The following is a 263,752-nucleotide window of genomic DNA, read 5'->3' as shown; positions in this document are numbered from 1 at the left end:
ATGCAGACACTGGGCAGGGCAGCTGTGCCGAGGGCAGGGGTCCACACTGCAGCCACATGGCTGTCACACACCCAGGGCACAGGCGTCGCGGGGGCTGGGGCTGCCAGTGCCTGGAGTGCGAGGAGGGGCCACCCAAGTGAGGGTCCGGCCAGCACCCTCCGAGCCAGTCCAGGAACTCCAGGCTGCAGGGGGACCCCCGTGGCCCAGGCCTGTCCTCCAGGCCCCGCACTGGTCCTGCCCCATGGCTGGGCCAGAGCAGCTCCCCCTCCCTTCGCGGAGTCCTGTCCTCCCCGAGCCCCCCCCCATCTGGGGTCCCTGTGATGGGGCTCTGCCGAGGTCATGAACCTGAGGCTCCAGGAGGCCCCATCCTTCAGAGTCCAGGGAAGGTAGCAAGGCTGCCCGTGGGGTCACAGAGTCAGACACAACAGAGTCAGACAGCAAGGCCCCAGGGCCGTTGCGTCCTGCAGGCTGGCGGAGACAGACACCTCCTCCAGAGGGCAGCCACCTCTGCCGTCCACAGGACTGGGGGGCAGGCACAGCCTGATCTTCTGGGCCCCGTGGACAGACACCGCACCACACACTCTCTGACATGCCTTGGGAACCAGTTCTCCATGGTCTGGACGTCAGGCCCTGACTTCGGTTTAGGTGGCTGTCACCCTGCCCTTTGGGGGACGTGCCTGTCGCTGACCAGTACCAACCTCCTTATCAAGTTGGGCCACACTGTGATCTGTCTGAACGAGTTTTCTTCCTACTCTCAGTGCCAGTAGGCTGAGGGTTTTCCACATTTCAGGTCTGGTTCTTCTTTGCTGACAGCTCTGTCTTCACATCTTCTTCGCTCTAAGCGTCCGAGAGAAGCAAGGCATGAGCACTTTGCTTGGAAACACCCAGCCAGACACCCGGGCCACTGTCCACAAGCTCTTCCTTCCTGCAGCCTAGGACACACTGCAGCCGAGCTCTTGACAGAAGTCTCTGTTTCCATCTGAGATCTCATCAGACTGGCCTTTACAGCTGTCCAAGTTAGTAAACGGAAGCCTTGCTAAACTGGAGCCAGGATGGGAATTCCCTAGTGGTCCAATGGTTAGGACTCCGCTGTCACTGCCCAGGTTCTGGGGCCGATCCCTGGGTGGGAAACTAAAATCCCACACGGTGCACAGCATGGCCAAAACACTGTTAATTAAATGTCCAGTGGGCAGGCCCCCAGGGGCCCTCAGCCAGCCCCACTGGATGTCGCCACAAGGGGGGACCACCTGGCCTCCAGCCAGAAGCCGGTCACCACCCGCAGCAGGAAGAGTTTCTCCCTGCCCGGCAACAGCCCAGCCAATGAGAAGCCTCCACGCTTCAGGCCCGGTGCCTCCAGGGGACTGTTTACAGCAGCCCCTCCGACCTCTGTCTCCTGTGAACGAGCTGCTTCTCCTCTTGCCTTCACCACAGTTTCTGACCTGAAACACAATGCTGTGCTGTTCCTGAATAAACCCATTTTGTTGGTAAAAAGTTGGCTGTTTTCTTGTTTCAGGTCATTACATCCACGTTTCTCCCCATGTTCTGCTCAGGCCGCTCGGGTATTCTCCAAGAAGGCTGAGGCTTCCTGCACAGCTCTCCTCTCTTCCTGGGTCCCCAGCATCGCCCCAACCGTCCATTCACAGCACTGGACGCTTTCTAGCATCCATCTTCAAACTCTTCCAACCTCTTAAGTTCCGAAGCCACCTCCACATGTTTAGATACTGGGTACATCTCAGTAACAACTTTCTGACGGTCCGTTCAGACTGCTTTAACAAGAATACCACAGACTGGCTGGATTTTAAGCAGCAGGAATTTACTTGTCAGCATCCTGGAGGCCCAGGACCACGGTGCTGGTGACCGGCTGACAAAGGACTTTTCTCCTGGGTGGCTGCCCACTGGACCTCACGTGCAGAAGGGCTGGGCTGGCTCTCTGGGGTCACCCAGGCAGGTACTCGTCCCAGTCACAAGGTGACTTTAGGACCTAGTCCCCTCCAAAGCCGCACCTTCTCCCATGATGTTGAGGTTAGGACTTCAACATATGAATTTCAGGCAAGACAGACATTCAGACCACAGCTCCAAGGTCAGACCAAGCTCAGCCTGGAGGCTAAGGCCAGAGGCATCTGTATTGCTAGAATGATGCCAAGAGGACCTGGGAGCACCGAAGAAGCCCACTCCCTCCCTCCTACACTGCAGGCTCCTCCCTTCTCACAGCTGGGTGCGGGAGGGGTGGGCAGCCCCAGAGCAGAGCAGACAAGGTGGGGCATGAGAGACAGGCAGATAGCAGGCACAGCCCTCTGGTCACCTTCCTCTCTGCACCCGACCCGAGCCGCCGGCAGGCTGGGGAACTGGAGGGCATTCCCAGCCCCCTCGTTCCTCTGCCCTGCTTCCTGCAGCCTGAGGGTGGATCACCCTTCCCAAGGGCTGCCCGGCGGCATGCCCATGCAGTGTCCGCCCGCCTCGGGGTTGATGCCACAGCACAGACGTGGCAGCCTGCCCGCTCCATCCTGTTTCACCCCGCCCGCGTGGACCAGCCCCCCAGCAGAGCTGCCCAGGGGCCGTCTCCTAAGCCTGTCCTCACACCTACGTTCCGTGGCAGAATCCTCTTAGAAAATCTTCCCTCCATCCAGTTAGGCTCAGGTTCAGTTCCTCTGAAACAGTTCACGCCAGAGCCAGTGGAAACGCTCATGTCTTTCCTCTGATGTCCAGTGTTAGAGCAAGCGTGCAGGGACGCCGGGGCCGGCCCGGGACCAGCCTCCTCACGCCACGCCTCCCTCCACCCCTCCTGCTTCTGCTACAAACCCAGCACTCCTGGTATGTTTGCTGCAATCTCGTCAAGTCCAGTCTTTCTGTGGCAGACGGAGGGGCCCATGTGACCCTACAGTTCGGCGGACGGAGACCCTGATGGCCTCTGTGCCCACTTCCTGCCCCAGCACCTCCCTTCTCTCCAGCAGGGGTGGGAGTGAGAGGCCTGGGCAGGATCGACTCCCTTTACAAAGTTTTCTCAGGCATTTCCACTGAACTATTTGCCATCACACGGCCCTTCACTCCCTAGCGCTTCAGCATGGGATACGTGTATTCTTTAAGAAAAAAAAAAAAAACTGCATCCACACTGATATTTCCCATTCTGATTCTTAGATCATACAATTTCTTACTTACATTCTTCTATCTCACCTCTTTTAAGAAAAAATCTTCTTTATCATTATTTGCTTTCTCCTACAGGATACTTAGGACTTCCTGATGGCTCAGTGGTCAAGAATCCACCAGCCAATGCAGGAGACACAGGAGATCCAGGTTAAATGCCGAGTTGGAAAGATCCCCCACAGAAAGAGAAGGCAACCAGCTCCAGTATTTTTGCTTGAAAAATTCTATGGACAGAAGAGCCTGGCAGGCTATACTCCATAATGTTGCAAAGAGTCAGACACGACTGAGCGACTAGTGCTAAGGACTAGAGCCTGGGGCTGCGGTGCGTGGGTCACAGAGTCGAACACGACTGAGCGAGTAAACCACCGCGGGACACGTATGATTAATTCAGAATAGTAATATTGTCAATAAGACTACTAATTGAAGTCAATTTTTTGCTATTGTTTTTACAGCTTTCATTCTGAGTATATAATGTTAAAAAATATTATAGTTGGAATAACTAATTTCTCTGGCTGCTTATGTCACCAATCAGCATACAAACTCATTTATTTCTAGAACTGTTTCTCTGAAGTTAGCTTTGCTTATGCAAAACACGGATGTGACCCTGTTGTCAATCGCGTGAAACAGGGACTTCCCGGGTGGCCAAGGGGCTGGGACTCTGCGCTCCCGGCGCGGAGGGCCTGGGTTCCGTCCCTGGTCAGGGAACTAGACCTCACATGCTGCAAGTGAGAATCCGAATGTTGCGACTAAAGATCCCACACGCCACAAGGAGGATCAAAGCGCAACCACCGCGAGGGCCCAGCACAGCCAGATAGAGAAGTAGGAACAGAAACCCTGTAAATCCAGGTTCGTCTCGCTTCACGTGGGCTCAGAGCCCCCAGGCCGGCCTGCCACGCTCTATCAGCAGACGCCCTGACGCTGGGCCTCTGGGCTGTTTCAATCTTTTGCTAATCAGGTATTGTCACAATGTATGTGTCATTTTGGGCCTCTGCCAGTGTGTCTTCAGGACAGATGTCTCCGAGTAGGATTAGCAGTGCGAGGGCGAGCGCACGCAGGGCTGGTCCAGGTGTTGCCCTTCCCGACGGGCACTGCGCGGTTTCGCCTCCCCCGGCAAGTGCGAGGTGCCCTGCCCCCAGCAAGTCTGTGATCAGATCTGGACTCGGCCAACCTGGTAGGTGAGGACTGGGGTCCTGGGGTCCTGGGGCAGTTTGGGTCTGCATTTCAGCTGTCTTTCCTTCTTGACTTTTGAATTATAAATAATCTTCCTGATTTTCAACTACAGCTTTTCATGGAGGTGAAATGCATGGCTACAACATGAAGTTCACTGTTCCACAGCGTCCACACAAGTATGCAGCTGAGCAGCACTTTGTACACTCGCGTGCCTGCAGCTGCCACCTCTGTCTGCTTCCAGGACAGCCTGTCACCCCGGGAAGAAGCCCCATGGCCCCCAGTCACTCCCCCTCTCCACACACCACCCTCTGCTTCCTGCCTCAGGCTGCAGCAGCTTTTGAAAATGTTAAATGTCATAAACACTTTTCCCATCAAGTGTATCGTCTTTTCTTGCTCCTGGATTTTGTTTTGTTGTTTCTTAAGCTCTCGTGTACTGTCTCACGGCGGCCCTTCGTCTCCTCGTTGCAGAGTCTGTCTCCTCTACGGTGAGCGGGGGCTGCTCTTCCCTGCAGGGGCCGGGCTTCTCATTACAGCAGCTTCTTGTTGCGGAGCCTGTGCTCAGCAGCTGCCCCACCGCGGCATGTGGGATCCTCCCAGACGGGATCAGACCCGTCCCCTGTGCCGGCAGGCGGATTTTCGCCCACTGTTACCACCAGGGACAGCCGCTTGTTCTCGGATTTTAAATCACATTTAGGAAGGTTTTGCCCACTCCCCAGTTACACAGAAATTCACACATTGCTCCCAGCACTTGCTTCATTTTTCACACTTGGCTCTTGGACCCGTTTGTGACTTGTCTCGCCTGGTGTGTTGCCCGGGTTCGATCTGGTCTTTTTCCGTGTGCTGACTGCTCGTCACGTCGCTTGCTGACGACCTCATTTCCTTCACCTCATCGTGGACGTGGTTATCCAGGCTCCAGGGTCTGTCTCTGCGGGCCCCGTGTCCCTGTGCTCACGTGTCTGCATGTGGCCGGGGCCTGGGGGTTCAGGGGCAGACCCAGAGGCAGGGAGGTCCAGACCTTCCTCCTTTCTCTTCTTGGAAAGGTTTTCTCAGCTGTTTGTCCTTCCCCTCCTCGTGTGAACTTTATAATTAGCTTTAGATCCAGACAGGGAAACATACTCTAGTACTTTCTTAAGAGGAAGATGCTTTGCTCAATCACGTCCCACTCTTTCGTGACCACACGAACTTTAGCCCACCGGGCTCCCCTGTCCGTGGATTCTCCAGGCAAGAATACTGGAGTGGGGTGCCATTTCCTTCTCCAGGGGATCTTCCCGACCCAGGGATCCAGCCCGCGGCTCCCGCTTTGCAGGCAGAGTCCTTACCTTCTGAGCGAACAAGTAGTTTCATAATGATTATGTTAAATTTATAAAGCTACTTACTTGTAGAGAAATGGCTTTATGAGACTGTTTTCTTCTAGAACGAGGGGTTTCCTCTGTCTGACCAAGTCTAAGGTGTCCTTGAGGAAGCTTCAAAGTTTGCCTCACATGGGTTCACATTTCTTCTCCATCTTTCCCTCGCAAAGTCACCTTCTGTGCTGCCAGAAAGGGCGCGTCCCCTCGTATCTTCTGCCCAGCACACCCCCCACAGCCAGTCTCCCCGCGGGGCCTGAAACCTGCTTTTCTGATCCCAGTGACGGGAAGCAGGGCACCGGGGGACCCTTCCTCTCTCCCGCGCCACCACCCAGACTTCCCACCTCGGGCGCCCAAGGGATGCTCTCTCCCCGCGGATGGAGCAGGCAGAGCTGGGAGGTGGTGCTGGCCCCCTGCCCGCTCCCCAGGAAAGGAGCTGAGGAGAGTGGTCCTGGGGGCCTTGGGGCCGGGAGGTGGGCCCCGAGGGGGGCACAGCACTGCCCGTGTGCACAGGAGCTGGCCTCTGGCTCTTCCCGCGGGAGGCGGGCCAGGCGGCCAGTGTGGCCGTCTGCGGCCCCCTGCCTGGTACGGAAAGGGAGCCAGGGCAGAGAGGCCACTTCCAGCCGTGTGCCTGCGGCCGGGCCGCCCCCATCAGGGCCAGGGGCACTGTGGTGGGAGGTCGTGGGGAGGCGCAGGCGGGGGGAGGCTGGCCACCGTGAATCAGGGCAGGGCTGTGTGCACGCGAGGGCCAGTGTGTGCACGCGAGGGCCAGTGTGTGCACGTGCGTGTGCGCGTGGGCCTGGCAAGGTACAGGGCAGTGAGGCGGCCTCCCTGAGGGGCCCCGGGGCGGCCATGCTGATCCATCACGGTGGGGCTGCCACCGTCGGTTGCGGGAGGCGGGTGCAGGCAGGCAGACGGGCACCCTCCACGGCCACTGCACTTTATTGGGGTCAGACACACAGCATCGTCCTCATCCACGGGCTCTCGCGCCCACGGCTCCCTGCCACACGGGGACCCCAACACCCGCGTGGGACACACATTCCCCCAGAAGCCGGTCAGGAGCCGCCACGGCGGCCCCACACTCGGTATGCAGGCTCAGCCAGCCCCACCGCGCCCCCAGCTTCAGCCAAGCCCGAGGCGCCTTCAGGCGGAACATGCACGGCCCCTCCCTCGAGGACCGAGGCCAGCTCCAGTCCTGACGTGGTCCCGACACGGATGGGGCTCCCACTTCCTGCTTCAGGGCCAGGACGCAGCGCAGCCTTCTGGCCCAGGAAGAAGGGGGCGGGCAGGGCTTCCAGGGCAGTGAGGCGGAAGGGTCGGCACTGAAGCCCAGCTCCAGGCCCGGGGAGACCCTCACGCCTCCGTCCAGAGGGCCTGGGCTTTGGAGGAGGGGCTCAGGGCAGGGCCTCCAGCGTCCACTCGGGTGCGGCTCCGAGGGTCTTCCCGGCTGGGGTGGGGCGGAGGGCCCCCTGGGCTCCTGCCTGAGCCGGCATCTCATCTCTCCGGCAACAGCATGAAGAAGGCTGCCTTCAGGAAGCGGCCAAAGCTGCAGAGCGCGGCCACCAGCCAGTGAGAGCGCAGGCCCGGGTCGGTGCTGACCACGCACTTGAGCACGTCCGTCTGGGAGGGGAGAGGGCACCATCAGGGCACAGGGGGCGCAGTCCCGCCCCACCCGAGGCGGCCGTGCTGCTTGACGGGGTGCCTGCAGTCCAGCTGGACAAAGGCCTGAAGTCGGCCATGAAGAGGCAGGAATCTCCTGAGCAGGGCACTCCCCATGTCCCCTTGCAGACGCCGTGGGGGATGACCCCTTAGAACAGGAGCCCAGCGGGCAGCCACTCCTCACTTCCCTGTTTCTCCCTAGTCCTGCTAAGGAGCCCCGGAGGCTGACCTCTGGCCACACTGGCAGTCAGCGTCCTGGCTGCCCCCGTGCCCAGCCCCTCTGGGCCTGAGGACAGGACAGGCAGGGGACAGAGCTGCCCATGTCCCGTCTGCCATGAGTCACCCTGGCAGTCAGACCCTGCCTGCCCCCGCCGCCCCGCCTCCACCGTGGCTCCAACCCCAGCCCAGGGCTGACTGCTGTCCCCACAGCCGGTGGGCTGCACACACCTCTGCCACCACCCACTCTACAAAGAAGGCACCGCTCCCAGCAGCCCCCGGGCCGGGCCAGCACTGGGCAGGTGATGGGGGACCCAGAGACAGAGGTGGGACGTGGCTCTGACCACACAGTGGGCAGGGCAGCAGGCTTAGCTCTGGGGGGCGGGCACGCCCCAGGTCAGCCTTGGGGCAGGGATGCGGCCCCAGCCACGACCGCCTCCCCTCCAGCCCCGTCACCCCTGCTACCCCGCGGGCGCCCTCACCCATCCGCCACGCCTCCGCAGCCAGGTTGCCAGCGTCTTCCGCACAAACTCCCCGAGACAGTCGACGAGGGCATGCACCAGGGCGGGCTGGGCCTGCCGCACACAGTCCACGGCCAGCCCCGCGGCCACCGAGTACAGGGACACAACTTTGCCCCACGTGATGCCTGCAGGAAGAGAGAGGGATGCTGGGCACCAAGGGCCACCAAGACCCCGCTTAAGGCCAGCCCGCAGCGTCACCTGACAGGGCTGAGCCTCCTGGAGCCACGCGCCCACCACCCCGAAGGTGACCGGGGTCAGCACCCAGGGCTAGCCTTGACCACCAGCTCCCAGTCAGACAGGGAGCTAGGTCACCTGGTCGCCGTGCAAGTCCCAGCCACCATCTGCTCAAGTCAGCTCCGCCAGCCCCGTGGGCCATTCTTAGATGTCCTAAGCTTCTGTTCCACACCTGCACACCAGGGCCAGAGCCTGGCGACAACCCAGCCCACCTCTGCTGGAGTAAGCGATGGAGTAGAAAAGCGGTTTGGCAAAGAGGGACCTGAGCGGGTCGAGGGGGCTCCGGGACCTGGCGCTGGAGGCACTGAACAGCAAGCAGCTTCAGGCTGCACCTGCCCCAGCCTGGCTGTCCCTGGAACAGAGCGGGGCGCTCGCCATGGAAAGAAGCTGAGGCCCAGCAGGAAAGGCCATCCCCAGGCACCAAGCTGCTGAGGGCAGAACTAAGACGGAGCCTCCCTGGGGGAAGGACAGACGTGTGACAACCTAGGGACGAACGCCTGTCAGTCATAAAAAGCTCCTTAACACATAAAGAGATTCTGTACATCAAGGGAAAAAAAAGGGTCCCCTTGAGATGGGAATGGCTACCCACTCCAGTATTCTTATCTGGGAAATCCAAACAGAGGAGGCTGGCGGTCTACAGACCATGGGGTCCCACAGAGTCAGACACGACGGGGCAGCTAACACTTTCACTTTCAACACTTTCTAAAGAAATAGGAACACAAATGATGAATAGTGGATTCACAAAATAAAAAATACTAATAATACAACAGACGTAGTCAATAAAGCAGAAGTAGATGTTTTTCTGAAACTCTCTTGCTTTTTCGATGATCCAGCAGATGTTGGCAATTTGATCTCTGGTTCCTCTACCTTTTCTAAATCCAGCTTGAACATCTGGAAGTTCACGGTTCACATACTGTTGAAGCCTGGCTTGGAGAATTTTGAGCATTACTTTGCTAGTGTGTGAGATGAGTGTAATTGTTCGGTAGTTTGAACATCCTTTGGCATTGCCTTTCTTTGGGATTGGAATGAAAACTGACCTTTTCCAGTCCTGTGGCCACTGAGAAATCTATATGCAGGTCAAGAAGCAACAGTTAGAACTGCACATGGAACAACAGACTGGTTCCAAATTGGGAAAGGAGTACGTCAAGGCTGCATATTGTCACCTTGCTTATTTAACTTACATGCAGAGTACATCATGTGAAATGCAGGACTGGATGAAGAACAAGATTGCTGGGAGAAATACCAATAACCTCAGCTATACAGATGACACCACCCTTATGGCAGAAAGCAAAGAACTAAAGAGGCTCTTGATGAAAGTGAAAGAGGAGAGTGAAAAAGTTGGGTTAAAATTCAGCTTTCAGAAAACTAAGATCATGGCATCTGGTCCCATCACTTCATGACAAATAGATGGGGAAACAGTGAGAGACTTTATTTTCTTGGGCTCCAAAATCACAGAAGATGGTGACTGCAGCCATGAAATTAAGACACTTGCTCCTTGGAAGAAAAGCTATGACCAGCCTAGACAGCATATTAAAAAGCAGAGACATTACTTTGCCAACTAAGGTCCATCTAGTCAAAGCTATTGTTTTTCCAGCAGTCATGTATGGATGTGAAAGGTGAACTATAAAGAAAGCTGACTGCCAAAGAATTGATGCTTTTCAACTGTGGTGTTGGAGAAGACTCTTGAGAGTCCCTTGAACTGCAAGGAGATCAAACCAGTCAATCCTAAAGGAAATCAGTCCTGAATATTCATTGGAGGGACTGATACTGAAGCTGAAGCTCCAATACTTTGGCAACTTAATGGAAAGAGCTGACTCATTGGAAAAGACCCTGATCCTGGGAAAGATTGAAGGTGGGAGGAGAAGGGGACGATAGAGGATGAGATGGTTGGATGGCATCACCGGCTTAATGGACATGAGTTTGAGCAAGCTCCGGGAGTTGGTGATGGACTGGAAGGCCTGGCGTGCTGCAGTCCACGGAGTTGCAGAGAGTTGGACACAACTGAGCAACTGAACTGAACTGAATACACTAGACATGTGAAAAATGCTTACCCTCACTGATAAGTCAAAGAAGCGTCAATTAAAACAAGATGTAAAGGATAGTCTATCAGGTTGAAAATTCAAAGTGGCAGTATGCGGATCCAGGTAACCGTGCAGACTGGTCCCTGTGACGGGAAAGACAGCTGAGGGCACCTGGCATTACTGGTGAGAGGACACCCCCTGGGGGCCGGGCCCTGGTCTGGCAGGAACAGCACAGGTGGGGAAAGCAGGCCCTGGGCCCCCATTCCCGGGGACGGTCAGTCACAGGAGCGCAAGTCAACGCAAATGAACGCTTGTTCACAGTCACCAAGAGGTGGAAATGGCAAGACAGGGAGATTCGGGAGTGGAAGAGCACGAGGTGGGCCACCTGCACAACAGAAGGTCATCTGGCCTCCAGAGGCAGGAGCTCTGACGGGGCCAGGACCAGGCCTGCTGAAACAACACGTCCCTGAAGGATGCAGACTCGAGTGTGAGTCCATTCCTGACGCGGCGGGGCCGGCAGGGCCGTGGAGACGGGAGGCAGGGCGGTGGGCCCCGGGGCTGGCAGTGACTGCTCAGCGGGCCTGGGCGGCAGGGACTGCGCAGCCCTGCGGGTGGACCGACGCCGCCGAATTGCACCCTAGACGCTTAACCGGGGCTTCCCTCAGGCTTCAGTGACCCAGACGCCGAGCTCCCAGTGCAGGCCCAGGTGTCGGGGAGCCCGACCACACGCACCCCGTGGTGACGTCAAACAATGAATCAAACGGTTAATCAGATACCACGTGAATTTCACCTCAATTCAACGCAAATGTAAAAATCCCATGAACCAGGCCCACCTGGTGTTTTGACTCCCACCCCCTTCAAAGCAGGTCCACGTCTGAAGCCCCCGAGCCGGCCCCTGGCCCCCGGGACCCCCTCCTGCCACCGGCCTTGGGCCCACTCCGCCAGCCTCAGTGCCGCCCACGGGACTGCCCACCCTCAGGGCTCTGCTCACGGGCCCCCTCCAAGGGGCACCCAGGCCACGGGGGCGCCATGTCCTGGGGATGGTGCCATCACGCCATGCTCCCCGTTCACCAGCTGCTCATGGTGCGCCAGCCCTGGTGGGCCCCCTGCACTCGGCGCCCCAGGTAGACATGTGGGCTCCACATGACTGCCACGTTGGACCTGGAGAGAAAAGCTCTGGTCTGGGAGCTGCCAGCAGGCTGGTCTCCCGCGTGGGTCTTGGGTATGCCCTATTTTCTCTGAGCCCTTAGCGTTATTTTTTATGGAGATACGGTCTCACTACCGGGCTTCCCTGGTGGCTCGGGTGGTAAAGAACCAGCCAGCCACATGGGAGAGCTGGGTTGCATCCCTGGGTCGGGAAGATCCCCTGGAGGAGGGCATGGCAACTGCCTCCAGCATTCTTGCCTAAAGAACACCATGGACAGAGGAGCCTGGCGGGCTGCAGTCCACCGGGTCGCAAAGAGCTGGACACGACCGAGCAACTAAGCACACAGCAGTCTCACTGCCATCAGTTCATCCTTCTGAAGTGTGAGATCCAAAAATTTTAAAAAGAAGACCCAGATGGGACTTCCCTGGTGGTCCAATGGTCAAGACTGCACTTTCAGCTCAAAAATAAAAAAAGTGAGATCCAGTGTTCTTAGCGTGTTGACAATGTTCCACAACCACCTCCACTGCTAAATTCCAGGCATTTTTACTCCAAGTCCCTGTCCCCATGAGAACCGTGTCCCCATCACCCCAGCTCCTGGCAATCTCTCCTCTCCTCGTCTCTGTGGATGACCTGGACATTTCACGTTAATCAAATCACACAGTAGGTCCCATTTTGTTTCCGACTCGTCAGGGAGCAAAACGTTTTCCAGGTTCCTCGTATCATCCTGCGCATCACCACCGCGTGCCTTGTCACGGCGGAGCAAGGCTCCATCGCGTGGGCCGACCACCAGTCAGGAGACGAACCTGGGTGGGGTCCCTCCGCTGCTGGCGGAGGGTCTGAAGGTCCATGGATAAGCCCTCGTGTGGACATGTGGCTTCCCTTCTCGGGGGCGAACCCCAGGGCATGGAGCTGCGGGCTCAGGTGGGGACGCCATCAGAGTCACCCCACTGAAGACAATGACAGGAGGTCCACCGTGGCGGCTCACCTCGAGGCCTGCCTCCACCCCCAGGGGTTGCAAGCTGGAGTCTCGTGGCTGGACGTGCATTTCCCTGGTGACTGACGAAGGTCAGCGACTTCTCACAGACATCTCGGAAGAGACGACTATTTAGATTCCTTTGCTCATGTTTAAATGAGGCTGCCTTTTTAGCACAGATTTCTGAGAGTACTTTATCTCATGTTTTTTGATCTTTCCATGGTAAAATATTTTCTTCTTGTAATGAGAAGTAAAAAAATGAAAATACTTGCCAACTTTATGTTTTCCCACAAAAGGGAACCGAGAAGCCCCTTCACCCAAGACGCAGCGGGAGTGTCACCCCGCCGCTGCGTGTGGGGGGCTCGGCAGCATCAGGGTGCCGGCACGTGGCGGGCACCCAAGCCTACCCTGCAGTCCTGGAGCCGCCCACCCCACCGGCCACAGCCACAGAGGAGGGGGCTGCCCAGGAGGGTGAAGGGGACGCGGGTCCAGCCCCGGGGACAGCGGGCCAGGCCCCGCTGCGGGGACAGGCCGTAGGAGTTCTGCGGTCCAGAGAGGTCGAGAAAGCGCCTGCAACGCACACAGCGATGAGGGGGCAGGCGGGCGAGGGGGCTGCCGCGAGGAGGGGGCGGAGCCGGCTGGGGGCGGAGCCCGGCCCGGGGTGGGTGGGCCGGCAGCTGGGGAGCTTGGCCCAGGGCGGTGGGGTACAGCCCCAGCGGTTTCAGACTGAGCTCCACGCGCTCCATCCCCAGGACACACCTCCCTCCCGGCCTCCGGGGCCCTCCTGGAGCCCCACAGCCCTTCTGGGCTCGTCTCTGGTCGCCAGCCCTAAGCGGGCTGGGCAGGCAAGGCTGGACGCTCCGGCCGGCCCCCCACCCTCCCGCCACTGCCCTGGGCCCCATACCCCGCCCTCCCGGCCGCATTCCCAGAAATGACCCTTCCTTTTAAAGCCAGCCCTCGGCTCATAAACCAGCTGCCCGCCCGACAGCTCGGAGACACACACAGGCGGCTACCCACACACCAACGTCAGGCTGGGACGGGCCCGGGGGGTGGTGGGGGAGCCCAGCGTGGCGGACAGCTCCGGGTGCCCACCGTGCCCCTTCCTGCCTGGCCCCTCTAACTGCCTTCTCCACCAGGCCAGCCTGGATGCCCCCGAGCCCCACCCGGGGGAGGGCTGTCAGGCCCTCCAGGGCACCCTGATCTCTCCCCACCCCTCGGGGTCCTGCCCCTGGTGACCGCTGCACGGAGAGCCGCACTGACCCTGTGGAGGCTGGCCCGCAGCTGGCGGTCCCGTGTCCCGCACCTTCAACGCTGGCCTGCCCGCCAGGGGTCGGGAGGCCTCCTCAGAGGGGGACACAGGGAGGCAACAGCCCGAGGGTGGGGTCAGCAGACGGGGCCTCTGACAGGCCTGCAGCCCCTCCATCTGGCCCTCTGTCTTCAGTGGGTGAGTGGAGGGTCCCCCTCGGGGCAGGGATGGTGGTCCGGGCTCCTCTGCCCCGAAGCCCTCCAGTGCTCAGCACGCCTCGGCTGAGAAAAGGCGGGGCGAGCACCAGGTCACAGCGCCAGTCAGCCACGGGCTCGAGGCCTCTGCGCTGCCTGGGGCCCTCCTCTGCAGCAGGCTGTGCCCCCAGAGCCCCAGGGGGAAGGGGGCCCTCCCCACTCCCAATGCTGCCTGGCCACTCACACCTGTCCTCCAGCTGGGATGCAGCCCCGAGCACTCAGCTGTGGGCCCGCATGGACCCCTCCCCGAGGCCGGGACCACCATCCATGCCTCAGGGTCCCCGGCCAATGCAGCTCCGGGCGCTGGGGGGCACGCCGGTTCGGCCAAGGAGAAGGTGCTGTCCCGGGAGGGGCTCTGCTCCTGGACGCCCAGCAACGCCTGGCGCCTGCCCCGTACCAGAACCCAGGACCGAGACGGGTGCACCGAGCTGGGCACCCGCTCACAGGTGGGCCACAGGGAGCCCACGGGCTCCCCAGGAGGGGACGTGGGAATGGGAGGGGCCTGGGGACGAGTCCGGGGGTCTCCTGTGAGCTTAGAGGCAGGTGTGTGGACAGGAGCAGCAGGAGGTGCCCTCAGGTGAGGAAGTGAGAGAAGGAGGTGACAGGGATAGACGTTGCCCGCCGCCGGGGCCCAGAGAGAGAGGCTCTGGGAAACCCACGGGGCTATGGGCCAGCCAGATGACCCAGGTGAGGCACCCCCCACTGCAGAGCACCACTCCCGTGGGGGGCCGGCTGGCAACGTGCCTCTGCCCAGCAGACTCCGGTGTAGCAACCCCACAACTTTTCAGGTTCCAGGAGCCTGGCAGCGCCCACTCCAGCTGCCAGGGAGTGGGCACCGCACTGCAAGAAGCCCAGGCGAGCAGCAGCACCAGCTGGTGGCCTGACACACACCGCCAGCCAGGACTTCCGGCCAGGGCAGCCCCAGAACCCCACGAGGGGCCCATCGCCCTCGGACCCAGCCCACCCGTGCTGCAGCCCCAGACAAGCCCACCTGTGCTGCAGCCCCGGCCCCGACAACTCCCAGGCCCCAGGCCCCGCTGGCACTGTGGGTCCCCGGCCTAGACACGAAGCCTCACCTGCAGAAAAGATCTGGGTCGCCACAGCCAGGAAGGCGTCGGTCACCACGGTCTCCGACTGCAGGGAGAGGTTCAGCTGGCGGGCCACGTTGCGGTAGACACTGGGCCGGATCAGCTCCAGCTCGTCCGCTGCGCGGGACCAGGGGTGGGTCAGAGGGGTCCCACGGGCCGGGGGGCCAGCCCACAGCCACAGAGGGGGCCCTGACCCCAGCCTGATCCCTGACCTCCGACCTGTCCCATGCCCACCCACTTGACACCACCCCCAGGGTCCCCAGGGACAAGGCCAGGGAGGTGCGGTAGTCACCCCAGACCGGCCTGTGGGCTGCCCCTCTGACAAGTCAGCCACGCCCCCTCCTCCCCAGGGCAGAGCCGGCTGGGCCGGTGCAGCGGGAATCCCGGGCGTGCCTGCTCGGTGACTCACAGCACACAGCAAGCTGCCCGGGCAGGCGGCCAGCCCCAACGTGGGCAGGGTGGGGGCCAGCGACCCCACACAGGTGGGGAGCCCACGGCTGCCTCGGGGAGGGGCAGCCTTGCCAGGCCCAGCGTCATTCAGGAAACCAGAGACCAAGCCACTGCCCGGAGGCGGCAGGCCTGGGCTCCTGGTGCCCAGCGGGGATGCCCATCAGTGGAGGAACGCCCTCACAGGGCCCCGTCTACACCATGTCCGCAGGGACGCGCCGGAACCCCTCACGGCCCACGCACTGGGTGTCCCCCAGCCCGGCCGCTTCTCCAGCCAAAGCAAACAGGGAAATGCTTCCCACTGGAGGTCCCGGTGATAAGGGCGCCACGTCGGCCCTGGGGCCAGCTGCACTCCGTCCAATTCAGGAAAATCTGAAGCCAGAGCGGGACTGAGGCTGGTGGAGCCATGGGGGCGGTGGCATGGAAACTCCCAGGGCGGGCCTGGCCAGCCATTCCCACGCACAGACCCGGGGGGCGACTGGGGACTGGCCCCAAGAGACCAGCCGCGGGGGCGCACCCCCCGCCCCTTCCTGTTTGCTGCTTCCTCGTCTGTGCCGGGGAGGGGCTGGGGGTGCTGGGGGTGGGGGACGGCTCCAGGCCGTGACAAGAGGCGGGGGGCTCACGTAGAGCAGCTCACAAGGGCCGCACATTGGGGGTCCAAGCTACCTCCCTCCGGGGTCCCCTCAGCCACCTGGCAGACGCTGAGCCCAGGGACTGGCCGTGAAAGCAGCTTGGGGAGGGCCCTGAGGCCTGGCCCTGCGGAGGGCCAGCGTGGGGCACTTGGCTGGACTCTGCTCCCCCAGTCCAGGCCGGAAGCATCCCAGGCTCCCTGGATCCGAGGTCACAGTTTGGGAGGGACAGTGATTAGCGGAGCCCACAGCGGGGCTTTCCAGACAAGTTCAAACAACAGGGACCCTGGCCTGAGGCCCTGTTCCAGGCAAGGCTGGGGAGCTGGGGGCCAGCAGGGCCGCAGGGCAGGCCAGGACAAAGGAAGGACTTCCTTCTGGCCACTCCAGGAGCCTCTCAGCAGCCCGAGATACCGAATTCTCCAGGGCCCTCTGGAACGTTCAGCCCAGGCTTGTCCCTACAGCCCAGCTGGAAGAAATGGTTTGGGCCCTGGCCTCAGGGGAGCACAGGCACTCTGGACCTTTGGCTGAAACCTCAAACCCCACATGCTCCCCTCCCCCAAGACCCAGGTGGGACACCACCCTCCTGCAGCTCTCAGCTGCACACCACGCCAACACTCCTGGGCAGACCAGGTCTACACAGCCTTGCCCCCAGGGTCCACAGAACACAAGGGCCAGCCTGAGAAGAGGCGGGCATCCCCTTCCACGGGGTGCTCCCTCCAACCCAGGGTTCTGGGCCAGTCTCTCAACCCACTCTATCTGGAGAGCCACCCAGTCGGGGCGTGTGCCCCCACGCCCCCCTGAGTGCACACTCCCCGCGTGGAAGGTCACGCCGGGCCGTGTAGAACTGGGCAACCTTCGTCCCCGTGGCGAGATGGGTTGAATGAGTCAGCTGAGAGGGTGCCTCCCTCTCCGCGGTCCTTGGAGAAGATGGAGACAGTTAAGCCCGAGGACCCCGGAATCAACCCCCCACCAACGTCTACACAGCAAGCTGTGCAGGCGGGGTTCGCCGCTACCCAGCCTCACAGTTTCTGGTCTCCCGGGCACTAATTTCCGCAGGAGCCCGGGGAGGCCTCCAAACCCAGAGAAAAGAGCAGCCCACGCAGGACTGCAGCCAGTAACTGTGAGGACCTATTTTCCAAAACAAACATCAGGACACGTGGTCCGACAAAGGATTTTTGTGCCCAGCTGAGTACAAGGGTCACTCTGGAAATTTAGCCACGAAAACATCATTCCTCCTGGAGTTTTCTATTCTTTATGGCCAGGATGTGTGCAATCTGGGCTCAGCAGGCAGACAGTAGGTCTGGCGGGTGCACAGGCCAGCTGACGGGGGAGCTAGGAGAGGTGGGTGCTGGAGGGAACCCCGCCCGCCTTGCGCGATAGATCCCTCAGGGCACCAGGACCAGTCCCCTCCCTGCCCCGGAGGGAAGACAGAAGCCCGGCTACCCGGTGGGCTGCCAGTGCAAGGCAGCTGTACCCGAGCCGCTGCGTGTCCGCCCGACCGGCTGGAAGGGGCAGCCTGGGGACCCCGCCGGCCGGCCGGGGCCCACACTCACCCAGGCGCAGCAGCACGGCGCACACCTCCGCCAGGCGGCCGCCGGGGACCGGCGCGGCGCGCTCGGGCGCGCTCCAGGAGAGGCCAGCGCGCAGCAGTCGCGCGTGCACGAACTCGCGGCCGAGAGCCTTGGCCTGGGCCACCAGCTCCTTGTCGGTGGGCGAGCGGTCAAAGGCGTCCATGATCTCGGCGGCGAAGACCGAGGAGCGCCGCAGCACCTCCATGGCGGGGACGAGGGCGGGGGGCGCCGCACCTGCGGGCAGACGGCGCTCAGACGGGCCCGCCCTGTCGCCCCGGCCGGGCTGCGAAGGGGAAGGCCGGCCGCGCGGAGGGCGGGCAGCGGGGCGCGGGGAGGGGGCGCGGCGCGCGCCGGGGCGCACCGGGAGGCCGGGCGGGGCTGGGCTCCGGGGCAGGGCTCCGGCCGGCCGGCTGCGGGTGACCGCACCGGTTGGTGCTCCAGATCTTTAAAACGCGGAGTCACATTCTTTCAGATGCCAAGCTCAACCACAAGGAGCCTCGCGGCCGCCGAGGGTAGGAGGGACCGCGGCGAAATGGCGATTTGCTCCGGGGCCGCCGCACCCGCGCGCGAAGACTAGTGCGCGGGCGACGGAGGCGTGGGCATGGCCCGACCTGCGCCCGGCCGGCGGCCGCCGGGACCCCGGCCCGGCCCCGCGTCCTGGGCCGCCCGCCTCCGCGCCTCGCGATCCTCGGTGCCTGTCCCCGGCCTCGCCGTCCCCATGGCTCCGCCCGCCCGCTCACCTCTCCCGCCGCATGTCTCGGGCGCGGGGGCCGGGGACGACTGCTGGCTTCAGGACCTGCGGGCCGCCGCCCCCGCCGCTCGAGATCCTTCCATTCAAACCGGCGAGGCCGCACGCCCCGCCCCGGTGCCCGCCCAGTCTACGCCGAGCCGGCTGGGGCGCCGAGTGCGCGGGGCCTCGGGCCCTCCCGGGGCTCTGGCGGCGTCGTCGGGGGCGAGGGGAGCTCGGGCAGCACTGCGCGACTCTCCGCCGGCTGGAGGCGAGGCTTGGGGCTTTGCCTTCTAAGGGAAAGGCAACCCCGGGGCGGAGCCGCGGCCGGAGCTTCCCCGCCGCCTCCCCGCTTAAGGAGGACCGGGTTAGTTCCCAGGGCGCGCTCTGGGAGGGCCTGGGGGCGGGAGTTGTCCCCGCCTGGCCCGGTGAGCAGGACCTAGCGCGGGCCCTAGCCGCGTGGGCTCACACCCGGCTTCATCAGCTTATTGATTTCTAGAGGTTCTTTGTATGTTCTGGGTGCTGTGTCCCTGGCCTTACACATGGCTGGACATTGTATCGATAGATGCATATTTGTGTGTGCTTTGTGCTGAAGTTATCGCCATTATCTTCTGCTATCTTTGGCATTGCTGTGTTGAACAGTTTTCTCCATGACATTCAATTTATCACTTTTCTCACCTTCAGTGATTTTCCATTAGGACATTCTCACCTGTTGTAGAAGCTCAATTGTTTTAGCATTCACATTTATTTCTGTGATGGATTGCAGGTTAATTCCTGTGAATCTTGTGGTAGGGGTCAGAGCTCGTCTTTCCATATGGGTGTCCAGTGGACCGTCGTTGTTTATTGCAAAGACCATGCTCTTCCCACTGATCTGGAGAACAGTCCACATTATAAACCAAGCAACTGTTTATGTGAGGCTCTGTTCTGGGTGCTCTTCTGTCCCACTGTTCCATTTCTCTCTCTCTTGGTATGTGGGTTCTTATTTCCCAGGTCAGGGATAGGGATCGAACCCACACTGTGGAAGAGTGGTTTTAGCCAGTGGACAGCCAGGGACAGCCCTGCTTCTCTGTCCGTAAGTCTGCATCCCACAGTCAAACAACAACAGGGAGAACCCGCCTGCCTGAATTCACGTGTGTGCAACACGGCACCCGCATCTGTGAACGTGTGTTCTTTCCCTGTGTGCATAGGATGTGAAACGAAATAGATCATGTCCTGGGCCAGGACGTGTCAACAAATTTCAGAGGATTGAAATTATACAAGTGTGTCCTGTCTGAAATAAATGAAAACTCAAAAACAGGAAAACTACCAGAAAGCCTCCAAGGACTTGGAATTGAATATCACACTTCTAAATCATCAATGAGCCAAATAGTAAATCACAGGAAAAGTTGTAGAATAATTTAAAATGAACAGTAGTGAAAACATTGCACATTAAATGCTGTGGAAGGCAGATAAAGCAGTCCTTTGAGGAAAATGTATAGCTTTAGAAAAAAGTTTGAAAGTTAATGCTCTAAGCTGCAACTCAAGAAGCTAGAAAAAGAACAACAAATTAAACTCAAAAGCGAGAGGAAATAAAAATAAAAGCAGAAATTGGTGGGAGAAAAGCAAAAGTCAGGGAAAATCAATCAAGCCAAAAGTTGGTACTTTGAAGAGAATGCAATGGATAAACCCCTGGTAATAATGGATTAAAAAAGGAAACACAAATGCCAATGTCAGGAATGAAAAAGAGAACATAACCACAGATATAGCAAACATTAAAAAGGTAAGAGGCTTCCCTGAGGATCCGCTGGTTGAAACTCTGTGCTCCCAATGCGGGGTGCCGCAGCTCGATCGCTGGTCAAGAAACTAGATCACATGTGCTGCAACCAAGACCCGGCACAGCCAAATCATTTTTCAAAGGGAATGAGAGGGTAGTGTGAGCAACTTTATGAAAGTAATTTGAAATGTAAATGAAATAATTTACCAAAACTGACACTAGAAGCCATAGAAAATTCTGGATAGTCCTATAACAATTAAATAAATTTAATTCACAATTTAAAACTCCCCACAAAGTAACTTCTAGGTTCAGATGGTTTCATTGAGGAATTTCTCTACAGTTGAAGAAATATCACTGACCTTGTGCAAACCTATATAAATAATAGAAAACGAGAGAACCTTTCCCATCTCATTTTGTGAGGCCATTGATACTGACACCCGCTAGGAAGGCACTGAACTTCTGTCTGCCTTGGCCTCCCCATCTGTAGAGTAGAGAAAATAATAATACCTACACTGTGTGGACGGAGTCATTAATCCACGTATGAAAGAACTTGTCATATAGTGACGGCTCAGGAAATCAGCCCTGAATGCATGGGAAGGACTGTGCTGAAGCTGAAGCTCCACTCCTTTGGCTGCCGAGCTGACTCATTTGAAAAGACCCCGATGCTGGGAACGACTGAAGGCAGGAGGAGAAGGGGACGACAGAGGATGAGATGGCTGGATGGCATCACTGACTCAATGGACATGAGTTTGAGTAAGCTCCGGGAGATAGTGGAAGACAGGGAAGCCTGGTGTACTGAAGTCCATGGGGTCAAAGAGTCGGACATGACTGAGTGACTGAGTACATAGTGAGATTTGGGATTACCTGTATTTTATAGATGAAAATACGGAAGCTCAGAGCAGGAAGGGGACTTGCCAAGGCACCAGTGCAGGACTGAGCATAGCCGGACCATTATCCCCCGGCTGATGGACTGGACCTTTGACCGGGAGGAGCCAGTGCCTCCCCCAGCATGTGGCCTCGGGCAGCTTCCTGCTCTACTCAAAGTAGTTTCCTCCTGCCAGAAATGGGATTCTGAGGAGGGCCGCAGGCCCTGACCTGGGAGCCGTGGGCACGCCTGTGCAGCACGGCCCCTTCAGGACGGGGCCACGTGCCCGGGGATGGAGGAGCCCAACCCTGAGCGTCTTCACGCATCCTCGAACCCTGAGACTTAAACAATCACAGAAGTGGGAGGCGTCAACCCCCTTGAGACTTAAAGGATCACAGAAGTGGGAGGCGTCAGCCCCCCGGACTCTGACAGGGTCACCCCCACCCCACTGCCCAGATCCAGCCCTCACCCCCGGAGGCCACTGAGAGCCTTGCAGGGGACACGCAGGGTTGTGGGGTCAGAGTGGGCTGACTCTTCAGGGGTCTCCTCTCGTGCCTCTGCGGCCCCCACCCACCCCAGGCACGAAAAGGTGGGAGCCGCACCCTGGCTCCTGTGCAGCTCCTGGTGTGCTGGGGGTCCCGCTGCTGATGCTGGGGGGCCGGAACCCCCACTGTCCCCTCCACAGAGCTGTGTGGGCACGGAGCGGGCCCTGCTGCTGAGGACGCTGCCTGGGGGGCGTCAGTCCCGCTCTCTGAGGGGCTGGAGGGGCTGACATTGATGGGGCTGCCCCTTGGGGCTGGGGCACGGGCAGCCCCTCCAGGCTTTGGGCTCGGGGGCGGGGGTGCCTGGGGGCATCAGCACCACTGGCTGAGAACCATCCAGGGCCAGCCCCACCCCGTCTGTTTTCCACCTGAAGCTCACTCTTCACGGGGAATCAGAGCCCAGGCCAGAGGGTTTTGTATAAGCTTGGAGGAGAGCGAGATAAACAGTGTGGGAGCCTGCAGCATACAGGGCAGAATGGCCAAGGGAGGGGTCCACGTGCCCGGCTTTCCAGTGCCCCCCGCCGTGTGCAGGGGGCGCTGGCAGGGTGGGCTCCAGGGCGGTGTGGCCTCCTGCCCCGGGCCCCCTGAACCAGCCACGCCGTGCCTGCCCCCTTCGGCAGCACCCTGGGGTAGTTGTAAGGTGAAGCCGTTTGTCTACTGTGTGACGGGCGCCCTGTTCTGTGATGCGCTTGCAGGCCCCCAGCAGCCTGTGGGGCCCAGTACCTTCCCCTCAGTCGCCCTTCTGAGCCTCAGGACTGCTCCCAGTAGGGGTTTTTCTCGATTTCTCCAGCCCGACCGCTTTCTCTTATTGGCTGGGCCCTGTCCTTTATTTTCTGGGTGTTAATCTCTTGCCTGCAAATGTCCCCCACCCCCAGCCCGCCTCCAGGGCTCGTAAGCCAGCCATCCAGGCTTTGTTCCTGGCCTTCTGCTGTGCTTTTTTAAAATCCATTTTTGTGACTGTTAAAAAGACGCTTGTTTCTTTTTCTTCCCCAAATCAGGCTGGCAGTTGGTCTTGCGTTTCCTGCTGGAGACGCCTGTGCTTTTCCAGGACTTAACCCCCAAGCTGAAGCGGTCTGTGTCCCAGACCTACCCGGCTTCAGGCCGTCACCCTTCCTATTACTTTATCGTGTGAATTGATATCTGGCACAGGAATTTCAGCTCCAGTCATTTATGTGTGCATTTTTTGTGTCCATAATCGAAAGAATCCAGTGGTTGGGGGTGATTTTCCACAACCAGCAGGTGTCTGGAGACCACCTCCCAGGCGAGCACTTTGCAAACCAGGGCTCATCCAGGCACCTCCTGAGTGCCTCTGCTTCCACTGTCATTCCTCAGCAGGCGCCTTCGGGGTGGGGTGCAGGGTGGCGAAGGAACTAGCTCCCCCAGCCACACTCCTACTTCCTGGCCCCTAGCTTTCTTTTTTAAGAATCTTTTATTGAGGGAGTTCCCTGGTGGTCCAGTGGCTACGACTCCATGCTCCCAGTGCAGGAGCCCTGGGTTGAATCCCTGGGAACTAGATCCCACGGGCCACAACTAAGACCCAGTGCAGCCAAATAGATAAAGAAATAGTTTTTAAGAATGCATTGGCATAGAGTTGACGTGCAGTGTTCTCGTCTACACTCCCTTCCATCGCGGTTCAGCACAGCACGCCGCATCGCTCCCTGTGCTTTACCGTGGGACGTGCTTCTCCATTCGCCACGGAATAGTTTGCACCTGCGCGTCCCACACTCCCACTCCACCCTCCCCACCCCTGCCAACAGCAGTTTTTCTCTGTGCCTGTGAGTGTTTCTGCTTCATAGGGGAGACCTTTTGTGTCATATTTTAGAGTCCTCATATAAGTGGTAGCATAAGGTACTTCTTTCTTTGACTTACTTCACTTAGCATGAGGCTACAAATGGCATTGCTTTTACGCTTTTTGAATGGATTAGTAATATTCCATTTTATATGTATACATACATACATACATACATACATACAAACCGCATCTTGTTTATCCATTCATCTGCCGATGGATGTTTAAGTTGCACCTTTGTCTTGGCTGTTATACATACTGCTGCTGTGAACACTGGGATGCATGTTTCCTTTTGAATTATAGTTTTGTCCAGATACATCCAGGCTTTCCTGCTGGTTCAGTGTAAAGAATATGCCTCCAGTGCAGGAGACCCGGGTTTGATCCCTGGGTCAGGAAGATCTTCTGAAGAAGAGAATGGCAACCCACTCCAGTATTCTTGCCTGGAGGATTCCATGAACAGAGGAGCCTGGCGGGCTGCCCTCCCTGGGGTCACAAAGAGCTGGACACAATACAGCGACTAACAAGCAACCAAACACGCCCAGAGTGGAGCTGCCAGATCACGTGGAAACTCGAGTTTGAGTTTTTTTGAGGAACTGTGCTCCATAGTGGATGTACCAGTTTATATTCCCACCAACAGTGGTTCCCTGTTCTCCACACCCTCTCCGGCTGTTACTGTTTCTAGACTTTTTAATGATGGCCATTCTGACCAGTGTGAGGGGGTAGCTCATTGCAGTTTTGATTTGCATTTCTTTCATCATTACCAATGTTGAGCATCTTTTCATTGGCATCCTGTTGGCCACCTGCATCCCTTCTTTGGAGAAATTCTGGTCAGGTCTTCTGCCCATTTTTCAATTGGGTTGTTTGTTTTTCTGTCACGGAGTCACATGTGCTATTTGTATATTTTGGAAATTAAGCCTTTGCTGGTCACATCCTTTGCAGTCGTTTTCTCCCAGCCTGTAGGCTGTCCCTTTCTTTTGTTTATGGCTCCTGTTCTTGTGCAGAAAAGGCAGAGGAACCAGAGACCAAACTGCCAACATCCGCTGGATCATGGAGAAAGCAAGAGAGTTCCAGAAAAACATTTACTTCTGCTTTATTGACTATGCCAAAGCCTTTGACTGTGTGGATCACAATAAACTGTGGAAAATTCTGAAAGCGATGGGAATACCAGAACACCTGATTTGCCTCTTGAGAAATTTGTATGCAGGTCAGGAAGCAACAGTTAGAACTGGACATGGAACAACAGACTGGTTCCAAATAGGAAAAGGAGTTCGTCAAGGCTGTATATTGTCACCCTGTTTATTTAACTTATATGCAGAGTACATCATGAGAAACGCTGGACTGGAAGAAACACAAGCTGGAATCAAGATTGCCGGGAGAAATATCAATAACCTCAGATATGCAGATGACACCACCCTTATGGCAGAAAGTGAAGAGGAACTCAAAAGCCTCTTGATGAAAGTGCAAGTGGAGAGTGAAGAAGTTGGCTTAAAGCTCAACATTCAGAAAACGAAGATCATGGCATCCGGTCCCATCACTTCATGGGAAATAGATGGGAAAACAGTGGAAACAGTGTCAGACTTTATTTTTCTGGGCTCCCAAATCACTACAGATGGTGACTGTAGCCATGAAATTAAAAGACCCTTACTGCTTGAAAGGAAAGTTATGACCAACCTAGATAGCATATTCAAAAGCAGAGACATTACTTTGCCAACAAAGGTTCGTCTAGTCAAGGCTATGGTTTTTCCTGTGGTCATGTATGGATGTGAGAGTTGGACTGTGAAGAAGGCTGAGCGCCGAAGAATTGATGCTTTTGAACTGTGGTGTTGGAGAAGACTTTTGAAACTCCCTTGGACTGCAAGGAGATCCAACCAGTCCATTCTGAAGGAGATCAGCCCTGGGATTTCTTTGGAAAGAATGATGCTAAAGCTGAAACTGCAGTACTTTGGCCACCTCATGCGAAGAGTTGACTCATTGGAAAAGATTCTGATGCTGGGAGGGATTGGGGGCAGGAGGAGAAGGGGACGACAGAGGATGAGATGGCTGGATGGCATCACTGACTCGCTGGACGTGAGTCTGAGTGAACTCCAGGAGTTGGTGATGGACAGGGAGGCCTGGCGTGCTGCGATTCATGGGGTCGCAAAGAGTCGGACACGACTGAGCGACTGATCCTTCTTGTGCAGAAGCTTGTGAGGTTGAGTACTTTCTCTTGTTTGTTTCCTGCTTGTTTACTTTTGCTTTTATCTCTGCTGTCTTGGGCGGCTCAACTCAGACGGATTTCAGCATTTGGTAGATTTATGTCAGAGCATGTTTTGCCTGTGATCTCCTCTAGAGTTTTATGGTGGCTTGTCTTATATTTAAGGGACTTCCCTGGTGGCTCAGAGGGTAAAGCGTCTGTCTACAATGTGGGAGACCTGGGTTCGATCCCTGGGTCGGGAAGTTCCCTGGAGAAGGAAAGGGCAACCCACTCCAGTACTACTACTACTAAGTCGCTTCAGCCGTGTCCGACTCTGTGCAACCCATAGATGGCAGCCCTCCAGGCTCCCCCGTCCCTGGGATTCTCCAGGCAAGAACACTGGAGTGGGTTGCCATTTCCTTCTCCAATGCATGAAAGTGAAAAGTGAAAGTGAAGTCGCTCAGTCGTGTCCGACTCTTCGCGACCCCATGGACTGCAGCCTACCAGGCTCCCGTGTCCATGGGATTTTCCAGGCAAGAGTACTGGACTGGGTTTCGCCATTGCCTTCTCCAACTCCAGTACTCTTGCCTAGAAAATCCCATGGACGGAGGAGCCTGGTGTCCATGGGGTCGCAAAGAGTCGGACACGGCTAAGGGACTTCAGTTTCTTTCTTTCTTTCCTCTAGAGTTTTATGGTGTCCTGTCTTATATTTAAGCCTTTAACCCATTTTGAGTTTATTTTTGTGTGTGGTGGGAGGCAATCACTCGTTCACATGCAGCTGTCCAGCTTTCCCAGCACCACTTGCTGAAGAGAAGGTCTTTTTCCTCTTGTATATTCTTGCCTGTTTGAGAAAGACTAGTTGTCTGTAGGTGTGTGGGTTTATTTCTGGTTGCCCTCTCTTTCTTTTTAAAATTTCCAGGTTCTTCTTTCTAGTAGGCTGCTGGAGGGTTCTGCTCTGTGTAATAGATTTGGAGCCGTGCTCACAGTTCTAATTTTCTAGGGGCCTTCCACGCACCCTACTGGTCCATGCACCCTGGGTGCATCCGAGCACCCAGGCTTCCCAGGACTCAGGTGCTCCTCCCACAGATGATGACACCCAGCGTTCATGGGCCCTCACCCCATGGCCCCCTCACTCCCCCAGGACTCCCTCAGGACCACAGTGTTGTAGGCTGCTGTTACCCCATCGTGCTTTCTCCCCAAAGATTTATTTATGTGTGAATTTCTTGCTGTGGTGGGTCTTCCCTGACGCACAGGCTTTCTCTCTCTGTGGGGAGGGGAGGGCTGCTCTTCCTTGTCCTGAGGAGGCTTCTCGTTGCAGGGGCTTCTCCAGTGGAGCACGGGGCTTCCGGGCCTAGAGCACAGGCCTGTGGGGTCCTCCTGGAGCAGGGATCAGACTGGTGAGCCCGAGTTGGAAGGCAAGTGCTTAACCACTGGACCACCAGGGAAGCCCCTTACCCTGTCCGATGAAAGACAGGGCAACATGGAGCAAGCGTGTGCAATGGTGCCCTTTAATTATCCAGACTGAAGGTGTCCCTGGACTGCAAGGGATCCAACCAGCCCATCCTGAAGGAGATCAGTCCTGAATACTCATTGGAAAGACTGATGCTGAAACTGAATCTCCAATACTTTGGCCACCTGATGCGAAGAACTGACTCATTGGAAAAGACCCTGATGCTGGGAAAGATTGAAGGCTGGAGGAGAAGGGGACGACAGAGGATGAGATGGTTGGATGGCATCACGGACTCAATGGACCTGAGTCTGAGTAAACTCCGGGAGTTGGTGATGGACAGGGAGGCCCGGCGTGCTGCAATTCATGGGGTCACAAAGAGCTGGACACAACTGAGCAACTGAGCTGAAGGTGACAGCCCCCACAGTGGGCGAGAATGGAGTCTCCCCACCCACCCCACGTCCCCTGTCCTCCCAGAGTGACCACGTCCCCGTTAGCCTTGGCTGCAGCCGTGTCTGTACTGTTCGCTGCTGAGCGGATTAGACGCGCTTCCCGCCCGGGGGTATAGTCGCTGCCTCCCCCCTGCATCCATGTGCCAGGCACATCACGGCCCTGCAGAAACGTATCAGCCGCTTTTCCAGATGGTCGGGCAGCGTCGCCTCCTGGAGGCCTCCCCCGCGCCTCCCTGCCGGTCCCCTGGCCTCTGACACCTCCTCCTACTCCTTGATTGCTGCCTCAGCAGAGGACCCTGGGCTCCGTTTGGGGGACTCCGGGGACTGTGGCTCCAGGGGCTTGCCGCAGCTAGTGTCCAGGTCTCCTGCTTGGTCCCCATTTCTCCAGCTCTTCTGTGTGATTTGGTCCCTCCCTTTGGGGGCAGGGGTGGCATTCTTGGCTGTCTTTCCACGAGAACAAGAGGGTGCAGCAGGTCCCCGTGGGGTCTGAGCAGAGCCTGGCGACTGGCAGCCTCTTCCTTGGGGTCCCTGAAAGGGAGTCCTCTTCCTGGGCAGCTCGAAAGCTTGTGGCTAGAGTGGACTCCGGAGCGCCCTCCGCTGGCTTCACACTCCAGGTGTGCCCGCCAGCCTGACTTTTGTGCCCTCCCCCTCATGCCCACCCCCACCCTGCCCTGCCCTTCACCCCTTCCTCAGCTTCACAGAGCCGACCCTGCTGGGTGAGAACAGCACACACCTGTCCTCCCCCAGGTCTGGAGACCGGATGTCCACACAGCAGGCGTGCCAGGGCCGTGCCCCTATGGGCGGTGGGGTGGGGGTGTGCTGTGCCTGCTGCCGCGCCCTGGCACCAAATCACTGCCCTGTCTGCCTGGCTCATCCCGTGGCCCCTTGGGGTCCTCCTCACGAGCACGCCGGTCACTGTATTTAGGACATCAGGGCGAGCCTATCCTAACTCGGTCACATCCGCAAAGTCTCCACTTCTGAATGAAGTCAGGCCCACTGGTGAGGGGGGGCTAGGGCTGCAGCTTCCTTGTTGGGGGTACAGCCTCCAATCCACAGCACCCATCTCCACTTTGTAAAGTATTTCGGCCCAGCCGCCTGGCACGTGGGATCTTAGTTCTCTGACCCCAGATCAAAGTCGTGCCGCTGTACTGGAAGGGCAGAGTCCTAACCCCTGGGCCACCAGGGAAGCCCCTCCTCCGTTTTAAGATTTGTCTTTATCTTTGGAGTTGTGACATTTTTCTATTGCGTGTCAGGTCAAGAGTTTCTAACCTGAAGGCCCACATTTCCTTCAGTTTGGGGGGAGCTTCCCCCAGTGCGTTGGGGTGCCTCCCCGCCCCGTCCTTGCCCCTGGCCTCCTCCTGGAAGGACAGGCGCCTCCCCTCCGCAGGCCCTGACTGGGCTTCTCTGGGCTCTGCCTCCTGCAGCCCGGCATGCTCACTGCAGAGCCACAGTCCCTTCCGCTGGGCTCTCCACCTCCCAGGGTCTCCCATGGCCGCTCCTCAGTCATGTTTTCCAGGCTTGGGGAGCTGGTGTTTCCTGCCATCCTGGCCTCACTCCAGGGCAGAATGACACCCCCGAAGGTGGACTTGTGCCAATTCCTGAGACGCAACACCTCCCCCCCGCACGGCCCCGAGCAGGTGGGATTGAATGAAGGTCTTGAGTGGGAGAGCATCCTGATGTTCAGGTGGGCCCAGGGCCGTCGCGAGGCTCCTGTGACAGGGAGGAGGGGTCAGCTCAGAGGGCGGGAGGATGGGTGACAGAGACCCCGTCACGGGGAGGGGGGGGGTGGCGGGGGAGGGCGCAAACCAGGGCATGCTGGCACTTCTAGAAGCTGGAAGAGGCAGTGAGCAGACTCTCCCCGAGTCTCCAGGAGGACTGACCCTGCTGACAGTTTTAAAGCCCCCAGGGCCCCCCCTCCGCCCCCCGCGGTGGACGGCTGTCTGATAAGCCTGGCTTGTCTTGGTCTTGAGCTGTTTGTGGTGATTTGCAGCCCCAGGACGTGCAGGAAACACATGCCTGTGGTTTCATCTTGGTGTTTAGATGCTGCCGCTCTGCCGGTTCCTCAGCCTGCTGGGGGAGGGGGCTTAGAGCCCTGCACTGCGGCCTCCGACCCCAGGAGCTTAGTCATAAAACTCACACTGGTTCATTTGATACATTCTGGAAAATATAGAAAAAATGTTAAAACTTTGCACTGAAGACTCATGCTCTGGCTCAAGGGCAGCCATGGGAGGGGGAGGGGAGAGGGCCTGGGGGGAGGGGAGAGGGGCCAGGGGGAGAGGAGAGGCCTGCAGGGAGGGGAGAGGGCATAAGGGGAGGGGAGAGGGCATAAGGGGAGGGGAGAGGGGCCAGGGGGAGGGGAGAGGCCTGGGGGGAGGGGACAGGGCCTGGGGGGAGGGGAGAGGGCCTAAGGGGAGGGGAGAGGGCCTGGAGGGAGGGGAGGGGAGGGGGGTGCAGGGGAAGGGAGAGGCCTGAGGGGAGGGGAGACGGGCCAGGGGGAGGGGAGAGGGCCTAAGGGGAGGTGAGAGGTCCTGGAGGGAGTGGAGGGGGGGCAGGGGAAGGGAGAGGCCTGAGGGGAAGGGAGAGGTCTGGGGGGAGGGGAGAGGGCCTAAGGGGAGGGGAGAGGGCTTGGAGGGAGGGGAGGGGAGGGGAGGGGCAGGGGGGGAGGGGTCTGTCTGTTTCGCCCGCAGGCACTCAGCCTGAGCCTCACTGTACCGTCCCACTTGGTGTCTGCACCATGTTCCGCTGGATGTGCCTTTTATTCCCTTAGTCACGTCACTGGGTTTTGAAGTTCGTATGTTTTCACAGTTGAGCTAAATTGTGCGTCTCTGGTCATTTTCTTGGCCTTGATGCCCAGCATCCCTGCACCAGCAGGAAGGGGCAATTTGAAAGCTCCGCCTCTGGGCCGTGCTGTGGGACCCCCTGGGAGGTCTGTACCAGGATCTGAACCCAAACAGGGCCAGCAGGTGGGGCTCTGTCCAGCGGGCACGGGACAGCGGGCCTCGGGCTGGAGCCCGACCATCTCTCTCCAGAGAGACAGCGCTGGCAGCGCTCAGGAGGCTCCGGCTCCACCAACTGAGTCTGAGCGTGTCCAGGTACCCTTCAGTGATTTGCCACCTGATGCGAAGAGCCGACTCACTGGAAAAGACCCTGACGTTGCGAAGGATTGAGGGCAGGAGGAGAAGGGGGCGGCAGAGGATGAGATGGTTGGATGGTGTCACCGCCTTAATAGACATGAATCTGAGCAAACTCGGGGAGATGATGAAGGACAGGGAAGCCTTGCGTGCTGCAGTCCATGGGGCCGCAGAGAGTCAGACACGACTTAGCGACTGAACAACAGCGTTCTTCAGCGTTGGAAGGTGACGCTGGCCGCCTGAGGCTGTAGAAGGCGGCCCAGGCCCCGGGGAAACCTGTGGAAATGGCCTTCGGCACTGCTTGCCCCTTGGCTGTCCTGGCCGCTAGTCCTGACAGGTCTGCAGGCCGCCTGCCCAGGGCAGGACTCCCTGGGGTGCAGACTCAGGAAACACCGCGCACACGCAACGCTCCAGATGCGGCACCCACGTGGGCAGAAAGGAGCGAGGCTCAGTCCTGGTCACCAGGAGGCCAGGTTGTCCCCCTGCACCCCACCCATCATCCAGCTTCTTCTGGGTGTTCATCCAGGGCCACCCTGGATCCTGCAGGCTGGGTGCTGAGCTCCCACACAGCCTGGCTGACCTTTGGCCAGAGTGGACACTCTTGGTTGAACGGCTCCTAGGAGAGGCCAGCTGAGGCAGGTGGGGGAGGGAAGACCTACCCTTGGGACCCCGCCTGGCCCCGGTCTCAGAACGAGGACTCCAGGCTGCTGTGAGGCTGGGCCCAGGCTGAGCTCCAGAGAGAGAAATGGGCTGGCAGCCCTCAGGGGTGTCCGAAGGGTCAGGTCCCAACTCTGCCCACCTGCCCAGGGACTGGCTAGGGTGAGGAAGGGCTCTGCGAGGTGGGCAGGGGGCATCTGGTGACCTCTGCACCTCCTCAGGAAGGGTCAGAGGTGGGAGGAGGTGGGGCACCTGCAGAGTGGGAGGGGGCCCAGGGGTGGGCGGGCAGGCCCCCGGGGCAGGGCTCTGCAGGGGGCAGGGACACAGGCTGCCTCCCTCCCTTTCAAAGTTTCCACACTTGGGAGGATCCAGTGAAGAGGGGGCCCTGAACCCCCCATCCCCGGCTCCAGGGGCAGCAGGGCACGCTGGGGCCCCCCCTCCTGCTTCCCAACCTCCTTGTGGAGCTGGAGACCAGGGCGCCCCCCTCCCCCTCCCCTGACCTTGACCCTGCAGCCAGCCTCACACCCGCTCCACCAAGGCCATAAACTGTGGATGATTTTCCTCTTGTCTGCGATAAACAAATTAACCACAGGTGTGGACCTGCCCACCGGGCACCAGCAGAGTGGACAGGTTGGGGGTAGCCCGCGTGAGAAGCCTACCCCCGTGGGCCCAGGGGCAGCCAGGGGCCCCCGGCCCGCAGCCCACATGGCGCAGAAAGCAGCAGGGTCCTCGGGCGGCCCGGCGACAGAGGCAGGCATCGAGGGCCAGACAACCACTGGGCTCTCTTCCTCCTCTCGGGACAATCCCTTTTCCCGACAGAAGTTCTTTTTCTTCCGTTTTTTCCCCCTTACTGAGGTCTGGAGGCCCTCTTTATGCACAAATATGCTATTTTGAAGCACTCTGCATTGTTCTGAGATTTCAAAGTCACGGCCAGCAGCCAAAGACAACATACTTTTCTGACTGTAACAGTGAATCCTGGTCAGTAAGTACGCTTGGGAAACGAGGAAAGTGCAGAGAAAGAAAGATTTCGCTTTGTGCTGCTGTCAGAGACCAGGGCTGATTTCGGCCCGCCCTCACTTCCAAGCAGCAGACACGCTCGCCAATGGCTCTGAAACCGTGCTTTGCCCTCTGGGGGCCAGCTCCCCTGGTACCCCTTTAGTGCCTGGAGGCTGTGGGCTTCCCGTCCCATAAACAGAGGCTCCTGCCTCACCCATGAGGCGAGCCTACCTGGGAGACCCCTGCCTTTGCAGGCAGTGTCCCCCCAGCTCTGGGAGTTGAGGGGAGCCACACCACCCTTGGCAAGGCCAGGTCTGCCCGGGCTCGAGACTTGAACCCGCCGCAGGGACGGTGCACGTGGGCTCCAAAGAGAGCTTTCCGGCCCCGGGACCCTCCGGGGTGTGTGTGGCTGGGAGACCTCTTCTCTTGGCCAGGGGCCCACTCACCATCCCGGCTGGAGCGAGGGGAAGCTGAGGCTCAGCATGGGCGTGTGTGGGCAGCTGGCCGGCTGGGGTCCCAGAAGCCCTCTGCCCCAAGGTGCCCGCTGCCTGGCTCCACCCTGCGCCCACCCGGTGCCACCCCAGGGTGGACGGCCCTCTGGACCCTGTGGCGCTGGCCATCGGCGTCACTGCTCCCCACTCACGCTGTGCTCTGCTCCCGAAGCACCCCCTCCTGCATCCCTGCATCCAGGGGGTGGTGCTGGGGGGACCCCGCGCGTGGCCCAGCCCTCTGCACCCCCTCCCAGGCCAGAGGGGCGGGTTCAGCCCTGGGGGAGGAGGCCAGGCCGGCCCCGCCACTGCCCGCCCAGCACGGCCTCTGCACCCTCGCTGCCCCTTCTCCACAGGGCCCACCTCCAGGCTCAGCCCTAGGCCTGGCAGTTCCCCTCAGGGACCCGCTCCTGAGTCTGGGAGGCCCCACTGGGCAACTGTCCCCACTCAGGATGCATTGCTCCGACACCCCGAGCTGAGCCGGGCAGATCCCAGTGTGTCTGGAAGAGGCCACCCTGTGGACCAGAGGCAGGGCACCGACCCCACCCCGAGGCCCCAGACCCAGGGTCCCTGCAGAATTCTGACGCCAGCACCAGGCTCACCTGGCCGTTGGAGTCACGCAGGCCACGGCAGCCCAGACAGCCCAGGAAGGGGCGGCAGGAACGGGAAGTACGGGGCCTCCCGGGCACTGCCAGGCTGGGCCTCGCCAAGGACAACACGAAGTCTGGTGGCAGAGAAGCCCCCACCACGAGGGCCAGCACTGGCGTCTGCCCCGGGACCCCTCCCTGATGAGCGCAGACTTGTGCGGAGGCCCAGGTGCTGTCCCAGCCTTCCGTGGAGTTCAGGAAGATTCAGCAGCATTTTCCCATGCACACGTTCAGAACCTGCTAACTTCCAGATGCACAAGCTAGATTTAGAAAAGGCAGAGGAGCCAGAGATTAAATTGCCAACATTCATTGAGTAAAAGCAAGAGAATTCCAGTAAATGCCTACTTCTGCTTTATTGACTACGTTACAGCCTTTGACAGTGTGGATCACAACAAATTGGAAAATTCTTCAAGAGACGGGAATACTAGACCACCTGACCTGTCTCCTGAGAACTCTGTATGCAGGTCAAGAAGCAACAGTTAGAACTGGACATGGAACAACAGACTGGTTCCAAATAGGAAAAGGAGTACGTCAAGGCTGTATATTGTCACCCTGCTTATTTAACTTCTATGCAGAGTACATCATGAGAAACGCTGGGCTGGAAGAAGCACAAGCTGGAATCAAGATTGCTGGGAGAAATATCGACAAAGTTAGATATGCAGATGATACCACCTTAATGACAGAAAGTGAAGAGGAACTAAAGAGCCTCTTGATGAGGGTGAAAGAGGAGAGTGAAAAAGCTGACTTAAAAGCGAACATTGAAAAAACTAAGATCTTGGCATCCAGTCCCATCACTTCATGGCAAATAGATGTGGACAAAATGAAAACAGTGACAGACTTTATTCTCTTGGGCTCCAAAATCACTGTGGTTAGTGGCTGCAGCCATGAAATGAAAAGGCGCTTGCTTCTGGGAAGGGAGACTATGAGCAACCTAGACAGCGTATTAAAAAGCAGAGACATCACTTTGCCGATAAAGATTCCCATATAGTCAAGGCTATGGTTTTTCCAGTAGTCATGTACAGGTACGAGAATTGGACCTTAAAGGAGGCTGAGTGCCGAAGAATTGATGCTTTCAAACTGTGGTGTTGGAGGAGACTCTTGAGAGTCCTTTGGACTGCAAGAAGGTCAAACCAGGGAATCCTAAAGGAAATCAACCCTGAATATTCACTGGAAGGACTGATGCTGAAGCTGAAACTCCAATACTTTGGCCACCTGATGTAAAGAGCTGACTCATTGGAAAAGACCCTGATCCTGGGAAAGATTGAAGGTGGGAGGAGAAGGTGACGATAGAGGATGAGATGGTTGGATGGCATCCCGACTCAATTGACATGAATTTGAGTAAACTCGGGGAGTTGGTGATGGACAGGGAGGCCTGGCGTGCTGCAGTCCATGGGGCTGCAAAGAGTCGGACACGAATGAGCTACTGAACAACAACAGCAATCATTCTGACTCAGGGTCCTCCTGGTGGCACAAGCATCAGCCAGGCGGGAGTCCAGGGGAGGGTCCTGGGAGCTTGCTGGTCCCCTCCCTCTCTGGCCCCTCCCAGATTCTCCTGGTGAGTCCTCACGGGTCGTCCTATTGAGAGATGACTCAGGCCAGCAGGGCCGGCTGAAGCAGGTGGTTTCGGGTTTCGGCCAGTGGATCCTACCAGTTCTGCGCCTTCGGGCTGGCAGTCTAGACGGTGGGGAGGAGACCCCACAGCACCTTCCCTGAGTGACCTCGCCGCGGGCTCAGGCCGTCCCCAAGGGAGGCGCCCCTGCCCCTCCCCTGCCCTCCACCCCTGCCTGCCCACCATTCCTCTATAATCCTGTGGATGAAATTGTGCCCCCCAAGTTCATATGTTGAACCCCAACGTGGCGCTGTTTGGAGCTGGGCCCATGGAGGTAATGAGGGTTGGTGAGGTCCCCGAGATGGGATTGGCACCCTTGTAAGCAGAGACCCCAGAGGGCCCCAGCTCCATCTGTGTGCCTGTCCGTCACGTGAGAACACAGCAGAAACGGAGCCGCCTTCACACCGAGAAGAGGGCTCTCCCGGGAAACGTCCTCCTAGCCTGGGCCTTGACCTGGCCGCCTAGCTGCCAGATGTGGGAAATACCCGTCCACCCTCTGAGCCGCCCGGGCTGTGGGTCTGTCTTGTGAGCCTGGACTCTCTGTTTCTGCGTCACCGTCACCCAAGCGTTCCGTGTGCCCCAAACCAGAGGCTGAAGCCCTATCCCCAGGAGGGCCTGCTGGGCTCCAAGCTTCAGGTCTGCCCCCTCCAAAATGTCGCCCCCGGGGGCCAGTGTGACAGCCCCGTGCTGACGCGCTCAGGACACAGACGACAACAGGAAAGTGGAGATGCGTTCCTGATGTACTCATTCTGAGTGTTTGTTTAGTTTTTCGTAATGACCACATGTAACGCTCGGCTCTCAAAACTCCTGAAAATTGAAGGACAAGCTCTTGGGAGCTCCTCGGTATTTCCCAGCTTCCCCTGGAGGCTGGCTCCCCAGCCTTGGGACGCACCTCCTCCACCCTCCCCTACTGTCCCCCTGAGCTCTCGCCCTGGGGGTCTTCTAGCACCTTCTCCACCTCCCTCCGTGTGGCTGCAGAGAAGCGAGGCACAGGGTCGGCACTGCAGGGATGGCGTGGGCCCTGGACCACACCCGGGGCCAGCCCCTCTCCCGTTCTGGGCATGCACTGTTTATGGCTATGTGTGAGTCTGCTCCTTGAACAGAAGTGGAGGCTGAAGGACCAGGTAGGACCGGGCGGCTCCCGAGGTCTGGCCTTCCCCAGACTGGGGTCCTGATCTCTGAGCTCGCGAGCAGCACGCTGTCCTGCCCTGAGGTCTGGCCCTGGACAAAGGTCCATCTGGAGGCTCGTTGCCTCAGAGCCAAGTGAGCAGACCCAGGAGGCTGCCGGTCTGCCCAGAGCTGTGGCTCTCTGGACCTGAGGTCTGGGCGCAGGTGGGAGGGTCATCAAGGGTCCAGGGCCCTGCACCCCGGCTTTGGGACAGCCTTGCTTCCTGTGTCTCCACATCATCTTCTCCTCTAGTCTCTCAGGGTCCCACACAAGGAGGCCCTGGGGGTACAGCCTCCCCAGCCACACTTCTGCACCCCTCAGGGTACTGCCACGCGGCTGTGGTGGGGCTGGTGTGGGCGGTGTGGCAGGGCTGGGCGTCTGGGGGGCTCCTCAGCACCCCGGGCTCCAGGACTTCCCAGAGGGACATGCTGGGTCCCCTCCACTTTGTGGGGGAGTGTGCCATCTGATAAGGGTGACTCGCACCTGCTCACAGAAACCAGGGGCCTGGAGTCCTCCGTGAGGACCCAGGAGGGGACAGCGGCAGGCAATGTCGGGGGGCGATCAGCAAAGTGCAGCCTGGGGGCCTCCATAGTACAAGGGCCCCTGAAATGGTGAAGGGAAAGGGAGACCAGAGGCAGGACGTAAGGTGGGGGCCTCCCTGGAGCTTGATCTGAACAAACTGCGTGTGGTCAATACATGAAACCACATCATATGGTCACACACATGTCTGTGACATTTCAACACGGACTCTATATTTGATATTAAGGAGTCAATGTAAAACATTTATCGGTAAAAACACACTAGCACGGTCTTTCTAATGTACAGTTCTCCGTTCTCTGAGCTTCTCTTACAGACATGAGTGTGGGTCTGGGTCCCCTCCAGCACAGGCAGGACGCTGAGCAGCCCCCATGGCCCGGACCCGCCTCTTGACGCTGCGCCAGCCAAACGAGCCCTGCGCCTAACACTAACCCTAACCCTATCCTAACCCTAACCCTAACCCTATCCTAACCCTGCGCCGGGCCTGCGGCCTTTTGCTGCCGGTCCCCTTCTCCCCCAGGATGCCCATGGCTCCCCACGGCGCTGAAGTACCAGGACTTCTTTCTGCTTCTGCTTCCACAGCGGGGATGGACCCCAGTCAACGCACTCACGCCATTGATCCATCTGGGTTGTTTCCAGTTTGGGCTGATTATGAACAGACATGCTGTAGACATTTACGTACAAGTTTTTGTGTGGAAATAAGCTTTCATTTCTCCAAGATAAATACCCAGGAGTGGCAATCTGGATCATGTGTAGAATCTCTGCTTGACTTTTTAAGAATTGCCACATGCTCTTTGGGGTGGCCGCACCATTTTGCATTCTCAGCATCGACGGCCTGAGTGACCAACCACCCTGCCTCCCCAGGACCTAGGGGTTTCCCGGGACAGGGGACTTTCAGTACTGGAACTGGGAAACCAAGATGGCTGGCCATCCTATCTTTGTGAGCACTTGGTGTTCTCAGTGATTTTTATTTTGTTGTTGCTGTTGCTGTTCAGTCAGTAAGTCGTGTCCGACTCTTTGCGACCCCGTGGACCGCAGCACGCCAGGCTTCCCTGTCCTTCACCATCTCTCAGAGTTTACTCAAACTCATGTCCATTGAGTCGCTGATGCCATCCAACCATCTCATCCTCTGTCACCCCCTTTTCCTTTTGTCTTCAGTTTTTCCCTTTCCCTTCACCAGGGCCTTTTCAAATGAGTCGGCTCTTTGAATCAGGTGGCCAAATTATTGGAGCTTCAGCTTCAGTTCTTTTGGGACTTCCCTGGTGGCTCAGATGGTAAAGCATCTGCCTACAATGCGGGAGACCTGAGTTCAACCCCTGGGTCAGGAATATCCCCTGGAGAAGGAAATGGCAACCCGCTCCAATACTCTTGCCTGGAAAATCCCATGGATGGAGGATCCTGGTAGGCCCCAGTTCATGGGGTCGCAAAGAGCCCAACAGGACTGAGCGACTTCACTTTCACTTTCAGCTTCAATACAGTCCTTCCAATGAATATTCAGGGTTGATTTCCTTTAGGATTGACTGGTTGGATCTCTTTGCAGTCCAAGGGACTCTCAAGAATCTTCTCCAGCACCACAGTTCAAAAGCATCAATTCAGTGCTCAGCCTTCTTCATGGTCCAGTTCTCACTTCCATACATGACCACTGGAAAAACCGTAGCTTTGACTACATGGACCTTTGTCAGCAGAGTGATGTCTCTGCTTTTTAATATGCTGTCTAGGTTTGTCATACTTTTCCTTCCAAGGAACAAGCGTCTTTTAGTTTCGTGGCTGCAGTCACCATCCAGAGTGATTTTGGAGCCCAGGAAAATAAAGTCTGTCAGTGTTTCCATTTTCCCCCTTCTATTTGCCATAAGGTGATGGGACAGGATGCCATGATCTTAGTTTTTTGAATGTTGAGCTTTAAGGCAGCTTTTTTGCTCTTCTCTTTCACCCTCATCAAGAGGCTCTTTAGTCCCTCTTCACTTTCTGCCATTAAAGTGGTGTCATCTGCATATCCAAGGTTGTTGATATTTCTCCCTGCAATCTTTTTTTTTTTCATCCCAGCAATCTTGAGTGAAGCTTGTGCTTCATCCAGCCTTGCATTTCGCATGATGCACTTTGCATATAAGTTGAATAAGCCGGGGGACAGCATACAGCCTTGCCTACTCCTTTCTCAGTTTTGAACCGTTCATTATTTCTTGTCACGTTGGTTGTTGACCTGCATACAGCTTTCTCAGGAGGCAGGTAAGATGGTTTGGTGTTCCCATCTCTTTCAGGATTTTCCACAGTATGTTGTGACCCACACAGTGAAAGACTTTAGTGTAGTCAATGAAACAGAAGAAGATGCTTTTGTGGAATTCCCTTGCTTTTTCTATGATTCAATGAATGTTGACAATTTGATCTCTGGTTCCTCTACCTTTTATGAATCCAGCTTGTACATCTGGCAGTTCTCAGTTCACGTACTGCTGAAGCCTAGTATTTGAAGGATTTTGAGTGTTACCTTACTAGCATGTGAAACAAGCAAAACTGTTCAAATGGTGGCTCGAACATTCTTTGGCATTTCCCTTCTTGGGGATTAGAATGAAAACTGATATTCTGCAGTCTTGTGGCCATTACTGAGTTTTCCAAATGTGCTGACCTATTGTGTGAAGCACTTTAATAGCATCATCTTTTAGGACTTTAAACAGCTCAGCTGGAATTCCATCACCTCCACTAGCTTTGCTCATAGTAACGCTTCTTAAGGCCCACTTGACTTCTTATTCTAGGACGTCTGGTTCTAGGTGAATGACCATACCATCATAGTTATTTGGGTCATTAAGACCTTTTTTTTTTTTTAACAGTTCTTCTGTGCATTCTTGCCACCTCTTCTTTCGCTTCTGCTTCTGTTGAGTCCTTACCATTTCTGTCCTTTAGCATGCTCATCCTTGCATGAAATGTTCCCTTGATAGCTCTAATTTTTTTTTGAAGAGATCTCTAGTCTTTTCCATTATATTGTTTTCTTTCTTTGCTTTGTTCATTTAAGATGGTCTTCTTATCTCTCCTTGCTGGTCTCTGGAATTCTCCATTCAGTTGGGTATATCTTCTCCTTTCTCCTTGCCTTTCACTTCTCTTCTTTCCTCAGCTATTTGTAAAGCTTCCTCAGACAACCACCTAACCTTCTTGCATTTCTCCTTCTTTGGAATGATTTTGGTCATTGCTTCATATACAATGTTATAATCCTCCACACATAGTTCTTCAGGCACTCTGTCTACTGGATCTAATCCCTTGAATCTATTTGTCACCTCCGCTGGATAATCCCTATAGCTCAGATGGTAAAGAATCCGCCTGCAATGCAGGAGACCCAGGTTCAGTCCCTGGGTCAGGAAGATCCTCTGGAGAAGGGAATGCAATCCACTCCAGTATTCTTGCCTGGAGAATCCCACGGACAGAGGAGCCTGGCGGGCCGCAGTCCACTGGGGTCGCAGAGTCGCACACGACTGGGCGACTGACTACCTCCACTGTGGTCGTAAGGCGTTTGATTTAGGTCGTACCTGAACGGCTAATAGTTTCCCCTACTTTTTTCAATTTAAGCCTAAATTTTTCAATAAGGAGTTCATGATCTGAGCCATAGTCAGTTCCAGGTCTGTTAAGAACAATATTGCATAGGAACCTGTAATGTTAGGTCCGTGCTTACGCGTATGCATGCGTGCTCAGTCCTGTGAGACTCTGCGACCCCGTGGGTTGTAGCCCAACAGGCTCCTCTGTCCATGGGATGCTCCAGATAAGGATACTGGAGTGGGTTGCCATTTCCTATTCCAGGGGATCTTCCTGACCCAAAGATCGAACCTGCGTCTCTTGCATCTCCTGAATTGGCAGGCAGGTTTTTTACCTCTAGTGCCACCTGGGAATCCCTGATTAGGTCCACGAATTAAGGTAAATTGGACATGGTCAAGTAGGAGATGGCAAGAGTGAACATCAACATCTTAGGAATCAGTGAACTAAAATGGGTGGGAATGGATGAATTTAGTTCAGATGACCATTAATTTACTACTGTGGGCAAGAATCCCTTAAAAGAAATGGAGTACCCGTCATAGTCAACTAAAGGGTCCGAAATGCAGTACTTGGATGCAACCTCTAAAATGACAGAATGAACTTGGCAAATGATTTGCAAGGCTAATCATTCAACATCACAATACTCCAAGTTTATGCCCCAACCATTAATGTTGAATAACCTGAAGTTGAACAGTTCTATGAAGACTTACAACACCTTCTAGAACTGGCAATAACAACAAAAAATATGTCCTTTTCATCATAATGGATTGGGATGCAAAAGTTGAAGGTCAAGACTTACCTGGAGTAACAGGCAAGTTTGGTGTTGGAGTACAAAATGAAGCAGGGCAAAGGCTGATAGAGTTTTGCGAAGACAACGCACTGGTCATAGCAAACACCCTCTTCCAACAACACAAGAGACGACTCTACACATGGACATCACCAGACGGTCAGTACTGAAATCAGATTGATTTTTATTTTACCCCTTCTAATATGTGAGTTGGAGAAAGCAATGGCACCCCACTCCAGTACTCTTGCCTGGAAAATCCCATGGATGGAGGAGCTATCTCATTATGGACTTAACTGGCATCTCCCTGAGAGCTGTGATTTGAGCATCTGTTTACGTGCTATTTGCCATCCATGTATCTCCCTGGTGAAGTGTCTGCTCAACTACTCTCAATTTTTTCTTACTGGGTTTAAAAAAGTGTTTACTGACTTGGCTGCCTTGGGTCTTAGCTGCGGCACGTGGAATGTCGCGGGGGCACGGCCTCTCGCTGGCTGTGGCGTGCAAGCTCAGGAGCTGAGCGGCACGGGCTTGGGTGCCCCGCAGCATGTGGGGTCTTAGTTCCCTGACCAGGGATCAAACCCTTTCCCCTGCACTGCACACTGGATTATTAACCACTGGACCGTGAGGGAAGTCCCACAGTTTTTTAACTGTTGATTTTTGAGAGCTCTTTATATATTTTCAGTACATATAGTCGGATATGATTTGCAAATTTTCTCCCACTCTATAGCTTGCCTTTACATTCTCTTAAAATGTTTTTCTGAAAGGAAAATTTAAGTTTTTGATGAAATCCAACTCATCATTGCTTTTTCAAAATTTGTGGTAAAATATAGATGACAAAAAATTTGTTTTAACCATTTTTAAGTGTACAATTCACTGACATGAAGTAAATTCACCGTGTTGTGTAAGCACGATCATTATCTATTTCCAGAATCGCGTCATCACTCCAAACAGAAACTCCGCACCCCCGGCAGTATGCCCCACTTCCGCAGCCCAGCCCCTGGAAACTCAATCCCACTTTCTGTATCTTGGTCTGTTCTCGATACCTCACCTAAGTGGATGGATTAGGAAATGGCAACACATTCCAGTATTCCTGCCGGAATAATCCCATGGATAGAGGAGGCTGGCGGGATACAACCCACGGGATTGCAAAAGAGTGGGAACAACTGGGGCACACGCCTGAATGGAGTCACACAGCACTTGTTCCTTTGTAACGGGCTTATTTCCTTTAGCATGACATTTTCAAGGTTCATCCATGTTGTAGCGTATGTTAGAACTTGATTTGTTTTTCATTTCATTTTTAGCTGTGGTAAAATATAGATCAAATACCTCCTGAGAAATCTGTACACAGGTAAGAAGCAAGTTAGAACTGGACATGGAACAACAGACGTTCCAAATTGGGAAAGGAGTACATCAATGCTGTATATCGTCAACCTGCATATTTAACTTATATGCCGAGTACATCATACGAAATGCCAGGCTGGATGAAGCACAGCTGGAATCAAGATGGCTGGGAGAAATATCAATAACCTCAGATATGCAGATGACACCACCCTTATGGCAGAAAGTGAAGAGGAACTCAAAAGCTTCTTGATGAGAGGAGGGTGAAAAAGTTGGCTTAAAACTCAGCATTCAGAAAACTAAGATCATGGCATCTGGTCCCATCACTTCATGGCAAATAGAAGGGGAAACAGTGGAAAAAGTGACAGACTTTATTTTTTGGGCTCCAAAATCACTGCAGATGGTGACTGCAGCCATGAAATTAAAAGACGCTTGCTCCGTGGAAGAAAAGTTATGAACAACCTAGACAGCATATTAAAAAGCAGAGACATTACTTTACCAACAAAGGTCTGTCTAGTCAAGGCTATGGTTTTTCCAGTAGTCATGTATGGATGTGAGAGTTGAAATACAAAGAAAGCTGGATTGATGCTTTTGAATTGTGTTGGAGAAGACTCTTGAGAGTCCCTTGCACTACAAGGAGATCCAAAGGAGTCTAACCAGGAGATCAGTCTTGGGTGTTCATTGGAAGGACTGATGTTGAAGCTAAAACTTCAATACTTGGCCATCTGATGTGAAGAACTAACTCATTGTAAAAGACCCCAATCCTTTGAAAGATTGAGGGCAGGAGGAGAAGGGGATGACAGAGGACGAGATGGTTAGATGGCATCACGAACTCAATGGACATGAGTTTGGATAAACTCCGGGAGTTGGCCATAGACAGGGAGGCCTGGTGTGCTGGAGTCCACGGGGTCGCAAAGAGTCGGACACAACTGAGCGACTGAACTGAACGGAACACATCACATAAAATTTACCATGCTAACTGTACATTTCAGCAGCGTGAAATACATTCTCATGGTTATGCAGCCGATCTCCAGAGGTCTTTTCATCTTCCCAGACTGAAGCTCCGTCGCCTTTAAACACCCTTTCCCCCTACACTCATGCTTCGCCTTTCGGTTGATGAATCTGGCCACCCTGGGGACCTCATACAAGTGGAATCAAACCGCGTTTGTCCCTCTGGGTCGGGCTTCTGTCACTCAGTGCCACGTCGTCAAGGTCCACCCAGGCCGACCTGTGTCAAAAGCGCCTTCCTTTTTCAGACTTGGTAACATTCGAAGACACTTCCAGGCCCGGACGCCGCGGGAGTGAGGCCTGCAGGACAGGGCGGGAGCCCGGGGCCAGGTCCGCCCAGGTGCGGACGGGCGGCGGGAGGGCGGAGCGGCCCCACCCGCGGCCGCCCCGCCCCGGCGCCGCCTGGCCCCGCCCCGCCCCGCGGCCTGCCGGGAGACGTAGGCCCGCGCCTCTCAGGAAGCCGGACTCGGAGTCCCAGCGCGCCCCGCGGCGCGCTTGCGGGCCTCCACCGCGCTCCAGCCCGTGGCCTGCCGGGATTTGCAGTCCGCCGCCCGTGGGCGCCCCGGCGCGGGGCGAGCGAGGGACTCGCTGTCCCAGAAAGCCCCGTGCTGGGCCGCGACGCCGCGTGCCCTCGCCGCCGCCGCCGCCGGGCTTTCTCCGGCCGCCGCCGCCACTGCCGCTGCTTCGCGAGCTGAGGGCCTGGGCGTCCGCGGGCGCGTGGAGGCTGCGGGTGGGAGCCCTCGCGGGCACCGCGGAGCGGGCCGGGGGAGGCCGGGATGGAGCCCCCCGGAGGTGGGCGCGCCGCCGGGCTGGCCCGCGCCTGGGCCGGTTGGGGAGGGGGCCGGGCGGCGCGGCCGTGGGGCGGGGCCGGGGGTGAGGCGGGGCGAGGCGCCCGGGGGGCGGGTAGGGGCGGCCCTGGCCGGGGTCCGGGGTCTGAGGAAGGGTGGGGGCCGGGGAGGTGTGCGCGGCGTCGGGGAGCCGGGTGTCGGGGGGCTCCCCGGGGAGGCCTGAGGCAGGGTCGGGCGCGGAGGGTGCGCGGCGGGAGCCCTTCGGGGGACCCTTCTGACTCCAGCTGGTCCCCAGATGGTTGGAGGAGGGGGCTGCCGCCGGGCCCCGGGGGGCGGGGAGCCCCGCGTACCCGGAACAGGGCCCCGAGCAGGTCTGCTGTCCCTCCAGTTGACTGAAGCGGCCTGAAGCGGGTTCCAGAGCCTCCAGGCAGGATCTCGGGGCCTCCCGGGGGCGCGGCGGATGGTCTGAGGGCTGCGCAGACATGGCTCACCTCAGGGGATTTGCCAACCAGGTAAGGGTGGGCGTCTGGGCGGTGCGCGGGTGTGCCCGCTGCCTGGGACGGAGCGCCGGCTGCAGAGTTCGAGAAAGGCCGTTTCACCAAGGACTGTCTTTTGAAAAGTGGTCCGGGGGTCTCAGAAGAGCAACCCCTCTTAGGGCGCGTGTGGGAGGAGGGGTGGAGGCCCGTGATCCGCAGCCCTGGGCAAAGCGGGAGCAGTCGCCAGGTGCTCAGACTCAGGTGGGTGCAGGGCTGACTGGGGTCCGCCCGCTGGCAGCGTCCTGTGGGGCAGGAGTCCCCCAGCCTGTCAAAGCGTAGCCTCAGTGCAGGGTCAGCCGGAGGTGTGCGAGACGGATGCTGGCACAGGGCTGGGCCGCGGGAACTGGGTCTGTGCACCTGGAGGGCCGCGGAAGGTCAGGGTCCACGAGCACCTCGCCTGGGGGAACAGGGGCCTCGTCGGCCCTGGCCGGGCCTGAGGGGGACGAGGGCGGCTGGGAGTGTCCATGTGCAGAGAAGGCAGAGGACACGCCTGTGCATTTCTCTTGCTGGGTGCAGAGGGCTGCCGCTGGGCTGCGGGGGCCCTGCCTGGGAGACGCCCACTGTTTTTGGCTGGTTGGTTGTCGAAATTACCAACCCCACAGCACTTTGAGGGGTCTGGCTCTATGCAGTAACTGCCTGAGTCCAGGGGACCCTCCGCAGCGTGCCCTGGGGCTGATGGCTGCAGTTAGGAGGGTCAGGCCAGCCGCCGTCAGGGCTTGTGGGCCACACTGCTCCCCCTTTTCTGTTACTGCAAGGCAGGTGTGAGTGGAAGCTGCTGGGAAGCAAACGCCCCAGCTAGTGCGGCGGTCCTTCGTCTTAGCTGTTGGGTTTTGCTCTTCTTAACTGGTCAGCTCGGGTGCGGTTTAGGCTGAGGGCTGTGAGGTGGTGGGAGTGCCTCTCGAAGAGAATTGAGCCCCAAGGCTCACTCCCGTCAGCCCAGTTTGGGAGGACTGGGAGCCTGGGAGGAACAGGAAGTGTGTGTCCTCGCGGGGGAGGAGGAGCTGGAGACCGGTCGGCTCTAGACGCCCATGCTGCAGGTGGGCCGCTGACCGGGCCGCCGGGCTCGCGCTCCCCTCGGACACCTGCGTCTTCCGAGTCCCTCGACTAAGATGCTGGGAGAGAAGTCTGGCTCGAAGTCAAGGGCTGTAGGAACGGCTCCCGTGTGCGGATGTGGAGCTGTGAGCGGCCCCTCACCTGGGTGCTGGTGGTGCTCGCAGCGGGGCCTGGGTGGCTGCGTCTCGCCCGCGGATGGAGTGGGGCTCAGAGGAGCTGAGGAAGGGACCCCAGAGGAAGGAAGCCCCTTTTGTCCTTTCAGGGGTGGAGACACTTGGTCTTTGTCGGTGACAGGAAGCCTGACAGGACGTTGTTTTCCTTGAGATGGTTGTCACCGTGGCCCTGTGAGGCAGTCCCTGTGTGCATGGGGCGGTGGCCTGCTCCCCGCGGGGGAGCCTTGGGCGTCGGGCCCCCGCCGGGCTGACTCCTGCCCAGGCCTGTGTGGCTGCGGAAGCACCCTGTGCCGGTGACTGCCACCTGTCGTGGGGTGCATGGGGGCCGCTGGCCAGCCCTCACTTGGGGTCTGATGCTAGCGGCAGGCATGTTGCTAAGTGGACGTGCAGGCGGCTGAGCGGTGACTGCAGACCGGGCTGCCCCAGGGCAGGTTCAGAGCACGGCGGTCTGGGCCGAGCGAGCAGCCCAAGTGGCTGTCCAGACCCGGGGTCTTGGAAGGGCCACCGCAACCTGGCCCTGGGCCCTGTCTCTCCGCTCCCCCGCGGGGCTGCAAGCAGGCTGTCCCGGGATGCACGGTGGGGGCTTCTGTCCATTCAGGTGCCCGGCTTGCAGCCATGGGGACCTGAAGAGACTGAGAGCTGGGCCAGGCTCCCCGCTCCCCTGCCGGGCCTGGCCTCTGGTTAGGGGTCTGCCCTGTGCCCCACTTCGAGGCTGTGGAGAGCTGGGCGCCCCTCCTGGGGCGTTTCTGGTCAGGACACTGAGGGACCGGACCCGACTCTGGCCCGGCCTGGGGGCAGGGGGTGTCACTGGCAGAGGCCCAAGGGTGGGAAGGGGAGGCCGAGGGAGCGCCGGGGGGACAACGGTGCCCCTTAGTACTGACAGGCCGGCCAGCCCCGCGTCTGCCCTGAGGCCACCTTGGAGGGAGAAGAGCCTGTCTTTGGAGCACGGGCTGGACCGGAGGTGTGCTTGCGGCTGAGACAGCGTGGGCTCGGGCAGGGCCAAGGGGGTGCAGGAGGATGGGGGCGACAGGAGGCGGCTTCCTGGGCTCCCTGGCCCGGGTCTCTCTGGAGGCTGCCGCCTGCGCCCTCTCCCGCTCGCCTGGTACTCTGAGGTTGGGTGAGCTCTTCCCTGCTGGTGACAGCCCCGGGGAAGGCAGCTGTTGGCTGTTTTGGGTTGACATGTCTTCTTGGTCTGGAGCCAGTGGGCCCCGAACTGTGCCCTGCCCTGGGGGAGCCCTGTGCCCCTGGACTCTGCTCAGAGCCTGTGAGCAGCCGCCCTGGTCTGGCCCCCTCAGCACCAGGGCGCTCACATGGATGGGTGGGTATGGTGCCACCTTGGTGTGCCCAGGCGCCCTCAGGGCGGTGCTGTGGTCTGGAGGGAGCTGTGTCTGGTGGACTTGTGGCCCAGTGCGCTTGGGAGACCCTCTCTGCCCCTGTGTGGACCAGATGCCAGCCTCCCCGCCAGCCTACCAGCGCCTCTGGGGTCCTGGGTCTCTAGCGCCTGCAGTGGGGGTGCAAGGTGACCTCGGCACCCAGGGGGCCACGCAGGTAGGGGTGAGGGGTGCCCCGCTGTCCTCCACGCAGCCCCACGCTGAGCTGTGTCAGGCCTGGACCCTGAGGGTCAAGGTCGAAAGCCAGATTGCTCCGTGGACGCCCCTGTGCTGCTGTGTCCTGGCACTGAACCTGTCTGAGGCTCTGCACCTTGTCGGGTGGGTCTGTGCTCCAGTCTGAGGCCCAGGTCGGGAGGGTGGTTTTTTGTCCATTTGAACGTCCAGGAGAGTGTGGGTTTCCAGCTCCGTGCTGGGGTGAGGGCATCACTGTCTTGAGGACTCTCTGAAAGGGGTGTGGCTTCCAGGTGTGCAGGGAGAACTCACTTAATACCTGTTATGTTTTTTTCCTTTGATGAATAGGCTTCACTTTTTAGAGCAGTTTTTGGTTTAGAAAGCTGAGTGAGAGAGCTCTTTGCACCCCTCAAGCCTTCCCTGGAGTTGTTATGACTGCTGGCCCAGCGTGGTCAGGCTGTTGCCCATGAAGCCAGCGGCCTGTGAGGCTGGCCCCGTGTGCTCACAGCGTCGCCCAGCACCGTTGTCCAACTGCCCCCAGATTGCCGTGCTCCAACTCCTTGTTCCTCCTGAGCCATGACTTGCCTCCCTGGGTCCTCCCCACGCCTGGGCTGTGGGCACGGAGGGGTGAGCTGCATGACCCATCTGCCTTTCCTGTGGCCCTGGTTTCTTGGCGAGAGCCTTGGTCTCTCAGTCCTCTCTGGGGACGTTTGCCCCTGTGTGGAGGTAACTTTAGGTTTTCTGAATAAAAAGGGATATAAGAAGCGTGGAAAGGATCGGGGGTCTCCCTGGCCATCCGTCCCTGACCAGGCTGCTCGCCCACGTCCCCCCAGCACTCACGAGTGGACCCCGAGGAGCTTTTCACCAAGCTGGACCGCATCGGCAAGGGCTCCTTCGGGGAGGTGTACAAGGGCATCGACAACCGCACCAAGGAGGTGGTGGCCATCAAGATCATCGACCTCGAGGAGGCGGAGGACGAGATCGAGGACATCCAGCAGGAGATCACCGTGCTCAGCCAGTGCGACAGCCCCTACATCACGCGCTACTTCGGCTCCTACCTGAAGGTGCCGCGGCCGGGCGGGGGCTCTGGCCCCCCGAGATGGGCGCCCCGCCCTCACAGAGGGGGCTGTTAAGCCCCCTGTGGCCAGAGTGGGGACGGGGCTGGCGGGCCCCGTCAGGAGACCTGGCTGAGTCTGCCCTCCGTGGGCCTGGTCTGCAGGGCGGGGGTCCCCACAGGAGGACCCATGGACTAGGCCCCCAGGGGACGACTGCGCCCAGGGCCAAGGGCCCGGCCTTGTCATGAGGGGAGCCCCGGGGTGGCAGGGCGTGAGCAGGCAGCGGCCAGCTCTGGAGTGGCCCGTCTGTGCCCCTACTGGGGCAGGGTGGGCCCCCTGGAGCCAGAGCCCTTCCCAGGGGCTTTGGACAGTGGGCTTGGCCTGTCTGCAGGGTCTGCACAGGGGTGTGGCGGGGGGGAGCCAGGCGGGCTGCCGCCGCTGCTCCCAGTGGGCATCCTGGCTGAGTCAGTGCAGCTGGGCGCGTGTTGGGGCCCTACGCTGCCTGCTGCCACGTGCTGACACGCTTCTCTGCCCCAGAGCACGAAGCTGTGGATCATCATGGAGTACCTGGGTGGCGGCTCTGCCTTGGACCTGGTGAGCTGGGGCCCCAGTGAGCTGGGGGACCCCGGGGGCTGGGGGGCCCAGGGGGCTGGGCAACCCGGTGGGCAGGGCCAGACTGAAGAAGTTGTCTGGGGGTTGTCCTTGAACCCTGGGTTCCTGTGGCCTCCCCTCCTTCCCTGTCTTGGTGATTGGTTGTTCCTCAGGACCCAGCTGGTGCTGAGGGGTCCGGGTCCTCTGCTGGCCTGTGGGGAGGAGGTTAGGCCCCCAGCAGGAGGCTCCGGAGTGTGGCCAGTCCCTGTTGTCAGCTGTTAGCTCCCCCACAGCCATCTGAAGCTTTAATTTCAAAAGTGGGTGAAGAGGGCTTCCCTAGTGGTCCAATGGCTAAGACTCCATGCTTCTAGTGGCCTGGGTTCAACCCCTGGCCCAGAACTAGATCCCACGTGTTGCAACTAAGAGTTCGCACGGTGTAACCGAGACCTGTGCAGTGAAAGCACAGTGGGTGAGGACACAGGAGGCTCCCACGTCCAGGGGGACCCCGGCGCCGAGGCGGGCGTGCTCAGGGTCAGTGCTGGGTCTGGGGTGGTGGGGAGGGGGCGGGTGGGCTTCGTGGGGAGGCCTGAGGCCCTGCTGGCCCCTCGTCTGTAGCTGAAGCCGGGCCCCCTGGAGGAGACCTACATTGCCACCATCCTGCGGGAGATCCTGAAGGGCCTGGATTACCTGCACTCGGAGCGCAAGATCCACCGGGACATCAAAGGTGCCTCAGGGCACGCAGTGGCATGGGCGTGGGGCCAGCGGTGCCCAGTGCTCACCACAGCCCCGGAGACCTGGCAGTCCCGCTGTTCCCAGTAACAGACGGGGCCGGCTCAGCGCTGTGTCCCTGTACACGGCAGAGCCGGCTCTGCACGTAGGGTGGGGGGCCCCTGCTTAGCCTGTGAACGTGAAGGGTGAGAGCAGCCGTGCCGGTGGACATGAGTGGCCAGGCCAGCCTGCAGGGGCGAGACTGGCAGAGCAAGGGAAGTCAGGGTCCCCCCGCCTGTTGAGCGACCTGGCGGGGAGGGCGGTTCCTGTGCACAGGGTCTTCAGTGGCGGTGGCTGTTGGGGGCACTGGGGCCGGCTGAGGGCGCGTGTGCGCGGGGCCCACAGGCACCCGCCGGCAGTGTGCGTGGCCTTGGGGCTGAGGGCGGACCTCCCTGGGAGACTGGCCAGAGGCTGGGGCACCTCCTCGGGCGGCGCGGAGGGTGACGCCCGCGGTCCTGTGTCGCAGCTGCCAACGTGCTGCTCTCGGAGCAGGGCGACGTGAAGCTGGCAGACTTCGGGGTGGCAGGGCAGCTCACGGACACGCAGATCAAGAGGAACACTTTCGTGGGCACCCCCTTCTGGATGGCGCCCGAGGTCATCAAGCAGTCGGCCTATGACTTCAAGGTGGGCCGGGCGGGGGGCGGCATGCGGGCGCGGGGGCCGCGGGGCTCGGGCGGCCTGCGCTGCAGCAGCCCCGTGGCTCTCTGTCTAGGCCGACATCTGGTCGCTGGGGATCACAGCCATCGAGCTGGCCAAGGGCGAGCCCCCCAACTCCGACCTGCACCCCATGCGTGTCCTGTTCCTGATCCCCAAGAACAGCCCGCCCACGCTCGAGGGCCACCACAGCAAGCCCTTCAAGGAGTTTGTGGAGGCCTGCCTCAACAAGGACCCCCGATTTGTAAGCACCTCCTGCCCCAGCTCATGAGTGGTGAGGAGGCCTGCGTGGCTGAGTGTAGTTGGGGCCCCTGGAACTGGACCCCAGAGGACAGCAGGGGTGTATGTGTGTGCGTGTGTGTGTGCACACGTGCGTGCATGGAGGGGCATGCTGTCTGTAGTGGGAGCTCAGAGGTGACAGGGCCCGAGGCCCCTCCGCTGTGCCAGGGTAGGCTCCTCTGTGACCCCAGCCCAGGCCAGGAGGGTCTGGAGGGAAGCCCTTCCCCTGGGGAGGACAGCATGCAGCCACCCAGCCTCCTGGGCGCTCCTGCTACCTGGGGTCCCCTGACCAGGCTCCCAGCGTGGGCAGCGATGCTGAGGCCCCGGGCTCAGCCCAGGCCTCCTTGCTCTGAGCACCAGGGGCTCCCCAGGCAGCGCTTGGCTGCCCGGCGCCTGGTGACCCGTGTGCGTCCCCGGCAGCGGCCCACCGCCAAGGAGCTCCTGAAGCACAAGTTCATCACGCGTTACACCAAGAAGACCTCCTTCCTCACTGAGCTCATCGACCGCTACAAGCGCTGGAGGTCGGAGGGCCACGGCGAGGAGTCCAGCTCCGAGGACTCTGACATGTAGGGCCTGCTCTTCCCACGGGGCTGAGGCGGGCTCTCCGGGGCAGGGGTCGGCCTTTGGGGCCGTGAACCAGTGCACCTCGGGGCCTTCCTAACCCCCAGGCCCCGTGTGACTTCCCACCGTCCCCTTCAGAGATGGAGACCCCGAGGATGGAGAGCAGGGGCCCATCTGGACGTTCCCCCCCACCATCCGGCCGAGCCCGCACGGCAAGCTGCACAAGGGGACGGCCCTGCACGGCCCCCAGAAGGTTGGCCTGGCCCCGGGCGCGCCGCAGGGAGCGGGCTGTGGGGGCACCTCCTGGGCATGCCCGCTCCCATAGGGTGGCTCTTCAGGAGACCAGAACTGGGCAGGCGGGGGCTCGCAGCTGCCCGCGCCCCGCCGCCTCTGCCCTGCTCACCTCTGCACGCTCTGCGTTTGTAGTCGGCGGAGCCCGTCAAGAGGCAGCCGAGGTCGCAGTGCCTGTCCACGCTGGTCCGGCCCGTCTTCGGAGAGGTGAGGGCCGAGCTGGCACAGCACAGGGTGTCTGGGTCCCTCGGGGCTCGTGAGGTTGGCCCCTTGGACCCAGCGTTTTGAGCGGAAGGACCAGAGACGGCTGGGATAAGCCAGCCTCAGGTGGCCCTCGAGATCGCGAGCCTGCCAGGGTCTTCTGGGGCCCCAGGGGGGCTTTGAACATGAGCTGCTGTCCTGGGACCTTTTACCTTGAACCACAGACACGGGGTGATCCTCAGTCTAGAGAGAGCCTGGGAGATTTCTGTCTGGGCATCAGGCCCTGGACAGGGAGCCCCTAAGGGCCACTCCCCAGTGGTCACGTGGCCCAGCGTCTGTCGCTTGCTCAGGGGCGGCCAGTAGCATCCCCAGGAGTGAGTCACCAGCAGTGGGCTGTGGCCGGGTTCACACCCAGGGTGACGCTGGAGCCCGGGAGCAGGGGTGGATGCTGAGAGGAGGCAGCAGAGCCGTGCCAAGGGAGGTGGGGGCGGGCAGACTCCCACCCTGGGCGCGCAGTGCCTGGGCGGGAAATGGGACGGGTTGGGGGGCGGAGCTGGTGGGGCTGGGCTGTCCATGGGCATGTGGGCTCCTGGGGCTGGCACCTTTAGGGTGTGAGGTGGGTGGGAGGCGTGGCCACACCCTGGCTGGCTGGGCCCCCTTCGGGTTCCAGCTCTGTGGGCTGGCCTGAGGTCAGGCTGCCGGGTGGGTGTCCGGGGAGGTGTGTGCCCCTCACCCCTTTGTTCTGTGTGCTGGGCGAGCAGGCTGACCCGTCTCTAGCCCCGCGGCCAGGCCGTCTCCTCCTGGGGCCTCCACAGCCGCGGGGTGCGAGTGGGCCTAGTCCCAGCGGCCAGGCTGGCAGGGCTGGCCAGGCCGCTCACGCACATCTGGGCTGTGGGCTTCCGGGACCGGGGTCGGGAGAAGGTTCGTGGTTGGAGGAGGGGGGCCCGGGGGGCAGGGCCGGCTGGGAGGCCCCCGCCAGTCCTGGGAACCCCTGCTCGGCGCTGGGGGGAGAGCCCTGGGGCAGCGCTTCCTCCTGCCGCGAGTCGCAGGTCGGGTGGGGCGGGGAGGCGCCCCCTTGGCCTCCAGTCAGGCGCCTGGGGGTGTCTGTGCAGCTCAAAGAGAAGCACAAGCAGAGCGGCGGGGGCGTGGGGGCGCTGGAGGAGCTGGAGAACGCCTTCAGCCTGGCTGAGGAGTCCTGCCCTGGCATCTCGGACAAGCTGATGGCCCACCTGGTGGAGCGGGTGCAGAGGTGAGGGCCTGGCGGTGGGCTGCTGTGGGTCCTCCTCGCCGGGCGGGGCTCGGCTCTGCACGTCCTGTGCCCCTGGCCCGGCCCGAGCCCAGGGCGGGGCAGTGACCCGGCCTCTGGTCTGCAGGTTTTCCCACAGCAGAAACCACCTGACCTCAACCCGCTGAAGGCCTGCCTGCACCCGGGAGGAGGGTCTCCGTCTGGAGCCGCATGGCTGGGACTGTGCTGACCAGGGCCCTGTGCCATCCTGGCCTCGCCCCGCGGGCCGTGCCTCCGCCCTGCAAACGGCTGTCCCCTCCCATGTCCCCTCCCGGCTGGGCCGAGGCCGCAGAGGTGGCAGAGATGGCAGGCTTGGTCTCCTTGAGGCCGGGCTGGCCCCTGGGGCTCCGCTCGCTGCCAGAGGAGGGGCAGGGACACGCGCAGGGCAGACCTGCCGCCTCCCGCCTGGCCCGCCCTTGGAGGCCGTAGATTTGCCCTGTGCTGTTGGAGCAGGTACTGTGTCTTCTCATAAGTACTCGTGTCAGCCAGATTGTTGTTTTTTTAAGAAAATGAAACTTCCTTGCTTCCCTAGGTATTCTGAGGTTAAGGTGTTAGTTTTCAAAGCATCTTGAGAGGCTCCTGCCACTTTCAATAAAGACCTGAACTGAGACGTGCTGGTGGTGGGCAGGGTGCTCAGGCTCCCTAGTCCTCCTCACCCAAGGTGAGCGTGCGTGGCGGGTGGCTGGAGAGCGGGCGGGGCAGGCGGCACGTGGGACCAGGGGAACCTTTTATTCTCAGCCACTCGGTGCATCGGCACCACACACTCCTTGGGATGAGAAATCAGTGGGGCTTGCTGTCCACTTTGCAGAAGTGTGGGCTGGGGGGCACCAGAGAGGCTTCTGTGCCTGGACCCCCCACATCACCTAGCCTGACGGGAGGTCCGGCCCGGGAGGAGGGCAGGTGGGTGAGGGCGGGGCAGCGCCAGCCTTGCCCGCGCAGAGCGGGCCTGCTTTCCCTGCATGCTCTCCCGGTGTCCCGGGGCAGCACTCTGCCGGGTGTCGCTGGAGGCCCGCCTGCCACCAGTCTCCTGGGGGACGAGCAGTCGTGGGGTGCGTGCTGGCCTTGCTTGCTCGGCTGTCTGCATCTGGGCAGGGTGGGCCTCAGGCCTCCTCTTCGGGGGTCCCGGCCCTCCCAGCTGAGGCGCTGGCTCTCTCTATCACCTCCATCCACCTGAGAGGAGGTGCAGAGGTCAGAGCCGCCCCACCAACTGCTCGCTTGGGAGGCAGGGTGTGCTCTGGCCCTCAGATTGGCAGGCTTGTGCCCCAACACCTTCCCAAGAACGACCCCAAGTCAAGAGGGAAGGGCCCCTTAAACCCCAGCAGCAGCGCTCGGCAGCCCCTCCAGACCCAGGGAACGCACGGCCGGCGCCTCTGCAGTTACCTCTGGAACATGTACTTGCTCTCGGCCCGGAAGAAGTAGACGTGGGACTTGAACTGGAGCTTGAAGACGTGCTCCTTATGGATGCCGTCCGTGTCCCTGGGCAGGCTCACACTGTAGCCCAGCAGCGGGAGGCTGGCCAGGGGGTGGTTGTCCTGGAAGGTGGCAGGGCGTGCTCAGTCAGCAGGCGCCCAGCCCCGCCCACCCAGAGGTGGGTTCCGTGAGGCCGAAGTGCCCACAGGCGGAGCCCCCGCCTACCTGATGAGTTTTGTAGAAGAACAAGCAGAAATTGGTGAAGACCACCCAGAGCTTCTGCCAGCCACTGCTGTTCTTGAACTTTCTCAGCAGATACCCAGAAAGCTGGTTCTGGAAAGAAATGTCTGTGGGCATGTGTCCCAGGACCACCGGCCCCAGAGGGCCGCCCTCCTGGTTCCGTCCCGCAGGGCTGCCCCCAGGCTTCCCTGTGCTCTGCGGGCTGTCAGGGCTTTAATGGTCCCAGCGCCTCCCATGGCCCTGCCACTGTCTTAAGTGTCCAGCGGGCGGGGAGAGGCTGGACGAGCGCGGCGCTCCGTGTCCCCAGTGTCCCGTGACAGACACGGGATCGGCCGAGGCTTCCAGAGGAGGGCTGCAGCTCCACGGGGCAGGCCCACAGTGGCGTCTGCCCGGCAGGCTGGGGCATGGAGCCTGCATGCCCTTCTGCGGCGCCCCTCGGGCTGCGTGCTGGTGCCCCATTCCTCTCTGGGCATCGCGAGCGCGGCCCCCAGGCCTGAGCCCATGGGTGGCACAGGCAGCTCCTCAGGCCAGGGCCCTGCATCTCTGACCCCAGGGCTGGCACAGATGGCAGAGGGGCACCCAGGTCCCCTCCTGTCCAGTGGGTCCCCGCGAGCTGGCCCGCTGCCTGCTCACTCCCCGGCCTGGCCCCCGTCTGTTCTGGGGGTGCACCCACGGGCCTGGCAAGCCAGGCTGCATGCTGAGGGGTGCAGCAGCCAGCTGGGTGCTGCTGCAGGGAGGGATTAGAGCAGGGGCGCCCGCGCTCGGCTGCACCTGGACAGCTGCGCTGTGGTCGGCCCTGGACACGCTGGTCTGGCGGCACCAGCACACGTGCAGGGTGGTGCTGGCGCGGTGCTGGCCCGTTCCCGCCACGGAGCTCCGGGCCCCGCCAGCCTCGTCCTCGGACTCCGGCTCCAGGGAGGCCTCGTTGGGGGACCCTGGGGAGAGGCCAGCCCTAGCTGAGGACGTGGGAACCCTGGCCATGCCCTGCCCTGCCAGGGCGCCCACGCCCGCTGCCCCCCAAACGTGCCCCATGGAAGGAGGGCGTGTGGGCATAGTGGGTGGGCTGGCCAGGCGACCCCCAACCCCACCCCCAGAAAGCCTCTTCGATGTCCAGGGGCTCGGCTAGCACTCACCGCGGGGCAGGGGGCACAGCACGCGGGCCGGGGGCACCAGGGCGCTGCCAGTCTTGGCCGCGTCGATGGCCGCGTTCAGGTCGTGCAGCCACTTGGCCTTCTCCAGCCGGGTGCTGTGGGCAGGTCTGAGGCTCAGCCGCTGGGCAGGGTCCCCTCCCACGGTGGGGCAGGGAGTCCGGGCGCCTGCCCCACCCAGGCATCCCGTGCTGTGGGCCCTGAGGGCTGGCAGGGCTGCTGATGGCCCAGCCTGACCCACCGTGCTGGCTGGGGCTGGCCCACATCGTGGTATGTTCCTGAATCATGGGATTTTAAGGCTCTGGTGTTGTGGTGTGGAAATGGGTGCCTGGAGCCTGGGTCACAGTTAAGCCGCCAAGGTGTCCTGGTGGGAGGCGAGTGCCCCGTCCTCTGACGCCAGCCAGGACCCCACAGGGTGTGGCAGGACCCAGGCCCTCCTCTGGGAGGTGTGGGGCTGGGCACAGCTCAGTGCCAATCCCCATGGAGGGCCCGCACAGGCCATCAGGAGCCTGGGTCTCCTTCCTGGGGATGTGACCTGGGGCAGGGAAATGTCCACTGGTCCTACGCTGTGGCCCAGGTGGCCTCTTGCTGCCCAGCTGGCAGCCTGCGGTGCTGGGCAGTCCTGGGGATGGTCTCAGCAGCCACACGCTCCCACTGAGGGTGAAGCTGCTCCCCTGAAGCAGTGTTCACTGGGCCGTGGGTCCCGGTGACCGTGACATGCGTGGCACGGGGACCCACAAGCAGGCGGGGAAGGACGGCCCTCACCTGGCCGCCACCACGATGGTCTTCTGAGCCGCGTAGATGGTGAAACAGTGCGGCACAGACCACTCAGTCTCCCGATCCTCCACCTGTGGGCGGAGAGGTGGGTCTGGACCAGGAGCGGGGCTGGCGGGACCCAAGCTTGCAGCTGGACACGGGTCTGCACCAGGCCCCCGCTGACTCTACCAGGGGCTACAGGGGGCACCGGGATGCCCACGGTGGGGCCCTGCCACCCAGGTGGACGACCTGAGGGCCACAGGCACCCGACTACTCACCGGTGGGTCCAGCACTATCAGCTGAAAATCAAGCACAGGAAGAGACGGTGAGCGTTTTGTTGAAAAGAGAGTCGGACAATTCATGATATAAAGTGGTACCAAAACCTAACCAAGACTCAAAGAAAAACCACACAGACTAACCATGATAAGGGATTAAATGACTCCAGAAAAAAGTATTCCCTAATTGGACCTAAAGGAGGAGACAAGACATCGTTCTATACCAAGCCAGGTGCTTCCAGAAATGCAGGACGGTTTGACGTATGAAGCTGACTGAGAATCCACTGTGTCACAGAGACGGGGAAGAGTGGCTGTCCCCAGGCTGATGAGACCTCGCGGAGACCAGCAGAGGGCGCTGTGCCAACAGGGAGTGACTGTCCACTGGCCAGGCCGCCAGCCTTCCCTCCAGTCAGGAGTGAGCGCGGTGTCTGTCCCCAGGACTAGCTGGTTACAGGTGACCGCCCCCCACCCCCACACACACGGGACGCCAACCAGGGTGCCCCACGCGGGATTTGCAGGTCAGAACCTAACACGAGCAGCGGCGGGCAGCAGGACAGCGTTTATCAGGATGGCATCTCCTCTCAGTTAAATACGGTTAATACAGTTCAACAGAAACCTCAGTTGTGTTCCTTGAAGGAATTCATCCAAATGATTCCAAAGTTGGCTTAGAAGAATTAGATGCTTGTAGCAAAGAGCTTTTCAAAAGGACAGATACGAGAAGGAACTTGCTGATGTGGTGACTAACCAGTAATGAGGAGAGTGTAGACTGATGCTGGGACAGACAGAAATGGAGCAGAACCTCCAGAAAGAATCCAAGTATAAAGACAGGAATGTTTATATGATCCAGGCAGCCTTGGGATCAGTGAAAAAAATGAAGGATTCAACAAATAATGGGAAAGCTGACTACAAAAAGAAAATGTTACTTCTCAATCTAAAACAACACATTTTAGGCAGATTAGTTAGAAAAATAAAACACTTCAGTGTACCAGGAAAGAAGCTGGCAACACAATCTTGGTGTGGGAAAGACTTTCTGGGCCCGTAGCAAGGACAGAAACCCCAGAGGAAAAGATGGACAGACTGCCTGACTGCAAACAGCGACCTTCATTCCTTCAACAAGTAGGGCCTCCGTGCCACGTGCGGTTCCAGGAACAAGACAAACACAATCTCTCTGGATGGAGTTTAAATTCTCTGAGGTAAAACCAAACTGAAGGCAGAGTGAAAGGAATGACCGACCTGGCAAGCACCCGAGGCCTGGAAGGGTTTAGAAACGCTTCACACTGCAAGGTGGGGCGATGCCCTGGGCTGGGGCAGAGGCACCTGGTGGGAAGGTTACCCGGCCAGCTGCTGCTGCAGCCGTGGAGCGTTAACGGTCAAGGGTGGCCCCAGCTCACAATTTATCTCAAGGATGTAACTAAGGATGTGTCAAAAGACAGAAACGGTGGTGCTCTTTCTCCTCCTGAAAATCTAGACACTGCAAGGTGTCCAGTGCAGGGAGCTTGTTAAATGAGCTGGGTCCTGGCTGCCTGGTCAGTGCGCAGGACTCGGGAGCCAGTGGTGAAAGCAGAGGCTGTTGAGATGAGCTGCCGAGCAGAGCCAGCGCCGGTCACAGCCTGCGGTGCACACTCCCAGGTGACGCCAGAGGCCCGCAGAACTCCCTGCCGGGCAGCACAGCAAGCGGTGATTTCCACTTAGCAGTTTCAACTTTTTTCTATAATGAAGACCTTTTATACTTTTATACTTCACTTTTATACTTCAGAAGAGGGGCTCTGCTTCTAGGGATGGCGGGTGAGGTCTTTGGAACTGACCCCTTCATGCTGAGAGCTGGAAAAGCTGAACAAATGTCAGAGGTTCTAGCACTGTCTGGAAGGAGGTGTGTGCCTGGCACGCAGAGGGCGGCAAGAAGGGCCAGATGCCATGAGGGAGAGCATGGTGGAGGACAGAGCACACACCTGGAGACCTGGACCGACAGGGGAGCCCACCCACCTCCCACAGCGGATGGGGCCTGGCGGAGCCACAGCGAAAGGGGCTCGCTGCCCGACAGCACGTCCTCACGGCAGAAGCCTGAACTCGGCTGCCCACGTTTGCTGGTCCCAGGATGGGTTCCAGGTTGGAGGGAGGTTCACACGGTAGGGAGTCAGTGTCTGCGGGGGTTTCTCACCACAAAAATCAGTGATCGCGGAGAGGACAGACTGCATCACGTCAGGACGAGGCACCTTGCTCGTCAGACAGCGTCCACGCCCCATGTTGCCCTGTGACGGCGGGCGTGCGGCGTGGACGCAGCACGCGGTGCGGCCCAGGCCCGCGACAGCACTGGGCGTGGAGCGTGTGCCTCGTCACCTGGCCGCATGCAGGACTCGTGGGCGGCCACTCGGAGCAGCCCCGAGCCCAGTGCTGGCCGCGGCCCCTCCACCCATCCAGGTGGTGGCGTCTGCGTCACCGCCTTAACGCTGTGTGTCTGTGAACAGCAGGTTACGGCGCCACAAGGAACCAAAATTGTCTGAGAGTAAATATTTACGGATAAAATCAAGGAAGTAAAGCATGCAGCATCTTAGGGATGAGGGGTTTAGCTTTCTCCCTTAGACACGGTGTCAGCCCCATCCCTCCAGCCGCGCTGTGGCCCCAACGCCCAGCCCAGGCTTTCCATGGGCTTTCCAGCCAAAGGACAGGGCTCCTTGGGATTGGCAGGTGGAGTGCTAGAGGACCCAGGCCTGGTCCTGCGAGTGCTGGTGGGCGTGATTGGGAGGGTGCGGCCATGGATGCCCCGAGGACAGCAGCCACAGCGGGGTGAGGGGACCAAGAGGATCGGCTGTGAGCCAGGCCCGCCCAGCGCCACGCACTCACCAGCATGCCGCGCAGCGGGAGGAGGCCCCGGATCCGGAAGTGGCTGCTCCCCGCCGCGTCTCTGCTCGTGTACAGCAGCATGTCTGAGAACTGAGGGGCCAGAGCTTTAAGTGAGCAAGTTCTAAAAACAAGCGTTCACAGTCAGACCAGCTTCACTCTGAGGGCTCGTGTGTGGTTATTCAGTTTGCTGGAGATTTTTGCTAAGAAGGGATTTTTTTTGTTCCACTCCATTGTCATTTTGACCAGAGGTGACCGGTAGCCACATGAACAGCAGGCCTCTTGGGCCAGCGCCTGCTGTGCCAACGGAGGAGTGGGTTGGTGGTCCTGAGAGGCCCTCCCACAGGAGAGGGCGAATCCACCAACCCGGCAAGAGGGAGGCGCTAGTCAGTGGGACCCGTTGGCAGGGACTCCCGGAGGCCTCAGGCCCTGCAGACTGGCCTGAGCAGGGCGTCCCTGCTGCGCGGCTGTGTGGGTTTCTCTACCTTCCTGCTTTTGCTCGGCCTGCACACAGCTGCCCAGTGCCCAGAACCAGGAGGGGGGCTGGCCCAGGGCGTCCCCGCATCCCTCATGGCCCCCGATGGCTCGGCCCCGCCTGGACGGTGCCTGCTGACCTACCAGGAAGAACATCCTCTGCTGCAGGCCCTTCCTGGAGAGCTTGTGGAGGCATCCCTCACGGATGAGCTCCTGGAAGACAGGGAGTCCTGAGTGCTGGCCCAGGGCACCTAGCAGATGGCTGCTCACCCTCAACGCTCCCCGAGCCCCTCGCAGCCCCGCCGGCCCTTCCATGGCGCTCTCCTGCCCGGGAGCCCGCCTGCCGCTGCAGCCTCCTCCCTCCTGTCTGCTCCCCTGGGTCGCCTGCATCCTGCCTGCTGCTGGCTAACCCAGTGTCCCGTGCCTGAGCCGCCACAGGCTGGCTGTGCTGAGGGCTGGCACTGCTGTGCTTCTGGAAGGTTCTGCCATGGAGATGACCTGAATTCAGCTTTGGGGAAAGCTGGGCGGGGCAGCTAGAGAATGGCAGGGAGGAGCACGGGCCACCTGGTTCCCACCAAAGATCACGGGACTCTTGAACGGTCGCCCTGGGGCCTGACCAGAGGATTCCTCCATGAAGGCACCATGGCTAGGGCAAGACCTTCCAGTGGTCCTGCAGCCCAGTCCCCCAGGACTCGGGCTCCTCACCGCCAGGCCAGGCCCCACACCTGCCTCGGGGGCACAGGCATCAGACATCCCTGACTGCCTGCACCATGGCTGGAGGGTTGGCCTGGGGACCCTGGACAGTTGCTGTGGACTGTTTCTGGGGGCAGTGTGGGCTGTGACCCGAGAACATCTCGAGGACTCCAGCCTCAGCAGCCCTCAGATGCACTGAGCAAGAGAGCAGGAAGGAGCCCTTGACTCAGAAACCCCGGCCCCAGCCAGGGGCCAGCCCCACAGAGGAGGAGGGGCCCCCAGCAGGCTCGCCCTCCTGCCCACAGAGCAGCCCCATCGCCCCCGAGGGCCCAGCAGCCTGTGTCCTGGCGCTGGCGGGCGGGCCTGTCGCACTCCTGCGCCCTGGCACTTCACGCACCCTGGGGCCTCCTCAGCCACATCCACCCCACAGCCTTGCTTCTCAGATAAGTGGCGTGCTGTCCACTGGGGAGGCCGGCACCCCAGCGTGAGGAGGGCAGGTCTCTGTCACAGCGGCAGTGACGGCAGCAAGGCTGGTCCCCAGGGAGCCCGCCTTCGCCCCTGCCCTGTGGGCTGTTCCTGTTCATGTGTCCGTCTAGTGACAGTTTCCTGGGGGCATGCGAAGAAGCCCCAGGAACAAGAGCCCCCAGCCCTGTGAGCAGCCCCGGGGAGCCGGGTGGTCTGTGTGTTGGGGGGGCGCGGAACAGCGTCCTGGCTGCAGTCACAGCCCGGCTCCAGGAGGGCAGGACCTTCCCTTTCAGCCTCGGTCCTTAGGTTCACGGTCCCACATTCTCAGGACCTTGTAATGAGGCTAACAGAAAATAGGACTTATACACCCATGCTCTCACGTGTGTGTGGAGGCAGAAAACTAACCCAAACCCTAACCCTTGAACACTACTGTGAAAGTGAAAATCGTGTCCGATTCTTTGCAACCCCATGGATTATACAGTCCATGGAATTCTCCAGGCCAGAATACTGAAGTGGTAACCGTCCCATTCTCCAGGGGATAGTCCAAACCCAGGAGTCAAACCCAGGTCTCCCACGTTGCAGGCGGATTCTTTACCAGCTGAGGCATGAGGGAAGCCCAAGAATACTGGAGTGGGCAGCCTATCCCTTCTCCAGCGGATCTTCCTGACCCAGGAATTGAACTGGGGTCTCCTGCATTGCAGGCAAATTCTTTCCAAAGCAAAAGCTATTAATGACAAAAAGTAAGCAGCCCAGTAGACATAGAGACCCATAGAATTAAACAGAAAGTTCAAAAATAAAGTCACTCCACGGCCCATTGATTTTTGACTAAGGTGTGAAGAGTGCTGGACACCTGCACTCCCGCCTGGAAAGGGTGAAGGGGGATCCCTATCTCACACCACGTACACAAGTGAGCTCAAAATGGGTCACGTCTACATGTAAGAGCTAAAACATAGGCAACTGTTAGGAAAAACACAGGTAAACCTTCATACCTTGGATTAGGCAATAGTTTCTTAGCTACGACACCTAAAGCACAAGCAACCAAAGAAAAAACAAGTTAGATATCAGCTAAATAAAAGCTTCCATGTTTAAGTGATGCCATCAAGAAAGTGAAAAGATAACCCACAAAATGGGAGAACATATTTGGCAAGTCATATTCTGGTAAAGATCTGTTATTCAGAGATGAGAGGGAACCTCACAACAGTAAAGAGACAAACAACCCAATTAAACGGTGGGCAAAGGACCTGGACAGGCACTTCTCCAAAGGAGGCACAGAAATGGCGAATGAACACGAGGAAAGATGCTTGTGTTAGCCATCAGGGGAATGCAGATCGAACCACGGTGAGATGCCACTGCGTACTGTCAGACCCGTATGGCTAACTCAGAAAGACAAGATATGGAGGAATCAGAACCTTCACATGCTCCTGGTGGGGGTGTAAAATGCTGCAGCCTCTGGGGACAACTTCGGCAATTTCTCAAAATGTTAAACACAGAGTGACCACGTGACTTGGCAGGTATACTCCTAGGTATATACATGAGTGCCCAGGAGAACTGAAAACACACGTTCACACAGGACTTACACACAGTGTTCACAGAACCACAATGGCCAAAAAGTGGAAACAACCGAGGTGTCCATTAGCAGATGACAGAGAAACAAGCCGCACCACCTCCAGAGACGAGCACTGCTGCTCAGCCACAAGAAGTAATGAAGCCACCACCCCCAACACGAAGGAGCCTGAAGACACTGTGCTGAGAGAGAAGTGAGACGAAAGGCCACACACTGTGAGGCTCCCGAGGGGGGAGATCCAGAGACAGGAAGCCGGCTAGTAGCCGCCGGACCAGGGATGGGGTTTCTTTCGGGGAATGAAAATGTCCTGGAATTCGTGGCGATGTGGCACAACCTCATGAATACACAAAAAACTAGGGAATCATACACTCTGAATCATGTCTCAGTCAAAAACAGTGAAGTAACCTTCTCAAATGAAGCCACTCACCCTGCCGGGAGCAACGAGACTCTCTATGCCCACCAAGTCCCGCTGCAGCTCCGTCAGCTTCTGCAGGTTCTCCAGCTGGACCAGGCTGTGCTGGAGCATGGAGGTCACTTCCGTGATGGCCTGGAGGGCATCTGCGTGGAGAGGTCCCTCAGTACGAGCAGGGGCAAGTGGGCTGGGGTGGCGGGGACAAAACCCTCCCCCGACCAGCTTGTGACATTTTAAAGGTGGTTTTAATTCCAGAACACTGCGCACAAACTCCTCACAGGACTGCCAGGGAGAGCAAGTGTGGGTCCTGAAACCTGGACTCGTGCAGCCCAATCTGCTCTGGGCCAACACCCAGGGTTGGTGAAGAGACAGGACAGTCTTTGGAAATAGCTCTTTAATGCTGTGGGCCCTCATCTGACACGGGCTCTTCTTTCACGGTTCCCTTAAGATGCTTAGAGCCATAGGAAAATTGGGTCCTCTCCTTTTTAGCAAAAACACAACACTTGCTCTCAGGAAGGAGAAGAAGGGCACTGTCGGCACCGTAGGGTCCGTTTTGTGCCTTGTACATCAGAAAGCATCTGTCCTGTCCTCAGGAGGTGGGAGACCCGAGGCAGGACGGGCTGCCGAGCTCTCGCCAGCATGTCTGGTGACAGTGGTGACCTGACCTGAGAGGCAGGGGTTTCCTGCCAAGTTTACCCTGTAACTGCGAGTCCTACTTGGAGGTCACAAGCACCAGGGTTTATTCTTTGGTCCTTTGAACAAGTGAGAAACGGCAGAGTCCACGGAGTCAGATGCTTCGGTCAGGAGCATGTTCCCCGAGTTTGTGGTTTAAAAGCAGCCGCCCTGCCCTCCCCTGCCCCGGCAGGCTCGAGAAGGGCCCCGCCGGAGGGGGCCGGGGCGTCAGGCGGCACTCACCACGGAGGTCGGCGTGGTCCTGGCCGTGCGGGTCGGGGTGCCCGGGCACCGGGGCGCACAGGCGGCGCAGCAGCAGGCGGTAGTGGCGCAGGCGCTGCAGCGGCTTCAGCAGGAAGGCGTTGAGCGGCAGGTAGCAGACCTTCTGCAGCTCGAAGTCGCGGCGCAGCGCCTCCAGCCTCCGCAGGCGCCGGCTGGCCGCCTCCAGCTCCGTCAGGACCTCGTGCAGCCGCTGGAAGTGGCCGGTGAGCGCCTGCGGGCGGGATGGGCTGAGCGGCAGCGCGCGCCCCGGCTCCACCCGGTCAGCCCCTCGGAGCCGCGTCCCCGGCGGGGTTGCCCCTGAACCGGGGTCTCAGCGGACCGCACAGGCGGCCGCCGGGCCAGGTAAGCGCCACCAAACGGTGCGCGCGCGTGTGGGTCTAAGCTCACGCCGCCTCCGGGACGCGCTCACAGCCCGCCCTGAGAACCGAAACCCGGGAGGCGCGTCCAGGGGAAACGCGCTCACCTTAAGCCTAAAAGGGGCGCCTGGGCCACTGCGGGGCGGGGCCTCGGGGGGGGGGGCGGAACCCGGCGAGCCCGGAGGATCCTCTGGGCGGGGCCTCGGGGGGGGGCGGGGCCTCGGGGGGGGCGGGGCCTCGGGGGGGGGCGGGGCCTCGGGGGGGGCGGGGCAGGAAGCCTGGAGGAGGGGCACTTAGCGTGTCCCGCTAGAACCAGACGCCCAACGCCGGGAGCGCGGGCGGCGCAGCCGGAGGTGAAGCTGGTGCCTCGGGCTCCCTGCACAGGGGCGCGAGCGCAGCGGGAGCAGCTGCACCGGCCCCACGGCTCTGAGGGGCGCGGCTGAGGAACCCTGGCCGGGCAGGAGGCAACCCTGTGGGGCGCTGTTGATCCTGAGGGGCCTGTGTCCTGAAGAGAATGCCTTTGGGGTGGAGGAGGCAGCTCCGAGAGGACCTGTCCTGAAGGGAGCTCTGTTCTGAGGGGGCACTGACCTGAGGAAAGCCCATTCTGGTGGAAATAGCGCTCGGAGAGGAACGCGGCTCAGAAGGGCTCCTGTCCTGACCTGAGGGGAAGTCTGTCCTGCCTTTTGTCGTTCTAAGGAGAACACTGTCCTGAGGAGGAAGCTGGTGTCCTCGCCACCAGCTGCTAGGCCCAGAGCTTCTCACAAGCCCGTGCTACCTTTAACTGAAGCATGTTCCTGAGCAGGATGTCCCCGATGCGCTGGTGACTGCCTGTGGCCTGGGTGCTAGAAGATTCCTCCCTGGAGCAGAGGGACAAATGAGGTCAAAACCTTGGACCGCTTGTGAGAAATGCTCCTCTTGCTGCTAGTGTGATGGTGAGTCCCAGGCTCAGAACAGCACCCAGAGGCTCTGAGGGGGAGGCCATACTTAACAGAGACTGTTGTCATATCTCAATCATGTTTGAAATGGTAGTGACCAGGCAAAAAAGGATCATCTCCTGAGACTAGAGATCTCTTCAAGAAAATGAGAAATACCAAGGGAACATTTCATGCAAAGATGGGCACAATACAGGACAGAAACGGTATGGACCTAACAGAAGCAGAAGCTATTAAGAAGAGGTGGCAAGAATACACAGAACTATGCAAAAAAGGTCTTCATGACCCAGATAACCACAATGGTGTGATCACTCACTTAGACCCAGACATCCTAGAGTGTGAAGTGAAGTGAGCCTTAGGAAGCATCACTACAAACAAAGCTAGTGTAGGTGATGGAATTCCAGCTGAGCTATTTCAAGTCCTAAAAAATGATGCTGTGAAAGCATTGCACTCAATATGCCAGCAAATTTGGAAAACTCAGCAGTGGCCACAGGACAGGAAAAGCTCAGTTTTCATTCCAATCCCTAAGAAGGGGAATGCCAAAGAATGTTCAAACTACCGCACAATTGTGCTCATTTTACATCCTAGCAAAGTAATGCTCAAAATCCTTCAAGCTAGGCTTCAATAGTACATGAACTGAGAACTTCCAGATATAAAACTGGATTTAGAAAAGGCAGAGGAACCAGAGATCAAATTGCCAACATCCATTGAATCATAGGGCTTCCCAAGTGGTGCAGTGGTAAAGAATCTGCCTTCCAATGCAGAAGACACAGAGCTGTGGGTTTGATCCGTGGGTCAGGAAGATCCCCTGGAGAAGGAAATGGTAACCCACTCCAGAATTCTTGTCTGGAAAATTCCATGGCCAGAGGAGCCTGGTGGCCTACAGTCCACAGGGTTGCAAAGAGTCAGACATGACTGAGTATGCACCAAAGCATATAGTATACTATAAAATGTATAGTTGGATCATAAAAAAGGCAAGACAATTCCAGAAAAACAACTGTTTCACTGACTGTGCTAAAGCCTTTGACTGTGTGGATCAAAACAACTGTGGAAAATTCTTAAAGAGATGGGAATACCAGAGACCTTACCTGCTTCCTGTATGCAGGTCAAGAAGCAACATTTAGAACTGGACTTAAAACTACAGACTGGTTCAGAATTGGGAAAGGAGTATGTCAAGGCTGTGTTGTATAATGTCATCCTGCTTATTTAACTTCTATGTAGAGTACATTATGTGAAATGCTGGGCTAGATGAAGCACAAGCTTCAATCAAGATTGCTAGGAGACATATCAATAACCTCAGATATGCAGGTGACACCACCCTAATAGCAGAAAGTGAAGAGGAACTAAAGAACCTCTTGATGAGGGTAAAAGAGGGGAGTGAAAAAGCTTGCTTAAAATTCAACATTAAAAAAACTAAGATCATGGCTTCTGGTCTCATCACTTCATGGCAAAGAGATGGAGGAAAAATGGAAACACTGACAGACTATTTTCTTGGGCTCCAAAATCACTGTGGATGGTGGACTGCCACCATGAAATTAAAAGACGCTTTCTCCTTGAAAAAAAGCTGTAATAAACCTAGACAGCATATTAAAAAGCTGAGACATCACGTTGTCAACAAGGTCTGTATCACTTGAGTCGCTTGGTCGTGTCTGATTCTGCAATGCCATGGACTGTAGCATGCCAGGCCTCCCTGTCCATTACCAACTCCCGGAGCTTGCTCAAACTCATTTCTGTCGAGTTGGTGATGCCATCCAGCAACTCATCCTCTGTCTTCCCCTTTTCCTCCCAGCTTCAATCATTCTCAGCATCAGGGTCTTTTCCAATGAGTCAGTTCTTTGCATCAGGTAGCCAAAGTATTGGAGCTTCAGCTTCAGCATCAGTCCCTCCAATGAATATTCAGGACTGATTTCCTTTAGGATGAACTGGTTGGATCTCCTTGCAGTCCAAGGGACTCTCAAGAGTCTTCTCCAACACCACAGTTTAAAAGCACCAGTTCTTTGGCACTCAACTTTCTTTATGGTCAAACTCTCACATCCATACATGACTACTGGAAAAATCATAGCATTGACTAGATAAAACTTTGCCAGCAAAGTAATGTCTCTGCTTTTTAATATGCTGTCTAGGTTGGTCATAGCTTTTTTTCCAAGGAGCAAGCATCTTTTAATTTCATGGCTTCAGTCACCATCTGTAGTGATTTTGGAACCTAAGAAAATAAAAGTTTCTATTGTTTCCCCATCTATTTGCCATGAAGTGATGAGACCAGATGCCATGATCTTCATTTTTTGAATGTTGAGTTTTAAGCCAGCTTTTTCACTCTCCTCTTTCACTTTCATCAAGAGGCTCTTTAGTTCCTTTTCATTTTCTGCCACTAGGGTGGTGTCACCTGCATATCTGAGGTTATTGATATTTCTCCCAGCAATCTTGATTGAAGCTTGTGCTTCATCCAGCCCAGCATTTCGCATGATGTACTCTGGATAAAAGTTAAATAAGCAGGGTGACAATATACAACACAGCCTTGATGTACTCCTTTCCCAATTTGGAACTAGTCCACTGATGCATGTCCGGGTTCTAACTGTTGCTTCTTGACCTGTATACAGATTTCTCAGGAGGCAGGTCAGGTGGTCTGGTATTCACATCTCTTTAAAAATTTTCCACAGTTTGTTGTGATCCACACAGCTAAAGACTTTAGCATAGTCAATGAAGCAGAAGTAGATGTTTTCCTGGAACTCTCTTGCTTTTCCTGTGATCCAATGAGTGTTGGCAATTTGATCTCTGGTTCCTCTGACTTTTCTAAATCCACCATGTACATGTGGAAGTTCTCCGTTCACATATTGCTGAAGCCTGGCTTGGAGAATTTTGAACATTACTTTGCTAGCATGTGAGATGAGTGCAATTGTGCGGTAGTTTGAACATTCTTTGGCATGCCTTTCTTTAGGATTGGAATGAAAACTGACCTTTTCCAGTCCTGTGGCCACTGCTGAGTTTTCCAAATTTGCTGGCATGTTGACTGCAACACTTTAACAGCATCATCTTTTAGGATTTGAAATAGCTCAGGTGGAATTCCAACACCTCCATTAGCTTTGTTTTTAGTGATGCTTCAAGGCCCCTTTGATTTTACACTATAGGATGTCTGGCTCTAGGTGAGTGATCACACCATCGTGGTTATCTGGGTCATGAAGATCTGTTTTGTATAGTTCTTCTGTGTATTCTTGCTACCTCTTCTTAATATCTTCTGCTTCTGTTAGGTCCATACCATTTCTGTCCTTTATTGTGCCCGTCTTTGCATGAAATGTTCCCTTGGTATCTCTAAGTTTTTGAGATCTCTAGTCTTTCCCATTCAACTGTTTTCCTTTATTTCTTTGCATTGATCACTGAGGAAGGCTTTCTCATCTCTCCTTGCTATTCTTTGGAACTCTGCATTCAGATGGATATATCTTTCCTTTTCTCCTTTGCCTTTTACATCTCTTCTTTTCTCAGCTATTTATAAGGCCTCCTCAGACAGCCATCTTGCCTTTTTGCATTTCTTTTTCTTGGGGATGGTCTTGATCACTGCCTCCTGTACAATGTCATGAACCTCTGTCCATAGTTCATCAGGCACTCTGTCTATCAGATCTAATCCCTTGAATCTATTTGTCACTTCCATTGTATAATCGTAAGGGATTTAATTTAGGTCATATCTGAATGGTCAAGTGGTTTTCCCTCCTTTCTTCAATTTAAGTCTGAATTTTGCAATAAGGAGTTCATGATCTGAGCCACAGTCAGCTCCTGGTCTTGTTTTTGCTGACCATGTAGAGCTTCTTCATCTTTGGCTGCAAAGAATATAATCAATATGATTTCTGTATTGGCCATCTGGTGATGTCCATGTGTAGCCTCATTTCTTGTTGGAAGAGAGTGTTTGCTATGATCAGTGCATTCTCTGTGCAAAACTCTGTTAGTCTTTGCCCTGCTGCGTTTTGTACTCCAAGGCCAAACTTGCCTGTTACTCCAGGTATCTCTTGACATCCTACTTTTGCATTCCAGTCCCTTATGATGAAAAGGATATCATTTTGGTCCGTATAGTCAAAGCTATGGTTTTTCTAGTAGTCATGTATGGATGTGAGAGTCTATATGGTCAAAGCTGTGGTTTTTCCAGTAGTCATGTATGGGTGTGAGAGTTGGACCATAAAGAAGGCTGAGCACTGAAGAATTGATGATTTCAAACTATGGTGCTGGAGAAGTCTCTTTAAGTCCTTTGGACAGCAAGAAGATCAAACCATTCAATTCTGAAGGAAATCAACCCTGAATATTCACTGGAAAGACTGATGCTGAAGCTGAAGCTCCAATACTTTGCCCTCCTGATGCGAATAGCTGACTCATTGGAAGAGATCCTGATGCTGGGAAAGATTAAGGTCATGAGGAGAAGGGGGTGACATATGATGAGATGGTTGATGACATCACTGACTTGGACTGTGAGTTTGAGCAAACTCTGGGTGATGGTGAAGGACAGTATGCTGAGGTCCATGGGTTGCAAAGAGCTGGACACGACCGAGTGACTGAATAACAAAATTCTCTCTTCTGGAACGGGATAAATGAAAGCAACTTATGTATCTACTAACATCTGTTTCAATGAAATAATGACTCCTGTGAAATACTTCCCGGAGCTGGAAAGCTCCTGAGAGCAGTGATGATGGGAGGTGCCAGGGGAGGGGGTGCGGGGGCTGTGCAGGGCATTACCAGAGCTCCAGCCTCTGCTCCACCTCACGAAGGAAGCCTCTGTGGAACTCGTAGATGGGGTCGATGTTGGAGAACAGCAAGGTCATCAGGTCTGCAGGCATGGCGTCCGCCTTGACCACCGCGCTCCGGAACCACTGCCGGAAGAGCTCAGGGTGACCCAGGAACCTCACACCTTAGGACGTGCGGCACTGACCGCAGAGCCCCCGCGAGGACGGCTCAGATCAGCGCTACAGCCAACCTCCCGGCTGATCACCCCCGTTTTCACAATATAAGAAAACGGTTCTGGATGAAAAGCTTCCAAGGAATATGTTGCCAGGTTTACAAAGATTGGACCCAGTACTGACCTGACTAGAGATGTTTTAAGGCAAATATATTTAACAGAGTATATATGGCTCAGCTGGTAAAGAATCCGCTTGCAATGCGGAGACAGGTTCGATCCCTCGGTTGGGAAGATCCCTTGGAGAAGGGAACAGGCCAGTATCCTGGCCTGGAGAATTCCATGGACTGAATAGTCCATGGGGTCGCAAAGAGTTGGACACGACTGACTGACTTTCACACTTTGCACACTTCACACTCATAGACATGCATACACAGATTTCATGATGGCCAAGAACAGTTTATCAGGAGGGATTCTGTCTCTGACCTAGATTTAAGAAGTAGTCAGAAAATCAAAGTAACAAAGGATTTAGGTTTCATACCACAGTAATAACTTCTAAATCCTTCAGGTATGTTCGTTCTGTAGCGAGAATCTCCTTTGCTATGAAATATGCCTTGTCCGTGGGCACGCACTGCAAGAAGCGCAGACAGTGTGAGTGAACGTCTGCCGGCCATGTCACCGACGGTCCTAACACGCCATCTCTTCTGCTGACATTAACACTGTTGTGTGATCTTCACATGTAATTCCTGAGTCACTTCTGAGTAAAAATATAAGCCCAGTTTTATCTCCCTCAGATGTTTTTCTCATATTATGTTATTCTTTTTGATAAAATAATTGCTGTTTAAACAGTGGCATACCCTGAAACTAATTATTCATTTTGTGATGAGATTATTGTTCCGATATCACTGCCAGGACTGCAGCTGGTTAACACACAAATATAGGCACACCTCAGAGAGTCTGTGGGTTGGGTTCCAGACCACCACAATGCAGCAAACGTTACAGTTAAGTGGATCAAATAAATGTGCGGGGACAAGTCCACGGCGATGAACCCTCCCGAGCGGGGAGGGCAGGGCTGCACCCCAGAGCGGCCCAGGCCTCGTGGCCACCTGGGCCGGGGGCTGTCTCGCCCCTGCAGGGCCCCACGCCGCCCCGAGCAAGCCAAGGTCTGCGTGACAGCCCCCTCCACGCTTCCCCCCTGGCGCTCGCCCGGCCCTACTCTGTCTCTGCACGCTCACCCTCTGCTCCTCCACCAGGTGGAGGACTTGGGGCTGTCCCTCCCGCGTCAAGCGTGGCAACAGGCACCTGGGACGTGCCAAGTGCAGAGGTTCCTGCCCTTGAGCGGACAGCCTCCCAGGAGGAAACAGGTAGGAAGCAACTCTAGCTACTGAGGAAGTGACCCGTCCAGGCAGCAAAGTGCACAGGACGGGGAGCAGGTGGGGTGGAGGGTGGGCAGTCCGGGCCAGCTCAGAGGTCAAGGGTGGGGGCGGGTACGAGGTGAGAGAAGTGGTCACCGGTAGGAAGGCAGGGTCTTTGGGGCCTATCTGAGCACATGATGGTGTGCTGGCCCCAAGGTGAGTCTGGGGGCTGGGGCTGCTCGGGAGGTGAGCCAGGGTGAGGGGGGGGGGCCCACGCATTCTGGAGGTCTGGGCCCAGGCAGGTGGAGGAGGTGAAAGAGTGCGGGAAGGGTGAGAGTCCAAGGCTGCAGGCAATCAGCTTGGGGATGAAGTGTGGTGGGGTCTGAGGCGTGCTGGGAAAGGGAGGCTGGGGGCCGGGGCTTCTCCCTGGGGCCTGAGACCAGCTCCTCTGCGGGCAGCGAGTCAGGACGAGAAAGCCTGCAGGGAACTGCCCCGTCCAGGAGGGAGCATTGCTGGGAGGTGGAGGTGCCCAGAAACAACCACAGTGTCACTGCCGAGGGCATAGCCGCACAGCAGGCGTCGGCAGTTAGTGACGGGCTGCCAGCGGCAGGTGTCGGCAGTGGCTCGTGGGCGCCAGTCTGGGGAGCCAGGGCCAGCCCCGGATTTCCAGATCAAAGAGCAGCTTCTAGGAAACTCAGCGGGGAGAAAGCAAAACATCGGCTCCTCTGCCAGCCATACCCCAAGGTCAGGGCCCAGGTCAGGGCAGAGGGACGGGCTGAGCATTGTTCCCGCAGAGCCCGAGGTGATCCCGCCAACAGGCAGAGGAGCACCCGTTAGAAAGGGTGCGCCAGCTCCGTTTCAGGCCGTCCCAGCACTGTGGCACCTCACCAGTTTCCGCAGTGAGTGGGAGACGCTGGTAGGGAAGGGGTTTCAGGCAGCAAGCTGGCACTGGGCTCCGGAGGAGGACTGGGCAGCTCCCCACCCCCACCCCAACCCGCGAGCTGGGCAGCCAGACGCTGATGCCAGAGCCCAAGGCCAGGCCGGTGGACGCCAAGGCTCCCAGATCCTGCGTTCCACCGCGGGGCTAGGACCACGGAGGCAGCCCCAGCCCTGCCGAGGGGTCATCAGGGAAACTGGGGCTCCCTGCCTAAAGCTGTGGGCCCCGAGGCCAGGGTGCCCCCGCTTCAGGCCACGGCCTCGCTTGCAAGAGGCATCTCTCCTCGGTCCCCGGCTCTGCCTGCCAACCTCATGCCTGCCCGACACTGAACCTGCAGGCGGGGGACTCACCTTCCACCAAAGGCCCAGCCCTGGGACGCCCCTCCAGGACCACCTCAGCCACCAGCCCCTGCTCCCCTGACCCCTGAGCCTCCTCCCAGCCCCTGCACTGTTAAACTGAAGCCAGTGGTTCGGGGAGCGGCAGGCTGAGGTCTCCGGGATCCAGCCCCACACTCAGAACCGACAGATGCCAGGAACCATGAGAGCAGCGGGGAGGCCCATCGTGGTGCCGAAGCCCCCGGAGGCGAGGGGAGGGTCTCAAGACTGGGGCACCCCCCGCCCCACTCCACTTCCCAGCAGCAAGGCCCCCGGGGGCGCCCACCTTGCGTCTCGGCTCCTCCCGGTCGTCCATCCCGGCTCCAGCAGCGTCACTGAGGACGGGGCCCAGGAGGGGGCTGGGGCCCTGCACGGCTGGGCCCTGGGGGCTCAGGCCCGGCAGGCTCCTCTGGGTGGAAGGAGAAGGCTGAGGACTCTCCACGGAAAGGCCTGGAAGTGAACGGGTGATGGGGGGCGATGAGGAAGAGTGGACCTGAGGGGCAGCACTGCTACCAGGCCCTTCCGGGCACCGCGGGGCAGGCACAGCTCAGTGTGAGCCCGCTGCCCCAGGGAGCCTCCAGGGTGGCCTGGCCTGGGGCTCGGGGTCCCGGGAGACCGGCCGCCACGGAGCAGGGAGGGGACTGCAGGTGGGCGAGGAGGAGGACAGGTGTGCTGAGGCCAATTCACTGACCCTACACCAGAAAGCTCGGTCACTTGGAGTTACCTGCACGGTTTCTACATCCCTGAATTGTTCATTAACAAGGCCTTCAATCTGGCGTTCTAGAATTATACTACAAAAGCAGTGTCTTTCCCTTCTTCAAGTACTGTTTACTCTTGATTACACTGAGGCCAAGTTTTCACCTCGTTCTATTTCATCCAACATTTTGTAATACAAAATTATCTTACCTATTTTAAAAAATCCTGAAAGGTCTATTTATAATGTTTTTCTATGAGAAACTAGTAACTATTAAATGCCAAATTTGACAATTACCTTAAAGCAGAATTTCAGAAAAGATATTTAACTGGAGATTAAAAGCAACTTAAGATATCCTAACAAGTGCAGTGTACAGGAGGTGGGTGTAGAAAGCTCCCACACTGCAGGCCCGCAGCCCGCAGCGCAGCCCTCCTCCCAGCGGCCCGGTTTCACATTGACAAGCTCAGAGCCCTGGGGAGCCGGAGCCGGGACTTCACCCTGGGCTTCCGGGCATGGGCTCCCCAAGCTGGATGGTAGAGCTGACCTCTGGGCTGCTCACACCACATCGATTCAGACACGGACAAATGTTCGCTGACATCGGAAAACCCACTGGACAATGTAGAACAGAAACAGCTAGAACCGGTTTATTAAAATCTGCTTTCATTACACGTTTAAAATCGGCTAAGCCACCTTAAAATAATGTGACTTCCCCACGTCCCCTCCCGCCACGCCAAGCCCACGATGTCACGTCTGCCCAAACACGGCTGCTTCGACCGGAGAAGAGGCTCGCTCCGCAGACGAGCTGTGAGGATCACACGCCAGAGTCCCTTCTGTCCCTCCTTAGCCTGGAGCCACATGATGAGACACCGTGACCCACTGAAAATTCAGAAAAGAGCATGCAAGCGGAGGCTCGAGAAGGAGGGGGCGCATGAACGCTGACGGCTGAGTCACGTCCTCATTCGGCAGAAACCAACAAGACGCCGTGAAGCAGCCGCTCCTCAATCAAAAGGAAAGAAAATGTGTGCAGTCTGCTCGCAAGGTGCGTGCTGCTTCTCCCCAGGCCTGCCGTTCCCGGACTGAGGGCGACGCTCATGCTCACTGGTCCTGAGAGCAGGTCCACGGGGCGACCCAGCACCCTCCCGCCCCACGCAGCCTCCTCCACGAGGTCACCCACAGCAAGCTCGTAGTGCAGTTTCCCAGAAGGTCTCGCACAAAGGCTTTAAACGGCAGCAGGTGACAGGCGAGGAGCTGGTGGTGGCACTGGCGCCTCCTACAGGCAGGCCGGGGCGCGACGGGCGGGCGCGCTAGCTCGCGGCGGGCCGCTCGTTTGGATGCCACTGTTTGGCTTCTGGGGGTGCTTAGAGCCACCATCTGGTATTGTCACTGTGGGCACAGCTGCCCTTCTATCTGTGGGCTCCACATCTGAGGGTTCAATCGGCGAGGACTGAATTTATTCAGGGGAAAACGTTCCAGAAAGCCCTGGAAAGCAGCACGTGAATGTACACTGTTACGCCTGCGCAGCTGGGGCTGTGCCCACGGAGAGAGGGCTCCGTGTCCGGGCGCGCGGGTGGGCCAGGTGCGGGCGCCACGCCGTTTCTCGGAAGGGCGCTTCCCGCGGGGGGCGTGCTCTCTCGGGCCCTGGAGCCAGCCGTGTGACTGCCGGGCAACGGCTGCGCTTGCCACTCTGCAAACCACGCCCGCGCGTCCTCTAGCGACCAGGCTAACGGGCACCGCAGCCTGGCGCTGGGCATGTATTCTCAATCTGTCGGCCACGGTGAGACGCTGCAGTCACACCCACATGTTTTATCAACTCAGGTGCCAGGAGATGAGGTGGATGCATCTGTGGGCAGCTGCCCTCAGGCACGTGGCAGGAAGCGTGTAACCACCCACACTGGAAGCTGTGCAGCGTGCAGGCCACCGTGCCTGCCGTGGAGTCCCCGTGCGGGGCCGTGGCTCTGCCAGCCAGTCCCAGGAGGGCCTGGCGTGTGTGAGTACTGCTCTGGACCCTGTGATGACATGACAGGCACTGACCGTACAAAGTCCTGTCCACGCAGACGACCTGCATTAGTACACAGGCTAACAGGCAGACGGGCGGCTCAAGCATTTTTAAGGTGCCAAATGTTGCGTTTTAGGTTCCACAGAGTATGTGTGGCCCTAACTGGCGTGGTAAAGAACCTCACACATCTGCTAACACCGACCCGTGTGCAAGGTCGTCTACTGGCCGGGGCAGCGCAGCTGAGTGGCAGGAGTCCTGCTCCAGGACCAACGCTCACACACGGGGTGCGCTCCTGTTCCCCCGTGGCCTCGGGGACCTCCAGATCCTCAGACGGGCCATGTCTGCAAATGGCATGTTGTGACAGGGTCCAAAAGCAAATGATTGGAGCGGGCAGACAGCTGCTGTCCACCCAGAGGTCATGGCAGGCTCTGCTCTCCAAGCTGCAGGGCCAAGGCCTGAGTGTCTTCAGAAAAACCACTGAAAATGTAAAACTTTCATGTGAAGCAGTCAGCAGGGAGCCACTCTGGAAGAGAGCTTTCTCTGTGGGCTCTGTTTCCGATCGCTCCTAAGAATCCTCTCGCAGTGTCGACGCCGTCGGGAGAGGCGCAGTCGTCTGCCCCTGCGACCTTGTCCTGACCGCCTGACAGGTGACAAAAGACACACCTCACATTTAGACGGGAAGCTCGGCTACTTTCACTTCATACCTTTAAATGCTGTCCTTCAAAACCCAGTAATAAAATTATCTTGACACCTTGTGCCTAATAGTGGAACAGGAGTCGGCTCCAGTTTGGAAAAGTCAAGGTTGAGTCTGAAGGTTAAGATGCTGCAGGGTCCAAGCCGCAGGAGCGCCTCGGTGGCTGGAAGGGCTACCACTCGTCCCGGAGAGCAGGGCAGTGCCGATCTCCCGACGGTCCAGGGAAACAGGGCCCTGGGAGCTGGCGGAAGCCTGGCCTGGCTCCACGTCTGGCCCAGGGTTTTCTGAGTCACTTTCATGCAAAATGCGGCTCATGAAGTAAAAGCTGCTCTGAGGGGTCCAAACGCCACTCCCCTTCCTCCTGCTCTGAGTCCATCCTTCTCCCGAGGCTGACACCGCAGTCCGCCCATGGCCCCGATACTCAGGGGTGACGTCTATGCGCACGGCGTGTCCGGGGGCGTCACCCGGAGTCTCCTTCTAAGTAAATACGGCTCTTTCCTTGTTGAGGGAAGCAAGCACCCCAACCTACAGCTCAGTCCCACTCTGGGCCGACTGTCTGGCCAACGCCTGCTAGGTGTGGGGTCTTCTCTGCGGGACACTCCTGCTGGCCCAGGGAGCAGGCTCTAATAAATGACACCTTCTGTCTAAAGCTTGAGACGCTGTGACTTAACGAGCCTCTGAACCACTGGAGCACCGGACGCAAGGTCCCGTACAGTAGGCGGTCTGCAGGGACGTCGTTGGGAGGGAGATGCGGCCCGAGTGGACGCTCCTGGAGAGTGACCGCTCACGCTGGGGACTGACCAGGCTAACCCCTGGGAGCGCCGGCACGGAGGCACCAGTCAGGGACGGGGCTGGAGTCACAGGAGGGACCCACGCCCCCGTGACCCACTGTCCTCTCCTCTGAGGGCCGTGATCGCCCGCCGCAGGCTCCCAGGGAGCGTGGGCCAACAGGGGCCGGTCCAGAGCTGCCAGGCGCCCCCCACCCCCACCACACTGGGTGCCAGGTGTCCCCAGACCCCGGAGAGGAGGCGCCCCTCCCCAAGGCCTGCGCTGCCGGGCACTCTTCTCAGCCAGCCCCCGGGAGCAGCTGCCCGGGACACCGGGGGCTGGAGAGGCGGGCGGCTCCTGGAGGCGCAGAGAGCGCTTGGCGGCCAAGGGGGGCCCAGAATCTGAGCAGCTGCCTCACTTCAGCCCAAGGATTGTATTGGGTGAGGGGGCGTCTAGCTGACTGCAGGGAGGCAATAACGGCCTCATTTTCAGAAGACACCAGCAGCACGTGTTCTATGCCTGAGGACCACGTGGCTCCTCCCCACCGTGGGGGCTCGTGCGGGCCCACAGGGGCAGACCTCAGGCTCCCTGCACCCCCCTTATGTGCTGACCACAGGGCCACGGCAGGCCCGAGCGGGGCTGCTCAGGAAGGCAAGAGGCTCCCCGCTGGCCTCCTGTGGGAATCGTCCCTCACGGCCACAGTGAGACGGTCCGAGGCCAGCGTGGGGCTGGCTGTCTGCAGTCACAGACGGACAGACGTCGGTGGGACCAGAGGCGGCATGGGCTGTCTCAGGGGTGGGCTCGGCACACGAGATGACCTTCAGTGCGTGTAAATCAAAACCACAGGCGAGCAGAGAACAGGAAGCTAAAAGGCACTAAACGCTGTAGCAAGCGCTCCCGTATTTTATTGAGGAAACAAAAGGCTTCTGGGTCAGTACAAAGCTGCAAGTGCATGAATGGCAATTTCAGTGGGAAACATACTTTCAAGAACCACAAGCCAGGAAACATCAACATGTCTTTAAAGAATAAGCAAGTTCAGATTCACAGGAAAACGCCAGCCCTTTCCTCCTCACTCCTGGGGACGTAGACGCGTTCGTGCAAAAGGCGGCACCAGGGGATGAGGCTGGCAGGCACGAGCTCTGGCCTGGGGTGAGGCTGGCACGGCCCTGCGCGCCCCCACAGCCTTAAGAACAGATGTGAGAATGCCCATGTCGGGCGCCGCCAGGGCCAGGCCGTGTCCCTCCCCGTTCTAAGGTGGGTTTGGTGACTCTGTGAACTGGGTGGGCCCTGCAGATGCAGACCTGGTGTCCACGTCACACACCGCGGGGTCACGGCCTGTGTGCACAGAGGATCAACTGCCGCCCGCCGGGCGCTCAGCCACCCGTGCGGTGTTGGGAGACGTGTCTGCGCTGGAAACTGCCGCGACTTGGCCAAGATGACCGCGGGGACAGCGAAGGGCTTTCACAGCAGGCTGTCCACACGGCTTTTACTGCCCACACCTCGATCATTACCAACCACAGCCTTAGAAACACGGGTTACCTGGGAGAAGGGCTGCGGGGATCCTCGTGACACGAGAAGGCACAGGGATGCACGGCGCCTGCGTCTGCGCGGCCGGCCTGGCCAGCGTGAGAACTGAGGGAAGGGAGCGTCCCCGGAAGCCGAGGCAGGGCCGCGCTCCCGGCAGGAGTGCGCAGGCAAAGCACCGACACGGCAGCAGAGGCTGCCGGACGGTGCCCACACCTGCAGAGACGCCTGGGCAGCTCCTCACGGCACTGCCAACAGGCCCCTGCCCACGGCGCGGACTCGACTTTCAGAAGAAAGCTGACCTGTAAACACGGCTGTCCCACCAGGTGCAGCCGGAAAGGAGCACAGATCTCAGCCACGTCCTCAGGGTCGGGGGCGCGGCCACCTCACCTGTCCACACACACGCCCGGCCGGGCCTCAGGGCCGCGTCGGGGGTGGGCTAGGTCAGAACCGGAGCAGCTGTGTTCAGCACGCGCCTGGCCCGAGGGAGGAGCTGGCGTTCATACAAAAGGCGGAGCCCCCACGGCTCAGCGAGGCCCCGGGCGCCGGGTCTCCACAGGGAGCAGGTGCCCGTCAGCCTTGGCTGCTGCACCTGGTTCTGCCTTCCCTGAACGGATTACAGAGCACCCCCAAGGCAGGCGGAGAGGACACGGCCCCGTCTCCATCGCAGGCTAACCCACGGCCTCCCCCAGGCAGAGCGGCCCCGGGGTCAGAGTCACGAAGGTGACTCCCCGGGCACCAGGCACCCTGGGCCCTAAGGCCGCGGCACCCCTGCCCCAGGACCTGGGTCTCAGGGGGCTCCCTCAGGGTCTCGCGCAGTCAGATCAGACAAAACCACGACCTAATTAGTCCTGGGCAGCATCTCAACTTGCAAAGCAGCGACAGGCGTAAGGCACGTGTCCACTAAAGGCCAATGCGAACCCGAACCAGCACCACTCGAAATGCACGGTTGGGCCGCATGAGAGCGAAGGCTGCGAAGACGGGCTGGTCCCCGGGGCTGGCTGCGGACACCCCACCTGGCTGCGCAGCCTTCAGCTCCGTAACAAGCGCACCTTTTAATTTCTTGGCGTTTAAAACAGAACAGAGAACCGGGGGATAAAAAATACGCAGCCGTGACCACAAAATCACTTCCTATGCCAAAGCCGACCACCTGAGCCCTCGCCCCCAGAGCAGGCAGGGGTCGCCCCAGAAGGGAGCCCGGGAGTGCTCAGGGCAGGTTCTCATCAATTCGCTCTCCGGCAATCAAATTCTTCACGTTATTCTGCAAATCGAAAATGACTCTGTCTGCCCTGGCCTGCGCAAAGGGGCTACTGAAGAACAGGCTCACGTCTAGGGGGACCGCGGCCTCGGAGCCCCACGAGTCTGTGTCCGAGCTGCTCGAGTCCTCAGCTGCTGTGGGCGGGTAGCTCAGCTGCTCTAACTGGTCCACGATGTCTGAGAACTGGAAGGCCGAGCTGGCCTCGGAGCGCACGGAGCAGGCGGGGAAGTTGGCCATGGAGCTGCCCCCGGACGGCGGGGCAGAGCCGGGCATGTGTGCGGACAGGCTGCTGGGCAGGGGCGCGTTGCTCAGTGAGCTGGCCTCGGACTGGTTGTTCCGGAGCGAGCTGGTGTCAGATGGGCTCAGTAGGCGCTGCATCAGGCTGGCCTGCGCCTTCACCTCCAGCAGCTCCGAGGTGTCCAAGGGGTGCGCGTCACCGAGGCTGCCCTCCTCAAACTCAAAGCCGCACCCCCCGTCCCTGGGGGCCACCTCCGGGGAAGACCCCTCGGGGCTGGACAGGCCAGAGCCTGGGCTGAGGCCGCCATAGGGGAAGGAGAAAGCCTCCGAGCCCCCGGCAAAGAAGGAGATGTCTGCAGGGTCGTCGTCTATGAATTCCTCGGACACCTGCAGCGGGGCGCTTGTCAATGTGAAAACCGGGCCCCCTCCATGGCCCGGTGGGCTGCACAGGTGCCCCACCCTGGAGGAGGAGCCCCCGGTCAGGGGTCCCTCCCTGCGGTCACCATGCCCTGCAGCCGGGCGCCCCCTGCCCGCGCCCCCTGAATCTGGGCCTGAGGTGGGGCAGCTCAGCCCCTCAGGACTCCGGGGGCCACAGCTCTTCGCGCCCCAACCGAAGCTGACACCTTGGTGAGGCTGGAGCGCAGGCAGCCAGGGGGGCTGGGCCGTGGCCATGGAGCTCCTCTCTGCAGCCAGCCGCCGGGCGCCGGGCGCGGGGGGCCCCGTCTCGGAGCTGCCGCCACCAATCTGGAAATTGCGTGGGCCTGGAGGAGCTGGAGGGGACGTGGGGGCCGAGCAGAAGGAGGCAGTTGTGGGCGATGGCGTCACAGGACTCCTCACACCCTCGGAGAATGAGATGCTCTGGGGCAGAATGAGAAGAAAGAAGGAGTGTGAGACGGCAGGTCACGCTGGAGAGTTGCGCAGCTGGCGGGCCCGGACGGCGCACACGCGCTCCTCTCACGGCCGCTGCAGTGGTGGCCGCCACACCGCCCTACGGATAACGGAGCCGCAGCTCTGCGGACGCAGGCGCCGGCTGAAGTTGGCTCTGGCCTGCCTGTTTGCGGTCCCTGTGCCTCCACTGTTCTCCACGAGCTCGGTACCACACGGCTTCTGTCACCCAAGTCCCGAGCCTCCGTGGCACCTGGGTCACCCTGAAGTCCCCTGGGGCGTCTCTGGACACTGGCGTCCCCTGGGCGTGGCTGCAGATGGGCTGAGCCACCCCTCAGCTAGCAAGGTGCCCCCGACCCGCCAGGGCTGCTGGGGGATGAGACGCGTGGGTGCATCCAAAGGTAAGTTCTTTTAATTTCAAAGATTTAACAAGGAATTCCTAAATAGAAAACATACCCAGAAGAGTTAAAGAATGCTTTTATTTAAAAACCCAATTAAAAGCATTTGGGACACAGAAGTGTTACTATATGAGGTACAACTGTAGCTCTGTAAACTCTATTAGCGTATAAATGATAAATTTGCAATAAAAATGAACACTGTGCAGCAATAAAAATTATAAATATCAAACTGTACAGCTGCACACAGAATTATGAAAAAATATCACATGAAAAGAGCAGCAGCCTACATAAAAATAGGCTCGCATGTGGCAGTCAACACGCAGATGTGAAGGCAGGGACAGACGCCCGCGAAGCTGACCGACACACGGAGCGGGCGGCTCCCGGCCCGCGTCTGGCAGCACGGCCACACGTCTCCTGTGCAGCGTGTGGGGCCTGTGTGTGCCTGGTGTAGCAGCCGTGGTCGCGCTGAGCACTTGGTGCACACACCTGCTCCTTGCCTTTTACCTTTAACGTAACAGCAAAATGCCCACTGCGTGGACACAGCCTCGCTGAGCACATCACCGCCCGCCCCCCGCTGGCACATCATCACTTCTCACTGCTATACAAGTTGTGTTTCTCAGCTGTTTTCCTGACAACAAAAAAGCACCGTGCCCACTGTGGAAAACCAAGTCAAATGAGAAGCACAAGAAGATGAACAGTGCCTGGGGCCCGGCTGCCGGGGGACAACGCTCGTGGCTGCGAGGTTCAGTCCCGTGAGCACCCAGTTGTCTTTTTAACAGGAAGAGGGTTCTCCACGGGCCACTGTGCAAACGGCCAGTGTCACTGCTAATGCTTCCTGAACGTGTCCTGCTCGGGCTCCACTCTTCTGAAACGAGACTCTTAGTGGCTCTTGAGTCACCCGACAGGCGGCCACACCCAGACCGGCCCGGACGGCGGTCGCCGGGGCCTCCAGGATCACAAGCAGCACCGTGACACGTGTGTGCCCACAGAGCTTCCTCTTCACTCAGGACTCCTTTCTGCAAACAGGGTCCCAGGACTGGAATTCCCACGTAAATGATGAGACTAACTTTAGGACTCCTGCTGCAACCACGCCAGGCTATTCCCTAAAGGGGACCGGAGACTACGTCGGGCGCGTTTACGCAGAAGCACTCACCTGCCGCGGCAAGTCCACCTTGAGGGCACGGAGAGACATGTGGGTCTTGCTGTGTCTCCTGCGAGCAGAGGACAGGCCGTGAGCCCACGTGCTGCTTGCCTGACCCCACTGCTTTTTATTTCATCTTCAGTGCATTTTGATAAGAATCCCATCATCAGAGGAGCTCCTGGAGCTCAGAGCATCAGGGTGCCGACCCCGTTTCGTAAGGAAGGACTCACATAAAACGTGGCCAAGGGTTTTTGTAACACGCCCAGAGGCATCTAACTAGAAATGGCAGGATGACAGAAAACAAGACTGCAAACAAAAATACACGCCAGAAGAGGTGGCATTAAGGAAGAGTTTCACTCACAGAAACAGTTTCAGATCCAAAGTTTAATACTGTGAAGCCCATGCTCTGTAAAAGCACCATGTCTACGTGGAGCGAGGCAAACTGGGAGCAAAAGTGTCCCTGCATCTGAACAACTTAGACAACAGTGAAACGCAGACCATCGCCATTAAATGAAACAGAAGAAACAGAACTCAAGTGTCAAGACAGACATTCACATAGCTGCAGTGCCTTTTATTCAGGCAAAGGCTAAGATACTTCAAATGCTGATTTAAATGCCCACACTCTGCATCATGAAGATGAGACAATTTACCTTTCATACGGAACCCTCTTCATCCCACCGTCTTTGACATAATCAGCAAGTTGTTTCTGAGTTCTTCCACTGAGAATAAAATTCAGATTTTACAGGAAAGAATAAACGGGTAATACACAGCACTAATTTTTCACAGAAGCAAAGGAAAAGGAAGACTTGCCCCGCCTCTGTCTTAAGTTTATACAAGCATTTAAAAAGTATGCTTTGCATTAATAAGCATAACCAATGTTCCACACAGTCGTTGGCAGGCCTCTTTCCCCAGGGCTCTGTTTGCCGAGCTTCCCCAGCGGTCCTGTGGCTGCAGCCGGGCCACCCTCACCCTGACTGGACGTTTGGGTTCTCGGCGCCACAAGGCCAAGAGCTGCCTGGTGCGGCCGCTCACCTGTATCTGAAGGACGAGCCTCTGCTGAAGAGCATAGCTTTAGCTTTCGGCTTCGGCTGATCTAAGAGTCTGAAGAAGGTGTGATGCTCCACACAGATCTTCCAGAAGTTCTTACATTCATCTCTGCTACCCAACACAAACTCCAAGGTGTCCTGGTAGGGCCCCTACGAGTGAAAAGGCAAGGGCTCAAGTGGCCGCAGCAGGAAGAAAATTTAGGAACGCCGCAGGCTACTCCAAAGTTAAAAACCAGGGAGCTTTTCTTTCTGAAAGTTGTATATAGACTTCTGGTTCCATTTATAGTTGAGAGGAGAAAAATACAGTGCTATATTTCTTTTGCAGAAATATCAGAGAAGTGCGGTCATCTAAATCACAAGGGCTAACATCTTGAAGTTTCTCTTTGAAACCTTTTCCCACGTTCGAGGGAACCAGGCGTCTTTGTGCTGCTGGCACGTTCCCCTGTCGTGGCCCACTCCCTTCCCTGTGGGCTTCTGAGGGCGTCTGGATGAGCAGGACACAGAGGTTTCCAGGCTCACAGACATCGCCATGCAGAAGCTCCTGCCACGCCTCTCATGGTTACTGCTTAGGATAGATTCCTAGGAATGTCACACTGAACTCAAAAACAATGCACGTTTTTGGACACTGTGATCTTTATTACCAAATTACCTTCCAAAAGAGTATAATATCAACACTTTATCTCCTATATTTAATCCTAAAAATCTTAAGTGCTTAGGAATCGATATAAAACATAACCTTGCCAGGTGTAGAAATAGACACAGTTCAGAATTTTGCACTAATTCTCTTATTTCCCTGTCTCTGTGGAATAACTGCCAAAAACTTTTTTTTTAACTTGTAGAGGAAAAAAACTAGCCTTTTACTTGCATTTTATACATGTTTTTGGCATTCTTTACACTTCTCTTTCATTCTTAGAAGAAATATTTGAATAACAAACAATTAAGCCATCTGTCCACACTTTCTGCACAAAATAAACAACTTGCAAGTCGGGTGACCCTGGCTGGACAAAGGCCCTGCTAACCCAGCGCCTCTGAGAAGCTTAGGGGCGGCCCCTCCTGGGACTGGCCCTGGCTCTCGGCTCGGCGTAAGGCTGAGCTGCAGCCCCCAGGCCCTCTCCCACAGCGGCTGGCTGATCATCTCCCAGCTTCCTGCCACAGTGGACGTGCAACACCGTGAACATCTTAGAATCACCTCAAGTATTGGATTTTTCCTCCCATCAGATTGTACAGACATTTACGTTTGTCCCTTTTTACTAATTTCAGTAAATTTATATTTAATTATTAACTTATGGACTCACAAAAGGAACATTTATTTTCTGAAAGTCAAGGCTTCCTCAGAAGCATAGAAGGCTCAATTTCTGAGTCAAAGACACAGAATACTGGCAACACCCTCCGTTCCTGCTGGACAGAAGCCCCAGCACTGATTGGTTGCGGGGCTCCGGACCACAGCTGAACACTCTGTGCTTCAGCTTTGTCACCCAAAAGAGTAGCTGCAGTGAAGCTACGGTTCTCAGCAGCCCGGGAGCCCGTCAGCCGTGGATGCTCTCAGGCCACTCGGCCACTCCGGCGGCCAGCACCCCCTGACGCGGGCCCCCTGGGCAGGTCCCCCCAGAGCCCATCCCCAGCCACCCATCCCGCTCTTACATTCTTGTGTGCGTTGTGCTGAAACGATATACCAGTAATTAACAACTGAGCAGAGGGCACACCCCTAACTTCAGGAGCTCTCCTGATGACACTCACATGGACCTCCGGGTGGAGTTTGATGAGGAACCTTTTCCTCTTGAAGCTGAGCTTTCGGAGCCTGGACCAGTTGAAAGTGTTGATTCTGGTGCTGCTCTAAAATCCAAGAGACAGACGCTGAGTAACGACACACGTGTAATCCAGACACGCACACACGCTTTCTCATGAAACAGAGGTTTGAGTTGCAGCCTTGCTAGAACGTGCAGCGTTATACTCAGAAGCAAATTATATTTAGAACTCATTATACAGTTGTTTCATTCAGAACGACTCAACTAAAATGTCAGTACTAAACATACTAATCTGTTGTAGGAAGGAGCACTTTGCTGCTCTGATACAGCTTTGATACAAGCTTTTTTTTTGTCAGTGTTAACAGTGAACGTTTGGCAGCCATCCCAGCAAGGACAGCGCTCGGGAGGGGCTTGGGGGTGGCTGGGCAGGGAGGGAGCAGAGCTGTTTCTCAGCGAAGGAAAGAGAGGAGGATGGAGTGATCCCAGGGGTGCTGGACAGACCCTGAGTCGGGGTTGAACTCTGGACTTCCCAGACAGAGCGAGCGCTGGGGCCCGGACCCGGCTTCTAAACACTCTTCACCTTGGAGACTGGGACTGGCTGCTCTACCAGGGTGGGGCAGGCAGGGAACAAAGGGACCGGACCATGTTATTGTGTGAGAAAGTAAGTTAAGTGCTCAGAAAGGACACGGAGGTGCCGAGAGGCACAGAGTCACCTGAGGGGCGATTTAAAGATCAAAAGAAACAATGGCAGCAGACCAAACCTCACATCACAGCCCGAATTACAGCTCAGTGACAGTAAGACCAGGAGACAAGCCAGGTGTCCACACTGACGGAATAAAACAGGTGAGAAAGCCCGTCCAGCAGCCTGAATAATGTAATTTAAAGAGCGGCCTTTTGGCCACCCTGAGGGAAATTCAGCTTTAAGTATCTCTCCACAAATACGAATTACAAAGGACAAAAAGTCTCCTCGCAGGCTCCCCTGGTGGTGCGGTGGATAAGAACCCACCCGCCAACGCAGGGGCCATGGGCTCCATCCCTGGTCTGGGAGGATTGCATATGCCCCGAGTAACTAAGCGTGCACCACCACTCCCGAGCCTGGGCACAGCAGTGAAGAGGAGCCCTGCTCACCACAGCCAGAGAAGCGCAGCGGCAGAGACGCAGCGCGGCCAGCAAGCAAGGACACAGCTTGTGGAAAGTCAGCTCGCAGCGAAGAGGCCTGTCAGTGCCTTCCGAGCAGGTGCCGGATGCCGCCCCCGGCAGGGACAGACGGCCCCGCAGGGCTGCGCTGGGCACAGCCTCGTGCCCGTGACTTGCTGCCCAGGCAGCTTAGTCTCAGCAGCAGCCGGGCCGGGCAGGCCCATGTCACAAATGACTGGCCCAGAGCTTCTGGGGCACCACGGCCGTGAGGACAAGGAGAGAAGTGACACACTTCCTGCTGAGGATCCTGGGCAGACCCTGGCCGGGCGGAGCAGCTCAGCTTGGGTGGGAGCATCTGAAATCATGAGGTGGGCGCACCTGGGGAACCCAGGTGGGGGTCCCCGGTGAAGGGGCTCGCGGTACGCTCTTGTACTTCTCTGAACTTGAAAACTTTTCAGAATAAAAACTCTGAATGTACGGAAACACTCTCTGGCATTTTCTTTTCTGTCCTTGGTCTTCATGACCATTTACTCTTTTCCACAAACTCAGGATGGGGGAACAGCAAGATGAAGAATGCTTTCCATTCAAGATACTAAAGAGAAGCCCAGCACTTTAGCCGTAAGGAAGAAGGAGGCTTGGAAACATGCACAACACGGACATGCTCTGAAACGAGGGGAAAAGAGGTGCCAAGGCCGGTCCCAGGGAGAGGCAGGGGAGGGGTGTTCGCGGACAGAGGCGTAGGGTCAGCAAAGCTGGGCAGGGCGGGCCCAGGGCCCGGGAGGGTGGCGTTGATGTTTTCTGGAATCGGGGCGCCAGCTGCACGATTCTGCGAGTACATTAATACTGAAAACGCTGACTTACACTTCTGAAGGGTGGACTTCACGTTCTGTGAATTCCATCTCAATTCTTTGCATTCCTGAGTTAAGAGATGTCCCTGAGATCCCGACTCAAATGTCAGCCCCACCTCCCCGCGGCCGACACGCAGTCACCCCACCTGCGGCTCAGAATGGAGGCTTCTCAACTCCATCCTCAAAACCAGAAACCTTAAAACATCAACAGAAGAAAAGGCCGCACCTCGGCTCCTGGCCCTGGACGCAGGGGCTCAAGGGAGTCGGGAAGAGGGCCTGTCCGACAACGCCTCCGCGTCCACAAAGCTGGCTCAGGCTGCTGTCTGCCTGGACTGCACCCCACGGGCCCCCCAAATCTGACCTGTGCTGTTGATCATGTGAATGCTGCTTGCAAACTGGGCAGGGGTGGATCGCAACTGTATTTTCCTCCTTTATCTGTAATTCTCCCAGAGTTACTAACTGCCTCTTTCCATAATTTTCTATGCACCCATCACTGGTTCAGCTCAAAACTTCCCTGCAGACCCTTAAAACTCTCCAGTGTGATGTCACCATGACGTCACTGACCGGCTTTCTTTTTCGGTTGTGCCACAGGGCTTGCAGGATCTCAGTTCCCTGACCAGGGAATGAACCTGGGACCCAGGGGTCGAACAGGAGACGTGGGTTCGATCCCTGGAAGGGAAGATCCCCTGGAGGAGCAAATGGCAACCCACTCCAGTATTTTTGCCTGGAAAATCCCATGGACAGAGGAGCCTGGCGGGCTATAGTCCATGCGGACACAAAGAGTTGGACACAACTGAGCGTGCTCACACACACACACACACACACACACCACAGCAGCAAAGGCCTGAGTCCTAACCACTGGAGCCCCAGGGGACTCTCCGGTCAGGTCTATTGCTTTCCTGGCAGTCTTCCCTGGAGCCCCTATGTCCTTCTGCTGACACAGGTTCTTCACATCCAAGCATGGCCACCCCCCAACGCTTCCCAACACATTGCCCTGTGTTCTTGGCTCCCACCTTGGTCCTCTCCCACACCTTCGGCCTTCAGAAGGCTGCGCGGGGACTGAGTTTTCTGAAAAGCAGCATGTCTGGAAATGCTTTTACTTTCTTCTTGTGTAGGAATCTGGCTGCACAGGCACGGAACTCTGGGCTGGAAATGACTTCTTTTCACATTTAGAACCTCCATCCACCAGTGTCCAGCGCATTTCATGCCTCCGCGCCTCTCCCCAGGAAGCCCTCTGATCTTTTGTGTTCTGACATCTCAGAAGGACAAGTCCTGCCGGATCTCCATTCACTAGGAATAAAGCCTGTGGGCACCTTCCATCTGGAAACCGGTGCCTGGAGGATTGGACTTTCTCCTCCTGTAACGTCTGTAGCAATTCCTGCGCTGCTGTTTGGGTCCAGCCTCTAGAACCCTGGGATGCTGGGCCGCCCGGGCGCTGCTGGAGTTCCCTCTGCTTCTCTCCCATCTCTCACCCTTTGTCTCTCTCTGCTTTGCGGAGCTCTCAGCCACGTCTCCCAGGCCTGCTGCCTCCAGCCTGCGCCTCTCTGGGCCCTGTGTCCCTGTGCCTGCCCGGCTCTTGCTTCAAGGTGTGGGCTTTTCTCCTACTTCTGAGGCTTCTCTGAGAAGGTCTTACATACACACTGGAGGTTGGTGGCAACCCTGCTCCGAGCAGGTCTATGGGCACCGTTTTCCCAACAGCATTCACTCACTTCTCTGTACCACATTTTGGGAATTCTCACAATATTTCAAAGCTCTTCATTATTATATTTGCTACGGTATTTGTCTTCAGTGATCTTTGACATTACTAGTGCAAAGGGATTATGACTCTCCGAAGGCCCAGATAATGGTTAACACTTTTAGCAATAATGTACTTTTAAATTAAAAAAAGAAAGAACATGCGATACAGTAATATACTAACAAGGCACCAACATGAGTCCAGATTTAGCATTTCCCTCTCCCCTCTTCGTCTCCCTGGTGGCTCAGATGGTAAAGCCTCTGCCTACAGTGCGGGAGACCCAGGTTCAATCCCTGGGTCGGGAAGGTCCCCTGGAGAAGGAAATGGCAACCCACTCCAGTATTCTTGCCTGGAGAATCCCATGGATGGAGGAACCTGGTGGGTTATGGTCCATGGGGTCACAAAGAGTCAGACATGACTGAGCGACTTCACTTTCACTTTCTTTCTCCCCTCTTCTGAAAGCCTGCCGCCTCTAGTCACCATCTGAGGGGTGGCCAACGCCAGCTTTTCCGCAGGGAATACATTGTGTGTGTGTGATTTCCCCTCTTTTCCCCACAGGACGCAGCAAGTCGCACACACAGCTCTGAGCACTCTCTCCGTGTAGCAGCACATCTCAAAGGCTGTCTCGTCCATCAGGACAGCGTCTGCATCGTCTGCACAGGTGGCCAGTCGCCCCGTGACGTGAGTGCAGCACCGTTTGCATAACCAGCCTTCTAACAGTTAATTACCAATATTTTACTATGACAAACCAGGCCAGAATCAAAACTCACAAGAGAGAGTTTACGCTCATGCTGAAGCTGTGCCCTGTTCCTTGGGGACGAGGGATGGGGTAAAGAGGCTCTCCTGCTTTTGCACCTCCTCCAGCCCCGAGTTTCTGCTTCTCTGAGTCTCTTCTTCCCACAAGTTTGGCACCTGCCCTGCAAATACCATCTTCCTCGGAAAGAAGGCTTTCCTCAAGTTCCTGGTTCTCCCTGTCACCATCTAAGTTTAGCAGGAGGCCCCAGGTGTGCCTGAGCCAGGGTACCATCTGGTAAACCCTGGCCAGGCACCGAAGGGATGCTAGTCTACGGGGCACTGGACAAGGTCCAGCGTCTCTCCAAGGATGCTTATTAGTTGAAAGAGAAAGGCCAATAATGATACAGGGGAAGAGCCAGAAAGCACAGGGTCAGCTTTCGCATCGCCAGGGAGGCCAGGTGGTGCCCCAGGTCATCCCCGAGGGGCCACGTGTCCTCTGCATGCGGCCCAGCTGGGCACCGTCTGACTCTAGCCACAGGAGAACGGCCCCCAGACTGGTCCAGTGTTCCTGATCGCAGGCGGCTGCAGCATGACAGCTGAATGTTACGGCTGCTTCTAGACTGGATCCTGTCCTGCAGGAAAACAAGAGCTGCATGGACACGACTGTCCAGGTGACAATGGGGACAGGCCCATAGAGTCAAGAATCAGGGGCCTCAGTGACAGCTGCGCAGCAGTCCCAACAGGGTGTGGCCTCTTCCCGGGGAGCACACAGATGCTCTCAGGGGAAAGGGCCCTGCGAGGGCAGCGCACCTTCAAGGCTTCAGAAAAACGTGCGTGTGTGTCTGTGTATACATATGTGGCCTGTGTGTGTACGTGTATGTCTCTGTGTATACATGTGTCTGTGTATATGTGTACACACATCTCTCTGTGTATGTGTGTGTCTCTGTGTATACATGTGTCTCTCTGTGTACATGTATGCACACGTCTCTCTCTCTGTGTATATGTGTGTGTCTCTGTGTATACGTGTCTCTGTGTGTGTCTCTGTGTATACATGTGTCTCTCTGTGTATAGGTGTGCACATGTCTCTCTCTGTGTATATGTGTCTCTGTGTATACATGTGTCTCTCTGTGTATGTGTGCACACGTCTCTCTGTGTGTATGTATATGTCTCTGTGTATACATGTGTCTCTCTGTGTGTATGTGTGCACACGTCTCTCTGTGTGTGTCTCTCTGTATGTGTCTCTGTGTATACATGTGTCTCTCTGTGTACATGTATGCACACGTCTCTCTCTGTGTATATGTGTGTATCTCTGTGTATACGTGTCTCTGTGTATATATATGTGCACACATCTCTCTGTGTGTGTCTCTCTGTATATGTGTGTCTCTGTGTATACATGTGTCTCTCTGTGTATAGGTGTGCACATGTCTCTCTCTGTGTATATGTGTCTCTGTGTATACATGTGTCTCTCTGTGTATGTGTGCACACGTCTCTCTGTGTGTATGTATATGTCTCTGTGTATACATGTGTCTCTCTGTGTGTATGTGTGCACATGTCTCTCTGTGTGTGTCTCTCTGTATGTGTCTCTGTGTATACATGTGTCTCTCTGTGTACATGTATGCACACGTCTCTCTCTGTGTATATGTGTGTGTCTCTGTGTATACGTGTCTCTGTGTATATATATGTGCACACATCTCTCTGTGTGTGTCTCTCTGTATGTGTGTGTCTCTGTGTATACATGTGTCTCTCTGTGTATAGGTGTGCACATGTCTCTCTCTGTGTATATGTGTCTCTGTGTATACATGTGTCTCTCTGTGTATGTGTGCACACGTCTCTCTGTGTGTATGTATATGTCTCTGTGTATACATGTGTCTCTCTGTGTGTATGTGTGCACACGTCTCTCTGTGTGTGTCTCTCTGTATGTGTCTCTGTGTATACACGTGTCTCTCTGTGTACATGTATGCACACGTCTCTCTGTGTGTGTATATGTGTGTGTCTCTGGTATACATGTGTTTCTGTGTGTATATGTGTGCACATGTCTCTCTGAGTGTGTCTCTGTGTGTGTGTGTCTCTGTGTATACATGTGTCTCTCTGTGTATATGTGTGCACACATCCTCTGTGTGTATATGTGTGTGTCTGTGTGTGTCTCTCTGTGTATATGTGTGCACACATCTTTCTGTGTGTGTATATGTGTGTATCTCTCTGTGTGTGTCTGTGTATACATGTGTTTCTCTGTGTATATGTGTGTACACGTCTCTGTGTGTGTATGCGTGTGCCTGTGTTTATATATGTGTCTGTGTGTGTACAGCTTTCCAGGTAGTGTTAGTGGTAAAGAACCTGCCTGCCAATGCAGAAGACCTAAGAGATGTGGGCTTTAGTCCTGGGTTGGGAAGACCCCCTGGAGGAGGGCAGGGCAACCCACTCCAGCATTCTTACCTGGAGAATCCAATGGACAGAGGAGCCTGGCGGGCTACCGTCCATGGGGTTGTGAGGAGTCAGACATGACGGCAGCGACTTAGCACACGTGCACATACGTATATGTGCATGTGTGTGTGCATCTGTGTGTGTGGCGTGTGTGTGTGTATACATCTCTCTTGTGTGTGTCTCTGTGTATATATGTGGTCTGTACAGTGTCATTGTGTATGTGTCTCTCTGTGTATGTGTGTGTGTCTGTGGGTGTTTCTGTGTGTACATGTGTCTCTGTGTGTATGTGGTCTGTTTCTGTATATAGGTATCTCTGTACATATGTGTGTCTCTGTGTATGTGTGGTCTGCGTGTATGCCTGTGTGTATATGTGTATCAGTACGTACGTGTGTATATGTGGTTTGTATGTCCGTGTGTTTATGTGTCTGTTTGTGTATCTGTAGATATGTCTGTGCATCTATGTATCTCTGTGTTTGTGTGACGGGCAGGCATGGTGGAGAGGTCTGACAGAATGTGGTCCACTGGAGAAGGGAATGGCAAACCACTTCAGTATTCTTGCCTTGAGAACCCCACGAACAGTATGAAAAGGCAAAATGATAGGATACTGAAAGAGGAACTCCCCAGGTCAGTAAGTGCCCAATATGCTACTGGACATCAGTGGAGAAATAACTCCAGAATGTGATGGCTGGATGGCATCACTGACTCGATGGACATGTGTCTGGGTGAACTCAGGGAGTTGGTGATGGACAGGGAGGCCTGGCGTGCTGCGATTCATGGGGTCGCAAAGTCGGACACAACTGAGCGACTGAACTGAACTGATGTGTGTATATATGTGTATGTGTATATGTGGTCTATGTGTATATGTGTCTCTGTGTGTGTGTATATGTGGTCTATGTGTATATGTGTCTCTCTCTGTGTATATGTGTGTGTGTATATGTGGTCTTTGTGTATATGTGTCTGTGTGTGTCTGTGTGTGTGTGTATATGTGGTCTATGTGTATATGTGTCTCTGTGTATGTGTATATGTGGTCTATGTGTATATGTGTCTCTCTGTGTGTATATGTGTGTGTGTGTATGTGGTCTATGTGTATATGTGTCTCTTTGTGTGTCTCTGTGTGTGTGTATGTGGTCTATGTGTATATGTGTCTCTCTCTGTGTGTATATGTATGTGTGTATACGTGGTCTATGTGTATATGTGTCTCTCTGTGTGTGTATACGTGGTCTATGTGTATATGTGTCTCTGTGTGTGTGTATATGTGTGTGTATATGTGTCTCTGTGTGGATGTGGTCTGTGTGTATATTTATGTGTCAGTGTGTGTACATGTGTTCTGTATGTCTGTGTCTGTGTGCTGCTATTTAATGCACATGTGATCTGTGTGTGTGTATGTGTGGAGGGGCAGGGAGTGAGAACACAGGCCGGGGGGAACCCGTGTGACGAGCACGTGGGACTCTGTGTGCTCTTCTGATTCTCAGTGCTTTCAGATCGCCTGCGATGAGTCTTTGAAGAGGCTGGCCGGCAGCTCCCAGGGCTGGAGTGGGGACCCCGGGGTCAGAGGCCCACTCGCAGGCACTGCCCTCCACCTCCAAGGGGAGGCCCTCTCCCGCCGGGGCAGCTGCTCTAACTGTCCTGCCGTTGGCCTGCCGGTCTCGGCCCCGCCCCAGCGCCCATCCCACTCGCCTTCCGAGCTCCCAATTCCGCTGACAGCCCTTGCTCTCTGTGGTCTCTTTTCCATTCTTGGTTCTTACCGATGTCAAGTTTAAAAAATTCCTTTACTGTTATTCCAGTGGGGATTCTGAGGGAGTGGAAATGGATTCAATCTGCCGCCTTTAACCCAAAGTCTCTAATCCTTTGCTTTTGCAATTTCTTCTGGTCATAGATGACTTGTCCTTTTCCGGAAGAGTAACAGCCTCAATTTAGGGCTGCGCTTGCTCCTGTGTGCCGCGCAGGAGCCGCCGGCAGAGGGCGCGCGAGCGGGGCCTGGGCGCGGCGGGGCCTGGGCGCTCCGGAGGAGGCCACACACCACGCTGTAAGTGCAAGCCTGGCCTTCTTTCTGACAGGAAACTGAAATGTGATGCCTGATTTTAAAAGAGAAAGGAAGAGAAGGCGAAACTAAGTGTTCTTGGTCGGGGAGGCCGGACTCAGACCGGCCGTCTGGGGGGCTGCGTGAAGCCCGCTACGGAGAGAGGGGAGGGAGGAGCTGCAGGGCGCGTTCCCCGAGGTGCTGAGGTCCCTGCCCGGGCGGCCCGCGCCAGCGAGGGCTCTAGAGCCCGGGCGGGCGTCCGCAGCTGCTTCCGGGCGCTTCACACCAGCCGGCCCAGCACGCAGACACGTCACCAGAAACACAGCTCGGGGCCCTTCATGCGTCTCCTCCCCTGCTCACATCCAGCGGGTGCAGACGCCCCCAGGACCACGGGCAACACCCCAGAGGCTCTCCAGGTGGCTCGGGCTCCTGCAGTCAGTGGGACTGTGGCTCGTGGCGGAGACCCCACGGGCAGCAGCCCCCAACCCCTGGGGGAGATGCCGCCCTGCAGGGTGCTCTGAGCCCCTGGGTGAGGTTCCGGGGGACGACCTTCCAAACAGCATTAGAAGGAAGAGTGGGCTCCGGGACAGAGTCCAGGACTACGAAACGGCCTCTCTAAGGGGGACAGGCTGGATCGCACAGTCCAAACGCTCTGCCTCCCGGTCTGAGGCGACTCAGCGACAGACTTCCCAGCGCACGTGAGGAGGGCACCCTGCACACCTACCTGGAACACCAGGACCCCCGTGTGCGAAACGGCCAGCTTGATCTTGGCCCCCTCCCGGTCAGAAGCTGAGTGAAACCTGATGCCGTACATGTCCAGCTTCCGGGCAATTTCCAGCACCTGGAAGTCTGACTCAGCGGGTGTCTGGCCCCTGCAATGAAAGACACCAAGTTCACAGCGCTCCTGAGAGCAGAAACTCGGACAGGGAGACCAGGAAAACAGAAGGGACACGTAAGCAGCACAGGGGCTCCGATCTTCAGTGGGCTGGCCACTCCCCACAGATATTTACCCACAACAAAGAGCACTGCACACAGGCCACAGAAACTGTCCCCTTCCTTCCGGTCTGTACTCCCCAGAGGGGCGGATATTTTCTTTGCACTCCTGAGATGCTCAACCTTATGATTTTATCTTAATACAGACAAAGTGACGTGCCAACATTACAGGCAGAGACGAATACTAAAGACGGGACACACCACGTATTTAATGGTATTTAATGGTATCTCTGACTTGAGATGGATGGCATAACTGACTCGATGGACGTGAGTTTGAGTGAACTCTAGGAGTTGGTGATGGACAGGGAAGCCTGGTGTGCTGCAATTCATGGGGTCGCAAAGAGTCGGACACGACTGAGTGACTGAACTGAACAGAACTGAATGGTATCTAATGGACTTTGCTGGTGGCTCAGACGGTTAACCGTCTGTCTACAATGTGGGAGACCCGGGTTCGATCCCTAGGTCGGGAAGATCCCCTGGAGAAGGAAATGGCAATCCACTCCAGTACTATTGCCTGGAAAATCCCATGGACAGAGGAGCCTGGTAGGCTACAGTCCATGGGGTCGGAAAGAGTCAGACATGACTGAGCGACTTCACTTTCATTAAACCCACTTCAAAACTTTAAAAGGTACAATGCTAACCATTAGAATATACCTTTATAAAAATTAAATTATGCAAATGAACAAAAATAGAATCACCAAAACAACTGGCGTTATCCTCGCCTGGCACATGGTCCGCAGACAGTGAGTGGCTCCAGGGCGGGGCGCTCAGGACAGCCCAAAGCCTCTGCGAGCAACTTCCATAAACAGCTCTTTTTCTTCTTGCTTCTGAAAGCCTCAGTTTTTAGATCTTTTAGGAATAACACAACTGCTTGGCTTACACCATTCTTGGAATTTCCATTTTTTGACGAAAATGTCCATCCTTTGAAGCTGATAGACACTTATCAACTGACACTCTAATAAGCCATCAGCAAGGCAATGACCCTGCTGCATGCACATGTCTCCTTCACAGGCTCATCTCCTGACGGACACTGTGTTCTGGCCATCGTAAGGAACGCAGCTGTGAGCACGGGGGTGCGTGCATCTTTTCCAGTCAGGGTTCCTGTTTTCTTTCCATAAACACCCAGGAGTGGAATTTTTTATTTAATTTTAGATTTTTTAAATTGGAGTTGATTTACAATGTGGTGTTAGTTTTTGGTGTAGAGCACAGTGAATCTGATACATAGACATAAGTCTACCCTTTTCTAGATTCTTCTCCCATGTAGGCCATCACAGAACTTGGTCTATTTTTGGTTTTTGAAGAACCTCCACTTTGTTTTCCACAGCGCTGCACCGATGTACGTTCCCACAACAATGCACAAGGGCCCCCTCCTCTCCGCATCCTCACCAACACTTATTTCCTGTCTTCTTAAAAAAGGACACATAGCTGAGGTACAATATTATATAAGCTATAGGTGTGAAACAGGATTCATAAGTTTCAAAGGTTACATACTCTATTTATAGTTGTTATAAATACCAGCTATATATTTAGAAATCAGTGAACTAAAATGAACCAGAATGGGTGAATTTAATTCAGATGACCATTATATCTACTACAGCGGGCAAGAACCCTTCAGAAGAAATGGAGTAGCCCTCATAGTCAACAAGAGTCCGAAATGCAGTACTGGGGTAAAATCTCAAAAATGACAGAACGATCTCTGTTTGTTTCCAAGGTTAACATTCAATATCACAGTAATCCACGTCTATGCCCCAACCACTAATGCCAAAGAAGCTGAAATTGAACAGTCCTATAAAGACCTACAAGACCTTCTAGAACTAACACCAAAAAATCATGTCCTTTTCATCACAGGGGACTGGAATGCAAAAGTGGGAAGTCAAGAGATACCTGGAGTAAAAGGCAAATTTGGCCTTGGAGTACAGAATGAAGCAGGGCAAAGGCTAACGGTTTTGCCAAGAGAACGCATTGGTCATAGCAAATACCCTCTTCCAACAACAGAAGAGAAGACTCTACACATGGACATCACCAGATGGGCAACACTGAAATCAGATTGATTATATTCTTTGCAGCCAAAGATGGAGAAGCTCTATACAGTCAGCAAAAACAAGACCAGGAGCTGACTGTGACTCAGATCATGAACTCCTTATTGCCAAATTCAGACTTAAATTGAAGAAAGCAGGGAAAACCACTAGACCATTCAGGTATGACCTAGATCAAATCCCTTACGATTATACAGTGAAAGTGACAAATAGATTCAAGGGATTAGATCTGATAGACAGAGTGCCTGATGAACTATGGACAGAGGTTCATGACATTGTACAGGAGACAGGGATCAAGACCATCCCCAAGAAAAAGAAATGCAGAAAAGCAAAATGGCTGTCTGAGGAGGCCTTACAAATAGCTTTGAAAAGAAGAGAAGTGAAAAGCAAAGGAGAAAAGGAAAGATATACCCATTTGAATGCAGAGTTCCAAAGAATAGCAAGGAGAGGTAAGAAAGCCTTCCTCAGTGATCAGTGCAAAGAAATAGAGGGAAATAATAGAATGGGAAAGACTAGAGATTCTTCCGGAGAAGGCAATGGCAACCCACTCCAGTGCTCTTGTCTGGAGAATCCCAGGGACAGAGGAGCCTGTGGGGCTGCCGTCTGTGGGGTTGCACAGAGTCAGACACGACTGACGCGACTTAGCAGCAGCATAGCAGCAGAGATTCTTCAAGAAAGTTAGAGATACCAAGGGAACATTTCATGCAAAGATGGGCTCAATAAAGGACAGAAATGGTATGCACCTAACAGAAGCACAAGATAGTAAGAAGAGGTGACAAGAATACAAAGAACTATATAAAAAAGATCTTCATGACCCAGATAGCCACGATGGCATGATCACTCACCTAGAGCTAGACATCCTACAGTGCAAAATCAAGTGGGCCTTAGGAAGCATCACCATGAACAAAGCTAGTGGAGGTGATGGAATTCCAGCTGAGGTTTTTCAAATCCTAAAAGATGATGCTGTGAAAGTACTGAACTCAATATGCTAGCAAATTTGGAAAACTCAGCAGTGGCCACAGGACTGAAAAAGGTCCGTTTTCATTCCAATCCCAAAGAAGGGCAATGCCAAAGAATGTTCAAACTACTGCACAATTGCACTCATTTCACATGCTAGTAAAGTAACGCTCCGAGTTCTCCATGCCAGGCTGCAAACGTGAACCAAGGACTTCCAGATGAGTCAAGATGGATTTAGAAAAGGCAGAGGAACCAGAGATCAAATTGCCAACATCTGCTGGATCATAGAAAAGGCAAGAGAGTTCCAGAAAAACATCTGCTGCATTGACTAAACTAAAGCTTTTGACTGTGTGGATCAGAGCAAACTATGGAAAATTCTTCAAGAGATGGAAATATCAGACCACCTTACCTGCCTCCTGAGAAATCTGTATGCAGGTCAAGAAGCAACAGTTAGAACCAGACACGGAACAATGGACTGGTTCAAAATTGGGAAAGGAGTATATCAAGGCTGTATACTGTCACCCTGCTTATTTAACTTATATGCAGAGTTCAGTTCAGTTCACTTGCTCAGTCATGTCTGACTCTGCAACATCATGGACTACAGCACGCCAGGCCTCCCTGTCCATCACCAACTCCCAGAGCTTGCTCAAACTCATGTCCATTGAGTCAGTGATGCCATCCAAGCATCTCATCCTCTGTCTTCTCCTTCTCCTCCTGCCTTCAATCTTTGTCATCATCAAGGTCTTTTCTAATGAGGTGACTCTTCACATCAGGTGGCCAAAGTATTGGAGCTTCAGCTTCAGCATCAGTCCTTCCAATGAACATTCAGGACTGATTTCCTTAGGATGGACTGGTTGGATCTCCTTGCAGAGTACATCATGCGAAATGTCAGGCTGGGTGAAGCACAAGCTGGAATCAAGACTGCTCGGAGAAATATCAATAACCTCAGATACACAGATGACACCACCCTAATGGGAGAAAGTGAAGAACAACTAAAGAGCCTCTTGATGAAAGTGACAGAGGACAGTGAAGAAGCAGGCTTAAAAATCAACATTCAAAAAACTAAGATCATGGCATGTCATCCCATCACTTCATGACAAATAGATGGGAAAACAATGGAAACTGTGACAGACTTTATTTTCCTGGGCTCCAGTATCACTGCAGATGGTGACTGCAGCCGTGAAATTAAAGGATGCTTGCTCCTTGGAAGAAAAGCTATGACCAACCTAGGGAGCACATTATTAATGTGTTTTTAAAGCAGAGACATTACTTTGCTGACAAAGGTCCATCTAGTCAAACTATGGCTTTTCCAGTAGTCATATATGGATGTGAGAGTTGGACTATAAAGAAAACTGAGCACTGCAGAATTGATGCTTTTGAACTGTGGTGTTGGAGAAGACTCTTGAGAGTCTCTTGAATTGCAAGGAGATCCAACCAGTCCATCCTGAAGGAGATCAGTCCTGGGTGTTCATTGGGAGGACTGATGCTGAATCTGAAGCTCCAATACTAATACTTTGGCCACCTGATGTGAAGAGTCAACTCATTAGAAAAAGACCCTGACGCTGGGAAAGACTGAAGGCAGGAGGAGAAGGAGAAGATGAGATGGTTGCCTGGCATCACTGACTTGATGGACATGAGTTTGAACAAGCTCCAGAAGGTGGTGAAGGACAGGGAAGCCTGCCATCCACGGGGTCGCCACGAGTCAGACGCGACCGAGCAGCTCCAGCACGGGCTGCATCCCTGTGTGACGGCACAGCCGGCAGCTGGCCTGGTCTACACACAGCAGCTGCTGCTCTTACTCCGCTGCCCCGTCCCCCGCTTCCCCCGCCCTCTCCCCGCTGCTATCCCCTGTATCACGCGTCTATATCACGTGTCTGTTTCTATCTTGTTCTATCCACTAGTTTGCTGCATTTCTAAGATTCTATATGTAAGTGAAATCATGTAGTATTTGTTCTTCTCTGTCTGAGTTATTTCACTCGGCACAATACCCTCCAGGCCCATCCATATTGTTGCAAGTAACAGGGTTTCTTTCTTCCTGTGGCTGAGCAGTATTCCATTGTGTGTGTGTATATACATGTACACACGCACACGCACACATGCACACACACGCACGCACGCCCGCATCTTCTTTGTCCACTGCTCTGTTGATTTGTTTCTCGTCCTCTGTCGCAGCCTCTGGCAGGTGTGAGGCGGTGTCTCACCGTGGTTTTGATGTGACTGGCGGCGCTCAGCATCTTTTCACATGTCTGTGTTTCTTTAGAAAGATGTCTCTTCAGGTCCTCTGCTCAGGTTTCAATCAGGTTGGTTGTTTTTTCATGCTGACTTGTATGACTTCTGTGTGTATTTTGGATGCTGACTCTTTACCAGACATATTTTCTCCTATTCAGTAGGTAGCCTTTGTTTTGTTGATAAGTCTCCTTTGCCGTGCAAAAGCCTTTTGGTTTTATTAGGTCCCATTTGTTAATTTCTGCTTGATCCCCTTGCCTGAGGAGACACATCCAGAATGACAGAGTTGACCCTTGAACAAATCGGAGGTTAGGGGCCCCAACCCTCTGCACACACCCGCCATCAGCCCTCGGTATCCAAGGTTCTACATCTGAGAATTCAACCCGCCTCGGACCACCCCATGTAGCATCTGCTACTGAAGACAGCCCGTGTGTGAGTGGACTTGCCCAGGTCGAGCCTGTGTTGTTAAGGGGTCTACTGTACTGCTGAAGTCCATGTCCAAGAACACACCGTCTGTTTTCTTCCAGGAGTTTCATGGTTTCAGGTTCTACCAGGCTTTTTCTGGCTCCATAGCTTAAACCAGGACTAGAGCCTTGGGTGCTGGCCGCCTGTACGGCCCCAGGCTGCTGGCTCGGGCGCATCCTTGCGGTTCATTCTTGTCACTCATACTCGTGGTTCATCTTTGCGGTTCATTCTTGTGGCTCAACTTTGCGGTTCATCCTTGCAGTTCATTCTTGCGGTTCATCCTTGCAGCTCATCTTTGTAGTTCATTCTTGTCATTCATACGCGTGGTTCATCTTTGCGGTTCACCCTTGCGGTTCATCCTTGTGGTCCTCGCAGAGTGGGCTCCGCCCGCCACTCCAGCCCACAGGTCACAACTGACAGCTGGAAGCCAGTGCTGCCCGACCAGACACGCAGAAGGCCCCTGTGGCTGCGAGCAGAACACGTGGACAAGCACAGTCCTTCAGGAAGGGGAGGGCACCTTCAGTGGTCTGACCTGGGTCTGTGTCACTCAAACCCGCCCCCACCCCAAGCCCACAGCAGGGCCTGCAGCGGAGCCTCACCCACAGGGCATCGGTGCGTCTGCAGGCTCCCTCGCCGGGGCCAGGCCTCCAGGACCCTCCCCGCCAGTGGCTCCCCAGCCTGGCCCGGCCTCTCCATCTCTTAGTCCCTCTTCGGTCACCCTCACCTCACCCCAGGGCCGCGTCTCAGGGAGCCAGACGACAGGGCCGTGGCACAGGTGACCCCACCCTGGACCCCCGACCCGGCGTGGCCACCACAGGACCTGGTCTGCCCCAGGGAGGGGCAGGGGTGAGCGTCTCGCCCGAGCCTGACGATGCCCAACTCACGCGAGCTCGCGGTGAAACGCCAGGATCCTGTGCAGGGCACGCTCCTGCCGTGGCACATACTCGTGGGTGTCCAAGTGTTCCCTGTCCAGCGCCTCATCGTAGTCCCCGACTTCCGCTGAGGTGAGAGAGGAACAGTAGGCAATCTTAGTGCTTATGTAAAAATACAAGCATGTAAATGCATGAACTAAAAGCAAAAAAATTCTAATTCTGTAGTACGAGAATATACCCCTCAAATAAAATTCTGTACTAGATTTTCCCAAATATCTTATGCTATTAGAGGCAAACACACAAGTGAAGGGAATTCCTCCTGAGTCCTGAACAGGAAAGATGCTGGTGAGCAACTCGGGCGGCAAATCCCGAGCTGTGGTTGGCTACATTTTCATCCACGCTTTCTCTGTCAGCTATCTCAGGACCACTGCACCCAGGATAAGGTCCTGTGTTTTGTTTCAGGCTAATGCATTTTAAATTGTTTTTTTCCTTCAGTACTTCTCAAATTCTCAAAAAACAATGACAGTCTCTAGTTTCATGTATTTTAAGGCTATACTCATTTAAAAAACAGCAGTTAAAGCCCAGCACTTTTAAGCAATACACTCTGGAGACATTTCACCCACACAGAAGGCCCGCAGGCACAGGGTCACACCTTGGCACAAGTGTGTACACAACAGGACCTGCTCCCCGACCCCACACCCACCGCCCAGATCAGGACCACCTGCTGCTGCGTCCTAGCTGCTGCATGGGTGTCTTGGCAGCTGCCTGACATGTCTCTGCAGCCAAGGACCAGGGAGAACCCTACAGCACATCTAGCCGTGTGCGTTTTCACCGGCCTCCAGTCTCTGCAGCACAGGCCCGAGGTGGACACGTCACTGAGGGACACATGAGCTGCACGCACAGCCCTCAAGCAAGAGGCACCGCCAAATGGCGGTGTGCACTGACGAGCCAGCTTCCATCTGACATGACCCGGACAGACAAAAACTGAAAGACTCCTGAGAGCCCCTTGGACTGCAAGGAGATCCAACCAGTCAATCCTAAAGGTAATCAGTCCTTAATACTCATTGGAAGGACTGATGCTGAAGCTGTTCTCCAATACTTTAGCCATCCGGTGAGAAGAGCAAACTCATTGGAAAAGACCCCGATGCTGAGAAAGACTGAAGGCAGGAGAAGAAGGGGATGACAGGGGATCAGACGGCTGGATGGCATCACCGACTTAATGGACATCAGTTTGAGCAAACTCTGGGAGATAGTGAAGGATAGGGAAGCCTGGTGTGCTGCAGTCCATGGGGTCACAAAGAGGCAGACACAACTTAACAACTGAACAATAAAGATGCTTCAACACTTGTGTTGCCAACTGTGGACAAGACCCACCTGGCAGGACGGCAAACCTCTGGGAACACTTGCTGTTTGGAGATGGTGTGTCAGGGAGGGACCAAGGAAAGCACATACCCTATGGTCCTAACATGCTGGAGCCTCTCTCTGCCCTGCTTCCTGCATCCACACTCCAGAGCGTCCACTCTACACAGAAGACACGGTCCAGCTCCCACACTCCAGAGCATCCGTTCTACACAGAAGACATGGTCCAGCTCCCACACTCCAGAGCATCCGTTCTACACAGAAGACGTGGTCCAGCACCCACACTCCAGAGCGTCCACTCTACACAGAAGACGTGGTCCAGCGCCCACACTCCAGAGTGTCCACTCTACACAGAAGACACGGTCCAGCTCCCACACTCCAGAGCATCCGTTCTACACAGAAGACGTGGTCCAGCACCCACACTCCAGAGCGTCCATTCTACACAGAAGACGTGGTCCAGCGCCCACACTCCAGAGTGTCCACTCTACACAGAAGACACGGTCCAGCTCCCACACTCCAGAGCATCCGTTCTACACAGAAGACGTGGTCCAGCTCCCACACTCCAGAGCATCCGTTCTACACAGAAGACGTGGTCCAGCACCCACACTCCAGAGCGTCCACTCTACACAGAAGACGTGGTCCAGCGCCCTCACTCCAGAGCGTCCACTCTACACAGAAGACGTGGTCCAGCGCCCTCACTCCAGAGCGTCCACTCTACACAGAAGACGTGGTCCAGAGCCCACACTCCAGAGCATCCGTTCTACACAGAAGACGTGGTCCAGCACCCACACTCCAGAGCATCTGTTCTACACAGAAGACGTGGTCCAGCGCCCACACTCCAGAGCGTCCACTCTACACAGAAGACGTGGTCCAGCGCCCTCACTCCAGAGCGTCCACTCTACACAGAAGACGTGGTCCAGCGCCCTCACTCCAGAGCGTCCACTCTACACAGAAGACGTGGTCCAGCGCCCACACTCCAGAGCGTCCACTCTACACAGAAGACGTGGTCCAGAGCCCACACTCCAGAGCATCCGTTCTACACAGAGGACATGGTCCAGCCCAGGAGCCTTCTGGGTCTCCTCCTTCCTGTCCTGCGCCGGGGCAGCACACACCTGCTTCCCACAGCCTCCCCTTGCGCTCCTCCCAGCTCAAGTCTGAAGTCACATAATGCTTCATGCTCTGAAGCATCACCCGCTGAGATACTGGAGGGTCTCCTCTGTCCTTCAGGGACTGATGCCTACCTTGCATGGGGGCTGTGATGTCACACCAGAGTTGGGGTACAGCCTGGAGCCCAAACTGGAGGTCTGAGGCCAAGGGAGACCGTTGGGGTCTCGCATGGCCCGTCTCCCTCCCAGGCAGGAAGCTAATTTTAGCCCCTCAGAAAAACCTGGGCACAGTGGTTCCCGTGAGTGTGGGTCGCGTGGGGACACTCACCCTGCAGGAGGTGGGATGCCAGGAGGGCAGCTGTGGTGTCCGTGCAGGTCAGACGTTCCTCCAGAAGGTCTCTCTTAAGCTGCAGGGCAAACAGGTATCTAGGAGGAGACAGAAGCACACAAATCAGGCCCAAGGCTCCTGGGACACACGCTCCCCATATTGCAGGAAGACACACAGCCCTGCCGCACTGAGCAGACGGTGCCAGGCGGCCTGGCCCCACAGAGCTCGGCATCCACATGGCGGCCGGCACACCACACGCTGGGCACCAGACCGCCCGGAGCCGCGCTTTCCAGGGGGCAGCTCACAAACTCGCACTCCTCGTGTCACACAGACAGAACCGCACGCACGGTTTTGTGGGAAGTAGCAGAAAGAGCCAACAAGGACAGAGCGTCAAGTGTGGCTGTGAGTCTCAAAGAGACGGATAATAAATACCTGGTCTTGGCTAGAAGCTGAGACACAGGCATGCTGAATTAAGGGGTGAGAGTGTAGCAGGGGGTGGGTTGACACGACTTACACATTTGCTCACTCCAGCAGTGAGCAGCCCCGCGCACACGGGTGCTCCAGGCGCTGGAGACACCAGGGGAGCAGCACTGCCGCCCCGTCCTTCTTGGGGCTCCCACACCAATGTCAGCACCAGCGCCTACTGGGCTCTCACCGGAAATGTGTGTCCCCCTCCTCAAGCAATCCCACCCCGTGAACTTCTCTATAGAAATGTTTCCAGAGCTCACGAAGATGTGCGCAGAAGGACACTTAGCTGCAGCTCTGCAGCAGAGAACAGCTAGACACAACCCAGACTTGCCCCGACATGAGGCTGGTTCACCAAAGCCAGAGGCAGCAACGCACACTGACATGAAGGACGCCCAGGGCAGGCAGCGGGCCCGCAGGGAAGAGAAGGAGACCCACCCGCGGCTCTGCGTGTGCAGTCTGACTCTGCTTTCTAAGACACTCATTTAAGGCCCCAGTCTGCTGGCGCGGGGACTCCACCTGGAGGACACGCGCCCGTGGCAGTCCTTCAGGGACTAGGGTGGCACGCAGTGAAGAGGCGTGCCGACTTTTTACTCCAGGTAACTTTATTTTAAAGCTTTTTTTCTTTTACCACAGATACGTCGTTTTTAAATAAATTAAACAAAGACCTTCTGCATAAACTCGGCTTGGCCCCCGGACAGAATTAGGCTGACACTCCCTGTTGCTCAGTTGTCAAGGCATATATATTTAAAAGTGGTTCCTGAAAAGGGACTTCATGGTAAATGTCAGGCATTTAATGCACCGTTAAGATAAGCTCACTCATATTTTCTGCTGTCCCTGGGGTCGGCCTCCCTCCTGTGCAGACCTGAGGCTGGAGCCACGTAGTCTGAGCTTCCCTGCAGCCCAGGCTGTGGCTCTGTGACAGTGGAACAGTCGGCAGAGACCCAGGCAGCGGGTCCAAGACCCAGAGGATCCGGGTACAAATCCACATTGGATCAGGGAGCTACTCTGTTACTACTGCATCGTCACTGTGGTCTTCTCTTCACTTGTATCCAACTCTGGGTTTTCACTTGATTTTTAGATTTTTTGCTTTATTCCTCATGATAAAGTCAGTACATAAAAGACAAGGGAAAAAACCACTTCCATAATCTTAATACCCAGGTGAAACAACTGCAAACACTTTCAATCATTTCTGCAAAGAAGCAATTGTGAATTTAAAAAAGCAGCAAAAAGAGATCCCCTGAAGAGTTTCTGCTCCGTATACTCCTAAAGACTTTCACACTTGGTCCTTCTCCCAGTTAAAGTCATTTTGTTGATAAAATAGTAAAGGAATGGGCAAAACTCTTACAAACTTCGTGCAAGCATGCTAAGTCGCTTCAGTCATGTCTGACTCTGTGAGACCCTATGGACTGCAGCCCACCAAGCTCCTCTGTCCATGGGATTCTCCAGGCAAGAATACTGGAGTGCGTTGCCATGCCCTTGTCCAAACTTTGTGCACACACACAAATCTAGGCTCATCTGGAGAATATCTGTTCAGCAGTACCCTAACACCCCACTTTTAATTCTCAAATTTGTACCACAAACTTTCTTCTAAATCCTATTTGCATTTGGGTCTGTGAGGAGTTAACTCCAACCATGCTTCTTTTAGCTGTGACACCCTGGTCCCAGCTTGGACACGGACACGGGGCTGGCTCTCTGTGTGAAGGACCCTGACCAGGCGCCCAGGGGACGCGCAGGTGCTGCAGAGGGTGAGCGGGACCCGCTCGCGGCGGCTCCTGTCAGGCAGGCTCTTTACCGTGTATATTCTTCTTGCAACTGACCCGGATCCGGTGGGAAGAACTTCACTGCCAGGCGAAGCACTGCGTTCTTTGGTCCTATAGAAAGAAAGATTTACAGTCCACAAACAAGTCACTCTCTGGATTTGCTATCTCTCTGCATGTTCTGGCAGAACTGAACTGGTGCTTTCAAATGGACTGCTGGAGCAAGTGTTTTCAAGTAAGAGGATATTAAGACGCTTCCGGTGCATGGAGTTGTTAGTCCTAAGTACCGGTCACACATAGCAAAGAAAAAAATGAAAACTTTTGTATTAAGCAGAGGTTACTGAAAGTTTGAAACCCTAAAAAAAAGACTGCACATTGAAATCTTAAAATATATTCTTTTTATTTTAGGAGTAAAACAGCGATAAAACTTACAGTGTTTATACTAATAGTAGTAGCAGTGATTTGAGAAGCCTGCGCCCCCAGGCAGCCCAGTGGCTGCGATTCTGCGCTGTCACTGCCAGGCCGTGAGTTCAACCCCTCGTCAGGGAAAAGAGATCCCATGAGCAGAGTGGCAAAGCCAAAAAGCAAAAATAAATAAAAAATTAAAAGGCCATTATTCTTTAAATCCTTCTATACTTTAGCGAAAAAAAGTGTTATCATTCAATATATGAAATGAGGACAACCTGATTACTATAAAGGAAAAGCATAAGATATTAGCTCATCTGAGTATTTAAGCTTTACTGAAGTTTTATAATAACCCAGTCATGTAACTTTCACCAACAGAAAAGAGGAACTGCTTTGCTAAAATGCTATGGCAATTGAAATGGTCTTGGCTTCTAAGTGAACAGAAGTTCCTTCCGTAATCCTCTCCCCCTCAATTTAGTTCTAAAAATGTTACAGGTGAGTTCAAATGACTGGAGATGTCACCCTGAATGTCCTTTCATAATTAGAAGCTGCACACTTACTTTGCATACTGGCCAAAACTGGAAGCAATATTGACCAGCATATCCTATTTCTCCCACAGGTGAGGCAGGTAACCAAGAACTATCTGAGCTAACTGGTGGCCCGCCCTCCACGCCTCACGCTTGACGCTAACCGGCAGAGCGGCCTCCAGGCGCAGCTGCTGCGGGAGGCGCTTCACTGCCCCCCCGCCCCGAGGTGACGACGAGGATCGTCTGCACCTTGAATCCGAACAGTCAAGGAAAAGCATCTGAGGTGAACAGAACTTTAAAGAGTTAAAAAAATGACTTACTTCGTACTTGTCTAATGATGGGTTTCATAGGTTCAAGCCAGATCTAAAGAGAATTTAAGAAAAGATATCAAATCATTAACTTACTTCTCTAGTTAATCAGTATATTACAAAACACAAAAATATTTATATTTAAGACAAACATTTAAATGAGGAACATCCCCCCCATGTCGAATCTTGATACAACAGATGCCAAGTCCCACAGGGAGGGCTGCGTGTCCCACCGGCCATGGGGCGCACTGCCACGGGGCCGAGGGGACCCAGAGCTCTGCGTGTGCGTGTGCACGGAGCGGTGTGTGCGTGAGTGTGTATGGCATGTGGTGTGTGTATGTGCATGATGTGAGTGTGATGTGTGTGTGTGGTGTGAGTGTGGTATGTGTGCATGGCGTGTGGTGTGTGTGGGTGTGATGTGTGTGGTGTGAGTGTGGTATGTGTGCATGGCGTGTGGTGTGTGTGTGTCTGTGTGGTGTGTGTGTGTGATGTGTGGTGTGAGTGTGGTGTGTGTGCAATGTGGTATGTGTGTGTGATATCTGTGTGGTGTGTGTGTTTGGCGTGTGGTGTGTGTGTGTCTATGTGTGGTGTGTGGTGTGAGTATGGTGTGTGTGGTGTGTGTGTGGTGTGTGTATGTGTGGTGTGAGTGTGGAGTGTGTGTGATGTCTGTGTGGTGTGTGTGGTGTGTGTGTGTGATGTGTGGTGTGAGTGTGGTATGTGTGCATGGCATGTGCTGTGTGTGGGTGTGATGTGTGTATGTGTGAGTATGGTGTGAGTGTGGTGTGTGTGTGAGTGTGGTGTGTGTGTGTGTGTGGTGTGTGTGTGTGTGATGTGTGGTGTGAGTGTGGTATGTGTGCATGGCGTGTGGTGTGTGTGGGTGTGATGTGTGTGGTGTGTGGTGTCTGTGTGATGTCTGTGTGGTGTCCGTGTGTGTGTGGTGTGAGTGTGGTATGTGTGTATGTGTGTGGTGTCTGTGTGATGTCTATGTGGTGTGTGTCTGATGTGTGGTGTGAGTGTGGTATGTGTGCATGGCATGTGGCGTGTGTGGTGTGATGTGTGTGGTGTGAGTGTGTGTGTGGTGTGTGGTGTGAGTGTGGTATGTGTGTATGTGTGTGGTGTGTGTGTGATGTCTATGTGGTGTGTGTGTGATGTGTGGTGTGAGTGTGGTATGTGTGCATGGCGTGTGGCGTGTGTGGTGTGAGTGTGTGTGTGATGTGTGGTGTGAGTGTGGTATGTGTGTATATGTGTGGTGTGTGTGTGATGTCTGTGTGGTGTGTGTGTGTGTGTGATGTGAGTGTGTGCATGATGTGTGGTGTGAGTGTGGTATGTGTGTATGTGTGTGGTGTGTGTGATGTCTATGTGGTGTGTGTGTGTGGTGTGAGTGTGTGTGTGATGTGTGGTCTGAGTGTGGTATGTGTGCATGGCGTGTGGCGTGTGTGGTGTGGTGTGAGTGTGTGTGTGGTGTGTGGTGTGAGTGTGGTATGTGTGTATGTGTGTGGTGTGTGTGTGATGTCTGTGTGGTGTGTGTGTGTGTGATGTGAGTGTGTGCGTGATGTGTGGTGTGAGTGTGGTATGTGTGTATGTGTGTGGTGTGTGTGATGTCTATGTGGTGTGTGTGTGTGGTGTGAGTGTGTGCGTGATGTGTGGTGTGAGTGTGGTATGTGTGCATGGCGTGTGGCGTGTGTGGTGTGATGTGGTGTGTGTGTATGTAGGGGGTATCTGCTAAGTCCAAACACATGTCAGGCACCCGCTGCCTCTGTAAACAGCAAGCTGGCGAGAGGACTACTGTGCGGTGGGGTGGCCATGGCTCCATGATGCCGATGTGCTTCTGAGCTAACAGGTCATTTGGTTTCCTATAAACACTAAAGCTCCACACTTTGACGGTTCATCTATTAAGTAAAATGAGCATAACCAGTTGAGTAAAGCAGTTTGCTCAAATCCACCCTCGAAATGACTAATTGGAAAAGACCCTGATGCTGGGAAAGACTAAAGGCAGGAGGGGAGGGGACGACAGAGGATGAGATGGTTGGATGGCATCGCCGACTGAATGGACATGAGTTTGAGCAAGCGCTGGGAGATGGTGAGGGACAGGGAGGCCTGGCGTGCTGCAGTCCATGGGGTCGCAAAGAGTCAGACACGACTGAGCGACTGAACAGCTCTTGAAACGAGTATCACAGAAGATGCGTGCCACTTGCTTTGGTAACTTGTGCAGAAGGGGTTCCCTTGTGGGTGTACAGAGGACATTTTAACGGCGCAGTCTGAGGGTCACAGCGTGCCCTGCCCGCACCGTGCCAGCAGGTCCCGGGGCACTAGCCCAGGAGCACCACCGTCTGCATCCCGCAGCTCATCCAGAGCCTCTTTTCAAAAACACACCGTGACACATACCCAACAGGACTGTGCGTTCTGGAACTCCAGGCCGAAGTAGTCACATTCTATCAGATTCAAGCGCTTCCACACCTGCGTCAGCAACACCTGGCCATCGCACTTAGGCTGTGATGAGATAGAGAAAACAGGAGGAGGATTAACCACAGGACCCTCAACAACACAGGTTTACCCCACAGGCAAAACTTTGTTACACTCAATTCTTGCTTCCCTCTCCCTTCTGTTGAGGTTCACAAACTGCTGCAGGGCTAACAAACGACACGGGCTCTGCCTTCCCAGAAACTGACGCCTGGTGCAGCTGAAAGGCCTCCGTTTGGATTCTGAGTGTGCTTAGTTACAGTCTTTCATAACTTTAAGGTTAGAGGAACCATTTTTAGCCTCAGTAAACACTTCATCAAAGGATCCTGACATTTACTAAAAATGAGTCTGGAGTCCACGTCTGTAGGGGACCCCAGCGGCAACGCAGTGTCTGGCCGCCCCTCACATGGCCAGAGAGCAGCCCCCACTCTGCTCACAAAGATGAGCTCCAGTGGACCAAAGGCTGGAGGAACACAGAGGAGGCTGTGTCTGTGGCCTCCAGGCGAGGAGAGTCCCATAAGCAGAGCACAGAGGAGAGACAGATTCGATGAAACAAAAATAAAACATTTTCTGAAAAGACAGACGCTGAGCAAAGTTACAATCCTGAACCACGCCGAAAAACTCGTGTCTCACGCTGCTCTGATGACCTGTGTGAAAAAACACACATGGCTTCAGGCACACAAAGGAACTCAAGCCCTCTGGTGATAAAGAAACGAAAACAGCAAGGGATCCCTTTGCAACCATCAAACAGGTTATGATGATGCTGGCAGCAAGTGGCGTGGCTGCGGGGAGACCACAGCACTGCCTGGATGACATGAAAACACCTCATACACACCTTTGCCCCAGCAACTCCACACTTAGCTTCCTTCGGCAGGTCACCCAGAACAGCTGCAGAGCTAACAGGCAAGGACGGACGGGCAAAGAACTGAAGGAGAGCACTGATGGACGCATCCATAATAAGTTACACATCCCTCGAAAGAACACGGAACTCTGTATGCACCATCATGGAACAGAGTCAAGACAACAGTTCAGTCAAGAAAGGGAGTTTCCATCTCTATACACTGTGACTCCCTGTCATAAAACACGCTACTAACGCACGACAGAGACAACAAATGCTACCAACACACCAAAGAGACAGCGCACCCTATGAACACACCAGAGAGACAGCGCACCCCACCAACGCACCACAGAGAGAGCTCACGCCACCAACGTACCACAGAGAGAGCGCACCCTATGAACGCACCACAGAGAGAGCTCACCCTATGAACACACCACAGAGAGAGCGCACCCTATGAACGCACCACAGAGAGAGCTCACCCTATGAATGCACCACAGACAGAGCGCACCCTATGAACGCACCACAGAGAGAGCGCACCCTATGAACACACCACAGAGAGAGCGCACCCTATGAACGCACCACAGAGAGAGCGCACCCTATGAACGCACCACAGAGAGAGCTCACCCTATGAATGCACCACAGACAGAGCGCACCTTATGAACGCACCACAGAGAGAGCGCACCCTATGAACGCACCACAGAGAGAGCTCACCCTATGAATGCACCACAGACAGAGCGCACCTTATGAACGCACCACAGAGAGAGCTCACCGCACGAACACACCACAGGGAGAGCGCACCCTACGAACGCACCACAGACAGAGCTCACCGCACGAACACACCACAGGGAGAGCGCACCCTACGAACGCACCACAGACAGAGCTCACCGCACGAACACACCACAGGGAGAGCGCACCCTATGAACGCACCACAGAGAGAGTGAGCCCCACGAACGCACCACAGAGAGAGCGCACCCCACCAACGCACCACAGAGAGAGCTCACCCTATGAACACACCACAGAGAGAGCGCACCCCACGAACACACCACAGGGAGAGCGCACCCCACGAACACACCACAGAGAGATCGCACCCACCAATGCGCATCAGGATAAGTCGTGAAGGCTGTGTGCTGCGTCTTCACGGCGCTGAGCAGAAGTGGGGGATCGGGTACGCCTGCCAGGCTCACCTCAATTATTAACTAGTCCTCGATGTTCAGGTCTAATTTCCCATCAGCAGGCATGTCATTTGTGTAGTTAAGATCTAACACATATAAGTGGGCTGAGAGGGACACATCCACGTTTAACAACCAGATTTTTTCCCTGTGTCCTCGGGTGGTGCTGAGGTTATAAAATGAGAACTGCTATTTGAAGGAATAAAAACCTGCCCTTCATCCTAGCAGGGATGCTCACGGAGAACCACGGAACGAGTACTTTGTCAGGACAGAAAGGTGAAGTCAACATGATCTTCCTGAAGATACAGTTCACAGAGAACACAGACGCAGGCCTTCCGGGCCAAGGTCCTGCGACGTCAGCCCTACGAGCTTCACGGCTCAACATCGACTAGAAAGGCTGCACAAGAAATGGGACTCGCGTAGCAGATGAGGCAATCACCGTACAGATATCAGCAGCCTTTTCAGGACAGAGGCGAAGAGACAACCGCGTTTGGAAGAGCGATGAAAAAGCCGAAACATCTTGGAATAAACTTCCAATAAAAGAAAGCCTTATGGAGAAAAGCTTAAAAACATTTTTAGGGGACGGAATCGGGGCAGAGGTGGACAGCGTCCACCTTCCTGGAGAGATGCCTGCAGGGACGTCGGTTCTCCTTCTGCAGCCCCAGACTCCTGGCAGCCCTAAGAAAAGGACCAAGAGGGTTCTTCAAGGAAAGGATTGGCTCATTCCACAGCTGATATATTACTTTTTTTTTACAATGCAAGAATGGTCAAGAAAGTTCTGAAAAAGACAAGAGAGGAAGAGGCTTAGCAGATAGTCAAATCGTTGAGAAACCATAGTAATGAAAACATCTGGTGCACGTCCACACAGATGAAGCTGGGGAACAGAGCAACAGGTGAAGAAATAAACCCAAATATGTGAAACAGGCGAATGTCTGGTAACAGTGACATTTCAGGTCAACGAGTGGGAGGAAACAAACGATCCAATAAATGTTATTGGGTATCCATCTGAAGCAAGCTAGGTGTATCCTTATGTCACATACTAATTCCAAGATGAATAAGATATCTAAACACATAAGCACCTACCCACGGAAGGCCTGCGGGGAGATGGATCTGTTTGGCACTCCGCGTGGGAGAAGACCACCGCAGCAGGCCACAGCCGTCACAGGGGGGCCGAGAGGCTGCACACTAACATAGAAACACCTGCACACAAGGAAATGCTGTGAAGTCAGAAGACTTCTTCAAAGACAGACAAGAAACTTTCAGAGCTCACATGACAAAGGGCTGCTGCTGCTGCTGCTGCTAAGTCACTTCAGTCGTGTCCGACTCTGTGTGACCCCATAGACGGCAGCCCACCAGGCTCCCCCGTCCCTGGGACTCTCCAGGCAAGAACACTGGAGTGGGTTGCCGTTTCCTTCTCCAGTGCATGAAAGTGAAAAGTGAAAGTGAAGTTGCTCAGTCGTGTCTGACTCTTCGCGACCCCATGGACTGCAGCCTAGCAGGCTCTTCCATCCATGGGATTTTCCAGGCTAGAGTACTGGAGTAGGTTGCCATTGCCTTCTCCGTGGAGGGGACTAAGATCCCGCAAGGCACATGGAGCGGCTGCAAAATAAGTATTTCACAGGTGCTGAACTATGCATGTAGAACATTGTTCGTCACCACAGTGCTTCTCATAGCAGACGATTAATGCACCCCAAAACTGCAGCACGGGCCAGGCTGCTAAACCGCTCTCTGCACGGAAGTGAGAGGACCAAGGTAAACTGTGAGGAGACACAGCCAGCTGTAGAACGGCGCATGCGCGCCACTGCGAGGAGACATAGCCACAGATACAATGTGTAAACATGTGCGGACTGCAGGGGAACGCGACTGTCCTCCGGAGGGGCACAGGGAGCTGAGAATGACCAGTGTTCTGCAGAACTGCACCACGTGACACAAAAGACACTTAAACCACAGAAGAACGGCTGGATAAACGGACCAGCTGAAAACCAGACTTCCGTACATCAGAGGACACTGGCAAAGCATGAAAACAGCAAGTAATAAACTAGAAGATGTTTGCAACACAGAAGTCCAACAAAGGTCCACAAATCATAAGGGAAAGGCAGACAGTCCACCTAAAGAGAAGTGGGCAAGACATTTGAATAGGCACTTTCAAAGAACATATTTAATGGCCAACGCACAGTAAGAAGGGGGCTTCCCAGGTGGCTCAGTGGTAAAGAACCTGCCTGCCAATGCAGGAGATGCGGGTGCGATCCCTGGGTCAGGAAGACCTCCTGGAGGAGGGCATGGCAACCCACTCCAGTATTCTTGCCTGGAGAATCCCATGGACAGAGGAGCTTGGTGGGCTACAGTCCATGGGGTTGCAAGGCGTCGGACACGACTGAGCACTAAACAACGCCAACGAAGAGAAGAGCTGCACTGCGTGACCCCAGGGTAGCCCACGCTACACCAGAGCCCCCAGGACCCTGAAAGCAAGAGGCCCGGTGGCGCCGGGACCGGCGAGGATGCACGGACGCACGGGTGAGGATGCGAGGCTGTGGGTCTCTTGGGGAAAGTGACTGCCAGGCTCCACTGAAGCCCCACACACGCCTGTGACTGCACGGTCAGCCCTGGGCACACACGCCACAGAACCGTCTGTCAGTGCAAACAGAAGACGTGAGCACAGATGTCCACAGCAGCTTTATTTGCAGCAAAAATGGAGACATCAGACAGGGTGGATAAATATGTGGTTTTGTTGACACAATGAAATATGACCCAGTGATGAAACGACAGGAAACCGCTGCTTCGTGCCGCTGACTACTGAACACGCCAGTGCCCACGCTGTACGATCACACTTGCCGCAAACTGAGGATCTGCAAAACCGCTTTATGGTCTGAAGACCAAAGCAGTGGCTCTGCAGTGGCTGTAAGGGCACAACGGGGCCTCTGGCGGGCTCCCCGGGGAGGGGGCCACGTGCACACGTGTCGGGCCACCAGGCTGCACTCCGAGGGCCGTGTGCCCAACTGTGGAGGTGACCCCTCAGTACAAAGGTCGCCACAGGGGCAGCAGGCGTCAACATCCCCAGGAGCCCAGGGGAAGCGGCCTTTCACCGTTTACACCGACGCGTCTACACACGCGTGGAGCGCCACTCCTGCCTCACGGCATCCGGACGCACGGCGCCCGAGGCACCCGGCTCCACTGCTGGGCACGGGCTGGAACGACTTCCAGCCCTGGGCCCTAATACCTTTCCCTAAACCTCGCCCTTGGAGAAGGCAGTGGCACCCCATTCCAGTACTCTTGCCTGGAAAATCCCACGGGCAGAGGAGCCTAGTGGGCTGCAGTTCATGGGGTTGCTAAGAGTCGGACATGACTGAGCGACTTCACTTTCCCTTTTCACTTTCATGCACCGGAGAAGGAAATGGCAACCCACTCCAGTGCTCTTGCCTGGAGAATCCCAGGGACGGGGGAGCCTGGTGGGCTGCCCTCTATGGGGTCGCACAGAGTCGGACACGACTGAAGTGACTTAGTAGCAGCAGCAGCAGCAAACCTCGCCCTGATCAATCTCCTCCAGTCAAGGGCCCTTTCAAAAAGGTGACCCAGAACATAGCACACCCGAGAAGCCCAGGTCCAGCGTGGTGCTCCACCTAGAACAGACAGCCCGGAGGCTGTGGCCTGAGCACACACGGGGCTCTGGGGGCAGGACGACGCCCAGGCACACGCCGGTCCCCTGCAGTCTGCAACCACCAATGCACCAAGGGCTCGACATGAGGGACAGAGGTTCCTTAGACCACAGGCTCGCAGAGCGCGGAAACTGCACCCTGAATCGTGCTCAGTAAGTAACAACTCACCACACACGCAGACTTTCAACACAACAGGCTCTCTTTGGGGACAAATCCTGGGTGGTTCCTGACACTTAATTTATAAAAGCATCGCCAGGGGGTTCTCTGTGCAGACTTATTTACATGACAGGCACTCAGATGTCTGTAAATGAATAAATCACATAATAAATGGGAAAACAGCTTCAGTTCAGTTCAGTTGCTCAGTCGTGTCTGACTGCAGCACCACGGACCGCAGCACGCCAGGCCTCCCTGTCCATCACCAACTCCCGGAGTTTACCCAAACTCATGTCCATTGACTCGGTGATGCCATCCAACCATCTCATCCTCTGTCACCCCTTTTCCTCCTCCTTCAATCTTTCCCAACATCAGGGTCTTTTCCAATGAGTCAACTCTTCACATCAGGTGGCCAAAATATTGAAGTTTCAGCTTCAACATCGGTCCTACCAATGAATACCAAGGAGTGATTTCCTTTTGGATGAACTGGTTGGATCTTCTTGCAGTCCAAGGAACTCTCAAGAGTATTCTTCAACACCACACTTCAAAATCATCAATTCTTCTTTGCTCAGTTTTCTTTATAGTCCAACTCTCACATCCATACATGACCATTGGAAAAACCACAGCCTTGACTAGATGGACCTTTCTTGACAAAGTAATATCTCTGCTTTTTAATATGCTGTCCAGGTTGGTCATAACTTTCCTTCCAAGGAGTAAGCATCTTTCAATTTCATAGCAGCAGTCACCATCTTCAGTGATTTTGGAGCCCCCCCCACCTCCCCGCAAAAAAAATCAGCCACTGTTTCCACTGTTTCCCCATCTATTTGCCATGAAGTGATGGGACTTGATGGCATGATCTTAGTTTTCTGAATGTTGAGCTTTAAGCCAACTTTTTCACTCTCACCTTTCACTTTCATCAAGACGCTCTTTAGTTCTTCTTCACTTTCTGCCATAAGGGTGGTGTCATCTGCATACCTGTTATTGGTATTTCTCCCAACAATCTTGATTCCAGCTTGTGCTTCCTCCAGCCCAGCGTTTCTCATGATGTACTCTGCATATAAGTTAAATAAGCAGGGTGAGAATATACAGCCTTGACGTATTCCTTTTCCTATTTGGAACCAGTCTGTTGTTCCATGTCCAGTTCTAACTGTTGCTTCCTGGCCTGCATACTCAAACTCATGTCAATTGAGTCGGTGATGCCATCCAACCATCTCAGACTCCGTCGTCCCCTTCTCCTCCTGCCTTCAATCTTTCCCAGCATCAGGGTCTTTTCCAATGAGTCAGTTCTTCGCATCAGGTGGCCAATAAGTATTGGAGCTTCAGCTTCAGTATCAGTCCCTCCAATGAATATTCAGGACTGATTTCCTTTAGGATTGACTGGTTTCATCTCCTTGCAGTCCAAGGGACTCTCAAGAGTCTTCTCCAACACCACAGTTCAAAAGCATCAATTCTTCGGCGCTCAGCTTTCTTCACAGTCCAACTCTCACATCCATACATGATCACTGGAAAAACCATAGCTTTGACTAGATGGACCTTTGTTGGCAAAGTAGTATCTCTGCTTTTTAATATGCTATCTAGGTTGGTCATAGCTTTCCTTCCAAGGAGTAAGCGTCTTTTATGGCTGCAATCACCATCTGCAGTGATTCTGGAGCCCAGAAAAATAAAGTCGCTCACTGTTTACACTGTTTCCCCATCTATTTCCTATGAAGTGATGGGACCAGATGCCATGATCTTAGTTTTCTGAATGTTGAGCTTTAAGCCAACTTTTTTACTCTCTTTTTTCACTTTCATCAAGAGGCTTTTTAGTTGCTCTTCACTTTCTGCCATAAGAGTGCTGTCATCTGCGTATCTGAGGTTATTGATATTTCTCCCAGCAATATTGATTCCAGCTGGTGCTTCTTCCAGCCTGGCATTTCACATGATGTACTCTGTATAGAAGTTAAATAAGAAGGGTGATAATATACAGCCTTGATGTACTCCTTTTCCTATTTGGAACCAGTCTGTTGTTCCTTGTCCAGTTCTAACTGTTGCTTCTTGACCTGCATACAGATTTCTAGGAGGCAGGTAAAGTAAGGTGGTCTGGTATTCCCATCTCTTTCAGAATTTTCCACAGTTTATTGTGATCTACACAGTCAAAGGCTTTGGCGTAATAAATAAAGCAGAAGTAGATGTTTTTCTCGAATTCTCTTGCTTTTTCAACAATCCAGTGGATGTTGGCAATTTGATCTCTGGTTCCTCTGCCTTTTCTAAATCTAGCTTGACTCATCTGGAAGTTCATAGTTTACGTACTTGAAGCCTGGCCTGGAGAATTTTGAGCGTTACTTTGTTAGCATGTGAGATGAGTGCAATTGTGCAGTAGTTTGAATATTCTTTGGCATTGCCTTTTTTTGGGATTGGAATGAAAACCAACCTTTTCCAGTCCTGTGGCCACTGTTGAGTTTTCCAAATTTGCTGGCATATTGAGTGCAGCACTTCCACAGCATCGTCTTTTAGGATGTGAAATAGCTCAACAGGAATTCCATCACCTCCACTAGCTTTGTTCCTAATGATGCTTCCTAAGGCCCACTTGACTTCATATTCCAGAATGTCTGGCTCTAGGTGAGTGATCATACCATCGTGGTTATCTGGGTCATTAAGATCTTTTTTGTATTGTTCTGTGTATTCTTGCCACCTCTTCTTAATATCTTCTGCTTCTGTTAGGGCCATACCATTTCTGTCCTTTATCGAGCCCATCTTTGCATGAAATGTTCCCTTGGTATCTCTAATTTTCTTGAAGAGATCTCTAGTCTTTCCCATTCTGTTGTTTTCTTCTATTTCTTTGCATTGATTGCTGAGGAAGGCTTTCTTATCTCTTCTTGCTATTCTTTGGAACTCTGTATTCAAATATGTATATCTTTCCTTTTCTCCTTTGCTTTTCACTTCTCTTCTTTTCTCAGCTATTTGTAAGACCTCCTCAGACAGCCATTTTGCCTTTTTGCATTTCTTTTTCTTGAGGATGGTCTTGATCACGGCCTCCTGTACAATGTTATGAACCTCTGTCCATAGTTCTTCAGGCACTCTGTCTATCAGATCTAATCCCCTGAATCTATTTGTCACTTCGAGTGTACAATCATAAGGGATTTGGTTTATGTCATACCTGAATGGTCTAGTGGTTTTCCCTACTTTCTTTAAGTCTGAATTTGGCAATAAGGAGCTCAATGAGACGAGCTCTGAGCCACAGTCAGCGCCTGGTCTTGTTTTTGCTGACTGCATAGAGCTTCTCCATCTTCAGCTGCAAAGAATATAATCAATCTGATTTCAGTACTGACTATCTGGTGATGTCCATATGTAGAGTCATCTCATGTTGTTGGAAGAGGGTATTTGCTATGACCAGTATGTTCTCTTGGCAAAACTCTGTTAGCCTTTGCCCTGCTTCATTCTGTAGTCCAAGGCCAAATTTGCCCATTACTCCAGGTATCTCTTGACTTCCTACTTTTGCATTCCAGTCCCCTATGATGAAAAGGACATCTTTTTTGGGTGTTAGTTCTAGAAGGTCTTATAGGTCTTCATAGAACCATTCAACTTCAGCTTCTTCAGCTTTACTGCTTGGGGCATACACTTGGATTACTGTGAAACTGAATGGCTTGCCTTGGAAACGAACAGAGATCATTCTGTCATTTTGAGATTGTACTCAAGTACTGCATTTCAGACTCTTTTGTTGACTATGAGGGCTACTCCATTTCTTCTAAGGGATTCTGGCCCACAAGATATAATGGTCATCTGAATTAAATTCACCCATTCCAGTCCATTTTAGTTCACTGACTCCTAAAATGTTGTTTACTCTTGGCATCTTCTGTTTGACCACTTCTAATTAACCTTGATTCATGGACCTAACATTCCAGGTTCCTATGCAATATTGCTCTTTATAGCACTGGACTGTACTTCCGTCACCAGTCACATCCACAACTGGGTGTTGTTTTCACTTTGGCTCTGTCTCTTTATTCTTTCTGGAGTTATTTCTCCACTCTTCTCCAGTAGCATATTGGGCACCTACTAACCTGGGAAGTTCATCTTTCAGTGTCCTATCTTTTTGCCTTTTCATACTGTTCAGGGGGATCAGGAAGCTTCCATAAGCCTCTTATCCTTATCCGTCAGAGGGCAGACAGAATGAAAAACACAATCACAGAAAAGTAATCAAACTGATCACATGGACCACAGCTTTGTCTAACTCAATGGAACTATTAGCCAAGGCCTGTAGGCCCACCCGAGACGGACAAGTCATGGTGGAGAGTTCTGGCAAAATGTGATCCACTGGAGAAGGGAATGGCCAACCACTTCCATATTCTTGCCTTGAGAACCTTCAGTTTTAACCATAAATATTCACATCCAATCCAATGTCATTTGTTAAAAGATGGAGCGATCCGCCACTAACAAGAGGACAAGAAACGTGTGAGGGGCCACGCAGGCCGCACACAGATCGGGAAAGGGAGGCAGGAGGCAGACTCCCGGCGTCCAGGCCGCTCCCGGATGCCCAAGGGCCCTCCATCCTGGCATCGACGGTCAAGACAATGAAAGGAAAAATAACTGGTGTGCTGCCGGACCAGCTCCGAAAGAGCAGCCAGCCCACGACGCAGCAGTGCCCTCTCACGGCTGCCACACTCAGGGTTCACCTTCTGTTCCTAAAAATGCAGACACTGACTATCAGTCGGACTGCGGTCCCCAGGGTCTGTGCCCACAGGGGCGGTCAGAGCGAACAGGGCTGTCTGACCACGTGGAGGCGCCCTGAGAACCTGCGCCCCAACAGACACCACAGAGACTGACTTCACAGCCTGAACCAGGACTGGGATGCGAACGCCAAGCTGGAGAGACACGGCGCTAACAACATAATATAGAAAATACCGGTTACTAGTGTGTGGTGCAGTTTCCGTTTTTCCAATTGGTCTCCACAGCAGAGCTCGTCTGCAAGCTTAGACATAAGCATATTGTTAAAAATTTACATCAGCAAAAGTACCATTCAAGATTCTGTCTGGATGGAAACGGGCTACAGAAGTTTCACTAACAATGTACTTCTTTATTCTTTGTCTGCGCAGTGTGGGAAAATGCTTCTAGAAAACGCTTGACTCCGTCCTTGCGCTTGTTTGTCCCTTGTGCCCTTTGCAGCTCGTTTGTCGAATGACAGGAGCTCCATCTCTGCTCCTGTTACCAAACCCACGTCTCCACGGTGAGCCCCAGGACGCATGGTTTTTCCGTCTAATAATTAGATCAGTCCCAGACTTCTGCTTGTGAATCACAGGGCGCAGCCACAGTGACTTTGTGACCCAGAGGCAACTGGAGCCCCTCGCACTGCAGACCCTCTGAAAGACCAGCAGCGCTTCTGCCAGGCGCTGTGTCCTTGCTCGGAAGCACGTTCGAGCCGGAGGGCCTCCAGGTTCCTCGGGCGCCTGTGAGCAGGGCCCCTGCCCCCTGCGCTGACGGCTGCAGGCCTGGAGCCCCGCTGGAGCGCAAGGACAGGGCAGCTCCGCCTGCTCCTCAGGGAGGGAGTGTGTCTCTGAGGCCGGGAACGCGTGTCCTCGGAGACCGCTGGTGCCCCGGCTCCTCCTCCAGCCACTCAGAGAGAGGGCCTCAGACCCCAGCCCCGAAACTGCTACCGTCCGTCAGTTCCGTCCCGGCTTCGCTCCCAGCCCGCCCCCCGCAGCCGCCGCCTGCGCTGTGACCCGGATGGACCTGCAGGCCCTGCCCTCTGACCCGCCGGGGGCCTCACGGGAAGAGCCAGCCAGCCCGCAGCTGGGGCCAAGTGTGCGGGGCGGGGCCGCCGTCTGCCCTGGGCTCTGCCGTGCGCCCTCCCCCTTCCCAGTTAGTCTCTGGTGCTAGTGAATCATCTCACGTCTCCCAGTTCAAACAGCGGACGGCGCCCGAACAGCACAGCCTAGAGCGGAGCGATTAAACTGGGGGAAGCCAGATCCACAGCAAGCGCCTAAGTCCAAGTGCAGGCGTCAGCACGATGCTGCTGGCCCAGGCGAGGCTTAATTTAACCTGGCCCGCTCAGACGTGTGCTCCGCGGGTCCCTACTCCGGCCCAGCCACCTCCCAGCAGCTCCAGGACCAGGGGTGGGGCTGAGTGTCCTGACCGGTCCCTGAGGGCGGGGGGCTGCGGTGGGGGCAGGGAAGAGCGAGAGGGGAGCCCCTCTCCCCGCAGGAGGCGGGAAGGCCCGTCCCGCTCCCCCAGCAGCGCAGAGGCTCAGCACACAGTGGGGGGCGGTGAACGAGGCCCGTGCTTCCCCACGTCTTCACACGGTTATATCACTGGCGGCAGCCAAGGAAGCAACCTGCTGTCTCTCTGATGGGTTTCAGTCGCGGGGCGATCCACCCGCGATGTTTTTATTCCTTGTCTTTAACTCGGCAGCAGGGAAAATAAGACGGAGTGTGTACTTAGCTCAGCCGTGGATCTCCCTGCGCAGCGAGCCCCTTGGGTGCTCCTCCTCTTTCTTCCGCATCCACGGGAGGTCCAGCTGGTGTGCCTGTCCTGACGTGAGTGCATTTGGGGAGGCGGCCTGCTCCCCTGTTCACCCCGACAGCCCCGCAGAGCAGAGGCCTGCTTGCAATACCCAACTGCGGGCTTTAAAAACGTCACTGGAACCTTACGCACGGACAACCAGGAATGAGCAGATGCTTAACGCCAAACTCCTGAAACAGGTGTGGACTGAGGAAGCAGGGAGACGAATCCCGGATGAACAGAGCGGAGGTGGCAACCAAACCCAGAACAACTTCACATAAAGAAAAAATGAAGATCCTCCAAAAGGTCAACGGAAGAAGTCAATGTATTTATAAAATGAGATTTCGAAGAAAAGAAAAACAACTGAAGAATAAAAGGGAAAATGAAAGTTCCCTCCAGAAATTAGAGATCAGCAGGCAGCCTGAACTGAATGGCTGAGGCCCGCGTGGGCATCAGGTGGACGATAGGCACTCCTGCGGAGCTGGAATACAGCTCAGATTCAGGGCCACGTCCAGGAGGGGAAGGTGGGAAACCCTCTCCTGAGGACGGCAGAGCAGACTGGCATTTCCTCAGCCTCTGGCTGGAATCGCTGGAAATCAAGAAAGAAAAGTGCTTTCACTGCCACAGGAGTAGTGTTTCTAGCACAATTTTTTGAAAAAACGAAGTCCAATTTATCTATTTTTCTTTTGTCACCTGTGATTTTGGTGACATGTCTGAGAAACGACTGTCTAACCTGAGGCTGTGAAAATTTACTTCTAGGTCTTCTCCCAAGAGTTTTACAGTTTTATTAGTAACTCTGACATTGGGGTCACTGACCCATTTTGAGGATTTCTTGTGTGTGGTGAGGCAGAGGTCTGACTTTACGGAATGATTTATTTCTGGGCTCTCAGTTCTGTTCCACTGACTATGCCGTCGTCCCTGGTATCCACGGACCCTGTGGATCCGCAGACGCTCAAGGCCCCGAGGCGCCCTCCGGGTCTGCAGGTTATGCGTCCACGGTTTGCCTGTGGTTGGGTGAATCTGCAGACACAGAGCGTGGCCTGGATCGCGGTCACAGTCCAGCCACTCGTGTGAGATCTCCAACTCTTCTTTTTCGAGGTTTTGTTGGTGTTCTAGGTCTCTGAATTCCCACATATGTTTTAAGACCAGCTTGTCAAATTCTGTGAAAGAGCGGGGGTTTCGCAGAGTCATGTTCAACCTGCAGGCTGTCGGTGGGTACTGCCCTGATCCACGAAGATGGAGCCTCTTCCCACTGCTTTGTTCGGGTGCCTCATTTCTTTCAGTGGTCTGACAGTTTTCAGTGCCCAGGGCTTTGTTTCGTTTTTAACTACCAGTTTCACTGCAGCTCCAATGCATTTGGGACTGAGCTGAGCTGGCCCTGGTGATCGTCAGGATCGGGTCACCCCAAAGAGGGATGGGTAATGGGGGGTGAGACACACGGCAGGACCCCGGGCTCCCACAGCTGAGCTGCAAGCTCCCTTTCACTGCCTTCGGCTAGAAGCACTTGCAAATAAGCAGTTACAAGACATTGTAATAAACACCATCCTATTAATACAACACCAGTGAATATATTCTCTAAACCAAATCTTTAATTTTAATCTTTAGCCATTCATTGAAAAGAAAAAGAAAACCCAGCTCAGTTCCTCCTGACATTTGATTCTGGCATTTAAAATTCATCTTTAAAGATCATGTTTTTCAGAGACACAGACTGGATTCATTGAATTTGTTTGTAGTTGCATGCAGGCATTTCCCGCCCCACAATTAATAGAGCTTTTCAGAGAAAACTTCACTCTTGTTCTGTCACAAATCAGTACTTCTAGTAGACAAACACACATGCAAATGGACAGAATCAAGTGTTTTAGGACGTTACACATTATTGTGTTTAGCTTTTAGGAAAAAAATGCAATGTTAAAAATGATGACTATTTTTATAGCTGGATCCAACATAAATGCCACTGTGATTTAAGTTTTAAAATAAAGGAAAATGGATAGATAATACAAAAGTGAGGATAATTTGACCATATAAATTAAAAAAAAAAAATCACTGGATGGTAATTTAATTAGAAACCTATTGTGCTTGAGAATTTGCAATTTTTTTTTTAATTTATTAAAAAAATTTTTGCCACATCTGGTCTTGGTTGCTGCTCCTGGGCTTCCTCCAGTCATGGTGAGCAAGGGCTATCCTCTACCTCCAGTGTTCAGGCTTCTCACTGTGGTGGCTGCTCTCGTTGCCGAACACAGTCTTCTAGAATGCTCAGACTTCAGCACTTGCAGCTCCAGGCTCCAGAGCATGGGCTCAGGAGCTGTGGTGATTGAGCTTGGCTGCCCTGCAGCATGTGGAATCCAGACCAGGGATCAAACCTGTGTCCCCTGCATTGGCAGGCAGATTTTTAACTGCTGGACCACCAGGGAAGCCCCTCACTGGCTTTTCACAACTTTTATTTTGTGGGTTAAAACTACAGATTTCCCCTTTAAGAAATTAGTAGTTGACCATCAAGGAGCCCATAAGTTTTGAGGTTCTTTTAATTTTTCCCCAAGAATTTTATTCTTTTTTGATACCATTGTAAATTCAACTGTTTTCTTAATTTTATTTTGGGATTGTTCATTGCTAATGTGTTGAAATATAATTGATCTCTATATATTGACCTTGTATCCTTCAGCCTTAATGAATTTGTTTAGCAGTTTTAAATAAAGAGAGTGAAAAAGCTGGCAGAAAACTAAGATCATGGCAGTGGTCCCATCACTTCATGGCAAATAAATGGGGAAACAATGGAAACTGTAACAAACTTTATTTTCCTGGGCTCCAAAATCACTGTGGATGGTGACTGCAGCCATGAAATTTAAAGATGTTTGCTCCTTGGAAGAAAAGCTATGACAAACCTAGACAGCATATTAAAAAGCAGAGACATTATTTTGCTGACAAAGGTTCATATAGTCAAAGCTATGGTTTTTCCAGTAGTCGTGTATGGATGTGTGAGCTGGAACATAAAGAAGGCTTAGCACGGATGAATTGATGCTTTTGAACTGTGGTATTGGAGAGGACTCTTGGGAGTCCCTTGGATTGCAAGGAGATCCAGCCAGTCAATCCTAAAGGAAATCAATCCTGAATATTCATTGGAGGGACTGATGCTTAAGCTGAAGTTCCAATACTCTGGCCACCTGATGAGAAGTACTAACTCCTTAGAAAAGACCCTGATGCTGGGAAAGACTGAGGACAGGAGGAGAAGGGGATGACAGAGGACGAGATGGTTGGATGGCATCACCGACTCAATAGACATGAATTTGAGCAAACTCTGGGAGATGGTGAAGGACAGGGAAGCCTGGCATGCTGCAGTCTGTAGGGTCACAGTTGGACATGACTGAGCAGCTGAACAAACAACAACAAATAGTTCTAATAGTTTTTTGGTAGATTCCTTAGAATTTTCCACATTAAAGATAATGTCATCTGTAAACAAGAGATGGTTTCACTTCCTTTCCAATATGGATTCCCTCACTTCATTTTTCCTTACTCTTTCCCTTGTTTTAATTGTCCTGGCTGGAACTCCCAGTACTGAGTAACTTAAAAATTCCTGTATCTCAATTTCCTCAATTATACAACAAAAACTAATAATAATCCTGCTAATGGTTAAGCGTGAACTTCCAGATGTTCAAGCTGGTTTTAGAAAAGGCAGAGGAACCAGAGATCAAATTGCCAACATCCGCTGGATCATTGAAAGAGCAAGAGAGTTCCAGAAAAACATCTATTTCTGCTTTATTGACTCTGCCAAAGCCTTTGACTGTGTGGATTACAATAAACTGTGGAAAATTCTGGAAGAGATGGGAATACCAGACCACCTGACCTGCCTCTTGAGGAACCTATATGCAGGTCAGGAAGCAACAGTTAGAACTGGACATGGAACAACAGACTGGTTCCAAATCGGGAAAGGAGTACGTCAAGGCTGTATATTGTCACCCTGCTTATTTAACTTCCATGCAGAGTACATCATGAGAAACGCTGGGCTGGAAGAAGCACAAGCTGGAATCAAGATTGCCAAAATATTGATATTGAAATATCAATAACCTCAGATATGCAGATGACACCATCCTTATGGCAGAAAGTGAAGAGGAACTAAGAAGCCTCTTGATGAAAGTGAAAGAGGAGAGTGAAAAAGTTGGCTTAAAGCTCAACATTCAGAAAACGAAGACCATGGCATCTGGTCCCATCACTTCATGGGAAATAGATGGGGAAACAGTGGAAACAGTGTCAGACTTTATTTTTTGGGGCTCCAAAATCACTGCAGATGGTGATTGCAGCCATGAAATTAAAAGATGCTTACTCCTTGGAAGACAAGTTATGACCAACCTAGATAGCATATTGAAAAGCAGAGACATTACTTTGCAACAAAGGTCCATCTAGTCAAGGCTATGGTTTTTCCTGTGGTCATGTATGGATGTGAGAGTTGGACCGTGAAGAAAGCTGAGCACCGAAGAATTGATGCTTTTGAACTGTGGTGTTGGAGAAGACTCTTGAGAGTCCCTTGGACTGCAAGGAGATCCAACCAGTCCATTCTGAAGGAGATCAGTCCTGGGTGTTCATTGGAGGGACTGATGCTAAAGCTGAAACTCCAGTACTTTGACCACCTCATGCGAAGAGTTGACTCATTGGAAAAGACTCTGATGCTGGGAGGGATTGGGGGCAGGAGGAGAAGGGGACGACAGAGGATGAGATGGCTGGATGGTATCACCGACTTGATGGACATGAGTTTGGGTCAACTCCGGGAGTTGGTGATGGACAGGGAGGCCTGGCGTGCTGCGATTCATGGGGTCACAAACAGTCGGACACGAATGAGCAACTGAACTGAACTGAATGGTCAAGCAGGAAATTAAATAATCCATGCAAAGTGCTTTAGAATGCGCTCAGAAGGTGGTAAACACTCAGTGTTGGTCATTAGATTGTACATAAGAAAACCAGCAAAAGCAAACGATACAGAAAGGGTCAAAGTAAAAGAATGATATGGTCGTGCCAGGAATATGGCAAATAACAACAAAAAGGACGGGAACGGGAACTTTACAGAATACATGGTTGAATTCAGGCCAAAACGGCGACTGAGACCAAAAACAAGTGTACATTTTATAAGAGGAAAACAGCGCTATGCCCATCAATATTCGTAACACAGAAACCTCAGGAGGTGAGAGGAGGAAGAGACATAAACACGTGAACACGGGGAGACGCTGGTGGCCGGTGCGTGACGTCACGGTGAGCCTGCACACGCGCACACACACAGCTGACCACCTGGAAGGGGAAATGCGCAACAGGCCAAAGTGTCAAAGACATTATTTCTTGGTTGTAGGAGAAAAATACATTTAACTTTTTTCCCTCTGTACTGAACTGACTGAATTTTTTAGTGAGCTTGTATTCATTTTATAATTTGAAAAAAATATATATAAAAAACTTTCTGCAGTGGAAAATGCAAAAATTAAAAAAGCCAATATGAAACACTATTACTTTATAAATTCAGTTGACCTGCATAATTAAAAAATAAAAGCATTAATTCTAAACTGTAAACATTCACAGCAATAAAGTTTGTTTTTTTCTGAAACAAGTTTGCCCTCCTCCAGCACTCCAAGGTCTCTCCCAATCTGATTCCATGAAATAAGGAAAAACTGAAGCCCGTTTGCTGAACCTGTATTCTCAGCAAGAGTACCAAAGTCTCTTGAGATGTCTTTTTTACTCTTTATGTTACTATGCTAACAAGTCCAACTTTATCTCAGTACTTATATATAATTTGTAGTTTCATTTGATAATACAATTTGGATTCTTTGCTACATTTAGGATATGTTTCTAATTTTTTATACAGTTTTAGGATAGATGTACGATTGATGTAAATCTAAGCCAGGAGCAAACAGCTGTAAAGCTGACTCTCCTTGATTTAATATGCTTGATTTAAAGGGGCCCATGTTCCAACATATTTTTCAGAAGGAAAGCAACATCTAGAGCCCTAAAGTCATTTTAAGCTGTCTTCACTGAAAATTACTGCAGCCATGAAATGAAAAGATGCTTGCTCCTTGGCAGAAAAGTTATGACTAACCTAGACAGCATATTAAAAAGCCGAGACATTACTTTGCCAACAAAGGTCCGTCTAGTCAAAGCTATGCTGTTTCCAGTGGTCGTATATGGATGTGAGAGTTGGACTATAAAGAAAGCTGAGCGCCAAAGAATTGATGCTTTTTAACTGTGGTGTTGGAGAAGACTCTTGAGAGTCCCTTGGACTGCAAGGAGATCCAACCAGTCCATTCTGAAGGAGATCAGCCCTGGGTGTTCATTGGAAGGACTGTTGTTGAAGCTGAAATTCCAATACTTTGGGCACCTGATGCAAAGAGCTGACTTATTGGAAAAGACCCTGATGCTGAGAAAGACTGAAGGCAGGAGGAGAAGGGGACGACAGAGGATGAGATGGTTGGATGGCATCACTGACTCAATGGACGTGAGTCAGAGTAAACTCCGGGAGTTGGTGATGGACAAGGCCTGGCGTGCTGCAGTCAATGGGGTCGCAAAGAATCGGATACAACTGAGCAACTGAACTGAACTCACTGAAAATTACTTCAATAGGAAAAAAAAAGCTTTTCTTCTGCTACAAAAATCTAACTTCATCAGATTCAAATATCAAAATATGCAAAAAAGCACAAGGTCACATATTAGTGGATTAAACATATGCAAAAAATATTATGAGAAAACACTATAAATATCTAAAATTAGAACAGAAAGAAAGGATGTATTTTTCATAATTAGGAATGTTAGAGTTACTTTAAAGAAAGATATCTTAGGCTGGACAGTGAAACTGGGACGGAAGTCTACACAGAGGCTTCTGAAGAGAGCTCAACCCAGGAGGGGGTTTGGGACTGAGGGTTGAGCAAGAAAATGTCAGTTTGATTTTCACCAGAAAAAAGCCCTCGTGGGCTGGCTGGATCCTCACGGCCACGGTGGGAAAATCAAGTCGAGCTACATACACTACACAATTACATGCACAAAACCACAACACGTGTGCAAAAAACACCCCAAAGCAGTCCAACAACACCACTGTGGAGGCGCCTACGGATGTTCTCTATGTCTCTCTTTAATGACTAGTCAAAATCTCGCCCAAAATAAAAGCCCAGAATTACTGCAACCCAGGAGTCAAGGAGCAGCGGGGTTTAAAGCAGCCTCCGTGGCCCACAGCCCAGACGCCTGCCCAACGTGCTTCCCTGCGCGGAGCATGCGCGGAGCTGGGGCTGCGAGCACGGAGGGCCAGGGCCTCCCCGGGGACTGCCCCCAGCACCCGTGCACACCCCGTGCCCACAGTGCTCGTCTGCCCCCAGGCCTTCCTGTGTAAGGGGGACCCGCACTCTTGCCCCATCCGCACCGTCTGTCTCCTGAGCAGAGGGCTCAGCCTCCCTGGTGTGTCTTTGCGCTGCTGCTGCAGCACAAGCAGCGAGCCTGGCTCACCGTCCCTGAGAGCCTGCGCCGGGCTCCACGGCAGCGAGCCTGGCTCACCGTCCATGAGAGCCTGCGCCGGGCTCCACGGCAGCGAGCCTGGCTCACCGTCCCTGAGAGCCTGCGCCGGGCTCCACGGCAGCGAGCCTGGCTCACCGTCCATGAGAGCCTGCGCCGGGCTCCACGGCAGCGAGCCTGGCTCACCGTCCATGAGAGCCTGCGCCGGGCTCCACGGCAGCGAGCCTGGCTCACCGTCCATGAGAGCCTGCGCCGGGCTCCACGGCAGCGAGCCTGGCTCACCGTCCCTGAGAGCCTGCGCCGGGCTCCACGGCAGCGAGCCTGGCTCACCGTCCATGAGAGCCTGCGCCGGGCTCCACGGAAGCGAGCCTGGCTCACCGTCCCTGAGAGCCTGCGCCGGGCTCCACGGCAGCGAGCCTGGCTCACCGTCCCTGAGAGCCTGCGCCGGGCTCCACGGCAGCGAGCCTGGCTCACCGTCCATGAGAGCCTGCGCCGGGCTCCACAGCGCCACCTCCCGAGCGCCAGGGCCCCGGGCGTGGCTCAGAGCCGCGCTGACGGCCCGTGCAGGCGTCGGTACTGGTGTGAACATGCCCTGCGTGCCCTGTCCTTCACTCCTGCTTCTTCACTGTAAGCTGTCAGCTGCTGTGTCTCCAGCATCCCCTGACTTGTTCTTTTTACTTCAAATACAATATAGTATTTCCCCAACCCTCAAATTCCTGTTTTTTTTTTAACTTCTGATATGATGTAGAAAAATTTGCAAATCACTTATTTGATAAGGGGTTAAGATCCAGGATATATAGAGAAACTTTAAACTCAACAACAAAAAACCAAACAACTCAATTAAAAAATGGGCAAAGGACTTGACTAGATATTTCTCCAAATAATATAATATATACACACACACAAATATACACACACAAATAATATCATATCAACACACAGACAAATGGCCAATAAGCCCATGAAAAGATGTTCAGCATCTCTGATCATCAGGAAATGCAAACCAAAACCCCAGTGAGATGCTATCCCCGATCTGTCAGGATGGCTGCGATCAAAAAAGGAAGGAAGGAGGAGAGAAAGAATGAAAGGAAAAATTTGAAAGTGAAAGAAAAGAACAAGCGTTGGCACAGGCGTGGAGCACTGAGAAACCCTCTGCGCTGCGGCTGAGAGAGCAGACGGTGCAGCCGCTGTGGAGGCCAGTATGGAGGCCCCACCGACGCTTCCCTATAGCTCACTGGGTAAAGCATCTGCCTGCAATGCAGGAGACCCTGGTTCAATTCCTGGGTCAGGAAGATCCCCTGGAGAAGGGAAAGGCTACCCACTCCAGTGTTCTTGGGCTTCCCTCATGGCTCAGCTGGTAAAGAACCCACCCGCAATGCGGGAGACATGGGTTTGATCCCTGCGTTGGGAAGATCCCCTGGAGAAGGGAAAGGCTACCCACTCCAGTATTCTGGCTGGAGAATTCCATGGACTGTATAGTACCTAGGGTCACAAAGAGTCAGACTGAGCGACTTTCACTTTCCTATGATTACAATAGAACCACACGATCCAGCACTCCCAATATGAGGGAAACCCTCAAATGAAACGGAAGCAGCGTCTCGAGGTGATTAGAGCGGATAAAACATGGAAGCCGCCCAATTGTCCCTCAGCATCTGACCGGCTCAGCAAAGTGTGGTCCGTCCACACTGCGGGACACCATCAGCCCGGAAAGGAGCGAACCTTGACCCCACATGCTTGAGAACAAACGTGTGATTCCACCATGCTCCGAGGTGCTCAGAGGAGAAGAGTCACCGATGGGGGAGTCGGGGTGTGTGAGTGTTTCCTGGGGACAGAACTTCAGCGTCACACGAGGAAGCGTGACGGGGGCGACGGTGGTGTGTGCAGACCCGGCCCACCAAGCTGTGCGCTGAAGAATGGCGGGCGTGCTGCGTCTCTGATGTATGCATTTCACCGAAAAAAAAGTGTTGACCACACACACCCACACACACAAAATCCCTCAAAACAAAAACCCAAATGGCTAAGCCTGATAAAACTGTGTCCACAAACCTAACTTCTGCCTGTTAAACTGGAGATGGTATGAGAACCGTCATGGGCACCCACCGCTGGGCAGGGCTGTGTGAGGGGCCACACACCCCCGGCTGACGCAGAACCCCCACTCCAGACACTTATCTAAAGGGAAAGCGCGGAGTGTGCATGAAGATTCATTAAAGAAACTGAAAGCCAGAAAGCTCCAAAGGCATTAAAACCTTCAGGAGAAGTTACACAGAAACACGCTTGTAGTATGTTGTGGTCCGACTCCAGGTGTGTGGAGCTAAGGCACGGGAAGAGGCTGGGGGGACACCTGGGACCGGGGCGACCCTTGGCCGTGGGCCTGTCAACATCCTTTATTGTTCTACAATGAACACATATGACTTGCATGAACTTGGTGTCAGCTGTGACCCAAACAGGCAGCGTCAGGAACCCCGCGTGCCACCCTGGCTGGTCTCCGAGGTGCCAGCTATAAGCACTTCACTGGGCCAAGGCTGGGGTTCAAGGTTAATCCTGGGGGACACGCTGGTAGGGAAACAGTGAGATGAAGTTGAAAACCACAAGCTGTGAGCACCATACAAGCGGAGAGCCAGCGTGCGCTCTGTGAGAGGGCACGGACAGCTGCCACCTGCACTCAGCTTTCTGGAGAACCTCGGTGACTTCCTTCAACTGAAAGGGGTCAGTGACTCAGGTCCCTTAAGACAGAACATGAATCGAAGGCCCAGTATGACCTAGAAAATCCAAGAAGCAGAGCTTGAGGAACACTGCACCTTCCTGGGGAGGGGGAGGGGTGGTGGTGGTTCTTCAGTCGCTCAGTCGTGTCTGACTCTGTGACACCATGAACCGCAGAACGCCAGGCCTCCCTGTCCATCACCAATTCCCAGAGTCCACCCAAACCCATGTGCATTTAGTTGGTGATGCCATCCAACCATCTCATCCTCTGTCGTCCCCTTCTCCTCCCACCTTCAATCTTTCCCAGCATCAGGGTCTTTTCCAGCGAGTCAGTTCTTCACATCAGGTGGCCAAAGAATTGGATTTTCAGCTTCAGCATCAGTCTCTCCAATGAACATTTAGGACTGATCCCCTTTAAAATGGACTGGTTGGATCTCCTTGCAGTCCAAGGGACTCTAAAGAGTCTTTTCCAACACCACAGTTCAAAAGCATCAATTCTTTGGCGCTCAGCTTTCTTTACAGTCCAACCCTCACATCCATACATGACTGCAGAGAGGGAGGAGAGGGGATGGGGAAGGAGGCTGTGCTTGTTTTGTTCAGGGACTGAATGAATGGGCCCAGGGAGGAAGGCAGGTGAGGAAGGATGGATCCACAGAGGGTGCCCGCTCAGGAGGGCGCACATTCCAGAACCTGGGGCTCTTCTCCAAGCCGCTGGCCGCTCATCCTGCCCAGAGTCACCTGAGGGCTCCTCAGCAACACAGCAGATTTTAAAGGTGCCCTTGGTGACCTGGATGTGCCAGAGGTGAGCAGAGCCCACTGGAGGCTGGGTGGCGGAGCAGGAGCGTGGCAGCACTCTCAGCAGAGATGGCCTGGCCGGGGGCAGAAGCAGGACGAGCAGGCGGGAGACGGCTGGCCCCACCCGCAACCTGGATTGGCAGCAGCCCCATGCATGCAGCAGCAGGGCAGCCAGAGACCCAGAGGACGGCTGGGTAGCGCCTGCGTAGCCGGCGGCAAGGGAAACAGGCTAGCCCGCTCCCAGAGCATTCACGGACCTGGACAGGGCGGAGACGGGCACGCCCCTCAGCCACAGGGCCACGCTGGGGACACCTGTGCATGTGCACACATGTGTGCAACACACACAAGAATTTCCGCAGCAGCCCTGCTTCTAATATCCAGACAGTGTTCACCGTGAGCAGAGCAGGTTCTAGCTCAGACGGGGGCAGGGGAGGGTGCTGGGTGGCTGAGCAGAGGCCTGTGGGGAGACCCCAGGCTTTCCTGCCCCAGCCGGTCCACGTGGCCCCCACAGGAGCAGACAGGCGCCCACATGTCAGGACGAGCCCTGAGGAGAGCTGCGCCCAGACTCAGAACACACGCTGCCTCGAGCCACCCAGGCTGAGACCTACCACTGGATCCCAAGCTGCCCGACCCGGCGTCCTTAGGGAGAGAGAAGGCAGCTCGCCCCTCTTAGGGAAAGGGAACTGTGGGGGGGGCAAGCTGCAGGCCAGGTGACCCCGCGGAGGCCTGGGTGGCCGGGGCACCCCCCACACGCGGGCAGGGCCTCCACGCAGGCAGCTGGGGAGGGCGGGGTGGAGGCTGAACAGGGCGGCGACTCGGAGAGCAATCTGGAACTGTGTCAGCTCAGCTCTCCTGGGCTCCCCCGAACAAGGGCATCGGACTCTTCCTGGGCAGAAGTGTGAATGCCACGTGGGGAGAGCGAGGGTTCTGGGGGCAGTGTGCAGAGCCGGGGTGCGGCTCACGGGCCAGATGCGTCACCGACGGCCCACTCCACCTCTGCTGCCCATCTCCTGCCAGGGCAGCCAAGGACACGGGCCCACCAGGTGTCTCAGGTTCTCAGGGGACGGCTCCCAGGTGCAGACCACTCGTCAGCACGTGTCCTTCCTAGGACTCTCTGCTGAGACCCTGAGACAGCGGCTGTTCTCCACAACGCGGGGACGGGTTTCCCTGGGTGCCATTTCCTGATTCTCTTCCCTTTGTCATTGGTCGTCCTCGCTGGCTCATCCAACGGAATGCACATGCCAACCCACAGGCGTGCGCGTGTGCAGGCGTGTATGTGCGTGTGTGTTGACGCTTCGATGCCATAGCTGGGGAAACATCCACACCCCGGCCCATCTCATCCTGCCACATTCCTGGGCTTCAGGGTCAAAAACAGAGAGCAACTTTCTAAAACCAAATGACAGGTTTCCAGAGCTGGCAGGCCCACGCGGAGGCTGCGTGGGCTGGAGACGCAGGGCTCTGGGTGAAGCCCGCACTATCCCCACCTCAGAAGCTGAATTACTGGCTTCTCCTGAGAGCAGACCAAAATAAGTTCTGAGGCGGTTTCTCTGCCATATTTAGGGTGTTCGTGTGGGAGCAGTGACAGACATCTGGCTATGATACTTTCTGGAATTCTGGCTATGTGTTCCTGGCCAGAAAGAAAACATTAAGTTTTTACTGGAACAGCAACTCCAAGTCTCGCAGAATGGGGCTTCACGACAGCGTCTGTCCTCCTACTTGTCCCATATTCAAGCCAAAGCTTTTGCAATTCACAGAAAAGAAAAGGAAGCCCATTCTGGAATTTCTGAGTGTGTTAGGAAACAGGGAACGTGTGCAAGCTTCGTGTTCGCTGGGCCCCCACCCCCACCTGGCAGCAAAGGCGGACACTCACTCCGGGAAGAGGTCCCCCTGCCCAACCGCGCCCCAGACGGTTCTTTCAGTCACCAAGTAGCACTCTGTCCACAGACCAGGTAACAGGGAAGCGACAGCTGACCTCAGTCCCTGACCAGCCAGCAAAGGACCTGCTCTGTGCCCCCTCCCTGACGCTGAGCCCGTGGCCCAGGGGAGGCCCCTCGGGGGCACAGGCCTGGCACGGCCCCGTGGGGCGCCCACCGACAGGGCAGGGAGCTGGACACTGTCCACTGCCCGCCTCTGTGCGCAGGGCCAGGGGGCTGGCACAGCCTCCAGACGGCTTCTCTCACGGATCAGAATAAAGACTTTGGGGAGCTGAGGCCAGATCTCTAATTTAAAAACCATGGAATTCATTTAATTAGCTTAAAACAAATCATGGCTTTGCTAGATCAAAAACCTGGCTGCTGACCGACCAGGGAGCTAAGAATGCTATTGATAAATGCCTGACATCGCTTAAAATAAGTCACAGCTGAAGTTCCACCCTGCATCCATCAGACAGACTTCTGCCTCCTCTGCCCACCCTTCCACACGAAACAGAGGTGTTTGAACTAGTGACCAGTAAGAACCATAAAGTACATCTTGCTCCATCATCTTGCTGCTGCTGTTGCTGCTAAGTCGCTTCAGTCGCGTCCGACTCTGTGCGACCCCATAGACGGCAGCCCACCAGGCTCCCCTGTCCCTGGGATTCTCCAGGCAAGAACACTGGAGTGGGTTGCCATTTCCTTCTCCAGTGCATGAAAGTGAAAAGTGAAAGTGAAGTCACTCAGTTGTGTCCGACTCCTAGCGACCCCATGGACTGCAGCCTACCAGGCTCCTCCATCCATGGGATTTTCCAGGCAAGAGTACTGGAGTGGGGTGCCATTGTCTTCTTCTTCATCATCTTACCTGACCGTAATAAGCTTAAGTTTGCTGCACAAATGAGCGTCATGTGTGAAGCTACTCACAGATACTGGCAGCTATTACTCATAATAAGACGCATGAGCTGAAAATACAGTGTCAGTAAACGGTCCTACTTCTATAAACGTGCACGACCACGCTGAATGGAACTTCAGTGTTTTCAGAGATCACCCAAGGCGGCCCCGCTGTCTGCCAGCCTCAGCGCTCAGGCCTGCAGGCCCTGTCTCTGGCCTGCTTCCCCCGCGGTTCTCACCACTCTGGGGTGTAGAGCCGCTCACTCCACGTGAGGTCATGGGCTCAGCAAGACGCTGAGCTTCACAATGACTCACCGTCAATCCAAGGAACCACCCCCAAAGGGGACTTTTTAATGGTACAATTCTCAGATTTGGGGCTCAAAACCTTCCTTTCTTAAGCGATTAAGAATTTTAAAAATTTTAGCTGAAACAACAATGAGACACCACTTCAAACCCACCAGGACAGCTAAACTCAAAAAGTCAGGTAATAATCAATGCAGGTGAGAACGCGGAGAAACTGGAGGCCTAGCTGGTGGGAGGGAGACAGGGAGCCCCCCTGGAAGGCAGTGGGCCCCCGAGCGCTCACACACGGGTGTCGGCCCAGACACACGGACACGCGTGCCCCCAAGACGTGCACAGGGCTGTTCACAGCAGCAGTGTGCGCCGCAGCCCTGGGGGAACGGCCCCAGCTGACGGTGGAGGAGAAAACGGGTGTGTTGGTACCGTCCCACTGTTCACACGGTTCGCTGAAGCCATGGTAGGCAAGGCACGAGCGGGGAAATGGGAAGAAAAGTCGAGGGGCCACAGGGAAGGTAGACACGCTGCATGCTCTCGTGGCTGAGCAGCGGACACGGCCGCAAGGCACCGCAGGGCTCCTCAGGCGGGGCTTACACATGTTAACAGAGCAAACGTGGCCCGCGGCCCAGCGAGGGGCGGTGACGCGCACGCACAGGGGCAGCGGGCTCAGCTGCCACATGGCCGTGGCTTTACAAACGGCGGGCGGGAGCAAGACGCTGTGCGGCCAGAGGGCCTGACCGTCGCCGTGTGGCTGATTTTCTCTCTCCCCACAGACACCACGGAGTGTGATTCCACCAGCAAAAGGGAAACAGTACTGCCCACTGTGCCCCACAGAGGAAACCCTAACGCACTACGCTTGGGGGGAAGCCAGCCACAGAGGACCTCGCACAGCCCCTCAGAGGGAAGCCCACGGTGCTCACGTCTGGGGGGACAGGATGCAGGTCCCAGACACTCAGAGGCAGGGGCGAGGGTGGAGCACACTGGCGGGGTGGGGGGCGACAGCTGAAGGGCGCGGGGTCCCCGTGAGGACGGGGCGTCGGGGAGCTGAGTGCAGTGGCGGCATGTGGCCACGTGGCCACGACAGAGCCGCCGCCGCCGCCACGCTCCACATGGCGGCGTGTGGCCACGTGTGCCACACCTCAGTAAGCTGCTCGGCGTGTGCAACGCTGCTCTGGAAAAAGCAGGCCCAGCTTCGGAGAGGCTGACTGTGGGGCGCCCGGGCGGCAGCGTGGGGTCTGGGGATATGAAGGGGGCCCGTGGGTGGTGGGCGGAGCCGGGGCTCCAGGGGGATGGGACGAGCTGGGGCCTGGGGGGCAGGGGGCGGGGCGGGGGCTGCCCCTGAGACTCGGCCCAGGGGGCTTCTCACAGAGGCAGAGACAACACTTCAAAAGTAACCAAACTGCTAACTGCATCCATGGCCCCTGAGACGGAACCTTCGGCGTCCCCGTGGGTCTTGCCCCTCTGCTCCGCCATCTGCACCAGGAGGGAAGGTCAGCACATCAGCCCTGCGGGCCCACAGACATGTCCGCGGGACACTCAGTGGGAAGTAAACCAAACGAGCACACGCGGTAGGCGTGGGCGGCCAGAGAGCACCCCCCACAAACCGCAGGGCAGTCCCTAAGGCCAGAGGATGCTGCCGCAGGGCGAGAAACAAAGACCCCCCGGGAGAGAGCACACTCCCCGCCCAGCTCGTCTGTGCCCCACCCGGCCCTGGGCCACACTGGGCCACATGTGGACACAGCCTTGCTGCCCTGACCTGCCTTCAGCAGCAGAGCCTGGCTCCAGGCCCACGAGACCGCCTCTGAGCTACTGAGAGAGGCCAATGGCCACGGACTTCCCGCCAGGCACCTGCGTCCACACCAGCCCCCAGCGCGGAACAACCAGAGGGCCACAGCGGGCCTCTCAGGGCCAGCCTGCTGGGCAGGGGGGTGGTGCCTGCAGGGGCACAGGGGGTGGTGATGGGGGGCAGGGAGGGGGCCCGGGCAGAAGCCAGCCTCGACCCTGGGTCCTGGACCCACGGGGAAGGGGGCAGGCGGGCACACCTTCTCTGCAGCCCTTCCCGAGCAGCCCAAGAGGTGTGTCAGCAGCCAAGACACCACCACCAGAGCTCCGGGACACTTTCTTCACAGAGACCGCAGTCCTGACCGCTAGCAACAGCTGCTGGGAAAGCCTCACGCGTGCTCCCCACCCCGCACACCTTCCTGCCCCGCACACCTCCCCACCTCCCCGCCCCGGAGCCCGGCTGGCTGGTGGCCTGCTTGAGCAGGGGGACGCAGCAGAAGCCGCAGGGTTGAACCCCAGCCGGGACTTCATGGCTCCCACCCCAAGCACACGCCCATCCCCACGCCAACACAGCCACGCCAGCTCGCTGGAGGGTGAGGGCCACATGCAGACAGCTTCCGGCTGGGCCCAGACTCAGGAGTGAGGTCGTGCTACCCCTTGGCCAGGCCAAGCCAGAAGACCCTCCAAGCCAATGCTCAGACGTGCAGGAAGCATTAAAGGTTCACTCAGGTTATCAAGTCTGGGGGTGGTTTGTTACTCAGCAAAGCTAACTGACACAGTTGTGAAGTATAGGGCACTAACGATACAACTAATTTACAAAAATATATGTTGAGTTTTAGCTTCTCCTGAAAGGCAGATTTGAGTGACCACAGGCACAACTTAAAAAGTACCCTATCCAATTCATGATACGCAACAGCAACTTGACTCTCTTAATTTCTGGACTCTGCCAAGTATCTCAAAATACCAAGCATGATGGTTCTATCTGACTAAAGGAAACAGCAATTTCAATTTATTAAAACTTTGACAAGTTCGATATATTCTGAACCTTTATACAACGGTGTCTCTGATTTACAAGTGAATTTCCCAGAGAAGAATTACATCTTATTTGTGACTCAGCAATAAATATCTGCTTTTCTCCTTTTTTGAGCTTAGGTTTAGTTGATAAAGACTATTAACCAGGACCAAAAAAGATGCTCCAAAAGTAAACCCTAAATAATGCAAAATTCTCTTCTTTTCTCTTCTTCCTTCCTTCTTTCCTTTCTTTCAAGAAATCTAAAACTCTTCTAAGCCTGCGTGCATGCTAAGTAGCTTCAGTCGTGTCCTACTCTTTGTGACCTCACAGACTGTTGCTCACCAGGCTCCTCCGTCCATGGGATTCTCCAGGCAAGAATACTGGAGTGGGTAGCCATGCCCTCCTCCAGGGGCCCTTCCTGACCCAAGGATGGAACCTGCGTCTCCGGCCCTGGCGGGCGGGCTTCTCACCACTAAGCACCCGGGAGCCCCCCTGAAGCCGGGACCACAGCAAGTGTGTTCACCACAGCGGAGCTTCCTGGTGGAGATTCTGCCAAACATTGGGCCGGAAGAGACCTGGGAGCCCAACTAATTCCCACACTTTAACCGGTTCCTCCAGGTGACTCATCGGAGGATGGTGAGAAGGTGAGAGGGAACAGAGCCGCCCGCTCCCCGGGGCGCAAAGGTGCCTGCTCCAGACTCCCTGTCCTGCAAAGGCGGCCTCTTGCAACACAGGAGTGTCGCTGAAGGCGGACGGGCAGGTCCTGCCAGTTTCAGTTACCTGCCCGATTAAGTGATACTTGCTTTCTTCCTCAGGTGAGACCCAAGAACCTGCAGGGTCCTCGAGTCTAGACACTAGGGACCCAGGCACTGGATACCTGCCACAGAACATGCGAGCAAGAGATGCCGGGGCTCCGAGCTGGGGTGGGGGCGCCTGCCTCCTCCCCGCGCTCAGCTCCTTCCTCGCCTCTGCTCTCACAGCACTTTCTGCAGGCAGGCTCCAGCTTCCTCTAGCCCCTCACGCCTGCCCGCCTTCTGTGTGGCCCCTGACCTCCCGCCAAGCACAAGCCAGCCTCTGCTCAAGGTAGAGTTCATTCTCGCTCTAGTTTGTCACATTAAGAGCAGGGGAACTCAGTCAAAAGTATTACCTTAAACTAATAAAAAATATTAGAAAAAATAATTTATTTCTGCATTCCCTGGTAGCTCAGCTGCGAATCTACCTGCAATGCAGGAGACCCCAGTTTGATTCCTGGAAGATCCCCTGGGAAAGGGAAAGGCTACCTACTCCAGTATTCATGGCCTTCCCTGGTGACCCAGACAGTAAAGAGTCCACCTGCAATGTGGGAGACCTGGGTTTGATCCCTGGGTCGGGAAGATCCCCTGGAGGAGGGCATAGCAACCCCCTCCAGTATTCTTGCCTGGAGAATCCCATGGACAGAGAAGCCTGGCGGGCTACAGTCCACGGGGTTGCAAAGAGTCAGACAACTGAGCGACTAAGCTCACACACACACTTATGAAAATGAGCAATTTTTTAAAAGACCATTCATTCTAATGCTATTTAGAAAATCAGAAAAAAACGTTTTCAAACGTTTGCTATATTCAGTTGTTTTTGCCAATATTATCAGTGCAAGCTACTACAGGGAATTTTCAAAGTAAAAGTGTTCTTATTGCTGACCCAGAAAAATGAGGTCTGTGTCAGGCTCCTCATGTGCGAGGGCTCAGCCCTCACCCAGCCACCCTGAGAAGCAGGGCCTGGAGTCGCCCCCACATGCAGACAAGGAAGTGGACACACGGCGATGCTGAGGGACGCCTCTCACCCAGCCGCTCGGCCACCAAGACTCGGGAGCGGGCAAGCTGGTTCCCACCCGCACCGCACAGCACTCAGCCAGCCTCCCGAACGCCCACATTGCGTCAGAAGCTTAAAGGAAAGTCAGGAGAAGTCACTCTCCAGGCTCACTGTTTCCAAGCATTTTGTTACCCAGCTACTCGAGGAAACGTGATAAACAGGCCAAGTCTACCAGCAACGTGGAATTCGGCCTCTGACTTTCAGCGAGCATGAGGCACGGGCCCCCGGGCTTCTTACCTCGATGTCAAACACCTCGACGGAGTCGTCCAGCAGCTGCACGTGGATATGCGTCCGGGCTGCTGGCCGCGCCGCCCCTGCCGGGGGGCCCTGACCAGGCTCCAGGGTGCTGACGCCCACGGGGGTCGCGGTGCCCAGGTGTGCCCCCGGGGTCTGCAGGACTCTGTATGTTCCTTCCAGCTCCCCCATTCCTCAGCAGCTGAGGAGTGTGCTAAAACAAACAGAAAACCCCAATTATCTTCAGTTATTTCAATTAAAACAACATAAGAAGATCACTGGGTAGACCGGAATTCTCGGCATTCATTTTGCACCTCTGCGAGTAAGTTGAGAAGGATTATCTTCTCCTCATACACAGGCAGGTGGAGCACAGATGCCAGCCAGCGGCAGCCCTGGGACCAATGTCTCCTGGGTGTGTAGGCCGGGGAGTGCCAGCTGACCTGCAGGCCATCCAAAGGGGCCCCCTGGGGCAGGGCGGCCCACAGCCACCTGCCTCTCCTTCCCTGCCACCTCCTCCCGCCCTGGCCCAGAGGTTCAGGTGCTGCCCACACGCTGTGTGCACGGCCCAGGGCCTTCTAGCAAAGGTAGGTGGGTACACACAACTTGGGTCATGGGTCCCCACCCCGCCGACACAGAGGGGACAGTGCAAGGAAGGTGGATGGAGATGCTGGGGCTGCCTTTGCCGGCCCTGCAAGCCCTGGTCTCTCAGCTGCATCTCCAGGCTGCAGAGGCATCACTGGGGGTTCGGAGGAGACTCTAGACCCTACGCCAGACGGCAGCGTGGCACACGCGCGGGGAGCCCCCGCCTCTGCTGTTGCCTGCACTGCCCTGCCCCACCCCCGCAATAACCTCGTTGTCATCTCCGCCCCCCGTGCCCTCCTCACCGATGAGGACGCTGAGGGTCTGAGAGGGTCAGAGGTGCCCCAGGAGGTGCCTGTACCCTTCCAACCCTCCCTGCTGTGTGGTGAAAAGTCTCCAGCTCTAAGCTATTAAGTTGAAAAGAGCCCATCTCATCATTGTGTTTAACAATGAAAGAATAAGCTAAGTGTCTGCTAGAATCCAGTAATACAGGCTTGCTTTCATTCGTCCTTATTAATAAAGTTACCGTCTACTTATGGCAAATTCCCTTAAGTATGCCTATTTGTGTATAAGTCAACTTAAAGCAACACACTTAATGGTTAAACATGGTAAGACAAAAACAAATGCCAGATGTTTAATCAAGAAAGAATACAGATGCCACAAAAATTATTTTAGTTTGCTTAATCATCTTCGAAAACTCTTCGACTAGCTTGCAGTAAATATTTTGGAGAATTAACCTCACTAGATTCCTGGTCCACTCCGTTTCATGCCAACTTCACTACTGAGTTCCCTGGCCTTCTTTCTTTCAAGCTAATTTTGTTATCAAGACAAACTAACTCACGAACTTTTATCTCTTGAATTAAGATCGAAAAGCTTCTCAGTGACCTGCTGCCTCCTGCTTAAGCCCTACTCAGCTAAGGCCTTCCCAACCATCTGGCTGAGAACTGACTTGCATGTCTGGTTTATCAACAAGCAAACAGAAAATGAGCCAAGACCGCTGGGAAAGTGAGACGTGCACTGCACGAGCAGAGCGACGAGGCAGCTGGTCATCCTGCCGGACACAGCTCCCAGCCGGCCTCCGACACAAGCCAACAGCTGAGCCTGCGCTCAGACCCAGCTGAGCTGCAAGGGTGGTTCAGGCTGGCGGTCGCCGGCCGTCTTCAGAGCTCGCCCTCCAGGCTGCATGGCCCTGGGAGAAGTAATTCTTACTGTGGTTAACGCCACGCCAAGGAACATGCACTGCGTCAGGACACGAGGCACTGCACAGGCCACGGGCTTGATCAACGTGGCAGAAACCTGCTTCCACATCACTGAGCGTGAGATCCATGAGGTGCCGAGAACCATAAACGCGAGCGCTTTCATTCCAGCTTCACAAACGTGAGAGGCTACTGCGGAAGCAAGGCTGTGGAGGGAGATGAGCCCACTTGCCAGCTGCCCAGGTGTGCAGACAGGTGAGAGGGAGATGCAGTGGGCTCACAGCGCTCACCCACCGCCAGAGGAGGCCCTTCTGAAACAAGCGGCGGGCACCAAGCGATCCTTTCCCTTTTAAGTAAAGCTACAGCTCTGAAGCAATAGACACAACCAAGGTATTGTTTTGAATCACTTCTGTTGTGTATTCCATTGTATAATTCTCATTTATATTTTTTCATATAAAAGTTTGCTGCTGCTGCGTCGCTTCAGTTGTGTCCGACTCTGTGCGACCCCATAGACGGCAGCCCACCAGGCTTCCCGTCCCTGGGACTCTCCAGGCAAGAACACTGGAGTGGGTTGCCATTTCCTCCTCCAATGCAGGAAAGTGAAAAGGGAAAGTGAAGTCGCTCAGTCATGTCCGACTCTAGCGACCCCATGGACTGCAGCCCACCAGGCTCCTCCGTCCATGGGATTTTCTAGGCAAAAGTACTGGAGTGGGGTGCCATTGCATGGAAAAAATTTCAGGTTCTTCCCTTTGACTTATTACAAGAAAGTCATGTCCAAACACCTACTTCTCAAAAAAAAAAAAAAACCAACAAAAAACCCAAATCAAGCTACTAAGCTACTGTACTCATTCAGGTGAGAAACAGCAAGAAGAACATGCAGGGAGGCTATCCCAGAAGAGTTGGGGCTGGGGTCCCCTTGGGGGGCTGCCCCGGGGTGGGCACAGTGGAGGGGCTGCAGGTGTGGCCAGCACAGCTCCTCGGCCCGACTGGACACTGTCCACTCGGCTCATCCAGCTGTGCATTTGATTCATGCAGTTTTAACAGCGCACTGTTAATCAACCGCTGTTTATCTCTCCTAACAAAACACACGTTAGATAAATGGAAAAACACTTTTCCTGGATCAAGGAATTCTAAAACATGGCCTCTGCACGTTTATATGTCTTCTGAGCAGCAAGCTTCTGTCCCAGTCATTGCCACCTGGTCAAAGGAAGACACCCACCCGGCTGAAGCCGAGATGGAGGACCAGAAGACACCCTCACACCTGGAGGCTCACCTGGGGAGGACGACTCTCCTGAGAGGACCCGGGCCCACGGGCACCCTCCTGAGGATGCTCCAGGAGAGGACTCTCCTGAGAGGACCCGAGCCCCCGGGCACCCTCCCGAGGATGCTCCAGGAGAGCTCTGCTTGCTATCACACATCGGCAATGCGCACATACCTCCTATTTAATGACTACTCATCTTTTAGCTTAAGAAAGTTCAGGAAGGAAGGAACTTAGAAAATCAGATGGAACCGCCGAGTTGCAAACAGCAGTCGACCTTGGTCTCACTCTGGAGTCAGCAGCAGTGACAGAACCCTCCCTGCAGAAGCATGAAGTTGCTTGTTCAACAGTCTCGCCTCAGCCCGACTGCTTCCTCTAGACTGACCACGGGAAGAAAGGAAAAATGTATGCACTGAATCTGCCTTACATAAATTACAGCCTAACAGAAATTACTTTGTTTTGCTCTGTGTGCTTATAAATAAACATTAAAAAGGCAAGAGTATGCAAACTAGATGAGACACACAGCAAGTGCTTCCTAGTCCTGCGGACTCTAAAGGGCAGAGAGCAGCTCCTCTGCTGTGAGAGACCTCTCCAGAGACCCTCTCCAGGGAGATCTCTCCGGAGACCCTCGCCAGAGGGACCTCTTAAGGGAGATCTCTCCAGAGGCCCTCTTCAGGGAGACCATTCCAGGGGGACCCCCTCCAGAGGGATCAAGGGAACCTCCTCAGGGGGACCCTCTCCAGAGACCTGGAGGGAATCAATCAAAATCCAGGGACTGATGAGGGACTCCGGTTCACTTTCCCTTCGTCCTCTAATTGAACAAAATGTTCTGCAGTCTTACTCCTAAAACTATTTCTGGTGGCCGGATACAATTTCCACCACTGACGTCTAGTGTTACGAATCTGGCTCCTATATATTCTCATTTAATAAAAAAAAAACTTCAAAACCACCTTATGATGTGTAATTTCCATTCTAAAGTTGGAACAATTCGGCTCAAGAGGCTGCCGAGGCTCTGGGCGATGACGTGTCAACTCAGGCTTGCAACAGAGGCACCACTGGGGCGGGGCAGTGACGATGGAGAAGGCTGTGCGCGTCTGGAGTGGGGGGCATATGAGACATCTGTGGAACTTCCACTGGAGTTTCTGTGAACTTCAAGTTGCTCTAAAAAAGTCCATGTAATTAAAAAAAAAAGGTCTGCTCCCCAGTTGCCTCCCCCTTGGCTGGAAAATGAGCACTAGCAAGCACAGCCCTCTGTCCACAGCACAGGATGCTGCTGAAATTTCTATCATGAGAAGAAGGCCTCTATGTGCTTCTCTGATGTGAAGGTGGATACAAGCCAGGTGCAAAGCGGGTGCGTGGCACATGAGTTATGGTTAAGAAGAGGACCATGAACACACGCATTTGCTTCCGTTCAAACAAGCATGCTGGAGGATAAATTACCCAAACAACTGCCTCTGGTGGGGCGCTAGTGCTGGGAGGGCAGCTGTTTCTGGAATCTGCAGTGCTCATGTCTCAGGTCAACTAGGGAACCTTGTCGATGGTCTCACATTTGCAAAGTACTTTTGCCACATAACATAACCTGTTCTCAGAAGTAACACTGGGGGTGATGGCCTTAGGGGACAAAGTTCTGCCGACCACAAGGTCTTTGTCCAGTAATTCCAATATCTGCATCATCTTAGCTGTAGCCTGTCTTCTCTCCTGTGAGCTGGTATTTCCCTGGTTCTATGCATGTCATGGCAAGAATACACAGAAGAACTGTACAAAAAAGATCTTCACAACCCAGATAATCACAATGGTGTGATCACTGACCTAGAGCCAGACATCCTGGAATGTGAAGTCAAGTGGGCCTTAGAAAGCATCACTACAAACAAAGCTAGTGGAGGTGATGGAATTCCAGTTGAGCTATTCCAAATCCTGAAAGTTGATGCTGTGAAAGTGCTGCACTCAATATGCCAGCAAATTTGGAAAACTCAGCAGTGGCCACAGGACTGGAAAAGGTCAGTTTTCATTCCAATCCCAAAGGAAGGCAATGCCAAAGAATGCTCAAACTACCACACAATTGCACTCATCTCACACGCTAGTAAAGTAATGCTCAAAATTCTCCAAGCCAGGCTTCAGCAATATGTGAACCATGAACTTCCTGATGTTCAAGCTGGTTTTAGAAAAGGCAGAGGAACCAGATATCAAATTGCCAACATCCGCTGGATCATCGAAAAAGCAAGAGAGTTCCAGAAAAGCATCTATTTCTGCTTTATTGACTATGCCAAAGCCTTTGACTGTGTGGATCACAATCAACTGTGGAAAATTCTGAAAGAGATGGGAATACCAGACCACCTGACCTGCCTTTTGAGAAATCTGTATGCAGGTCAGGAAGCCAACAGTTAGAACTGGACATGGAACAACCGACTGGTTCCAAATAGGAAAAGGAGTTCGTCAAGGCTGTATATTGTCACCCTGTTTATTTAACTTATATGAAGAGTACATCATGAGAAACGCTGGACTGGAAGAAACACAAGTTGGAATCAAGATTGCCAGGAGAAATATCAATAACGTCAGATATGCAGATGACACCACCCTTATGGCAGAAAGTGAAGAGGAACTCAAAAGCCTCTTGATGAAAGTGAAGGTGGAGAGTGAAAAAGTTGGTTTAAAGCTCAACATTCAGAAAACGAAGATCATGGCATCCGGTCCCATCACTTCATGGGAAATAGATGGGGAAACAGTGGAAACAGTGTCAGACTTTATTTTTCTGGGCTCCAAAATCACTGCAGATGGTGACTGCAGCCATGAAATTAAAAGATGCTTACTCCTTGGAAGGAAAGTTATGCCCAACCTAGATACCATATTCAAAAGCAGAGACATTACTTTGCCAACAAAGTTTCGTCTAGTCAAGGCTATGGTTTTTCCTGTGGTCATGTATGGATATGAGAGTTGGACTGTGAAGAAGGCCGAGCGCCGAAGAATTGATGCTTTTGAACTGTGGTGTTGGAGAAGACTCTTGAGAGTCCCTTGGACTACAAGGAGATCCAACCAGTTCATTCTGAAGGAGATCAGCCCTGGGATTTCTTTGGAAGGAATGATGCTAAAACTGAAGCTCCAGTACTTTGGCCATCTGATGTGAAGAGTTGACTCATTGGAAAAGACTCTGATGCTGGGAGGGATTGGGGGCAGGAGGAGAAGGGGACGACAGAGGATGAGATGGCTGGATGGCATCACTGACTCGATGGATGTGAGTCTCAGTGAACTCCGGGAGTTGGTGATGGACAGGGAGGCCTGGCGTGCTGCGATTCATGGGGTCACAAAGAGTTGGACACGACTGAGCGACTGATCTGATCTGATCTGATGCATGTCAGGTAATTTTGGATTGTATCCTGGAGTTAAAATACTGTGTTGGACTTACCTGGTGATGCAGTGGGTAAGAATCCGCCTGCCAGTGCAGGGCACATGGGTTTGATCCCTGGTCCAGGAAGATGCTACATGCCACAGAGCAATTAAGCCCATGAGCCATTACTACTGAGCCTGCACGCTCCGGGACCCACAAGCTGCAAGGTATGAAGCCTGAGCATCTGCAGCCTGTGCCTCGCAACAAGAGAAGCCCCTGCAGTGAGAAAACCACACACCATGACGAACAACAGCTCCTGTTCGCCCAAACCAGAGACCCTGAGCAGCAAACAGCCAGTGTCGCCACAAATAAATAAACTCAATTCACCAAACACAGCGCTGCGAGCCTCTGGCATCACTTAAATCCCACGCGAACGGGGCATCTCGGTTTAGCTGCACTGGCCTTGCCAAGGCCGGGTGGAGGCCTCAGCATCAGCCCCACCTGCAGAGGCTCCACCCTCCCTGGGCACCATCCCCGGCACCCGCCGGGCTGTGGGCCCCCCCTTAGCCGGGTTCCTGCAGGCAAGCGGCGCAGAGTCAGCCCCGTGTAGACACAGCTCAGCGCTGGGCCCACAAATTCATCAGCAACTCTGGGGTCACCCCCTCAGGCCCCTTGTCCACAGGCATTACCCCTTTGCCCCACCTCCACTAGGCTCACCCCCTCTCCACGGGCATCACCCCCTTGCCCCCCTCCACTCTGATCACCCCCTCTCCACAGGGGTCACCCCCTCAGGGCCCCCTCCACTAGGCTCACGCCCTCTTCACAGGGGTCACCCCCTCAGGGCCCCCTCCACTAGGGTCACCCCCTCTCCATGGGTGTCACCCCCTCGGCCGCCTGTCCATGGCTCCCTGGCTTACTCCTCAGTTCTCCAGCCAGAAGCCTGCAGCTGACACCCTGCTTGCTGGGGGCTTCCCCAGCTGCAGGACAATAGAGCGCCCTGAACTCACAGGCGTCTGCAGGCCCTGCTGCCACAGGCCTGGCTGGAGGACAGGGAGAGGGAGGGGGGTACGGTGGCTGTCTCCCCATCTCTCTGGAACCCAAACTGGGCAGCTCCTCCTGCAGCCCTCCTGGTTTGCACCTGGAGCCCATCTCTGGGTTCTGGCTGCGCTGGGAGCAGTCTGGGGAGGCTGGGGGAGGTGGAGGAGGAACAGGAGCCTCACTGCTCGTGTGGCTGTGCTGGCCGCTGTTTCCTCACGGTTGCTCCGTGCAGCCGTGCAGCCCTGCAGCCAGGGCGGTGGGCGAGCTGGGGCAGAGGGGGCTTATGCCTCTTTCCAGAAACAGAACTCAACCTCCAGGCATCTAGAGCGCGTCTGCATGGTGCTCTTTGGGAAGACAGTTGATTTCTATTTCCTCCCTTCCAAGGGTCTGTCGTTTTGGAGTTGCCTCCAGGGATGAGCACGTGTTACGTCTGAAATCAGCTGGCTTCTGGGTGGAGGACAGTGGGGGTCCTACAGTGGAGCACGGCTCACCTTCAAGGAGAAAGCAGGGGACCTACCTGTGTCTCCTCCTCCAACAGTTAAGTTAAAGTAAAAATGATTATTTTTAAACAGCCTCTGGAATGGGTTTCTTGTTCAGATGGTGAGACTCGTTCCCCCGACACGCATCTCCCTAGCTGTCACCAATGCAGCCAGGATCTGGAGGCCGCAGGAGGCAGAAGAACTCCAGTGACTTGTAAAACGACCCAGAGCTGCTTCCTCCTTCCAAACACACCCCACCAGCTGGCGGAAGAGGTGCGGAGCACCCTTACCACCTGTGTCCCAGGTGCCCTCAAGGTGCTGACCATACCCTGCCCTTGTCTGGCCTTGTGACTCTGACACCCATCTGCCTTGTTTCTGGGCTCCTCGCTGGCACGGCCCCTTCCAAGGTCCTAAGGAGGGGCCCTTGGCGAAGCCATCTAGAAAGTTCGCACACATATTCCAATGGCAATTGACTGAGCCTGCTGCCCCTTCCACCCTGACCCTGCCTGCGTTCTCCTTCCCCACGTCACGTGGCTCAAGAGAGGATCCAGCTGCCTGCACAAGGAGCAGGAGACACGCTGAGTTCGGGTTTAACGGGACACGTTTCAGTTTTCACACCGAGCTTATCATCAGCCATCACGCCACAGGCCTGGCTCCGGGAGCGTCGCTGCCGCCCAGGGTGCTTGGGCCCGGGGCTGGGGAACCAGGTGCAGGCCGGACCCCGTGGCAACACTAACAGCCGCAGCAGCACCAGGGGCGGGGCATGTGGGCCTGGGAAGCAGCAAGGCTGGTAGTGCAGGGGCCAGACACCGGAGAGTCACCCCCAGGCACGTGAAAAGGCAAGCAGAGCTCGGCACTCAGCGGCCAAAACCGCACTGCCCGCCATCAGAAAAAAGAATTTACACTGCAGCAGTATACTTATAAATACGCCATAGATGTGCAACTTTTTTGAATGGAATTCTGCAAAACAGAATTTATCAGGACTCCTGCTGTTCCAAAACACAATCTGTAGCTGTGCTAGAAACAGCAAGCGTGAAACCGTGTTTTATATCTTAACAGTCAACAATAAAGGTTTCTGATCAACCATGCTAGAGGGGTCGCTGCACTCATTCTACTCTCTGTCACACTAATTAAAAAGTGCATGGCCAAATGAAAAGTGGTACAGAGGTGTGTCGAGGGCTCAAGACAACACCCAACTCTCATCTGCTGCTGCTGCTGTTAACTTGCTCAGTTGTGTCCGATTCTTTGTGACCCCATGGACTGTAGCCCACCAGGCTCCTCTGTTCATGGAATTTTCCACGCAAAACTTCTGGAGTGGGTTGCCATTTCCTTCTCCAAGGGACCTTCCTGGCCCAGGGATTGAACCTGGGTCTCCTGCATGGCAGGCGGGTTCTTTACCACTGAGCCGCTGGGAAACAGAGGTGTGTCAGGCAATTAGCAAATACACTATTTTTCTGGATTGTTCTGACTGTTGTATTAATGGTCAGTTTTCTCAACTCTGTAACATATTTACTTTTTCTCATTCTAAATAAATATTTGCTCTCCAAGTTAATTTTTATTTCTAACATCATGTTTCTTAAAGAGGCCTCCTCCCCCACACTGGGTAAATCTCAGGTCCCATAAAAACTGCCATCCACTCTGCCCCGATGAAACCTGACTCGTCCAAATGTTCAGCAAGCACCTTGCTTCTGAACAGAGCAAGTCCAAGTTCCTAAAAGCACAGGAGCCTCTGAGAGGAGAAACCCTCCCCCGGCCCCCCACCACCCCCCCGCCCCATCACAGCGGGGAAGACACAGGAGCCAGTCTCCTAAGTGCTGGTAAGAGCCCCGAGGAGTGAAGCCAGAAGCCAGAAGCCGCTAGGGATCTGGTGGGTGGAGAGGGAGGGAGGAGGCCTCAGCGAAAGGCGGGTGTCTGCGTCAGACCCCTCAAGAGTCTTGAGTGGTCGCCAGGCCTGCCCCTGGCTCAAAACCCTTGCCACACAAAACAAGGAATCCAGGCTCAGAAAGGTTAGTGACTTGCAATGCATGTGACCTCAGCCTTTCCCCACCCCCGACCTCAGGGTGTGCCATCCCCTCTTGGGCTTAAGGAACCCCACGTGCCGAGTGTGGGATGAGCCAGAAGGGGAGACGCCTGTGGAAGTGGCCCGGACCACACTTGGGGAGCACTGAGGAGGGGCCGCGGCTGGCCTTGCCGGGCGGCTCTCCAGCACAGAGTGGAGCTGGGCCCACGGGGCAACGGAGGGCCGGCTGGGCAGAGCAGTGCACACCGGCAGGGCCCTGAGGGTGCCCACGGCTGGGCGGTGGGGGTCCTCAGAGCCCACCTCGGAGGCCTGGGTGGGATTTCACCACCTGGTACTCTGCAGCTAGGAGAGATGGGTGAAGGTAGGCTCATGACCGCATCGGACAGCGTCAGCGGGCCTTTCTGCTCTTGGATTTTAAGACGACTGTAAACTGGAGAACAGTCCTGTGACCCTAAAATAAAACTACTTTCATCACTCCACCTTCTCCTCCGATCCTTGTCCACATCCTCGCATATTTTTAAATCAGTGTAATTGCTGTGTACAAACTGCTTCGCTTTTTTGGTTAAGATGTCTTTTTGAACGTATTTCCAGGGATCATAATGGTTCAAATTTTGCTGGGCGGGGAGGGTGAGAAGGGGACTGCCGGGGCGCGTCTGTGGGCTGCGGAGCGCTCCACCACTCTTACACGCAGTGTGTACCCAAGTTTGTTTTCAAAACCGGGATTCCAAAATCAAAACGTTTTATCACTTATTGCTAGCTGCTCTCCATAAAGATTAGACCAATTTACAGAATCACCAGAAATCCATCACATTCTGGCCTCTGTCATCTTAAGCTCTGTGGAGCCCTCACCTTTGACACCCTGTTGCCAAGGTGAAGCCTGGAGCTGACAAGTATGCTGCAGCCCAATGATGCTCCACACATGGGATCTCAGAGAGCAGGACGGGGCGCCCTCGGCTCCGCACTCAGCTTTACAGGGCTCTTCCCGCACAGAATGCCAAGCCGTGTGCAGGAAACTTGCGACCCACTGAGCAAAAGGGGAGGTGGCTGGCTTACAAGAGTGGGTTCAGGAAAAGCAGGAACAGACCTGAGAGGAAAAGCGGCAGGAACAGCCATCTGCTACCTTCTCAGGACAGCGGATGCACTGCTGCACCGAGAGGCAAGGTGTTTGGAAAGGAGAGGAGGGGCCTGATGGATTTAAAAGCACATGCACAGAACTATCCGTGCCTTCATCTTTGCTTTGTCAATGCAGGGCACACGCCCTTCTCCCAAACAGGACAACTCTGCTTAAATACTGCCTCCTTTTCTCTGGACTGTGCGCTCAGACTGCTCTTCTACCAGATAACATGATGGCTAACACCGATTAAGCACTTAGTGGGTTCCAGGCATCTAGCTACTGACGCCTGATCCTCACAACAAGTCTATGAGGCAGGTAAACTGCAACCTTATTGATAAGGAACTCGAGGAGAGATATGTGAATGTATCATATAAACTCCCCTTTTGGGAAAGGAATTAGTATAGAAGGAAGCAGGAAGCCTACCAGGAGGGGAGGTCCAAGCAGGTAACGAGCCAGCAAACTTCTGCAGCTCTTGCAGCTTCGGGTCCAGATCCTCAGTGCTCACCGAGCTCGGCAACAAAGCGGGAGTCCCGCCCCAGGAGGCGGGTCCGGGCGTGGTCCAGCACCGGCCACCCACTCCGCTTCCAACTGGGGCCTGGGCCTGGCCACGTCATCTCTGCAGATTTTGAGACAACTTGACTGCAGTCATGAAATTAAGACGCTTACTCCTTAGAAAGAAAGCTATGACAAACCTAGACAGCATATTAAAAAGCAGAGACACTACTTTGCTGACAAAGGTCTGCAAAGTCAAAGCTATGGTTTTTCCAGTAGTCATCTATGGATGTGAGAGATGGACCATAAAGAAGGCTGAGCGCTGAAGAATTGATGCTTCAAACTGTGGTGTTGGAGAAGACTCTTGAGAGTCCCTTAGGCTGAAAGGAGATCAAACCAGTCAATCCTAACGGAAATCAACCCTGAATATTCATTGGAAGGACTGATGCTGAAGCTCCAATACTTTGGCCACCTGATGCGAAGAACCGACTCATTGGAAAGACTGAGAGGAGAAGGGCGCGAGAGGAAGAGACAGTTGGATGACAACAGTCCCTCAATGGACATGAGTTTGAGCAAACTCCAGGAGACAGTGGAGGACAGCGGAGCCTGGTGTGCCATGGTCCATGGGGTTGCAAAGAGACATGACTTAGTCTTAGAGACTGAACAACAACAAAACAAAGTACAAACACCAGGTGTGAAGTGCTTCCCAACCCTCAGAGAGTTAAGTCTCGTGGTGTAAGGAGCTCACAGAACTTTCAAAGAGCAGCCCATACAGATGAGCATTAGATCTGCCTGCAGGCCAAGGCCGCTCCAGGCCTGCCCAGCTGCCAGGTGCGCCGCCGCCCCTCCACACCACCAGCCCTCTGGCGCTGTGCCCGACGGCCATCAAGCTCTCCAGAGTGCTCGGCCCAAAGCTCCCGCACAGAAACAGCAAAGGCACAGGGAAAAGCCAGCCCGAGATGTAAATCTTTCCTTTCACTATGGGCTCAGGCTGTTTCCTTCAGTGCCCTCCTGGGAATTTCTGTTTTCACGGCAATTACGATTGACCAACATGTGGAAGGCCTCCGGAGGCCGTGGCCACCACGGTGGGTGTGGACCCCGGCCTGAGCGATCACTGGGCATGGCCGGGTCCCAGCTATCAGGGCGGCCTTTGGAAGGCCCTCATTGCCTGAGGAGCCCTTCCAGGTTTCCCGGAGAAAAAGCATTAACACCTAATACCAGCCTCAAGATCATTTAAGCAAAGGCCACAAAGGGCATGGCCACAAGTCGCCCGAGCTTCCACTTGTGGTTCTGCCCAGGCCTCACGCGGGGCCCTCACGCCCACCCGGGGCCCCCACGCGGGGCCCTCACGCCCACCCGGGGCCCCCACGCGGGGCCCTCCCCGCCCACCCCGGGGCCCCCACGCGGGGCCCTCACGCCCACCCGGGGCCCCCACGCGGGGTCCTCACGCGCACCCAGGGCCCCCAGCGGGCAGGCTCCCCATACAGCGCCCTCCTCACACGCGGCCCGCCGCCTGAAGGCCTTCCCAGGCCGGGAGCAGACTCCTCTGGCCGCTGACTGTCCGCAGGCGCCCGCCCTGCCTCGGGCTTCGGTCCGCGGCCTCCGCCGCCCGCCCCCGAGGCGTAGCCTGGCCCCTGCTCGCCCGCTGCCGCGCGGCCCCGCACCCTCACCGGCTGCCCGGCCTGAGCTGTAGCCCGCAGCTGCCTCCGAGTCCGCGCCGGCTCCGCCCGCTCCCTACTGCCCGCGGGCCGCCCCCGCGCCCCGCGCCCCTTCCCCGCCCCCCCGGGGTCCCGCCCTCGCCCCGCGGATGCGCCGCCGATTGGTCTGACGGCCCCTGGGGCGGGGCCTTCGCGGCCGCAGCCTGGAAGCGCGGCACAGAACTCTGATTGGTGGATTTGTAGGGCGAGAAGGCACGCGCAGAGTCGGATGTAATTCGGCCAGCTCGGCTCGCAGAGCCGCGGGCGGTTCTGGGCGGGGCGTCAGATCAGTGCTCGGGGCGTGGTTACGGCTCGGGGGGGGGACGGGGGGCGTCGGCTTGGGGGGCGGGGCGCGACTCCGACCTAGATCCGTCTGCAGCCTCGTGCTGCCCTGGACCGTGGCCGCCTGCGTTTGTTACTAGATCCTCTTCTGGGGGTACCGGGGTCGGCCTAGGGGCGCCGAGGGCCAGGCGAAGGTGTGCTGCAGAGGAAACGGGCCGTGCTGGGAGCCCAGCGGCCCCCTAGCCTTCGTGGCTCCCCACCGGGGAATGGAAACGTGGCACCATCTCCGGAGCCCCCAGGGCCACGATTTGCAGGAGCACACGCCCCTTCTTCGAACAGTTGAGTGAGCTCCTATGCATTCTTGGACACCCGGCTCAACTTGCCCCCGTCCTGCCCCCGCCGCGGCCCCCGTGAGCAGGCCAGGAGCGCCCCCGCGCGGCTATCCAGGGAATAAGTCCCAAACCATCCTGGAGAATCCTGGTTGGTTGGCCTCCGGGCACATCTCACACGAGGAGGAGGAATATCTGCTTTCCGCTGGGCTGCCTCAGAAGGGCACTCTTGCCCCCGTCGTTCCCGCCGGGTTTTTTCTCTTACCTGTCCCCAGCGCAGAACCCCGCATCCGTGTCCGCCCCCCCCCCCCCCCCCCGAGGCACAGAACCCTCGACAAGTGCACACTGCCAGGGAAACTACGTAGGGAGACCCTGGTCAGAGCGGCGGGGGGCCCAGTAGAGGCTGTGGAGAGTAAGCTGGAAGGAACACCCGAGGGAGGGACGGGCCTGGGGAAGGAAAGGGGCCCAGGCGGTCCTGGGTGGAGGGGCCAGGGGACTGGCTGCCACCCCCAGGTCAGGTTTCCAGCATTCCTCCTGATCAGTCAGTCGTTGTCCCTACTGTGAATGAGACCTTGCTTCTCTCACATCTTCTACCCGGTGGGCAGACATCATCGAGCTCCCATTAGAGCTCTTTTTTATCAGTTCCCCTGTAAATCCTTTCTTCCCAGGCTTCGTGGCTCCCTCTTTCCAGACGGGATGGCCGGTACAGAGCTGTTATGTACTGATGTTCATGCAAATAATTCCTCCCCATTTCTTATACACAGGAAATGCAGAACTTTCTCTGAATCTTTCCAAGAAGATCCTACACCTTTACCTTGTAAAGAGCCAATAATGAGAACTACTCACTTAATATCTAAACAATAGTGCTTTATTGGTAAAACGTTAGTTTCAGTGGATACAAAATTGCTGTGTAAAATAAGTTTTCGAAATGCATTTTTATAGGTAAAGTTTTATCTCTTAGTAACTAAAGAGCAATTATCTATTAGCAAAAGTATTTAGATTGGGGCAGCAAAACAAAAGGGGATTTGGAAGTGTAGGCCCACCCACAGCCACGCAGCCGCTGGGTGGCAGCTGGCACTAAGCAGACTGCACTAGGCTTATTACGTCCAACGCTTTCGAGTGCTGCCACCCCACCCCCTTTTAAAAAACAGCTTTTACTAGCATAATTGATAAATGCCAAAATGGAACACTTCTTGGTGAAAACTGTACAAGGCACCGAAACCTACAGCTCTTGACCGCTTGCAATCAGGCAGCAGTTAGGGCGGTCGGGAGAACGCCGGGCGGCCTTCTGCCGGCACCTGGCTAACGCTGTCCTCTCCCTTCCTGCCTGGGTGGCCTCAGCCCTGGAGCTCAGCGCTTCTCCACGTCAGCCCCCCGCTGCTCCAGTGGGATGCGAACGCTGAGCCAGCGCACACTCCCTCCAGTCTCCTTCCACGTGTTACTTCTGGGGACCGATCAACCGCAGGGCAAGGACACCAGCCAGTGTGGCACCACGGAGGCACCGTCAGCCAGCCCCAGAGCAAGTCTGGAAGAGCCTTCACTCTCAAGCCACCTGTGCACAAGTCTGTGTGACATGTAAGGAAGGAAACCATGGCGGCTAAAAATGGACGGGACAGGCCACACACTGCTATCTGCCTGAAAACCATTGAGAGTGGGATCAGTCCAAGTGAAGCCAAACCAGAATTGCGCCGGGAACCGTGATGGCACTGCCCAGACAGATTTCCACACTGCAGTCACAGAAAACACGCCAAGTGCAGTATAAAAAGGCAGACTTCCGCACAGCTCAACTGTTAATTTCCCTTAAAAAGTTATGCTATAAATCTAGTTGAGTACAAACAGTTTAATGACTCTCGCCACATAGGTAAGAATCTTAGCTGTGACATGGAAACTGCAGCTCATGGGTTTTCGTGGCAAACTCTATAGAATGTGGTTTGTGCTAAGTTCTCTGCATAGTGGTTTAAAAAAAATGACCTCACAATTCAAAGACTTGTTTAAAAACTCACCCCTAACAGCCTGTTTGTAAAAAAGCTATTTAAGTATAAACATGTATCTAATTAGATGTCTTTTCATTTGGTAAACAGATAATGTGCAGATGAATTAACAGTATGGAGTTATAGCAGCAAAACTGGTTTTGGATGCTGTGGTCAAACAAAAGTAAGGCAGGGAAGCAGGTGTCATGGCTTGGTGAGAACGGCCTGGTACCCGGGCAGCTCGTCCTTCTGTGCTCATGTCTCTACTGCTCAGGAACGTTCTCGGAAATCCGAATGTTCTAGAAGTAAATCACGATTAGTCGGTTAGGCCAGTCAAATGGAATTCCACTATTAACTATACGTGCTGACTGGTCCCTGGGAATCAGTTCTATCGTTAGTGGTTACTTGGAAGTGGAAGAAGAAGGAAAATGGACAGTTCACCCCACAGAATATAAAGTATAACATAACAATGAAATGCAAAGGTTAAGGTACTTCATACAAAATAGCACATTGAAAGTTTTTAAAAAATTAAATTCTCAGGCACAGGTACTGTGAAATGTGGACAGGCACCCCTCCAACAGTCTTGAAAACACGCAGCTGTGTTACTCATTGGAATATTCATCTTGCAAAGTGTTTCCTGGAAAAACAAAACACAAGACGTTTATGTGGGAGTCCTGCCCTGCCCACCGCTCAGACCACGACCAGCAGGATTTTTCTGTGTAATAACAAAGGGCAAAGGTTGAGCAGACGGTGGGCCCCGAGGACCACAGTGTCTACTAAAGGCAAAACCTCACTTACAAAGTTCTTGGAAACCGGGATGAAAAGTATGCAGAAATGTACTGGTTTTATACCCAAAGTGGAATTCTCATAATTCCGTAAAGCTTCAGGAAGAGGAGCAGCAGAACAGAGAAGTGAGCCAACGGCCATGGCTCCCTCCCGCCCCAGGGGAGCCCTGGCGCTCCGAGGCCCCTCTCCCTCCCACCGCTTCCCAGCATGCGCAAACCTGCCCGGGCAGCACTGCCCCTGGCGTCAGAAGGTCCACCAGCTGACAAGGGCCAGCATCCTCACTGCTGAAGCGGGACCTCCACACTCACTCAAAAAGGCCCCCGGGACCTTCTGACATGAGGACCAAGGAGAAGCGTCACCCCTGACCCAGGTGGGCTCCCTGGACGCTCCCTCTAAAAGTGAGTGCTTGTACCTTCCTACCTACTTGTGTCTTTCTCTGCAGCGATTTCACAACTAAAACCTCTCCCAATTAGCCACCAAGGGCAAGGGCTTTATTTGGTGACCAGTGCCCCCAGCCTGGCCCCGCCCAGGTCAGCTGTGTGTCGTGGAGACCTCTGACAGGTGCCCAGCCTCAGGGCCCCTCGCCTTCTGTCTTACTGCTTCAGCAATGTGGCAACTCAGCCCGCAGCTGCTCACGTCATCACAGCATGTGAGTGACGCCTCTACAGTCCCAGGCCCCTAATCACACTGGAGACCCCATGCCCAGATCCCGGCTTCTCCCTAGAGCTGGGCAGGCGGGCACTGTCTGGCCCCAGGCAGCTCCTCCGGGGAGCAGGCCGGCCTCCACCCTGACCCCATGTTCTCCTCCTCCTCTGGGCTCTGACTTTACCTTCCGCTCCCTCCGCTTGGAGCTAGTTAGCCACTGCCTGGACAGCTCTGAGCGTCCCCTGTCCAAGGGGCAGGGAGAGGGCACTGCGGGGAGGCAGCACAGCCCGGCCCGACCCCCGGACCCGCCGAGGACGAGCAGTCAGGGCGGAGCTGCGCAGAGGGGCCAGACCAGCAGTCTCCCTCGAGGGGAACACTCAGCCCACCTCTACTTCTGCTCTGCCTGAGCCATTCCAATTACATTAAGCTCCCTTTGGTTCTTTCCTCCACCATCCTACGTGTGATTGAGTTTGCTCCTCACCATGTCTTCTCATAAAACTTTTAAGATCAAGAGATTCCTGGCCAAGAAACAAGAGCAGAGTTGTCCCATTCCTCAACGGATTCGAGTGAAAACTGCTAATAAACTTGGGTGCACCTCCGAGAACAGACCCTGGAGGAGAGCCAAGCTGGGTCCGTTAGGGCCTCACACGGGAGCTGCACGCTGCACGCGGTCACGACACCCGACTCAGCAGTGAGAGCGTCACTGCCGCTCAGCAGCTCACGGGAGGCGGGTGCTTGGCTCCTGGAGCTTCCTGTTTTCTCACTAGCGGTCCACGCGGCTCAGCGAGAAACACGGGAAAGCTTTTATTGGAAAAAATTCTCTCTGTAAAGATACTTTGAGCCTTAATAAATTTCAAATTGTATGACCAACAAAAGCTACTTTAATATACAATTTTTCTTCTATTGTTGAGATACTAAATCTCTAAAGTAGGAGTCTGGAGAGTTTTCGGGGGTGAATCCACCCCACCAGGAAGGTGACAGACCCAGCTCCTCGGGGACAGAAGCTCTGCACTCGTTTCGGGCCTCACCCTGTAGGGCTCATCATCTGTGTACTGTATCTTACCCTCAATAAATGTGATCTAGGAAGTCGGACGTTTTCCTGTAGGGGTGTGGGTGGCGTGGGAACCTCTAACTTCTGCCAGTCCGTCAGAGTGCAGTTGACAACCTCAACTTGTGACTGGCATCTGAAGTGGGGGCAGACTGGTGCCCAGTCTGGGACTGAGCCCCATGCTGCAGGGTCAGACGTGAGCTCCAGGTGGCAGGTGTGGGGACCTGCATGCATCTGGGAGCAGGAGTGAGGTGTCCCAAGTGGGAGGAGACACAGGAGGGAAGAGCGGCCTTCTTCCCTACACAGGAAGGACCAGCTCGGCTTCCCACTCCAGCTGCGGACCACGCTTCCAGGCTGAGAAGCTGAGAAAACACGGCCGCCCTTCACTAGACGGGGGTGGGAAGCCGCGGTCTCCCGGGAGCCACCCTCCCCTCGGGGGCCCGTGGCCGCTCCCCAGGCCAGGTCTTACCTCACACGTGGTGCCCATGGACCCCGCCGTCGCCGTCGCCGCCCTGCAGCTGCAGCTGCATCTGCGCCTGCATCCGCGCAATCATCTCCTGCATGCGGCGGAGCTGCGGACACGAGAGGGGCACGTGAGCCCGGGGCCCTCACGGGGCCATGACTGCGGCTCCACAAGCTGGCTCTCGCCGACTCTGACCAGCCAGTGAAAGGACCAAGGTCTCAACAGGACACCCAGCGGACGGTAAGACAAGGCCGTTCAAATGAAAGATAAAATGACCAAGAAACGGAAGAAACAAGAAAGCAAAGACAGCGTGAGCGAGTCTGACCTAGAGAGGCGGGAAACAGCTGCTGCCCTGCCGTGGGGGCTGCCCTCGAGGGGCCCGAGGCCTGGGCACTCCAGCGGTGACCGTCCCTGAGGGGCCCGAGGCCCAGCCGCTCCCGCAGTGACCATCCCCGTCCCCTCACAAGTGCCCTGCGCCTCCACACCCGGCTGGCCTCCAGGACGGCAGTGGCCCCGTCACGGGCCCTCAGGGGCCTCGGCAGACAGGCTCTGCAGGGAGTATGCTGCGCTAGAGACCGCGGTCCTCGCCTGCACCCTGCCTCCTAGAGCTTCGTGTTGGTTCAAACTCTGAATGCACTTCTCAGGGCAGCTTTCTCTAGTTTCATACCCTATGTAAGTCATACATATTCCTTAAATTTTTCTTAATGACAGTGATCAACAATTTCTGTCGTTATATTTTCATTGTGTATATGAAAACTGCTGATTTTTAAACCTTATACAAATCAGCCATGTCATTAAACTCTATTTCCAATTTTTCCCATTAACTTGCTATTGAAGATTAAAAACATTGTTACAATACTTTTCTATTTACCTCAGCTTCCTTCTCCAGCAGTATCTGGTCTTTATTCATGTCCTCATTTTCCACTTTCCTAAGAGTTGAAAGAAATTACAAGTATAATATTACGACAAATTACGGCTGGTCTTTTCTGATGAGAGATACCCAAAGTAGTAAAATTTCACTTTACAACTTCTCAGAAATACAATTTCTGAAAAAAATCTATTGGAAATCATATAAACTTACTATTTTTCGGACTAACAACATGAATGAATAAGAAAATAAAAAATGATCAAAAAGAAAACACAAAATGGCAAATTCAAGACATTTTTCTTACTCTAAGCTGGGGGGGGTGGGTGGTTGTAACACTTCCAACTTTACTCAAAAAATAGCAGATTTTATCTGAAGAGTAGGTTTCTAAGGTAAGTTCTGAACAAAGACTACAGCCATCGTACTGTAAAAGGAACACGTCGTAAATGTCCAGGCAGAGAAGCGGGCGTGGAGGCCTCTGAGCCCGCAGACGCAGCTCCGCATGGCTGCTGCATGGCACCACGGCCTGACGGTCCATGGACAGCATGGTCTTGCTGCCTCTAAATCCCTTCTTAACGTCTGGTCCCCAATTAACAACACCTAAAGTAATCTCCAAAGTGCACCTTATAGGTGGGTACAAAAGACCTTGTATCGAAAAAGGACCCAACACAAGTCTGCGGCCTTTCTACTACAACTGTTCTTGATATAAACTATTAGAAACGCCTTTCAACAGGCAAAATGCATCAAAAACACACCCAGCCCCACGAGCGATTAAACTAGCAATAAGTATGTGGAGATAGCTCTAGGCAGGACACCGAACGCTGATGCTGGCAGCCAGCTGAACTGGGCACAGGAGCAGAGGGGATGGCACAGCTTGGGCAATGACCTGCCGCCTCTCTTGAGCCTCTCGGACCGGAAGTTCTCATAGTGCAGGTCCTGGGTCACCTCCTGGAGATCCTGCATGTGAGTGCTGCAAGACAAGAGACGCACCGGGGTTGGGCGACATGCACCTGCCACTCGCGGGGGGACACCTGGTCATGCACACACAGCACACACCAGGAACGAGACCCGGGGCACCTCCCACAGGAGACCACCGCCCATGGTCAGAGGAAGAGCCACCAGGAGAGCCACCAAGGTGAGCGCCGCCTAAATCAGAACACGCTCCTCTGAAGGGACTTATGAGAACACGCAGTTCAGACATTCATGACTCCGCAAGCTTAACCTTTATACCAGAGGGAGCCCGTCACTGTCACCCGTGGAGAAAACCATCAGGGTGTCCGAGCCTGAGGAGGAGCACAAGCCCCAGCGGGAGCTTGTGCAGTCTGCCGCAGTCAGAAACGGGAGGGCCTCCACACTGAGCTGGACCGCCCGCTGCAGGAGTGCAGGGAAGCCCCGCTTGGAAGCCCCGCTTTCCAGGCCGGGCACCACCACAGGGAACAGACGGTACTTACATGAGCATCGTCCTCAGCTTCAGAAAGTCGTTGTGCTCCGGGTTCTCCACCTCCACGACGCCCCAAGGGTAGAGGCGGCCTCTGACCTTCTTGCCTTTGGCTTCAATCAGCTGATTGGATCCAACCACAGAGAAAGGGATGCTGGCCTAGAAGGAGACACACGGGGTAGACTGGCTCTACACGGGGAACCCCAACTTTCACTGCAAACACAGGCACATGAGCAGAAAATGCGCACAGTGCCGCTGACCGCAGGGCTCACTGCAAAAGCGTAGGCGCACATCCCACTCGCAGGTGGCGGCAGGAGGCAGCTGGGCCAAAACGCGCCGGAAGCAACAGCACCAGCGTAACTGCACCTGCCCGGGCAACCGCAGAGGCCAAGCCTCTAGACGGCTGGCCTCACCAGCTCTTTCCAAGTTAAATGCACCGACTGCAGGAAGCGGGGCTTCCCAGGTGGCACCAGCAGTAAAGAATCTGCCCGTCAATGCAGCAGACCCGGGTTCAACCCCGGGGTCGGGAAGATCCCCTGCAGGAGGAAGCGGCCACCCACTCCAGTATCTTGTCTGGGAAATCCCAAGGACAGAGGAGTCTGGTGGGCTACAGTCCAAGGGGTCACAAAAGAGTTGGACCCAACTTAGTGACTAAATAGCAACAGCCACATGAAAGGAAGAGTGACTGGCCCTGTGCATCTGCAGGCACAGCACCCACCTTGAGAAGTCTAGTCTGCTCTTTAAAATCTTCATCTTCGTCGGACTCTGCATCAGGTAAATGATAGATTTTGATGTTATGTTCCTCAATTTCATCCAGAATCTGAAAGAATGACCACACCAGGACCAACTGTAGCAAACTGCATGCTGACTGTTTCAGCAAGTGTGACCCGTCATATTAGAAACACGCCAGAACTATCCAAGTGTCAATAAGGAATCCTACTGATTAAAACCATTTTCAAATGATCTTACAAACCACTCAAAAGGCTGGCGTGCACTCCAAGGGGTCCTCCAGCCAGAATAACAACAGGAATGCACCCCCCCGGCCCTGCTGAGGCCACGGACCAATGGCCGTCCCCGAGCAGCCGCAGAGGGCACTGCACGCAAACAGCCCAGCAAGGGGCCGCTCGGCAGGGCCAGGAGGGGCCAGGGGGACACCTGCCAGTGGCCGGAGGGCAACAAGGAATCCAGGAGGGCTGGGAGGCAGGGCCGAGCGTGACTGGGGCTGACAAGTGGACAGCTCCCCAATTCAGGAAGGGATCGAGGGTCTCAATTTCATCTAACAGGCCAAAAGTGCTGAACCAAGTGGCAGAGTTGCCTAGAGGGAAAAAAACTGGGCTGGAGTGGAAGCTAGCATGCATTCACCCGTCAGTCTACCAGAAACCCAGCCCCCAAGCCCCTACACGTGCTGGGCACTCCGCCAGGTCTGGGGCAGGCTGGCCCTCTGCTTACCCTCACGCTAGAATCTGGGCCCTCAACGGAAGAGAAAAGACAGGCCAAGGCAGCAGGAAGCAGCTCTGCTTCAAACCTGCTCCCAAACTTGCTCCTCCTTAATGTGACTAGGGCCTCGCGTGGTCAAAGATCTCGGATGAACTCACTGTCCACACTACGTCATGATCTAAGAAAAGGCCCTCCCTGCATCCTGGCCCTGGCAAGCTGACCTTGGTCTACTCAGGACTGCTCACTCCCTCCCTGCTGAGATGGAGAAGCTGAGCAGGGAGCAGGAAGCAGGAAGCTGCTCTGTCCCCTGCCCCACAAGACAAGGCTTACACTGGGGACAAGGACAGAGCAAAGTTAGTAACTAGGCCACCCAGAATTGGAAGAGAGGAGTAAGAAAGTGACAGATCAACTCTAATCGTGCGTGCTCAGTCTGGGTGACGACAAGAACCAAGGGATCATTCTGAGATGGAGGGAGGGGCGGACAGAGGTCTGGGGACAGACGTTCTTAGATGAGGAAAGGAGCGTGTGGACAGGCACAGGAGAGAAGCCAGATAAGAGGAAAGGCCCAAAATTTCATTTCATTTCAGACTCTGAGATCAAGAACTATGAACTCTGTACACGTAATCAGAGATTGATATAGAGCATTCTAACCCTGACAGCTCTCTCCACTGCATGTCTGAAATGTACCCTCTATTAAGGTGAAGTCCCCGTAAGTATGAGCTGCTCAACTGTTTCCTGTCAGGGAGAAAAGTGCCCAAGTTCTCAGGTGCTCTTCCAAGGGCCTGCATGTTTTCTAAAAAACTGGCAACATTTACGACAATAAAGGAGAAGGCTGACAGAAGACATCAGGAGAAACACAAAACCACAAAGGTCACAGCAGGTGAAATCTTTTACACCATGGTAATCAGCGTCTAAAAATACAGCAGTATCCATGAGTCGGTAAAAACGCAGCCGAGCAGCAAGGCTCTAAAACCCGGAAAAACGCAGCAACGGGGTTCAAGTGCCTGGAAGAGACTCGGACCAGCGACCGGGCGAAGGCAGCCTGAGACGGGACGCCGTCCCCTACGCCTCAGAAGACGGCTACCCTAAACACGGCAAAGGTCCAGAGCTGGCCCGGGGTGGGGGGAGGCCCACACCCAGGCTCCAGAGAGGCAGACAGTTACCAACTGGTTTGAGGAAAACACAGGCTCTTTCAAAGTACGGTACACATCGACTTCCTCCTAAGCTTACACGACGGTGAGACACAGACACGCGCTGATGCTGGCAGCTCCAGCACGAGGGAGGCCTGCTCGGAGGCCCCTCCCCTCCCCTCCCAGGCCCGCCCCCCGGGAGCCCAGCACGCACCCTTTTCTTCAGGCGCTCCCGCTCCTTCAGGGTGAGCGTGTCGGCTTTCGCGATGACAGGCACGATATTCACCTTGTTGTGGATCGCCTTCATGAACGCAACATCCAGTGGCTTCAGTCTAAACATCGTGTTTAAGGGAAGAATTTTTGCTCAGAATCATTTCAGTTCTCACAGCGAAGCATGCAGATGTGGGGGACTGTAAGGCCGCAGGTGCAGCGGCCGCCCTCGCCCGCGTACCAGCCCGGGGCGCAGGCGCTCACCCGTGCCCGAAGGGGGAGATGAAGTAGAAGCAGCAGTGCACCCTGTTGTCGATGATGTGCCGCCTGTTCAGGCCGCTCTCGTCGTGCAGGTACCGCTCAAACTGCTCGTCGATGTAGCAGATGATGGTTTTAAAGCTGAGAGACACAAATACCAACCATCACGGGATACAAGAGGCAGCACCCCTGACTACAAAGACAAACAGGTTTCTCTAGCCCCCGCCCCTCTAGCAGATGGGATTTAATAACCCAACTGCAGGATGGAAACGGAAAACCGACTCCTAGGTTTGGCAACATGGTGGCTTTTGGAAACTGTGCCGAGAATCATTTCCTCTAAGTATTGAAGGTCGAAAGCCCGGATGCAATAGGTTACAAAGAGCCTGAGCTGACTGACAGGAGAGAGACAGGAGCGGGGGCGGGGAGCGGAGCAGGACTCCCACAGGTGAGCTGCCGAGGTGGCTGCAAGAGGGAGCCCAGGAGAAGGAGAAAGACAAGGGAAGCCCTCTGCCCCTCCACCCTCTCCCTGTGAGTGCTGGAAAGCTGCTGCCTTGGGTTTGTGGGTTTAGAACCCAGAAAGGCTGTACAGTGAAGTGGTGCTCTCTCCAGGGGGCACGGCCCAGACTGCACTCACAGTCCACCTCCTCACTTCCTCACTGTGCAAAGTCGCCAATAAGCAGCCAACGACAGACACTCGGTCTGGAGCAAGTCTCTTCAGAGACCTCATCTTCTTGAATACGCAAAGGAGGAAGACTACTGTGGTATCTTGTTCACTAGCCACGGTCCAAATCAAGGTGCTTTATTTATGTTAGCATTTGCTGTTTCGTTGGCTTTGTGATATCAGATCTCACTAGAGTGCTCTTAAAATACTCATTCCTTGTGAAATTCCTCATTAAAAACGCTATAGTGAGAATGATTTAAATTGTCTTATCATTCTGTCACACACAGCTACCCCAGACCCAGCAATCATGAGTGACCATGACGGACTGAAACACACAGAGACACACTTGGCAGGGGCACAGCCTCGTCACTGAGGGCCCTGGGGACGTACCAGTCCCTGCAGTTGATGGCGTCCCCATAGCCCGGGGTGTCCACCACCGTCAGACGCAGCTTCACCCCGCGCTCTTCAATCTCAACAGTGGAAGCCTCAATCTGGACAGTTCTTTCAATTTTCTCTAAAACAGAAGCAACCTTGTTACTTTCTTCCTATTAAACAAGTGACTCAGAAGGAGCTATTTCTCTTTAAGGACAGTTCTCAGAAGTAACATGAAAATTGTGTAAAAATGATCCCAGGGTCAGCAAGAGAAACATTGTAGCTGAGATTAAAGGGCTGTTGCCAGGTAAAAAAATGTCAATATTGAAAATTGCAACTTCTCTTCCTGGGACAGGAAGAACAATGAATGAATCATTTAAAGACTATCCAGGGACTGCAGCCCTATTGTGGGGGCCTAGACATTACTTTGCCAACAAAGGTTTGTCTAATCAAGGCCATGGTTTTTCCTGTGGTCATGTATGGATGTGAGAGTTGGACTGTGAAGAAGGCTGAGCGCCAAAGAACTGATGCTTTTGAACTGTGGTGTTGGAGAAGACTCTTGAGAGTCCCTTGGACTGCAAGGAGATCCAACCAGTCCATTCTGAAGGACATCAGCCCTGGGTATTCTTTGGAAGGAATGATGCTAAAGCTGAAACTCCAGTACTTTGGCCACCTCCTGCCAAGAGTTGACTCATTGGAAAAGACTCTGATGCTGGGAGGGATTGGGGGCAGGAGGAGAAGGGGATGACAGAGGATGAGATGGCTGGATGGCATCACCGACTTGATGGACATGAGTCTGAGTGAACTCCTCGAGTTGGTGATGGATAGGGAGGCCTGGCGTGCTGCGATTCATGGGGTCACAAAGAGTTGGACACGACTGAGCGACTGAACTGATTGACTGAGGGCCCAGGCTGATGGATCACAGCCCACTCAGCGGCCTCATGAAGCCCAGTGGTCAGTGCTGGACACACACACCCAAGGGAAAGGGGTCAGATGATACCTATGCCCACAGTAACTTTCTCCGTATGCAGGTTTTTTTCATGAGCAAACATTTTCACTTGATCCTCATCAAACATATAATATAGGCAGGAACTATTACACCCTGTAGCCAAGGAAATCAAGCATGGGGAAGACGGGCCACGGGCCATCCAAGCACGCCAGGTGTGCACCCCTTTCCCTGCACGACAGCTGTGTCCTGTGTCCAGAGTCACACAAAACAAACAGCTTGGCTAAGGCACAAGATCCTGACTGCGCGCTGCAGTCCCGGCCACACTGAGCTGTCACCGCAGCGCGGGAACTTCGTACCTGCGGCTCCAGGGATGACTCTTTCTGGGTAGAGGTCGGTCAGGAAGAGGCTGTTGATGAGCGTCGATTTTCCGAGCCCCGATTCACCTTGAAATGAAAAGGAGTGTGATGTCATGGCGTTACCTGCACAACACAGTCAAGCCTGCTGAGTGCTGACGAGAGGCCTGGCCCTGGACTAAGCACCTCACAAGCATCCTTCTCTGCATCCCATGTGACCACAATGGATTTGGCACAACCCCCTGGTCCCACTGATGGGAACAGGGGCTCTGAGGTCACTAGCCTGCATGCTCGGGCTGCTGTCCAGAGCAAGGCCTCAGCTGGAATCCAGAGAAATCTGGAGAAATCATAAGACCATAATTCGATATGTGGTGGTTTAGTCGCTAAGTTGTGTCCGAGCCCTGTAACCCTCACAGACTGTAGTCTTCCAGGCTCCTCTGTCCGTAGGATTTTCCAGACAAGAATACTGGAGTGGGTTGCCATTTCCATTTCCAGAGGATCTTCCCGATGCAGGAATCTAACCAGAGTCTCCTGCATTGCAGGCAGATTCTTTACTGACTGAGCTACGAGGGAAACCCAACTCCATCTGACCTCTTGCCAAATGTGTGGAATGGACTTGAGGTGGCTCCTTATTTTTTGATAAACAGAATGCACCATAGATTTTTAGGTATGGGCTCTGCTAACCTTTAGACTTACCACATTTCAGAAAGCTGAACAGACACAACATTGTCAAAGGCACCCAGCTTCCCGAGCTGTGGGGGCGGGGCGGGGATGCAGGGACACCCAAGACTCCCGTCACGTGACTGGTCGTGACCGGCCGGCCAGCAAGGCGGGAGCAGGCCCCCTCCCCCTTCACGTTTCCCTCACAGCCCCACACCCCCCCACTGGGCACACCCCATGGCAGGCAGCACATGTTCCCTCAAGCAGTTAGTGAGTTAGAAACTGCTCTTCAATACTATAAAGTAGCCTCCAATTAAAATAAATAAATTTAATAAAAAAAACATTAAAAAAATTCCTCTTCAACCACTAACTACGTATTCTGAATATTTGAAACTTCAAAGAAGATGCAGAGTACCAAAACACTGAAATGTATGTTCCAAGGAAGAACAGACAGACGCCATCACTTTGCTGGAGGTCGTCATCTAAGGCCTGCTTGCGCATGTGCTGGTCTGACTGCCCCTGGGCACCTCAGCTCCACCCCCTTTCTGTTATGTCCTGCACAGTCAGGGAAGGAGCACACATCTGACTTGAAAATTACCTCTGGGAATATCAAGAACAAAAAACTGAATCTGAAATTGGCAGACACGTAATTCGGACTGTACTTTAACTAGACTGCAGTTTTCATAGATGGGAAGTAGCATTAAAGGGGCAAAACCAGAATCACATATTGAACCTTTCCCAATATGAGAGTGAGAATATGACTAACACATGCTCTCGCGGTAAGCTACCCTTTTAATAATAAGTGTCCAGCGGCGCCCGTCCACTACAGGTGCAGAGGCCTTGGCCAGTATGCGCCAAGCCCTCTCCAAGCGCCTGCACAGGCGCAGGTGGGGAAACAAGGGCGAGTTCCTGGCCCCATGTGGCTCTGCAGTCCAGCAGGGGAGGTGATGGACAAACAAAGCCACCCTGTTACCAACTGAGTGGCGACGGCTCTGAGTGATCCAGCTGAAAGGGAACGCAGGCCAGAAGAGAACGCAGCAAAGGCGTCTGAGCGGAGACGGCCGATTCTAAGTCATGAGTCTCAGCTTTTAGGGTGTAAGTTACTGTTTCACTTGGAATCGCTTTTGGGTGACATGCACAACCTGCTCATTAGCTCAGCAGACAAGGCCGCCCGGGGCTGATTTCTGAGCACACCCAGCCCTGCTCTGCTCTGCGTTCACTAGCATCTCCACCTCCGCTGAGAGCTTCCCTAACAGGTACCTGGCGATGGGCAGACCAAACACACACATGAGGCGTGGGCCAGCGTGAATCCACTGCCACCTACACACGTGAACGCAAAGCACAGGACGCACTGCGCTGTCCGGCTTGCGCACAGCACACACTCGGCTCCGGAGGCTGCTTGTTGCCACCACCTCTACTCGCAGCCCATTTCTCTGCACTGTCGAGCAATGTTCCACGGGCGGATACAACCCACGTGGTGCTGGACAGACGCCTGCGTGTGTCCAGAGAAGCGGACACAAGCATTCACCCAGTCTGCAATGTGCCATCAGTCCTCTCGGGCACACACCTGGGAGCACGCGGCTGTGAGGAAAGCCCACGCTTGAGCACGGCACCCGCAGCGAGGCGGCTCCAGCTGCTCTGCCGCCCACCCAGCACAGCAGCCGTCTGGTGGGCGCGCGGTACCAGCCGGTTGTGGTTTTAGGGGCACCTTCCTGAGGACCTGAGAAGACGACACCCTCGTGTGTTTGCTGGCCATCTGCTTATTCCCCGTGAAGCTTCTGCTCACATCTTTTGACTCTTTGCAACTGGGCCACTTGTCTTCCTTCTTACTGAGCCTGCGGAAGTCTTTTATATTCCAGATACGAGTCCTGTGTCACATATGCTACCAGCGCTTTCTCGGTCTATGGCCCACTTTCTTATCCGTGCCCTTTGAGGAAAGCAAATTTTGAATGAAGCACAATGTATCATCTCCTTTTGTGATCTGTGTTCCTCATGTCCTAAGCAATCTGCTACTCCAAAGTCATAAACCTTTTTAAAGCTGTTTTCTTTAGACTTTGTTTTTAGACTTGTTTTCTTCTAGACTTTTCACAGCTTTCCAACTAGGTCAACAACTCGTTTTGAGTGAACAGGTGATGTTCAGTATGAAGGAGAGGTTGGAGTTCATTACCTCCCAATCATGCAGCTGTTGCAGCACTATTTGTGAAAAAGACTAACCTGTCCCCACGCCAAGTGACCTCGGCGCTGTGTCCACCGGGAGCTGAGCACCTGCGCCTGCCCCGCACACTGTGCGGATGCTGCTGGAAACCGGACGGTCTCTGTCATGCTCCGGGCCCTCTCATTTACAATTGCATTTCAGAGTCAAATGGCTAATTCCTGTTGTCAAAAGTTGCTGCAAATTTGGCTGGGACTGTACTGACTACGGATCCATCTGGGGAGGGTGGACACCCGCAGAGCCCAGCGCAGCAGGGCAGGGCTGAGGGTCCACAGCTCCTCGGCCTCGCCGGTTCCTCGCAGCAGCGCTTCCACACTGCCAGTGTAGGTCTTCACAGGCTGTTAGATCCTCCCTGAGCAGCGTGCTGGAGAAGGAAGTGGCACCCCACGCCAGTGTCCTTGCCTGGAGAGTCCCAGGGACGGGGGAGCCTGGTGGGCTGCCGTCTATGGGGTCGCACAGGTTGGACACAACTGAAGCGACTTAGCAGCAGCACCATGTACCTCTTATGTTACTGTAAATGGTACTGTCTTTTAAAAATATTTTTTAATGTAATTATCTTTGATATTATATTTTCAAGTTTGTTTTTAAACTACTTGTTGGTAACATACAGAAATAAAGCTGATTTTTGTACACTCACTGGGAACCTGCAACCTTGCTGAACTATTTTGATCTAATAGCTATGTAGTTTTCTTATGATTTTAATATACACAAATACGTCATTTGTAATTAAGGAGAGTTTACTTCCTTCTCTCAGTTTTTTATCAGTAAGAGTGCTGCTAACTACAGGTATTTCCCCTTCAGAACCAGTGACTGCTTTCCCATGTTAAACCATGCATTCCCACAATAAAACCCCCTTTGTTTAGGAAGTACAGTCAGTCTTGCTATATGACATTTGCTTTGAAACTGACAATCTGTTCCAACACAACGGATATATTAGGGAACAATTTCCACATAATACAAACCTCACAATTTCTTACAGGTGATGAGAAACCAAGTCCAGCCAGCAGAACCAGCCCGACGAGCACTCCCATGGCCCCCAGCCCAGCCGCCCACCACAGGCCACGGCCAGCCGCTTCCCGGGCCTCAGGCAGCACCACTCCTCACAGCAACACTCGAGCTGCACCCGGCCGAGGCCCACTTTCCCACCTCGGGCTCAGGCGCTCGTCTGGTGTGGTACTTTTGATGTCTTAGCCAGTTCACGTGTAAACGCAGGTGGTTTTCGCTATTGTTCTAATGTGCGGTAGAGGAAGGCTCTGAGTGGGCCCGCTTCCCCACGAGCTGCATGGCTGCACAGCGTGACGACTGCTGAAGAACACGCATGCGCTGCATCGCACTGGAGCTGAGTGCTGTGAGCCTTCCGCACCGCAGGACCTGCGGCCGCCTTAGTCGACTGCTGAGGAACACGCATGTGCTGCATCGCACTGGAGCTGAGTGCTGTCAGCCTTCCGCACCGCAGGACCTGCGGCCGCCTTGGTGAGCCGTCAGGTCTGCGCTCCTGAGGGAGTCAGTCCACTTCTCCGGTCATCTGTGACAGGGTAGCGCTGGCCTGACACTCACCACGAGAGCGTCTCTGCTGAACGTTCCATGTGCATTCAAAGAATGTCTACCCTGCAGCTGTTCAGCATTCCTGGCAGCTGCGCCACAGTTTGATGGTACAATTTAAACATTCTACACGACCGACTTTCTATTTGCTTCCTCAGTTACTGTCAGGAGTGTTGGAAACTCTTGTTTGTATCTCTCTCGTCAGATCCTGCATCAGGCTTATTTAAGATGGTGCCGTTTTGAACAGACCCCTTACTCGTTAGGATATGACGTTCCTCACGTCTGGGATTACTCGGGGGCAGACTTAGAGTCTGCTTTGTCCAAAAGGAAGGCAGGCACCTCAGCTTTCTTGCGATTGGGGCGTGCGTGGTAAGGCCCCGTTCCTTTATGTCTCGCTCCTTTCTGCACAGAAGGGCCTTCCCGGGGCCGTGGGACTCCGCCCGCGGCCCCGCCTCTCACTCGGCATCCAGGTGCACACGCCGCCGGGGCTGCGCTCACACCCCTGGACGCCGTCCTGCTTCGTCTCATCTAGCGTTCATCCTTCTCCACTCTCTTTTGGACTAAATACTTGTTTACATTCTGTTTTAACAAACCTACTGGCTGCCAGCCAGATCTTCATTTTTCCAGTGGCTGCTCCGACGTTCACAGCACGCACGGTTAACTCAGCGTCTCCCTTTTGAGCACTTTCTGTCACCTCACCCATCGTGGAAGCTCACAGGCGCACGCGTTTATCCACTCCCTGCCCGCTGTGTGATCCTGCTCATCTGACCCGTGCACATTTCACACTATTGATTATCTCTGAAAGAAACAAAAAGCACATAGTCTTCTACTTACCAACCCCACCTGTCATGCCCAGCGCTCCCCTTCCTCCGCCAACCGGAAAACTTTATCTTTCTTATGATGTAGTTTAATACTCATCAACTCTTTCCACTAATTTACAAGAAAATGTCTTTATCTTCTCTTTCCCACTTCCATTTTTAAGGGTTATTTTTGATGAACACAGAATTCTTGGCTGTTTTTAAGAACTTTAAGCCGTCCTTCTACAGGGCTTACATTACTCCGGATGAACCGTCACTGACCTCTCTTACCTCTGGTCCTCTGTATGTGCTGGTTTTCTTTTTTCTGGCTACCTGTGAGATTGTCCCATCTATCAGTGGTTCTCACCTTCTGATCCTGGGTCCTGGTGCACTTTTGTATTTATTCTGCTTGGTTCTTTGGATGCTTTCCATTACCCCCTTTCTTCTGCAGTGAATAATCGGTTAAGCCCATCAAAAAATTTTTCATCTCAGGTGCTGTATATATTTTAATCTTTACAAGTTCCATTTTCTTCTTTTCTGGATCTATTTCCACTGCGTGATCTCTCTCCTGGTTCCGGGCTACTTTCTTCTCCCTTCTCTGCAGATCCAACAACTTTTTGCCCGATGCTCAGCACTGTGAGTCATACTGCAGGTGTCTAGACATCGATGTCCTTCTTTTGAAGTCATAGGCTTTGTCCTAGCAAGTAGTTGGATCATTTATAAATAAACTTGATCCTTTTAAGGTTCATTTAGAAGTTTTGATAGGGAGGGTGTAGACCAGCCTTTACATGAGTTTACTCCTGCTCCCACGCAAGGACTCTCCTCACTGTCGCGGGTGCCCTCGCCCCTGCCAGGGCTCTCCTCACTGTCGCGGGCGCCCTCACCCCTGCAAGGGCTCTCCTCACTGTCGCGGGCGTCCTCGCCCCTGCCAAGGCTCTCCTCAGCGTCGCAGGCGCTCTCGCCCCGGTTGGCTGAACTCCACTGCCTCCAGGCAGCCTCCAGCTCTGCTCTGCTCCCTCCTGGCGGCTCTGTTCTGCCGGACTTCCTGGAAGCTCCCCACCCTCTACCCGCACGCGGACCACCGTGCAGCCTCAGGCGAGAGGGAGCCCCGCGCAGACACGCGGCGGGAGGCAGTCTTGCCTCGGAACTCTGCCTGGGCCTCAGCCCCTGAACGGTGGTCTTCCTCCACCGAGACCACTTGCTCTGAGAGGTTCACTCCCCTGGGAAGGGCAGGTAGCCAGCAGCAAGTTGGGGTAACTTTACACTTCATATAATTTTTTCCTTCTCTCAAGGATCCAAGTCCTGCATTCCTGTTCAAAGTCTTACAAGGGCTGTTTCATACATCTTGCCCAGCCATCTGGTTATTCACACCAGGAGGACTGGTCTGGTATAGTCATTTCAGGGTTCAGCAAACTACAGTGCTCTGGCAAATCCAGCCCACTAGCTCGAAAACAAAACAGCTTCACCAAAAGCTGTAAGGCTCACAGTGCCTTAAATACTCACTATCTGACCCTTTGCAGAAAGTCTGTCAACCCCTGAGTTATTCCATCAGGGCTGGAAATACAAGTAATGGCTTGTATGAAGCAAAGGAACCATGTCGCAGGCTGCACTGCATCTCTCTTCCTGCTAGAGACCCGAGTCTGCACAATCATCATCATCAGGTAATTACGCTCCTCAAACGTGGCACTAGTCACTTCTCTGGGCCCAGGGTCCCACACTTCTTTTTCCATCTCAGATTGGTGAACTGTTTATCCCAGGAAACAACTGCTGGCCCCATTCACGCGTGACCACCCCATCAAGCTCTTCCAGTGGCATCTTAGCATTTGGGGAGAATTCTGCAGCTATTGAGATTGTAATAAAATGTGATACAGTAAGGAGAATTAACTGTTCATCAACTTAACTTTGTTATGGACACACTAGAATTAACTGTTCATCAACTTAACTTTGTTATGGACACACTAACCCGATACACATGCCATAACCATGATAAAAATGCGTCTGACGTAATAGGAAGACATTTCAGGGAAGCGCTCGATTTCAAAGGACTATAAGCACTCATTTAAAAATATATGTGCAGTAAGGATTGTCCCTTGTTTAAAACATATCTACAAAAAACTAAAGAGTTAATTTTATGAGTATTAAATAAACACACTTCTAGTTAAATATATGTTACCTTTAACGTACAACAAATTACTGTAAAATTCAGAAGCCTACACCAACCACAGACATTCATCATCTCACGGACTCTCTGGGTTGGAAGTTCAGGCGTATCTAAGGTGGGTCCTTATGGCTTGAGGGTCTCTCTGTGGTCACAGTGATGTCAGCCAGGAATGGCGGTCACCAGCAGGCCTAACTGGGGCGAGGACGTTTCTGAGATGGGAGCCTCAGTGCCTTGCCTGTGGACTTCTCCATAAGGTACTGACTGTCCCCCCGAGGACTGCTTCAGAGAAAGCGAGGCACAGGCCACAGTCTCTCTAGTGTCTTCATCTGGCAACGACCCACTGGCTGCCCGGGGAAGTCCTGCCCCGTGGGGCAGGGACCAGAAACGCCTTGGGCACCAGGCAGCAAGGATGGGGCGGGGGCACCTCAGAGGCTGTCACGGCGAGCTCACCCTCTTATCGCACAAGCAAGGAAATGACAGGCCAGCTTTCCCGTTGTGCTCCAGGAATCTCCCCAAATTCGCGAGGTGTGTGCCTCTGCCCACGGAGGAATCCCGTGGCTCTGGAGCCCACACTGTCACATCCAAGGGTGGGAAAGGGAGGCACCCACAGATTCAACAACCCGAGGGCACAAGTGAGTCTCTTACCAACCACCATCAGTGTGAATTCAAAACCTTTTTTCACTGATTTTCGGTGAACTTGATTGGGAAGATTTGCAAATCCAACATATCCAGGAGTTTCTGGATTTATAAACTGAGTTTGTTGTTGCTAAAAAAAGAACAATTAAACACCTTATTAGTTGCTTTTAACATATTATTAAACCTGTGACAAACACAGATATCATTAGTTTTCACAAATCAAAAAAGTATACACATAAATCAATACTTCCAAAAAGTCACTGCGATCAGAAAGCTTAAAACCATTTAAAATACTAATCCAATATCATTTCATGCCTACACGCCGACCTAAAATAACATTTCTGTTAAGCAATTAATCAACACACCGAAGATACATTAACTCATCTCAGTACAATTTCAATCTTGACGTGAGAAACTGTCTATAGAGTGAAAGGAAAGTCAGTCAAACTTGCAAAGTAAGGCCCAACTGATAGTGGTTCCATCCATCAAACTCAGCTAAAGAGCAGCTTCAGGAGAAGCCCTGCCTCCTGCGGTGGCCCAGCTCCTCAGAGTGGAGCCCTGGGTGACGCAGGCCGCCGAGGGGCGCCATGCTGGGAATCCCACCTCCCAGACCGAGAGAAAGAAGACGGAGAGCCCCTCGACAGCCTAACACGAGGGGGACGCCACACCGTGAGGGCTCTAACACTGAGGAGTCTAGGCTCTGGCTTACTGAACGTGGCACGAAATCAAGACACAGCAAGAGAGACTTATTAAAAGTAAAATGCAAGATTTAGAATGGTATTTCCTTTGAGACATATTAACATATTCACATGTGCATGCACACAGGTATAAAAACAATATTCACAAATGTTACAAGTGGTTATTCTGAATAAAGGAATTATGGCTAATTTTTATTTTCTTTTTCGCTTATCAAAGATCCACACTGATGCCTATATAAAAAATTAAAATTACTGTGATGTTTCTGTATCGCAGTAACAAACACCCAAAGACTTAAAAATAAAAGGCAAAGAGAAACAATAATCTTGCAACTGTAACCACAAACTCTGCTTTTCTCAGCATGTCTTTTAGAATCCACTTCTTTCAGGGCTCTGGGCTAATTTGTAAGAGCTGACATAAGCCAATTTATCAAGTTTGAGAACCCAATCAATTTCATCATGATAAATTATTGCAATTTTAAAATGATTATTTTAATGGTCTGCTAGGTATAATCTCAGGAGGCTAAACAGATCATCATTAATGCTGTTAGAAACAAATTGAAAATCTAAAGAAAGAAACCTCAAACCTTTTAGGATGACAGTTAAACTATGAATCAAATATTAGTTATACAATGACTATAAAAGGTTTGAAAACAAAGCAGTTTCTCCTTATACTGTGGATACATGATGAAGTACGATCTCTTACCTTAGACATCTTTAGTGAAGTTTCGCCAATCTGTTAAAAAAAAAAAAGTACATTCATACATACACACACATATTTAATACAGTATGAACTGATATGCAATTACACGTGAGGCGCCAACAGCTTCTGTTTCACTCAGCTTCTTATAACATCAAATACTTCCCCAGAAATGATGAGATTTTCACCTCTCATTATATAAACTAGGTATAAAAAATTAAGCTAACGAAAGTGACCACTTACATGCACGTATACATAAATATATATATATTCCACATTCCCAACAATACCTTTTTTAGTACTGCTTATACATTAGGCACTAGATATGCAGTAGGAAAAAAAGACAAATTCCCACAACCTCTGGAATTGTGTAATTTCCTTTCTCTCCCTGAAAACTTTGCACACGGTAGAGATTCCTGTAGTAGCCTATCTGTCTGCTGCCTGCTGGGGAGGGTGCCTGAGCTCCGCAGACAAGACTCTGACCCTGGGGCACACAGAGCCAGCAGCTACGCTTATAGAAGGAGAAAGGACCGAAGGTGCCTGAGGGTTTGAACCCTGGGAGACATGGAGTGTGCTGGCCAGCCTTGGTAAAAAGTCAGAGATGTGAATGCCTTCACATCTGATTCTTTTCAGCACTTAGAAAACTCCTTTCACTTTCCTGACTCTCCATATCCCCCAGATGGATACATTCATTCCTGAATACTGCACAAAGTTTCCTTTTTGAATGGAAATAGTCCTAACCAGCCCCGAAAAAATGTTTAAGCGAGGTTAAGGCAGTTAGAATTTGTAACTCTAATTCCCTGGCAGGATGTCATAGAAGACAAGGGCAGAGCCTGGCTTCTCCCTTCCAGGTGCCTTGAAAAGCCAACCAGAGGGGAGGAGGGGGCTGGAAGGTGCTTCTTCCCGGGGCAGATCATCACCGAGAGTGGGGGGAGTGCTGGGTGACCTGAGCACAGGAAGGGCCACTACTGACCAAGGAGACAGGTAAAGCTCCATCCAGGCTGCCCAAAACACGTCAGCCAAGGCAGCGCAACTAACGAAAGCTACAAGACAGCAGGAATGCTGGGCAACCCGAGAAGCCAGAGATGAAGGGCTCCCTGGAAGCAAGAACCAGAAAGGAATCGTCGAAGAGCCTGGGAACAGATCGTGGCTGTGAGGACTCCGCGGTAAGAAGACGGGGCCCCCGTAAGTGTGCCCTCTTTCCCGGCCTCCAGGATGAGCTTAACAGGGAGGAGAACGATCTGAACCGAGAAAGCTGCAGCACTGTGATGAAGACGCAAGTTGTCGTTCAGTCACTACATCATATCCGACTCTCTGCCTCCCTGTGTGGACTGCAGCACGCCAGGCTCCTCTGTCTCCCGGAGCCTGCTCCAACTCCTGTCCATCGAGTCGGGGATGCCATCCCACCACCTTATCCTGTTGCCCACTTCTCCTCCTGCCCTCAGTCTCTTCAGTCTTCCCCAGTATCAGTGTCTTTTCCACTGAATCAGCTCCTTCATCTGCTGGCCAAAGTTTTGGAGCTTCAAATTACAGTATTCCAAATAACACTTTCTGGACCTAAAATCCATGATTTTCAAACTCGAACTGTGGTAGCTGAAAGGTCACAGTAGAGACTTGAAACGTGACACGGAAGACCAGGTATAAGACACCTTAGTGCACGAGGCAAACGAGAGAGAGAGAAAGAGAGAGAGAGAGAGAGAGAGAGAGAGAGAGAGAGAGATTGTGGGTAGAGGACAGCCTCAGAGGAAACAGCAAGGAAATGTACTTGTTAGCAGCAAGACTTCCTTCTGACACTAAAAGGGACCGACGGAGGAAAAGAATACAGTAGTAACAGAAGAAAAGCTTCCCAAGAAGAGCAAGCCCAGGGTCTACCTGGAGTTGTGTAACACAGGAGTGAATTAAGATCTCTTGAATAAAAGGGGCATCCTAGGGGAAGACTGTTCATAGTCCAGAATTTTAAATATGAAACTTCTGCAGCAAAACCTAAGAGTTGGGGGCAGGAGTAAGACCGGAGAGCTGAAATCTTTAAGGGGGAGAAGGGAGCAGTCAAATGGAATTCAGATGGTCCTGGCAGAAGCAGCAGCGGACACCTTGCTTTAGATAATAAAGAGATAAGCATCTGACAATGAAAGAAAAGGGAAGACAGCCATTAAAAAAAACTTACTTCCAAATTAAGAGAAAAATATGAAAGAGCAACTTGATCAAACCAGTAAAAATACGGAAAAGAAACAGAAAAATTCAAGAGTATCAGTCATCAGTTTAAATGTGAATTCTCTCCTTAAAAGAGGAGACAGGTTGAGGTGGGGTGGTGGGGAGGGACACCAGAAAACCAGGATACATTACATGGAAAAAACCCGCTTCAAAAAAAGTAGCTTAAAAAAAAAAAGGTTGAAAACAAAGAAAGAGATACGAAGCTAGTGCAAACACAAAGAACAGGGAGAGATACTCTTAGTATTAACCAGGGTGGGATTTAAAGGCAATTGTGGCATTTATAACAGGAACAGTTTATAAAAATAAAACATTCATAAACCTGTACCCATGAACACTTACATCAGATAAATACATAGAACAAAGACTAGGAACAATACTATGCGAACTGAATGGAAGTGCAGTTCAGGTGGAAGGCCTTAGCAGCTTCTCCCAGACTTGGACAGACTCCAGAAGCACAGTGCAAGCAGGGCGAGGACTGTCCCTTTTGGTCAGTGTTCACAGGTCACCCTCCGCTAAAACAGGGACAAAAGGGACTCCTAGTTATTCAGAACATTCCTGGATAACCTTGGGTCAAAGAGGGTAACAAAAGCAAAGCCCTAAGTCATCTAGAAAGCCATGGAAAGAAGATAAACGCAAAAGGAACGGGACACAGCACAGGCTTTCACCGGCTCAGATGAGATTTGGGTTTTATGTATTTTCATTATTGAAGAACAATGAAAATAAAGAACTGGAAAATAACCCAACAGAACAGTAAACAAATCCAAAGTTGGTTCTCTGAAACAAATTCCTCACAAGTTCCATTAAGGAAAAAAAAATTACTGCAAAGAAGGTATAATCACAGTCACAGGGACCACAGGTATGAAGATGGCCACAAACTTGAAAATCCAAAGAAACGCGTGATTTCTTGGACACTGTAAATGACCGAAACCGAGCCAAGGACTGAAAACCTGACGAGACAAATATCACTGAACAGCAGAATAAAGACTCTACCAATGAAAAAGGGGCCACGACCGGACAGAACTAGCGCTCAATTTCAGCCACACCTGAACAGATAAACGCCTAAGTGACCTAGACCCAAGCCACCATGGAAGAGGAGGAAGCATTCCAATTTATTTACGAAGACAGCACAACTCCAGTAAGAGACCCAGATGAAGAAACGGTGAGCAAGTGGGCTGGCTGCCGGTCATTCTCACTCAAGAATATGAATGCAAATCCTCCGTGGAATACTTGCTAGCAATTATAACCCAGAAATGGACCCAAAGCAGCTATCAGTGCAAGCTGTTACAACAGATTAGAGAAAACCATATGTGAATACGTGCTGAAGACTCAGCAACCGACTCTAATAAAAACACTAAGTGAGGAAGCTGCTTAAACACCTTTCAGAAACCAATGGCAAATGTTATTCTCTAAACAATAGATGCTAAATTATTTAAATTACAACCACTAATTAGGAAGGGATGGCCGTTACCACCATAGTTATCTTAAAACTCTTATGAAAAATTCCAAACATCTACAAAAATAGAACAAAACCCCACGTAACACCCTCAAATATCCCCTCAGCCACTGTTCCCACCCTTGATTATGAATACTAGATAGTTCTAAAAAGTTCTATTCTGTACTAGCGAGGAATACCAGGAAATGGAAATGGTAGGGGGAGGGGAATGCCATTTATAATTGAGCAGAAACAAAAGAAATGTAGGGACAACTAGGGAGAAAACAGGCCTCGCAAAATTCATTCATTTCTATTTTCCTAAATTAGTACGTAAACATGGTCTAACCCCAGACGGACTTCCTAATGACGTTATTTTCCTTTAAGGACTGGATACAATGACTTTCAAGTTCACCTGAAGAATAAATGCAGATAGGAAGACCAGCTGTCACAGACGTCTGCTTCAAGCCAGCCCGGAGTGGCCGAGGACTGTGCCCAGTCTCTCTGGAGCTTCTGCATGCCCGCCCTCACTGAACTCGGGGCCCCTGCCCGTGCTCTGACCAGCTTCAAGGGAGCACCCTGATAACAATGGACCTGGAGCACACGCGAGCCCAGGACTGGGGCTGCCCACAGGCAAGAAGGGGACCATCACCCCTACCGGCTACCTCCCACTAAGACCCATCTTGATGGACACACATGGGGAAAATGAGACGACCACTATCTGGAACAGGACGTGAATTCTTAAAAAACAGTTGTCTAATTTTTAATCCTACCAAGTTTCTCTTATCACAATGCATTTCTTTCATACAATACTAAGGATGTTTTTCCCCTGAAATATAATTTGGATGCACTATGATTTTCCAACAGTTTAAGTTATTAACTGATCACTCTAAGATGAAAGAAATTCAACATTATTCTGTTGAACTTAACTACCTGCTTATCAGTCAGAAAGTCTCAATCCAGAAACACAAAAAATGCCAAGCACTGTGATTAATTTAAACCTTGGAAGAAGATCAATCAGATCCCCAAATCTCAGAAATTCGGTTAAAGGAAAACTTTATGCACTCAGGTTGTACTCATTCTAAATAACAGAAATGGCTTAAAGTTCTCTCCTGGACCCACGGCTTCCTTCTTCCAGACAGCAATAGCATGCCAAAACACAGAAGAAGTCAACTCTTCTAAAGCAAACAGAGACAGAGAACAGATGGCTAAAGCTCGATTCCTGGCAACATAAACTTGCTTTGCTTAGTGGCATTTGTGTGTGTCACTGGACCGCCGCAAACCTCCCTTCACTGATATGTCATCCTTGGAGCTCCATACAGTATCCTAACGTACAAACGATCCTGCAGTGTAGGACCTCAGGGTCTGTGATCCCTCACGCAGAGCCTCTGGAACACTTAGCGTTCAGCCTTTGGGTCTGACAGGACACCACAAATGCTCCTCACAGCACAACGGCAGCCCCCCACCATCAAATGTCCTTTCTCTAGTGACAGTGTGACTATCAGCACAAAACCAGACAACTAAGACTATAAAAATGGCTTCATCCCAATTCTGCCTCCAAATGACTTTTCACATTCTTTTCTCTCTGGGGGAAAAAAAAAAAACAAACACCCAACTTTTTCTTTTCCAGCAGTTTTTGGTTTTCGAGTTGGGTACAAAAAGGGCCTGAATCACATTTATTAAAGACCACACAGAGAGGTTCGTGCCTATGGGTCCTATCCCATTTCCGTAGGTCACTCTCCTAGTTTAAGAACTGTAAGAATGCAAATTGGACAGAAAAATGAAAAAAATAAAATAAAAATTAGGATAAAGTTAATGTGGAGAAGATCACTGCCAAGGTTCATGGAGAGTTAGGAGGCTGCATGATGCAAAGAAAGCCTGAGTGGGAGCTACCAAACCCGGAAAGAACAGAACCTCAGACTACAAACAGGAGGAGAGGGCCTGCACGACCCCACACCATTGCCATCATCTCCCCTAAGGACGGGTCGGGGGGGGGGGGGGGGGGGAGAGGGGCTACTTTGGGCCCTGGCTTGGTCTGGAGGTATCGTGAGGATCTGAGTAGTTCGAAAGAGCTCCGAAAGTCGGCTACATGTGGGTCACCATGCCAAGCAACGAGTAATGCTGGGCAGGTCCGCGCCCCTGCCCCCTCGCAAGACGGCGACCACACGGAGCAGCAGAGGCTGACATCGGGCCAACACCTCCTTCGGGGAAAGTCTAATCCGGGCCGAGTCCGGGGCAACAAAGCCAGTAACCAGGCAGCGAACGCTGGAGACAAGCGGCCCCAGACTCGAGGCAAGCTCTGGACCAGGGCAGACAAGGACCACCGCAACTGGAACTAACAACTCAGCGTGGAGGGGCCCGTGTCCACGTCTGGGGGACCCAGACAAGGTGGGGGAGACGAAAACTGGGCAGAAAGCCAACCGGGGGTCCTTGGGCCTTACGGAGACACAGGTCGGCCCCACCTAGGGCCTGCAGGAGAACGGACACCCCCCCTCCGCCCCGGCGCTCCCGCCCGCCCCCGGGGTCAGCGCTGCACGAGCCTCCTCCCCACCCCGAGTCCTGTCCACCGCCGAGAGGAGGGGCGGCCGGGGCCCCGCGCGCTTCCTCTCGGCCGGGGCGGGCAGGAGGGGGAAGCGCCCACGTCGGCCCGACCCGCACCGTCCCTTCCGGACCACGTCCGCCTGCGAGCGCCCGGCGCCCCGGCCCCACTGCTGACCACGCCCCGCACAATTCCCCCGAGGTTAGCCAGGGCCACTCGGCTTCCCCGCGGACACACCCCGCCGCCTCCGCCCGCGCCAGGGCCCCGGGGGCGGGAAGGGCCGGGGACTCGCACCGGCTAGGGGAGAGGTGAGCGGGGAGGCCCGGGGAGCGGGAGAGGGCCGGGGAGGGGGGAAGACCCGAGAGTGGGGAAGGCCTGGGGAGATCCGGGGAGCGGGGGGAGGCCCAGGGAGATCCGGGGAGCGTGGGGAGGCCCGGGGGGGGGGGGGGGGGGAATCCAGGAAGCGGGGGGAGATACAGGGAGGCCCGGGAAGGTGGGCGGAGGCCGGGGGGTCGAGAGGGCCCAGGAGCCCAGGCCGGCCGCCCCTCCTCGGCCCGCGTGTCTCCCGGAGCGATCACGGTCCGGAGCGGGCGCCGGCCCAGTGCCGTCGGCCCCCAGCTCGCGCCTCCAAGGCAGCCGGGCCCCACGGGGACATACTCACCGCCGACTTGCCGAAGAACTGAGACCAACCGACCGCCCTGCCGACCCGCCCAGCGCCAGCCGCGCGCTCGCGCCCCGCCCCGCCCCGCCGCGCGCGCGGGCGGATTGAGTCATCACGCCGCCCCGCCTCCTTGCCAACGCTTTCCTCCCCGCCCCTCCCCGCCAGCTCCCAAGTGCGCAGGCGCAGCCTCGGCGCCCCGCCGTTTCCGCCTCTGCGCAGGCGCCGTGCCCCTCCCACGGCGGTTGGCCATATAGAGGCTGGGGGGGTGGGGGGGAGGTCAAGCGTAGCCTCTTCTCCTTTACCAAGATGGCGGCTCGTCCCTGTTTCGCCACAGTTCCTACCTTATGAGCTTGATTTCCTTACACTGATAAGAGAGGAACAGGTAATGTAACACTTTGCCTTGTGGATAACTAGAATGAGGGGAAGAGAGTTTCTTTAGATGGAGCTTAATGACCAGGGAGGAGGAGAGAGGCGGACGGGGGGAGGGCAGGTGGCAGTAAGAGTTCGGAACGACCACGGGGAGGGGGGACATTTCGCATCTGAGTCTCTCCTCCAGGAAGATGGCGGCAGCACCGAGCAAGGAATGCCGGAGCTGGGCCAGGGAGGGACGGCGAGCGGCCCGGCGGGGCTGCTCTATCCCCGGGCCGCCGTCGTCTCGGTGGTCGGGCCTTCGTCTCCATTGGCTGCCGCGGGTCACGTGGGCCTGCGGCTCCTACGCGGACCATAGAGTTGGGCGCCCGTCCCCGGGGACGTGGCCTCCCTGAGCCCAGGGCTGGGGCCCCCGTCTTGCGCTAGGTGAGGCCTGGGGGCTCCTCCAAGCCCACTGCGGCTCCGCGGCTCGGGGCGGGAGGGCCACGTGCCGGCGGGGGCCGGCCGTGTCTGGCCGGTTTGCCCCGGCTCCCGCGACCTGTAGGCCCGGCACCTGGCCGGGAAGCTGGGCGCGAATGCCTCGACTGTCAGTAAACACGACTCTGGAGTTTCCACTAGGCGACCGCGCGGTGCGGGGAGCCGGAAGGTGCTTGTGCCCGAAGGGCGTCCTGACGAGGCGCCTTTGGAAAGTGAAGAGCTCAGGGCCGGGCGTCCCCTCCCGGTCCACCCAGGGGACGGGAAGGGCAGCCCCTGCGTGGCGTCCTGGCGCCACGTAAAGACGGTGGAAGGCCGGCCTCTGTATCTTACTAAGCACCGTCCGAAGGAATGTAGATGAGTCCTAGCGGAATCCTCAGGAACAGGGTGGTTTACCCTTGAGGTCCTCGATTCGTGTCCTCGGCTGCCCTCAGGATCGCCTGCACCCGCGGCGGTGTCCGCAGCAGGACACGACGGGACGGGCGCTTCCTCTGCAGGTGGTTTCTGAGGCCCTGTTACGACGGGGTGCGTCACAGTTAGGATTTTGTCTGAGGCAGCTGGTAGTGCTCTTCTGCAGAACAAGCTCCATGTGGGTTTCTGGGAGCAACCTGGGCTAATGAGACGTTGGACGAAGTCTAGTGCTCAGGGTGGTGGTTGATGCTTCTGAGCACGAAGCACCCCCACGCTAAGCTCAATAAGTACGGTTTATATTCGAGTCCTTAAGTAGTTGAGAAGGTATTTGGTTCAGAATGGCTTCCGTTGTTTGAACTCCCAGTTCTCTGGATCTGAGACATCAGCCACCCTCTTATCAGGAGAGTTTTAGGTTTGGAGAAAACTGAGCGTACCCCCTCAAGTCTTGAAGGACATTTGAAAGCCATTGGAAACACTGAAGAGGAAACTTGCCTGTAACTGCTGTTAGTTCCACTCTGTGTCACGCGCTTTCGGGGCTTGCTGCTGCTGCTAAGTCACTTCAGTCGTGTCCGACTCTGTGCGACCCCATAGACGGCAGCCCACCAGGCTCCGCCATCCCTGGGATTCTCCAGGCAAGAACACTGGAGTGGGTTGCCATTTCCTTCCCCCTTTCGGGGCTTATCTCCTCTCTCATCAGGCTGAGGTCACCTGAGTGAAGGAAAGCGCTCCTAAGATGTCGCTGGCCCTCATTGCTGGGCACTTGAGACCCCGCTGGATCCTTGTAACAGCGTGCCCTCCAAGGGACCAGGCTGACCTCTCAGTGTCCTGACGGGAGAATTTCTTCTTGAATCATCAAGTATTTTGTTTCTCCTTGGGTTTTGTTGTTTGGGGTTTCTGGTGGTCTGACTTTCACTTCATGACTACTTCAAGGGTAGAAAATATTTTAAGAAAACTTACTGGAAATGGCACTGTGCCATACTCTTAAGGTTTCTGAGGATGCGTAGGTAAGGACGACATAGACCTTTTGTTTTTTCCTTTTCCTCAGGCAGTTTGTGGTCTAATAGGGGAGATGGCCTTGTAAAGGAGTAGGTTACAGTGTTTTAAGTGCAGCAACGCAAGTATGTACAAGGTACGGAATAGGAAAGGGGCTTCCCTGCTGGCTCAGACAGTAAAGAATCTGCCTGCGATGCAGGAGAGCCGGGTTCTATCCCTGGGTCAGGAAGATCCCCTGGAGGAGGGCATGGCAACCCACTCCAGTATTCTTGCCTGGAGAATTCCATAGACAGTGCAGTCCATATAGGGTCATAAAGAGTTGGACACAAGGGAGCAGCAAGTACTTTCACTTTTGTGGAGTAGGAAAAGGGGGCAGGGATTGCCTGTTGGAAAATCTTCACAAAGAACCTTGTCCTGAAACTGGGGTTTAGAAGATGAATAGGAGTTTTCCAGGTGGACTTGCTAGAAGGGATTAGCTTGTGCAAAGGGGACAAGCAACTGGTATTCGAGGTGGCATACCCTCAAGAGGTTGAGAATTTGGTATACTGCTGGTTTTAACACTCTGACTTGGTGTCACAGGGTTGGTGAACACTCTGACTTGGACAGGATTTCAACTGATTAGTGTCCACCAAGATGACCTGGTGATGTTCAGTCACAAGTGGATCACATAGATTCACTGTTAATGACGGAGAACCCTTTATAGTCCTTATATATTTGGTGTGGCCCATTCTGCACACATTCATCTCACAGGGCTAATGATCAGAGACAGGTTCTTCCTTTTCCTATGAAGAAATAACCCTGGCTCCTGGAAGAAGCAGAGCACACAGCTCAAGTCCAGTTGCTGACTTTTGGTAGCAAAAAGTCCAAGGTGCATGTTGTAAAACTTTTTGATTAAGTATAGAAAGAACCTTAATGTATCTTTTCTCTTGAACTATAAAAGTGCCACAACATCGAACATTTGAAGACCAAGAAAAGAACTAAACTTTTTTATGTATATGCCATTTAAAAACTTGATTATATAAGTTGTTTCGATTTCTTTTTACCCTTTTGTGTTTTAATATCAGATATTTTAGGGATGATACTTCTTGTCAGCTGCCGTGTACCAGGCGAGTTAACAGTCCTTGATAGCACTGGACGAGCCAGACTCGTCTGGGCATACTGTTGTGTTAGTCGTCCTGTTGATGCCTGCTCTTGGTTCGACAGTAGTGCATTGGCCTTTCATGCTCTCCCTTAATGCTGTTTATTGGCACTCATGGTGTTTAAAGTTAAAAATTAATTTTACTTCAAACCAGGATTATATCTTCATGCACCTTTTAAAGGATCAAATAAACCTGGAAAGACTTGAAAGAAAGAAAAACGATCATTTTCGTTCCTCTGATCACGTGTCCTCCCTTCAGAACACCTGTCTTTTCATTTTTTTAATTGATTTTTATTTGGAGGATAATTGCTTTACAGTGTTGTTGGTTTCTGCCGTACAATAGCAGCAGCGTGAGTCAGTCATAAGGGAGTATACCTGTAACCCCTGCCTCTTGAGCCTCCCTCCCCTGCCCTCATGCACCCCTCCAGGTTGTCACATAGCACAGGGTTGAGCTCCCTGTGTCACACAGCAACTTCCCACGAGCTATTTTTGTTGTTCAGTCGCTCGGTCACGTCCAACTCTTAGTGAACCTCATGGACTGCAGCACGCCCGGCTTCCCTGTCCTTCACCATCTCCCGGAGCTTCCTCAAACTCATGTCCATGGAATTGGTGATGCCATCCAACCATCTCATCCTCTGTCGTCCCCTTCTCCTCCTACCTACAGTCCTTCCTGGCATCAGGGTCTTATCTAATGAGTCGGCTCTTCACATCAGGTGGCCAAAGTATTGGAACTTCAGCTTTAGCATCAGTCCTTTCCGTGAATATTCAGGTTTCTTTTCTTTAGGATTGACTTGTTTGATCTCCTTGCAGTCCAGTGGACTCTCAAGAGTCTTCTCCAACACCACAGTTCCAAAGCATCAATTCATCAGCTTTCTTTATGGTCCAACTCTCACATCCATACATGACTAATGGAAAAACCATAACTTTGACTATACGGACCTCTGTTGGCAAATTAATGTTGGCAAACTAGCTGTCTAACATATAGTGTATATCTCAGCGCTTCTCTCTGCCCTGCCTACTCCTCCCCACCCCCAGTGCCCACAAGCCTATTCTCTACCTCTGTGTGTCTGTTCCTGCCCTGCAAATAGGCTCATTAGAACCGTTTTCCTAGATTCTATATATGTGTGTGTAAATATAAAATATATGTTTTTCTCTTTCTGACTTGATGTTACTGTGTATAACAGGCTCTAGATTCATCTACCTCATTTCAACTGCCTCATATTCCAGGACATCTGTCTTTGATGCCATCTCTCACATCCGTGCCTGACTTGCTCGCTCGCTCCTCTTCCCTCCCCGTCCCACACATCGTCTCTTCACTTGACAGGAGATGCAGCATTTCTTGTTCTCACTCACCCCTCTGCCTTTGCTGCACAAATGCCCACAGGAGGTGTGCCTTTAGTTTGCTTGTTGGCTATTAGCATTGGTGACTACTGGTATGCTGTTAGCAGCTGTGCCAGATGGTGTGATGGGACTTCTGGAGTTTTTGTTTTCCCTAAAGTTCATATGAGTAGTTTTGGTTGTTTTCTTAGTTTTCTAGGTATTTGCTGCTAAAATTCAATCCCCAGTTCACCAGTTGTCTAAATCTCCTTCAAGAGACTCCGTCTGTGATCTCATCAGGCTCTGTTGGCCCAGGCCTCCTACCTGCTGGAACCTCACTGCAGGCCTCACTGCTTTGGGTTTCCTGGAACCCCTGTCTTTCTCATTCTTGATTTTTTTCCCCCCCTCTCATTTTGATGGAGCACTTCCTCAAGGAATTGCCTGGCAAATAAAATTTTGAGAGCCTGGATATCTGGAGTGCATTGTTCAGCCCTTGTACTCGAGGGAGAGGTTGAACATCGGTCGCCCCCAGTTTCCGTTTCTCAGTGTTATCCTTGACATGTCAGCAGTTCTGATTCTTGAGCCTTTATGTCTGACTGTGTTTTCTTTTTTGAGGCTCACAGGATTTTGTGTGAAATGCAAAATACCCAGTGCAGTGAAATCCCTTGGAGTCTGTTTTCATCCAATGTCTTGCCGGCCCTTTGGGCTCCTTTATTTTGGAAACTTGCGATCTTCGGTGCTGGGTGTTTTTCTTGATGTATTTGATTTCTTTCCATTCTCTCACCTCTTTCTAGAATTCAACTATTGGACCTTCTGGATTGGCAGTCTGATTTCTTTAGGCTTCCCACTTCTTTCTGGAAACATTCTTGTAGCCCTCCTGTTGAGCTCTTCTCGCTTTCTTTCTTTGCGCTTCTCTCTATCTTTCTGTGTCTTACAGCCCCTCCTGTGTTTGCTTTCTGGATGTACTGTCTCCTCTGATCTCTCTGAGGACGTTGGAGAGTTTTCCCTGAAGTCACCGCTTGCTTCTGGTTGCTTTTTGTGTTGGGGTTCTGGCTTTCAGGGAGTCAGAGCCTTTTCTGGGCTCTCCAGTGAAGCTTGCTTGCCTGCTTACATGTCAGAGGGAGCCTGGCCTCATGCTTGGTTGGGGCCTGCCCGCTGTGACACTGTGCAGGCGCCTGGCTGGGCCATTCTGTACAGCGCCCTTTTGGCTTCTTCGGGTCTCTTTGGAGTCTCCAGAAGAATGCCTCCCAGACTCTTGCCTGGCTTCCTGTCTCTGAGGGGGCCTCCAGTGAGAGGAGAAGGCCAGGACCTTAGCAGTGGCTGTGCAGGAACTACGTTCCGCTGCCTGCAGAGTGGCTTCCCAACACTCGGCTGGTACTGGCGTCCCCAGGACAGGACTTCAGGTTCCCTTTTCCAGAGGGGGAAAAACCACTGCCTTCGTCCAAGAGGCCTGACTGGCAAAACAAAACAAAAAATGGTCTTTTTTGATAGTGTTTTCTTACTACTGCTTTTGTCTGGGCGCACTTGAGCAACGTTATTTTAGCTTACAACTTGAGTTTTGTTTACATTCCTTATTCTTCTGTTCGCTCCATTGTTTGTAGCCCAGCTTGCATTTTACTTTGTCTTAAATGTGTGCTCCAGCACCCTGGTAGGAAGTGGATGGAGGCTGTGAACAGGTCGGTCTTCACAGTAGAGAAGTTCACGTGTGCAGTGTGCAGAGCGAGAGTTCAGTTGCTCATGATCGAAGATGACGTTAAAATCATACTTCCCCTACGGATGGGGAAAATAAACCTGGACATTTTAGTTGATGAGGGTGAGGGGTACAGGTACACCCAGATGTCATGGGGTGCTTCTGTAGCTCGGTTCAGTTCAGTCGCTCAGTTGTGTCCAACTCTCTGCGACCCCATGGACTGCAGCATACCAGGCCTCCCTGTCCATCACCAACTCCCGGAGCTTGCTCAAACCCATGTTCATCGAGTCGGTGATGCCATCCAACCATCTCATCCTCTGTCGTTCCCTTCTCCTCCCTCCTTCAGTCTTTCCCAGCATCAGGGTCTTTTCCAGTGAGTCAGTTCTTCACATCAGGTGGCCAAAGTATTGGAGTTTCAGCTTCAGCATCAGTCCTTCCAATGAACACCCAGGACTGATCTCCTTTAGGATGGACTGGTTGGATCTCCTTGCAGTCCAAGGGACTCTCAAGAGTCTTCTCCAACACCACAGTTCAAAAGCATCAACTCTTCGGTGTTCAGCCTTCTTTATGGTCCAACTCTCACATCCATACATGACCACTGGGAAAACCACAGCGTTGACTGTACGGACCTTTGTTGGCAAAATGATGTCTCTGCTTTTTAATGTGCTGTCAGGTTTTTCAGTCGAGGAGAGAGGAGCCTGGGGGTTGAAGCCCCTGGCAAGAGTGACTGAATTAAAAAAAAAAAAAGATTAAAAAAATAAAAAGAAATTAGAAAAAAGAAGACGAAAGCGTGGCTGAGTTAAGGCCACACCGTGTGCTCGGCCGGAGTCCTGCTGTCCCCGCCAGCAAGGAGGCCCTGGTACCAGAAAATCCACCAGCTTGCTCTGCCAGGCCGGGTTAAGTGTTCCATGCGTGAGCACCCGTCATCCTCGCAGTGACACCAGAGGCGGGTACTGGTTCCACTCCTTGTGCAGGCCAGGGATGGTCACACCGCAGGGATTCGGGGTCTGCCCTGGTCTTCACTCTCAGAAGTTTGCATGCTTAAACATTCACCCTTGACAACTTACCTGGTGTTTCCTCTCAGGGTCTCCAGAGGTGATAGAGCGTTCAGGGCTGGGGCCAGCCAGGCCTCTGCATCGAGGTAGCCATTCTACCTCGAAGGAGACACTGGGAAATTGTCCTGTGCCCTATCATCGAGTCCGTTGTCAGGCATTTATTTTTCACAAAGTGCATACCCGTCAGTAGATTTTCTGGGAGGAGGTGAACAAGTCAGGGTGCCCAGGCCTGAAGCCACTGAGCGCACAGGGCCCGTGCCTGCAGTGACACGCAGTCCCGTCGGGCCAGCTCGCTCTCTCTCTGCTGCACTCGTCTTCCCACCGCCCGTGGCTGCCCCGCAGCGTCACCTTAGGACCCCACAGGCTCCGGGGTTGCCTCCTCTTGGTCCCCCCCCCCCCCGCCTCATCTGGGCTGCAGGAGAAGCTGCTGCTAGGCTTGTGCTAGTTGTGGATCCCCGGCGGTGGCTGGCACCCGTGTGTTCGGAGGGGTGACCTGATGGAGGACAGTGTGGCTTCTGCACCATGTCCGTGACTCATTTTGCTGAGCTGCAGGGGCTGCTGCAGCCGTGGCAGCTTTCTAGGCTCGCAGGCACCACCGCCCCTGGTGGCGCTGGCGTGGGCTCTGCCTGCACAGAAGGGTTCGGAGCAGCCTCCTCGGCCTTCTGTGTGGCGGGTCAGCTCATGCCCGGGCCACTGGAGCCCGGGAAGCTGAGTGTCCTGCAGCCTGATTTCTGTGCTTCCCACCTTTATCTTTCTCTCCGTTTCTGGCAGCTGGTTGGGGTGGGGCTGAGCGTGGGGACCAAGCTCCCGAGGTGGGGCAGTAGCCTCAGCCCAAATGGGCAGGGAGGGCCCTGTGTCTCAGCAGCGGCCACTCTCTCGGCGGGCAGGGTACACTGTCTGCTCGCCTCAGCTCAGCAGCCCTGCTCACAGCTTCTGGACAGGATGGACTGGCCCAGGCTACTTCTGGTTTCTTTGTGGAGGGAGGAAACGACTTTGGTCAGAGGCTGTCTGTGTGCAGCGTTGGCTCTGCTGCATAAACGGGTGTGTGCCCCGGGGAAGTTCCGTTGCACAGACGCGGAGGTGGGCCCCTCCCGCCCCCCGGGTATCGTGTGGGTTGGGCGGCTGGGGTTAGAAGGGGCCTGGGAGGGAGGGCTCTGCCCCGGCCCCCTGCGCCTGTCCTGCAGACCCTGGGCGTGTGCTCCTGGAGCGAGCAGACCGCTCGCAGGTGCCTGGGGAGCACCGCCTGCCTGGCAACCTCCCTGCCCCTCAGGAGGCCCCCCGGGCCCCTGGAGAGCGCTGCTGTCGGGGTTGCCACAGCAGACAGCCTGAGGGACATGGCCCAGCGTAGCACTTGCTGTCCCCAGAAGGGCCCGGCCCCTCAGCGCCAGGAGAGGCCAGAGGGGGAGAGCCAGCCATGCAAGTGTCGAGTTAGAAACCAGTTTTGAAAAGGTGGTGTGCGTTGGCAGTTTCTGCTGCTCTTGAGACTCTGGTTGAGGTGAGTGACGTCTGAGAAGCGGTTCTGCCCCTCAGGGCTCCCTTCTTAGCAGACGGGGTGTGGGTTCTGATGCCTTGAGAACGCATCATCCTTGCTTTAACTCTCTCTCTTTAAATTAAGGAAGAATAGAGGAGAATAAGGTGTTCTGCTCTTTCTGCCTTTCTGATGCGCTCTCCTGACAGTTAGGAGCCATGCTTCCCTCGGTGGTGTCCTGTCACTTATAACAGGAGGCCATGGACTTTGTTGGGACTGTAAACTCACCCTTCACCGCTGTCAGGTGGCGCCCTGAGCCTTGGACGTAAGGTGTGAGGTGATGCCAGTTTGGGGTGGACCCCAAGCTTTTGCTGGCCACTTTGAGCAAAATCAGTGCGTTAACCTAATCAGTTTTATTGTGTATGTGTTACTGCTTCCCTGGTGGCTCAGTGGTAGAGAATCTGCCTGCCAGTACAGAAGATGCAGGTTTGATCCATGGTCTGAGAAGATCCCCTGGAGAAGGAAATGGCAACCCACTCCAGTATTCTTGCCGGAAGAGCCCCTTGGACGGAGGAGCCTGGAGGGCTACAGGCCATGTGGTTGCGGAGAGTCAGACACAACTTAGTGACTCAACAGCAGCTATTCATTTCACTGTTACGTGGTAGCTTTCTCATTTCATTAGTACTTAGCTCATTTATAAATATCTTTCAGATGGAATTGCTGATTTATATTGGCAGTTTTGACTTTTTCTCCTGAGTATGAGATTAGTTAGGTGGTCCTGTCGCCCTGGCTTGAATCAGTGTGTGTGAGATCAACTTGAAGAATAATTTTTTCCTTTAGAAACAAGGCTTCTATTTTGACACGTTTGCTTTTGCTTGGAGCTGACTCTCCCGCCCCTGAGACCAAAGTTCTGTGTTGGCTTTGTCACCGCAGCAGTGAGCTCAGCAGAGCTGCCAGGCTGCCTGTGACCCAGGCCCCTGGGCCGCTCCACTCAGCCTGGCAGTTTCTGCAGCGTCCAGGCCGGATCCCACTGCAGGCAGAGTGACCTCAGACTTGCTGCTGCTGGGGGCCGTCCCGTCATTTCACAGGTGCTGGAGATGAGCTCCGTGTTCCCTTGCGATTGGTGCGTGCGGCTCTATCTGAAAGATGGGGCAGAGGCGATAAGACGGTGCTGCTGGGAGGGGCAGCCTCCTGTGGTCTTTGAAGGCACACTCGGCTCCCCGGCCCGGGAGGTGCGTCGCTGCTGGAGCGGCGAGGCGTGGCGGCCTCTCGCGCTCCGCCGCTGGGCTTCAGCTGTGCCGCCTGCCGGCGCGCTGTGGGCTGGAGCGCCAGGGCGCGAGCCGCAGCCCTGACTCCTGGACGGCTCCACACTGTGTGCGTCGTGTCGGGACTGGACCTCCAAGCGAGACGTGGCATGGGAGGGCTTCCTGTCCAGTCTCACGTGGATAGTTACTAGGTTACTGTTATCAGTTAGTCTGTGGCTTCGCTGAAGGTGTATGGTTTTTGTTTCAGCCTATTAGGAACTTCCTCATATGCATTAGGAGGCTTCTTACAGAGTGCTTTTAATTCCAGTGTCCCTTTTCTTGCCTCCCCGTCTCCTCACCCCAGTCCTGCGGTGGTGGTGCCGTGTGTCTCCTCTCTTTTAGCCGTTGCTGATGGGGTGGCAGCCTCCTAGCCCAGCCTGAAGCCCGCGCTCTCCCTGGGCGGTGTTCGCTTCATGCAGCCTGGCTGGCCCGGTGCTGCCTGCTCAGTTCTGCTTCTTGGTCAGAGAGCAGCCTGTCGAGGCTGGCTCCGAGGCCGCAGCCTTCCTGGACGTGGTATCTGAAAAGCTCTGAGAGCGCTTCCGGACTCCGTCAGGCCTCCTGCCGCGTCTGGAGGCGCGCCGGGAGCACCCGTGGGGACCCTGGCGCTGTCTGAGGGGTGCTGCTCAGCAGCTGGGGATGCACTGCCCCAGCCTCCTTGGTGCTTCCGGTGGTTTAAAGGTCGGCTTTCAGGAACTCTGCGCAGATAGTGTGTACCAGGCTCGAGCATTGTCATGGTGTATCGCGTTCAGCTAGAAACGCTGTTATGCGACATAGACTGTGGGTGAAAAGTGTGCGACTGTGGGTGAAAAGTGTGCGACCTAAATAGTGAACTCCATTGTTGTTCAGTCACTGTGGCGTCCGACTCTCTGCCACCCCGTGGACTGCAGCTCACCAGGCTCCTCTGTCCTCCACTGTCCCCCGGACCTTGCTCAAATTCATGTCCATCGAGTCAGTGATGCCATCCAACCATCTCATCCTCTGTTGCCCCCTTCTCCCCCTGCCCTCAGTCTTTCCCAGCATCAAGGTCTTTTCCAGTGAGTTGGCTCTTCGCATCAGGTGGCCAAGGTATTGGAGTTTCAGCTTTAGCATCATTCCTTCCAAAGAAATCGCAGGGCTGATCTCCTTCAGAATGGACTGGTTGGATCTCCTTGCAGTCCAAGGGACTCTCGAGAGTCTGCTCCAGCACCACAGTCTGAAAGCATCAATTGTTTGGCGCTCAGCCTTCTTTATGTTTCAACCCTCACATCCGTACATGACCACTGGAAAAACCACAGCCTTGCCTAGATGGACCTTTGTTGGTGGAGTGAACGCAGAGTTCACCGTATGTGATTAGAATTGGGCTTCGACTCTGAGTTGAATGGTCAGTGTCATGTGCAGCCCTGTCCTCCGTCAGTGTGTTTTTTTCCAAATGAAGTGGTTTATTTTTTCTAATCACAAGGTAGTGCTATCCTCCATTTAGATATTTAAGAAAAAAAATTCTAGCGCGTACTTTCCGAGCAGTTGCAGCCACAGTGCAGGGCAGATGTTTGTGCACCGCCGGCAGGTGGCTGCGGCCGTGAAGCCCTGGCAGTGCCAGTGTGTGTCCTGCAGACGGGACACTCGGCACAGCCGCCGTGCGTCCTTAGCACCTGCAGGCCAGTTCACGTTGGCTCTGCCTTACCGTGGCTTTCCTGGCCGTGACGCTTAATGGTCACAGGCAGTTCTTTAGCTAGTATCTCTGAGTGGGCTTGTGGGTTTTCTTTGGGTTAGATCAGGTTTCGGGCCTCTGGCTGGAATGGCACAGGGGTGCTGGGCCTTCTTGGCCTTGGGCCCCCCAGGACACAGTTTCAGTTTGTCCGCTCCGGGATGGGTCACTTGAAGGTGGTGGAGTCTGCACACTTCGCAGCTGTGAAGTCTTTGTGGTTAAGGACTGTGTGGGGGGAGGTGGTTTTGAAACTAAGTATCTGTTCTTTGAGTTCCTCTCAGTCACCCTAGGCTAACAGTTTCCCATTTTATTCAGCTGGTTGTCATTTTTTATTGTTATTTATTTTGGTGTTCCTGTGGTCCTGGGTTTGGCCACTGGAAGCCCCTTAAGGTGGTCCCGTGTCCTGGCTCGGGGGAGTCCCCACCGCTCGCGTGCAGCCCGAGCTGTGTGGTGAGCCCCGCACGCCCTCACATGGACCCGGCCCCGCTTTGAAGGCAGCCTTCTGTGCTCTCCGTGCGCCCTCCTGAGGCTGCTCCTGAGCCCGCTTCATGGGCGGTGACGCCTGCCCTGCGGCGTCGGCGCAGCACTGTGCAGTCGTGACCACCTTCCCTCTGGTGCACACGTGTCTTTCCCGTTGTCGGCGTGTCACGGCGCTCCTGTGAGCCTCCTTACACCTGTGTGCGGTGCTGCTGCTTCTGGTGAGCCGCTTCTTTGGATGTTACCACTGAATTGGATTGTGTGTGTTTGTTGTTTGTTATATGTTTTTAAATTGCTTCTAATGTTACACATCCTCAGTGATCAGGAGCCTGTTTTCCTCACCGTTTCAGAACTGATTGCATCACTTTTGCTCATCTTTGTTGACCTCATAGTATGAGGACTAAATGAGGATGAACACACGAATTCATGTGTTTATGCAGTGTGTGTTAGTTTCCTATGAACTATGTGTTCAGATGTTTTCCAGCCAGAGGAGAACTCTGTGTGCCCTGACTTCTGCGTCAGGTCGCCTTCAGTGTGTGACACGGAAGCTCTTGTAGACTTGAGTGCGTCTGTATCTTCCTTGGTGGCCTCTAGTCTGGATCATCAGTAGGCTCTCCTCCCCAGTCTTCCTGTTTCTTCACCCTCAGGTTTCTAACCTAGCTGAAATTTACTTTGGTGTCTGTTGTGAGGTGGGGATCAGTCTTTAAATGTTTTTCAAAATGGCTTGCAAATGGGCCCAGTTCTGTTGATGGTCTAGTTCCTACTTCCTTGCTGACTTGAAGTGGCGTTTGTTTCAAATGCTAAACTCACAGATACACCTGAGTTTGTTTCCTTTATCCATTTTCCTCTTCCTTAGTCGAAACCCCAAGTACTAATGACTTGCTTTATGGTGTGCTTTGCTAATTTTAGGTTGAATCCCCCACTTTTTTTCTTTTTTTCAAATAACCTAGGACAGTTTTATTTTTAGGTGAATCTAGGAAAACCACCCCCCACCTTTTTTTTTTAACAGTACACATATATATTTTTTAAAAACCTACTGGGACCTTGTGTTACGTTTCCTATGGCTACCAAAATAAATTATGACAAATTTAATAGCTTAAAACAACAGAAATTTCTTCTCTCAGTTCTGGAGCTGGAATCTGACACCTGGCCGTCTGCTCTCCCTCTGGGGCTCCTGCCTCCAGCCTCTCGTGGCTGCTCCTGTGTCCCGCCTCTGCCTCCACCTTCGTGTCACCCTGACCTCTGTGTGGTCTCTTCCTCTCTTTCAGAAGGATCCACTCAGATAATTCAGGGTAGTCTTCACTCACTTCTGGAAAGACTTTTTTTCCAGGTAGAATAATGTTTAAATTCCAAATAGCAGGACCTGGTATCCTTGGGTGGCTGTAGCTCCGCTGACCACAGATGTCATTCGGCATTTCTCTGAGGCTGTAGGTGGACTTAGGGGAAGACAGACATCTCGGAGGTCAGTCTCCCTGAGAGTGGCGCTGCTCCGAGACTCGGGCGTCTCGAGTGGGCTTTGTTTTGGCAACACCGAGCCTCCCTTCAGCTTCCTAACTCTTCACTGTAACAGAGAGGTTTTCTAAACAGAGGGCCATCTGCAGGTACTGGCGTTTGTCTCTTAGCTTCATTATTTCTCCTTAAGCTGCATGTTTGACAGTCTTTGACCATGGTATCAATAGACATCTTTGCTGGTTTGTTACTTAATAGGATAATTTTGGCTTTTCACTAAATGTGGTATGGTTTTCTTCTGGGAAATGTTCTTCATGTGGCCATTTCCTTCTGTTCCTGAAATTATATTCCATAGGAAGCAAGGAATAGATGCTGAGTTTCATCAGCCAGATGGGCTTTTTTAAATGGTATCTTTCAGTTCTGTATATATGTTTGTGCACCTTCTCTGGGCTCTGCGTGTGAGATTACATTACCTAATAACGAGTCCTCACTGCGTCCCTCGCACAGACCTGCTTACTCATGGTGCCTTGTTCTCTGAGTTCAGAGTGGATTTATTGGGCTGGTGTTTTAAGTTTTATGTTTGTAAACTAGTTTGTAGTTGATCGTCTTTTCTCTGCAGCTCCCTCGCATTGTTTGGGGAGCCACCCTTTCCACCATGTGCAGGCCGTGTGTTGGGGATGAAGCGGCCCAGCTTGTGGGAGCACCCTGATTAACTGTGGCTAACAGACATGCTCCATCACTGTGGCCCCTGACGGGCTCAGAACCCAGCCAGTGCCAGTGAGACTCAAAATAATCCCTGGAGCTCTCATGGGGCAAAGAAGCTCTTACGTCTTTGGGAGCTACCAGAAGATGAATTACTGCATTTATCACCCCGTTCTTACTTCGGCATCAGGTGCCCAGAGCCCCATCCCTGCGAGCTTGTGTCTTCCATGTGCTCTTCCCTTGTCCGACAGGCTTGAAAGAGTTAATTGCTTTTTTTAGAGAAATTGATTTTAGTTTGTTTTTTTTTTTCTGATTTTGGTTTTGATTTACCAAATCAGCTGTATTTTGCTTGTTTTTGTTTTCTATTTCACCAATTCTTTATTTATTCCATGTACTTTCTTTGATTTTTCTGTTTTCCATCTTAAATGCTTATTGGCTCGTTTATCTTCATTTCTCCTTGTAAAATTTATAAAATTTGCAAGTTTGATTCATCCTCCAAGGATAGCTTTGTACACCCTGCTAAGCAGTGCTCTTTGATCTTTTCCTTTTCTGAACCCCTTATTGTTAGAAAAACCTTCAAACATACCCAGATAGGAGAGGATATGGATACTTCATATACCTGTCACATAGCTCCAACAGTGGTCAGCGTTTCGCCATTTTTATTCATCTTCCCTGCTTGTTCCACACTTGTCATACTTTGAACGTTGAGTATTTTAAGGCAAAGCCCACTTTTCATGTCACTTGTAAATACTTTAGCATGTATCTTCAGTAGGTGAGGGCTTTAAAGAAATTACACCTAACAAAATTAGCGACATTTTGTTACTGTCACCCAGTATCTATTCTGCATTCAGTTTTCTCCAAATGTCAGAGGGTATGTTTTTACAAGTCTCCACGGTCTGGACTGGGTCAGTTGTTTGTGATGGTGGCGTGTCCACTGATCCTCATTATTTTCTGTAAACTGGTAGCTACATCTGGATGCTTAGTTCGTTGGGGAGGGGTGTTTCGGGTTTGGGGGTTTTGTTTGTTTTTGCCAAGAAGGAGTAGGGAGGGTGTCAAGAACACGGCCTAGATTGTGCTGGGTAGGGCCCGTGCATTCTGCCAGGAGTCGCGGTGTCTGGCTGTCTTGCTGTTGGCTATGTTACAATTGATCAGTGAATGTAGTGTCAGCAGGCTGCCTCTGCCCCTTATAAAGTTTTTTATCACCCATTATCTCATGGGCTCAGCAGCCCTTTTGCTTGTTTCCCCTGTGTGGTTGGTGTATTAGTTTCCTGTTGCTGAGGTAAGTCACCAGGAACCTGGCTGAAGTCAGCCTCCGTGGGGTCAGGTTGAGGTGTCAGCAGGACTCCCTTCGGGGGTTCTGGAGAGAATCCATTTCTTGCTTTTCACAGCTTCTTGCACCCCCTGCGAGTGTGAGTGCCCCTGTTACATGTCTTCCCATCTTGTGGTCTGACCTAGTTCATGGTTCACGCGCACAGGCTCCAGGGCTGCGCACACGGATGCCTTTGGGGCCATGATTTAGCCTACAGTGGACAGTTGCAAAATGAGGATTTCTCTAGTTTTGTTTCTACATTTACTTATTGGCATTTTTGTATGAAGTTTTCTCTTACTAATTCTGATTACTTTGAAATACAGTTCCTATTGGAGAGAAAAGAGAAATTATTTCTTTTCATTTATTCATGTTTAGATTATATTTGGACTAGCAACTTCTGAAGCAACAATGCATTTTTGTTACTCCCCCCCCACCCAGTACTATGAACTTGTAGATAGATATATATGTATAATATATATAGTTGTCTTTCACCCCCCTGAAGCAGTTTTTTCTGGAATTATCTTTCATTGTGCCAGGTCCTCGGTGTTGTCCAGGGGTTTTCTCTGGTGAGGCACACAGGCTTAGTTGCTTTGCACATATGGGATCTTGCTGGCTGCTGCTGCTGCTAAGTTGCTTCAGTCGTGTCTGACTCTGTGCAACCCCATAGACGGCAGCCCACCAGGCTCCTCTGTCCCTGGGATTCTGCAGGCAAGGACACTGGAGTGGGTTGCCATTTCCTTCTCCAGTGCATGAAAGTGAAAAGTGAAAGGGAAGTCGCTCAGTCTTGTCTGACTCTTAGCGACCCCATGGACTGCAGCCTACTGAGCTCCTCCGTCCATGGGATTTTCCAGACAAGAGTACTGGAGTGGGGTGCCGTTTTCTTCTCCAGTGCATGCATGCATGCATGCTAAGTCGCTTCAGCTGTGTCCGACTGTGCACCCCTATGGACAGCAGCCCTCCAGGCTCCTCTGGCCGCAGGATTTTCCAAGCAAGAATACTGGAGTGGGTTGCCATTTCCTTCTCCCAGGATCTTGCCAGACCAGGGATCAAACCCGTGTCCCCTGCATTTCCCACTGTACTACCAGCAAAGTCCTGAAACAGTTCTTTTGATGTCCAGATTGTTCCTGCAAGTTGACTTCTGCATTCTTTGGAGGTGACCCCTTTGGCCTGTGACTGCATCCTTGCTCCCTGCTGCAACACGACATCCCATCTTGTGGCCGGGGTGCAGCCGTCTTCTCTCATGGTGGGGAGTGGTGTCCACGGCCACGGTCTGCGTGCTCAGGCAACACATTGCTTTCCTAGCAGATAGGCCTGGGAAGCAGCCGTGAATATCAGATCAGATCAGATCAGATCAGTCGCTCAGTCGTGTCCGACTCTTTGCGACCCCATGAATCGCAGCACTGCCAGGCCTCCCTGTCCATCACCAGCGCCCGGAGTTCACTGAGACTCATGTCTATCGAGTCAGCGATGCCATCCAGCCATCTCATCCTCTGTCGTCCCCTTCTCCTCCTGCCCCCAGTCCCTCCCAGCATCAGAGTCTTTTCCAATGAGTCAACTCTTCGCATGAGGTGGCCAAAGTACTGGAGTTTCAGCTTTAGCATCATTCCTTCCAAAGAAATCCCAGGGCTGATCTCCTTCAGAATGGACTGGTTGGATCTCCTTGCAGTCCAAGGGACTCTCAAGAGTCTTCTCCGACACCACAGTTCAAAAGCATCAATTCTTCGGCGGTCAGCCTTCTTCACGGTCCAACTCTCACATCCATACATGGCCACAGGAAAAGCCATAGCCTTGACTAGACAAACCTTTGTTGGCAAAGTAATGTCTCTGCTTTTGAATATGGTATCTAGGTTGGGCATAACTTTCCTTCCAAGGAGTAAGCATCTTTTAATTTCATGGCTATGAATATAGGTGTTTCCAATTCAGGTACGATCTGCATGGTTTTTACTTATGCTGAAAATTGGTTTTTAAGGATGATAACCTGATCCAACAACGTAGAATAGTTTTAGAATGACAGTAACTGATGTTTCTAGGTTTACCCCACTTGGAATACACCATCCAGTCACTGTGTTTTAAAGTGTTTTCTCTGATGCTTATGCCATGTTGTGACATTTTTATTTAGGTTGCTTTCCAATTTTTTTACTAAAACTGTTAATGAGGTATAGTAAACATATAGAGAACTATGCAAATCCTTAGTGAAGATTCATTGAGCCATAAACAGTAACTGAACCTCCCATATAACCAGCATCAAGATAAAGAAGCAGGACTTAATTGTTTTTAGAGTTTATTTTTCTCTGATTTATATGGTTCTAGAGGCAAAGGGTCCATACAGTCACAGCTCTAGTTCTTCCACTAGTCATGTACGGATGTGAGAGTTGGACCGCAAAGAAGGCTGAGCACCAAAGAATTAATGCTATCAAATGGTGGTGTTGGAGAAGACTCTTGAGAGTCCCTTGGACAGCAAGGGGATCAAACCAGTCAATCCTAAAGGAAATCAGTCCTGAATAGTCATTGGAAGGACTGATGCTGAAGCTGAAGCTCCAGTACTTTGGATACCTGGTATGAAGAGCTGACTCTGGAAAGAACCCTGATGCTGGGAAAGATTGAGGGCAAGAAGAGAAGAGGGATGACAGAGAATGAGATGGTTGGATGGCATCACCAAGTCAGTGGACATGAATTTGAGTCGACTCTGGGAGATAGTGAAAGACAGGGAAGCCTGGTGTGCCGCAGTCCATGGGGCTGCAAGGGGTCGGACACAACTGAGCTGCTGAACAACAGCAGAGGCAAAGGGAACCATGGAGCTGGGTTGGCCAAACAGTCGGCTCGCTGTTCCCGTGTGATGACTCGAGCAGCGCGTAGCTGTCTTCAGCTTCATTTGGAGCAACTGTCAGGTTCTACTGGGACAGCTGTCCTTTCAATGTGCATTTAAAAAACCAAAATTGGTGAATTTCTGTGTAGTCGTTTTAATATTGAAGATGGAAGAAAAACAATATTTTTGCCATATTATGCTTTATTATTTAAAGAAATGGTAAAAACACAACTGAAATACAAAAAAAGATTTGTGCAGTGTATGGAGAAGGTGCTGTCACTAATGAAATGTATCAAAGTGGTTTTTGAAATTTTGTGCTGGAGACTCTCTCTGGACGATGCTCCATGGTCGAGTAAACCAGTTGAAGTTGACAGCAGTCAAATCAAGACATTAATTGAAAACAGTCAATGTTATACCACACTGGAGATGGCTGACATACTTAAACATCCAAATCAAGCATTGAAAATCATTTGCACCATTTGATGTTTTGGGTTCGCTATAAGTTAAGTGGGGAAAAAAAACCCACCTTTTTCATCATACTGCTGCAGGCAGTTCTCTACTTAAATGTAACAAAAATTCTCCATTTTTGAAACACACTGTGAAGGGCAGTGAAAAGTGGATATGCTACAATAATGTGGAACGGAAGAGCTCGAGGGCAAGTGAGAAGGACCACCAGCCATGCCACAGGCCGACCCTCGTCCAGTGAAGGTGGTGTGTGTGTGGTCGGATTGGAAGCTGCCAAGTCGCTCAGTCATGTCTGACTCTGTGCGACCCCATGGACTGCAGCCTACCAGGCTCCTGCGTCCATGGGATTTTCCGGGCAACAGTACTGGAGTGGGTGCCATCGCCTGCTCCTAGGGATTGGAAGGGAGCCTTTATTATGAGCTGCTTCTGGAAAACCAAACGATTAATTCCAAGTCCTGCTCCAAGTAAACCAGCTGAAAGCACCACCTGATGAGAAGCGTCCAGCATAAATCTTCCATCAGGATAACCAAGACCGCACGCTCCTTTGATGACCAGGCAGTAACTGTTTCAGCCTGACTGGGAAGTTCTGATTCATCCACGTATCCACCAGACATTGCACCTTCAGATTTCCATTTATTTCAGGTTTGACAGAATTCTCCATCTCCTCCTGACAGAGAGGAAACATGGCCTTTGAAGAGGTGGATGCGCCCAGGGTCGCCAAGCAGACGAAGTCCACCGAGGCTACTGCTGGAGAGAAGAAAATCTGAAGACCAGGTGTTTCTGCTCCTTCCTCTGTAGAAAAGCATTCCGTTTCTGTTCGGACAGGACTGGTTCTAATTCTTAAATATTCAAGTGTAGGTTTACCTAGCTCTATATTCATAGCAAAGTTTCTTATAAACTTGAGCTAAGCTCATTCTAACTCGTGGAACTTTTGTATGTAAATTGTAGGAAGAAAAACATCTCCAAGTATATTGCCCTAGGTCAGATTTGAGGTTATTTTGTTTCTTGTGGGTTAATCGCAGGCCTCAGGGGGAGCCTGCCCGAGCCCTCCTGATGCCGCCTTCCTCCTCCTGCTTTTCCAGACAGTCCCCAAGCCTGTGTGTGGAGGGCTGCTCTGAAGCGTGGCCTGCACCTGGAAGCAGGTGTTGCTTTCTCTAATGACACAATCAAAGACAGAGCGCGGAGGAGTCCTCTGATGGAGACGGCCGCCCAGTGAGGCGCGGGGAGGCTTCCCGGTCTCCGGTGAGAAGGGCTCTGCCCCGGTTTCCAAGGCGCGAGGCCCCGAGGGCGTGGCCCGAGGCGGAGGGAGTCTGTGCTCCCCGGTTGTGCTGCTGGCAGGGCTCAGCCTCTGCGTCTTCCAGACACCGAGAGACTGTGCGCCGGTGCCTCTCGATCCCGAGGCTTCACGCGGTTAGGGGAGAGCCATGTCCTCTCTAGCCCGTCACTCAGACACCACCGCAGAGAAGACTTGTTGCTGTAAACGTGGTCTAAGACCACATGAGAAAGGCCTGTGACCCTGGCTTCTGCTCGTCGTAGCCGACCGGCTTCAGACGAAGAGCCCCTCCGTCTTCTCCAGGCGGGGGTCTGCGCTGGAGAGAGGCGCGCAGTGTGGTCTCGCCTGCGTGCTCAGCCCGGCCCGCCCACCATCTGTAAGAGGCGTGTGGACTGCGCGCTTTTCTGTGCGCTCCGCTCCCAGAGCCGTAAACCTGCTGTCCCTTCACGTCAGTGAGAGCGCTCCTCCGTCGCTCGGGCGCTGCCACCGCTCGGTGTCCGACCGTGCGCCGGGCCTGGTCTCCCTGGCCCACGTGTCCTAGAGGTGCTTCATGCGGACAGACGTGTCTCTGACACAGCTGGGCACGTAGCATCAGCACAGTGGAAAGCGGCCCCTCTGCTGCACGGACGCTGACCAGGCCTCTGACGCAGGACGGCGCTGCCTGACGCCTGCGGACGGTCTCTCCATAACCCAGTCCTACACAACCAGACTCCCGACGCATCGTCTAGGACAGTCACCGTCAGTGTGGGAAACAGTGTTCAGGTGTTCAAGAAACGTTTCTCTTTGCTTTTATTTCCTTGTTTGGTGTTATTTTTACGTTACCTGATTAAATGAGAAGCAAGCCTTGCGTGAGCGTGGTGGGGGGGCGGGGGCGTGCGTGCAGTGTCGCAGGCGGGGCTGGGGTCAGGGCGTCCGTGGGCACAGTGGCGTCAGGCATAGCTGCTGGTAGAACGGAGACTTGGACGTGTGTGGACGTCGGTCAGGAGGGTACACTTCTCTTCCTGCTAGGAACAACACAGGCGGCCAGCCTTTCGCTCCTACGAGAATGCAGACAGTACCTCTATCTTTGGGTATGTTGAAAATTCTGAAAATTCTGAAAGAGATGGGAATACCAGACCACCTGACCTGCCTCTTGAAAAACCTATATGCAGGTCAGGAAGCAACAGTTAGAACTGGACATGGAACAACAGACTGGTTCCAAATAGGAAAAGGAGAACGTCAAGGCTGTATATTGTCACCCTGCTTATTTAACTTCTATGCAGAGTACATCATGAGAAACGCTGGGCTGGAAGAAGCACAAGCTGGAATCAAGATTGCCAGGAGAAATATCAATAACCTCAGATATGCAGATGACACCACCCTTATGGCAGAAAGTGAAGAGGAACTAAAAAGCCTCGATGAAAGTGAAAGAGAAGAGTGAAAAAGTTGGCTTAAAGCTCAACATTCAGAAAACTAAGATCATGGCATCTGGTCCCATCACTTCATGGCAAATAGATGGGGAAACAGTGTCAGACTTTATTTTGGGGGCTCCAAAATCACTGCAGATGGTGACTGCAGCCATGAAATTAAAAGACGCTTGCTCCTTGGAAGAAAAGCTATGACCAACCTAGATAGCATATTCAAAAGCAGAGACATTATTTTGCCAACAAAGGCCCGTCTAGTCAAGGCTATGGTTTTTCCAGTAGTCATGTATGGATGTGAGAGTTGGACTCTAAAGAAAGCTAAGCGCAGAAGAATTGATGCTTTTGAACTGTGGTGTTGGAGAAGACTCTTGCGAGTCCCTTGGACTGCAAGGAGATCCAACCAGTCCATTCTGAAGGAGATCAGCCCTGGGATTTCTTTGGAAGGAATGATGCTAAAGCTGAAACTCCAGTACTGTGGCCACCTCATGCAAAGAGTTGACTCATTAGAAAAGACCCTGATGCTGGGAGGCATTGGGGGCAGGAGGAGAAGGGGACGACAGAGGATGAGATGGCTGGATGGCATCACTGACTCAATGGACATGAGTTTGGATGAACTCCGGGAGTTGGTGATGAACACGGAGGCTTGGCGTGCTGCAATTCATGGGGTTGCAAAGAGTCGGACACGGCTCAGCAACTGAACTGAACTGAATGAGTATATATGTGGAAGCTCTAAGAAGAAGGGAAATTGTATCTAAAGTACAATGTATAATCAGACTGGTCCTCAGAGAGGCCACTCAGTCCTCCTCCCAGCCACAGCAGCATGCTCACACCATTGCTGTCCTCAAGGTTTTTTTTCTCCTTGCCAATTTGAGAGGTGAAATATAGACTCTCATCCTACCTTCAAACCTTTTTTTAAATTACAAATTAAATGTTTCCTGCATGTCTGTGAAAGATCTTTGTATCTTTTGCCTTTTTTTTTAAATGGGTTTATTAGAGTGGAAGAAATACTGTGCACCACGTGGTCACTTCTCTCTAAGATCTTTGAGACTATGTCCTCTGCCCTCAGGTGCTTGTGGTAGAGGAGAGATTTTCATGATTGAGACAAATACTCATGTTGTATTTTATGAAGTTTATTAATAAGGTTACGTTTCTTTCTGGCTTGGTTTGGAAAAACCACTGTGCAGCACTGCTGTTGAGGAAGAGCTACAGGCATAATTTAAAATTTTCTAGTACCCACTCTAAAAATGTAAAAAGAAGCAAGTGAAATTTAAGTTTGATAATGTATTGTTTAACCTAATGCAAAATACTATCATTTCCACATGTAATCAACATAAAGTCATTAATAAGATGTTTTACACTGTGTTTATTGTACTGAGTCCAAAAAACTGTATTTTAGACTTTGCAAAATTGTATATATGTACATATTTTATGGTAGTTATAAAATATTTATGTACATATATATAGAAATACTGTATAAATGAAAATTATATAAACTCTGATTACAGAATTATACACACATGCACATACATGGCCCTCTTGGGATTTAAGTAGGGTTTGCACTGAATTTCTATGCAAAAAAATAGAAATTATTTTTCTAGTTATTCTACTTAACTAGAGAATTGCAGTCTGTATGTTTAATTTAGCTTTACTGTATAGATGAGTAGGTCATTTCTCCATTTATTTTGTTTTTTTCTGTATTTTGACAAAGGTTTTTACAGTATTCTCCATAAAACCTACTTTCTTACTAGATTTATTCCTAACAGTCTGTTGGTGACGTTTTAGAACATGATTGATTTTGTGTGCTGATCTTGTTTCCAGAAAACTTACTGAGTTCCTGGTTTAATTCTAACAGTGTGTTCATATAGACCCTCCTGGATCTTGTACTGGACAGCTGTACTGTCTGGCACTGGCAGCCTTACGTCCAGTCATGCCTGCCGTCTTCCTGCCTTACTCCCCTGGTTAGATTCCCTCTGCAGGCTTGCATAGAAAAAACTCAACAGCCTGTCTCCTCGTGACCCCAGGACGAGCGCCTCTGCTGAGGTGCCCATCGCTGAGTTCGGGAATGGGTCCCTGTCTCCTCGTGACCCCAGGACGAGCGCCTCTGCCGAGGTGCCCATCGCTGAGTTGGGGAATGGGTCACTGTCTCCTCGTGACCCCAGGACGAGCGCCTCTGCCGAGGTGCCCATCGCTGAGTTGGGGAATGGGTCCCTGTCCTCGTGACTCCAGGACGAGCGCCTCTGCCGAGGTGCCCATCGCTGAGTTGGGGAATGGGTCCTTGCATTCCTAGTTGGTATCAGGAGCGGGCAGACTGTCTCTTTATTCTTTATCCTCAAGTAAACCACATTCTTTATTTGAATGGTTTGAGATGATCAAATCATTCCTGCTTCAGTGCTAATAATGTGGTGAATTATTTTAATCTATTTTCCTGATACTTAGCACCTTGCATAATTGGATTAAACGTGACTTTATCATTATATATTACACATTTGTTTTTACATCTTTGAATCCGTTGGCTAGATTATTTTAGGCTTTTGTTTTTAAGTACCTAATGAAATTCACACATTTTCTCTCCTCACCTGGGAGGTATTGAAGCTCCCTGGCTTCGTGAGTAAGTTGGGAAAACAATTTCTTGGGGCTTCCTTACGGAAGCACCTGGGTCTGCCTTTTTGTTGTGACTTTTATGTTTGTTTCTTCAAATATTGGAGAGTGTTATTTAAACTTTCTTTTCCTTACAGATTCAGTTTGGGTAACTTATTTTCCTAAAAATTACCCATTTAATGTAAGTTTTTGATATTTCAGAGTCTCTATTGTAGTTGCAGCTTTTGCCACCCCCCTCCCCCTTTGAATTCTTCCACCAGCTTCCCTGGTGGCTCAGATGGTAAAGCGTCTGCCTGCAATGTGGGAGATCCAGGTTCAGTCCCTGAGTTGGGACAATCCCCTGGAGAAGGAAATGGCAACCCACTCCAGTATTCTTGCCTGGAAAATCCCATGGACAGAGAAGCCTGGTAGGCTACAGCCCATAGGGCCACAAAGAGTCGGACACAACTGAGTGACTTCACTTTGAATTCTTCAGTCACTTCAGTTCACTCAGTCGCTCAGTGGTGTCTGACTCTGTGGCCCCATGGACTGCAGCACCCCAGGCCTGCCTGTCCATCACCACCTCCCGGAATTTACTCAAACTCAAGTCCATTGAGTCGGTGATGCCATCCAACCATCTCATCCTCTGTCGTCCCCTTCTCTTCCTGCCCTCAATCTTTCCCAGCACCAGGGTCTTTTCCAGCGAGTCAGCTCTTCGCATCAGGTGGCCAAAGTATTGGAGTTTCAGCTTCAGCATCAGTCCTTCCAATGAACACCCAGGACTGATCTCCTTTAGGATGGACTGGCTGGGTCTGCTTGCAGTCCAAGGAACTCTCGAGTCTTCTCCAACACCACAGTTCAAAAGTATCAGTTGTTTGGCACTCAGCTTTCTATATAGTCCAAGTTTCACATCCATACGTGAATACTGGAAAAACCATAGCTTTGACTAGATGGACCTTTGTTGGCAAAGTAATCTCTGCTTTTTAATATGCTGTCTAGGTTGGTCATACGTCTTTTAATTTCATGGCTTCAGTCACCATCTGCAGTGATTCTGGAACCCCAAAAAAACAGTCTCTCACTGTTTCCACTGTTTGCCCATCTATTTGCCATGAAGTGATGGGACTGGACGCCATGATCTGAGTTTTCTGAATGTTGAGTTTTAAGCCAGCTTTTTCATTCTCCTCTTTCACTTTCATCAAGAGTCTCTTTCGTTTTTATTTGCTAGAATAATCTAGCAAACTGAATTCTTTGAATTCTTAGTGTCACCTATTCTGTTTTTTCCACTGATTGTTTTTGCTGGAGATCCAACGAGTTCTTTTAGATTTAGCTCAGTCTATTCTCGGTGCTGTGTGTCCTTAACTTCATTGATTTCTTTATTTCTATTTCCTTTAGGTTTATTGTTTTTCTAATTTTAGAAGAGGTTAACTAGCTAGTTTTTACATTTTCCTCTTCACTAGTATGATGGCTAAGATACTATTTTCAGATCTTCTTTGATCCATGAGTTATTTAGGAGCAAGTTTTTAAAACTTCTAGGCTTTCAAACATTTTAACTTCTAATTAATTGTGTTGTGGTCACAGAATATCTAATTTTTTGGCCATTTGTTGAAAAAAAAAAGTTGGCCTTAGCTCCTGGTCAATTTTGTCAAAGTGAAATGTATTCTTGGAAAGAATGTGCTTTCTAATCATTGGGCAAAGGATTATATAAGTCCAATAACGTAGGTTTTAACTGCATTGTTTTAACTTTCTGTGCATTTTTAATCTCCATAATCTGTTACCAAGAGTTGTCAGTCTTCCTTTATAATCTTGGCTGTATCAATTTATAATAAGCTTCAGCTTTTACTTAATATACTTTGTAGCTACAATTGGATACATACAGATTCAGAGTTGACTTTATTCTTGAGCGTCTTTGTTGTCAATACTGCTTATCCTACAGTCTGTTGTATCTGAAAATGACACAGGTTGCCCAGCTTTAGCGTGGTCAGTAGTTGCCTGGAGCACTTCTTCCACTTCCAGCTTTTTACGTTAAGTGTCTGTGTCCTTGTAGCTTGGGGTTCTTAAATAGCGTATAGCTGGACTTTGTAACTGGGTAGTTAGTATATACTAACATCAGATTATTTCCACATCTGGATTCATTTCTTCCACTGCATTTTGTGCCTTATTTATCTTGCTTTTAAATTGCTTCTTTTTTTTTACTTCTCTTGCTTCCCAGTGTTGTGTTTTTTCTCTTTTACTTGGTAATTAGTAATACAAAATAACAACCAGTAAATAATAACATATGGCTATTTCTGAATGTACAGTCTGATACAAGTTCTAGAACATTGCCAGTGACTTCCTGGTGCCTCAAATGGTGAAGAATCTGCCTACAATGCAGGGGATGCAGGTTCAATCCTTGGGTGGGGATGATTCCCTGGTGTAGGAAATGGCAACCCCTCCATGCATTGGAGAAGGAAATGGCAACCCACTCCAGTGTTCTTGCCTGGAGAATCCCAGGGAACGGGGGAGCCTGGTGGGCTGCCGTCTTTGGGGTCGCACAGAGTCGGACATGACTGAAGCGACTTAGCAGCAGCAGCAGCCAGTACTCTTGCCAGAAGAATTCCATGGATAGAGGAGCCTGGCGGGCTGCAGTCCATGGGGCCATAAAGAGTCAGACACGACTGAAGCTACTTAGCAGCAGCAGCAGCAGCAGCAGCTTTCTTTATAGTCCAACTCTCATATCCATACATGACTACTGGAAAAACCACAGCTTTGACTAGATGGACCTTTGGCAAAGTAATGTCTCCGCTTTTTAATATGCTATCTAGGAGAAGGCAATGGCACCCCACTCCAGTACTGTTGCCCAGAAAATCCCATGGATGGAGGAGCCTGGTAGGCTGCAGTCCATGGTGTCGCTAAGAGTCAGACACAACTGAGCGACTTCACTTTCACTTTCCACTTTCATGCATTGGAGAAGGAAATGGCAACCCACTCCAGTGTTCTTGCCTGGAGAATCCCATGGATGGAGAAGCCTGGTAGGCTGCAGTCCATGGGGTCGCACAGAGTCGGACACGACTGAAGCGACTTAGCAGCAGCAGCAGCAGGTTGGTCATAGCTTTTCTTCCAAGGAGTAAGCGTCTTTTAATTTCATGGCTGCAGTCACCATCTGCAGTGATTTTGGAGCCCCCCAAAAATAAAGTCTCTCACTGTTTCCCCATCTATTTGCCGTGAAGTGATGGGACTGGATGCCATGATCTGAGTTTTTTGAATGTTGAGTTTTAAGCCAAGTTTTTACTCTCCTCTTTCACTTGCATCAAGAGGCTCTTTAGTTCTTCGCTTTCTGCCGTAAGGGTGGTGTCATATGAGTATCTGAGGTTATTGATATTTCTCTCTGGTTGCTTTTAAAATCTACTCTTGTTTTGGGCGTTTTTGAGGTTTCACTGTTCTATACCAAAACACTGCTGGCCCCCTGTTCTCTTTTGAGGAGGGAAGGGACATATAATACCTTTACATTCTCGATTTGTTGCCAAATATTTTTCAATATTTCTTTGTCCTTTGTATTTTCCTCTTGTGAACTGCGTATTAGACATGTGTTGGACTTCCTCATCCTCTTATCTGAAGTTCTTAACCTCTTTGATTTGTTCCATCTTTTGATTTTTTTTTTTTAACTTGCAGTCTTCTACCTGCGGCCCAGGCGCTATCCCGGTGACTCAGGGTGCAGCTCCAGGGACCGTGCCCTCAGCTCTGTGGCTCTTCCCCTGTGATGTCCCGCAGTGCCACAGGGTGCTGTCAGCCATGCTGGCTTTCTCCCTGGCCTTCGCCTTGCATATGCGGTTGCCTACTTAGGTCCCCACTTGGCCCTCCAGTGGGCATGTCAGACATTGTATCCAAGTTTTTGCATCACAGTTCCCCTTACCAGTGTAGACATTCAGGCTCTCCATCTCAGTGAGTGCACCCAAGAGCCTCCCTGCCTTTCTTGACTTCTGTTGATGGCCTTCTCCAGTTAATAGGGAATTTCTGGTGCTGTTGTCCGAATCTGTCCGCTCAGTGCATTCTCCATTGCCAGTGATAATGGAAAGCCGTAGTCACCTTTAGACTGAATGAACAACTGCTGTGAGGACCCCGCCCCATTCTGTATATACTGACAGAGTTCCATGGGAAAAAGTACCTCTGGGCCTGCCTGCCCCTCCTCAGCCACAGGCTTCCCTCGTCCTGAGCAGCACCTGTGTCTTGCCTGCTGAGGAGGGCCCTGGCCCAGGGCCGAGGGCACTGACCTGCCTTCCCTGCCCTGCCCCCGGTGCTGGTGGTGCCTTCCCTCCTCTCCGGGAGGATTTTGCTTGATCTCCTTGCATGTCCCTCCCTCTAGGCCTGGAGTGAAAGTGTCTCAGTCGTGTCCAACTCTTTGCGACCCCATGGATTATAGAGTCCATGGAATTCTCCAGGCCAAAATACTGGAGTGGGTAGCCTCTCCTTCTCCAGGGGATCTTCCCAACCCAGGTCTTATGCGTTGCAGGCAGATTCTTTACCATCTGAGCCACGAGGGAAGCCAGAGCCTTGACTAAAAGAAGCCGTTGTGGAGGCATATTACAGAGGAGTGCAGCCCTGGCTGCTCCCTCAGCCCCTGAGTGGAAGCCCCCGAAGGGAGGGACTCTGTTCTCCTGTTTGTTGTTTAGGGCTGGGCGCCTCGCAGGCAGGCCCCTTCTTACCTGTGAGACGGCCGAGATACCTGGGGGTAGAGTCCTTTAAAGGAAAGACGGTCTGCATTTCTGTAGGGAATTAAATGAGTAGCCAAAGAACTGAGGAGGAATATTTTATACAAGTGCAGGACAGAGGAAGAGTGTTTGGGCTCCAGGCTTCGGGGCAGTGGGCTGTTCTCGGGAGTTGGTCAGGCTCGCCCGCGCTCCAGCCTTCGGAAGTTGTGAATGGCTGCGGCCGGCGGCTCATTCCCTTTGTGTTGTCCCTCGAGGTGTCCTGTTTCTTTCTTGGGTGTGGGGGCGGTGTTGGGGGCCCCGCTGCCAGAGCGGCTGCCCCTGCCCGCGCTTTGCGCAGGTGGCGGCCGTGCCCGACCCCGACGCCCCTCCGGAGCGGTGCAGCCTCCGGGCGCGGAGCGCGGCGGGCGGGGCGGAGCTGGCCGGCGGCGGGCGGGGCAGCCGCGGTCTGACGTGTCCGGGCGGGATTGGAGCCGCCGCCCTATATAGCCGTGGGGGCCCGGGCGCCGGCCGGAGGAGCCTGCCTGCGGGAGCGGCGAGCGAGCGGGGGTCCCGGCCTCTCCCGAGGCGAGCAGACGGACACACGGACGGACGGGCAGGCGCCGCGCAGGGTGAGCAGGCCGGGCGTGTGGCCGGGGCTGCGCGAGGACGTTGGGACGCCCGGCTGCCGACGTGGAGCACCGGGCGGGGGAGGCGGGGGACCGTGGCAGCGGCCGCACAGTGGGCGCCCCCCCACGCCCGGCTCGGCCCCGGGCCCCGCGGGGCGCCCCCCTGCCGGCCGGGGAGGGGCGGCTACGTGTCACCAGTGCGCATGGGCCGCGGCGCTGGCACCGGCCGAGCAAGAAAGTTTCCCGAGTCCCGAGGCGCCAGCCCGCTGCCCCCCGCCCGCCGTCCACCCCCCGCGCGTGTGGTCCGGTCTGGTCCCTGCGTCCCGGCCCGGGAGCCGCGGGGCGCCCCGACCTGCGCCAGGCCGGTGACGTGGGCGGCCCGCCGCCCCCTCCCCCGCCGCTCGCGGCCGGCGCGCCCCTCCCCCAGCCCGGCGGCGGCGGCGGGGGCGGCAGGCCGGGGCCGGGGCGCGCCGCCTCACCTCCACCTGCGGCCGCCGGCCTGCTCGGCCGGGCGCACCGCTCCCCTGGCGGCCGGAGCGCCGCTCGGACGCGCCCCGGGGCCCGCGGACGAGAAGGACCGCACGGAAAAGTACCGAACCCGGGCGGGATTCAGGGCGGCCGGCGCGCTGCCCCTTTAAGCCTGTCCCCGCCCGCGGGCCCGCGTGGCCGGTGGGAGGGCCGTGCTGAGGTGGCATATGCGAGTCCCTCCCGCGGCCGTGCGAGCCGGGCTGCTTCCTCTCAAGTTTGCTCTGTCTCCTGAAAGCGTTCTGAAAAGCCTCGTCCTTACAAGCTTGCTGTGGGGATCAGAGCAAAGAATCGTAACTTTGCAGGAGGAGGACCGAAGTCCTGGGTGTCCCGGGTTTCCTGGTGCCTCCGCTTCTCAGTCCTGCCCAGGAGGTACAGGAAGCGCTGAGGTCGCATTCGCTGGCTGAGAAAAAGTTCTTTCTGGACTACCGCTCCTGAGTTCCCTTTGCAGAAGACTTTCTTTTGAATGTGTAATTGAAAATATACAAGGGGATCAGCTTATATTTTCTTGGTTACAAGCAAAAAACAAAATCCTTCTCTTAAAGATTTGTCTGTTGTACCTTCGTTAGGACCAAACCTATGTGACATCTTCACATATGCCATTACTTCCCGTGGGGAGGTGGGTGCCTGACCATCCATCCTGTGGGAGCACCAGCCCACTCTGGGCAGGGGGTAGCAGAGAGAGGAATCTGCTTCTGTCTAGCCTTCTTTCTTTGGCTCTAGTTCTGCTTCTTACAAAGTTCCATTTTGAAATGTGGCTTTTTGCTGTGGGTATTTATACTCTGAGAAACAAGACTAAAGTCCAGGCTAAGGGTGGTTTGAGATCTGCATTGGGTGGGCCTGAATGCTTCCCGTGGGGAAAGTCATTGAGAGCACCCACAGTGATGAATGGAGTTGCGGCTGGGTAGTGAACTGGCTTCCCGTGCCTGAAGGAGTCTGGTGGGGAAGGTGGGCCTGTTCTCTGGGGGAAGAAGCAGCAGACGGAGTGTTCTGACAGCTCAAGGCGGGGCCCAGCGGCCCAGCCGCCCCCAGCATTGCTCAGATACGAGGGTCCATTTCAGTCCTGATTGGAGTGGCAGCATCCAGCCCAGTGAGGAGCTGCAACAGCCATGTTTGGCTTCTGCGCCTCATTAAGGTCTCCTTGGACTTGAGATGGCCAGTGAGGGCACCCAGCTAGAGGCATCACCCGCCAGGAAGGCTCAGAGGGGGTTGAAAGACTTCCGGGGATGGGCATCGTTTTGCAGGGGACAGTTTCTTGGGAGGAGGCACAGCAGGAGGGCTAGTGATGGCCAGCGCCTCAGGGCTGAGGCTGCACACGGCTCATCAGGTCGGCTCTCAGGTGAATTCTTTAAAGACGGGATCTTGAGACGTTTATAAGAAAAACAACAGCCTGCTTTGTTGAGATCAGACCTGATGTTCACCTGAGGCTCACTGTGGTTCATTCACCGCCAGCTGTGACAACCACCGCTCGAAATGCGCAGACTAGAGACCAGTGTATCCTGTCAAACCAGCTTGGAGTTTTCTGTGGGTCCACTCTGTGCGCTTGACTGCCCGAGGGCCTGTGCACATGTGAGGGCGTTAGGGGCTCTGACAGGCTGTCCCTCCTTGAGCCTCGTGGACTGAGGGTCAGTAGGGCAGCTGGCTGGGACGAGCACGAGCGGCCTCCGCAGCGAGCCGCGGGAGTGGCCTGGTGTGTGACCCCAGGTGTGGGGTGGGGCTGGCGCAGCCCTGTGGCTCGAGCGGACGTGGCGGTGGCCACCCCGCTGCGCGGCCTGCCCTGTCCGGGAAGGCAGGGGCTGGTCGGCGGCAGGCCAGGAGGCTGGGCTGGTGTCGGGGCGGTCTCGGGGGTGAACCCGCCTCTCAGAGGGCAGGTGTGAGTGGGTTTTGAGACGCTGTCGGCGCCGGGCGTGGGAGGCTCTTCAGGTGGAAGGTCAGGAGGCGCGGGGCTGCCTGGAGAGTGGGTGGGCCCCCCGGTCCCAGAGTCAGTGGCGCTTCCCAGAGCACCCGCGTCCTGGTCTGGGTGGGCTATGCGTAGGCTGACAGGGCCCGGGGGACCCAGGGCAGCTCACCTTTCACCTCTGCCAGAGGCCGGTGTGGATGAGCGTCCCTGTCAGTGTGATTTAATGGAAAGGTTTTCTTTCTTCCTTGCCTTAGTCATTGAGACCTGCCGGTTAGAATTTGTCTGTAAATAAAATGGCCTCGGTCATTTTGTATCCACCCTCTCCCCTTGAGGGCCACGTGTCATGTGTGTCTGATGGGACTGGGCCTGCAGAGAGGGACTGGCCTCTGGCTCACAGAACTTCCCCCATGTGACTCAAGTCCTTACGTTTAGAGGATTTTTGGTTTTTGTAGTTTTTAAATCCTGAAATACCACAGGTCTGTGTCCCCAGCTGGGACATTGAGACTTTAAAATACAGAGTCACTGGTGCAACCCCGGCGGCTGTATACCGGCCTCCCCGCTCCTGAGCACACCTGTGTTATGAGTGAGGTTGGAGGTGCTCCTCTCCAGCTCGGCGGGCACTCTTGTCACTGCTGTTAACTCCACCGTTCTGGACCGTGCCCACCCACGCCATAAAGGCCACCTTGTCAAGTGAACGCGGCCTGCGTAGAGCGGCCAGCCACCTACCTGGCAGCCTCTCCATCTTGAAGTCCCCCGCGGCAAGGTGACCCACACCCTCCTTCCTCACTGAGCAGTTTTGGGTCCTCCCAGGATGGCCTTTAAAGGTTCTTTCCAGCCCTGCTGTTTTATGGCCCGGTTTCTAAATCCCCAGTGGATTATAAGGGACTGAAGGACTTTTACAGGGTAACAGCAAGAACAAAGTAACCACCAAAGACACCTGCGCCCTTAGATAGTAAGCCCTCGGTCTCCCTGAGGAGCGCCGCGGCCCGGCAAACTCACTCCATCAGGACAGTGTTGCAGATCCTTTCCCTTCTGGCTCAGCGGAGCCAAGCAAGAGGAGGACAGGAAAAAACGCTCACCCCCAGGGGAACAAACAGCAGTTTTGTGAGAGTTTTACTTCGAAATGGTTACATGTAAAAGTTGAGGTACTAAAGGGATCACTCCCTGGGTCCTGGGAAGTCACCTCTGCAGCTCTAGCTCAGGCTTCACTCCTGTGTCTGTCTGAAGCGCGTGGCCTAATGGAAGGGCTTCTTCCTTTTTTTTTTTTTTGGTGCCCCAAGAAATTTTCCTAGTATTGGTTAGTAGCCAAAGTGCAAATAAATAACACCTCGACCTATTCTGGTTGAGAGGAAAGGATCTGGGTTGTCGGATGCAGATCAGTAACTTGTCTCGGGTTTTCTCCTTGCCGTCTCCCCCTTCCTGCCCCACACCAGCAGAAGCTGGCAGGCTGACAGAGGCGGCCTCAGGACGGACCTCCTGGCTACCGACCGTTTTGCTGGTGAGTGTGTCCTGCCTCCAGGCCTCCTGGCCCTGGGCTGTGTGTGTGCCGTTTCACTGTGTATCGTCCTGAAGTTTCCAGCCTTCATCAGAGAGGAGCCCTGTTGCTCACCTCCCAATGTAGAGCGGAGCGTACACTTGTGCCCTTCTGGTGGATGGGCCATCTGGTTTCCATCGACTTTCAATCTTTTCTCCTTTTGGGTTTGCTGAGAGTATCTGATTTTGAGCTTGCTTCCAGAGCTTAATTTTTTTTAATTTGGGGAGGGGTCTTACTGAATTGTAAAAAGGATGGGAAAAAACTCACTAAAAATGACTTGACCCTCTTACATTTTTTTGCCTCAGTGGCGCAGAAACCTTGGGGGTGTGATTTGTGAGCAAGGGTGCTCCTCTCTGTGCATTAGTGTTGGGGGCGCAGCTGGAGTTTGGGAGGGGCTCCCCCACGCCAACTGAGCCCCTGTTCCGCGCAGGCGCTGTGGCTCTGAGAGCCGTGCGCCCAGGTCCCGGGGCCGCTCCAGGTGGGGTCTGGAGGCCGACTGCGGGGCTCCTGCCTGACAGCAGAGCCGTGTGCCCTCGGCTGGCCTCTCCGCCGCCGCCTGAGTCCCCCCACGGCTGGGAGGTGTCCGCGCTGCCACCCCGCGCTGTCACACTTGTCCCCAGAGCAGGGAGGCTGCGCTCTCGCGGCTCCTTGTAGCTCCTGTCCTACCGTGCATCTCATAAGCGTCAGGAGGTGTGGCGACAGCAGATTAACCAAGTAACTGAGACTGCTGTTAGCAGAGCCCCTGGGGTGGATCTGGGGCTGAGGCCGGGGGGCCCCATGTGGGGCGGGGGTTCAGACGGGGTCTCTGCGGCCCCCGGGGTCCCGTGATGAACCTGTCAGCCGGAGCCTGCGTCTGCTCCATCCCGGGCAGGGAGCCAGTTCTCCATTCCGTCCCCCGGTCGTAGTCTGGGAGCCCCTCAGGTTGGCCGTGCTGGCGCAGGAAGCTGGGTGTCCCCTGCCGGTGAAGCGATGCTGTCCTTGGCTGCGCACGCCCCTGGGTGGACGCCCCAGGCCTGCCTCTGACCCCCCTCCCCCCGCAGTGGCTCACCCGGATCAAGTGGCGGCCTGAGACCAACCATGAGCTCCGTTGCAGTTCTGACCCAGGAGAGCTTTGCTGAACACCGCAGTGGACTGGTTCCGCAACAAATCAAAGGTGAGGCGGCTCCTCACTGTGCTGGTAACGTGGGGCCTCTGCAGAGGTGTTTCGCGCCCCGTGCTGTGGGCGGGCCTGGGCCCAGCAGTGCGGTGGGCTCCATTTGCACTGCCCTTGTCTGCAGCGTGAGATGGCCACAGGCGGTGGACGGACCGACGCCAGATTCCAAACGTGGCCAGTGTGGCAGCCAGGGGTCTGCCCTTCGTGACTGACGGGTGCTCTTTCAGCATTCTTCTCGCCCTCGTGTTGAGCTGGACCTGGGGCGGCGGCAGAGATGGACGCCGGGCTGTCAGGAGACGCGGGCGCGACACACGGGCCGCGTCGTCTCAGTGTCTCTAGTGTAGCCACACAAACGCCTGCCTGACGGTCTTTTCTGTCCCTTCAGAATCTGATGCGTATTTATGGCTGCAGGACAACTTGATTGAGGGCTCCGTGTTCATTCAAAGCCCTTCATCTGGACTTAGTTTTTATAAAATTTTCAGTTGAAAGAGTAGTTTGTTCCACTCTTTGTTGTTCCTGCTGCTGCTGCTAAGTTGCTTCAGTGGTGTCTGACTCTGTGCAACCCTATAGATGGCAGCCCACCAGGCTCCCCCGTCCCTGGGATTCTCCAGGCAAGAGCACTGGAGTGGGGTGCCCTTTCCTTCTACAAAGCATGAAAGTGAAAAGTGAAAGTGAAGTTTCTCAGTCGTGTCCTACTCTTAGCAACCCCATGGACTGCAGCCCACCAGGCTTCTCCATCCATGGGATTTTCCAGGCAAGAGTACTGGAGTGGGGTGCCATTGCCTTCTCCGTTGTTGTTCCTAACACTCCTTAAAAGTTTTCCAGTAATGGAATTGAGTATCAGTTCTAAAGTTTAATTAAAATTAAAGATGTATTTCGTTAGTCACAGCAACTGCATTTCGAGCAGCTCGTCTCCAGGCAGTGGAGACCAGAACTGGCCGCTTGCTTTGGTCCTTGGTGCCTGCAGGCTGGGTCTGCCACGTGATCAAAGACCCTATGGGGTCCGAATCCACCCGGGGAGGGAGCAGGCCCTGCCGGGCTCCAGCAGCTGCTCACATGGAGCCTTTCCTGGCCTTCAGGGCAGCCTGGCCACATGGCCGGGAGTGGTGACCTCAGAGTCAGACACAGGCCTGCCCGACCCCAGAGGTCGTCCCTCTGCTGTTGGCCCCTGCCGTTGCCAGACACCGCCCAGCCCGGGACCTCCGGGCGTCACCCATGCAGGCACAGTCCTGCTGCGTGGAGGTGTTGGTGGGGCAGCGTGTGGACGGGGGCCTGTGGTGGAGCGGGTGGTGCAGGGGCCCTGACTCCCCCCGGGTGTTCGCTGTGGGCGGCGGGGTCGTGGAGACAGCCGCTCCCGCGAGGGCCCTCCCAGCACCGCCTGCGGCGCCGGGCGCTGGCTGGAGGCGGCCTCGGGGTCCTCGCGGGCAGCCCGGGCTGCAGACTGATTTTCTTCTGCAGGTTTAAGAGCTGGCCATGTGCCAGGTGTTGGGGGGCATGGGATTTGTTTTTAAGCATACAAGATTAGAACACTCTTGAGGGATGAAAAATCTGTGCCAAGGCCTGCCTTCCAGGAGCTCACCCCACAGGGAGTTGTGGGGCCCAGGGTCTGAGCTGAGACTCCCGGGGAGGCTGTGCAGGGGCGGGGCTGCCCTCAGGTTCAGAGCGGCCTGGCCAGTGCACACGCTGGCCTTGAGGGCGCTGAGCCTGCCGGCCTTGGGCGCCTGCCCTGTGGCTGAGTGAGGGGTCGTTGTCAGCCGCTAGTGCTGTCTCTCATTGGCATTAAAGCGCTCCTGTTGTTTTCTCCATCTAATACTTGTGATCTGTGTTGGCCGGTCCAGTTGCCACTTTAACTTCCGAAGAGGAGAGCGATCCTCCAACCTACAAGGATGCCTTCCCCCCACTGCCCGAGAAAGCAGCCTGCCTGGAAAATGCCCAGGAGCCTGCTGGCGCCTGGAGTAACAAGATCCGGCCCATCAAGGCTTCCGTCATCACTCAGGTAGATGCTCTATCCCGCTTCACCTGCTGCTCCAAGTAGGAAGCCATAGCAGCTGAGGGGAAGCAGTTTGGTTGGTTTTGGTTTTGGCCAAGAGGCTTGCAGCTTCCTCATTCCCTGACCAGGGTTGAACCTGGGCCTTTGGCAGTGAAAGCAGAGAAGCCTGACCGCTGGACCACCAGAGAGATCCTGAGAGGGTTCTTGAACATCAAATATGAGATTGCTTTGGGTGTGAAAAGGGGCCTCTGGGTTCAGTCAGTCTCCCCCAGCCCTGCGCCCAGCCCGGGACGTGGGTCAGAACATGTCCTCCTGCGGAGCCTGTGCCGTCTTCTCGTCCCAGCCCAGGGTGGGCGGGGGCCCGCGCCCGCTGTCCCCGCTGCTCCCCCACTGCACATGCCCCTCCTCCACTTGGCGCTCCCCGACGTGGCCGGCCAGGCCCTCCCTGTCGCCCACGCTCCTCGCCTGCCCACCTCCCAGTTCACTGCCTCCGCTGACCTTGCCCCCTGCTGCGTGATGTCCCCTGTCTTTATTTGTACTTGGGGTGGGGGGTTTCCACTTCACTAAGACAGCAGCCCCCCACCCTTGGGCACTTCCTGCTGGTCTCTTAACTGTCCTCTTAGACCTTGGAGCAGTAAGGAGGGGTTACAGTGACTAAGCAGACCCGTGCTCTTTACTCCATATATGTGGTTCCTAGACACTTTTTCTGTCCCCTCTTAACCTTCCCTCTTTGACCTTTTCTGAGCAGGTGTTCCATGTACCGCTGGAGGAGAGGAAATACAAGGACATGAACCAGTTTGGAGAAGGTGAACAAGCAAAAATCTGCCTTGAGATCATGCAGAGAACTGGCGCTCACCTGGAGCTGTCTCTCGCCAAAGACCAGGGCCTCTCCATCATGGTTTCAGGGAAGCTGGACGCTGTTATGAAAGCCCGGAAAGACATTGTGGCCCGACTACAGACTCAGGTGCGTGCTCCCGGCCGGCTTCCCCAGAAGGGCATCTGGCCTGTGGATACGGCTCCGACCCATCATACTCTCTCCCCCGCTGGGCAGGGCTGGAGGGGTTGGGGTAGGACAGCAGCATTCGGAGCCTCCTGACTCTGCTGGTGGAAAAGCAGTGGCTCGCTCGGGCCCAGGACGCCACCGGCGCACTGTGCAGGTGCAGGAGCCAACAGCTAAAGGCCCAGACGGGGGGTGAGGACACGCGTGTGTAGATGAGCCAGGTGAGCCAGTTCTGGCTCCGAGGGCCAGCAAATACGTGTGCTGCTTAAACACACACTCCCCACCCCGGGCTTGGGAGATCACCAGTGCCGTAGTCCTTGGCCATCTGATACCAGAACTTTAATTGATTGGAGAACTATTGTCATAAAGAAGTAACTCAGTGATTGATGAGTTTTTCCCTTAACACTGAGGTGAATGCAGAGAATGTGTATTACAGTGTATGATGGCACTTTGGGTGGGCTCAGTTAGAAATGAGGGTTCTTCCTACCTGTTGCTGAGTCTCTTGAGCTTTGGGGGAGCTGGTCTCAGTGTAGGGGTTCAGAGATGGGAGGCTGATGCATTGGGGGCTTAGTGGGGGCGCTGCACTATGGGACCCCGGGCTCTCACACTCAAAGCTGAAAGGCACCTTCAGGGAGTCTGTCAGCTGTTCAGTGTAGGGAGTGGAAAATGTGTCTGCGTTGCTGCACGTTGTGGCTGGTGCCGGCGGCTCTGCTGGCTGGGGAGTGTTGAGGTGGGTTTTGATTGAGCATCTGAGGTGTTCCTCCCGCTCTGCTCCCTCCCACCCCCCACTTTTACTTTACAGCAGATCTTCTGTGTGGGCTCCCTCTCTTCTTGTGTTTCACTGAATATAACACATGTCGTTAACTCACTTCTAAAAGTTGATGGTAGTTTCCTGATGTCCCCACGTCAGCCCTGGCAGTGCAAGCGCTTCCCGCTTCCCGCTTCATCTCAGACGCTCCTTCCCCGCTGGGTTTTTCCTCCGTGTCCAGCTGAGGCTGCCCGCGTGCTCATACCTCAGCAGGCCCTCCTCACCTCTTCTTCGTGCCGCTGGTTTGTTTTGGGGGGCCGCACAGATGTTGTTCCACTGCCCCCCGTTTTTCCTGTGCAGTGGGGGAAGATCTGGGGGCTTGGCTGCTTCCGTGTGCACCCTGTACGGCGAGAAAGTGCGTGGGTGGTGCCTCTGTGCCCCTGCCAGTCCTCAGATGGCCTGGCGTCCTCTCGTCTAGTCGTTCTGCCAGCCTTGCTCATTGCTGCCCAGCTTCACGCAGCTCAGAGACCTTGGATCCCAAATCGTTAGGACAGGACTTTGAGTGGGACAGGCACGACCTGTCGTTGGTCCTGTTCCCCTTGGTCTTAGACCACCGTGGCGCCCCGGCGTCAGCACCGGTGGCCTGCGCGTCTTTGTGGCGTCATGGTGAACCTCTGGTGTGTTGATTAGCTGTGTTTTCTGCAGGACTTGCCTCGTCTCTGACCTGTGGGAACTCCTTCAATGGGCACCCTGCTGCTTTCTGACGTATCCATTCATCTGAACCACTTCCTTATTTCTAACCCAGAAAGATGTGTGACCCGATCTTCACTGCCGCTCCCACAGGCCTGAATATCCCAGAGCCCTGGAGCTTCACAAGGGGAAGCTGCAGGAGCTCAAACTCAAGTGTCTATTTAAGATGGAAGATGTTTGGGCCTTGAGATCACTGGAGTAATTCTCTATCAAGGTCATGCTATCATCTTGATACATAGGTTGTGCTTTTATCTTGATACATAGTTAGGTTCATTTGTTTTTAGTTTATTTTCATTTTTTAAGCGTGTATGCTCAGTTGTGCCTGACTCTCTGGCCTCATGGATTGTAGCCAGCCAGGCTCCTCTGTCCATGGGATTCTCCAGGCAAGAGTCCTGGAGTGGGCTGCTGTTTGCTACTCCAGGGGATCGCCCAACCCAAGGATTGAATTCACGTCTCCTGGGTCTTCTGCATTGGCGGGCAGATTTTTTTTTCTTTACCCATTGAGCCACCTGGGAAGCTTTCAGTTTTTTCTAAAGTACTTAAACCTGTGATTGCCAGGTCAGCACCGTATAAGGCCCTCTGGCCCTGTTCTCCCTGCTGGGTGGCCATGCTTGGTCTTTGCGGGTGTGTCCTTCCACTGAGGCAGGAGGCCGCTTCCCAGTGCAACGGGTCCGTGGCGCTCACAGCGGCGGGCCGTGGCTCCTGCCCCCAGACTGCTGCCGGGCCCGGGTGTGCTGGGGCGCGTGCGGGCGTGTGGCGCTGGGTCCCAGTCAAGCACTGCGTGCACGTGCGGTTTGCTGTTTTGCCCAGCGTATCTCGGGGGCGCTTTCCCCGCAGTGAGAGGCCAGTGCAGAGGGCACCTGCATCTGGACTTTGCTGAGGAAGCCAGACGCCCCCCCCTCGGCGCTGTGTGCGCGTCCTCTGTTGGCCTCCCCACAGCCTTGCCAGGGCCGCCCGGTGCTCCGGCTTCGGGCGCTGAAGGGAGGCTGCGAGTGCTCTTAGTTCCCCTTTTCTCTGTGCGCGGTCTGTCCTCGTCCCCCTGCCGTCAAGTTCGAGTTGTCCGTCTGGCCGGGCGTGCTCCGGAAGCCCTTCATCAGGAATGTGTGTTACCAGTGGTGTCCTGTTTGCCGTCTGTGTTTTGATCTTGGTATGTTTTGCTGTGTGAGTTTCATTCTTATGTGGTCAAATGCATTATGTTTTTTTTTTTTTTTTAGTTGTTGCTAGGAAGGTTTCCCGGAGACGGCAATGGCACCCCACTCCAGTACTCTTGCCTGGAAAATCCCACAGACGGAGGAGCCTGGTGGGCTGCAGTCCATGGGGTCGCTACAAGTCGGACATGACTAAGCAACTTCACTTTCACTTTTCACTTTCATGCATTGGAGAAGGAAATGGCAAACCACTCCAGTGTTCTTGCCTGGAGAATCCCAGGGACAGGGAAGCCTGGTGGGCTGCCGTCTGTGGGGTCGCAGAGTCGGACACGACTGAAGCGACTTAGCAGAAGCAGGAAGGTTTCCTTTTACTTTAGGGTTGTAAGGAAGTTTATCCTTATTTTTTAGATGATTATAAAGACGTTGCTATGTTTCCCTTCCTGATCTGTCTGGAATTTGTGTGGATTAACAGCTCTCCCACAGTGGCAGGTCTCATCGCGCCCTGCGCTTCCGCGCTGCCCTGGGCCTGTCCCTGGATCTTGCGCTGGCCAGTCTCTCCGTGCGCTGGCGGTGTTTGCGTTAGTGTTGGTGGTCGTAGACGGCAACGTTGGGGGCAGCTACTGGGTGCTTCCAGGATGTCCTGTCCTTTCTGTCCCCTTCTGTTCTGCCCTGCGAGCGTGCCCATCAGCTCTCTGCTCCAAGCGGCGCTAGACTCCCCAGGGCTGTGCCCTGACCTGGAGGGCACGCATCCTGCCGCCTCTGTTCTATGTCGGCCGCTGAGACGAGTGGTCTTCCTGTCGGGTCTTCTAACCACGTAGTGTCAGTGTGAGTTAGAGCTATTTTTCTTCCTGTCCCAGCCAGTCAGGTGAGGTCGTGGTTCCTTCCGCTTTCCCTCGTGTGCAGTCTTGCACCTCTTCCTGTCCAGCCTGCATCTGCTCCGCTTTCTCATGTCTCCTTTCGAGGGAAACACTGGGCAGAGGGCGGGCGTGCAGGGCCTTGACACACGTCTCCCCCAAGCACAGCTTCAGGGTTGAGCGTGCGTGTGTGCTTTGTGTTAAAAATAGATATTCTTTGGTTTCTGTTTTTATGCAAATTTTTGTCACGGAAGGATTTAAATTTTACAGAGTTGATTGTTTGGTTTTTCTCTTCTTAGATCTAGAAACACAATGAATCATATAAATTGATTTCCTAATATTGAGCCGTTTTTAGAATAAACCTCATTTGCTCACTACCTTCTGTGCCATTTGCGAAGTGAGTATCTTGTTATTGCCTGTGATAGAGTCTGATGCTCCTTTTGCGAGTGCTGCACACTCTGCTCTGAGATGCAGTCCCTGGAGGAGCAGGAAGGCTGGCTGCTCTGGGGTTTCCTGCTGCTCTAGTGTCGGGAACCCTACACCGTGCTTTTCCTTCTTTCTTTTTCACAGTCCTCTTGATTGATGACTGCTTTCAGTATAGATTGGGAAAGAGTGGCCACCTCTGTCTCTTCCCAGAGTTTCCCTTGACCTCAGAAAGCTGCTGAACTTCTGGCAGTTTGAGGATTTCGATTATTTTCGTTTTCTTTCCCCACATGAGTTGTCTGTTTTAACCGGTTGTGAGAGAGAGGGAGGAAGAGTTTATAACTACATGCAGGGCTCACGTCTGACAGAAAGAGCGTCCTGCTGCAGAAACAGCAGCTAACCTGGTTAGTCAGCATGTGCCTGCTCTCCGGCCGCGTCCTGCCTGGCGTGTGGCGCCACTGTGACGGGAACAGGCTCGGGGCTGGGCCGGGTAGAGAATCAACAGCTGAAGCTGGGAGGCCGGTTGTGTTCACACTCCCTGGGGCCCGCTGCCCAGAGGCGACACTTCAGCTGAGCCTGTTCTCAAGCAGGGCCTGGGGCCGGGGAGGCGGGAGGTGGTGGGACGGGCATCCCTACACGGGAGAGTGCCGTGGAAAAGCGGCTTTTCCGGAGCCTCCAAGTGTTTTCTTCCTTTGGTCCTTTTCCTGCCGTAGGCTTCAGCAACCGTTGCCATTCCCAAAGAGCACCATCGCTTTGTAATTGGCAAAAATGGAGAGAAACTGCAAGACTTGGAGCTAAAAACTGCAACCAAGATCCAGATCCCGCGCCCGGATGATGCCAGCAATCAGATCAGGATCACGGGCACCAAGGAGGGCATCGAGAAAGCACGCCACGAGGTGCTGCTCATCTCCGCGGAGCAGGTGAGGCCGGCCTGTGCGTGCGCTGCGCGTGTATCAGTGTGGGTGTGATCCCAGCGACCCCTCGCCGGGTGCTCACGCCTGCCCTTCCCGCCTGTGTGTGAGCAGTCCGTGTTATCAGTGTGGGTGTGATCCCAGTGACCGCTAGCCGTGTGCTCACGCCTGCCCTTCCCTCCTGCGTGTGTGGTGTGTGTGTATCACGGTGTGGGCATGATCCCAGTGACCCCTAGCTGGGTGCTCACGCCTGCCCTTCCCGCCTGTGCGTGTTAGAGAGAGACCCCACCCCTCCAACTCCCAGGCGGGCCCTCATGTCTGCCCCTCCCACCCAGGACAAGCGTGCTGTGGAGCGGCTCGAGGTGGAGAAGGCCTTCCACCCCTTCATCGCGGGGCCTTACAACCGGCTGGTGAGCGAGATCATGCAGGAGACGGGGACACGCATCAACATCCCGCCGCCCAGCGTCAGCCGCACCGAGATCGTCTTCACGGGCGAGAAGGAGCAGCTGGCTCAGGCCGTGGCTCGCGTCAAGAAGATTTACGAGGAGAAGGTAGCCGGCCGGGCAGGGAGAGACCAGCCCCGCCCTGTCCGTGGCCGTTTCGAGATGCCCCGCTTCCCAGGGGCGAGCTCCGCCTGTGCTCCCCTGCCCTGCGTGCGGCGGGCACCCTGCCCCCAGCTGACCGGGCCTCTGAGGGAGCAGGGAGCCTGGGACGGTAGGCTCTGGGGTCTGAAACTGGCTCCTTGCTTTGGAAAGAGGACGTGGCCTATTGGTCTCTGCCTGGTTGCTGTGGTTAGTCAGCTTGACGTAAACTCTGCAGCCACCTTCCCGAGGCGAGGACCCGGGCGGTGACGAGCAGCTCCCGGGGCTGGGCTGGCGCCACCCTCGCACAGGGCTCAGTCGCTGCACTCGGGGCCCTGTGTCCTGTCCACTGCACTGACACCCTTGTGCACACTGCTCCTCCTCAGAAAAAGAAGACCACGACCATCGCGGTGGAGGTGAAGAAGTCCCAGCACAAGTACGTCATCGGTCCAAAGGGCAACTCCCTGCAGGAGATCCTGGAGAGAACCGGGGTCTCCGTGGAGATCCCGCCCTCGGACAGCGCCTCCGAGACGGTGATACTGCGAGGCGAGCCCGAGAAGCTGGGGCAGGCGCTGACTGAAGTCTACGCCAAGGTGACCTCCCGGGGGTCAGAGGACCAGGGCGGGAAGGGGGCGCTCACCCTGGCAAGCCCCTCGGCCTGGTGCGCATGGGAGCAGACTCCGCAGACTCATGGCTTTGTTTCCTGGTTCCCTAGGCCAACAGTTTCACCGTCTCCTCCGTCTCTGCTCCCTCCTGGCTCCACCGTTTCATCATCGGCAAGAAAGGGCAGAACCTGGCCAAAATCACTCAGCAGATGCCAAAGGTGCGGGGGGCTGGTCTCTGCCGTGCCAGGTGGATGGGGTTGTCCCCTCTCCGGCACTCGTTTTGTCCTGGGGGTGCCTCTGAAGACCACTGGCGGGTTTTAGAGATGAGCTGTTGTGTGATTGTCAGCTGGTCCACGGTCAGCAGGGAGAACACAACACATTTTTTTCAAATATCCATGTTCCTTTGGGAGAGTGTCTCAAGAAGCATCTCATTTAGCTGTGACAGTGTTGTGATTTGTGAGTAGTTACATCTGAGAAGCCTGTGGCGCAGAGCAGGTGCTTGGGCTGTGGAGGGGGCGGAGGAGGCCCCTCCCTCCCCCAGTCCCAGTGCTCAGAGGGGGCCTCTCCATCCCCCAGTGCCCGGGGAGGCTCCTCTTCCCCCAGTCCTAGTGCCCAGGGAGGCCCTTCTGTCCCCCAGTACCCGGGGAGGCCCCTTCTCCCCCAGTCCCCAGTGCTCGGGAAGGCCCCTCCTCCCCCAGTCCCAGTGTCCAGGGAGGCCCCTCCTTTCGCAGTGCCCGGGGAAGCCGCTCAGTGCTCCAGTCCCAGTGCTCCGGGGGCTGCAGTAGGTGTAATGACCCTGGCAGGGACCCTGTGTGTGGTGTCTCGTTCCTGTCTTGCTCAGAGCCCTGGTCCCCGCGGGCCAGGGGGCGCGGGTGGGGTGCTTGAGCAGTGCGGTGTTGGGGTGCTTCTGCAGTGGTTCTGGTGGCACGCAGGGGGCCTCACTGTTGGCACAGGGTGGTTCCTGCCAAAGCCACGGTGGTCCCCACACCCCCCCTCACCTGTTCTGGAGCCTGTGGGTGGGCCACGGACCCCGAGGGCAGCCTGGGCTCCGGAGGGGCTGCTGCGCCGCGCTGTCCTCACAGCTGGACGCGTGTTGGTGCGGCAGGTCCACATCGAGTTCACGGAGGGCGAGGACAGGATCACACTGGAAGGCCCCACGGAGGATGTCAGCGTGGCCCAGGAGCAGATCGAGGCCATGGTCAAGGACCTGGTAAGGGATCCCCAGCCGCACCCCGAGCGCCAGCCGAGCAGGCACAGCCATCAAGGCCTCGGGGGGCTGGGGAAGGCCCAGAGTTCAGGACGGCCCAGGGAGAGGGCCCGCGCCCAGAAGGAGGGTCTGTCGGGGGCCCTGCAGCTGAGGGAGCAGGGCAGTGGCAGCCACTGGCCTCCAGACTTCGGTCATGGCGGCCTGCCTATCTGTGGGGAGATCTGGGCGCGTGTCATGGACTCGTCTCCACAGCCTTGCTCTGTGCCCCCCCCGCAGATTAACCGGATGGATTACGTGGAGATCAACATCGACCACAAGTTCCACAGACACCTCATTGGGAAGAGCGGAGCCAACAGTGAGTGAGGGGGCGTTCCAGGTCGCCAGGGGGTCCCGTGCAGAGCCTTGGACAGGGCCCCCCCGAGGCTAGCGCTGAAGGTGCCCGGGGCCGTGTGCTCACGTTGAGCCAGACCTGCAGGGCTGGGCTCTGCCCGCCAGAGCCCTCACAGGCGCCACTTGACCACACGCCTGCTGGGCGGGCGGCCTCAGCTGAGGACCGAGCCCTGAGCGGGCCAGCAGGGAGCCGCCGAGAGCGCGGTCTGCCCGCGTCCACGGGTGTTGGGCATGGTTCAAAACCCACGCCTCCCCTCAGTGTGACTGCGCGGCCCCACGGTGCTCTCCAGCCCTGAGCAGCCTGCCCCTGGCTGTGGCCCCTGCTGCAGGTGAAGGGGGGGCACCCCATGAACCTGCCCTCCTGAACTCTGCCCTGTGTGGACCTGGCTTGCTCAGAGTCCGCAGGGGCGAGTCGCTGCTGCCCGGCCCATGCGGTCACCTTCACAGAAGGTGCGGGCAGGTCCTGACTCCCACTCCTGGTTTCTGTTCCCAGAAGGACAGGCCACTGCGGTGTCTGCCCTGCTTTCTCCTGGTTCACTTGCTCGCCTTGATTTTACTTCATGTAAACTCTGCTGCTTGTCTGCTGTGTTCTTGGTCCTTGTCCTGCGAGGACCAGCCTAGAGCAGCCCCGCCCCACAGAGACCGCCCCGAGCGGGCAGCTCCCGGCGGTGTCTGCGTGTGCACAGCCCCTCCTTGGCGCCCCTCTGAGGAGCTTGGTTCCCCTTGACTATCCAGTGTGCAGAACGCTGACCCCGTTTCCTGGTGGGCGAGCCTGGGCCTCTGTTGACGGGGTGACAGGAGGGCTGAACAATCCACTGGTTTTGCAGACAGTGAGGGCTGAAGTCTGTCTAGACAGCGTGGCCCCCATGGGGCTCCATGGGGATCAGTGGGGGTGCTCTTATCTTCAGGTACTGTGGACTCCTCTGGGTTTCATGGCTTGTTTTTTACTGTGTCTTTTTGAGAGTAATTATTTCTAAGCTAGAGCATGAGCTGCCACAGTGGTCTCTGTCCACATTAGCAACGCCCCAGCCACGCCCAGCCCAGCATGCTTGGGTGCTGGGCGGCCCTCGCCCTGGGCGTGGAGCGCTCTCAGGGAGGCAGCAGCGTGTGGTCCCTGTGGGTGGTGGCCAGCCGGGGCTCCTCGTGGGGCGCGGGACGGCCTCCAGCCCTTGTGCCTGTGGATGGTGGCTTGGGTCGGGGCAGGGTGGCTCCGCGCCCAGCGGTGTCTGCCATGTCCCCAGTAAACAGGATCAAGGACCAGTGCAAGGTGTCCGTGCGCATCCCCCCCGACAGCGAGAAGAGCAGCCTGATCCGCATCGAGGGCGACCCGCAGGGCGTGCGGCAGGCCAAGCGGGAGCTGCTGGAGCTCGCCTCCCGCATGGTAAGCCCGGCCGGCCTGCGCTGCGCCCCTGTGGCAGGTCCATGGCCTTCCCTGATGCAGTGCCCAACGGCAGGGGTGTGTTGGCACCCCAGTGGTTCCCACGTGCTGCTGCTGTTGAGGCTCACGGCCTGCGTTGTCTGCACAGCAGGCAGGGGAGAACGTCTCTCCCCTCCCCCAGACCAAGCTGTGGCCTCCACGCGGGAGCAGACAGGTGTCTCGTGCTCTACATGTCTGATCCGGAACCCCGGTGTTGTGGACGGGCTGCTTGGCTGGTGGCGTGTCCCCATGTCCCAGCTCTGCTCGCTCCTCTGTGCAGTGTTTCCCCTGACGGGGGAGCCGGCCCCTAGAGGAGGCTATGGGCCGCGGGGCTTGCAGCCTCTCCCATGCTTGTCCATGCACGGGAACATCTGAGCCACTCTCTGCAGGAGGCCCGGCTCCTGACCACAGGCAGACGCGCTGGATGAGTGCTGCAGGCTCGCTGCTGGGTAGAGGGCCCCGCTCAGCTTTGTGCTGTGCCTGGCTCCCGCAAGAGTGTGCGCTGTGGCCGCTGGTGGAGACCACGGGGCCTCTGTGGGGCGCTCTGCCCGGGGCTGCACCTGGGCCCCTCAGTGTGCTCTCTCGTGTGTTTAGGAGAACGAGCGTACCAAGGACCTAATCATCGAGCAGAGATTTCATCGCACAATCATCGGGCAGAAGGGTGAACGGATCCGTGAAATTCGGGACAAATTCCCAGAGGTAAAGTGTCCCCAGCGGCACCCTTTACCACCGTCTAATCGGCAGTTGGAAAAGGGGCTCCGTATTGTGGGGTCCAGTCCTTGCTGATTATCGAACTTGACCTCCCGATCATTTGTTCTAGGTTATCATCAATTTTCCAGACCCAGCACAAAAAAGCGATATTGTTCAACTCAGAGGGCCCAAGAATGAGGTGGAGAAATGCACAAAATACATGCAGAAGATGGTGGCAGACCTGGTAAGGGGGCACTTCCGTCTTTTGTCGGAACAGCGTCTCGGGTGGTGTAGGGCGGGGGTCCCCCGAACCCGCTACAGGGAGCATGCTTGGGCACTGGGGCGGCCTGCCCTCAGCGTTCAGACCGGCAGAAAGGGTTGTGACCTCCATGTCCGGTGGGGTCAGAGTTGGGGACCACCTTGCCGTGCAGGTTACTTTGTTTCCTGGGGGGTCCTCGGATACCTGGTGAGAGAAACTTTCCCACCCAGTAAGCAGAGGGGTCTGCTTAATTGCACGAGGCATCGTTGACTGATTGGTCGTTTTTCTGAAAACTTCGGCTGTGAGGAAGTGGTTTGGAAAGTGCCGAGGGGGCGGGCGGCCAGTGCCCGGGGGCTCCCGGCGGTTTTCTGGGGCTCAGCTTGACCCCCTCAGGAGGCAACCCTCCTGTGTGTGTGCCGTGCTCACACCTGGGCTGGAGTTGCGGCCTCTGGGCGTGTCCAGGCTGTGAGCCCTGGGTGTGAGGGCTCCATCCCCGGGCGTGGGGGCCTCTGACCGGGCCCTGCGGCAGCCAGACAGGCACACTGGTTAGTCAGTCGGCTGTGGGCTCAGTTACCTCCTGGCAGACCTCGGGGTCGGACAGGGAGGGCGTGGGCCTCGCCTGTCCGCGTCACAGGAGCCTGTCCTCAGGCCTTCAGGCCTGGGAAGGTCGCTTCACTCAACCTGTTGTGCCATCCTTGGTTTTTAAGGTGGAAAACAGCTACTCGATTTCTGTTCCGATCTTCAAGCAGTTCCACAAGAACATCATCGGGAAGGGAGGCGCAAACATTAAAAAGGTGACCGCAGGCGCGTCTGCCCACGCCTCGCCTCTGCCCGCCCTGCCCTGAGCCGTGCCCTGAGCTGGCCTAGGTTTTAATGTGGGACCAGGGGGGAGGTGGCGTCAGCTCCTCACAGGCTTCTCTCCTTGCAGATTCGGGAAGAAAGCAACACCAAAATCGACCTTCCAGCAGAGAACAGCAACTCGGAGACCATCGTCATCACTGGCAAGCGGGCCAACTGCGAGGCCGCCCGCAGCCGCATCCTGTCTATCCAGAAGGACCTGGTAAGGGGCGGGGGCGGGCAGGCCAGCAGCCTGCCGCCTGTCCCCGGCACTGGGAAGCCCACGCTTTCTTTCTCTTTGGGGGTTTTTTGAGAGAGTGAAAGGCAAGAAAAGGCCGGTGTAGAGAGTGCAGTTTGAGTTTTACCATGTGTCTGCTCCTCAGGGGTCCCCGCCACAGTACCCTTGGGGGTCCAGTGTGTGCGCCGTCCTTCTCCACACACCCCTGCCCCCCGCGCCCCGTTCTTTGGGCGACGCCCTGCCGCGTGCTGGGGGCTGCTGCTGTCTGCTGTCTCTGTGCCGTCCGTGTCGTTTCCTTTGGCCCCCTTTCGACCGGTGTTTCGTGGCTCCAGCCCCCGATTCGGGCCTGTGACTGGGTTTTCGTGGCTCTGTTTCCCCCTCTGGGCCTGTCTGTTTTCCTGTTTGATGTCAGTGGTTGCTCCAGGGGTTGGGGCATCTTCGGCTGACTCAGTGCTGCTTGGAATGCAGGGTGAGGGCCTGAGAACAATGGATGCGCCACTGCTGTGCTGTCTGCACGCTGTAAGCCCCACATGCTTTCTTACCTTTTGTGTTTAAACGTCCAGTTATCTTTTAGAAGGGTCAAATAATAAGAAAAAGTCAGGACGCACGTACTTAGCACATAAACGTACCTCCTGCTCCAGCCGTTCACCGCTTCCTTCTCCAGCCCACGCGGCTCCTGATCCTTCGCTGGCCCCACGGTCGGCCTTCCCAGAATGTCACACAGTTGGGATACCGTGTGGCCGTTTCCAGTTGACCTCTCTCGCTTGGTGATAGGATGGCTGTGTGGTGTGACAGCGCGCGTTTCTGTAAGAAGCAGCTTCTGCAGTGGCGGCACCTCCTGGCCTCCCCAGGCCGGGGGCCGCGTCCTGCCCTCTGCCCGCGTGTCTCCTGTGGGGCTTATGAGACAGCTGGTGCCGCCCTGCCGTTTGTGCTCTGCTGGCTTGTCTGCGATGACCCCAGTCTCCAGCAAGTTCTCGTGTGTCTTAGTGTCATCTCATCCGTGTTTCTTGGCTTGGAGTTTCTCAGACTTCTTGCATATGTGAGTTTAGAGTTGTCCTGAAATCTGGAAAGATTTGGGGACTTCCCTGGTGGTGCTAAGACTGCACTTCAAGTACAGAGGGAGCAGGGCCAGGCCCCGGTTGGGGCACTATAGATAAGATCCCACACGCCGTGCAGGAGGGCCAAAAAAGAAAACCCGACCAGAGAAACAATCCGTAGTATTTATGTCACTTTGCATGTGTCGTCCTCACCTCTGCAAGTTCAGCTTCGACCCTGTGTTTTTATGCCTGACACCATCAGCCTTGCCTTTGGCTTCTGGACCACATGCAGTCTCGTGGAAATACCTGTTCAGTGTCCTGGGCCACTGGCTCTGTCTCATTTCGGGTTGTTCTCCATTATTCATCCCCGTGATGGCTCATTTTTTTCTTATTTCTTTTCATGCCCAGTTTTTGTGTTTGTTCTGTTTTGTTTGTTTTTATGGGATGCCAGGTATTATGAAGTTTACTTTGGTGTATAATAGGTATTTTCTGCATTCCTATAATGCATCTTCAAGCTTTGTTATTTCACAGCACTTTGCTCCTTTTGGGCTTGCTGTTTAGACTTGTCAGGTGGGGTCACAGTGCCGAGTCGAGAGCCAGTGGCTTCCCCAGCGCAGCCAGGCTCCCTGCACATCCCGCCGTGAGCCTGCAGTGCTCCGGCTGCCCACCCCCTGCGCGTCCCACTGTGAGCCTGCGGTGCTCCCTGGACAGTCGGCGCTGCGTCCTTGGTGTGGGACTTGGCCAGGAGCTGGGCCAGGTGCGGGCTGCTGGCTCCGCCTCCAGCATCTCGCCCTGTGCCCGGCAGAGGAGGGCACAGTCCCGCCTTGACTCGGGGCGGGGTCCTGGCTTACAGGGCGCTCGGGCAGGCCGGTCCTGCGGCTCTGCCGCGGGCCTGCCCTTCTGGCCTCACAGGCTCCCTCATGTTGCGTGTGATTCCAGGCCAACATCGCCGAGGTGGAGGTGTCCATCCCCGCACGACTGCACAACTCACTCATCGGCACCAAGGGCCGCCTCATCCGCTCCATCATGGAGGAGTGTGGCGGGGTCCACATCCACTTCCCCGTGGAGGGCTCGGGCAGCGACACCGTGGTCATCAGGGGCCCATCCTCAGACGTGGAGAAGGCCCGGAAGCAGCTGCTGCACCTGGCAGAGGAGAAGGTGAGCGCCGCGTGCGGCGGTCTGCCCTCGTGTCCCGCTGGGGGCCTGCACAGCCTGTCTCTGCGGCAGGTGGGAGCACATCTGTGCACACGCGCGTGTCTCCTGAAGGGCCTCTCCAGGCCAGAGGCCTGCATGTTCAGTGGAGAAAACTTGCTGTGGGGCTCGTTATTTGGGGCTTTTCCCTCCTGAGTATGATATGCGTATAGGAAGTCTCTGCGTGTAGTTCTGGGTTAATGGCCCACATTCATGGGACCCCCGCTCAGAAACGTCCTTTGCCAGGCACCGCCTCCTGGCCTGCGCTGAGCTGGGCTCTGCCCCTGCGTCTCCGCGCCCCTGCGGCTGCTCCTGGCCTCCGCTGTCGCAGCAGCGCAGCAGGGGGGACTGCCGCAAGGTAGCTCAGGCCCTCGGCGTTGTGCTTGTTGAAACTGCTCTGGCTCCTCCAGGCTCTCTGCCTTCCCATGTGCGTTGGAACCAGGCTGTCAGTGTCTTGGGGCAAGTCTGTCTTGGATCCCGACTGGAGCTGTGTTGAGTCTGAAGATCAGATCCCGGAGGACTGCCACCCCAACAGTTTGGGTCCTCCAGGGTTTACATTGCTTGATTTTTCACTGGTGCTGTGTCATTCTTAGCGTGAAAATCTCGTTCATTATGTTTGGCTTATGTCTTTTTTGGTTTTTAGTGGTGTTATAAATGGTGCTGTTTTACCCATTTCTTTCCATTTATGGCGCATATAGGAGTAGACTAGAGTTCTGCATTCGGGCCGTGCTTCTGGTCTACAGCCCGCTTATTAGTGCCAGCACCTTTCCTTGTGGATTCTGACGAGTTTTCTCTGTGAAACACACCATCCGTGAATGGGCAGTCGCAGTTCTTTGTTGCTGATACGCGCGCCTGCGTGTCTCCTTTCACAGTGTCGCTCGTGCCCCCTGTGTGCTGTTGGGCAGCGTGGCGAGCAGACAGCCTGGCTGGCTGGCCGCGCTGTGAGGCGGGCTGGGTCTTTGGCAGCTCTTCCAGCTGAGGAAGTTCTTTCTGTGCTTGGTTTGCAGAGAGTCTTTATCAGGAGTAGGTGTGGGATCTGTTGAGATGCTTGCCTGGTTTTTCTCTCTCTGGTATAAATACAAGGTTGGTTTAGTATCTGACCACCCCTGGAGTTTCTAGGGTGGGCCCGCTTGGGGATGATGCACCCTTTTATCGCGTTGCAGGGATGGCCTCCCTGACTCTTAGATTTTTTAAATGCTGCTGTTTGAGTGTCTGAAAAGTTGAAGCTTTTCAGTGGTGTTTCGTGAAACCAGCACTTACAGATAACAACTCAGTTACCTGCTGTTCAGCCTGCGGGCTGCTTTCACGACAAGACAAAGGAAAGCGTGCCCAGTGTGGGCTTGTCTGCCTGGGGGAGTGTCCTCTTGAGTTCTGCAGACCCCCTGCCAGGGGATCGCTCAGCGAGGTCACTGGGCCAGGACTTCTCCTGGGCTCTGGTTTCATGGTCTGATATGGCCTTGGTTGGCTTGGCTGTCTCTGAGCTGGGTGCATGGGTCACCTGGAGCCCTGGGAGTGAGCACTGGACGCGGCGCTGTCGGCTGGGGTCAGGCGGTGTGGGGGTGCCCAGGCCTGGAGAGGTTCTGGGCAGGCTGTGGGCTTCCTGCTGTGCAGGGGCAGCCTTCCCCGCCATGTCCCCTTGCAGAGGGAGGTGGGAACAGCTTACAGAGGCGCAGACTGCTGTCGGGGGCAGGACTGGGGTTCTCGTTCATGCAGGGAAGGGAAGGCACATGCTGCCTGGTCTGGGTGTCCACGGTGAGACCCGAGCAGCCCCGTTTGGAAGGTCATTGGTGGCAGTGTGAGGAGAACTCCCCCACCCCGCTGTCCCCGGGGCCGCATAGGCAGCGCCAGGCCAACGAAGCTGGATTGGTTTCTGCAGCAAACCAAAAGCTTCACAGTTGACATCCGCGCCAAGCCCGAGTACCACAAGTTCCTCATCGGCAAAGGGGGCGGGAAGATCCGCAAGGTGCGGGACAGCACCGGGGCGCGCATTGTCTTCCCGGCGGCCGAGGACCGCGAGCAGGACCTGATCACCATCATCGGGAAGGAGGATGCTGTCAGGGAGGCCCAGCGGGAGCTGGAGGCGCTCATCCAGAACCTGGTGAGCCGGGTGGGCGCGGCTGGGCCGGGAGGCGGGAGGCGGGCGGGCAGGGGCTCATGCCGCACCCTTCCCAACGCCCCAGGACAACGTGGTTGAAGACTGCATGCTGGTGGACCCCAAGCACCACCGCCACTTCGTCATCCGGAGAGGCCAGGTGCTGCGGGAGATCGCCGAGGAGTACGGCGGGGTGATGGTCAGCTTCCCGCGCTCCGGCACGCAGAGCGACAAGGTCACCCTCAAGGGCGCCAAGGACTGCGTGGAGGCGGCCAAGAAGCGCATCCAGGAGATCATCGAGGACCTGGTGGGCCCCCAGCGTGATGGGCGGTGGCTCCCTGCCCTCACAGGCTCAGCCCACGCCTGCCCCCTCCCGGGTGGGGAGTCAGACCCAGGGAAAAGGCGCAGCAGGGCAGACAGAGCCCAGCCTCTGAGGGTCCCTGGCTGTGCGGCGGGGTGGGGGCCTCCCTGTGGCCCTACCCCAGGCCACTGCGACCAGTGGCCTTGGGGGAGGGAGGCAGAAGTGGTGTGGCCGTGAACTTTGCCCTGAGCAACTGACCTTGGCTTTACTTCTCTTTTTTGCTCTGTCTCCTCCCAGGAAGCCCAGGTGACCATAGAATGCACCATACCCCAGAAATTCCATCGATCGGTCATGGGCCCTAAAGGTTCCAAGATCCAGCAGATCACCCGGGACTATAACGTTCAAATTAAATTCCCAGACAGAGAAGAGAACCCAGGTGGGTCCTGGCTGGGGGGCGCGGGGGCTGTCGGCTGTCCGGGGGCTTCCAGAGGCTCAGGGTCGCTGTGGCCTGTCAGAGCAGGCTGTGTTGTGGTTGCAGGGAGATGAAGGGCCCTTCGGACGTCCTCAGGGTTCCCAGCGGCTAGTGATCTGGCCTGGGAGAGCCTCCCACATGGGAGGAGGTGAATCTCCTGTTTTCCTCAGAAGAGCTTGGGCTGCAAGTTCAACCATATTTGTTGCATTTACGTTTCCCGCTCGAATGTTCACTAATTTTGAAACAACCTCACGTTAAAGAAGAGCCGCACAGGAAGGTGTAGAGATGAGTCTGCACTCACCGCCTGGCTTACACACGGCACACTTTTTCTTTCTGAGTTGTCTGAGTGTCCACTTCAGGCCCACCCGTTACCCACGTGGCTTCCTTGCGAGGAGAGGACTCTCGAAAGGGGTCGGGGAGCCTGGCTCGTGCCGCCCGTGCGCTGAGAGCCGTGTGCCCCCGTGTGTCCTCTCGCGGGCTCCGCCGCCAGGCCCGCCCCCGCCCCGCCCGGTCGCTGCTGCCTTGGGCGGCTGCATGTGTGTTCCTCTCTCCTGGACGCTGTCTTGCTCCACGAGTGTCCTTTGGTTTGTTTTGGTCACGTCTGGTTCCCATGTGGCCAGACTGGACCCCGCCAGCCGCTTTCAGCCCCAGCGTGCTTGCACTTTGCGTGCTGCCCTCCTGACGTGAGGAGCAGGCGTTACCGCGTCCCCATTCGGTCCTGTTCTCGAGCCGCCTCCGCCCTGCGGTGGTCTCCTCCCTTCTCAGCAGGCCCTGCTCCGCCTCCCCCTGCAGCCCCTGAGGCAGGTGTGGAGGCCCGGCCCCCCACCCCATCCCGTCCTCCCGAGGCGCCCTGGGGGTGCTGGCCCCTGGGCGCGCGCGGCCTGAGCTGCTCCTCCATGTCCCTAGGGCACAGCGTGGAGCCTGCTGTCCACGAGAACGGGGAGGACGCCGCAGAGGGGAGAGAAGGCAAGGAGGCTGAGCCCGGCTCCCCCAGAAGGTGCGACATCATCGTCATTTCCGGCCGGAAGGAGAAGTGCGACGCGGCCAAGGAAGCCCTGGAGGTGGGCTTGGACCCCACTCAGCCCCGCCCCCGGCCCTTAGCAGGGAGCTGGCGCAGATCTGAGACCTGAGCACCTGGGCTCGTGTTAGGGGCGGAGCTGCTGGCCTGGGGCCACGGACAAGCAGAGCTGGTGGGGCTCGGGCACTGCCCTGCCCCCGGCCCCCCTCCCCTGGCCCTCCCCGCAGTGTGCAGGGTCCCGAGGAGCAGCACTCAGTGAGCCCCACCGCAGTGGGCAGGATTGAGGGTCCTGTCGTGATGCGAGGACAAGTGGGAGACGGGTCCCCAGGGCGAGCAGGCTGCAGAGATGACAGGGGTCTTCAGCGCTGCGCCAGGAGGGGGCCGTGGTCCCGGGCAGAGTCCCGTCGTTCTGACCTCTAGGGTCTCTGAGGCCAGCCAGGATCAGGGTGCGCCTCTGTGTGGCCCCAGCCCCTCTGTGGGCTCCCAGACCCCGAGGCCCTGGGCTTGCACAGCTTTGCTTCTCCTAGGGGCTTCTGCACCCCCCACCCTTTCCCGTGTCCCTTCACATGGAGAGGGGCGCTCTGCCCAGCTGGGGCAGCATGGAAGGTTCTAGAGAGCATCTCATTCCCACAGGGCTCTTCCCCTGTGTCCCTGGGAGGCCTGCTGCTGAGCCCATGAGCTCCCTACCCCCGCCCTCGGGCCTGACCCCAGCCCTGTCCTGCAGGCACTGGTTCCGGTCACCATTGAAGTGGAGGTGCCCTTTGACCTTCACCGCTACATCATTGGCCAGAAGGGAAGTGGGATACGCAAGATGATGGACGAGTTTGAGGTAAAGCCGCTCTGCAGGTCGTCTCCCCGGAGGCCGGGTGCTGGGATGGGGTGCCGTGCTCCTGCCTGCTCCCCGAGCTGAGCTCTTCCCCCCACCCTCCCCATCCCGAGGCGGAGCTGTGTCCCCAGGGACGCCCTCTGCAGCAGGCCTGCCCCCGTCTCCACGCAGGTGAACATTCACGTCCCGGCGCCTGAGCTGCAGTCTGACATCATCGCCATCACGGGCCTGGCTGCGCACCTGGACCGGGCCAAGGCAGGGCTGCTGGAGCGGGTCAAGGAGCTGCAGGCCGAGCAGGAGGACCGGGTGAGGGCTGGGCGTCCCGGGGCCAAGCCCCTCGGCACCCAGGCCGGCCCTCAGCCGGGGGTCGGGTGGCCGAGACAGTGCCGGCTGACCCTGCGTCGCAGCCCAGGGTCCTGCGGGCCAGGAGCTCCCACTGGGGGTGGTGTCGGGGGCCTGGCCCTGTTTTACGAAGACAGCAACAGTTGGACTTCGTGTCATTAGCTGTGTGTTAAATAAACATGAAGACCTTTGCTAGCCTTCCAGGGAGGGTTCAGCTGGGGAGGCCTGGGGGCCAGTGCCAGGAGAGACCCCAGCGTGTGCCTGTGGTCCCCAGCAGGCCCTGCCAGCACCCTGGGTGCTGTCTCCTTGCTGACGGGGACGCGAGAAGCCCCTGTGCCTCTGGAGCTGGCGTGATGCAGGGCGGGTACTGGGTACTGTGCAGATAGTGTGGGGGTGACGGGAGCTCACATACCTCAGGTCGGCCTCGAACGCGGTGCTGGCGTTCGAGGCTCTCTGCCCAGAGCCCAGCCTGAACCTCTGGCTGTGGACGTCCTTTTGCACTTTTGTTCCCTTTTGTGGGTCTGCTGTTCTTGTTTGGTTTGGGGATTTGGGGCCTGCTCGGGTCCCACCACCCTGAAAGCCCAGCTCTCTGCACACTCGCTCATCCATCTGCATCTCAAACTCAGGAGGTGGAGCCGGGCGGGCACTGTGCCCGGTCCGCCTGAAGGCCTGTGCTCATGGTAGCGGCGTCCTCGGGCCTTTGGTTTGGTTGCTGGGGGGCAGGCCACAGAGCTCAGCTGCAAAGCCAAGCCTCGTTCTTGGTGCAGAGTGATGCGATGCCCGCGGGCAGAGGATGGCGGGGCGGCGACGGTGAGGGCCGGGGTGGAAGCGCTCCTGCCTCACTGCGCCTTGTCTCGTCGGCAGGCTTTACGGAGCTTTAAGCTGAGTGTCACTGTGGACCCCAAATACCACCCCAAGATCATCGGGAGGAAGGGGGCGGTGATCACCCAGATCCGCCTGGAGCATGACGTGAACATCCAGTTTCCTGATAAGGACGATGGGAGCCAGGTAGGGGGCCGGGGGCCTGCCCTGCTGTGGCCTGGTGTCTTCTTTCTCCTGGGCAGCTCTCAGTTCCTGCTCCTGTCTAGCGCCCAGATGTTCATCGTCGTGCTCGGGTCCTTGGCACTGTGGCGTGTCCTTCTCTGGGTCGTAGTATTTTTTCCTGTTCTGAGGGGCATGGCCTCAAGTTGGAGTTTCTTGTCTCCTTCTTTCTGCTTTGAGTCCTCCCTTCCTCTGCTGGTGTTTTCGGGTCTGGCGTCTCACGTTTGCTGAGGGTGGGGTGCCAGCCGCAGCGTCTGCACCTACTCTCCAGGCCTCAGTCTTCAGCGGAGGGCCTTCCCTACGCCCTGGCCGTCCAGCGTCTGCTCGTCTGTGCCCGCGCCCTCAGCCCGTGGTGGCGACTGTCCTTTTTGGGGAGGCGGGGGTGCTGCCACCCTGCCTGGCTGCCGGTCTCCCCTTCAGGCGCAGCCTGCCGCGAGCACCTGCTCCTCGTGGCACCCTCGTGGCGCGTGCCCCCGGTGCTCGCGGTCAGAGATCCCTGGGGTGCCCTCTTCTGACCAGATCCTCTCTCAGCCCCAGGACCAAATCACCATCACAGGCTACGAGAAGAACACTGAGGCTGCCCGGGACGCCATCCTGAAGATCGTGGGTGAGCTTGAACAGATGGTTTCTGAGGACGTCCCGCTAGACCACCGCGTTCACGCCCGCATCATCGGTGCCCGTGGCAAAGCCATCCGCAAAATCATGGATGAGTTCAAGGTGAGTCTCCAAGCTGAGCCTGGAGTGCGGCTCACCCTCAGAGCAGGCGGGGAGATGGGCCGCACACCCCCAAACCATCGGAGACCCGAGGCTCAGGTGGTGAGGTGCTGTGGGGTCACAGCGGGGACAGCTGGCACTTCTGTGCAGTGAGCGGCATGCTCTGCGTCCGGAGGAGCGTGAACTCTGAACGGCAGGCGGCCCCGGAGTGGGGGGCCCTCCACTAGAAGGGGACCATGTGCACACACACAGCGGGGCCCTCGCCCACCCTGGCTCTGTGTGCACTCCTTCCAGGTGGACATCCGCTTCCCGCAGAGTGGGGCGCCCGACCCCAACTGCGTGACCGTGACGGGGCTCCCGGAGAACGTGGAGGAAGCCATCGACCACATCCTCAACCTGGAGGAGGAATACGTGAGTCCTGCGGGGGCGGCTGGCCCCGACGGCCCGGGGTGGGCGGGCTCCCCTGCTGCAAACTGACACTGCCTGTGCCCACAGCTGGCCGACGTGGTGGACAGCGAGGCGCTGCAGCTGTACCTGAAGCCCCCTGCCCACGAGGAGTCCAAGGCGCCGTCCAAGGGCTTTGTCGTTCGCGACGCCCCCTGGACCGCCAGCAGCAGCGAGAAGGTGAGGCCTTGGCCCCGGCGTCCCACGCTCGTGGTGTCCCAGGTGCTGCTGCGGGGCGGCTGTCCCTGAAGCCGTGTGCTCCCCCACAGGCTCCCGACATGAGCAGCTCCGAGGAGTTCCCCAGCTTCGGGGCTCAGGTGGCCCCCAAGACCCTGCCGTGGGGCCCCAAGCGATAATGACCAAGGAGCAACACTTGCCCCGCGAGGGTCCGTCTCACTCTGACCCAGCAGCTGGACCCTGCGTACGTGTCGATCCCGCCCGCCCTGAGGTCTCACAGCGAAGCCAGCAGCCCCGGCCCGGCCCTGCGCTCGGCACCTCGTGAACACTAAGGAGGCCGTGGTTCGGAGTCACCCTGCTCGGCGGCCAAGCTCCCACCTGCCGGGAGAGCCCGCAGCTGCGGCCGCACCTGCTTCCTGTCATGACCTCAGGAAATAAATTTCCTTGACTTTATAAAAGCCAAACGTTTGCCCTCGTCCTTTCCCACCTCTCTCCCCTGCCTGCCGCAGACGTCCTTCGCGAGGACCACCTGCCTCTTCCAGCTGCTGGAAAGCCCACTGACCCAGACCCCGGGGTCGGGGGGAGGCCCCGCGTGCACACTGGGTGTCACTGGCCCAAGCAAGAGCCCGGGGCCGCCCGAGGACCAGGAGGCCGGTGGGGGCGGCTCTCAGACGGCCTGGCCTCCGCGTCGGGCCTCCACCCCCAGACCGCCCAGCCCCGCAGGCAGAGCCGAGGCCGCCGGGCAGGGCTCTGAGGAACGCAGGTGGGGGTGAGGGAGCTGGGACCCCCACCCCTCCACTAAGGCCCCCCTCCCTGCAGCAGGCCTGTTTGCTCTTCTGCACCACCTGCAGCTCCCCGTGCCCACCAGCCCCCGGCTCCACCACACTCCAGCCCCTGCCCCCCAGTCCACTGGGTTCCGGGCCACACCCTCCCTGACCCCTGCAGTCCAGAGTGGGGAGTGCGCAGGCCACCCCCAGACGTCCTCAGACGCATGTACGAGAGGTAAGCGGCTGGCCCTGGGGTGCAGAGGCTGTCCCAGCCAGCGGAGGACCGGATCCTTCTCAGGAGTCTGGTGGGCTGGTCCGGGCGGCGGCCCCAGGTCTCCGCAGGGCAGGGTGCTTCGTGAAGGGGAAGGTGGGGCCCTGGGCCCTGGGCCATCTGTCTCCCGGAGGTGATGGGCCACTCTGAGTTGTCCGGTTCCTGGTCTCTCACCTCCTGGAGAAGCTGACTGTGTCCTCGGGAGGGTCACCACTGCTTAGCCCACCTTCTCCCCCACCCCCACCCACCCCATGGGAGGTTTTTCTCTCATTTATTAACTCAGGCTCAGTCACCTTGACTGCAATTCCTGAACAGACCAAGATTAGTCTCCCTACTGCAAGTCCCCGCTGGCCCACTCGGCCTTGAACATGCCCGTCCGTAGGTGGGGCCGACGGGGCCTGTGTGCGGCCCCAGACAAGGCGGAGCCGATGGCCGGGGAGGACAGAAGGGTGCCCTCCCGCCTCCCCAGGGGTGCCTGTCCCTGGGAGCCCCTCCTCTGTCAGCAGGGTCTCGGGGCCTCTCCCCGGTCAGCTCCCTTCCCATGAGAGACTTGGCGCGTGTGCGTTCGTTGAGAAGCCCCGGCCCTCACTGTGCCTGGGCTGATGGTGGTCGAAGGTCACATGGTGACTGCCCCGGCCTGTGCCCTGCGGCCTCCGGGGCTGCGAGCACCTGACGTGTGTCCAGCTCCTCTTTGAATGTCTTCCGTGTCACATGTGTCCGTAGCTACCATCCATCCCTTGGCCTTAGCTTTGAAATCTGGAGATTATATGCAAACGTGTGTGAAGGCTCGTGAATATGGATGACACTGGAATTTTATAAATCCTAAAATAAAACCCAAACTGGATACAGTGTGCTGAGACTCGTCTTATCACGCCCTGCCGAGCTCAGTCTCAGGGAACCAGGCGTGTCTGGCATGCTCTGGAGGGTCACTGGGCACCCACAGACGCTTGGTGCGGCCCCCCAGCTGGCACAGGGTCCTCAGTCCTGAACCAACGGCCTCGCAGGAGCCAGGGCGCTGGGAGGCGTCACAGTTGGGGGCAGACAGTGACCCGACACTTTCCAGGGCACCAGGGGGTGGGGGCGAGAGTTTGATGGCAGCCAGGTAGGATGGATGGCTAAGTGGTCTTCATTCAGGGGGCATCACACAGCAGAGTGCTGTCAGGAAGGCTCATGGTGGTGTGCCCCGCAGAAGAGGTCACACCTAGGGGTCCCGACCCTGAGGCCAAGGTGTGACCACTCCAGGCGGGAAAGGAAGGCGGTGTGGGCAGGCCCTGCCAGGCACCACACCCCAGTGACCAGGGCTGTATCTTTGTATGAATGCTGGTTACGCTGGTGTGCTCACTTCATGCAAGCCCACGATTTCTTATGTCTCCATAAGTGAAAGAAAGTGAAGTCAGTCGCTCAGTCGTGTCCGACTCTTTGCGACCCCATGGACTGTAGCCTACCCGGCTCCTCTGTCCATGGGATTTTCCAGGCATTAGTACTGGAGTGGATTGCCATTTCCTTCTCCAGGGGATCTTTCCAACCCAGGGATCGAACCCAGGTCTCCCGCATTGTAGACAGACGCTTTACCATCTGAGCCACCAGGGAGGTAGATGTCTCCATAAGTTTACTTTTGAAAGTTTGAAACAACAGGAACAACCATCTGGGAGAAAACACCTGTGGATCTTGTAACAAGGACACGGTGCGGTGCGCACAGCCCCATCGCCCACAAACGGAAGGTCGGCTCATTTTCAGGACGGTGTGTGAGCAAGCAGCTGCCCCTAGTCTCAGCCCCCTCCCTGGTCAGGAAATACTTGGTGCTGCCTGAGGCCCGGACGTGTGGGTTTCATGAAGGCGTCGACTGGCAGTTCTGGGGAGGAGCTCGGCGGGCTGCAGTGCGTCCAAGCAGTTTAAAAGCCACGTGTCCATTTTCACAGTGCTGTGCGCCCCGAGGAGCGCTCCCCTGAGGGAGTCGGAAGTGGGCACTGTCTCCTGGCGTCTGTGCCGCGGGGCTTGCAGCCAGAGAGCAGAGAACAGTGAGCAGCCGGCAAGGCTGGGGGTGCTGTGTGATCGGCGCTCAGAGGAGGCAGACGCAGGGTGCTCAAGAAGACAGGCAGTGGGTGAAGTCCAGCTGCAGGTGCCCTGAAGCTCCCCGTCCTGAAGACGACCCCATGCAGACAGACGGGAAGACTTGGAGAAGGAGACCTACCAACATGGGAGTGAATGTCCTTTCCTCCGATTGCTTCAAGGAATGAAGTTTCAGTCTCCCTCCAAACCTTCCCCATCGAGGCACTCGCCACCGTGAGGCTGCTGCTGGCCCCAGGCTGGCGGGAGCCAGGTGCTGCCACGGGAAGCACTGAAAGGGCTGCTCAGAGGCTGTGGACAGGCTGGAAGGAAAAGGCGCCCAAACTGCAGGCCTTGTCAGAGGAGGGGACTGCAGGGGCCCTGGGGCGGGGTGAGCAGACGCAGCTGTGGCCCAGAACAGTCTGGGTTGGGGCTGCCAGCTGGGGTATGTGAGGGGCAGGCCAGACCCCGCCCGGACCGGGTAAGAAGCGGCCGGGCTGGCGGGAGAGAGGACACCACCGTTTGAGGGGCAGCAGGTACAGGGAGGGCCATACGGAGGACCCCAAGTCCATCAGCTTGAGGGGAGATGAGCCCCATTCAGGGCTGAGGGGGACAGACGTGTAAAGCCGGTGGAGGCCACCTCCTGTGCCTACAAGGCCAGAGATGGGGGAGGGGGGCAGGCGAAGGCGGGAGAGGCCAGTGAAGGGTGGGGGCACGATGTGAGGGGGCAGCACCTCAGCTATGGAGCCATCCTGCCCGGGTGAGGGGGGAGGTGAGGCTGGGCGGGAGATGTCAGGGAAAGCTGCCCCTGAGCACCACGTGCCCGCCTTCCAGGTGCCCTGGCTGGAGACAGAGGGCCATGGGGCCGACTCATGCCAGGGCCTGGGAGGCAGAGGGGCCGGGAGGGGGGCGGTGGCCTCTGAGGTGGGAAGCCTTTGACAGCATCACCCCCTACCCCTCCTCCAGGGCCCTAAGCCGCCTCCTGCGGGGCGAGCTGCGACTCCCGCTCCCGGCAACCGAGGCTCTGGGCCCGGACTCGTCTCTGAGCCCAACGCTTGGTTCTCTTTTGCTCCAGTCGTTCCAAAAAGAGCCTGTTTTCAGGAAAGGGCAGAGGAGGAGCATCGTGATTAGGCTCTGGCCACGTCAGAGTGCGGGCGGGGATGGGGGTGGGGGCTCACCTAGCTCTCAGCCAGCGTCCTCTCGGCACCGTAGTTCTCCCGCTTCACCTGCTCGCCACAGATTCAGGGATGTCGGTTTCCATGAGGTCGGGGAGCCGCCAGTGCAGAACACCACGTGCTGGGTGGGAGCAGCGGTGTTGTGGGGTGGCCACGCACCCTCATCCCTTGGCACAAGTCCCAGGGTGGGGCCAGAGGTGGGCAAGGGCTCCGCAGGCGTGGGCTGAGCTGGACAGCAAGCTTCAGTGCAGGAAAGGAAACTCCAGGAAGAGGCAGAGGCCGCAAGGCAGACCACCCCAGCTTCCACGGACCCTGCAGTGCCCAGGGCCCTCTGGACAGAGGCCAGGCCGGGAGGCGAAGACGCAGAGGGCCGCTGTCTGCCCCCGGGGGTACAGCAGGGGCGCCCACCCCGCGGACCACGCGCTGACCTTGGGTGGAGCCCTGGGGTAGGAGCGGGGCCCAGCATCCTGCGGCCTTCGGCACCACGAACACCGTGACGAAGGCCGAACAGATGGCCCTAGAGTCCAGTAGGTCCGGGAATAATGTCCATCATCCTCCCCGAAGGCCTGGTACCTGCGGGAGCCACGCGGCGGTGGGGGGCAGGCTGAGGTGCCAACGCCCTTCTCAGCCTGCCACCCGCTCTCCGCCGCCGGGCTCAGCCCGCGGGCGCCGGGAGTTCCGACCCCGCCCCGGCTGATCCCCTCCCGCAGAGCGGCTGCGGAGGCGGGAGTGAGGGGCGCCAGGCCCTCCCAGCCTGGCCCCTCCGGCTGTCGCCCCGCCCCTCCCGGTGCCGCCCCGCCCCTTCCGTGGGAGCCCCGCCCCCGGCGCCCTCACCGGCAAGGGCGGCTGCTTGCAACGCTGAAGGCGGGCTGGGTGGCGCCAGCGTGAAGCCGGCGAAGCGGCGCAGGTCGCTGGCCGGGCTCCACTGGTAGTGGGCGCGCGGCAGGAAGGGGGCCGAGAAGGCCAGCAGGAACGCCCGGGCCGCCGGCGAGTGAGCGCGCGGCCGCGCGCCCCGGCCGGCCCGCTCTCCCGGGTGATCGCCCCCGCCGGGCCCCGCGCTCACGTTGCTGATGCCCGCCAGGTGCGGGATGCCTTCAGCATACGGAACCAGATGCCCATGTCCAGCACGCGCTCGGCCACCCGGCGGATGAACTGGCGCGCGTCCAGGTGGATCTCCACCCAATTGCTGAGCAGCGCGAAGAGCGGCGCGAGCGGGCAGGCGGACCCGAAGGTGGTAACGAAGCCGAACTGCAGGACTGCGGGGATAAGGGTCACCGCCAGGCCCTCCGGTGGCCAAGGCGCGCTACCCTGACTTCCGCCTGCCGGGTTTCATCCGGTAATAAGGACCACGTGCCCCTGCGACCAGTGGCCAGACACTGCCCACCGTAAACCCTTCACCGCACCCTTCAGGGAGGCGTGGGACCACCCCTGCCTGTGCCCACAGTCCCTGCTTTTACTCACCCCACAGGCTCCAAGACATGGCCCCCTTCTCCAGGAAGCCTCCCCGGAATGCTCTCACAGAGCTGGGTGTGTTTCTGGCTGGTCCCGGGCCTCCCCCTGCCGCCTGTGGTCTGGGACTTTAACTGTCCTTCCCGGGCCGCGCCTGCCCTGTGGACTCGTGGCAAGATTCTAGGAAGGGGCTCCTTGAAAGGTGCTCCTTGCTCTTATGTAAGATTCCTAAGGAGAGCCTGGGGCCCAGCGGCCTTTCGTCCAGTGGTCGCCCGCTCACGTTATGAAGAAGCACGTCCCTCCCTGTGTGCCTTCTGTCCTCTTCCTCCGCAGAACGAAGCCACTGGCGTCAGCCCTGTTGCTCTGGCCGCCGGGGGCTCAGAGCAAAGCCTTGCTCAGATGCACTTGTGACTGTGCAGCGGTTCTCCCCTCTGTCATCAAACAGAAGGGCCGCGTGAGACGCAGACCCTGGCCTCAAAAAGTGCAGCCACCCCATCCATGCGGGGGATAAGCCCCAAACACAGGCCCCCTCCTGGCAAGGGCACTGGAGGGTCCAGCAAAGCGCGTGGGCATCGAAAAGCTGTCCAGAGAAGCCCAGCTCCCCAATGCCACCTCCGTGCAGCCTCGCCCCGGCCTGAGCACCCCCACTGCTCTCCTCACGCCCTGCGCAGGGCTCTGGCCCCGGCGTTCCAGGGCGGGAGGAGATGAAGGCCACTCCAAGCGAGCCCCATGGGGGGCCCCAGGTCCTCTCTGAGTCCCTGGACCTGGGGCGCCGCCCCTCCTGCCCTCAGCCAGCCTTTCTTGAGTGCTCCCCGCCATGGCCCCCACCATTCGTTTCCTGATCTCTCCAGGCCTGGCTCCATCAGGGACCTCCTGTCATAGCCATCCTTACATTGTGTTTCAAGGCAGCTGCAGACAGGAATGCTGAGGCTGGCAGGCCCCTTGGTGGTGCAGTTACCCTTCCCCACGTCGCTGGTGGTCATGGCCCCTACCGTGGCCCCTGCCTATCTCGAAGAAGTGAAGTGAAGTCGCTCAGTCGGGTCCGACTCTTTGCGACCCCATGGACTGTAGCCTACCAGGCTCCTCCATCCATGGGGTTTTCCAGGCAGTAGTACTGGAGTGGGTTGCCATTCCTCCTCCAGGGGATCTTCCTGACCCAGGGATTGAACCCAGGTCTCCCACATTGTAGACAGACGCTTTACCGTCTGAGCCACCAGGGAAGTCCGTCTCGAGGTACCTGTCAAATAGGCCCTCGAAGAGCAAAATCTGGTAGTCCACCTCCCAGGGCGCCTGCCGGCCTCCAGGGAAACCCCTGCCTTCCTCTTCTGGGAGCAGAGCCGGAACCCTTGCCAGCAGCCTTTGGCTTCCTGGAGACAGAAACACCAGGAAGATGGCCCTGAGGGCGTCTGAGCCCATCCCTGGGGCCCAGGGTGGGCAGAACGAGGGGCAGGCCTTCGGCACCCGCATCCCCCTGGTGGGGCAGCGTGCCAGCCTCCCCCTAAGCTCCCTGAGGCAAGTCAGCGCTGCTCAGAGGAGGCGGCAGGAGCTACGTCAGGGAGGGAGCGGATGAGGACCCCAGGACGCGAGTGTGTGGGCACTTCGCTGCCCACACTTGTACTTGTCCAGCTACACCCTGTCTGCTGTAATCTTGAATTCAGCTTCCCAGCACCACCTGCCCTGAGAGTCAGGGCCACACCACAGAGGGTACGTGGCTGGGCTAAGGTCTGACAGCGTGGTTTGTGGTGCCCAGGAGTCTCCAGGGAGATGAGGTGTGCAGGGGCTGGTGAGGGTCCAGCTTGGGTCCAGCCTTGGGCCGGATGTGAGGCACCCCTGGGCGGTCAGTGCAAGGGCTCTGGCCTGGGCAGGGCTGCGGTCCCAGGTGCCTTGATTGCGGCCGCAGTGGTGCCAGTGGGTGGAACCGGGGGTGGGACCCCAATGTCCCCATTAGGGCACCGGAATCCTGGGGCCTCCCCTTGCTCCTCCCTCCCCGAAGAATGCCTGGCCCAGCCCCAGTGGCCTACACACAGGATGGACCAGTGGTTGGGGCAGCGCCCAGGAACCCAGGCCTCCTGCCCTCCAGAGGCAGCTCCGGGGCAAGAGACCCCAGTGAGCACCTGCAGCGGCGACACAGGGTAGGGGCGTCGGAGAGCCTACGGGCCGGTAGCCGGGCGGAGCCCCCCTGCACGTGCCCGAGCCGCTGGGGTCCAGGTGGGCTGGACCTGCCCTCCCCACAACCTCTTCTCCCAGCGGGGCTGGCTACCCCAGCCACTCCTGGGTCCCACGGTCCCTAGATGCTTTCCAGGCAGATGGGGTGGGGTGGGAGACTCACCCCGGGGAGCGCAGGGACAGGAATCTCATGGATGGTGTTGATGACCTGTTTGTCCACCATGATGACCAGGAGATCCTGGGCCAGCTCGGAGGGGCAGCCCCCAGCTGCACACTGCGGCGCCCACCCTTCAGGTTAGCTTGTGGGAGGGACCAGCCTCAAGGCACCTGTACACTTCCGGGCCTCCAAGGTGGCCCCTGCCACGCCCTCACGTTCCTTTCAGACAGGCCAGGGGCACCTTGAGGCCTACAGAGACCCTCCTTCCCTTCCTTCCCCATCCTGACCTCACTCAAGCCTCCGCCGTCTTCCCCAGGTCTAGCAGGCAGATGTTATGGGACATCAGAGGCATGGCCGTGTGGCACCCTGGGCTTTTTGGGGAACCACGTGGAGTCACATGGGGTTGACCCTAGCCTCTGGATCCGAGGCAGACCCAGGATGCAGGCAGGCCTCACCAAGCAGGGACCTGATGACGCCAGTGAGAGGCGGGTCCCAGGGCTCTTACAGGGAACCTGTGGGACGACATGCCTTGTGCTGGGTATTAAGCTAGAGGGTGTTGTCTTGGGCTCTTGGGACGTCAGCCCACACTGCAAGATGTCTTCCCTACCAGGAGAGGAGAATCTGCCTGAAGAATCTGCCTGAAAACACAGCCAATGTTGGGAAAGCATTGCAAAATTGTTCAAACACCTGGTTCCAGCCATCCCTGAGCTCACAGAGTCTCCTGTGTTTTCAATAGAGGAGCCCACGAAACTGCATTTTTTTGCTGGAACCATTTTGAGTTGGGAACTTTTCCTGTTGGTAACTGCAGGCTGCTTGCCTGCAGTGTGCCATGCGCAGTCCTGCCCTGAGTCTCAGCCCACCTGCCCTGTCTCCCCAACATGTGAGCCTGGAGAGGGCTCCTTAGGGACAGCCCCTTCGCAGGGAGCTGTCAGACTGGGTCGCAGCTCTGACCCATGGAAAGTTGCTGTTCTCCCTCCTCCTCCAACAAACGGGAGCAGACGGGCTTTCAGGGGAGGTGTTCCACGGCAACTCCTGGACCCCTACCTGTGCCTCCTTGGCCCTCAACCAGGAAGGGACCAGATGGTCATCTTGAGAGTTTTTCTACAATGTCTCAGGCGGGTTGGGGCAGGGTTGAGCTCACAAGCCCACAAGCCCACAAGCCCACAATCTCACAAGCGGTGACCCCCCTCTGGAGTGCTCCTAGGAGCACCTCCTTCTGCACAGCCCCTTTTCCCCTGTGTGCTTCCCAGGGTGACATCCGCACCCATGAACTGATCCTGGGCCTTTCCTTGGGGTCTGCTCTTGGGGACCCCGCACAACAGCGAGGCTTCATCCTGCAGGAAACCAGCTTCCGCTATCCAGAAAACAGTTCCCTGTCTCTCAAAGCTGCAGGTGAGCCCGCTTGTGCTGACGGGGGGCGGGGGTGCCTTGGGGAGAAGCCCCGTAGGGGGCCGTCAGCCTCTGCACCTCCAGCTTGCTGACCGAGCTTGCGGCAGCGACGGCGGCTCACGGCCCATGCCAGTGACTGGGGCTGGGTTCGGGTGCATATCAGATGCCAACGGGGACAGGCGGATTGTGAGCTTCTGAGGACAGCTGTCTGAGTGGGGCCCGGGGAGGGCCACCGCAGGCTCTCCGCGCTCACCTCCTCGTTGCGGACCCCGAGCAAGGTGTAGCAGTTGCCGGAGTAGCCGCCGAACCTGGGGAGAGCCAAGCCTCCGCTCCCCCGGCTGCCCGCCGCCCAGCTGGCGGAACCACAAGGGGGTCACGGCGGGCATCGGGGAGCGACCCCTGTGCCAGCCCACCTCTCCCGAGCGTCTGGGCGGTGTCAGGGCCACAGGGGGCGGGGCGCGGGCGTGACCGCCGTGTGAGGCGTGGCCGGGCCACGCGTGGTGGGGCGGGGCCAGGGCTAAGGAGGGACGGGGGCCAGTATGGGAGCGGGCGGGGCCGGGACGGGCTGAGGAGGGGCAGGCCAGTAGGGAGTGGGCGGGGCTTGGGTGGGGCGGGCTGAGGCGGAACGGGGGCGTGACCAGGGCGGCCCCAGTGGGCGTGGCGAGCTGAGGGGCGTGGCTAACTCGACGGGGGCGTGACCTGGGCGGGGACGTGGGCGTAGCGGGCCCGGATGGGCGGGGTATGGGCGGGGCGGGCAGGTGTGGCCGGCGCAGGCGCTAACCTGCTCTTGAAGAAAGCGGTGTAGAAGCGGCGAGTAGAAGCTGACGAACTGGAAGATGGACACCCTGCGGGTGAAAGCGCCCTCGGACTCGATCTGGGCACCCCTCTAGGGCACAGCGAGTGCCTGCGTCAGACACCTCCCCGGCGCAGGGAGTGTGGAAAGGGCCCGCCCTCGGGCGTTCAAAGAGATCCGTTCAGGAGAGAAGGGAGGGCGCGTTTCCGAAGCTCCGACTTCAGGACCTTCTGGAAGCGCTCCGCGGGTAGAGGAGGAGCCAGGCAAGTGCCGGTAAGAATTAATACGTTGTGGCTCCGGAAAGCGGGCTGGGCACGGGTCTGGGGCGCTGGGCGCCGGAGGTGCCTGGTAAGGAGGCGCTGAGACGGAGGCGGGCCCCAAGAGGCCGGCTGGAGGACACTCCCAGGCCCCGCCGTTGCAGGGACACTGTGGGCGGTTCCCCAGGGCGCTGCCCCTGGCCTCCCGCACGCTGTCTGCCCCGCACTCTGCCCCAGTCTCCCCGGTGTGCGCTGGGCTCTGTCCCGTCCCGAGACCAGGGCTGCAATTCGTGCAGCTCGGGGACGGATGTATTTGTTCTTCGGAAACGGAAGCGGGTCACAGAAGAGGGGGCGCCCCGCCCCCCGCCGAGGCCCCGCCCACTGCTGTTTAAGGGGCTTGGCAGGGAGGACTGGACACGTCCCAGCGGCGCCTCACTGGCCGGCGCCCAGCGCTCTCGGCACTCACCCCGTCTCGTCAGGACGTGTGCCCGGGCCACGTAGATCTTGGAGAGCATGAGGATGAAGACGAGGTGCACCATGGACCCCGTGAGGCTGGCGATGCGCGAAGCCTATGGGGGACGGCAGGGTGATGGAGGAGGGAACCAGAGCCCACCACCCAGCCAGCCAGCAGGAGCAAGGATGGAAGCTCACCCATGCTGCGAGGATGCTGTTGTTCCGCCCGGACACCAGGATGGCCGTGATGGCCCGGTACACAGTGATGGGCACCAGGCACAGAGCACCACGGCCACCTGCGGGGCAGCGGGTGCATGAGCCTTGCAGCTGCAGCCTGGCACCCCAGCACCCTCAGGCCACAGCCACATGCTGTCCCACTCCCAGACCAGGCTGTGCGCCCGGCCTCTCCTGGCGGGTTGCTGGGCAGCGAGTGGTGGCCAGCAGGGAGAGGAGGGGTGGGCAGTTCCTTAGAGTTAGAGGTAGGCGACTCAGCGACCTCTGGGCGGCACAGGGGCCTCTGTGTCTTGTTGTCAGCCGACCCCCATCTCACTAGCTGAAACTGGGAATTCTTGAGATCTCCGAAGGGGGCCAGTTAGGAAGTCCCTCTGACTAGAGGGCAAGACAGGGTGAGGGGACCTGTGCTTGAAGGATGCCCCAGGCCCCTGCCCCACACACACCTGCCTCTTATGGCCCAGATCCCTAGCTCAGCCCTTCCCTGGAGCCCAGGAACACCGTGGCCTTTCTGAGGACAACGAGGGCCTCCTGGGTCCCAGAGACAATATCACGCCCTGCCCCACGGCGGGGAGCGGGGGCTACTGCTCGCTGAGGACAGCGGCCTGATGGGCAGCGCCCGGCAGCGGGGATCCTCACCATTGTCAGGACCACCACGGAGCTGGCCAGCACCTGGCGCAGGCGGCTCCTCTCAGGGCAAGTAGGGCTCGTCCTCAGCCGTGGTGGGATTCAGTATTGTGGGAGCTGAGGCGGAAAACTGGGGCCGCGGCCGCTCCCGGCGGGGGAGGGGGGGTGCTCAGCGGGGTGCGTGCTGGGGGCGGGGCCTCGTCGGGGGACCGCCCACCTCGAGGTCCCCGGAGTCCCAGCAGCCTCAGCGGTAGGCCAGCGGGCACTCATCCGCTTCCAGGAGCAGCACGGCCCACAGCGCCGTGAACAGACTCAAGAAGACCGTGCCTCCGTGGCCAGGGAGCCGGCCGGCCTGGACGGGGCAGCGGGGTTCCCCCGTGCCTGGGACTGGGCCCTTTTCTCCCTCCTGCCCCGCCCTCGAGGAATGCCGCCCCCCAACCCCGTCCCTCGCCTGCCCACCGTTGTACCCTGGAGGCAGTGACCGTCTAGTGCTCAGGAGGCAGCGGTGTTGCCCCAGAACCTCCCCCACCCCCGACTCAGGATGAGATGAGCCTGGGGACTCGGGGTTGACGCTGCAGTGGGTGACACTTTGGGGCACTGGGTTGGGGGTGACTGTATTTTGCTCATGGGGGCCAGAGGGTGGACTGTAGTGGCTTGAATTGTGCTCCTGAAAAGATACGTCCTCCTGTACATACGTTCTGATAGGAAGGAATCAGAATACAGCCTTCCTCGGAATCAAGGCCTTTGCATGTGTAATTAGGATAGGAGCCCCTGATGAGAGCACCCGGATTAGGGGGACCTGGAACCAGCAACAAGCCCTTGTAGGAGGAGGAGAGACAGACATGGCCTGCACAAAGGGAGAGGCCACGTGAAGACGGGAGAGATGGGAGCGGTGCGGCCACAAGCCAGCGACGTCAGAGTTCCCAGAGCCACTGGACATGGGGCGGGCACCCCGAACCTTCTCCAGAAGGAATCAGCTGCCACACCGGCAGTACTGGACTCTGCCTTCAGGACTGTGAGAAGTCAGCTCGCTTTAACGCCCGTTTGTGGTCATTTGTTAGGGCAGACGTAGGACGCTGGCACAGGCAGCTCCCAGCCGGGTGCTGCAGGCGTGTCTGTCTGCGAGTCCGTCCTGGGCCCCGAAGCTCCGGCCCAGGGACTGTGGCTGCGGGCCTTGCAGCCGCGCTCAGGGAAGAACTGACCCACCCTGGAAGTGTAAAGGCTGACGAAACCCGCAGCCTGAGGACTCTGTGCCTGAGGGCGGCAAGGTCTGTGTGCTCGGGGTCCTGCACTTGACCTTCCTGGCCGCCATACCTAATAGCAGGAGTAACAGGAAGAGTTCCCACGGCATCCACCGCCCAGCTGCTCCGCTGAGCACTGCGGGCTGGGGGCCAGTCGGCCTCAGCCGGTGGGGACGCTGCCTCCTGGGTGAGTAACGCACAGGGTGCTCAACCTTGGATGGTGCCGAGCAGGACTCCCCAGAGGGGTGTGGCCGGACCAGGGAGCAGGGGGCTGCCCTCCACCCTCGCCTACCCACGCTCCTCTCTGGACCAGGGCACAGGCACGGGAGAGCAGCCAGAGGGGCAGACCGGGCAGAGGGGGCACAGCTCCAAGCTGTCTCCACCACGCACGCGCCTGCCTTCACCCCAGCCCTGCCCTCTGTCTCCCCGCTGTCTTTGCCAGGCCCAGCATTTCTTTTAAAAACTGTATGCAATGATAATTTTTGAGATAACTTTTTGACATTTCAGCTCTATATTAAGATAAAAGCCAGCCTCTGTCACTCACTCACGATAAGAAACGTTGACACTGTTGTGAGAAACGAGGGCACATGCCAAGACAATTGACGGAAGGACACACCTGCCCACTTGTGTCAGCCTGGGAGCACACTTGTCTACCTGCCAGTCTTCCAGCCCAGTCCCGGGGCCCTCCGTGACCCCCGGGGGCTGGGGGGGCTCCATGCTCACCTCTACCCCCAGCTCTGCTCTGGGCCTGGCACCTGGGAGCCCCTCCAACCACACACTCACCTCAGGAGACACGGGGCCAGCCTGCAAGCGGAGGGCAGAGGACACTTACATGGGTGTGTCTGAGGACACCATGATGCGGCCTACCAGGGACAACCGCGTGCCCACCACCACCGCTGGCAGGAACCAACCTGCTAAAACCCTCAGGGGACACTGGCGTCACCTCTGGGTGGTCTGGGTGGGCCTGGTCTCCACGACTGGGCTGAGCCCCGGAGAGATCTACACAGCCGCACGACCTGCAGGGAGCCCCTCAGGGGTTGGGTGGGTGGGGGGGGTGCAGGGCCTTCCGGGAGGAGGCCACAAGAGGATGGCCCCCAGGCAGCACTCCTGGCAGCTCTGGGCGACTCTGGACCTCTCCCCCTGTTGACCTTGGCTGCTGACCCCCAGGCTCCCGCACCTACCGGAACCCCCTTTCCTGAGCCTCAGTCACTTCCCATCAACACGCCAGGGATGGGGCCCCTCCTGGAGAGGCACCCTGCTCAGCGGACTTGGTTGTTCTTGACGCCTCCGGCTCTGCACCCAGCCCGCCGCGGCCAGGTCCTTCACGAGCACCCCATCTGCCTCCCATGGGTCACCCCCAGGCCCGCCCCGGCCTGGCGTCTGGCCTCCCCTGCATTGGCCTGAGTGACCTCTGAGATGCAAGTCTGTCGAGAACCCAGAGGAGGCCCTACCCATTGTGCCCCAGGGCCCTTGCCCTCCTGGGGCCCTGCCTGCCCAATGCCCTGTCCCCTGCCCGGGTCCACTGTGACCATGGGTGGCCTCTCCTCTGTGTCCCCCAGTCAGTGTATAGGGCACGCACAGCTCCCCAGCATGGCTCTCACGCTTGCTGTCCTTGGGGCAAGAAAAGGCTTCAGCAGCTGGGACGGTGGGAGCATGGCTGTGTGGGGCGGGGTAGAGTCGTAAGCAGAACAAGGAGCCCGGGTGCCCGGGGCAGACAGCCAACCCCAGGGTGCCAGCCTGTCTGCAGGAGGCAAGGGGCTGCTCTCCCCGGGCCCTGGGCAAGGGTGACCTCCTCCAGGGCGGGAGTTCCTGGGGTGGCCCCAGGCTTCTCGAGACATGCCTGGTGGGCTGGGGCATTGGGAGTCGAAAGGGGGGGCCCCCCAGAACACTCATGGTGAGGGTTTACCAATGCAGGGTTTAGGTGCAGGGAAGCAGCTGGGCAGGGCGGAGCTCGGCCAGGGCGCACTGGCCTTGGAGGAGTCAGCCTGGCCACTGGCTGAGCCCCCAGGCATGGCTCGTCCCTGGGGGCACCAATTAGCAGATGTCACCCTAAAGGCCAAGTCGGGCCCAGGAGGCCCTGAGGGCGTGGGCACGGGACTCACCGAGCCAGGCGAAGTGGAAGGCCACCTTCTCGCCAGAACCCCTGCCCACGCGGCCCACAGGCTGGTACTTGCCCCACTTGCCCCGGCGGGCCCAGTCCGGAGCAGAACCTGCTGCTGGCTGAGGCCCGGGGCCTGCGGGTCCTGCGGGGGCATCGCCAGGGGGCTGGGGATGAGGAGCTGTCAGGTGGGGAGACTGCAGGCAGGTGGAGGTGCCCTCCCCGCACCAGGCAGGGGTCTAGGTGGGGGGGCTTCAGGGCTGGGCGAGCCCCACAGGCCCCCCTGCCCTGGTGGACAGAGGGCGGACACCGCAGGGAGCAGGATCGCTGCTCCAGGGCAGGAGGCCCTTTGGGGTGAGCCGTCCAGCAGGGCCTCTCTGAGGAGGGCCTCCGTCCTGAGGCTGCCGGGGTCCAGTGACGGGCGGAGGAGGTACCTGGAGTGGCGGCCCCGGGGAGCCAGTGACTGCGATCTGAGCAGGCTCCCTGTCTCTGGGCGGGGGTCCTGCCGCCCGAGTGTGCAGACTGGCCAGAAGCGGGAGAGGTGCTCCCCAGCACAGTGGGCAGACCCCCAGGTCACACGGCAGGTGGCAGGCCCCCCCCAGGTCACACGGCAGGGGGCAGACCCCCAGGTCACACGGCAGGGGGGCAGACCCCCGCCCACCTCCTGACCAGGCAGTGGACTCTGTCAGGGGTGGTGATAAGGTGGTTGAGTCTGGTCCAGGGGCAGCTGGTGTGGTGAGCTCCCCCTACCCCACAATGCCCGGGTGACCTGGCTTTGTGAGGGGCATGGGCAGCCTCCCGAAGGGGAAGCTGCCCAAGGAGCCAGCCTGTCCCATCACAGGGGTGTCACCGCTGCCCCATGTCCCCGGGGCAGGACCTGGGGTCCTCCTCACCCGGAAGCTCCCCCTCTAGCTCCCGCCCCCCACTCCTGCCTCCAGCCCCCAGGACTCACATCGTTCAGGGGAGGCTGCGCTGAAGACCCCTGCCCCCGGCAGCCAGTAGATCCCAAACAGGCTTTTCCTCTTGTGGCCCTGAGAGGCCTTGGCCAGGATCTCGCGCAGCTGGGGGTGGAGTGGGAGGCCTGTCACAGGTCGCGTGACGGTGCAGCAGGGACTCGCGAGTTCTCCAGGCTGAGCCCACGACAGCCTCCTGGGGCCCGGTGACAGCGGTGAGGACAAGCCTCGCCCGGCTCCCCGGGCACCGGCCCCAGAGATGATGTTCTCACACTTGGCAGGCCTTGGCCTTGTCTGGGAGGCTGGGCTGGTGGCATTTGGCCTGGGTTTGACCTCACACCCCTGCCAAGCACAGCCCCTGTGCTGGCCCCTCGGTCTGGGCAGCTGTTCCCCCAACAGGAGGCCTGTGTCGGGAGGGGGGCCCAGCCCCTGCTGGGCAGCCCACGTGGCCCTGCTCTTTGGTCTGCAGGCGCCAGTTCTCCTGGGCAGACCAGTCCCAGCCCTCCCCTGCCACCAGCCGGCCCTGCCCGCGGTTCTCAGGGACACTGCCGCCATGGGCCTTGGCCTCTGTCCTCACTGACCTACTGGACCCATACCTGCCCAGGCCCCATGGCCTTGGCAAGTCCTGCCAGTCCTTGAAAGTGACGTCCACTGGGGCCCTGCGGGCCTGCGGGCCTGCGGGCCCCGAGCAGCGAGGTGGGGACAGGCTCCTAGCCACGGGGCCTCGCTGCTCTGGACAGCACAGGCCAGCCTTCCCGTGTCCACAGAGGCCTCTGCTGCCCGCTGGGGGCCCTGGGTCTGGGCCACAGGCTCTGAGCCGGGTTGGGACCCCCACTCACCGTCTGGTGCCCGTGGGCGCTGGGGAAGAAGGGGGCCTGCCTGTCCCCCCTACGGACCTGCAGGTGTGAAGAGCTCCCTGGGCCTCCGTCGGGCCTGCAGGGCGGCCTTGCCCCCGACCGCACGGGCAGCTCCCACGTGGGGCTCTTCCTCTCCTGAGGTCACGGCAAGTGCTTGGGTGGCACAGATACCCCCGGGGCAGGGTAGTGGCAGTGCTTGGGCAGACGAGCCTACAGCAGTCTGCATGCCTGGGAGCTCCGAGCGCGGCACCCAAGGCCTCTCTCTGGGCGGTGTCTAGCTGGTGGCTGACCACAGGGCCTGCCCCGGACCCAAAACCTCGGGAAGCCCTGGGGAGGGGGCACGACTCTGCCCCCGAGCCCAGAAGGGAGGTGTCCTCAGCGCGGGGGTCTCGGTGCTGGGCACCCACTCAGGTTCCCCCCAGGCCTGGGTGCCGCCGTAACCTGCATGCTGGGTGAGGCTGTGACCGGCTTTGGGGAGTCACGTGCCAAGGGAAGGACTTCAGGAACAGTGTGGACCGGCTTCTTGCATTTTCTGTGTGAGAGGAAGCCCCGGGGCACCTGCCCGCCCACCGCTGACATGGAGCTGGGTGGGGGTGGGCCTAACGTCCAGGCCCCGGGGTCGGGGATGAGCCCCCAGCACAGCCTCCCTGTCTGACTGATGCAGATGACGTGGGCGGAAGCCCGCCCGCCCGAGATTCGCCCCTGGTCTGAGGGGAGAGTTCGGGGAGAGAGGCAGGTTTTGTTCACCTGCTTGGTGATTCTCTCACCCACCCTGGGCCCGCCTGAGGCTGTTGGGAGCCGGAGGAGCCCCCTTACTGGACAGCTGGCTCACTGAACCGGCAGGAGTGTGACTCCGGGGCACGTCGGGCACGGCCTCAGCAGGCTGTTGGACACCCAGCCACTGCAGCAGGCCGGCCGGCCAGTTGGAGGCCCAGTTGGCATCTCCTGGAAGGGATGGTCACTTGCCCCCCATCCTGAGGGGACGTGGACGCCAGCGCTGTGGGGGTGTGTGGGTTTGCTCCCGTCCGCCGTGGCCTGGCTGTGGACCCTGTATAGACCAGGTGAGGCCCCTCCCTCTCTGGGCCCCGGGCTCCAGGGCTGCTCTTCAGTCCCTTTGAGGCCCAGAGCCATCTCGTCAGGAAGGGGCAAGAGAGCGGTGGCGTCCGCTTGTCCACCCCCACATCACGACGGTCCAGGGCCACCCACAGCCTGGGCCACAGAGCAGCCCCAGGCCTGCCCTCCCGAGGCTGGCCAGGAGCTGCACCCGTCCCCGAGCCCCGCTGGCCGGGCCGGCCCTCAGCGGGAGGCCTGGGGGCTCTGGGCCGGGGGTCCAAGTGGCCTTGGCTGCTGCACACACTGCCCACCCCTCCCCAGTCCTGCCTCGGGGGGCGCCGCCCCTCCCCCGACCTGGCAGCAGGGCTTCTGGGAGCACCGTGGAGCGGGGGCCACAGGCAGTCTCAGGGACACGGAGCGGGAGCCCCCAGGCTTGTGAGCAGCAGCGTGGGGCGCAGTCACAGGCGTCCCGTACCCGCAAGGGCAGCTTCCGACGCAGCTCCTCCGCACGGTAGCAGAGCACGGCCCGGGGGCGCGGGGTCCTCGTCCTGGACGTCACGCGGCGGGGACCATGGGCTCCATGGGAGCCTGGGGTGTACACGTGTGTGCACAGGTTTGTGTGCCCGTGGCATGTGCGGGCGTCTTTGCATGTGTGAGTGCACACGCGTGCAAGCCTGTTGTATGGGTGCACTGTGTGTGTGCATGAGTGTATGTGTGTGTCCATTCACACTGAGCGAAGAGGTGTTTCTGTAGCTGTGGTAAAAACTCACCAGCGCCATTTTAAACCTACGTGATAAATAGCGTCACCTGTGGACCTCCCTCTGGAAGCTGCCGAACTGTGAGAGTCCCCGCAAGGCCAGCGAGGCCACCAGCGCTCCTGATCTCACGGGCAAGAAACAGCTTCCGCGGGTAATGCCCGCACGACTGTGCCTTCGACAAGCCACGGGGCATCTGTTGACGTCATGCACGCACAACAGAAACGCGCACACGGCGTGTGTGCCCATGGGAGGGTGTGGCCACGCCCACGTGCAGAGGGGGTCCCAGGCGCTCCTGGAGCCCTGAGCTGGGGACCTTCCACCCCAGGGCCCCACATCCCTTCTGAGCACCCCAGCTGTCCCACACGGCCCCCTCAGTGAGTCTCAGCCGCGGCTCCCGTCACAGCCCTCATGGCTCCCCCGAGGTTGAGGCTGAGGCCCCGCCCAGGCCAGGCACCCGGAGGTGGGCACACGCATCCCTACTGGCTGAGACGTGTGCCGAGGCTGAGGCCCCACCCAGGCCAGGCACCTGGAGGTGGGCACGTGCATCCCCGCTGGCTGAGACGTGTGCCAAGAGCCAAGGCCCCGTCTGCTCTGAGGGCTGAGGGTGCTGGGCAGTGGGTGGCGGAAGCCACCCATGCTCCCCCTGTGGGGTCCCCCGCGCTCACTCGGGGCAACAGGTCTGGAGGGAGGTCCGGCAAAGTCACACCTGTGCGCCATCTGTTTCCGTGACACAGGGTGGCTTTTCATCCCCTCTCTTCATCGGTCTGTCGAGAGGGTCCCAATCACCAGGGGAACTCTTGGCCCGTCCCCCCGTGCGTGTCTGCTGGCTTCTACGTGGCTCTGGAAGGGAGCATAGCCAGCCGGGGGCGGGGGGCGGCGGGCAGTGGGGGCACCCTTCCTGTTCCAGAGGGCGGGAAATGGAACACGAGGCGGAGGGGACCCACGTGGTCCATCAGCCAGGACGCTGCGATGCTGGTGCGCAGGACGGCCAGGCCGGAAGCGCCCAGGACACCAGCGTCCAGCATTGATGAGGACAAGGTGGATGGCCCAGCAGCACAGATGCAGATGAGACAAGAAGGCTGTTGACGCCTGGGGACACGCAGAGCCCGCGCGTGTGCAGAAACGTTGCGCCTCTTTAGGAATCGGGGGCAACGCGGATGCGGACCGCACCTCCGTTCCCTTGGCAGACTCTGGAGACTGAGGCCACCAAGTGTCCACAAGGGTTCCCGTTGACGGCGGAGCGCACCCTGCAGAGCCAGCCCCACGGCACGCACACACATGCGCGCTCACAGCAGCCCCGCTGGGAGGAGGTCGGACACGAGGACAGAGGGAGACGGAGGCGCCTCACCCAGGGCCGCGGGCGAGCGCAGCCACACCAGCGACTCACGTGGGCCTCTCGGCCACCGTGTCAGGAGGCGTGGCCCCGAGTCCTTCCGTCAGGCTCAAGCAGACAAAGCAGGCTGTGTTGTTTGGTGGCGTGAAATGTGTGCAGAGACGCCCGAGAAACGGATGTGACTGATCTCAGGGCCAGTGACTCTGACGGCAGAGCCTGCCCCAGGGAGCGGAGGCCGGTGGTCAGAAAGGAGGGCAGAGGACCGGGGGGCGGCCCAGGGGGTCGGGGCAGAGGTGAGGGGAGGGCGCTGCAGCCTGGACACAGCTGCCCCCACCCGGCTGGAGCGTCCAAGTGACACCGGCTGCTACAGCCGACCGACCGCGGGAACGGCGTCTGTGAGCAGAGCCGGGCTGACATGTTGCGTCTACACCAAAACTAACACGGGGGGTGGAGTGGCTGAAGGCAGGGTGGCTCCCGAGTTTCTAGGGACCACGGGCTCTGGCTTCCCCAAGGAACTTGGCCTCCTGCAACAGGTAGGGGTTGATTACACCGGCCTGTGGTCAGTGTTCCGCAGCCACCAGGGCTCACTGAGGGCCGGGCCCCCAGTGAGGCGCTGAGGCTTAATCTGACCCGTGGCTCTGGGCGCCGTGCCCGCAGGCCTGTGGGGTGAGGTCG

The 263,752-nt window shown here is 55.5% G+C and overlaps 6 protein-coding genes across 15 annotated transcripts; 2 read left to right on the top strand and 4 right to left on the bottom strand.

Annotated features, from left to right (window-relative positions):
• Positions 1–6,581: 6,581 nt before the first annotated feature.
• On the bottom strand, positions 6,582–18,680 carry BOK (BCL2 family apoptosis regulator BOK). The gene is made up of 5 exons (XM_025289329.3): positions 18,404–18,680; positions 17,646–17,897; positions 15,005–15,133; positions 8,015–8,178; positions 6,582–7,277 (listed from the first exon to the last, which is right to left on the bottom strand). The coding sequence occupies exons 2-5, from the start codon at positions 17,866–17,868 to the stop codon at positions 7,152–7,154; spliced, it is 642 nt and encodes a 213-aa protein (XP_025145114.1). The 5' UTR covers positions 17,869–17,897; positions 18,404–18,680; the 3' UTR covers positions 6,582–7,151.
• A 25,254-nt stretch (positions 18,681–43,934) lies between these two features.
• On the top strand, positions 43,935–53,691 carry STK25 (serine/threonine kinase 25). Of its 2 annotated transcripts, XM_045166209.1 has the most exons (12): positions 43,935–44,076; positions 44,461–44,584; positions 48,230–48,460; positions 48,989–49,045; positions 49,658–49,766; positions 50,277–50,434; positions 50,523–50,708; positions 51,164–51,309; positions 51,443–51,557; positions 51,731–51,802; positions 52,909–53,045; positions 53,170–53,691. In XM_045166209.1, exons 2-12 carry the CDS (start codon positions 44,555–44,557, stop codon positions 53,207–53,209), a joined length of 1,281 nt encoding a protein of 426 aa, XP_045022144.1. In that variant the 5' UTR covers positions 43,935–44,076; positions 44,461–44,554; the 3' UTR covers positions 53,210–53,691. The 2 variants fall into 2 exon arrangements, with proteins under 2 accessions (XP_045022144.1, XP_045022145.1); XM_045166210.1 differs by lacking the exons at positions 43,935–44,076; positions 44,461–44,584 and adding an exon at positions 47,341–47,543.
• A 100-nt stretch (positions 53,692–53,791) lies between these two features.
• On the bottom strand, positions 53,792–155,162 carry FARP2 (FERM, ARH/RhoGEF and pleckstrin domain protein 2). 5 transcript variants are annotated; one of them, XM_045166204.1, is made up of 29 exons: positions 155,069–155,149; positions 153,330–153,522; positions 141,904–142,114; positions 110,609–110,713; positions 108,236–108,278; positions 107,019–107,097; positions 104,759–104,856; positions 101,978–102,092; positions 95,141–95,288; positions 85,513–85,608; positions 83,762–83,925; positions 83,380–83,448; positions 82,742–82,799; positions 80,929–81,163; positions 73,421–73,584; positions 71,010–71,099; positions 70,312–70,445; positions 65,442–65,523; positions 64,272–64,521; positions 63,372–63,502; positions 60,367–60,435; positions 59,752–59,841; positions 56,914–56,934; positions 56,645–56,727; positions 55,865–55,977; positions 55,503–55,666; positions 54,717–54,824; positions 54,462–54,613; positions 53,792–54,251 (listed from the first exon to the last, which is right to left on the bottom strand). In XM_045166204.1, the coding sequence occupies exons 3-29, from the start codon at positions 142,090–142,092 to the stop codon at positions 54,182–54,184; spliced, it is 3,120 nt and encodes a 1,039-aa protein (XP_045022139.1). In that variant the 5' UTR covers positions 142,093–142,114; positions 153,330–153,522; positions 155,069–155,149; the 3' UTR covers positions 53,792–54,181. The 5 variants fall into 5 exon arrangements, with proteins under 5 accessions (XP_045022139.1, XP_045022140.1, XP_045022143.1 ...); XM_045166205.1 differs by lacking the exon at positions 153,330–153,522 and having other exon boundaries at positions 155,069–155,162; XM_045166208.1 differs by lacking the exon at positions 56,914–56,934.
• Positions 155,163–156,552: 1,390 nt separating this feature from the next.
• SEPTIN2 (septin 2) lies at positions 156,553–184,647 on the bottom strand. 2 transcript variants are annotated; one of them, XM_025289319.3, is made up of 13 exons: positions 184,535–184,647; positions 177,701–177,730; positions 176,309–176,429; positions 168,295–168,381; positions 167,008–167,131; positions 165,963–166,097; positions 165,703–165,820; positions 163,640–163,741; positions 162,935–163,080; positions 162,370–162,453; positions 161,490–161,547; positions 160,625–160,727; positions 156,553–158,313 (listed from the first exon to the last, which is right to left on the bottom strand). In XM_025289319.3, the coding sequence occupies exons 2-12, from the start codon at positions 177,707–177,709 to the stop codon at positions 160,626–160,628; spliced, it is 1,086 nt and encodes a 361-aa protein (XP_025145104.2). In that variant the 5' UTR covers positions 177,710–177,730; positions 184,535–184,647; the 3' UTR covers positions 156,553–158,313; position 160,625. The 2 variants fall into 2 exon arrangements, with proteins under 2 accessions (XP_025145104.2, XP_006077185.1); XM_006077123.4 differs by having other exon boundaries at positions 184,546–184,603.
• A 126-nt stretch (positions 184,648–184,773) lies between these two features.
• Positions 184,774–243,467, top strand: LOC102402039 (high density lipoprotein binding protein). 4 transcript variants are annotated; one of them, XM_006077124.4, is made up of 28 exons: positions 184,774–184,916; positions 218,047–218,111; positions 219,188–219,300; positions 221,139–221,296; positions 222,039–222,254; positions 226,927–227,133; positions 227,460–227,675; positions 228,092–228,298; positions 228,421–228,528; positions 229,416–229,520; positions 229,794–229,872; positions 231,149–231,288; positions 231,919–232,023; positions 232,145–232,258; positions 232,981–233,067; positions 233,202–233,333; positions 235,325–235,543; positions 237,453–237,674; positions 237,757–237,975; positions 238,267–238,405; positions 239,348–239,502; positions 240,184–240,288; positions 240,457–240,591; positions 241,492–241,635; positions 242,200–242,385; positions 242,677–242,793; positions 242,878–243,006; positions 243,096–243,467. In XM_006077124.4, the coding sequence occupies exons 3-28, from the start codon at positions 219,225–219,227 to the stop codon at positions 243,180–243,182; spliced, it is 3,807 nt and encodes a 1,268-aa protein (XP_006077186.4). In that variant the 5' UTR covers positions 184,774–184,916; positions 218,047–218,111; positions 219,188–219,224; the 3' UTR covers positions 243,183–243,467. The 4 variants fall into 4 exon arrangements, with proteins under 4 accessions (XP_006077186.4, XP_006077187.4, XP_025145102.3 ...); XM_006077125.4 differs by having other exon boundaries at positions 184,783–184,916; positions 218,050–218,111; XM_025289317.3 differs by lacking the exon at positions 184,774–184,916 and adding an exon at positions 214,042–214,191.
• A 2,165-nt stretch (positions 243,468–245,632) lies between these two features.
• On the bottom strand, positions 245,633–262,380 carry ANO7 (anoctamin 7). The gene is given in 38 exon segments (XM_045166229.1): positions 245,633–247,178; positions 247,266–247,318; positions 247,321–247,362; positions 247,365–247,639; positions 247,753–247,780; positions 247,783–247,835; positions 248,097–248,128; positions 248,131–248,357; positions 248,360–248,518; positions 249,926–250,015; positions 250,018–250,078; positions 251,053–251,151; positions 252,677–252,731; positions 253,205–253,231; positions 253,233–253,309; positions 253,444–253,575; positions 253,701–254,042; positions 254,125–254,210; positions 254,213–254,222; positions 254,797–254,853; positions 254,855–254,929; positions 255,002–255,136; positions 255,868–255,991; positions 256,099–256,208; positions 256,318–256,364; positions 256,367–256,398; positions 256,858–256,939; positions 258,128–258,223; positions 258,226–258,304; positions 258,558–258,645; positions 258,874–258,950; positions 259,050–259,184; positions 259,522–259,751; positions 259,973–260,068; positions 260,750–260,878; positions 261,341–261,534; positions 261,794–261,868; positions 262,271–262,380. Coding segments are annotated over 37 exon segments (3,819 nt in total). The 3' UTR covers positions 245,633–247,178.
• Positions 262,381–263,752: the final 1,372 nt, after the last annotated feature.

Source organism: Bubalus bubalis, chromosome 6 (assembly GCF_019923935.1).
Source record: "Bubalus bubalis isolate 160015118507 breed Murrah chromosome 6, NDDB_SH_1, whole genome shotgun sequence".
In the NCBI taxonomy this organism is placed as follows: domain Eukaryota; kingdom Metazoa; phylum Chordata; class Mammalia; order Artiodactyla; family Bovidae; genus Bubalus; species Bubalus bubalis.
The sequence above is the reverse complement of the archived record's forward strand: the minus strand, read 5'-3'. Positions and strand labels throughout refer to the sequence as shown.

Coding starts and splice junctions, on each gene's coding strand:
- BOK (XM_025289329.3), bottom strand. CDS start 17,868: ATGGAGGTGCTGCGGCGCTCCTCGGTCTTCGCCGCCGAGATCATGGAC. Junction 8,179..15,004: donor GACCCAGATCTTTTCTGCAG/GTGAGGCTTCGT, acceptor CTCTTCCTGCAG/GCATCACGTGGGGCAAAGTT. Junction 7,278..8,014: donor TGCGGAGGCGTGGCGGATGG/GTGAGGGCGCCC, acceptor CTCCCCTCCCAG/ACGGACGTGCTCAAGTGCGT.
- STK25 (XM_045166209.1), top strand. CDS start 44,555: ATGGCTCACCTCAGGGGATTTGCCAACCAG. Junction 48,461..48,988: donor ACTTCGGCTCCTACCTGAAG/GTGCCGCGGCCG, acceptor TCTCTGCCCCAG/AGCACGAAGCTGTGGATCAT. Junction 50,709..51,163: donor TCAACAAGGACCCCCGATTT/GTAAGCACCTCC, acceptor CGTCCCCGGCAG/CGGCCCACCGCCAAGGAGCT.
- FARP2 (XM_045166205.1), bottom strand. CDS start 142,092: ATGGGGGAGCTGGAAGGAACATACAGAGTCCTGCAGACCCCGGGGGCA. Junction 108,279..110,608: donor AGAACGCACAGTCCTGTTGG/GTATGTGTCACG, acceptor AATTCTCTTTAG/ATCTGGCTTGAACCTATGAA. Junction 59,842..60,366: donor AGCAGAGGATGTTCTTCCTG/GTAGGTCAGCAG, acceptor CTGGCCCCTCAG/TTCTCAGACATGCTGCTGTA.
- SEPTIN2 (XM_025289319.3), bottom strand. Junction 168,382..176,308: donor ATTCACACTGATGGTGGTTG/GTAAGAGACTCA, acceptor TTTCATTTCAAG/GTGAATCGGGGCTCGGAAAA. Junction 163,742..165,702: donor GGGAGCGCCTGAAGAAAAGG/GTGCGTGCTGGG, acceptor TCATTCTTTCAG/ATTCTGGATGAAATTGAGGA.
- LOC102402039 (XM_006077124.4), top strand. CDS start 219,225: ATGAGCTCCGTTGCAGTTCTGACCCAGGAGAGCTTTGCTGAACACCGC. Junction 233,068..233,201: donor GAGGCGCAAACATTAAAAAG/GTGACCGCAGGC, acceptor CTCTCCTTGCAG/ATTCGGGAAGAAAGCAACAC. Junction 242,794..242,877: donor TCAACCTGGAGGAGGAATAC/GTGAGTCCTGCG, acceptor CTGTGCCCACAG/CTGGCCGACGTGGTGGACAG.